Here is a 243,793-nt window from a genome sequence, read left to right as displayed (position 1 = left end):
CTCAAGTTCATAATTATTTGACCTTGAAGGAAAATTTAAATAAATTTCATTAAAAAATCCTTTTAGCCGGGCACGATGGCTCACACCTGTAATCCCAGCACTTTGGGAGGCTGAGGCGGGCGCATTACGAAGTCAAGAGATTGAAACCATCCTGGCCAACATGATGAAACCCATCTCTACTAAAAATACAAAAATTAGCTGGGCGTGGTGGTGCTAGCCTGTAGTCCCAGCTACTAGGGAGGCTGAGGCAGGAGAATTGCTTGAACCCAAGAGGCACAGGTTGCAGTGAGCCGAGATCGCGCCACCGCACTCCAGCCTCGCGCCTGGCTACAGAGCGAAACTCTGTCTCAAAAAAAAAAAAAAAAAAAAAAAATCCTTTCGTCCTCAACTGTGTAAATCGAAAAACATTGCAAATAAAGAAACCCAGAACTTTGAGTTCCCTGTTATCTTTCAATTTCCCTGTAAGAATGCATCTGTCATTGGGTTTCTCAACCTCAGCTCTGCTGATGTTTTGGGCTGGATAATTCTTTGCTTGTATGGGGGAGGGAAGATTGTACTGTGCATTGTAGGATGTTTAGCGGCATCCCTGGCCTCTGCCCACATCACTGCCCCCTCCTCAAGTTGTGACAACCAGAAATGTTTCTGGTTTCTAGTTGTCACACTTTCTGGTTGGCACTGCCAAATGTTCCCAGTAGAGAACCACTGTATTAGATGATGGTACTTTATTTCTGTCATCTAAGTATGTCCAAACGCTGGTGTTTGTGGAAAGGTGATTTATTTAAAACAAATTTACTTAGAAGTTTATTTAAAATAAGTTTAACAGAAGTTTATTTAAAATAAGTTTAAAAGAGGTGTATTTAAAATAAGTCTACTCAGAAGTAAAGCTGGTAGAGTACAGTCCCGCATTAGTCAGCTGTATTAGTTTCCTAGGACTGTCATAACAAAGTGCCATGTACTGAGTGGCTTAAACAACAGGAATTTATTTTCTCATTGTTCTGGAGGCTGAAAGTCTGAAATCAAGCCTCAACAGGGTCGGCCTCTCTCCTGGGCTTATAGATGGCTACCTTCCTGTTCATGTAGTTTGCTCCCTCTGTGCCTGAGACCTATTAAATAGTATCTTTTTATAAGAACACCGGTCAGGTAAGGGTCCACACTAATGAACTCATTTCAATTTAATCACCTCTTTGAAGACCTTATGTTCAAATACAGTTACATTGAGTTACTGGGGATTAGAATGTGAACATACGAATTTTTTTTGGGGGGGGACACAATTCAGCCCATTAACATTGAGCTTAAGTCTTTTCTCCCCTCCCTCCCTTCCTTTCTGTGTGTATTGAACACCTATTATGTGCCAGACATTCAGCTAAGGGGGGGTAATGGTAAGCAACAAACATGGTCTCTGCCCGGTAAGGTTTACAGTGAGGTAGGACAGACAGATATTTAGAGTAATAACAAGTGCCAGCCAGGCATGGTGGCTCATGCCTGTAATCCCAGCACTTTGGGAGGCTGAGGCGGGCAGATCACCTGAGGTCAGGAGTTCGAGACCAGCCTGGTCAAGATAGTGAAACTCCCGTCTCTATTAAAAATACAAAAATTAGTCGGGTGTGGTGATGGGCGCCTGTAATACCAGCTACTCGGGAGGCTGAGGCAAGAGTATCGCTTGAACCTGGGAGGCAGAGGTTGCAGTGAGCCTTGATTGCGCCACTGCACTCCAGACTGAGCCACAGAGCGAGACTCCGTCTCAAAAACAAAAAACCCACCGTTGCCATGCAAATATTATGCTTTGGTAATGGATGACGGGAAAGCCTTGCCCTTCCCATCAGGTTTCCAACCCTGCTGGGCGAATGCAAGGGCTGCGTTATGACCTAACTGGCTGGGCGTGGTGGCTCACGCCTGTAATCCCAGCACTTTGGGAGGCCGAGGAGTTGAAGACCAGCCTGGCCAACATGGAGAAACGAATACAAAAATTAGCCGGGTGTGGTGGCACATGCCTGTCATCCCAGCTACTCAGGAGGCTGAGGCAGGAGAATCGCTTGAGCCCGGGAGGCGGAGGTTGCAGTGAGCCGATATCGTGCCACTGCACTCCAGCCTGGGCGATGGAGCGAGACTCCGTCTTAATAAAAAAAAAATTAAAAAAAAAAACTGAGCTAACCATGAGGTTAATGAGTCAGCCACTTGTCAAACAGGGAGACGCGTGTTTGCTACAAAGCAGCAGAGGTCTGGCCTTAGCCAGCAGCGAGCGCCACCTCAATCCGCCCTTTTCTATGACGCAAAGGTCATCCCCATCCCTCTTCTATGACGCAAAGGTCATCCCCATCCCTTCCTGGCTCCGCCTTTCCCCCGCTTGCAGCCCCGCCCCTCGCATGCTCTCCGGCTTTCTGCGCACCCTCCAAGACCTCGTCTCTCAGCGCTCTAACAATGGGGGGGGGAGGGGGAGGTCAGTCAGCCACGCCTGCGCCATAAAGCCTAGGGGCGTGCCCAGCCGGCGGGGGGAGGTGGGGAAAAGCGACGCTAGGAGCGACGACGCCATTTGCTGCTGCTGAGCGTGGACGCGGGCGGTTAAGACTTAGGTCGCGAGCTTCTCCCGCGCACGCTGCCTGGCCTTCAGCACCTGCTTCATCCTGCGCTCTCTCTCGTGTCGCCCTTCGGAGCAGCGACCGCCGCCACCCGGAAAGAAGTCAGAGACGCTGCGAGGTCGCTGCCACCGCCATGCCCAAGAATAAAGGTAATGCCGCCTGGACCCCCGGACCAAGGCTCTCCTCGGCAGGGTCTCCCAGGTCCTGCCCGTGGATTTCAGGTCACCCAGGCCGCAGTGACCTTTTTTCCCTCCCGCCCTGTCTGCCCGCGCCTGGGCGCCCAGCACGCGGCTCTGAGCTCGGGAGAGGATCTGTGAAGTTTTAACTCCTGTTGCCCAGTTTGGCCACATTGGGGTGGAGCCGACGCCATTTTTGTAGGGCCTCCTGCGGGAAAATGTGGGCTTTTTCTCCTGTTTCGCGCCAGACTGACCGCGACTTGGTGGGGACGGTGGCGGGAACCCTCCCCGGGGCGGCCTGGGCTTAGTAGGTGGGCCCTTTTGGCCTTCCCGGGCACGAAGGGTTAATCCCTGGAAGCCGTACTGAACTTTAAGAGTGATGCCTACATTTGAGAGCACCACGTACTCTTGCATGGGTTTCTTTATGGACGGTTCAGTATTGTTGAGGCTACTCGCTGTTACTTGTGAACAGTGGGTGAAACCTTGATGCGTTTCTGAGGTCCATCTAGAGATTTACTCTCACCATCCCTTTAGAGGATCCCTTATTTTGTTTGCAGAAGACTTGTTCCATATTTAGCCAAGTTTTTTGCTTTTGCTTCAGATCATGCATATGTTGTGAGAATAAAGACCTGTAAGTTACCTCTTTTCTGAGGCTAAGCCTTCACAAATGATCAGACTTGAGGATAACTTTATTTGGGATTTCCAAAACGGAAGGCCTAATCTTAAAAAAAAAAAAAAAGCAGAACACTCTTAAAGAAATTACTTTTAGAAATTTACATTGTTCCTGTCATTTTTAATAGCCTTTTAATTTGTTGAAGAAAATTGTGCAAATAGATACAGGGAAACTACTGTATTTTCCTACAGGAGAGGAGCTTATTTCATAGTCCATAAGTAGTCTCCTTTGACTATTCATTCTTAGGAAACCCTCCCCTGACGCAGGCCTACACTTCTGCTCTCTTTCCTACTTGACAGCTGGCTCTGGGGATTCTACCTCATTTCCTCTTTGTAGCTGTCACTTATTACTATCCCTTAGGGTACTTGGTCGAGATTCTGTGCACAAGTTGGTGTAGTCCTCTCAGGGCACTCCACCTTGCTGCCTTTAGAGATCAAACTTGCAGGTCCTTTGTGTAGCAAGAATTTTCACTGCTATGATTTCGGAAAAGATGGAATTAGAAACAAAAAAAAAAATTTTTTTTTTAAGACGGGGTTTCATCATATTGGTCAGGCTGGTCTCAAACTCCTGACCTCAGGTGATCCACCTGCCTCAGCCTCCCAAAGTGCTGGGATTACAGGCGTGAGCCACCGCACCCGACTTTTTTTTTTTTTTTAATTAATTTTTTTTTTTTTAATTTATTCTCTCTGAGGTGGTAAGTAGATCACTGCCATCTTATTCTCACCTTTATTTCTAGTAATAAGATTTTCAATTCCCCCACTAAGCTGTAAATTCTAAAAGGCAGGAATAGTATCTGTCTTAATCACATTGGATGCTGGCACTTAATACTTAGTAGATGCTCAATAAATATTTGTTAGTTTAAGTCATCTTCCTCCTGTCGACTCCACCCTTAGGTAAATAATAGGTTCTGCATTGGTTCCAAGGGGATAGGACTTCTACATTAAATCACATCTAGTTCACTAAGTTCATGTCTTGCTTAAGAAGGAGCCTATCTGGGAATTTCTCTAAAACAACTCTGGTTTAAAGAATGTCGATGTCACTTTAATTTACACTCAGACCTAGTCTCATTCATTCAAAAGAGAATTTAAAGAACATCCCATTACATGGCAATAAAATATAGAGGAGAATGATCAGGGTATGCTTAATTCTGGTAAGTTAACAAGTACTGAATCTTTTCTTAAATAACATTTGAGGCATACAAAAAATATAGCTAACATAGTGAACCTGGGAATCCACTACTCTGAATTTAAGAATTACAGTGCAGATTGAGGTAAAGCCCTCTGTGTACCCCTCCCTAATCACCTTTTACTCTCTTTTTGGAGGTAATCACCAGGCTAAGTTTGGTGTTTATCATTACTGTACTGGGTAAAATCAATCAGTTCTTAATTATCTTAACTAGAGGAATGGTACTTTTCAAGACCTCTGAATTTCATGAGATGGGATTTACTGATGTAGAAATAAACTCATTTATTGTTCTATTTTTCTTCATTGGAAAATCTAGAAGCTCTGTCAAGATAATCTTGCTGTGGTTACACAAGTAAGGGTAAAATTTGCCACATACTATGTGTTGGATGACTTTTGCTTTGGATTGATTCATATCAGCTTATTCTACAAATTCTTAGAAACCCATCCTCAAATCAGGAAAAGGGGCATCCTTTGGCCCACTCATAAGCATTTAGGGTATATGATTTTTAACTCATCACTCCGTTAGGAATGTATGGACTATTCTTGATGGATTCATTTGAAGAATTGCTGAACTCAGGTATATTAACTCAATAAACAGCAGGTATGATCTTGCCCTAAAGGAGCTTGCACTCTGTTTTGCAGATCTGACTTTATACTTTTTCTAGGAAATTAGTTTCAGTGTTCTCTAAGAATGCCTCAGATACTGAATTCTAAGGACTCTAGGTGGTTCAGGAAATTGTAGAGGCCCACCTAAAATAGCACAGAGCAATGTGAGACTGCCCCAGGAGAGAGTAAGTTGACTTGATTCAAGAAGTTAGATTGTCTTTGCAGTGGTCAGGTGCACATTTGTGATTCTGTTTGGGTTATGAACTTTTTGCTGCTTCCAGGCTCTTCCCATGAGTCTCTTAGTATTATTACCACTTACGGCCTTTTTCCTGCATTTTGAAAATGGCTGCCAATGTGGTTTTGTTTCTTGAATGGGAGCAAAATGCTGTGGAGAGGTAACCTAATGTGGGGGATGGGGCAGAAAAGCATTGTGACTCTCAACACCCCACCTTACTGACTGTGATCATCAGTGAGCTGATTTTCACGGAAGCTGAGTTACTTCTCTGAGCTTCAGGAACTCATGGGTAAACTGGGAATAAGTAACTGTTATGACCTCATGGAGTGATTGTGACAAGTAAATGGGCAGAATTATTGCATAGTGGTTAAAAGCATGGTCAGTGGGGTATAATAGAAACAGGGATGTTGAGTAGGGACCAGCATTATAAAAGAAAGTAAATTGGGTACCAAATGGATATTTTTTTATCTTTTAAGAGACAGTGTCTTGATGTGCTGCCCAGGCTGGCCTGGAACTCCTGGACTTGCTCAAGTGATCCTCCCACTTGGGCCTCCTGAGTAGCTAAGACCCTAGGCATGTACCACTGCACCCAGTGAGATTTCAATATTTATGGTACTCTGCTACCGAAAGTTTGAAAAACCACAGTTCTCTGTCCAAACACTGTCTTCACTTAATTTTGAAAATATCAGGTTCCTTGCATAGGGCCTAACTTTAGAAGGCACCCAAGATTTCCGCTTAGAAGAATATGTATAGAACTGCATTTGTATTTCAAAAGGATGCATGCTAAAGTGAAATTTTTTTTTATATTTTTTAATATAATATCTGCTATTTATGTTTATTTTATGTCAGAAAAATCCTCAAAGGAAATTCCAAGAAGGGTAGGGAGGTAATAAATAATGGATTAATGTTGTGATTGGAGATTATAAACTTAATATGATTGAGTAGCCAAAACAGGTGAATTTTTAAATTTAAGTGATCTCTTAGAAAGTGGTTTTATAAGCCTTAACTTCATTTTATTTCATACTGTTTTACAGATAATTAATGTCATTTCCTCCCTTTTTTTTTAACCATCAGGTAAAGGAGGTAAAAACAGACGTAGAGGTAAGAATGAGAATGAATCTGAAAAAAGAGAACTAGTATTCAAAGAAGATGGTCAGGGTGAGTGTTTTCATAAATTATGCTTTTTAAAGTAACATCCTTTCTTTTTAGCTGGGGACTTAATTTTTTTTGAGACAGGTGTCTTGCTCTATTGCCCAGGGTGAAGTGCAGTGGCACAGTTACAGCTTACTGCAGCCTTGACCCCCTGGGCTGAAGTAGTCCTCTCAATTCAGCCTCTTATCTGGGACTAAAGGCACACATCATCACATCTGACTGATTTTTTAAATTTTTTTCTAGAGATGAGGTCTTCATATGTTGCCCAGGCTGTTCTCGAACTCCTGGGCTCAAGTGATTCTCCCACCATGGCCTCGCAAAGTGCTGGAAACTAAGAATGTTTCACATAGTTCAGAGGGAATTGAGCCTCCAAAGCTATGGTCATCTCTTCTATGATTTAGTTGACAGTTCTATGATTAGCGTTTTTGATAGTGAATGGTGCTGCATAATGTGTTGAATAGGCCATGGACATTTGAAGGACGAGCCTTAGGCCCTTCTAGACCTCACAATTCTCCAGTGCCATTAGCATATACCTTCATAAACTACAATAAAATGAAACTGAACAGTTAACTGACCTTACTAGACTGAAGAATTTTTTAAGTGCCAGACCAAGATATATAGCACTAGTCAAATAAATCCTAACTGGATCGTTTGCCTTTTCCTGTTATTTTTATTTCGAGTCATTTCAAACCTACAGAAAAGTTGCAGTATTAGTTCAAAAAACTCCCTTAAATCCTTCATCTCTACACAGATGTAAAGGAATATAAGGCCGGGCGCAGTGGCTCACGCCTGTAATCCCAGCACTTTGGGAGGCCGAGGTGGGTGGATCACGAGGTCAAGAGATCGAGACCATCCTGGTCAACATGGTGAAACCCCATCTCTACTAAAAATACAAAAATTAGCTGGGCATGGTAGTGCACGCCTGTAGTCCCAGCTACTCGGGAGGCTGAGGCAGGAGAATTGCTTGAACCCAGAAGGTGGAGGTTGCGGTGAGCCGAGATCGAGCCATTGCACTCCAGTCTGGGTAACAACAGCGAAACTTTGTCTCAAAAAAAAAAAAAAAAAAAAGAAATATATATATGTAGGGTTTGTTGAGGACCGTTTGACGACATTAGAGACAGCATGCTACTTTTCCCTTACTTAATCATGTGTCTCCTAAGGCAAGTATATTTTCTTACATAACTGGAAGAGAATTATCACACTCAGGTAATTTGACATTGATATAATATTATCTAGTATGTACTCCAAATTCCTGTTTTCCCAGGTGTTCCAATAATTTCCAGTACTTTAGCTTTTAATAGAACTTAGGGTGGATTTATTATGCCATACATATAAACCACTAAAGATGAGATACGTTTTCTGGCTGAAAGTCTTAGCCTTAGTCATCCTTGCCTCTAAAATAGCAGCTGACTTGACTTGGGCAGACATTGCTTTAATACTACTTTTTTTCCTCACTTCGGAAGAAAGGCTGCCTTTGAGTTGACCAACCTTGTTAATGTGGTAGGTGGGTGCCAGGCTCATTGTAGTCTGGGTAATTCACTTTCAGAAGTCCACCCCACTGTTGAGCCTTTCTAAGTGAAGTCTCGGTATATTTACAGATCAGTGGGCATCCTCTCTGGGGGTTAGTCATATTCTAATTCAGCAAAGACACTGAAGGTTAAGCTGTTTTTGTTTGCCAAATGTACTAAAAATTATATGAGATTAGCAGCTAAAGGCACTGAGGGAAAGAGGGAAAAGTGGGATGGTCAATCTACTTATTCAAAATGAGTCGATAATTAAAATATGTCTAATAGCAGAGACAGCATGTTATAGAAATAGCATTACAGTCTTGGTTCTAACTCTGCCATTAACCCGATGTTTATCACTCCCTCATGTTTGATTATATTTTTCCTATATATTTATTCCCAACTGGTACAACTATATTCTCTTGTCAGTTTCATGTGGACTTTAAGTTGCTTTTATCAAAAGTTGAACATTATTTCATACCCTTTTCTCCCCTTAGAGTATGCTCAGGTGATCAAAATGTTGGGAAATGGACGGCTTGAAGCAATGTGTTTCGATGGTGTAAAGAGGTTATGTCACATCAGAGGAAAACTGAGAAAAAAGGTAGGTGTGATTTGTTTTACTTTAATAATAAAGTTGGTTAAGGGAGAAAATGCCTCTACAGTTTTGTTTTGTTGGTGGTGGTGGTTTTTTTTTTTGTTTTTTTTGTTTTTTTTTTTTTTTGAGAAGGAGTCTCGCTCTTGTCGCCCAGGCTTGAGTACAATGGTGCAATCTGGCTCACTGCAACCTCTGCCTCCTGGGTTCAAGCAATTCTCCTGCCTCTGCCTCTTGAGTAGCTAGGATTACAGGCACGCGCCAACACGTCTAGCTAATTTTTTGTAATTTTAGTAGAGATGGGGTTTCACAATGTTGGCCAGGCTGCTCTCGAAGTCCTGACCCCAGATGATCCACCCACCTCAGCCTCCCAAAGTACGGGGATTATAGGCATGAGCCACCACACCCAGTCACTACAGTTTTTAACTGTCCGTGGACTTCATTTTTGGAAATTCCCAAAAGACTTACCTAGGTAAAGAATGATTTACCTGTAAGTCAAATAACAAGGTCGGTAATAGTAATCTTATACAGGTTCTAATGTTAAGGAATCATTTGTATCACTAATGTTGTCTTCCTGCCCAAAATGGTTAACCTGAATTTGAATCATGAAGAAACAGTCCATAAGTCCAAATTGAGAGACATTCTGCAAAAACTAACAGCCCAGCTTTTTTTCCTTGTCTTTTTTTGAGACATGGTCTTACCCTGTCACCCAGCCTATAGTGTAGTGGCACCATCTTGGTTCACTATAGCCTCAACCTCCCTGGTTCAAGCACTCCTCCCACGTCAGCCTCCCATGTAGCGGGGACTACAGGCCTTTGCCACCATGCCTGGCTAATTTCTGTATTTTTTGTAGAAATGAGGTTTCTCTATGTTTTGCTTAGGCTGGTCTAGAACTCCTGAGCTCAAGCAATCAGTCCTCCTTGGCCTCCCAAAGTGCTGGGATTACAGACATGAGCCACTATACCTGGTTCAGCTCTTAATGAAATGTTACTGTCATGAAAGTTTAAAAAAAAAAAAAGCTCGGGTACTATTCTAGTTTCAAGGAGACCTGACAGTTAAATATAGTAGGTGGCCCTTGTTAGGATTCTGGTTTAGGAATTGGAGATAAAGCTGTAAAGTGTACATTAAGAAAATCTGAATATGAGTTATGTTACATAATCATTGTATTAATGTTGTATTTCTTGAATGTCATGAAAGGACTGCCTTGGAAAGTAATGATTAATTCACCATCACAGTAGTTATTCAGGTAGATTTATTAATCAGGTTGACTAAAAGTCACAACTCTGATTTTGTGTTTTTTTTAATTTGGTAAGTTAATCCTTCTGTTCCCAAACTAAGATCTTTTTTTGAGACAGAGTCTCACTCTGTTGTGCAACCTCCACCTCCTGGGTTCAAGTGATTCTCATGCCTCAGCCTCCCGAGTTGCTGGGACTACAGGCATGTGTCACCATGTCCGGCTAATTTTTGTATTTTTAGTAGAGACAAGGTTTTACCATGCTGGCCAGGCTGGTCTTGAACTCCTGACCTCAAGTGATCCACTCACCTTGGCCTCCCAAAGTGCTGGGATTATAGGCGTGAGCCACCATGCTAGCCCAAACTAAAGTCTCTTAATTTCTAAACTAATTGTTACTCTGGAATGTAACAATATAAACTAATTGTTACTCTGGAATATTTTAAATATGACTGACAATGACTTTTCTTTTGTAGGTTTGGATAAATACCTCCGACATAATATTGGTTGGTCTCCGAGACTACCAGGTAAAAATTACATGTAAATTTTTCATTTTTTACTGGCTTGAATTTGATGAGCCATTTCTTAGAGCCAGTTGTGTTTTAGGCATTGTGCTAGATATCCCAGGGATTATGTTTAAATCAAAATGTGGGAGGCATTATTTTAGGGCATACAGCTGGATGAGGTAAGTGCTCATCCCACAAAAGGCTCATAGCCTGGTAGTGGAGAGAATGAAGACAAGCACACAAGTAATTACACATCACGACATAGGTATGTGCTATAAATCTAGATGAGCACTTGGGAAAGAAAGAAATGATATTGCCTTTCATGCTCTTAACCCTTGACTCTGTAGACTCACTGTGGGTCTGTGAGATCCGTTCGACTTCCATCTGTTAGAACTCATCCCTGTGTGTTAATATCTCTATTTGTACAACCTTGATCATACTTGGATTTTTTTTTTTAAATAATCCAGAATAAAGAATTTAAATCTTTATACCACTGTTTCTTAATCGTGGGCAGTTATGCCCTCCAGGGGACATTGGCAGTGTCTGGAGACTTTTCTGGTTGTCACAACTGGGGATGGGTGCAGTGCTGCTAGCATGTAGTAGATAGAGGCTGGGGTGATGATAAACATCCTGCAGGGCACAGGACAGCATCCCTTAATGGAGAACGGTCCACCTCCCAATAATCCCTGGCGCCGCGGTGAGAACGCCTGCTTTAAATTCATACCATTTTAATGTCCTTTTTTTTCTTTTGATCTCAACAATAACCCCAGAAGCAGGAAGAATAAGTAATTCCCTGTTTGATAGATAAGGACACCAAGGTTTTGAAATGAGTGACATTCTGACTGTAAAGTGACAGCAAGGACCAGTAGTTCTGATTTGAATTTTTTTGTGATCCTGCTCTGCCCCTCCCACTTACAGGGTGGTCTGTGGCTCAATAGCATCACTGTCTTCTGGAAGCTTGTTACCAATGCACGTTCTTTGACTCTTCATTCAGAACATGTATTTTAATAAGATCTCCATGGGCTTCTATACACTTTACATTTTAAGAAGTACTGGTCTGAATCACACTGTCCTTGAAGTTGAAGCAATCAATTTTCTCCCTTAACTGAGTTAAATTCTTTTCAAATGGGGAAGTAGAAACATTCTTAGGCAGTATTTCTCAATGGGACGTTTGCATCAGAAATACCTAAAGAATTACTCACAATACTAATTCTTGGGCTTCACTTCTAATCTATCTTCAGAAGATATAAAAACTCTACAGGAGATTTTGATTGATACATAGCCAGAGAAGCACAGATGGTATGGAAAGGTATAATTTCCTTGGGTCATTATACAGTCTGAGTTCAGTCTCAATTTTGGAATTGCAGTGTTTGATCATCCAAAAATTACCGTCCCAGGGAACTTTTGTATTTCAAAAGACTTCTAATCAAAGGGCAATATTAAATAATCTAAAATATAGGGTCTGCACAGTTCTGCTCTTACTAAAGTGAGGTCTTCAAATATATTTCCTAAGCCTCTTAGTCATCATTCCGTCATGCATGTAAGCTTCCTCCTGGGTTAAACCCAAGTATATTTTTCAGAGGGTAAGAGAAAGCTTTAAAATTTAAAAGGAGAAAGATTTATAATAAAATGGTGAGATTTGATTGTTTATTCAATATGAGAATTTATGAAATAACTGGTGTTTCACTATGATCAGTTTTTAAAGTTATTATCTCTATTCAAGGATAACAAAGCGGATGTAATTTTAAAATACAATGCAGACGAAGCCAGAAGTCTGAAGGCATATGGCGAGCTTCCAGAGCATGGTAATGTCTGGGTTATTATATTCACTTGTTATATGGTATTTAGGTTATCTGTTGGTGTTTAGGTGAAGGAACTGTGGATTTCGCATATTTGCTTTAGTGCTTATGTTTTTAGTTTTAAGTATGCCTGCCTGTGCTTCATGATGGAAGAAAGAAATTACTAGAATTCTGTTTCTAATAAATAATGGTTAGGAGTTATGTTCTATAAGCTTTGGACTTCCACATAATGCCACCCAAAGGAATAATTTTGTTATAGTGTCTATTTTAAAATTCTTCTCAAGAGATTGTTAGTGCTCATATGAGTTAAACATGAAGTGCAAGTCAGCCAGGCGTCGTGGCACATGCCTGTAGAGCCAGCCAGTTGAGAGGCTGAGGCAGAATTGCTTAAGTCCAAGAGTTTGAGGATGCAGTGACCTATGATCATGCCACTATTCTCAAGCCTGAGTGACAAAGTGAGACCTTGTCTCAAAAAAGTTTTTAAAAACACAAAAAACATGAAGCAAGGGCGCATAATTAGGTACTGTTACTGATTTTTGTTTGTTTGTTTATTTGTTCGCTTTGAAATGGAGTCTCACTCTATTGCCCAGGCTGGAGTGCAGTGGCACATTCTTGGCTCACTGCAACTCTACCTCCCAGGTTGAAGCAGTTCTCCTGCCTCAGCTTCCCGAGTAGCTGGGATTACAGGCATGCGCCACCATGCCCAGCTAATTTTTCTGTTTTTAACAGAAACAACATGGGGTTTCACGGTGCTGGCCAGGCTGATCTCCAACTCCTGACCCTCAGGTGATCCAGCCACCTTGGCCTCCCAAAGTACTGGAATTACAGGCATAAGCCACCTTGCCCAGCCTTGTTACTACTTTTTCTTAAAAAGTTGTATTTTCATTTTTTATCTTTGTGTAATAGTATCCCATAGGATTTTTTTAAAGCAACATTATTGGTTTTCACTCCTCCAAATACAAAAGTAATGAATTCTTCATGCAGAAAACCTAAAAATAAGTCCCTTATAACCTCATCAGAGGGGAAATATACTTGACATACTATATTGTAGGCCTGAATTTTTACTTGGCAGTTACTATTTTTAGCTCTGTTGTATCTGATTATGTAAAAACATTATTATGAAATAACCTAATTTTACTTAAGCATGAAAGTCCTGCTGAAATTACTCACTTGGCATTTCTGATCTAAGAAATGTTAATATATCTAGGAATAGGACTACCGCTTCCTGATTCATTTTCATTGCTTGGGGATAATCATGATTGGACCAGATCTTTCTGACTGATGAGTCTGTCCGATGATTAGTGAACCAGCTGTTCTTATCTCAAGGAAGTACGTTGTTACCGTGTGTTCAAACCTATTAAGAAGTGTACCTGGAAGTTATAATAGCTTCAGAATTAATGTAATTAGAGCCTGCCTTACTAAAAATAACTTTGCAAACAAAAGAAAACGGTAACACAAATACTCCCCATATTGACACAGCAGTGACACTACAGGGAATTTTGTTTTGTGAAATACTCTTTATAGTAATTGTGTTATATAAAAGTTAGGAATGCTTTTGTTATGATGAAGCTTTGATTAAACTACAATGCTGACTTAATGTATTTCTTGTTGTGTCCTTAGCTAAAATCAATGAAACGGATACATTTGGTCCGGGAGATGATGATGAAATTCAGTTCGATGACATTGGAGATGATGATGAAGATATTGACGACGTAAGTAAATGTACCTTGCATTTTCCAATTTTTGTTACTATCCATGGAGAAATCAGCTTTCCCCTAACATCCATTAATTTTAAGAACATGGTACATTTAAATAAGGGTATATTTTGAGAATTGTCTGAATTAAATAGTATTATTTAGAAGACAACTAGTCAAACTGTTTATATTTTGAGAATTCTTAAAACCCTCTTCAATTTGTCTTCCTGAAAAGATCAGTGTTTACATTGGCAATATTAACACCAGCCACTCTAATCATAACTTGTTTAATTAAGAGTCTCTAAAGAGATAGCCAATAGGAAATTTAGTGAACAGTTGAAAAATAGAAGATCTTATCAAAGGAACATGCCTTTTTAATTGAAATATTAGTATGTTGAAAGAATCTTGTTTGAACCAGCTTGATATGAAGTATTGGAATTACAATATACACTGAAAGCCGTAATAAAATGGAGGCCTGTTGCCAGTTGTATTTTTAGCTGTTGGGTGTGTACTGTTGGCAAACTTTTGGCTTGCAGTTGGTATGTTTATTTTGAGGAAAATGTCCTGTCTTTCCTAATAATAAAGTAGTAATGCCCATAGGAGTAAATGCTTTACTGCACTTCTGCTGTTACTGTATTTGAATGAAATTCAGACTTAAATCTTTTGGCAGTGTAAGTTTATTGAGCGATTGGGGTGTTACTCTTAAATCTGTTTTGGGCTCTTGTTTTCAAACCTCTTTACCTGAAACGTAGTTCAGAAACCACCTGTGTATTTAAATCCAAAAATAATAAGCCAGATGTGGTGGTATGCTCCTGTAGTCACAGTTACTCAGGAGGCTGACAGGGGAGGATCACTGGAGCCCAGGAGTTCAAGACCAGCCTGGGCAACACAGCCAGACCTTGTCTCTAAATAAATAACATAATAACATTAAATTCGATGCAAAGATGGTATTTCAGAATACCAAGCAAGAGCAGTTGTTCCTGACCAAGAATACTCACATTTTGAGTTAAATTGCTAATGTTATAGACATTTTAACACAGAAGCAAAAATAGGAAGTGAGAAATAAATATATTGTTCTGTTATCTTCTTAATTTTGGAGATCCTGAGCCAAGAGGAGTCTTGTGACTAAACTGTTACTATTAATATTTTGACAATAAAGAAATTAACAATTCCATTCTTTGGTAAGAACTTGCAGCTGACACATGGATTAAGTGCCACCCAAACATTTTGACAACGGGGCAGGAGTAGGCCTCTTTAAAAATAAATAAATAAATAAGGCCGGGCGCGGTGGCTCACGCCTATAATCCCAGCACTTTGGGAGGCCGAGGCGGTTGGATCTCGAGGTCAAGAGATGGAGACCATCCTGGTCAACAAGGTGAAACCCCGTCTCTACTAAAAATACAAAAATTAGCTGGGCATGGTGGCGCACGCCTGTAGTCCCAGCTACTCAGGAGGCTGAGGCAGGAGAATTGCTTGAACCCAGAAGGTGGAGGTTGCAGTGAGCCGAGATTGCGCCATTGCACTCCAGCCTGGGTAACGAGCGAAACTCTGTCTCAAAAATAATAATAATAATAAATAATAAGGAATCTAATCAGAGGACATACATGAATATGAAGCCACATGCACCAAGATAATGGGTTGAGAATCTAGGCAGGGTCAAGATTTTCTCAGTAAAAATTTCTGGATCTGGGCCAACAACAACTCAGAACTGGACCCAGCTGTCCGGCTGGAAAAGAGATGGTAAAGACAGTGGTTATTAAAGGGGTTCTCTTGAACATTTCGTAAAAATTTGCTCTGTCACCTTAGAACCCTACTTAAGTCATTTCTCCAGGTGGTTTATAGGTGTTCTACTATAACCAGATTGACTCAGGATTTAAGTCTATCACCCCTGATGTCTGCTCCCATCGAGATATAAAAATCTCAAATTACTAGCATTAAAGGAAAGGAAGGAGACAATAAACTTTATTAGGAATATTTTGCTTCCTAATAGTACAAAGGAGATCATAATGATTTACTTACAGCAGGCCAGAATTAAAGGAATTTCTTCTTCAAACTGGATTTGTTTCTCAGATAGCGTAGGGAGGTGAAAGTCTCTTATATATGGAGTAGACTGTTGGAATTTAAGAATTCTTTTTCCTTTCATTGATATTCTTTTTTCCCTCCAGATCTAAACTGAACTCAAGATTTCACATTCCATCTTTTCTCAAGATTGCCCTACAATTTGGATTTTGGCCATGACAAAGATTAAAATTTCATTAGCATGAATACAGTTTGTTAAAACAGACTGATTTGTTCCTAAGGTATTTTTATTTCTTTTAAAACTGGTAATGCTGAGTTATCTTAAGTGAGATGTTAAGCCCACTTCGCTCTTTTAATATAGTGGAGCTTATGGGTAGAAGACCACGTCTACTATTTAAAAAAAAAAATAGATTGCTTCTTTTCCTACCACTTCCAATAAGAAAATTGATGTTTTAAAGAAATAATTTGCCTTGTCCTCGTTATGGAATATGATTAAGCCCGGCCTCTTGATTGTATAGAGCATTGTGTATATTCCAATTACCTAGGTATTCCCTTAAGATTTTGATACAATTTGAGGGAGGCAGAAATGTGCATTTGAAGTAAAAAATAAGTCTTGTCATATTTAAGTAGCCTGTGGCTATTTTTATACTGATTTTGATATCGTATTCTTTTCATAATCGCATTTTGCCACCATTTCCAAAATGCAGTTTTCAGAACTTGGGTTTTAATAGCAATTTTGAATTTGTAAGCTTAGTAGTTACAGAAATTGAACACTAGGTGGCACTCAGTTATCTAAACATGCGAAAGTAGATAAAATTGTTTTCTTTTACTATAAGAAATATCCCAAACATGAAAAGATTGCTTTGATCATATGCACATATGTAGAAAATTTTTACAGAGTGGAAAGATTGTTAAAAGTGTGATTTTTATTTTCAGAAGTCATATACATGTAAGCTACAATTTTGAGTGCTTTATAAACACGAGATATATAAGTGAAATTTTAATTTCATAACAACTTGTAAAAATAAAAAAAAACTTGTTGAAAACCCTTTTTCAACATATCCCTAAGCTCTAGGGGAAGAGGAGGGACTAACAACTCAATGAAAAGACAGTCTCCAATTTCTGAATGGAAAAGCTACAGCTAAGAAAATAAAATGTCATGGTTCAGAGTATGTTATACCCTTATTTTTATTATGTGAACAGTTTTTGTTTTTTGCTTGTATTGGGAACTGGGTTTACTGGTAACTTCCTTATTTAGTTTTTATTTATCAACTATAATAAAACGAAACTAGGGCTGAGCTAGTTAGCCCTCACTAACCACACTGAAATCATATGCAACATTAAAAGAAGAGATCCATCAGTAGCTTGTGACACTTTCATTCTATTAGTCCCCAGGGAACTTTTCAGTGATGAAAAGTAATACACAGGGCAATACCTTCACATGGCTTCAAAAGGAGAACAAGCGAATCTTCTCTAATCTACTCTTACTATAATTTCCTAATTACAAACTCTGGATTCAAAAATCTGAGGTACTATAAAACATTAAGTTGAAGAATAGAAATTAAAGAGTGCATATTCATGGTTTATATTTCATATTCTATGGAGTTCCTGAACACATCTAGATGGAATGCATCTGAGACTAAGGGCTGGTTTTTAATCCCCATAAGAAACCAACCTTGAAGAATTAACAGTTGTCTCCATCCATATTCTAAATCTCCTAAGATATTTAGATTTCTGTATATAAAAGTGTTTTTGCTAAACTTACAGTATGTATAGATCCTGTCATATTATTTTACTAAGAATGTTTGAACTTGGCATCATATGTGATATAGTTCCTGGTAGGAATAGTACAGCTCAGACATTAATTTTTCTGTTTACCTCCTTTAACACATGTGGTTTGTCTGAAGAGTTTCTGAAAATTCAGCTATAACCCCAGTTCATGTATTTGCTGGTGACTGTTCTTGCCAAGGTTATCCTAGGAAATCTCGAATCATAATGATTAAAATAGTTGGGGTAAAGTTGTAGCTTATATCCAATACTACTTGGAGGAATCCTTTCACTAATTTGTATTTAATGTGGAAGTTGTATCGTTTCATTGACGTAATAATAAATAATGGAAGTGGTCTTCAAGAAGTTTTCTTTTTCTTTTTTTGCTTATACTTTCTGATTCCTGTAATACAATGTTATAAGCTATGCACAGAAAGAAAATAAAATGTTTAAAATCCAAGAAAATGGTTCTTACTGCTAAGAGGGCATAATAGTAGTAATGATTTTGCTGGGGTTGCATTTTTGATGCAATGTTTATTCCACTTGCAGTTAGAATATGAGTATGTTTTATCACTAATGAGGCTAAACCAAACCAAACATTTGTGTTAAAAAAGAAGCCAAGATTTCATTGTTTGACTGTTGAATATTTCTTAAGCATCTATCCCCTGAAGAGACTGCTTCTTATGGAGCCTGTAAACTATGCATGATGGAAATTGTTGTATTTTATTGAGGAATGGCCATTGGTTTACTCACCACATCTGTGGAATCATGGCTATAAATGTTTGCTTACAAACTCTTTGTGACTTGTAATTTAACTTAATCTCATCTAATGTAAATATTAGATTATGATGCTCAGTAATATCTTTCATAGGTATAAACTGCTGTCATTATTGACTTCAGAGTAACTCTGAATAATCAAATAGGTAAAAAGCATGTTTTGAGTAAAATAGCTAGATTTATATTTTATTTGTATGTGTACAGACTGAACAACCGGTATTGACTGGATTGACAGTTAAAGTATCAGAATGAAAGCGAGGTTTTTTTTTAATGTTACCTGACTGTCATAAAAATGAAAATGATTTGTATTGATTGGTATGAAATGCTTATCTTTATGCTGCTTAGTAAGGGTAAGTTTTATTTATACTATTTGGGCTCCCATGAACTTCTGCATACTGCTTTGTGTTTTTGGTTTACCCTCAACTATCCTCCCTTTTATCTTTGCTTCTTTTCTTCCTATTCAGAAAGAGCAAAATGAAAAGATACTAGACCCTCAGGTAAAGAATTAGAACTGAGCAATTTGGAGAGTGTGTTGGACTTTGTCCTCTTTTATCTCATCCTCCCAGCCCTGCAAGTTGCTAGGTACTTGTGAGGCAATGTACTAGAGAGGGAAGAGCATGGATCCTGGGGTCAAAGGGCCTGTGTCCCACCCTTACTCAGCCCTCTACCTGCAGGTGACCACTGGCACATTCTCCAGCTCGTCTCAGTTTCAGGTTCTTCACCTGTAAGATGGGGATGATGAAAGCAGTACCTGTCATGCAGAATTGTTAGGAGGATTGATAATTTAGATGTTCATACTTGTACTTAGAGCAGTCTGCCTCTTTTCACTTGATAACCCAGTACTATGTAAGATAGAAGATGCATGTCTTCTATATTCTGTATTTCCCATTTCTTTTGTGTATACTCTTTCTTAAAATAGAAGGAACACGTAGAATGTATATTTGTATATTCGTGTCAACACGGTATTTAAAATTGCTACCAACCTCATTTAATTTGGCATAAGACCAACAGATGAAGTCTCTCATTTGCTTGAGGATACTTCACAAAATATCAACTGCTCTATATTTCTTTAGAGAAAGATTATAGTTAATAATATTGATACCTCTGATAATATTTTATTCTTGTCTTCAGTGAGTCCTTTTACTATAGACTTCATGACAACTAATTAGTACTAACTGATTTAGAGGTTTCCTTTCCCATCATACAGAATGATGTAAAGAAATCAGATGCAAACTATTGCAATTAGAAAATAAAATATGAAACAACTTCCAACAATGTATAGAATTGATTCTTTTTGAACTGTTTATAACATTTTTAGCTATTCACGTGATTCTTTTTAAAAAATTTGCTATTTTTAAAACTTAATTGTGATATATAAGGAAAAAGGTATACCTTGTTTTTGTCTGCTTTTGTTTGTTTGATCTGAATGAATCAATTTAGCCATACTCCAAATATGGGGTTGCGTTTTCTCAGCAAGTGAATTTGTCACAAACTGTGCTGAAGATGACATTTTCTAATGGTAAATCAGTTCTGCAGAGTGATTTCAGATTGCCATTCACATTCAACACACCTTGTTTTATATGATGCAAAGACCAATAGGTGAAGTAAATACTTATACTTCTGGCCAACTTGCCCACTTTTAAAAGGCCAGTCTGTACTGCCATTCCAATCCATGTTTTGTTCAGTTCACGACTTGATGTTGGCAGATAAGAAAGTAGGGGATGAGTGTGGTGGCTCACTCCTATAATCCCAGTACTTTGGGAGGCCAAGGTAGGTGGATCACCTGAGATCAGGAGTTCAAGACCAGCCTGACCAATATGGTAAAACCTCATCTCTACTAAAAATACAGAAATTAACTGGGTGTGGTGGCATGCACCTGTTGTCTCCAGCTACTTGGGAGACTGAGGCAGGAGAATCGCTTGACACCAGGAGGGGGAGGTTGCAGTGAACCAAGAGCCGAGATCGCACCACTGCACTCCAGCCTGGGTGACAGAGCAAGACTCCATCTCAAAAAAAGTAGGGACAAAATCTGAGTCAAGTCCCATTTCCAATTTCTATGCTGTCAGATACAAAAGGAGCTGGACTTGGCAAATGTGATAACATTTAATACGTATTTAAGATTTTTTAAACTGTCTTAGGAATCTAACAATAATGGGAATTTTTTTCTTTTTTTGAGATGAACTCTCGCCCAAGCTGGAGTGCAATGGTGCAATCTCGGCTCACTGTAGCCTCCGCCCCCTGGGTTCAAGCAATTCTCCTGCCCCAGCCTCCCAAGTAGCTGGGATTACAGACATGCAGCACCACTCCTGGCTAATTTTTGTATTTTTAGTAGAGATGGGGTTTCACCATATTGGCCTGGCTGGTCTCGAACTCCTGACCTCAGTTGAGCCACCGTGCCTAGTCAGAAATTTTCTTAGTTTAATAAAGGTTGTCTACCAAAGTCAAGCATAGAAATAAACTTGCAATTTAAAAAAGGTTTTTGGGGCCAGATGCGGTGGCTCACACCTGAAATCCCAGCACTTTGGGTTGCCAAGGATCACCTGAGGTCAGGAGTTCATGACCAGCCTGACCAACATGGAAGAACCCTGTCTCTACTAAAAATACAAAATAAGCCTGGCATGGTGGCGCATGCCTGTAATCCCAGCTATTCAGGAGGCTGAGGGAGGAGAATCACTTGAACCCGGGAGGCGGAAGTTGCAGTGAGCCAAGATCACCCATAGCCCTCCAGCCTGGGCAACGAGTGAAACTCAGTCTCAAGAAAAAAGGTTTTTGGCCCAGCATAGTGTCTCACAGCTATATATCCAGGAGTTGGAGACCAGTCTGGACAAATAGTGAGACGCCATCCCTTAAAAATAAAACATTCGGGCATGGTAGTGCACACCTGTAGTCCCCACTACTTGGGAGGCTGAGGTTGGAGGATTGCTTGAGCCAGGAAGGTTAATGCTGTAGTGAGCTATGATATGATGTCACTGCATTCGCCCTGGGCAACAGAGCAAGACCCTGTTCCCCCCCAAAAAAGTGAGGCTGGGTGTGGTGGCTCACACCTGAAATCCCAGCACTTTGGGAGGCAGAGGCAAGCAGATCACTTGAGGTCGGGAGTTCGAGACCAGCCTGTCCAACATGGTGAAACCCTGTCTCCACTAAAAATAAAAAATTAGCCAGGTGTGGTGCACAGGCCTGTAATCCCAGCTACTTTGGAAGCTGAGGCATGAGAATCGCTTAAACTGGGGAGGTGGAGGTTGCAGTGAGCCGAGATTGCACCATTGCACTCCAGCCTGGGCAACAGAGTGAGACTGTCTCAAAAACAAAAAAAAGTCTCTGACAATGCAATTAAAGTTTATTAACCTAATGAAATTAATCTCATACACTGGTACATCCTAACCTTTGAGTACGCATCTTTTTAATATGTGACAAAGTGGAGAGTACTACATAAAGCACTTCTGCATACCAATGTGTAGCAGTTGTCTCAAGGTTAAGCATTTGCGATAATTTGTATTGCAAACAACTGGACACTAGTGGAATATCGTTTTTACTTGAAAGAAACATTGATAAGCTGATATTTCAAAGTTGGATTTGTGTTCAACATTTTTGTAAAAATAAAATTAGCCTATCATTTCAAGGGAAACAAATAACCGTATTTGTTGGTGGTGATAAAATTTGAGCTTTGAAGAGCGAAAAAAAGCTTTAGAAAACTAGTATCTGCTACTATTAGCTTGACAACTTCACTAAAGTAAGAACTTTTCTGAAGAGATCAGTGATATTAATGAATGTGGCATCTTAAAATTGTAGAATGAAAAGGGTCAACATAGGGAAGATCATATGTCTGTCAGTTTTTTCCAAGTTTTCCAGGTGTGAAGTTAAAAAGTGCATTCATAGTTCAAAATAGACCAATGAATTTTAATGTAACAGTATGAAACGTTTGTCGATTTGGTGTTAGATTCCACCGTGCAACTAACTCAGGAAATCACCTCTTGTTAAGATTGTGTGTAGTGTCAAAGAACATACCCAATTATCTGAAAAGTCTATTAAAATCTTCCTTTTCCGACTACATGCCTCTGAGGCCAGATTTTCTTCATACGCTTTAACCAAAACTTACTAGGGCACATTGAATACAAAAGCAGATATGAGACTTTCGTCTATTAAGCCGGTCTGACGATTTGCAAAAATGTGCAACAATGTCAATTTTTTGTTTCTGTGACTCCTCATTAAGTGTTTATGCTAATGCATTGATTTTATTCTTGAATTAACATTTTTAAAAAATCTATGCGTACCGTCAGCTGTATTAACTGACCGACAACTCACAAGCTTGCCATTTCAAGGAAAATTGACAGTGTTTATTGCCAGTGCTACATTTGTACTTTCAAGTAAAAATTAGAGTTTTAGAAATTAGATCTACCAACATTAGCCAGATCAAAGAGCTCTGTGATTCTCCATTTTTAAGTATAAAATAGGGGTTCGCAAACCCCTTTCTATAAAGGGCCAAAGAGTAAATACCTTGGGCTTTTCAGGCCATCTGATCTGTTAGAACTACTCAGTTCTGCCATTGTAGTGCAAAAACAGCCACAGGTGTCACACACAAATGAGTGTGGCTATATTCTAATAAAACGTTATTAACAGAAATAGGTAGTGGGCTGTATTTGGCCTATGCACTGTAGTTTGTTGACCCTTGATATAAAGGGGTTCTGAGACCAGATAATTTGAGATCTGCATTAGACTAACAACTTAAGTGGTATAGTACATTTTAAGATACTATTCAACATACTAAATTTTTTTTTGAGGCGGAGTTTCACTCCTGTTGCCCAGGCTGGAGTGCAATGGTGCAATCTCCACTCACCCTAACCTCCACCTCCCAGGTATGAGCGATTCTTCTGTCTTGGCCTCCCAAGTAGCTCGGATTACAGGCATGCACCACCATGTCCAGCTAATTTTTTTGTATTTTAGTAGGGATGGGGTTCCACCATGTTAGGCTGGTTGCAAACTCCTGATCTCAGGTGATTCATCTGCCTCAGCCTCCCAAAGTGCTGGGAGTACAGGCGTGTGCCACTGCGCCAGGCCTTTTTTTTTTTTTTGAGACAGTCTTGCTCTGTCACCCAGGCTGGAGTTCAGTGGTGCAATCTCAGCTCACTGAAACCTCCATCTCCCGGGTTCAAGTGATTCTCCTGCCTCAGCCTCCCAAAGTGCTGGGAGTACAGGCGTGTGCCACTGCGCCAGGCCTTTTTTTTTTTTTTTTTTTTGAGACAGTCTTGCTCTGTCACCCAGGCTGGAGTTCAGTGGTGCAATCTCAGCTCACTGAAACCTCCATCTCCCGGGTTCAAGTGATTCTCCTGCCTCAGCCTCCCAAGTAGCTGGAATTACAGGCGCTCGCTGCCATGCTCAGCTAATTTTTGTATTTTTAGTAAAGATGGTGTTTCACTATGTTGGCCAGGTTGGTCGCGAACTCCTGACCTCAGGTGATCCACCCACCTCTGCCTCCCAAAGTGCTGGGATTACAGGTGTGAGCCACTGTGCCTGGCCCATACTATAGATTTTTTTTTTCTTTCTTTCTTTTTTTTTTTTTTTTTTTTTTGGAGATGGCGTTTCACTCGTTGCCCAGGCTGGAGTGCAATGGCACAATCTTGGCTCATTGCAACCTCCGCCTTTCAAGTAGCTGGGATTACAGGCATACACCACCATGCCTGGCTAATTTTGTATTTTTAAGTGATGGAGTTTCTCCATGTTGGTCAAACTGGTCTTGAACTCACGACCTCATGTAGTCCGCCCCAGTCTCAGCCTCCCAAGGTGCTGATTACTGGCATTAGCCACTGTGCCTGGCAATGCTATAGATTTTTATAGGAAGTTTTATAGTGGGAAAAGCCCAGGAAACTTGAAAGTCATTTTTTAAAAGCTTAAATACAAATTACGTTAATGGATATTCTGTTATGATGTTATGAAAATGTCAATTTTCCCCAAATTAACCTCTGATTTCAATATAGTTACAATTAGTATTATAGTAGGCCGTGGTGGGAGATAGCAAAAACGTCCCAAAGTATATTCATGTGGAAATACTGGATTTCAAAGAACTCTAAAAACACTGCTAAGCGGGAATTCACTCCAACAGATAAGTTGTACCCTAAGCCATAGTAGTAAATAATAGATGCAGTAACAGAAAGATCAGAATAGATACCTTAGAATCTGGCTCACCTACTATGGGAAATAGACATTTGAATTTTTTTTTCTTTTTGAGACAGAGTTTCACTCTTGTTGCCCAGGCTGGAGTGCAATGCGACAATCTCAGCTCACTGCAACCTCTGCCTCTCAGGTTCAAGTGATTCTCCTGCTTCAGCCTCCTGAGTAGCTGAGATTACAGGCCTGAGCCACCATGCTCGGCTAATTTTGTATTTTTAGGAAATGGGGTTTCTCCATGTTGGTCAGGCTGCTCTTGAACTCCCGACTTCAGGTGGTCCGCCTGTCTTAGCCTCCCAGACTGCTTGGCTTACAGGTGTGTACCACCACTCCCAGCGATATTTGATTTTTTAAAGAGTGGCTTCAAAAATTACTGGGAAGGCCAGGCGTGGTGGCTCACACCTATAATCCCAGCACTTTGGGAGGCCAAGGCAGGCAGATCACCAGAGGTCAGGAGTTCGAGATCAGCCTGACTAACATGGTGAAATCCCATCTCTACTGAAGTATACAAACGTAGCTGGGCGTGGTGGCATGCACCTGTAATCTCAGCTACTCTCGAGGCTGAGGCAGGAGAATCTCTTGAACCTGGGAGGTGGAGGTGGTAGTGAGCTGGGAGGATTGTGCTACTGCACTCCAGCCTGGGCGACAGAGTGAGACCTGGCCTCAAAAAAAAAAAAAAAAAAAAAACTGGGGAAAGGATAGGTAAGCAGGTAGTGCTGACCAAACTACACTTTGGAGAGAAAAGTGGATTTGGATCTTTACCTCACCTTATACAGAAAAATTGCTTCAGAGTAAAGCATTTTTTACTTTTTTTTTCTATAAGCATGAGGGGAATGGGGAGTATCTTGGGACTAGGAAAGTACATATTAACAAGACTTCTTAAAATGCAAACCATAAGGTGAAAACTTTATGGATTTTATCACTTTGTAACCATCATGAGATGGGATCAAGCAAGAACCATCAATGGATGCTAAATCTAGAGAGAAGTTTTGACCAAGAGTAAGTACCTGCATAACCTTAAAGTGCCTGCCCACAGATTGCTTATTGCAAGAGAAAAACTACCTGTCTGGTGGAGGAACAGCCAATGAGAGAAAATTATTGTTTCCACGTTAAATTAAGTTGGTAATTAACTCTAGTATGTGTAAGAGAACATTCATAAGCTTAGGAAATACACATGGAAGTATTTGTAATGTAACTTACTCTCAAAGCAGTTGATAAAAAAAAAATAGGGCAATATATTACAAAGTAAATGGAGTAAATATGTTCATAGGATTTTGTCATAAAAATTAAGGAAAATTTTACTAATCTTAAAAAGCTTAGTTGGCTAGGATAAAATAATTTGCTGCATTTAAACCAGCAGTTATCTAGAATACAAGAAACTCCTGGAAATCAACCAGAGTAGCCCAGTGGAAATATGGGCAAGGATTGAACAGGCGATTTACAGAAAGATAAACCAGATAGAATGGCTAATCGTTTTGTATAAATCTTAAGAACAATACCAAGCGAGGAAAAACAAATAGAAGGATAGCTTTTATGCAGTATCATTTATATAAATTTAAAATGCATGCATACATTCATAACAGTGTTTCAAAATTGCAGCTGCAAAGATATCAGAGGAGGTGTTTATGATTAGGGAGATGAATGGAAAGTAAAAGGACCCCCAAAATAGAATAAAAGTAGAGAGGGATGCTACACACAGATGTCAGCAGGCCATGACCTCAAGAGTTGGATGAATTAAACTCACCAAAGGTCCCTAAGATAAAGGAGGAGAAAGTGACAGCTCCCATGCTCTTATTAATTTGGCTTGATCTTAATGTGTTCGAATTTCCATTACAGCTCAGGGTACCAGCCCCAACTTGCCCACTTTCCTACGCATTTAATATTTAAACTTTCCTGGCTTTCTCACCAAACTCGAACCCTACTCCTGGCACACCTTTGGGCATGTCAGGGATACGTTCATCACAAACTGTTTTGTGCCACAAAGGGATTGTTTCCCAGCTTTTGGCCAAGAGTACAGGTGCCCATTCCTGAGAATTTCAGCTTCACATTAAAAAAAATATTAGATATAATTAAGAGACCATAAAATTTACCCGCTTAAAATGCTCAATTCAATAGTTTTTAGTATACTTAGTTATGCACTCACCATATTCCTAGAACATTTTCATCCAAAAAAGAAAACCTGTACCCATTATTCAGCTTCATTTTTAATCGTGTATTTCTCCCCCCAGGGGTGGTAATAAAACTTTCAGGCTCGTCACCATCCAACAAGAAAAACGTGCAGCCTGGGGCTCCATGGGAACTGGTTATCACTTGGCAGGCTTGGGTAAACACCTGGAGGCTTGAGGCGGCCCTGCCAAGATGTCTTTTTCAATATTTTTGAAAAGATAATAAATGTGCATGGCAGTGGTGAAAGGATGCCCAGGGGAAAGACTCTCCCCCTACCCCCAACCTCACACCCTTCCCTGACCCCTACTCTGGAGGCAATGAGTTTAGCAGTTTCTTGTGTGTCTTCTTGGAGAGATCCTCCCCGCAGAGGTGTTTTGTTTTTTGAGGCAGGGTCTCTGTCGCCCAGGCTGGAGTGCAGTGGTATGATCATGGCTCACTGCAACCTCGACCTCCCAGGCTCAAGAGATCCTCCCACCTCAGCCTCCCCAAGCAACTGAGACCACAGGCGTGCCACCATGCCCAGCTAATTTTTAACGTTTTTTTGTAGAGACAGGGGTCTCCAACTCCTGGGCTCAAAGCAATCCACCCGCATCAACCACCCAAAGTGTTGGGATTACAGGCGTGAACCACCACACCCGGCCTCCCACAGGTTTCAGTCAGCATTATTTACCCCTCAGGAGAAGAAGGACCAAATTGGCTGCGGAGTGGGGTGTGTGGTTGAAAGGCCAAGGTGGGCCTACGGCATGTGCTCCTGCCTTTCGTTGAAGATCGACCCCTATAGCCTGCTGCTGTCCCTCCCTAGGTGACCACACGCTGAGGGTGTACCCATGCGCCTCGAGAACTGGAACCTAACTGCTTTGAGGGCGGGTCCTCCGGGGTCTGCACATGTGGCACTGGCCCAACTGGCACCCACCTGTGGGCGTAGCCAGAAACTTTCTAAGGCTGCATTGCTGAGTTTGCATGCAAACGCCCAGGGTGTGTAAACATGTGCGTTCTGAGTGAGCACGTGTGTGCACGTTGTGTGCTCTGTGTTCACGCATTGTGTGAGGATTGTGTGTACGGTGTGTGAGAAACTGCACCCTGCATCTATACACGCTTTGAGTGTGTATCTACACTGTGTGAGAAGGTGCATTTACGCTGGTGTGCACGTTGAGTGTGCATGTTGCATGTAAGTATGTGAACTGTGTGCGTGTGCACGCCTTCTGTGTGTGCACTGTGCACAGCAGTTTGTAAAGACGAGTGTACGCCCATACGCACTGTGTGAGGACTGCTGTGCACATGAAGTGCATACGCTATGTGCGCACGCAACGTGAGAACCAGTGCGCATATCGCACGTGCACGTCCTGCGTGCGCTGCGCATGGAACCCGTGCGCCTATTGCACGTCCACGCCCTGCGAGCGAGAACCGGTGCGCCTATCTCACGTGCACGCCCTGCGCGCGCTGTGCGTGAGAACCGGTGAGCCTATCGCATGTGCACGCCCTGCGCGCGCGCTGCGTGAGGACCGGTGCGCCTATCTCACGTGCACGCCCTGCGCGCGCTGTGCGTGAGAACCGGTGAGCCTATCGCATGTGCACGCCCTGCGCGCGCGCTGCGTGAGGACCGGTGCGCCTGTCGCCCGTGCACCCCTGCGTGCGCAGTGAGTGGAACCTGTGCGCCTATCGCACGTGCACGCCCTATGCGCGCGCTGCGTGAGGACGCGTGCGCATGCTGACGCGCACGGGTTCGATGCGGCGCGGCGGGCTTGGCAGTGCGCCTGTGCGGTCGGTGTGTCCTGATGGAGCGCGGCGGCGGCTTCGGGACGGGATCCCGGCCTGAGGGTACTGCGCGGGGTAGCCCTCTTTCAGGGAAGGTCGCAGAACCGGGCGCGGTGCGGACCTCTCACCCCAACTACAGGCCTCAAGGTAGGATCCCCAGAGTGTGGCGGGCGCCCGAGGGCTTCGGGTTCCCCCGCGGGGGCGGAGCGGGACGGGCAGGGTGGCTCAGGGCAGCGGTCTTCGAGCGTTGGGGGAAGGGGCACGGCTCAGAGCTGGGATAAATGCTCTTTCCTCGGTCCGGGATCGACCGGAGGTTTATCCAAGGGCCGCACCCCTCTCTGTGCGACCGGCGGTCTTTTTCTGGGGAGACCTGGGTGAGTGTGTACACCCGGGGGATGGCTTAGGGTGGGCGGTAGGTGTGTTTGAGTTGGAGGTGCCCGAGGAGGTGCTGGGTGTCCAGTACCTGTCGTCGAGGAGCAGCCGGCGTGGGGGTCTTAGGTTAAACAGCGGGCTTCTGGGCTTGCCCGGGCCTCAGCGTGCGCCCTCTCTGCTTTTTGAGAAACGCGCGCTAGCACCGCTGCAGCCCAGCTTCGCACCTCTTGGCGTTCCCAGGTGGCAAAACCAGTGTGTCACCCATTGGCAGAGGTGGAGGGATTGTTGCCTGGGCGGCCAGGTGTCTGTCGCGGACCGGGTGCTCCTCTGGCTCGGACGCACTCCCTGTGGTCTCCGCTACGCTGCTCAGGTGGCCGGGCCGCGGCCCCCTCCGGAGGCAGCGGGGCAAACCAGGCTCTCAGCCCTCGAGGCTGCAGATGCCTGGAGCCATGGAGGGCTGATCTCTGGCTGCCCAGAAGCCAGCGAGGCAGTGGGGGAGACTGTCAGGACATTTTGGCAGGATTTTAGATAAGCAGGTCTCGAATGGAGTCGTCTGATGCTAACGTTCTGTAAAGTGGATGCAGGTAGTGCGGGGGTGTAAACAGCATGGAAACTGATTTCATGCTGTTTTTCCTGACAACACCTTTCTTCTTTTTTCTTTTTTTACTTAATAATGCAGGCTATTTTTAAAACATTTTTTACTGCAGTCTAACATGCATTTTAAACGCACAAAACTGTGATTCGATGAATTATCACATAGTGAAAATATGAGTATTTTATATAAGCTGGGCCAAGAAAAGGAAAGAAATCAAGAGAAATTTTCATAAAACATGCTTTTTCACTGGGGTTGTGGGGGTGAGGGGTATTTTCTGATTGGGTCTTCAGTTGCATCATTCATAAAAGGAGGAGATAGCTTAAATAATTTCCAGTTGTGTTTTTCATTGTGCCTTTTCAAAGGCAGAATTCATTAAATGTCACAGGATAACATCATAACTACCTTTGAAATGTGCGCTTTTTGTTTTTATCCTTTCTGCTTGAAACACCCAAGCTGTATCTGCTAAGGAAGAACCTGGAAACCACCCTCCAGAATGACCCTCCCTGGCAGAGGCGACCTTATATAATAAAACATTGAAAAGGAGAAGTTGTTTCAGTTTGCATTTTTATTTGGTTGAGAGCTTAAATAATGGTTTATTTCGATGTTTTGTTGTACTCATGAGAAGTGGGGAGGGGTGGTACGGCTGGGCCTTCAGTGTATCTTGGATTTTATTTGAAGGAACTTAAGGGGAGATTTTTTTTTTTTTTAATGGAAACAAAATTAGGGGAAGGGGAGGAGGTACTTTGGCAGGGGAAATTCTTAATAACTGTTTAGAAACTATTGTAGAATCATTTAATGCACTTTTCTGATATTAAGATTAGCTTAAAACTATTTTCATTTGAAATTGGAAATATAGAAAGACATGTTGTATAAAGGTTTAAAATGTTAAATAAACACCTATGAGCATTATGGTTGGTATGGTCAAATTGGAACGTTCAATTTAGGTGCCAGGTGATACCACAATTTGTTCTTTGGGGGAGTTAGCAAGGTTAGGTGCTTAAAAAAACAGTCTCCTTAGAAAAATTATGATTATTGAGGTTTCATAATAATCTGTCCTGTATACTGATTATTCTTGGTTACCCAGGCCCTTAGCATTTGGGACCCATTCCTAATGAGAATTAACCTGCTTTTCTAGAGAGTCAACCACTGTTCCTAAGCTTCAGCTGGGTGCTGTGAAGTCTGCAAAACACAGAAAGACCTGAGATGTTTAGGCTATCCAACAGTTTTGTGTTATACAGTTGGGGTATATGAGTTGGCTGGTGGTTTTCCTGGGAGCTGTTGTAGAAGAAGACAACAAGGAAACACCGCTGGTGGTTTCCTCTAGCAACAGGTTCTTCTGATACTGAAATCCTGTGCATGTTCCTATTACCCCCCAGTGATGCCTTCTTTCTTTCCTTTTAATTACCTCTGAATAGAAATTACCAAATCTACTGTTTATTTTAATACTTATCTGATATGCATAGTATAACAAATGACCAAGAGCTTGTTTCAATCTGCTTGAATACCTTATTTTATTTTATTTTTTGGGGGGGATGGAGTCTTGCTCTTGTCCCCCAGGCTAAAGTGCAGTGGCACAATCTCAGCTCACCGCAATCTCCACCTCCCGGGTTCAATCGATTGTCCTGCCTCAGCCTCCTGAGTAGCTGGAATTACAGGCACCTACCACCACACCTGGCTAATTTTTTATATTATTTTAGTAGAGACGGGGTTTTGCCATGTTTGTTGGCCAGGCTAGTCTTGAACTCCTGACCTTGTGATCCACCTGCCTTGGCCTCCCAAAGTGCTGGAATTGCAGGCATGAGCCACTGCAGCCGGCCTCAATCTGCTTAAATACCTTTAACCAGCTGATAGAAACAGCAGATCTCAACCATGACATTGGACAGCATCACTGTCACACAGACCTTGTGTCCCCCTCAGACTGAAATACTCTCTTCTCCCGTTTTCTCTTCAGGAATTCACTTCCTCTAGGTTCTCAGAATTAATGAACTTCCTCCTGTCTGTCCCTGCAGTACCTCCAGGCAAGCACTCTTACTCTGCCTGTGTGATATTAACCTTCATGCTCCTCTAGGCAGATGCTCATTGGGTGTTTACTGTGCCAGACTCTGCTGGCCATCGCTGTTACTAAAGCTGAGTAGATAGATTGAGGTCCAGACAGCCTGGGTATGAATGTCAGCACTGTCCTTCCTACTGTGTCATTTTAGGGAAGTTATTTGACTTCTGTGAGCTTCAGTTTTCTCATGTTTAAAATGGGCTTTAAAAGCAGTTGTCAAGTGTATCGCACTTGCTGGACGCAGTGGCTCACACCTGTAATCCCAGCATTTTGGGATGCTGAGGCAGAATGATCAATCGAGCCCAGGAGTTCAACACCAGCCTAGGGGACAAAGTGAGACCCTATCTCTTGAAAAAAAAAAAACAGCTGGGTGTAGTGGTGCATATCTGTAGTCCCAGTTACTCAGGAGACTGAGGTGGGAGGATCGCTTGAGCCCTGGAGGTTGAGGCTGCTGTGAGCCATGATGGTGCCACTGCACACCAGCCTGGGAGAAAGAGTGAGATTCTGTTACACACACACACACACACACACACACACACAAAGTGGAGGTTGCTGAAGAACAACACTGGGAGATAGAGTACTGTCTGGAGGATGAAGGAATTAATATCTGTAAAGCAGGCCTGACGTACAAGTGCTCAAGCTGGTGCATTTGCTCTGTTAGATTGTTAGCTTGAGAGCAAGGCCTGGGTCCAGCTTATAGGCACTTCTCTCAGTGCTGCCTGGTGCAGAAGGTGACTGGATCATCATCCTACCCCTCCTTAGGGTTTTTGTGCATAGTAGGTCTGTGACCATTGTTTAATCGTGTCATGCTGGGAGCAGCTACACTGGGTTGAGTGCTCATAAATCACTGGTGAGTTGGATTAAAGAAATGTGGCAGTGCAGAACTTTGAGATAATGGAACTGCAAAGCGTGTTTCCTGAGGCCCGTTTAGTTTTCCAGTGTATTCTACAGGTATATATTGTTTTTAATTTTTTTTTCATTTTTTTATTATAATAGCTTTTGGGGTACAAGTGGTTTTGGGTTACATGGATGAATTGTATAGTGGTGAAATCTCAGATTTTTGTGTCCCACTCACCTGAGTAGTATACATTGTTTACTGAATTGAAATCCTTTCCCCCTTGTTCCCTAGGAAGGAGGGAATTGCTTTGAGGTAAGATGGCATTTCCTCATGTCCTTCCATCTGTGTATCTTCATCCCCTGCCCCGGAGCATTAGAGTGTACAGGTGAAAACTGGAAGTTCAGGATAACCTCCCTCGGGGGTTCACAATAGGGTGGGCCCGAGCAGCAAAGACTGAGAGTTGGGTCCCAAGAAATCGGAGTTCTTCATCCTTTTTCAAAGTTCTGTTTAAAATTATTCTTGAACACTTTAATCCTAAAACTGTTCAGATCAAGAAGAACAAGTTAAGTTTATGCCTCTAGAGTCTCTTTGTCAGTGGAAAGGACCACAAACTTCCTACAACGCTGTATTTGGTTTGCGGCTCCTGGCTTTATTTACTGATGGCAGCATAGGACTTGGACTTAGCAGGACCTTCAGGCAAACTGCTGAAAGTCTTTCTGATTTCTCTTCTGATGTCCTGGCCATGGTGACGGAGCTGTGCAAAGTCTGTCATCTCTAACCCTGCTTCCTCTCCAACATGAAAGGATGTTTTCCTTTTCCCTCTCTTTCAGTTGCCCCATCTTCTTTAGTGGCTAGTGTTTTAAAAGAACATGTTGTCTTCTATAGTAATTACACTGATTGACTCACAAAACAGAAGGATTCACAAGGTAGATTTGGGCAGGCGACAGATGGAGATTTCTGGGGGATATTGGTAAATATCCTGGTGGGTCTTGTTGAGAGGATTTAGTGAGATATGTTGCCTGGTGATACAATGATACTGCCTGGTTTTGGGGGGCTGTCTGTGTGCTAAGTTGGCTCTGGCAGCAGTTACAGGATTTGAAAACTTCCCACAGCCCTGCCCTCCAGCCTCTTTTGAAAGGAATTCCACCAGAAGAAGGAAGGAGGCAGGTAGAAGGCAGCTGCCCTTAGGGAGGGAGTGTCCACTGTCCACCTCACATCTGTGTTGGCCACGCTGAAATGCGGAGTTCTCTGTCTCAGCATCTGAGGCTCTGGGACTGGCTAGGCCTCTGGATCCCGCCTCATTTGCCCGTGAGGTCAGTCTGAATGCAAGCCCTGATCTGCTTTTCTGTCGGAAAGCATTTGTTTTCCTCTTGCCTAGGAACTTTTTCTGTTTTTAAAAGACTTGTGGTTAGCAGAGTTTGGGTTGTCATTTAAGTGAAAGGAAAACAGGTATGATTGAGCCACATGCATGGAAAGCATTTAAGGGAATAGCAGTCATGCCAAATGCCTGAGATCCTTGGAATGACAGGGTCTGCCCCCAGGGCTCCTAGCTTCTGACCAGTGCTGGGTTCATTCACCACCTAAAAATACTTGCTTTTCCTCTCACTGCCAAATAGGTTGGTGCCTTGCAGCCGCCAGCAACCCCTTGGAATGTTCCTTGCTCCTTTGTCATCTCACCCTCTTCATCCCTCCCACCGCCTGTGTTTCTGTAATAGCAGCTTTACAGCCAGTTGTGGTGGTTCACACCTGTAATCCTAGCACTTCAGGAGGCTGAGGCCGGCAGATCGCTTGCACTCCGGAGTTCAAGACTAGCCTGGGCAACATGGCAAAACCCTGTCTCCACAAAAAATTAGCTGGGTGTGGTGGCACATGCCTATAGCCCCAACTACTTTAGGAGCTGAAGCAGGAGGATTGCTTGAGCCTATGAGGTTGAGGCTGCAGTGAACTGAGATTGTGCCACTGCACTCCAGCCTGGGTGACAAAGTGAGAGACTGGGTCAAAAATAAAAATAAACAGCTTTATCATCTCTGTAAAATTCATATGCCATACATTCTACCCATTTAAAATGCACAATTCAGTGGCTTTTAGTATATTCACAGAGTTGTGCAGTCATCACCACAGTCAATTTTAGAACATGTTCATCATCCCAGAAAGATTCCCCATACTCATTAGCATTTATCATTCCCCCTGACTTCACAGCCACTGTTCTGTCTATATAGAGACCTCGAGACTTCTGCCGGGGCAGTCTTCAGCCTTTGGTGCAGACACGCATTGCAATTGCCTAGAAGTCTGTGGGTGGGTCTTCATGCATTAGATGTTTAGAAACCAGTATTCTGTATACTCTGTCCTTCAGGTCCAAGATATGCTCTTACCCTGAAGCCTTGCCTTTTCACCTCCTTCCAGTACATTCCCACTCCTCAGGACCTGCAAAGTGCTCAGAACCTGAATGTAACTTTACATAGCAGTCCGCAGTATACACTGTGCATGTTCATTTCACCTTCCCAGACAGTCATGGCTGCTAATTGTTGAGCACTTGTGTGCCAAGTATCAGTATTGATACGTTACTTTACTTTTGTCTTCACAGTCACCCTTTGTACTCTTTTTGTTATTTCAGAGACATTTCAGTTATCTATTATTGTGTAACAGACCACTCCAAAACTTATTTCCCATAGTTCCGGTAGTTGCCTGGGCTCACTAGAGCAGTTCTGCTGCTCCATTTGGGGTCCCCTGGAATCACTCATGCTGATAGTCTGCTGGGAGCTTAGTTGGACTTGAAATGTCCAAGATGGTCTCTTGTTGTCCAGGTATCTAATCACAGGGAGTCTGTCCTCGACTTTCTAACAATGTGGCTGCCGTGCTTTGAATGAGGAAGCAGATGTTGCCAATTCTCTTACAACCTGCACGTACAAGTCCCAGAATGTCATTTTGCTGCATTCAGTGGTCAAAGCAAGTCCCAAGGCCAGCCTAGATTCAAGGGGAGAGGAAATAGACTCTTCTTCTTGATGTGAGGACAGCATGCAGCTGCTGGGAAAGGAGAAACTTTTAGTGGCCCTTTTGGAGAGTATCTACTGTAATAGGTGAGTATAGTCATTCCTTGGTATCCGTGGGGGATTGCTTCCAGCACCTCTCAAGGACACCAAAAATCAAGGATGCCCAAGTCCCTGATATAAAATAATATAGTATTTACATATAACCTATGCACTTCCTCCCTTATTTTTTTTTTTTTGAGACAGGGTCCCACTTTGTCACCCAGGCTGGAGTGCAGTGGCACGATCTCAGCTCACTGCAGCCTCAACCTCCCAGGTTCAAGTGATTGTCCCACCTCAGCCCCTCCAAGGAGATGGGACTACCGGCATGCACCACTGTGCCTGCTTAATTTTTGTTTTTTGCTTTTATTTTTGAGACAGAGTCTTGCTCTGTCACCCAGGCTGGAGTGCAGTGGCATAATCTCTGCTCACAGCAACCTCTGCCTCCTGGGTTCAAGCGATTCTCCTGCCTTAGCCTCCTGAGTAGCTGGGATTACAGGTATGTGCCACTACCATGCCTGGCTAATTTTATATTTTTAGTAGACACGAGGTTTCACCACCATGTTGGTCAGGCTGGTCTCAAACTCCTGACCTCATGATCCGCCCACCTCAGCCTCCCAAGCTGCAGGGATTACAGGCATGAGCCACCACGCCTGGCCATTTTTTGTATTTTTAGTTGAGATCGGGTTTCACCACATTGGCCAGGCTGGTCTTGAACTCCTGACCTCAAGTGATCTGCCCACGTTGGCCTCCCAAAGTGGTGAGATTACAGGCATGAACCACTGTGCCCCTCCCCCTCTTTTACTTTAAATCATCTCTGGATTACTGATAATACCTAATAAATGTAAATGCTATGTAAATAGTTGCTATACTGTGTTGTTTTGGGAATAATGACTGAAAAAAAGTCTGTACATGTTCAGTACAGGTGCGACCATCCATTTTATTTTATCTGAATATTTTCTTTTTTTGAGATAGAATCTCACTCTGTTGCCTAGGCTGGAGTGCAGTGGCACAATCTTGGCTCACTGCAACCTCCGCCTCCTGAGTTCAAGCAATTCTCCTGCCTCAGCCTCCCAAGTAGCTGGGATTACAGGCAGCCGCCACCACAACTGGCTAATTTTTGTATTTTTAGTAGAGGCAGGGTTTCACCATGTTGGCCAGCCTGGTCTCAAACTCCTGACCTCAGGTGATCTACCTCCCAAAGTGCTGGGATTATGGGCAGGAGCCACCATGCCCAGTCTTTATCTGAATATTTTCAGTCTGTGGTTGGTTGAATCCTTAGATATAGAACCCTTGGATACAGAGGGCTGATTATATGTTTTAATTAAGAAAGGTTATGTATTCAGCCAGAGGTGAAAGATTTAAAAAAGAAGAAAGGCTAATTTATTTGCCCAAGGGCATACAGTAAGTGACAAACCAGGCCTCACGCCCAAGTGCGTTTGATTTCAGAGCTGAGAATTTTTAACCTTCCATGCCACTGTGCCTCCAAAGATGGATGATAAACTTCTTTCACACATGAGCTGTGTCTCCCACATCTGCTGTACCCTTCTGAGGATCTAACTCAGTACTATCTAGTGACATCTTACAAAGATCTTGTTTGCCTTTTCCTTAGTACATGGTCGTTTTTCTCCCCAAAGGCGATGGGGATCTCATTTCTTAGAATTACAGCAAAAATATTGTTAAAATGCTTAGAGGAAGAGAAGTTCCATTTAATGGAATTTCCTAGTTTACCAGAAATTAACCCCCCATCTTCTCTGTACCCACCATTGTTGAGGATCTGAAGATGTCCTTAATCTGCTTCCTGCCTTAGGACACTCTACTGGGTGTGATTGAGGCTCTTGCTGTAACTCGTCATTGCTCTAGAAGGACCCTCGAAGATTCTCTGATACTGTAGCCTAGTGTGTCTCAAACTAACTCTGGTAAAGGAGGAGTTTTTGGTTTTTTCATAAATTTTTCCATAAATTTCCAGTCTGCTGTTGACCAATATCTTGGTAAAACACAATAAAGAAAATATATGAAAGACATGGAAAATAAAAATTTAAATTTAAAAGTCCCAATTTTTAAATGTCAGATTAGATTAAATATTAGATTTAAAGAGCTCATAACAGATTATTCTGTCAAATTGATGTAAATGTTTCTAAATGCATGCTCTCATCAGGGAGCAGTGGCTCACACCTGTAATCCCAGCACTTAGGGAGGGCAGGCAGATGACTTGAGATCAGGAGTTTAAGACCAGCCTGGGCAATATGGCGAAACCCCGTCTCTACTTAAAATAGAAAAATTAGCCGCGTATGGTGGTGTGCTCCCATAGTCCCAGCTACTCAGGAAGCTGAGGCATGAGAATTGTTTGAACCGGGAGGGTGGAGGTTGCAGTGAGCCGAGATGGCTACTGCTCTCCAGCCTAGGCGACAGAGTAAGACTGTCTCCAAAATAAAATTTAAAAAAAAAAGCATACTCTCAATTTATGACTTTATTGCAGACTGATAATGAATAATAAAAAGATTGGGCTCCCTCCCCACAGCCCATCAGGGTTAGGCTGCTCAGGGTTTCCTGAAGAAAAAAAAGTAAAAATAAGAGACTGGCACCTGTCCACAGGTCACATTTTGAGTAGCTCTGCTCTGGACCAGCATTTCCCAAAGGGTATGGTACATAAGAAGGTTTTAGGCTGCATGTGGACAAACTTATCTTTTTAACTTTAGGTTAATAGTTCTGTTGATTCTTCAATTGTATTTTAAAAATACAGCTAGTACATGAAACTGCAGTTTCTGAATATTTTCAGAATGAGTAAAAAGTAAAAAAATAAGTGAAAATAAGACAATTTAAAGAAAAAGACCGTCCACTGGGCCTGGTGTCTGGGAAAAAAAATTTTTTAAAAGAAAAGACTAAATAAAAGAAGTCAGTGCTGGCTAATACAAATAGAATGCTAGCCACATATGTAATCTTACTTTTTCTCATAGACACATTAAAAAAAGGAAAAAAGAAACCGGCAAGATGAATATAATACAATTTATTTAACCAAATATATTCCAAAATATTATCATTTCATCATGTAAGTAATTAATTAATTTTGGGGATGGGGGGAAACAGTCTCTCTCTATCCCCCAGGCTGGAGTACAGTGGCACAGTCTCGGCTTACTGCAACCTCCGCCTCCCTGGTTCAAAGGATTCTCATGGCTTAGCCTCCAGGCACGTGCCAGCCACCACGCCCAGCTAATTTTTGTATTTTCAATAGAGACAGGATTTCACCATGTTGGCCAGGCTGGTCTCGAACTCCTGACCTCAGGCTATCTGCCCGCCTGAGCCGCCCAAAGTGCTGAAAGTACAGGCCTGAGCCACCTCGCCTGGCCTCATCATCTAATTAATATTAAACATTATTGATGAGATATCTGACGTTCTTTTCTTTGCACCAAGTCTTTGAAATTCAGTGTGTATTTTACACTTCTAGTGTGTCTCCATTTGGACTGTTCATGTTTCAGGTACTCAATAGCCAACTGTGGCTAGTTGCTACTGTATTGGACTACACTGACCTAGAACATTTCCATCACGGCAGGGAGTTTTGTGGTCTATATTGAGTCTTATGGTGAATAAATGTGATGAGTATGCTTTCAAGTACGGCGTGAGGCCCAGTATGTATGCTGTGGTAGCAAGTCCAGCTTGGATCTCTTCTGCATGAATGTAGAGGAAATAGAAACACACTTTGATGAGACGGACTCCCCCAGATGAGGCAAAGCAGGCCCGAATCCCCAGGCTTTCAAAGGGATGGCTGCTTTAGCTTTCCCCAGCATGGGTGAAGGGAATACACCGAGGCTGTGACTTTTGTCTTGGGGACCTAATAGACTGTGGAAGAGGGATGGGCTTTGCTTTATGGGAATTATTAAGCTATTACCGAGGAAAAGTGCTAAGGTTTGAATGTGCCTTCCAAGACTTATGTTGAAATTGCCATTATGATGGCATTAAGAGATGGGACCATTGAGAGGTGAGTAGGCCATGGAGCTCTGCCCTCATTAATGGCCATTGTGAGAGTGATTCAGTTTGGCCCCCATTTGCTCTCTCTATTATGGGCTTGCTTGCACTTTTGCCACGTTTTCACGCAGGAAGAAGGCCCTCATCAGATGTTAAGCAGATGCTGACACCACCAGCATCCAGAATTGTGAACCAAGCAAATTTCTGTTTGTTATAAGTTACCCAGTCTGTGGTGTTATGTTACAGCCACTGAAAACAGGCTAAGACAGAAAGCATGATATTGAAAAAACATGGAACCATAACTGTGGGAAGAGAGAGCTGTATTAGCCAGCTTAGGATCTCTTGGGTTTGGTGTTAGAGTCGGGGTGAGGAATCCCTGCTGCTGGGTAGGGTCTGGTAAGTCGGGATTCACTGGGCTCTGTGAGGTTGGATCTAGTCATCCATACCAGTCATACCATCCAGCTGGTATCATATCTTCCTAGTGCCTTGTTCACGGAATCCACTTGCTACTTCTGACCAACAGGTACTGATTGACTGATAGGACAGATGCCCTAACTCTGGGAACCACACTGTGAAACAGGGAAGTTCCATTGTATTTGGGCAGATTCTGCCTCCATCTTTCTAGGTTTGATATCACAGAGCTGCCATTAGTTACAGATGGCCTTACTGTGCTGATTACCCAGCACCTGCTTCAGGGCCTACAGGGCGAGCCCCTTCCCATACCAACTTGTCTCCTTCCTGAGCAGTTGGTCTGTCTTCACATTTGGACACTGAGTCGTTCAGAGTTGACTCTTGGTTTAGCAGCTCAGCCAGTGTGGTACTCTGGTTGCTATGGTAGATGTATGGGATTAACTTCCTTTTCAGCTCCATTTTGTATCCCTACCCTTGTTTTTCTCTTTCTCTCCCACTTTCTGTACTTATCTCTGCTGTATTTTATATAAGTAGAGTTAATCCTTTCTGGAAGGAAGGAGAGAGGGAGGGCATAAATGAATGCTTGAAATTAATAAATACAGAGCAGGAAATGCCCTTGCAGCTGGAGTCTCACCAGGTGCCTGAAGCCCTTTATTAAGCAGTGCTCTATGTCCCTGTTTCAGAATAACACTTTAATATGTGCTATTAACTTGAAGTAATCATCTGAATCGTAAACTGGGCAAAACCGAATTCTCCTGCTGTGCTTATTCTTAAAAACAGTCCCCCATGGGGTTCCTGTATGTTCTCTTCCTTCAATACCTAATGCATTTTCAGCACTATGCTTACCAAAGGGCAAGTGCATTGTTTGTGGGGATAGTATCACCTCTTAGCAGGTTTTGCTCCTTTCTACCCTATTATTTGTATTTGTTTACTTTTCTTGATCACCAGTCAGGGGTGACAGTCGGTGGTGAAATATTGTGACAGCCTTCAGTGGAAGCTTTCCTTGCCCCTGGGTAAATTTTTCCCCGGTGGAGATATGTGTTATGAATAAAATTTAACATTGATCATTTTCATTAGCTTGATAACCAATATTTTTAAAGAGTTGTAGTTATGTCTACAGACCAAAAGCTCTGTTTAAAAAATTACTAAATGTAGGCCAGGCATGGTGGCTCACGCCTGTAATCCCAGCGCTTTGAGAGGCCAAGGCAGGTGGATGACCTGAGGTCAGGAGTTCGAGACCAGCCTGCCAAACATGGTGAAACCCCATCTCTACTAAAAATACAAAAATTAGCTGGACATGGTAGCGCACACCTGTAATCCCAGCTACTCGGAAAGCTGTGGCAGGAGAATCGCTTGAACCTGGGAGGCAGAGGTTGCAGTGAGCCGAGATCGTACCATTGCATTCCAGCCTGGGTGAAAGAGTGAGACTCTGTCTCAAAAAAATAATAAAAAATAAAAAAATACAAATTTTAATTGCAGTTTGCTTAGTGCAAACCATGTTCCTATTCTCCCTTTTTCCTCTCCTCACCCACCTAAATTTCTACTTCACTTGATTTTACTTTTGTCAGTCACAAATTTTTTTATGAAGAATAGTTGCTTCTTATTAATAGTCCCTTGATCTCCACATATCCCTAATCTTCTGGGATGGGATTAACCTTTTATAGAAGAACAATTAAGTGACAAGAACAGACTGTTTCACTATACCCTATTCAATTTTAATTTCTCTTAGTTGTATTTTAGTTTCTCTGTTTCAACTGAGGGGCCCAAGGGTACTCAGTGCCTTTCTACTGGGGAGTGTTGAATGTCCTTTGTGGTACATAGTTGTATCTTTACTGCCTAAAAATCAAAGGGATTATTTACACTTTGGCACGTAAAAATGATTTCAGAGCAAGTGGCTCTTAATTCAAGCAGAGATAGGACATGCAAGTTACAACACTGTCCAATAGAACTTTCTGTGATGTTGGAAATGTTCTAGGTCTGAACTGTTCCATATGATGGCCACTAGCCACATGTGACTGTTGAAGACTGAGGAACTAAGTTTTTAATTGTTTCTAAATTTAAAAAAGTTAAATTTATATCACCACATGTAGTAGTGGCTCCTATATTGGACTGTACAATTAATTAGATAATGACTAACTTTGACAGATTAGGATCAGGAATGAGGAATGAGTTTCGGATCTCAAACAAGTTACTTCAAACCCATCTACTCTTGGATTCTCCTGTACAGGCTTTGGTATTTGGCACTCGTCATTCAGCCACTCTCAGATGCTGGTAGGCCACCAAGAACAGAACCATCTGTTAGCTGGTTAGCACTGTATCAGGTCTATAGGACAATGATCAAACTAGTAGACAAGACTTATTTCTGGCTCCTTGGTGGCCATGGAGTGCCCACAGCCAACCCTCTCTGTCCCTGTCTCACCTTTTCAACTTGGCAAAACTGAAGAGTAAAGACTGGAGCCAGGGTCTTTGGTTTCACGACTTGGTTGGAGAAACCAGATGGACTTACAGGCCATTACCAAACAATTAGATAAAATCAGTAGCTAGCTATACAGGATTTGGGTGAGCTGTGGGCAGAACTTTTCCAGCAAAAGGTTGGCAGTGACCTCAACCACAGCCTAGGTCAGAGAACCCCGTGGCAGGAAGTGAGGTTGGCGGGGGCATCGGATGCCTCTGCTGAGTTAGTCATGTTCCCTGTTCTCTAGCAAGTACTCTCTAAAATGGGTAAGTCTCAGCTCGTTCATTCTTGCTTGCTCCTTACAAAAACTATGGCCTCAGACATTGGCCCCCAGAACTCAGTTGCTTGTCTGTACAGTGAGCTTGTGTACAAGGTGATCTTACTGGTGCTTTCCAACTCTGAGATGCTATGATCCTCCATAGCCAGCCCAGGAAGCAGAGGGAAGTGTATGGCTAGTCTCCACCCTTCTTGTTAGTGGGATCACGAGCCACATAGCTTGGAATGACCCTCCCATTACAGCCAAACCTGAGGATTCTGCCTCCTTTATCCCTCATGACCACACCCCATGGTCAGTGCCTTGGTTCATACTCTGTCATCTAGAGCCTCACCAGTATCAGAAGAACCTTAGGGATCTCTGTCCCTCCGTCCAGGTCACCCTCTTTGTCATGGGTCCATCATGTCATTCTCTTGCTTTAATCACCTCTGACACTTGCCTCATTTTTTTTTTTTTTTGAGACGGAGTCTTGCTCTGTCACCAGGCTGGAGTGCAGTGGCGTGATCTTGGCTCACTGCAGTCTCCACCTCCCAGGTTCAAGTGATTCCCCTGCCTCAGCCTCCCAAGTAACTGGGACTACAGGCACGCACCACCATGCCCAGGTAATTTTTTGTATTTTAGAGACAGGGTTTCACCATGTTGGCCAGGATGTTCTTGATCTCCTGACCTCGTGATACGCCCACCTTGGCCTCCCAAAGTGCTGGGATTACAGGTGTGAGCCACCACACTCGGCCTTGCCTAACACTTCTTAAAGAGTGTATTCTAAACTGCTTTTGGAGTTTTCAGACATGTTGGAATGGGGCTCCCATTTACCCCTCCACTCCCCTCCTCTGTCCTGTGACCACTCCCGCTCAGAATGTTCAGCACACTTTGCACCTGACTGCTACTGTACGTGCTGTTCTCTTTGCCCAGAATTCTTTTCCTCTCTGTGTCTACCATCTTCATTCCTGTCTACCCTGTTCATCCTCCAGTATTTGGCTCACACCTCACCTCCTCCCTAAAGCCTTCCCCAACCACACACACTTTTGGTGGTTTTTTCCCTTCTCATTCATTTTCCATTACACCATTCATTATGATAATGCAGATAAATCATGTGCAAATAAAACTGGGATTGGCACTTGGAAACTAAAGTACACAACTCTTAAGTGCACAGTCGGATGAATTTTTATGTATACAACCATGTAACCCACGCCCAGATCAAGACATTAAATATTTCCAGTATCCAGAAGGCTCCTTCATGCCTCCTCCCAGTCAGTACTTCTCTCCAAGGTAATCACTGTTCTCACCTCTTTTCACTACAGATTTGTTTTGCTTATTTTTGTATTGAATTAAAATAGATTAAAGTAGATATTTTTTATTTGAGTAAAATATATGTAACAAAAAATATATCATTTTAGCAATTTTTAAGTATACATCTCAGTGGCATTGAGACATCATATTGCTGCACAGCCATCACCACCATCCATCTCCAGAACTTTTGCATCAAGTATATCCTTTTTTGTGTCTGTTTTTTTTTTTTCATTTAACTTTATGTCTGTAAGATTCACCTGTGTTGTTGCAGGTACCAGTGGTTCATTTCTTTTTATTTCTGAGTCGTAGTACATTGTGTGACTATACCACAATTTGTTTTATCAGTTCTCTTGCTGATGGATGTTGTTTTTTTTTTTCCAGTTTTTTATTCTTTTGACTAAAACTGTTAAGCGTGATGCTTGTGCACATATCTTGGTGCCCATAAATTTCTGTTGGGTGCATACCTGGGAGTGAAATGAGGTCTGAAATGTCACTTCGTCGATTCTATATAAAGAGCGTTTGTAACCTTGTGAATCAAAACAAATTCCTTTCTGTTAAATAAAACAACACATCACAAAGCATTTTCACAGGTAAATTGTTTTTAGTTTTTATCACTTGATAAAAAAAAAACTTCGATTTTTTTTCTTATAGGCCTCAGTGGGCTCAGAAATGTCACCTCGTAGATTCTACAAAAAGAGTGTTTCCAACCTGGTGAATCAAAACGCAGGTTCCATTCTGTGATGGGATAGGCATGTGTTCAGCATTAGTGGATATTGCCAAACCATTTTCCATAGTGGCTTATATTCATTTCTTATTGCTGCTATAACAGATTATTACAAACATTAGTGGCTTAAAGCAAAATATATTTATTATCTGATAATTCTGGAGATCAGGAGTCTTAAAATTAAGATGTCAGCAGAGCCTTTCTGGAGGCTATAAGGGAGAATCTGTTTCTTTGTGCTTTCCAGCTTCTAGAGGCTGCCTGCATTCCTTGGTTCATGGCCCCTTCCTCCATCTTCAAGGCCAGCATTATGACATCTTCCAATCTCTTTCTCTCTTTTCCCTCCCCCTCCTTCCCCCCATCTCTGTTTCCATTGTTGTGTCTCTTCTCTCTAACTCACGTATCTCTGTTGTGATTACCTTGGGCCTACTTGGAAAACCCCAGATAATCTGCGTACCTCAAGACCCTTAACTTGATCACAACTACAAAGGCCTTTTTGTTATATGGGATAACATATTCACAGGTTTTAGGAACCAGAACATCAACAGCTTGGGGCCATTATTTTTCCAGCCACGTGGCTGTACCACTTTGTATTCCCAACACAGTGCATGAGAGTTCTAGTTCCTCCCCATCTTTGTCAGTACTTTGTATGGTCAGTCTTTTGAATTATAGCTGTACTGGTGGAAATGTAGGAGCATGTCCAAGGCTGCCACCCCAGGCAACAACCCCCTTTGCTCCACCGCTAGCTTTATTGCAACTTATAAATATTATATTATGAATATTTGTTTACATGCCTCTGTCTTGGCCAAACTGAACACCACTTCAGTTATTATCTCAGGGTATAGAGTAGCTGATTTATTAAATGGTCCCTGGCTGCAAAGAACCGACTGAGGGCAGTTTTCAGCACAGCAGGGAAGCCAAGCTGAAGATGTAAATGAAAGTCCATGCTTCCAGTCTCAACTCTGCCTCAGCCCGCTGGATCTGAGGGAGGTGGGATTTCCCCTAAATAAAAATAGGAGTAGAGCAAAGAACCTGGCTTCTACCTTCTACACACTGTTGTCTTGCCCAAGATAGTTAATCTGTAAGTGAGTAATGCTCTAGAAGGAAGTTTGGGCCTCGCCTCCTAAGGGTGTTGGTTGGAAATGACTTCACTATATATGTAAATGAGAGGAAAATACAGTTCCAGCTAGCTACTGGGGAGTCTGATCGTGGACCCTTTGCAGGAAGGCAAGTTTTCCTTTTCCTTAGACTCTACTCATGTAGCAACATACTGCAGCTTCTTACTTGCCAAAGGGAAAAGTCCAAGGTAAGTAGTGCTTTCTTGATCTCAGGGAATGTCATGTGTGTAAACTGAAACCCGTCTTGGAAACTTGAGGTTGGAATGTCTGCAGAAGGTGAAGCCAGAGTAGAGATGAATTTCCAATGCCCCTGGACACAAGATGGTGGGCACAGATTTCTTGGTACTAGAGAAAGAATCTTGGAAGGTGGGATTAGTATTAGACAAAAGGCAGACAGGATTATTCTTTCTTTTGGAAGCATCCTGATGCAAGTAAGTTAAGCACTTTCTGTATTCTGTTTCATTCCCTAATTTACTTTGTGGGATCACACCTGGTTTCGTGAGGGCTGTAAGGTTTCCGGGCCTTATTCTTCTTTCTAGGCTGCCAAGGTGTTGGCAGCATTCCTGCAGCCTGGCATTGCTGTGACCAGAGAGAGAGAGAGAGAATGTGTGTGTGTTAATTTGCAGTGTGACAACAGACCTCCTCAGCCCTCGCAGGTCAACCAAAACCTAGCTGGTTGGTATTTGGATCAAAAGGGAGTCAGTCTTTGAAGAAAAATATTATCTCAGGATAGGAAGTACTGTGACAGGCCTATGCCAGAGTTATTGGTCCCTGTTTAAAAACATATTGACAGTATCACAGCTTTAGCAATTTAATAATTACATGTGTGGCTCACAGGCTGATCTGAAATAAGCTGGCCATGCTAGAGTGGGGCACACCTGGGCCTTGAGAGTGTGCATTGCACACACACCATGAGGGTTGGAACATCCTGAACCAAACTGTGGACATGCATTTGTCCTGTTGGCTTGTTGGACATCCACTTTTCTCTGCCTGCTGTGTTTGAGTTGTGGAAAATGTCAGGTGGCAGCATTCATGCTGAGAACTGTCCCTCTGGGATTTGGACTCCCCCTTTACTCCCTGCCATCCCGGTCTGGAGGTGATCTCGAGAAAGAATATGGGGTGAGCTGTCCTCTGTAAGCAGGTACGTGTTCACTTCTTCCAGGACAGGCACTGGATCGTGGCTCAGCATTCTCTGGGGCTGGAGGGGCACCCTTCACCTGGGTCAGGAAGCTCTTTATATTGATACAAACATGTCTCCTCTTGTTACCCACCCTGTGGACAGCCCAGACAACCCCTTGGCGTCCTTTTCACAAAACCTCTAAGTCTCCATAGATGTGGGGACCAAGAGCCTTTCTGAGGCCTACACCACTTCCAGTTGTTTAAACCCTCCTAGTGTAACGTTTTATTTGGGGTTTACTTCTGTGACATTGGTGTCTCCCTTCTGTAACTGTTTGCACAAATTGTCCATAATGTAGCCCTTTCACCTTGGTTAAGAATTTACCACTTATCACCTTAATCTGATCACATACTGGCTTGGCCACTAACTAGCTAAAGGGCCCGGCCACAGATTAGTTTCTTGGCCTCTTCTTTACCTTTGAAATGGGAATATATCTAAAACACTTCATGTAGTTGACAGGAGGATTAGGAAGTGATGCATGGGAAGTGTTTGTAGTGCAGTGTCTTGCACATAGGGAGTATTCTGTGAAGTAGGAGGTGTGCTTATCATCCATGCAGCCAGTACAAGGACCCAGGCTGGATGTCTGTCTGTGGACATAAAAAGGATTTTTTGTTATAGTATAACCCTATATCAATATAGTTATATTGATATATTTATATTTGGTCTTGGCCTTCAGAGAGCTAGTAACTAGTAAGATAGGCTGTCTCTAACTTACTATAATTCAAGTTGAACATTGATAAGTACCATAAATGAAAATGGAAAAATGGACCATAAGGCTATAGATGAATCCTGGCTGAGAGCTGGGGTCAGTTTTTGTGCATTTATGAGTCCCCAAGGCAAGTGATTTCTTTGGGAGGGACAGTCACTTACACTTTGGTGGCCCATGGTTAGCAGGACAGCACTTCCAGGTATTCAGCACATAGTTACTGGAGGCCTGTATCTTTGGCCACATTCTTCGGTTTCTGCATAGAAATTACATTTCTTTTTCACTCACCTGGAGCTTAATTTATGATGGAAAATCTTCAAGTATACAGTTGTGCCCTATTCAGGAGGCTGTCCAGCCAGTAAGCATTCCTTTTTATTCCCCACCTAAGGCAGTGTTGACAATAGCATTCATTTTCCTCTTCCCATAAGTATGTCAGAGTCTCTTGTCCTAGGTCCTAGTTCTCACTGTCCTAGGTGAGCTTTCTCTTCCCACTTTGTGCAGTTAGTATTTTTCCACAGACATGGAAAAAGAAAATAACACTCTTACTTTTTGGCCCCACCCATCTCTGACCCACACTGCTTAGGTGCCTCACCCCATGCATTGGCCTAGAGCTTAAGAGAAGATCATCTGACTACTTGGAGCTGTGAAAACTGCACATGGCTTTTGGCAAGAGAATTGTGTGGTATATATTTTTAAGTTTAATAGTTTACACTCTGAACTGGACAGTATGGTAACCAATTCCACATGTGGCTACTTAATTAAAATTAAATAAATTAACAGTTCAGTTTCTTGATTGCACTAAGCCATGTTGCAAGTACTCAGTAGCCCAACTGGATGGCACAGATGGAGAACATTCCTGTCACTGCAAAAAATTCCACAGGACAGTGCTGGTCTAGGGGGTTGCCTTATAGTTAGTTGTAGGCTACTAACAGGAAAACATAGATGTTCATTCAGGCTGCAGTGGTTTAGATTTTCCTTTTGAATGACCCAAGTTGACTCGCTAAGCTTTAAGTTTCATCCACTAATGCAATTAAAATATTTTGACCTCCTTAAATTGGAATACAAAAAGGGTATTCACTTTCTGAAATCTTTTTTGTGCTGCCTAATTAACCCGAAGCGGATATCAAGTGTGGCTTCTTAGAAGTGAGGACCTTAATTTGTTTTTTATTGTGGTAGAATTTACATCACATAAACCTCAGCACTTTAACCATTTTAAGTGTACAATTTTGTGGCATTAAATACATTCACAATGTTGTGTAACCATTACCACTATCTGTTTTCAGAACTTTCTCCATCATCCGAAATACAACATAGACCCACTAAATTATAACTTCCCCTTCCATGTCCCTCCAGTCTACTTTCTGTCTCCCTGCATTTGTCTATTCTAGGTACCTCATATGAGTAGAATCATATAAAATTTATCCAGTATACAGACTCATTTCACTTAGTATAATGTCCTCAAGGTTCAATCATGTTGTATGTATAAGTAGTATGTCTCAGAACTTCCTCTTTTCCTTTTTAAAAAAGAAAAAAAGGAACAGGGTCTTGCTCTGTTGTAGAGACTGGAGTGCAGTGATGTGATCATAGTTCGCTGTAACCTCAAACTCCTGAGCTCAAGTGATCCTCCCACCTCAGCCTCCCCAGTAGCTAGGACTGTTGGCATGTGCCACCGTGCCCAGCTAATTAAAAATAATTATAGAGACAGAGTCTCCCTATGTTGCCCAGGCTGATCTTAACTCCTGACCTCAAGCAGTCCTCCTGCCTTAGCCTCCCAGATCGTTGGGATTACATGTGTGAGCCACTAGAATTTCTTTTCTTTTTTCTTTTTTTGAGACAGAGCCTTACTCTTGTCACCCAGGCTGGAGTGCAACGGCACAATCTCGGCTTACTGCAACCTCTGCCTCCCAGGTTCAAGCGATTCCGCTGCCTCAGCCTCCCAAGTAGCTGAGATTACAGGCACCCACTACCATGCCTGGCTAATTTTTTGTATTTTTAGTAGAGATGGGGTTTTACCATGTTGGCCAAGCTGGTCTCGAACTCCTGACCTCAGGTGATCCACCTGCCTCAACCTCCCAAAGTGCTGGGATTACAGGCCTGAGCCACTGCACCTGGCCTTCTTTTCTTTTCAAGGCCAAATAATATTTCATTGCCTAGATATACCACATTTTGTTTATCCATTCATTTGTTAGTAGACGTTGGGGTTGCTTCACCCTTTTGGCTATTGTGAATAATGCTGCTATGAACATAGGTGTGCACGTATCTATTTGAGTCCCTGCTTTCAATTCTTTTGGATATATACCCAAAAGTGGAATTACTGGATCAAATGGAAATTCTATGTTTGACCCTGTTTTGTGCTGGGGGAGAAGGGGGGTACAGGGTGGGTCTTGCTCCATTGCCCAGGTTGAACTGCACTGGTGCAGTCATAGTCACTGCAGTCTCAAATTTCTGGGCTTAAGTGGTCCTTCCACCTCAGCCTCCTAAGTAGCTGGAAAAATGGTCATGTGTCACCACGTTCAGCTAATTTTAAAATTTTTTGTAGAGATGTGGTCTCACTATGTTACCAAGGCTGGTCTCCAATTCCTGGACTCAAATTTCTCTTCCTTTTTTTAAATTTTAAAAAAATTAAAAAATTTTTTTAAATTATTGTTGAGATATAATTCACAATAACATAAACTTCATCGTTGTAAAGTGTACAGTTCAGTGGTTTTTAGTATATTCACAAGGTCATGTGATCATCTCCACTAGTCACTGATTTTTTTTTTTTTTTTGAGACTGGAGTGCACTGGCAAGATCTTGGCTCACTGCTCTGCCTGGGATTACAGGTGTGAGCTACCATGCCTGGCCTAGTCACTGATTTTTATAGCCTCTTAGGAACTAAAGGGAGAGAGAGAATCTAGAAAGTGGCTTGGGTGCAAGGAAGGGAGCTTTCAGGATTATGTATGATACTCTAAAAACAGGATATTTGTTAGTCCAAGCACTTGGGGAGGCCGAGGCGAGCAGATCATTTGAGGTCAGGAGTTTGAGACCATCCTGGCCAACATGGTGAAATCCTGTCTCTACTAAAAATACAAAAATTAGCTGGGTGTGGTGGCACCTGTAATCTCAGCTACTTGGGAGGCTAAGGCAAGAGAATCGCTTGAACCCTGGAGACGGAGATTGCAGTGAGCTGAGATTGCACCACTGCACTCCAGCCTGGGCGACAGATCGAGACTGTCTCCAAAAAAGAAAACGAAGGATGTTTGTACCAATTGCTTGAAATGCTGCCCACTGTGAGGCTTTCCAACCTGAAGTTTAGAAAGGCTCCCCTGCTACCTGACATACTTTCAGCTACTCATGAGACCTTGTTTTATGGAACGGGATGTTGAAGAACCTCACAAATGGGTCAGACTTCCCAGCAATGCTCTGGAAGCCTGGTTCTATAGCAGCAAACAGGCAATTATGTGGTATAAGCTTTGTCACGTGGCCTTCCCTAGCTGGGAACTGTTTCTGTTCCTTCTCTGGTTCTGGTCCCAAATTCTGCAGCTAGTTGCATTTCCAAACGTAAAGCAAGTTGTTTACAATAAATGCCTTAAATATTTGATTTTGAGATTTAGATTGCTCTGCTTTGGAGCAAGAAATACAACTCCTCTGCTTTTGTTATTACAAGCCATTTATACATATACCAGGGTGCTCTGGTTTTTGCTCGTTCTCATCCTTTAGTTGTGGTTTTAATATTTTATACTTTGGACATGGTTTTATTGTGGTTTTCGGATACATGGCCAGCTTTCTTTTCTTTCTTTTTTAATACATCATACAATTTCCTCCTTTAAAATGTTCAGTTCAGTGGTTTTTAGCATATTAAGTCAAGCAAGCATCACCACAGTCAATTCCAGAATATATACATCACCCCAAAAAGAAATTCCTCACTTGTTTCCCCCAACCGCCTGCCCTACCTAGGCACTAATCTCAGTCTCTATAGATTTTTGGCCTGTGTTCTTACATTCTTGTTTAATGCTGATTTTTTTTTGGGGGGGGTGACTTGAGTCTCGCTTTGTCGCCCAGGCTGGAATGCAGTGCTACAATCTCAGCTCACTGCAACCTCTGCCTCCTGGGTTCAAGCGATTCTCCTGCCTCAGCCTCCTAAGTAGCTGGGACTACAAGTGCATGCCATTATGCCAAACTAATTTTTGTATTTTTTGTAGAAACAGTTTCACCATGTTGACTAGGCTAGTCTCGAACTCCTGACCTCAGGTGATCCTCTTGCCTCAGCCTCCCAAAGTGCAAGGATTACAGGTGTGAGCCACCATGCCTGGCCTAATGGTAATTTTTTCCTATCTAAATTATAATATAAGCCACACACTCTTCTTTCCCGCTCTGTTCCATTCTTGTCTTTTGCCCTTTCCTCCCTCCCCTCTTCTGATATTAGCAAGTTAGCTCTAAATACTCCTTAATTATCTCCCAAACTAGATGAATTGGTAGATGTGGCACAACTGCAAGAATTCATCCAACAAACCAGGGATGGACAAATAGTGTGTTTGAGCCCTCAGATACCCTTCTAAGTCATCTTTCATTCTGTCTCTGTGAGGCTGGCCTTTTCACTGGCTGGCAGGCTGCAGTGACTGAGAGCTAGGCTAGCAAAAGAGAGCTGAGTGGAAGCTGCTCTTAGATTTATCAGTCACACAGTCTGGGGAGCAACGAACTGAGATTTCAGTGTGTGGCCCATGTGAGTGAGTGCCGGGACAGAAGTCAAATGCTTGCCTTACAAATGTAGTATCCAGATGTATAAATTCAGCCACTGTATCCTCCTCATAACGGAAACATTTAGTAGTGAAATTACTACTAAAAAGTAGTATACAAAATCAGTTTACAAATTATAGTCTGCAAATATCAGTATTTAACTTAAGAAGCACTGTTACTGTTACCTGGCACAGAGTAAGAATTCAATGATGTTAGCCATTTTAAGGGCCAGGGGAAACTTCCCCTTTGCCCTCTGAAGGTTTGCTGAAAAGTGAACTCACAAAAGGCAGATTAATTAGAGAAAAGGCATACACATTTTATTAATATTTACACAGAGAGAACCATAGAGTGACTACCTACCCCCAACAGGGTTCAAAGGCTTTATACCATCCTGGCAAAATAAGTTATAAGACGGGAAAAGAAGAGGAATTCTGCTGAGGGGATCGCTAGGGGGAATAAATGGATCAGGGAGCAAGATAACTTGTACCCTATCTTGCGAAAGGGTCTTTTCAGGTGTGGTTACATTCTTGGTCCTACAAGGAGGGGAAGAAAAAAATAATTGTTCTTCTTTGGTGGGTCTGGACCTTAGGTGGATAAAGGAACTTCAGCTTGATCCTGCTTTGAGAGAGACATTGGTAGTGGGTGGTGGGGGGAAGGTCAGAGAGCCCTTGAGGCTTCTTCAGTTCAGTATGTCAAAGTGCCATATTTTGAGATACCTGCTTCTGAGCCCCAACACTGTTATTAAGAGGCCATATTTTATTGTATGCCTACTGTGTACAAGACACGGGTTAAGTTTTGTGAAGAATAAGCCAAAGCTTCTTGAATGGAATTCAAGCTCTATTTATGTTATAACGTGCAGGACTTCAGCAGGTTAATGCTGGGGAAGCAGAGATTGGTAGCATCCACATTTTGCTTGTTTCTTTAGAACCATGTATTTTATTAAATACATTTTTATACAACACTGTGTTTACTAGAGATACCATTAACACAGGAAAGGTTTGATTAAGCGTAGATTGTTGCTGTGAATTGTAGATATTATAATTTCTTGTGCATAATTTAAAACATTTTATAATTTACTATTGGCCACTGGTAGCTTTAATCAAGGCAAACCATCTTGCTCAAAACAAATAACCTTGACAAAAAGGGATAGCCAGGGTCCTATTTAGTCTGTCTACAGAATGTTTTTGGTTAAAAAGACATCGGTGTTTGTTCCATACTATATATGTATCTCCTGTTCCATTACATCTCCATATTGCTGGGAATGAAACGAGTACCAGCAGGCCCTTGCTGTGGAATTTTCTGAGCCAGGTCAGAGAGAAGCACAGTGTACTCTTAGAGCAAGATCTGTCCTGCCTTTCTTTGGGTTCTGGAATACACTTGGGGAGAAATAGAGTAAGCTGCTGTTTGGGGAGGAAATTTGGGCTTCTGACTTATTTTGAAGGAGTTTAAGAAATGCTGCCCCAGAATATGCTGCTTTGGTTTGCTGATGACTTCAAACCGGGGGCACTTGGGGAATAACAAATACAGACAGGGCTTTCTGTTAGCTCCCCTTGTCTGCCTAAAGATGGATCTCAATTAAACGGATCCCTCCCGGAGTGTTATCCACCAGGGAAGATTAACTTCTAGACACCAACCTAAACAACTACCTATTCTGAGGACTGCTTTAAGACAACTTTTACTGCTTTTTATCTGTATAACAAGACAACCTTCATTCACCATATAATCCCTCTCCTCACCTTCCTATAACTTGTATCACCACCACCCCCCAAACCCCCAACCCTCTATTCTTTTCAGTAGATCAGGATGCTATATAAGATACAATTATCTGACCCCTCTTGAAGTCTCATATTTTGTAGAACTCCCATATATTTATGACTTGTTAATCTGTTTATATGTCAATTTGATTCATAGCCAGGCCAGAGATCCGGGAAGGGTTGAGGGAAGCCATTTTTCATTCCAACCATTTTTTAATTTGAATTTTTACATTTTTAGAGATAGGGTCTGTCACCCAGGAGTACAGTGGCACAATCATAGCTCACTGCAGCCTCAAACTTCCGGGCTCTGCTCGGCACGGTGGCTCACACCTGTAATCCCAGCACTTTGGGAGACTGAGGCAGGTGGATCACCTGAGGTCAGGAGTTTGAGACCAGCCTGGCTGACATAGTGAAATCCCGTCTCTACTAAAAATACAAAATTAGCCAGGTGTGATGGCGCACACCTGTAATCCCAGCTACTCCGGAGGCTGAGGCAAGAGAATTGCTTGAACCTGGGAGCCAGAGGTTGTAGTGAGCCAAGATCACATCGTTGCCCTCCAGCCTGGGCTACAAGAATGAAACTCCATCTCAAAATTAAAAAACTTCTGGGCCCAGGGGATCCTTCTGTCTCAACCACCTGAGTAGCTGGGACTACTGGCTCATGCCCCCACGTCTGGCTGATTTTTTAAAAGTTTTTTGTAGAGATGGGGTCTCACTATGTTGCTGAGGCTGGTCAGACTCCTGGCTTCACACAGTCCTCATACCTCAGCTTGCTGATAAGTAAGCAACAATCAGGAAGGGGCCCCAGGTCGGGGAGGACCCAAGGTGGGGGAGAACAATGAACAGTTATTCTGAGAGATGGCTAATCACAAACAACCAAAGGTACAATGACCTCTTCTGCCTATCGCCTCCTCCAGCATGACCCTATAAAACTTGCCTCCAGCCCCTGCCTCTTTGCAGATAGCACCTTCTCTGCTGTGCTGCCCATTGCAAGCTTGCAGTATATCTTCATACCTTCTCTAATAAATCTTTCACTCGTGCTGTCATCTTAAACCTTCTCTAATAAATATGCCTTTTCTTTTACCTACAACTGTCTTGGCAAATACCTTTACTGCCTGTGACACCAGCCCTAGCTCCTCACTACCTGCGACACTCATTACAATTTCTTAAAACAGAAAATGATGAGCATTTTGTTGATAGAAGTCCTGAATCTGTTTTAGCCCAGGAGGACCTCTAGATGGTCACAGAGCCAGCTGGAGTTGGGTATAGGCTCTACCTCCAGACCCCCAGGAGCCAGGCATTAGATGCCTCCCACAGGCATTTTCAGATATTGCCTCAGCCCCTCACTCAGTGTTGTCTTGGGGAAAAGATTTTTCAGGATCTCAGTTTTCCATCATTTTTTTTAAAAAAAGGGTTAAAAACATTTCTTGGCAGGGCATGGTGGCCCATTCCTGTAGTCCCAGCTACTTGGGAGGCTGAGAAAAGGAGGGTCGCTTGAGCCCAGGAGTTTCAGGCTGCAGTGAGCTATGATCATGCCTAGGAATAACCACTGTACTTCAGCCTGGGTGACTGAGTGAGACCCTATCTCAAAACAACAAAAACTACATTTAAAAAAAGCCACAAAAACACCAATTCAAATCTCTTCTGGCTACTTTGAAATATGAAATATATTGTTTTTAGAAAACTATAAAGAGAAAAACAAAAAAATAGTCACCCTATTGTTACACGTGTCAAAATATCATGTATATCACATAAATATATATAATATGCAGCAATAAAACATTTAAATATTTATTCAAGCCAGGCGCGGTGGCTCACACCTATAATCCCAGCACTTTGGGAGGCCAGGATCACCGGAGGTCAGGAGTTTGAAACCAGGATGGTCAACATGGTGAAACCCCGTCTCTACTAAAAATGCAAAAATTAGCCTGGTGTGATAGCACATGCCTGTAATCACAGTCTCACTCTGTCACCAGGCTGGAGTGCAATGGCATGATCTCTGCTCACTGTAACCTCTGCCTCCTGGGTTCAAGTGATTCTCCTGCCTCAGCCTCCTGAGTAGCTGGGAATATAGGTGCATGCCACCAAGCCCAGCTAATTCTTGTATTTTTAGTAGAGACGGGGTCTCACCATGTTGGCCAGGATGGTTTCGATCTTTTGACCTCATGATCCGTCCGCCTCACCCTCCCAAAGTGCTGTGATTACAGGTGTGAGCCACCGCGCCCAGCCTGGATTCATTTACTACTGTATCCTTTCCCATCCAACCTGAATGCAGCCTCAATAGCCTTCCACCACAGTGCTCCAGGCAGCCATTGCCAGTTGGTCAGACTGGGCTGGAGAAACAGAGCCTGGTTGCCATCTCGGCAGCATGTTGCATGGCTGAGGGTGGAGTAGGTACAGATGTGCTGACCCACAGCCCTAAGCCTCCATGGCATTGTCTTTTGAATGCCCTGTCTAAATTTGAGCCTGGCTGAGTTGTAACCCAGTAACACTCTTTGCTTTGCTTTTACAGCAGTCTTTTCTACTTGTTTTTCTGTCTTACTCCTCATTCCCTTCTAGTTTCTATTTCAGCAACATATCTTCTAGTGTGAAAGTCTCCAGAAGGTATTTCTGTAAACTACCTTGACAAAGTCTAAGGACAGATTCTTAAAAGAAGCTCTTGGTCCACTCTGCATACATTCATTAAATGCCTAACATGTGCCAAGCCTGTGACGTGGGATAGATCCAACACAGCCCTAGCTTTCCAAGAGCTCAGTCTGGCAGAGGTTAAAAGTGGACAAACCCATTTTATTTAATTCTCCCCTCTATCATATGGCAAAGGCACAACTGACCTTGTTTTACAGAAGAGGAAAGCAGGCCAAGAGAGTTGTTTATCTTACATAGCTAGTGCACGGAACCAGGTTTGTTTTTAGCAGAATGATGGTACAGGCTTTTTTAGAGGCCACTCCCTTACTGGCTAGCAGTAGGGCATCCACACAGAAGGATGAATGGTAGGGCAGGCTGTTGACTGCTTATCCAACAACCTGTAAACTAAAAATAAATTCTTAAGCTCCCCACCAACTGAATGGACCCCCTTTGACCAAGGGAACTCCAGACTGCAAAAACTGCCATGACTAGAAGGAAGGTCACACATGCCTCCTTATACCCTGTCCCTTTTAGAGTTTAGGCACAACAACTGACCAGCTTTTATGTGAAAATAGAGATCATAAGACTGACAGAAGAGAATCTTTGTGGCAATAAGATAGTAAATTATAAAGAAGACCAAAAGCCATACAAGGCAAGGGTTAGGTCATGCCTTCAGGCACTCAGTCTTGCTAAACAGGTCGTATTGTGGCTGACTCCGAAGTAGCATTCTTAGCTTAACTTAAACATTCCTTTCCACTAACTCTGAGTTTTTAGATAGGTGTTCATCCTTTAGCCATTTGCAGATTAAAGAACTTCTGAATCTACCAATGATTTGTTTTTTGGTTTTATAAAGTTTTTAAATGTTATGAGTACATATTAGGTATAGATATTTATGAGATATGTGAGATAGCTTAGATCATTTCTTTCTGTTACAACCATTCCAGTTATGCTTTTCTAGTTTTTTTTGTTTGTTTGTTTGTTTTTGTTTTAGACAGAATCTTGCTCTGTTGCCTAGGCTAGAGTGCAGTACCATAATCGCAGCTCACTGCAACCTCTGCCTTCTGGGTTCAAGCGATTCTTGAGCCTCAGCCTTCCAAGTAGCTGGGATTACAAGTGCGTGCTACCATGCCCGGCTAATTGTTGTATTTTTAGGAGAGACAGGGTTTTACCACATTGATGAGGCTGGTCTTGATCTCCTGACCTCAAGTAATCCACCCACCTCGGTCTCCCAAAGGGCTAGGATTACAGGCATGAACCACTGCACCCAGCCATTTTTCAAATTTTTTTGAGCAGGGTCTTGCTCTGTCACCCATGCTGTAGTGGCATGATCATGGCTCACTCCTGCTTTGAACTCCTGGGCTCAAGCAATCCTCCCACCTCAGCCTGCCGAAAGAGCTGGGACTACAGGCATGTGTCACCACACCCAACATATATATATATATATATATATATATATATATATATATATATATATATATATAATTCCCTATAGAGACCTTCATGCAATCAATTTAGAAATGCTTAAATCAGTGGTTCTCCTCTACAAATATATATATATATGTGTGTGTTACATATTATATAATATCAAATTAAATGATGTTTAAAGTCTTCTAACAAGGCATCCTGAGATTCTCCTCTCTGGGAAAACAGTGCTAAATAAGATAGAAAGACCTGGTGGAGCTGGAATATCAAAACTACAGGCCAGGTGTGGTGGATCACTCCTGTAATCCCAGCACTTTGGGCAGCCAAGGCAGGTGGATCAGTGACCTGAAGTCAGGAGTTCGAGACCAGCCTGGCCAACTCAGTGAAACCCCTGTCTCTACTAAAAATACAAAAATTAGCCAGGCATGTTGGCGGGCACCTGTAATCCCAGCTACTCAGGAGGCTGAGGTAAAAGAACCACTTGAACCCAGGAGGTAGAAGTTGCAGTGAGCCAAGATCGTGCCATTGCACCCCAGTCTGGGCAACAAGAACAAAACTCCATCTCAGAAAAAAAAAAAAAAAAAAAACTGCAGTGATGAGGAGGAATAGGGCCTGTGGGAATACGTAGAATTCCCTCTTCTGGGATAGAGCAGGGGATGCTTCCTGGAGGTAGTAGCCAATAGTCCTTCAATACTCAAAATATGTGTGTGCAGGGGTGGGGGTAGTCCAGGCATGTGTTAGAGCTTATGCAAAGGCCTGCGAGAGAAAGAGACCTGGGCTCCTTCTGGCTAGACACTGGAGCTGGATATAACAGGAGGGCAGAATATCTTGGGATATGGTTCAAGCTATCAGACCCAGGGCCACATCTGAGAAGCAGTGCGATGTAGACAGAAGGATATTTAAATGATTTATTAATGTGAACTGGACTCTGATTGTCTTAAATGCAAATAACTTACTGCTTTTTAAATTCTGGGTCACTAAATGCCGCTTGAAGGAAAAGGGCCATGACTCAGACCACTTTCATTGCCCTGCCCTGTCCAGCCCCGTTCCTTCTATATTTTCCTGTTAGCTAAAATGTTGATATATATACACTCAGTCCCATGAGCAGGGACACTTGTTAATTGTTTTTTGAGATCAAGCTACTTCACCTTGCTAGGCTTCCCTTTTCTGCCCCTGTGAAGTATTTGTCCCACTTGTCTGGTCCTAAGAAACATCTGGGCTACTTGTTGAAAATTGAGATTCTCTGCCTCCTCCTGGGGGAATGCCAGTTCACCGAGTCTGAAGAGAGTCTGGGAATCTGTATGTTTCTAATGAACTTTATTGAGTAGATCTATAACTTATGTACATAGATGAATTTGTAGATATAATTTACATATGATGAAATTCACCCATTTTAAGTGTACCTGATGTATATACTTTGGCAAATACCTCCATCTTGGGAATCCCCACCACAGTCAAGATACAGAATGTTCCCATTATTGGACCTTGCAGGCATGCTTGCCCTCTAGCCCCAGGCAACCACTGATCAGTTTTCTGTTACTAGAGAAGAGTTTTGCCGTACAGCATTTTGTATGAGTGGAATCATACAGAGTGTACTCATTTCTGTCTGGCTTTTTTCACTTAATATGTGTTCGAGATTCAGCCATGTTGTGTGTATTTAAGTACTAGTTGTGTTTTTTGTTTTTGACAGAGTCTTGCTCTGTTGCCCAGGCTGGAATACAGTGGTGTGGTCCCGGCTTATTGCAACCTCTGCCTCCTGGGTTCAAGCAATTCTCCTACCTCAACCTCCAGAGTAGGGATTATAGGCATGTACCTCCACGCCTGGCTAATTTTTGTATTTTTAGTAGAGAAGGGGTTTCACTGTGTTGGCCAGGCTGTTCTTGAACTCCTGACCTCAAGTGATCCATTTGTCTTGGCCTCCCAAAGTGCGGGGATTACAGGCCTGAGCCACCGAGCCAGTACTAGATTTTTTATTGCTAGAGTGTTCTGGGCTGGGCACGGTGGCTCACTCCTGTGATCCCAGGATTTTGAGAGGCGGAGATGAGTGGATCACCTGAGGTCAGGAGTTCAAGATCAGCCTGGCCAACATGGTGAAACCCTGTCTCTACTAAAAACACAAAAATTAGCTGGGCGTGGTGGCAGGTACCTGTAATCCCAGCTACTCTGGAGGCTGAGACAGGAGAATCGCATGAACCCGGGAGGTGGAGGTTGCAGTGAGCCATGACTGCACCACTGCACTCCAGTCTGGGCAACAAGAGCAAGACTCTTTCTTAAAAAAAAAAGTGTTCCACTCACAGTGAATATACTACAGTGTTTTTGCTGTATTGCTGTTTTATCTTCTCTCTCTTTCTCTCTCTCTCTCTCTCTCTCTCTCTCTCTCTCTCTCTCTCTCTCTCTCTCTCTCTCTCTCTCTCTTTCTCTCTCTCTCTCTCTCTGTTTCTGAGATGAGGCTTACTCTGGCACCCAGGCTGGAGTGCTGTGACACCATCTGGGCTCATTGTAATCCTCCCCTCCCAGGCTCCAGCAATCCCACCTCAGCCTTCCGAGTAGCTGGGACCACAGTCACGTGCCACCACTCCTGGCTAAGTTTTATCCATTCTCTTCCTGATGGAGATAGTTGGACTGTTTCCAGCTTTGGGCAATAATGGACAAGGATGCTGTGAACATGCATGTGCAAACCACCTTGTGGTCCCATGCTTGCTTTATTTCTCTTGGGTAAATCCGTCAGGATGGGATTGATGGGTCATATGTATGCTTTAACTGTGGAAAGAACTGCCAAATCTTTTCCCAAGTGGTTGTATTCTTTTACACCCTCACCTGAAGTGTATGAAAGTTCTAATTGCTTTGCACCTTTGCCAGTGCTTGCTTTAGTCAATTTTTTGTGGGATTTAAATTTTTTTTGCCATTTCAATATATGTATAATGGTACAGGTTTTTCACTGGTTTTGCCTTGCATTTCCCTGATGATCAAAGATGTTGAGTATTTTAAATGTGTTGATTACCATGTGAAGTGTTTGTTCACATCTTTTTTTTTTTTTTTTTTTGAGACAAAGTCTCACTCTGTTACCCAGGCTGGAGTGCAGTGGAGCGATATCAGCTACTGCAACCTCCATCTCCTGGGTTCCAGCGAGACTCCTGTCTCAGCCTCCCGAGTAGCTGGAATTACAGGCATGTACCACTATGCTGGGCTAATTTTTGTATTTTTATTAGAGATGGATTTCACCATGTTAGCCATGCTAGTCTTAAACTCCTGACCTCAAGTGATCTGTCTGCCTTGCCCTCCCAAAGTGCTGGCATTACAGGTGTGAGCCACCATGCCCAGCCTCTCTTCACATCTTGTGCACATTTTTTCAAGTTACTTATTGAGCCGCAAGATGTTTTTATTTATATTTTATTCACAAGAAGGTTGGTCAATAGTTTTCTTTTTTTTTTGAGATGAAGTCTCTGTGTCCTAGGCTGGAGTGTGCCATGACATTGTCATAGTTCATTGTTAGATCAAATTCCTGAGCTCAAGGGATCCTACTGGCTCAGCCTCCCTAGTAGCTGGGACTACAGGTGTACCCCACCACACCCAAATAATTTTCTTTTTTTTTTTTCAGACACAGAGTCTCACTGTCTTGCTGTATCTGGTGTCGAACTCCTGGGCTCAAGCAGTACTCCCACCTCAACCTCCCAAAGTGTTGAGATTACAAATGTGAGCCACCACACCCAGCCTGAACACAGTTCTTTGTCTGACATTTTTATTGTGAATATTTTCTCCTCATTTTATTTGCCTTTTAATTTTAATGGTGTCTTTTGAAGAACAGAAGATTTAAATTTTGATAAAGTTTGATTTATCAATTTTTTTCTTTTATTATTTGAGCTTTTTGTGTTCTAAGAAGTCCTTGCCTACTCTACGGTCATGAAGGTTTTCTCCTGTGTTTTCTTTTTTGTTTCTTTCTCTTTTTTTTTTTGAGACAGTCTCACTCTTTTGCCCAGGCTGGAGTGCAGTGGCATGATCTCGGCTCACTGCAACCTCCACCTCCCAGATTCAAGAGATTTCTGGCTGATTTTTGTATTTTTAGTAGAAACAGAGTTTCACCATGTTGACCAGGTTGGTCTTGAACTCCTGACTTCAAGTGGTCTGCCCACCTCAGCCTCCCAAAGTGCTAGGATACAGGTGTGAGCCACCACACCCAGCCTCTCCTGTATTTTCTTCTAGAAGTTTTATGGCTTCATGTTTAGGTCTATTTGGAAGTTAATTTTTATATATAATGTGAGGTTTCAGTCATGGGTCATTTGTTTGCATATGGATGTTCAGTTCCAGCATCATTTGCTGAAGAGACTGTTTTTTCCATTAAATTTTCTTGACAGCTTTGTCAAATATTCTATTGCTCATATATGGACTCTGCATTCTCTTCTGTTGATATGTTTGTCTGTCCTTATGCCAGTATCATACTGTCTTGATTACAAGAATCTGCTTTTGATTTTTTTGTTTGTTTGAGATGGAGTCTCACACTGTCACTGGGCTGGAGTGCAGTGGTGTGATCTCGGCTCACTGCAACCTCTACCTCCCAGGTTCAAGTGATTCTCCTGCCTCAGCCTCCCGAGGGATTACAGGCGCCTGCTACCATGCCCAGCTAATTTTTTGTATTTTTAGTAGAGATGGGGTTTCACTATATTGGCCAGGCTGGTCTCAAACTCCTGACCTCATGATTCACCTGCCTTGGTCTCCCAAAGTGAATCTGTGTTTTTAATAAGTACCCTAGAAGGTTCTCATGATCATGTCCATTTAGGAAATACTGTACTAGATTTTTCTAAAGACTCTTCCAACAATGACAGTCTTAAGTTTGTGTATTCTCAGTAGCTTAGCCTCAATTTATACCCTAGTCCTTGCTACTCGGAAGTGAGGTCCACAGACTCAGCAATGTCAGCAGGAGCTGAGACTTGTTCAAAATGTAGACTGTGGGACCCTGCCCCAGACCTATTGAATATGATCTGCATTATAAGAAGATCTCCAGAGGATTCCCATCAAGTTTGCAAAGCACTGTCCTACATGTCACTCCCTTAAAGCAAGAGGTTTCCAACTTTTTGGATCATTAGAAATACATACAATTAGAAATACATACTACAATGTACATATCTCTGTAGCTGAAATGGATTTTTATAAAAGTGCCCTCCTATATTTGTGCTTGCTTTTCTATTCCTTTTCCTTTCCTCTCCTCTCCTCCGCCATTTCCCCCTTTCTCCCTTTCTTCCTAGTATAGTTTTCTTGAGGTGTAACTTACATACTGTAAAGTTCACCCATTTTAAGTGACCACTGTGAGTTTATATAGTCTTACAGCTACACTTCTTTTTTTATTTTATTTTATTTTTCTAGAGATGAGGTTTCACCACGTTGGCCAGGATGGTCTCAATCTCTTGACTTCGTGATCCACCTGCCTCAGCCTCCCAAGTGCTGGGATTACAGGCATGAGCCACTGCGCCCGGCCACAGCTACCCTTCTAGAACACTTCCATCATCCCAAAACATTCCCTTTTGCCCCTTTACTGAATTCTGTGCTATTTAAAATGCTAGCTTTTAGCTCCAGCTAAAAGTGGCTCCCTGCTGGGCCAAGAGCCCTGTGACATGACTTTCAGAACTATTTTTGAACAAAGTTGTTTTTAGTCTATTTCTGTCATGTAATAATGTGTCATAAACTTGTAAGAGCTTTAAGATGTAGAAATTAGTTGCCAAATCCTGCTGACACAGTGGTTCACACCTGTACTCCCAGCATCTGGGAGGCTGAGGAGGGCGGATCACAAGGTCAGGAGTTCGAGACCAGCCTTGCCAACATAGTGAAATCCTGTCTCTACTAAAAATACAACAACAAAAAAATTAGCTGGGCATGGTGGTGTGCACCTCTAATCCCAGCTACTCGGGAGGCTGAGGCAGGAGAATTACATGAACACAGGAGGCACAGGTTGCAGTGAGCCGAGATCGTGCTATTGCACTGCAGCCCAGACCACAGTGTGAGACTTCATCTCAAAAAAATGAAAAAAAAGAGAAATTATTGTCTGAGACACATTTGGAATGTTTTTTCCTCAAATGAATTTGCAGCTCAGAGTCGAATGTATTGTCTTAGTCTGTTTGTGTTCATATAAAAGAATGCCTGCAGCTGGGTAATTTAAAAAGAGAGGAGGTTTATTTGGCTCATGATTCTGCAGACTATGCAAGAAGCATCTGCTTCTAGTGAGGGCTTCAGACTGCTTCTACTCATGGCGGAAGGGGAGCCAGCATATGTAGAGAACACATGCTGAGATAGAGGAAGAGAGGGAGGAAGGGAATGTGCTGGGCTCTTTTTTACAACCAGCTATGGAGTGACTCTCATGGGAACTAACAGAGCAGGAACTCTCATTGCCATAAGGATAGCACCAAACCCTTATGACTCAAAGTCCTCCCACCTGGCTTTACCACCAATGTTGGGGATGACATGTCAATATTAGTCATCCAGACCATAGCATATGTGTTACAAGTCTCTGTTGTGAAGTGAAATATAATTTCCTTTGCAAACCATGCCTTTAAGTCAAGGCCTTGACTTTCACCTCTAGGCAGCTGTCACCCTCCCCACCAATGTGTTATTCTGGAGTCAGACTGCCTGAGTTCGTAATGCACCTCTGCCACTTACCAGTTCTGTGTCCTCAGGAAAGTGTCTTAATGTCTCAGTTTCCCCAACTGGAAAATGGGGACAACAGTAGTACTTACTGCATAGATTTGTTAGGAAAATCAAGTAAGTTGAGACATGTAAAACATTTAGCAAGGTGGAGGCAGGGCAATCACTTGAGCCCAGGAGGTCGAGGTGGCAGTGAGCTGAGATCACACCACTGCACTCCAGCCTGGGTGACAGAGCAAGGCTCCATATCACAAAAAAAAAAAAAAAAAAAAAAGCATTTAGGACTGTGCCCAGCATGATCAGTGTTGATCATCATTATTAGTGTTATGCTCATTATCATTATTTCTCTAAACTGGCTATTGTTGAAATCTCTCATTAAGCTATTGTCCATGCCTCCCAAATTCTTTTTTTTTTTTTTTCTTTTGAGACTGAGTTTCGCTTTCGTTACCCAGGCTGGAGTGCAGTGGCACGATCTCAGCTCACTGCAACCTCCGCCTCCTGGGTTCAGGCAATTCTCCTGCCTCAGCCTCCTGAGTAGCCGGGATTACAGGCACGCGCTACCACGCCCAGCTAATTTTTTGTATTTTTAGTAGAGACGGGGTTTCACCATGTTGACCGGGATGGTCTCGATCTCTGGACCTCGTGATCCACCCGCCTTGGCCTCCCAAAGTGCTGGGATTACAGGCTTGAGCCACCGCACCCGGCCCGCCTCCCAAATTCTTTAACAACTAAACTTATCACCATTTCCCCCAAGTCTCCAGAGGCTACTTCCTATTTTTGCACATTTCTGCATGCGATGCCAACCACTGTTCTGGCTTTCCGGGCCCAAAACTTCAGATCTCCTTTGACTCTTTCTTCCCCGCCTCCATTCAGTTGCCTATATGTGTAGCGTCTACCTCTTCCTACTAGAATTATCCTTTCCTTTCCTTTCAGATTCTAATCACCTCTCATCTCGATTATTCATTTACTGTGTAGCTGAAATAGGAGGACAAGGTTCCCATGGGCCCAGCCCTGGACTTAACCTGTGTGGGCTAGGGGACAGGAGCAGCTGGGAGGACAGGATTGGGTGTGGGGCATGGACATCAGCAGTGTGAGGGACAGGATAAGGAAAGGACAGTGGGAAGATGGCGTTGAGAAGGACAGGCCACACCTTAGGGCATGCCTGTTTTTGAAATGCCTTTATTAGCTTTTATATATTCCTCACGGACATCTCTTTGCACAGAATGAAGATCTTAGGGTGAATTGGACAAAACGACTTGTTACCAGCTTGAATGATCACTTAGAAAAAAAACTTGAGAAAGCATTTTACCCTGTTCCTGCTCTTTATCTTTGTTTCTTACATTTGGTGACCTTGTTGGCTATGCATTATGTGCATACAGCCATCATGCCCTGTCCTTAGCAGAGAACTCCAATTTTGAAACCTCAGAAGACTGATACTGTGCTTGGTTTAAGTACTCAGTGCCATATTGATGAGCAGAATGTTGGGTTACCTTGGGAACACAGATGTCCTTCCTTGTTACTATTAAAAGGGACACAGTGGCTGTGGTTGTAAGGCAACCTACATTTTACTGATTCTTTATGGTAAAAATGTGCCTGTAGGGAAATGCTGTATTTTTTAAGAACTTTGATCACATACATCAGACTTCCCTTTTAGTGCTGATCCAATCAGGTAAACCCAGTTTTCAGTGCTTATGGGTTTTTACAGGTATGAAAGCTGTTTCCATTCCCTCTTCTCTTTCCTGTGCCCACAGTAAGTAGGCAGGATATTTGTTGTAAGGCTCAATATGAATTGTTTCCATCAGGAAGTATTAAGACGAACAGTATAATTTATACTAATGTCCTTAGGAGGGGACTTATTTGCCTGGTGGGGCCTGTGTAGGTCATGTGAAGGCAGGTAGCATGTGTTTGACCTCCTCAGGGTGGCCTGTTGAGCAGCCTGGCCTGGCCAAGTAACCCTTCCCACTCCAGATTGTGAGGCAGCTCAGTGTCTTTGCCTCACTTGCAGGTCCTACCATGGTTTCACTGCACTGTCTTCTGGGAAAGGAAGATTGGTGCAGTTTATTCCATAATAATTAAAAGCCTTACCACTACTAATAAGGCATTTAGATACAGTCCTACTGGCCAGGTGTGGTGGCTCACACCTGTAATCCCAGCACTTTGAGAGGTCAGGGTAGGTGGATCACTTGAGGTCAGGAGTTCAAGACCAGCCTGGCCAACATGACAAAACCCCATCTCTCCTAAAAATACAAAAATAGCTGGGCGTGGTGGTACACACCTGTAATCCCAGCTACTCAAGAGGCTGAGGCAGGAGAATTGCTTGAACCAGGAAGGCAGAGGTTGCAGTGAGCTGAGATTGCACCACTGCACTCCAGCCTGAGCAGCAGAGTGAGACTCTGTCTCAAAAATAAACAAATAAATGGATAGATAGATATAGTCCTACCTAGGGGAACAAATTATATCCATTGATGCTGCCAAACACCTATCAGAAGTTGACTGATTCTCTATGTTTGAAGAATTATTTTATTATTGCTGTAGATTGCTATCATTTTTAACAAAGCTGCCCAAATGGGAATCATGTTTATTTTCTTTATCATTGTCTGACGTTTTATATTACTACCGTGTATTGATGTGGCATGAACTAAGGTGTATATGCCGTAAAGAAGGTTCTTCTATTTGTCACATGCAGTGTAGCTTACCAGGAAGGCAGAGGTTGCAGTGAGCTGAGATTGCACCACTGCACTCCAGCCTGGCTTCCTTACCCTTGGCACTACTGACTTTTGGGGCTGGATGATTCTTTTTTTTTTTTTTTTCCCTAAGCCTTGCTCTTTCGCCCAGGCTGGAATGCAGTGCTGTGGTCTCAGCTCACTGCAACCTTCGCCTCTGGGGTTCTAGTGATTCTCCGGCCTCACCCAAGTAGCTGGGATTACAGGCACGTGCCATCACACCCGGCTAATTTTTGTATTTTTAGTAGAGATGGGGTTTCACCATGTTGGCCAGGCTGGTCTCGAACTCCTGACCTCAAGTGATCTGCCTGTCTCAGCCTCCCCAAGTGTTGGGATTGCAGGTGTGAGCCAAGGGCCGGATGATTCTTGTTTGGGGCTGGGGATTGTCCTGTTCACTGTAGAATGTTTAGCAGTATCCCTGACCTGTACCCACTAGATGCCAGTAGCACCTCCCCTGGAGATATTTTGGAGTCTCAAAATATCTGCAGACATTGCCAAGCACTGGGGTACACAATCTCCCCTGGTTAAGAACCACAGTATTAGAATATAAGGATTGTGTAGTATGCTATTTTTAAAGGCAGTGGTCATCTAAAGCACTAGTTTTTGGTCAGCTATAATAGAAATGTATGTACTGAACTTTAACTATGACAGTTTGGCTAACTTAAAATAATGTGGTAAATCCAAAACCCGATGGCTGTGTTGTGCTAGCAGTCTCAAATAGCAACAGCATATCGCTGTGCTTTGATGATCGTTTTTGTGGGTGAATGGCAACACACAGGATTTGAAAATGCATATATCATATATTTTTATCTTTTTGAAATGAAAAACAAGGAAAGAAATAGCAACAGCCACAGTAGCCAAGGTGCCATCCATGCTCAGGCATACCTGTAGTGCACATGGGAAAAGCTTTTCCTATGTGTTATTTTGGAATGGCAGTGGCCTTTTCTGTGGAACAGCCAAAAGAGAAGCTTATACATGTCCATAAACCTTGGAACTTCTTCCCTGAAGGCCTCATTGTTTTACTTTTTAAAAATCTTTCCCAAAATCAAATATTTAGTTCCACATTTTGCCTTTTCTTTTATATCATAATCTGTAGTTATACTATTTTCAAAATAAACTTTTTTTTTTTTTTTGAGATGGAGTCTAGCTCTTGTCACTCAGGCTGGAGTGCAATGGTGCCATCTCGGCTTACTGCAACCTCTGCCTCCCAGGTTTTAAGCCATTCTTCTGCCTCAGCCTCCCAAGTAGCTGGGACTACAGGCGCCCACCACCATGCCCATCTAATTCTTGTGTTTTTGTTTTTTTTTGTTTTTTTTTTTAGTAGAGACGGGGGTTTCACTGTATTGGCCAGGTTGGCCTTGAACTCCTGATCTTGTGATCCCCCTGCCTCAGCCTCCCAAAGTGCTGGGATTGCAAGCATGAGCCATCTCACCCGGCCCAAAATAAACTTTTAACTACCGGCAGCAATAAATTGAACTTTACAATTCCTGGTTTATACGTTTTCCAAAGAGAATTTTATCAGGAATGTGGTTGGAGGCTAGAGGTAGGTGAGATGGAGGTAAATTTCATTGACAAGCTAGAGATAACTACAAGGCTGTTTAAAAGGCTAACCAGACTGCCCTGAACAATGTCGAATGGGGTTACACATAGTACTCTGCTTTTGTGGTTTAAAAAAATCTATTTGTGGGCCAGGCGCGGTGGCTCAAGCCTGTAATCCCAGCACTTTGGGAGGCCGAGGCGGGTGGATCACGAGGTCAAGAGATCGAAACCATCCTGGTCAACATGGTGAAACCCCGTCTCTACTAAAAATACAAAAATTAGCTGGGCACAGTGGTGCGTGCCTGTAATCCCAGCTACTCAGGAGGCTGAGGCAGGAGAATTGCCTGAACCCAGGAGGCGGAGGTTGCAGTGAGCCGAGATCACGCCATTGCACTCCAGCCTGGGTAACAAGAGCGAAACTCCGTCTCAAAAAAAAAAAAAAAAAATCTATTTGTGCCAGGAAGCTGTTTCCTCAAGGCCTCAAGTACCCTTGAAGATTGTCCTTGTTTAAGAATTGTGTTGTGGCCGGGCTGAGGATGCCAGATGCATAGATTGGTAGGCCTGGGATGGGGGTAACTCTGGTAGGCATGTTTTTCAGAGACAAATGGAAATGGGATAAGGGTTCTGACTTTCAAAATAATTCTTAACATATCTCCTAATTGTTGTAATACAAAGAGTTTTTCTCTCTAATTTTTATTTTTATTTTTCTTAGGGAGGAGGGGGAGAATGGGGGCAGAAGGAAGGAAGGAAGGAAGGGAGGGAGGGAGGGAGGGAGGGAGGGAGGGAGGGAGGGAGGAGGGAAGGAAAGCTTTTCTCTCCAATTTTTAAAATTTCGTTGTAGAGACAGGGTTTTTGGTATGTTGCCCAGGCTGGTGTTGAACTCCTAGCCTCAAGCGATCCTCCCACTTTCTCCCTAAGCACTGGGAATACAGGCATGAGCCGCAGCTCCCAGCCCAAAAGAGTGATTTTTTTTCCCTAGCCTCTTTATTTCCCCTTTGTATTTCATTTTAAAACTAAGGAATCCTCGTGGAACCGACGCCAACTAGTGGGAGGAGCAGGCCTAAGCATTGCCCTAATGACTTGCATTGCTCTTCAGTAGCCTTGTCAATGGCCCCTGGACTCAGTGGCATAACTGGGACCATCTCTGCTGTGGGCTGAATTGCCATGAGCTGAGTTGGAACAGCAGGGCTAGGAGAACAAGCAGTTCACATTGGATGGTTTGTGCTTAGCAGTGATTAAAGTTCAGATCTGGGCCGGGCATGGTGGCTCATGCCTGTCATCCCAGTACTCTGGGAGTTTGAGGCAGGCGGATCACCTAAGGGTCAGGAGTTCGAGACCAGCCTGGCCAACATGGTGAAACCTCATCTCTATTAAAAAACAAAAAAACTGAGCGTGGTGGCACACACCTGTAATTCCAGCTACTTGGGAGGCTGAGGAACAAGAATTGCTTGAACCCAGGAGGTGGAGGTTACAGTTAGCTAGGATCGTGCCACTGCATTTTAGCCTGTATGACCAAGTGAGACTGTCTCAAAAAAAAAAAGTTCAGATCTGATGCCTGGTGAGATGGCCGAGGAAGAGTTGTCAGCCTAGGAAGAAGGGGCTGTCTTCAGGGAAGGGGTCTGAAGGATCCTGCAAACCCTGTAACAGTGAAGATGGAGGGACCCCAAACAACCACATACATGTCATTGTACAGAAACAGAAACAAGGAATGAAGACCAAATAATCAGCTTGAGACAAAGAGCTTGCACTTGGCTTGCTCATACTCAAGAGCGCAGCTTGTCCTGTGGTAGGGACTTGGGACCTTATGGGCAACTGGGCCAGTAGTGCAATGGAGATTGGCTGGAAGGACCTCTGGTGACCCTTTGGGATCCTTTTTTGTCTTTCCTTTTTTTCTTTTTAGCTATCTCCTACAGGAAGGATAAGATTCTTTTCCATCTTTTACTTTTGTGGTATTAAACATACATATGTATTATCACCGTGAATAGAAATCAAATGACATTACTTATTCTGGAAAGTCCACAGGTAATTTCTCTTTACTAGTCATTACCTGCTGGGTTCTGTCCACAGTTTAAAAGAGATATTTTTAGGTTTCTTGTGTTTCGTTGCTGAGAAAAAGCAAATAAGAGTAGTTTTCCTCCATGTCTTGGCCCTCTTTCCAGAAACTGAAGGCCTTTCTGACTCTTGTCTTGGGATGGTGAGTTGGGAGCTTATATTTTCACATGACACAACCCTCACTGAGCAACCACTTCTCCTGATATGTAACCTGACAGCCAGCCTCTGCCCCACCATTGCAGGAAAATACTGGCTGGGTTACACTGAGGAATAATGATAACTGACATTTATTGAGCAGTGCTTGTGTAGCACGTGATGTACTGAGCTGTTTCCTCTTTCCCTCCCCCTGCTCGCATCCTTTCCCTCTCAACTAATGCTCCTAGCAATCCAGTGAGTGGGCATGATCTCCATGGGGTTAGAACCCAGGCCACCTGGCTCTGGAGCCCCTGCTCCCAAGCACTGTACTCAGCTGCCCTCTCTACTTGCTGGGGGATGGAACAGCTTTTCAAGGGCCATTTTTTCTATATGATTGGAGCCCTGTATCAGGTGAGACTCCAGAAGCTCACACAAAAGCCCTGTGTGTCAGAGCTTCTTCATCTCTAAAGGACCTGAGGCCAAGTTCAGATGCCCAGACCTACATGCCCTGTCCATGGTAGAAATCTTTACCCTTGCTCCCCTTTCCATGTTTACTCCCTTATCTCATTCTAGCCCCACTTGCTTGTGGGTTTTTTGGGATCACCTTGTATGGGATGGGTGAATCCACCTTCCTGTTGTTGAAGAACAGGCATGCACAAAAAACTGTGAGACCAGAATTACACAGAAAGGAGAGTATGGAGGTGGAGGAGAGATGATCCTGCAACCACCACACAGGGAAGAAGGCTGGGAGGACAGACGTCAGCATAGAGTCACCTGTGTTACCTTAGGGGCCCTGAGTTTAGCTGTATAGGTTTCCTTTAACTAGCAAATCATGCTGTGAATAGAGTATGCTGTGCATATTGCCTTATTTTGCAATTACACATAATTGTAGAAGCATAGGAAGCTAGGTAATTCCTACCTCCAGATGAGGAGCCAGGGTGGGAGCTAAGCTTTCATATTATGGTGCTCAGTAGATAATTAGTTGAGTTTAATTTTTCTAGCCCGTGTCTTCCTTTGCTACCTTTGAGTTTGCTCATCTTAGCTTTAAGCAAACTATCAGCTTGGCAGAGAAAGTCTTAGAATGGAGACTGTGACCTCTTGGAAAGTTGTGGGGGGGTTCCTGGAGGAGTTTTATGGGGTTCTTGGGAAGACTGAAATGATTCCAGGATTTGGGCCTAATGATCATCTGTCCCAACTTGTTTTCTCTGTGTTCTCTTCTATTATCAGGGGAAATGAGCCAACTGTGAGTACTCCTGCATGCCAAGCATTTTCACAAGGTCTTCCCTCTACCCCCATAACCTTGGGATGTAGGCAGTAATGTTCCTATTTTAAGGAGAAGAACTTAAGCCTCTGAGATGTTAAGGAATTTACCCAGAGACTCTTGACTAGGATATAGTTGGGCAGGCCACATGGATGGAACCAAAAAGAAGCTCTCAGGGCTGAGGGGGTTGAGTTTTATCTATGAATAGGGAGACAATCCAATGGAGGCAGTTTTACTGGTAGCTATAGAAAGAACCAGGCCTTTGGGACATTTGTAACTGGGATCTGATGTAGACTGGAGACAGTTAAAGGCATGAGAAAGTCAAGTTACCAGTGACCGTGGAAGATAACAGCTGTCAAGGAAGAGTTCAGGACCAAGGAACCAGCTTCTTAGATTTGCTTATCTTCTGATAACCAGCAAGGTTAGGGCTTTTTGCCATGTTTTTTCAGAGCCCTGACTCTTCAGCCAATCCCTGGGCCTTAGGTGATCTCAGTTCATGCAGCCTCCACCTCCTCGGTTCAAGCGATTCTCCTGCCTCAGCCTCCCGAGTAGCTGGGATTACAGGCGCACACCACCAGGCCTGGCTAATTATTGTATTTTTGGTAGAGATGGGGTTTCACCATGTTGGTCAGGCTGGTCGCAAACACCTGACCTCGGGTGATCTGCCCGTCTTGGCCTCCCAAAGTGCTAGGATTACAGGCGTGAGCCACTCTGCCTGACCTGTACGCATTTTTAAAAATGTATCTTTATACCTGGATGTCTATACCTTTCCTGGTAGTCAGTGGTTATTGAACTTAAATCCTAGTTCTAGGCTTGCCTCATTCAAAAGTATAAATCATGACATCTTTGAAAGGGGCACACTGGAAGGAATGAATTAGGTGATAATAGTGGCTTTTTACCACCATTTAAGAGAAAATTTAAGCCAGTTCAGGAAATTATAGCAGGTAGGAAATGGATTAGATCACTCATTGTCAGAGTGTGGTCCCTAGACTAGCAGCATCAGCATCACCTGGGAATTTATTAGAAATACACATTCTCAGGCCCTGTCCCAGACCTACTAACTCAGAAATTCTGGGGGTAGAGCCCAGCATTCAGGTTTTAATAAGCCCTCTAATGGATTCTGATGCACACTAAAGCTTGAGAATCACTGGATTAGAAGAACCCCCCCCTTACTAAGCTGTTGCAAGAAATCGCATCTTCCTGAGAGACGAATTTAAGTTGAAACTACCTGATTCTGCTCTTGTCAGAGATAGAATATGGAATAAGTGGCCACTGATAGGTCTTTGTAACCATATGATTCCTCTAAGGTTAGTTTCTGCGTAGGCATTTGTTTCCAGAATAAATATACCAAATACATACCAGAACTTCGGGTAATAGCCAAAGAAATAGAATTCAGTAGTCAAAAGGTATTAAAAGCAATTTATAAATTTACTGGAGACTAGAAAAGTGTGAAAAGATGAATTCCTAATATGCAGCTTTTTGCCTAGTCCTCTGGCCCCCAGTGTTATTTGTGTGCACACACACTGACACTTCCATACACTGTATCTTCCAAGAGTCACAAAACCCTTCCCTCACTCAGTTCCTAGCCAGAACTCTCCCCAGAAGCAGCCGAACATGGCTCATGACTCCCTAGTCCCTCATCTCTTTTTCACTTCCTTCTCTTTTTTATTGCTGCCATCCCCCACCCCCATGCAGCATTTTCCCCGCTCTCCAGTGTCGATTAATGAAAAGTGATTCACTTCTCACAGTTCTGGAACTCTATCCACATTCATTGTCCATCTGTATAATGAAAGCCCAAGAACTGATCCATATTGGATGGGTAGAATGGAGAAAGCCACGACATAAAAACAGAGTTATCTTCCTTGTGGAGGGAGAGGTGGAGCAATCTCATCTCTGGTTGAATAAGGCCTCAGAGCTCTTTCACCTGAAATTTCATGATTTGGGATTTTGAAAGTGCCAATTTTACATTAAATTGGCTTTTGAAGGTTTTGTTTTTTGCACATTGTATGCTGGTATGATTAAGCCTTCATTTTAACACTGTTTTGTTTGTTTTTTTTTTTGAGATGGAGTCTCACTCTGTCACCCAGACTAAAGTGCAGTGGTGAGATCTTGGCTCACTGCACCCTCCACTTTCCAGGTTCAAGTGATTCTCCTGCCTCAGCCTCCCAAGTAGCAGGGACTACAGGCACATGCCACCATGCCTGGCTAATTTTTTGTATTTTTTGAAGAGATACGGTTTCACCGTGTTAGCCAGACTGGTCTGGAACTCTTGACTTCAGGTGATCCTCCTACCTCATCTTCCCAAAGTACTGGGATTATAGGAGTGAGCCACTGCACTCGGCTTCTTTTTTTTTTTTTTTTTTTTTTTTTTTGAGATGGAGTTTTGCTCTTGTTACCCAGGCTGGAGTGCAATGGCGTGATCTCTGCTCACCGCAACCTCCGCCTCCTGGGTTCAAGCAATTCTCCTGCCTCAGCCTCCCGAGTAGCTGGGATTACAGGCACACGCCACCATGCCCAGCCAATTTTTTGTATTTGTAGTAGAGACGGGGTTTCACCATGTTGACCAGGATGGTCTCAATCTCTTGACCTCGTGATTCACCCGCCTCGGCCTCCCAAAGTGCTGGGATTACAGGCGTGAGCCACCGTGCCCAGCCCACTCGGCCTCATTTTAACACTATTAAGGGTTGATTTGTTGATGTTCTTAGAGTGCCTTTAATGGTTCTGAATTTCATTTTGAAGAAAAATTAGGTTGCTAGGCAATTTTGCTGTTGGTTTTCATCAAAAGTCCATTTCATTAAAGCATTCATCCTGAGGTATGGAGGAAATTAAGATTTAACCCTACACTGAAAGAAATGTAAATGGAAGGTTTAGTGACCTTATAGGATTGCAATTGGTTTTGAGGTTTTAAATGAAAAATATGAGGCAGGGCTATATGATGCTTCCTGAACAAAAACACTATATCCTCATGCAATGATGAAAAAGGTTCTAGATTCTGTCAGTTAATTTTCAGTTACCACTTGCATGATTGAAAAGTTAATTGGATTTCAGACTTTATTATTTTCTAGCATATTTTTGCATACATCATTACCTTTGCCTAGAATTTCCAACGCTTGCCTTTCACTGATCTGAATCTGACCCCACCTCCCCTCTCCCAGAGAGCAGCAGAGTCCAGAAGAAATCACACTGGATTAAAAGTCAGAGAGATAGTTAGACTCTTACCACTTAATAGGACATTGGGTAAGTACTTGACGTTTTTAAGTCTCCAGTTCTTTAATCTAGAAAATAAACCCCCTAAACATAATGGCCAGTAACATTTAATGAGCATTTATTATATGGGAAGTTCTTCCCACACATTTCTTGTTTTTTTGTTTTTTGTTTTTTTTTCATAGAGATGGGGTTTCACCATGTTGGCCATGCTGGTCTCTAACTCCTGACCTCAGGTGATCCGCCCGCTTCAGCCTCCCAAAGTGCTGGGGTTACAGGCGTGAGCCACCACGCCCGGCCTGTTCCCATACATTTCATGTAACCATCACAGCAGCAGTTTATCACAACACATTTATCATTTATTGGCAGTTTTTTTCATCTCCTTTAAAAAATAAACACTCACTTTTTTCCAACTTGCCAACATTTATTTTTGCTCCTCAGTTTTACAAACTATAATTAATAACAAAGCTGTTTGGATTGTGTGGCAAATACACTTTATAGAAATATATATTGTTTTTACATACTGAAATGTATCACACATTTGCATTTGGAACCAGCTGTATCATCTGGATTTTGGGGAGGAAAAGAAAAAACAGGTACCCGAGGAGATTTCAGAGAAGGCCACAGATAAGATTGTGCTCTGGGTTTTTAAGCCTTGTTGTGGAACACTCCTTGATGTGGTTTTTTATATTCTGCTTTTTTTTTGTGGGGGGAGCGGGGAGCACTACACATTTTTTTACTGCAATATAATTTACTAACAATAACATTAATCATTTTGAAGTGTAATCCGGTGGCATTTAGTACATTCACAATGTTGTGAAACTGTCACCACTGCCTAGAATACCGTCACATTTTCATCACTCCCAAAAGAAATCTTGAACCCATTAGTAGTCCTTCACAATGTCTCCCATCCCCTTCATTCCTTTTTTATGGTTGAAGAGTATTTTATTGTATGGATGTATAATACCATATTATATTTATCCATCGTGATGGTTAGTTTTTAGTACCAACTTGACTCGATTGGGACATACCTAGAGAACTGGTAAAGCATTATTTTTGAGTGTGTCTGTGAGGGTGTTTCCAGAGGAAATTGATTGGTGAAAGAGGGCACCGGGAGGGTAGAGTTTCCTGAGCCTGAGGATGGTGAAAGAGAGAGGGAAGGACCCCCATGTGAAGTAAAGAGGGAAAAGGTCTGTGAGAATCAGAGCACTGATGGAATTCAAAAGAAAGGTTAATCTGTGGGGGTGGGGTCTATGGGGAGCTCAGGGAGCGCCTTTCTTTCTTTCCACAACTCTAGCAGGATAATGGGTACAAAGATGCTTTAAAATATTGGTTGTTTTTATAGACACTTCTGATATGAGGTTAAAATAGTCTACAAATGGGGAGGTTTCCATCAATGGGACATAATATTCATTGCCCTTTCATTCAGCAACTTTTGAGTCCCTCTCAATCTTCAGTCCCTCCCAGAAATTCAGAGATATAACAAAAGCATAGAGGACAAGGGTCAAACAAAAGACTCAAAGCCTGGCAGGGTGGTGCACACCTGTAATCCCAGCAACTGGAGAAGCTGGGGCAGGAGGATTGGCTTGAGGCCAGGATTTAAAGATAACTAGGGGCAACACAGCAAGACCTAGTCCCCTGTCCCTGCCCCTGCCCTCTGCCTACACACACACACACACACACACACACACACACACAGACACACACAGACCTAGCGATAGCATGTGGGGCAGTAACAACCTTAGCAAAGGTAAACACTGTGGGGGAATGTGGCAGGTGATCAGTCATTTCTTCTGCAGTATTTTGGGGCCCACTCTGCTGAGCTCTGTCATACAGAGAGTAGCCACAGGGAGGGCCTTGCCCTGTAGAATCACCATAGTCTAGAACACTGGTTCTTAAGGTGTGGGCCTTAGACCAGTAAGTAGTGTCAGCCTCACCTGGAAGCTTGTTAGAAAAGCAGATTCTTTTGCTCACCCCAGACTTACTCTATCAGAACCTCTGGAGGTTATGTCCAGCAGTCCATTTTCACAAGCCTTCCAGGTGGTTCTGATGTATACTCAAGCATGGGGAGCAGTGGGCTAGGACAGTTGTTAGGTCTGGATGCACATTAGAGTTACATGCAGAGCTTTTAAAGCAACAGTGCCTACATCACACCTAAGACTGACTAGATCAGAATATGAAGGGAGACCTAGGCATCTGTATTTTTTAAAGCTCTCCAGGTGATTCCATTGTATAGCCAAAGTGGAAAAGCAGCGGTCGCCACGTGCTTAAACAGATCATCACAGTGCAACCAAGAGTGACCACTTAGGAAAACAGTGCCTGTGAGTCCACAGAGCAGAGGATGCCTGACAACCCCTTGAAGGGATCAGGGATGGCTCCCTAGAGGAGGTGAGGACCCTTCATTGTATTTCCTATTGGATGAGCTCTTTGTTCCTCCTTGCCTTTTTTCTTGACGTTGCAGTTGCACAAATGTGAGTGTAATTGGAAAGGTTATTTTAAAATTCACTTAATGTGATTAATTTTTCAAAGTCGATCACAACTGGCTTCCCTTTGAAACTTTGTATTTTGATAGTGGTTCTCACCAGTACCATGAATAATTGACGAATATCAGGTCATTAATATTCTAGTAGGAGAGTACTTCAAGCTAATAAAATTTATTTTAAAATTCGTTTTTAAAAATACGCTCCTGCAGCCCAAGGATAATAGGATCTCAGTCAAGTATGAGATTTTATGCTTTTCTGTTAATTTAAAGTAGTTGTTTGGCTGCTCAGTATCCCTGTTTTATTCCAATTTTTCTGTAGGAATTAATTGCCCAGGAAAAGGCCTCTGTTTCATAGTTGCAAGTTTACCTGAATGCTCTTGCCTTGGGAAGCATTATTGCATCAACAGTGGGGAAGGGGTGGCTCTGACATGGGTGCTCCTTGTCCTTCTCCTTGGTAGGGTACCTCTGAGAGTATCCCCTTTAGGTTCTTCCCAGGGCTTCACATTTGGGCCAGGTTTTTTAAAAAACTAGGCCGGGCGCGGTGGCTCAAGCCTGTAATCCCAGCACTTTGGGAGGCCGAGGCAGGTGGATCACGAGGCCAAGAGATCAAGACCATCCTGGTCAAAATGGTGAAACCCCGTCTCTACTAAAAATACAAACAATTAGCTTGGCATGGTGGCGACTGCCTGTAATCCCAGCTACTCAGGAGGCTGAGGCAGGAGAATTGCCTGAACCCAGGAGGCGGAGGTTGCGGTGAGCCGAGATCGCGCCATTGCACTCCAGCCTGGGTAACAAGAGCGAAACTCCATCTCAAAAAAAAAAAAAAAAAATTGAACTTTTGTGTTTTGAGGTCATTGTCAATCCACATGCAGTTATAAGAAATATTACAGGCTGGGTGCAGAGGTTCATGCCTATAATCCCAGCGTTTTGGGAGACTGAGGCAGGAGGATCGCTTGAGGCCAGGAGTTTAAGATTAGCCTGGATAACATAGTGAGACTACATCTCAATCAATCAATCAGTCAATAAGAAAAACATAGCTGAGGGTAGGTAACATAGTGAAATTGCATCTCTATAAATAAATAAATAAGAAAAAAATAGCCAAGGCCAGGCATGGTAGCTCATGCCTGTAATCCCAGCACTTTGGGAGGCTGAGGTGGGCGGATCACAAGGTTAGGAGTTTGAGAGTGGCCTGATCAACAGTGAAACCCCGTCTCTACTAAAAATACAAAAGTTAGCCAGGCGTGGTGGCGCACGCCTGTAGTCCCAGCTACTCAGGAGGCTGAGGCAGGAGAATTGCTTGAACCCGAGAAGCGGAGGTTGCAGTGAGCCAAGATTGCTCCAGTGTACTCCAGCCTGAGTGATGGAGTGAGACGCCATCTCAAAAAGAAAAAGAAAAAAAAATAGCCAAGCGTGGTGGCACACACCTGTAGTCCTAGCTACTTGGGAGGCTGAGGTGAGAGGATCACTTGGACTCAGGAGTTCGAGGCTGCAGTGAACTCCAGCCTGGGTGACCGAGTAAAACCCCATCTCAAAAAAAAAAATTACAGAGAGAGCCCATGTACCCTTTACCGGGTTTCCCCCAATGGTAATATCTTATAAAATTGTAGAACAGTATCACAACCACAATGTTACCACTGATACAATCAAGATAGAGCATATTTCATGATGCCTTTTACAGACATCCACTTCCCTCACACCCCTACCCTCTCAACCACTGGCAAGCATGCAGGCATGAATCTGTTCTGTCAGTTCTCATGGAGTTTAAAGGTAAAATTGGGTCCCTGGTTTTAAAAAAAGCAAGAGATGGCCATAGACTGTGGCTCATGCCTGTAATCTCAGCACTGTAGGAGGCTGAGGCAGGAGGATTGCTTTAGCCTGGGAGTTCCAACATCAGCCTGGACAACATAGGGAAACCTTGTCTCTACTGAAAAATTTAAAAATTAGCCAGGCATTGTGGCACATACCTGTGGTCCCAGCTACATGTGAGGCTGAGGTGGGAGGATTAGTTGAGCCCAGGAGTTGGAGGATGCAGTGAGCCATGATTATGCTATTGGACTTCAGTTTGGGCAGCAGAGTGAGATCCTGTCTCAAAAAAATAAAAAAGAGATGATGATAAATGTACACAAATAGGGTACATGGACAAGGGATTGATTGGGTAGGAGAGCTGGACATTTTAGGATTTTAGGCCATACATAAAGACTTCCTTTTGGAGCTGAATTCAGCACTGTATTAGTGAGTTTGCATGCTGCTGATAAAGACGTATTCGAGACTGGGAGGAAAAGGACGTTTCGTTGGACTTACAGTTTGATATGGCTGAGGAGGCCTCAGAATCATGGCAGAAGGCGAAAGGCATTTCTTACATGGTGGTAGCATGAGAAAATGAGGAAGATGCAAAAGTGAAAACCCCTAATAAAACCATCAGATCTCATGAGACTTATTCACTACCATGAGAACAGTGTGGGGGAAGCCGCCCCCATGATTCAAATTATCTCCCACCGGGTCCCTCCCACAACACCTGGGAATTATGGGGGTACAAGCTAAGATGAGATTTGGGTGGGACACAGAGCCAAACCATATCAAGCATTACTTCTTGGATACACTGTGTCTTAAGAGGGCATCTCCTGGTGTTAGTGTTCACAATAATCTACCTCAGTTCCTCTGGTTTAAATCTGGCTGTATTTAGGTAGTAACTGATTTGTTAGAGGCCATGGTTTGTGTTCCAGCCCTCCTTACCTCGGAATGAGCAAATGGGCTTTTCGACAGCCTTTGGGAGAGACATCTAGAGTCAGAAGGTGGAAGCTAGAGATGAGTTATTTGGCTCCTCTTGGAATGGATATTCTCAAAATGTTTGCTCAACAATTAAGCAGACAAAGCAGATGCTGTGTGGAAGAAGCCTTACTCATCCAGTAAAGCTCAATCCTGACTGAACTCAGACCTCCTTTTCCACATGTTTCCCAGAGCAGCTAGATATGCAGAGAGAGAATCACAGGAGGGAGCTGCCAGGCTTCTCACTGCAGGGTGGTAACCACCAGCCACATGTGGCTACTAAGTGGCTGAAGTGTGTCCAGTGAGACTGAAGAACTGAATGAACTGTAACTGTACTAAATTTTGATATGAAATTTAAATAGCCATGTATAGCTTATGGCTGCCAAATAGACAACACAGAGATTCCACATCACCCATGTTGGGCTGTTTGAGTCACTCCACCCCTTTCAGTGGGGCAAAGCTGAATTTAAAAAAGAAGGAGACAGCTCTGCATTGTGACACGAGCAAGGAGAGGCCTTCAGCTGCCCCCAGGGTCCTCTGTAACCCCTTCCCCACCCAGCATCAGCACTAAAACATTACTGAGCAAACATTTTCAAACCACTAGTGTGTGGAGGAAGCTGCTAATTAGCCAGCCTGTACAGTGGCCACATCCGTGCCCAGCTGGGCCAGCGCTTGGCTCACAGTACTGCTTACTTTATACTGCTCTAATGAGTCACACTCAACTTCTCTTTAGATTTGCAGGCTCATTCTTGGGGCCAGGTTAGGATTTGTTCCCTGTATGCTTCACTGGGTCACAGCACTAAGATTAAGGTGTTACATTCTTCCTGTGCTGGGGAGGCAGCACAGAAAAATGGTAACTAAGAATGCGGGCCCTTTCAGCCAGATGTGAGAGATTAGAGAAAATATATATTTTTAATGTTTTTTAAAGTGAGTCCTGAAGTCAGGTTCTTGCATTGGGATCTAGCTTCAAGTGCTTCTGATTATATACCTGTAAGATGGATTGTTACAGCACCTGTGTCAGCATAGAGGGGTTGGGCTGAGAAAATCTGAGCAGTGTACTTTGTCCTTGGTAACTGCTCAATTATTACTGCTTATGATGATGATGCTGGTGATGATGACTGTGAGCATGTAATAAAGAATTTCTGGAAGATGATTCGAAGGTGTGACTCTCATATGTGCCCATGAGAGGGCAGCCTAAAATCATGCATGTCTGTGGAACTAGCAGCCTCTGTAAAGCCTCGAGGTAATGTGGGCAGTTTCAAGTGTGTTTGGCCCTTTTTCTTCTGTTTTTCTTTTTTCCCTCTGTTTGAAGAGCACTTTCAGCCATTTTCTGGCTTAACTTAGATACAGAACAGGCCCATGAACACCTAAAGGGCAGCATGGGTAGTACAGAGCTAGGTTTAGGCCCTGCCTGGGTCGGTGAGCTTGTGTAGGTGCCAATGGGAGCATCTGTCCAGGCATCCTAGGCTTTTCTTTGTAGCTTTTCACACAGAACTAATTCTTATTAATCAGACTCTTGAGGTAGAGACTAGAACCTGACTGTGTTTAGAGAAAAGAGAAACCTGATTTTCTATGCCTGTTCCCCTTTCACTAACTTCACACTTGCCTCTATACCGGGTGTGCACACCTTGGGGCCACTATGTAAGGAACAGTGGCCGGAGCTGTACACACCTAGAGTTCCATCAGCCAAACATGGCTCTGGAACACACCAGGGGAGACTGAGTTACAGAGAGAGAGAGAGAGCTCTACGGGAAAGCAGAATCAGAGTCCTCAAACCATATGGGAGCACAGAGCATCACAGGGCTGGAGGACCAAGGGGGTCTTGAAGATGGACAAGGTTTAAACAGTTGGAGCAGGGTAGAATAAGGGGGCATGAGCCAGGAGGTGCATGGGAGAAAGGGAAGTGCTGAGGTCAACTTGGGAAAAGAGTTTGGAGTCAGATTGGGGAGTGGCTGGAATGAGCTGAGGAGTTGGCCTTTAAATCCTTGATGACGTTTATATTGTTTAATGATTAAGAGATGACTAAAAACAAAATGGAGAATGGCACTTGGGTTTTTCTAGTACTTATCTCATTTTAATATCACTGATGTATAATCTAGACTGAAAAACCAAATGTATGGGAGGAATCCTGACAATCCAGTGTTTGTCACACCATCCCCCTTCCTCATTCCCACTCCCTACACTGTGGGCCAGGCCTTCAGGCCTCTCTCCTGGACAGCAGCAGGAACTTCCTTGGAAGAAGCACAGGTTGCTGTGGCAGCAAGGCACACTATGATGCCAGCTTGTGATGCTCTCAGAGAGGAAGGCACAGATGCTGGGGAAGTGAACCTGGTTATATTAACATTAAAGCTGATTTCTCCAGAATGGTGTGCTTAAATATTATGTAGATAATACTCAGAAACAGAGTGCAGTAAATTATTTCTAATCCTAACATGACCATGAAGATCCATTTAACCTTTGATTTAGAAAGCCCCTTAGGGTCCTGCAGGAGTTGGTTGGAGATGAAAAGCTCTGGGGATATTTCCCAGACAGTTTTGGGGATGTTGTCATTTGTTCCATCTTATTTGTTGTAAATATTTGGATGATTCTAAGATACTAAGATTGACATTGACACAAACTTGGCAGAACCAAAATTGAACTTGAATGTTGTCTTTCATATGTTGGCTCCTTTCAGAAAGTAGGCTGAGTGTGGTGGCTCACGCCTGTAATCCCAGCACTTTGGGAGGCCAAGGTGGGCAGATCACCTGAGTTCAAGAGTTTGAGACCAACCTGGCCAACATGGCAAAACCCCATCTCTACTAAAAAACAATACAAAAATTAGCCAGGTGTGGTAGCCCACACCTGTAGTCCCAGCTATACAGGAGGCTGAGGCAGGAGAATCACTTGAACCTTGGAGCAGAGGTTGCAGTGAGCCGAGGTCACACCACTGCATTCCAGCTTGGGCAACAGAACGAGACCCCATCTCAAAAAAAAAAAAAAAAAAGTAAAATGTTCAGTGTCTGTGTAATGAACAATATTCAAAATTTTGTCCATTTCTATGCTTCTCCTCTCCCCCATGTGGTCCTGCTTCAGGCCTGGGAGCCTGACTAAACTAAGCCTAGTGGGCTTCTCTGCACACTGCCAGGCCCCTCTGTCACTTACTGTACTTTCTGATCCCTTTTCTGTCTAGGGGCAAAGGATTAGCGAAGGGGCTTTGTCCTCTGGGGCTGATGTTGGCACAGCTACAGGACAGCTTGGCAGGTGAATGTGAAAGTGGTAGCTGCTGCCCCTCGGCTGTGTGTGTTATGGAAAGTGACAGATTGGACCTCCTTTGGTTGAAGCGTTGGGGATGGATGATATATGCATGCACTTAGACTCAGGTGTATGCCCAGTTGTCCCAGGTACTCAGCAGATAGGGAAAGAGTGAAGAACTGAAACATCATCTAGTTTTCTCCTTTATAGGCATGGAGGGATTTTTGAAATCTGATGAGAGGCAGAGATTGGCTAAAGAAAGACGGGAAGAAAGAGAAAAATGTCTGGGTAAGTTACGCACTTTGGCTGTTTTGGTCCAAGGGAGTGGAGATGTGGTGTCTTTTCTGAAGATTCTTACAAATATGTGAATGAATGGGAAGAGAACCAGGACAATTGCTGGATGAACATGAAGAATCAGGGGTTAACCTACACTGTAAATGGCATGTTCATAAATAGGTAATTCTCAGAACACTTCACTCAGCAAACATTGAACCTCTGCTGTGTTCTAGGCACTGTGCTAGGGGCTGCAGATGTGACATTGAAGGAAGACAAACAGTCGCTGCTTCTGACCTAAGGAAGTCCTGACACCTTCCAGTGTCCACTCTGTACAGTCCCTCAGGTTCTCTCTTGAGAATCTAAAAGGGCCATCCTCAGGAAAACTGAGAAAATCAGCACCTGAGCCATTTTATATTTTAGGACAGGGAACCCTGGTTGAGAAGGGCTGTTTCGCCTGTTGCAGGCTGTAGACAGATTAGTACAGAGTGTTCTGCACAGGATGCTGAGGGAGGGAGATAGTGTTTCCCCATTGCATTGAGACAAATGAGGAGCTTTCAGGTTCTTCTCTCCTTGACTGCCTCCTGCTGGTCAGTACAAGCATTGCCTCCCCTAGGGAACTCTCCTGCGTTGGCTGGGTGGAATTAAGGGCCCCTTTAAGGAAATGTCTTGAGGGTAAGGCAAAGACATTTTATTCATGTATTTTACATTCTGACCTAGCTCAGTATCTGATGCATGGTGCACACACAGTTAACCTGCTTTCGAATGAATATACCCTTATAAGCATCATTGCTTAACCTAGCATACAGTTTAGCCATTGTGCCCAAGTTTGACTTAATGACGACAGTCATAGTCATGGCTCCCATGTATGGAGGCACTTACTGTGTACTTCATGGACATCATCTTGTTTGATCTTCGCAACACTGTGATGTGGCAAACATGACTATCCCCACATTGTAAAGGTGGAAACCAAGGCAGAAATGATCTAGTTAACATGCTCAGCATTATCCAGCTAGTGGCGGAGGTACCAGAACCCTTTTTCTCAATCATTGCATCTTAGGATCCCACCAGGCTCTTTTTAGGTCTCCGCTCTAGCTTCTGTGTTTTTTATCTTAATCCATATTGCATGGGGTGCTCTGGTAATGACACCCCTCTTCTACTTTCCTTCCCCAGCTGCTCGAGAACAACAAATCCTGGAGAAACAGAAAAGAGCCAAGCTCCAGTACGAAAAGCAAATTGAGGAGCGATGGCGAAAACTGGAAGAGCAGCGGCAGCGAGAGGATCAGAAGAGGGCTGCTGTGGAAGAGAAAAGGAAACAGAAGCTCCGGGAGGAGGAGGTAAGGCCCAGGAGCACCACCTACCACCTTCTAGCCCCCTCAGCAGGGCGCTCAGAGTGCCTGGGCATCCTGCCCAGCTCTGAGGTAAGAGAGAGACCTGCCATGCACCTTTTCCTTGGTGTGGCTCCCATGCCTTCTTTCTGCAGCATGACATGAAACAGTGGAAGCACCACCAACATAGAATCACAGAGACTTGTCCATTCTACTCAGGTGTGTGATCTTGGACAAACTGGTTGGCCTCTCACTTCTCTGTGAAGTGAGGGGGTTGGATTTGGCAGTCTCCAATGCCTTTTCTACTCACAACCTTTTCTGACTCTAAAGTAAGACTCAAAGGGTCCCTGGATGGTCTAGTAGATAGGGGGAAAAAGACTCAGGCATTTGTGGGTAGGGACTGGGTGATGTGAATCTGAGGGTTAATGCCTCCAGGGCAGACACAAGGCCACAACAAGAGCTGTGAAGTTGAGAACAGTGTGATCCTGTCAGTTGCTACTGGCAAATTAGTCTACCCTCAAATACCAAGATGCTAGTGTATTTAAACTTTAATGTAGTTCTTTCCTTTAATTGCCCTTTCTTTCCAGTTACCTTTTTAAAAAGAAATGGCATGTGATTACCCCTACAGAGTCCTTTATTACAAAATTTTGAAAATATATTTAGAAAGCATATTCAGATTATAGATTTTCTTAACAATTATATTTTAAGGATATAATAAAAACCTTATGTCAGTTGATAATTTTTTGTTCTGAAGGTATAATGATTCATCTTTTAGTGTGAACAATATAGAGGTTTGTTCATCTCCAACACTATAGAGTATAAAGATGTTTGTACTAATTCAGTATTTTTTAAAAGCTCTGAACAGTTGTTGAATCACTATATATATTTACCCCTTCCTTTTTTTTTAAAGACCGCACACACAGTTAGACCCATCTTTGCCCAAGAAGCACCCTTTTATGATTTATTTTCTCCTCTTAGGAAATGAGGTCTAAGCCAGTGTTTCAGCCATGGTCTACCGTTGCTGGCTGCAGTCTGATTGCTGTGCCTTCATCTGCTCCCAGTTCAAATGCCAGCTCTACCTCTGAGCAGCTAGTAGCCAGGGGCAAGTCACATACCCCTCTAACTCTGTCTCCTTAGCCCAAATAGAGGTAGTTACGGGAATTAAAAGAGGCGACTTCTGTAAAAGTGCCCAGCAAAGCACCTAGCACAGAGTAATCACTCGGGAATGTTACATTCTGTTCAGTTACTTCAGCCAAGCTTGGCTAAAGCAAGGTCAAGAGGGTGCTTCCCACAAAAGCTTATGAAACAGAGTCAGTAGATGGGAAAAAGCCACAGTATAATAGGCTGTTTTGGTAACTTCGGACAGATTTCTCCTTTGCTAACTCGTGTATTTGTCAAGTCACTGGGCTCGCCCATTTTCTTCCCATCCTCCATTCCTTAATGACTTAGAGCTTGTCGTCTTCCACCATGATCTCCGCATTTTGAAAGCTTGTCACTGCTGCTTCCAGGAAGGGGCACTGTGAAGTCACATAAGACATTTCCCATGCTCTGACATATGCAGTGTCACTAGGGGCTGCTTTTGAGGCAATTTCTGTTTATAATTTTTCTCTACAGAACGTTAGTGCTGGAGGCGTGTTAAATTAAGTAGTCCAACTCCTCCTTCTTGTAGGTGAGGGAGTGTTATGCTATATGTTGGTCCTGATGCAGCTGAATCTTTTGTGGTTTCCCTTCTGGGTAATTTTCTATTTGTGTGCTTCCTTGCACCCCTGATGTGGTAGGGGTGAGGCAGGAGGCTGCCCGACTGACCCTTGTCAGCCCAAGCTGAGCTTGGTTCCCTCTTCTCCCTGGCACAGCAGAGCAGGGCAGGGCTGAGGGCTGGGCCTCCTGTGGTTGTGTAGCAACCCAAGAAAACAGAAGCCTCCCTCTGCCACCTGCTCCTGCCCTCCGGGCCCCAGGGGACCCAGGTGTAGCTTAGGGACTTGCCACACACAGGCTGGCTTGTTAGCTACCTCGTTGTTAGTGCTCTGCTGGTACAGAGGCCTGTTTGGCATTCTTGGGGGTGACATTTAGGGAGAAGGGATAGGCCTGCATTGCAGAAGACCCTCTTCAAAGGAAACCCTCTGCACTGTCCCCCATGGTTTAAGGGGAGCTTTGGGAGGATTGCAGCCTGCTTGGTGCCTGGCTGTGGATGTTCTCCATTCTCTTCTCAGTGTCAGATTGAAGTCTTTTTTCTCATATTCTGTCTCTGTCAGCCAGAGAAAAGCCTCTGTAGGAAGATCATTCATCCTATGCAGGCCATTTTACTTCTCCAGCCTGTTGGAAAGTGTTTGTGTTGCCTACCAGATCTACCTCTCTGGGTCTGATACTTAGGAGCTCACGAGAGGCCTGTTGACCACCCCCCCAGCCCTGCCCTGGCTCTTTATCCCTATGGTTGCCATGATGTCACTCTTGATAACCCCTCCTGTCTCTGCCAGGGCACAAGTGGGTGCCACGAATGGCCTAACTCTGAGAGGTGTCAAGAGTTGGCAGGGGTAGAAGCTAGTCAGGCCTGTCCCAGGGAGGGGATGGGGGTGGTTCTTCTATCCACTTGACACCCTGACCCTAAACTCATTCTCTTGTGGGAGGCCACCTACACCTTAAGGTGGGTTCTTACAACCTTCGCATGCCACACAGCTCCCAGGAACTGAGCTACCAGAACAAGTTCCTGTCACCTGAGTTAGGGCTGACAACACAGTATGCCCACCCATTCTCTACGCAGGAGAGTATAGCTTCCTGACCAGTGACCCTGGAAAATGGGATTTGGAAAAGCCAACTCCATGTTCTTCCTTATGTTAAACAGATAAGGGAAAGCCTCCCCCCCCCATTTTTTTTTTTTTTTAATTTGAGACAGGGTCTTGCTCTGTCACCCAGGCTGGAGTGCAGTGGTGCAATCTCAGCTCAGTATAACCTGTTCCACCCGGGCTCAAGTGATCTTCCTACCTCAACCTTCAGAGTAGTTGAGACCACAGGCGCATGCCATAACACCCTGCTATTTCTTTGTACTTTTAGTAGAAACGGGATTTCACTATGTTGCCCAGGCTGGTCTCAAATTCCCGAACTCAAGCAATCTACCTGACTCAACCTCCCAGAGTGCTGGGATTACAGGCATGACCCACACCTCTTTCAAAGAATAGCTTCATCTCTTTAAGTTATTTGGATATATCAAACTTTCTACTCTCACTGCTTGATATCTAACAAAATCCACAGGACTGGATATAAAACAAAAAAATTCTGAACTCACCTGAATAAAAACTTCACTCAACTGAGAACTGGCTGCTCACAGAAGGCATTGTCTGGCAAGGTGCCACGCTGCCATGTGGCCTCCTGGCCAGATGTGGACATCTGTCTGTAGAGAGAAAAGACCTCCTTCCCCCTTCCCCCGCGCATATCCCTGCTGAGAACCATTGGGGGTGTGTCCCTATAGTGTCATCCCCAGAACACATGTAATGGGCTGGGCGTGGTGGCTCATGCCTGTAATCCCAGCACTTTGGGAGGCCGAGGCAGGTGGATCACCTGAGGTCAGGAGTTTGAGACCAGCCTTGCCAATATGGCGAAAACCTGTCTCTACTAGCAATACAAAAATTAGCCAGGTGTGGTGGCATGCACCTGTAATCCCAGTGACTTGGGAGGCTGAGGCGAGACAATTGCTTGAACCCAGGAGGTAGAGATTGCAGTAAGCTGAGATCACACCACTGCACTCCAGCCTGGATGACAAAGCGAGACTCCATCTCAAAAAAAAAGAAAAGAAAAAAGAACACATAAAATGGTAGTTGAAGAGTCACAGCCACCCCCTACCACCCATTCCTTCCGGAGACTGCTGTCTGAGTAACAGTGTCTGGAATGTGCCCTGCTGGCAACCTTTAATACTGCTCAGCCAGTTCAGCAGAGTCACCTTGGTCGTGATTCTCCAAATTCATCCAGACAGATCTAGAGCCAGAGATCAAGGTGTCAAGTGTGAGGACTCCTCTTTCTTCCTTCCTTCCACTAGGCCCTACCTAATAGAAGAGATTCTAGTGACAAGGATTTGCCTTGCCCTTTCCCCATCCTCTGATGATCATCGGATGATACTCAGGAAAACCAGAACTTGGCAGGAATTGCAGTATGCAGTTCTGATACTTATTAATACTGTTTTTCTAATGTGATGGAACTTTCTCATGCTCACTTTCTCAAGCTCAGCCTCTCCTCTAAGCAGTGGCTCTCACTTCGGGGGTCCCATGACCAGCAGCACCTGAGAACTTGTTAGAAATGCAGATTCTCAGCAGGCTCCACCCCAGATCTGTTGACTCAGAAACTCTGGGGATAAACCCCAGGGCTTTAACAAGCCTTCCAAGGGATTTTCCTGCTGAGCTCTCAGATTTGAGAACTGTTGCTCTAAATGGTCCTGATAAGAATCTTCCTCTTTAAAATCAGATTCACTTAGCTTTGGTTAAGGACTTATGCATACTTGTCATTATTCCAAGACTTAGGGTGATCTGGGGATGTAGGTAGGCTTATCCCCATTTTATAGGCAAGGAAACTGAAGCCCAAACTGAAATGATTAGCTCAAGGTCACAGGGATAAAAAGTGCCAGGCAGAGGTGGGATTTGAATTCTTTCGATTTCGTCATTTGAAGGAACAGAAAGGTACACACAAACACGAGGCAATACTGACCTGTACAGGACTAACGTTAATAAGTCCTGTGCACTGGACAAGTTTGGTTTTCCACATGTGTGAATTACCCCATTCAGACTTTTTGGGGGTTCCATAAATCCTCTTCTCTTAGAGTTGGTTGTCATCTGTTTCTCATCATCTCTCCAAAAGTGGGTGATATAAAGTGAGTGTGTCTTTCTCTCAGGGACAGCTGTGTTTTCATCAGCCTCCTCAAGGTCTGAAGGAATTAATCTCTGGTGGTGGGACTTGGAGCAGCTCAGTGGACTGGGGATGGATGACAGAGGTAGTTTTCTAGAAGCCACTAAAAAGTCCAAGGGTAGGTTTGGCTTTCAGTGAGCATTCATTCCCTTACAGTGGTGCCCCCCAGATAGCTGATCAGTGGTCAGGCTGGCTCAGTGAATCTCACTGTTTTTTATTCTCATTGGTCCCCTAGTAGAGAAGGGACCACCTTATGAGGTCCTTCTGACATGCAGGAAGTCTACTGTAACCCATCCAATACTAAATTCACTTTGGGATGAAAGGCTTCAACACTTTACTTATGTCATTGGTTAAATACCTTATGTTAAAACCATATAATGAAATACCATTCAACCTCAATCTCAAGTGGCTGTACTTCGGGCATCACATGGCAGAGAAGTTCTCATCCCTCCAAGCCCCATCTTTTATCAGGCAGACTGCCAGAGTTGGCCATCATTTAATGGGCCAGGGTCATGAGGACTGGACTCTGCCAGGGCATGCACACTCATGATTGTACAGTCTCAGGCCAAAAACAAGAACACAGTTAATACCTAATGTAAATATAAGACTTACAGGAGGTAAAAATCCCCCTTTCTGCTCACAGGTCCCTGGAGAGGCAGTCTCTTAGCAAAGTGCTATTCAGAGAAAAATTATGCAGAGGAGCCTGAGATGTGGAGAAGCCAGATCCTCATCTCATTCCTCTGGTGTAGACAGAAGAGATGAATCTAGATACCTATTAAGTGACCTTTATATGTGTCTAGTAAGTGTGACAAAAAGGAACCTTTAACTGGTCTTTTAAGTCATGATTACTCAGTTGGTGCTGTCCTAAATTAATTTTGCTTGTGTGTGTTTTTTAAGCCATGAGACAATTGTATCTTTTTGTTTTGGAGTCAGGCTACAATTAGCCCAGTTCCTAGAGCACCTCAGAGTTGGGTTTTATGAGGGCTAAAGGGTTTCATTATAAGTGCTAGCTCAGGCCTTCTCCAGGAGAGGTAGGGAGAGGAATTGGTATTTGCAGTGTCATGGAGGTGGTGGGAAGTGCAGAATCAGAGCACCTTCAATGCAGCACCAAGGACAACTTTATGAAAGTAACAATTTGGGTAATACAGGAGAGTGTTTTACAGGAGACAAATACTGTTAGGAGAGAAGCCGAAGTTTAATGGTTGTTTTTCTCTGATTAAAAATTATTGGGTTTGCCTCCCTGACCCCTCCGCCTACCTAACTCTGGGAATGCATGGATGCTTTATTTTGTGGCCAGAAGGTTCTATACTCTTGCATCTTTAAAAATTTGAAATATGCAATGTTATCCCCAGATTACTGTATAGCAGAAAAGTGTCACACTATATAAAACAATTGGTTCCCTGTTAAGAAGTTCTAAGATGAAAATACAGCTTTGCAAAATAGCTCTCAGTGTCATGTATCACCCCCAAACTCAAATTATATTTGCATTAAAATTTTCTCAAAGCAAAATGTTTTATGCTTTTAACTAGAAAGGGTGCTGTTGGTTCTAGAGAATTCCAGCTCTCCTTCTGGATAGGGCAAAATGGCTTGAGATAGGCCTCAAGGAGTTAATGCTTATTGGGCATTATTCCTAGGACAGCTTCTCCCCAGGGAGGGGAGGGGACAGGACGAGCAGTGTTGGGGTTGAGAGCCAGTGCTAGCCTAGCCGCATTGTTTACTCTCCACCTACTCAGAACACGCTGGTGTGGCAGAGACAGCACATATGCCTGGGTTTTAGATGCGGAGCACAGAAAGGCACATTTGGTGACTCACACCGTGCTCTAAGGCAGCAGGCAGTGTGGTGGGGCTTGGTAGTTAATCTTGTTAACACTTGCCTTACATGAACTGTGTAGGAACGGCTGGAGGCAATGATGCGCAGGTCCCTGGAGCGCTCACAGCAGCTAGAGCTAAAGAAGAAGTATTCGTGGGGAGCATCACTGCCCATGGGACCCGGAGGACGTGATGGTGAGTATAGGGCTGCACCTGTATTTCAGGTCCCAGGTGGGAAATCATGGAGCGGGCAGGGGATCATGGGCACCGCTGGGTGCCTCCAGGATCTGGGGGATGCTTTGCACAGCTTTTCCGAGACACCACTTTCAGATGTGATGTTTAAAACTGCCAAGATTCCTATGCATGCATTTGTTATGAAGCGGATCTATGCATTCTTCTTGAAAGCAAACAGCAGTTGACACAAAAACTAGGCTTTGAGGGAGAGCAAAAGGAAAGACTTTCAACACATAGCCCAGTGAGCCGGGCCCAGTTGGCAAGCCCAGGGGTGGTCTGACTTCAGGGGAGGGAAACGGCAGGAGGCTCCAGTCACTGCTCAGGAAAAGCAGAGTGGCAGTTACCCTCCAAAATGAGGACCTTTTCCCTGCCTCATTTAAAATTTTTGTTGCTTTTTCTAATTTATTTCAAGGTGACTTATTTATTTTGTTACCAGTTCATATTCATCTTTAAATTTTCAAATGTGTAATTTTATGTATGGATTGTTACTAGTCTCTGGATGGCTTTTTCTTCTTTTTCGGTGTTTCACTACATTTCAGCAATCTTAACATTCTATTATGCAGGAGGTGTGTACTAGCTCTATCTGAGAGCAAATAGATTTGAGTTTATAGGCTACTTCTTGACTTTGCTCTATTGTGCTTTTAACCTTTGGGCAGTAAATAAACTTTTTTTTTCTTTTTTGAAAAGTCGACAACCTGATTCAATTACTTTTTCTAATTTCCTAATTAGAAACTAAGAAGCAACAAGAAATTGGGACTTTTTTCTTTTACCTCTCTTTGCTCTGATTTTTTGCTGTGTAGGTGAATCAGAAAATACCCCACCCCCTCCTCTAGGTTTAGCAGCCAGCACCCTCCCTCCGGATGCAGGGACCACTGCCACAGCTGCCGAGTCCACCAACGGTATATCTGAGCATCACTGTGCCATAGCATTTTGTAATAACTGTTCTCCTCCATCACCATTTCTGTGTCAGACACTTTTACAATTGATTTCTTAGTCTGGCCTGTTACAACTTTTCTTTCTAGCAACGTGAATGACATGTCCATATTTCTTTATTCCTCTGTCATTGTAGAGCAGTGCATGCCTTACATCTTAGTGCCCTGGAGACATTTCATCCTCGACTCACTAATGTCTGCCTTGAAAATCTTGTCAGTGTTTGATTTTTGCACATTCAGATTTTTAACGATCTCATTCATCATCTGTTGTAGACATTAAGTAGCAGGGCATTCTGATTACTTCTGGTTACCAAACCTGTAATCACCCAGAGTTCTGAATGGAAAACTTGGTCTTGGTGTTAAAGTGGTACATTCCTGGAGAGGTGTTTGAGAGGGAGTGGTAGGGAGTTTATCAGTGCTAATACTGGGAATCCAAATAATTAGATACTTAGGCTTTGTGCTTGATTTTATCTCTTTGTCTAATCGGCTCTCTGTTTTGTATACAGGCCTGGGAAACTCCTATGGTCTAGATCAAGAATAGAACTAGCAAAACTTTGTTCCCACTTAATAATGGCTTTAGAAATTCATTCCATCTTCAACTGGCAAAAAAAAATATATATATATATATATATATAAGGGAAGCAGTATTTACCAGCAATGCAGAAGGTCATATTAGCAGTAGGAATCAATACCCTTGGTTTCTGACATTCCTTTGACAATGAATAATCCTTCCCGGTGGTGCTTTGTAACAGTAATTTTGCTGCACAGGCAGAGTTACCTCTAGTGTGGGCACTGGCCTTCCCTCTAAGAAAGGTATAGGGAAGCCGGGCATGGTGGCTCACGCCTGTGATCCAAGCACTTTGGGAGGCCGAGGCAAGTGAATGACTTGATGTCACTAGTTTGAGACCAGCCTGGCCAGCGTAGTGAAACCCTGCCTCTACTAAAAATACAGAAATTAGCCGGATGTGGTGGCGAGTGCCTGTAGCCCCAGCTACTCAGGAGCCTGAGGCAGGAGAATTGCTTGAACCTGGAAGGCAGTGGTTGCAGTGAGCTGAGATTATGCCACTGCACTCTAGCCTGGGCAACAGAGTGAGACTCCATCTCAAAAAAAAAAAAAAAAGGTAGGGGGGGAAAGAAAGGTGCAGGGAGAGTGGAGTAATCACCCACTGGGAATCAGCACCCAGGGCCAGGGCCAGGGTGAAATGGGTACAGTAATTGACTAGAGCATACATTTTAAGGGAATGCCAAAAATCTCAGTAATCAAGATCAAATAATATCTTAATGTGGTATTTTTTTAAAAATCAAAATGAATGCAAAATAATCCATAGTAAACAAAACAGCACATTTCTAAAGACCAGGGCTGAGCCATATCAGAGCCTGAAACAAAAAGGAAAATGTGCATTCCTATATACAGGGTTTTATGTAATTTCTAATGTTTAATTTTGTCAAAACATTAAAGTAGCTTAAAATATGGAAAAAATAAAAAGTAGGAGTATTAAAACTCACAACATTATTTCAATTTTAAATATTTTATTTCTACCCAAACCAAATTTATTATACTTTACTTCAGCTTAAGTTAATTAAAAATTATTTAAGATTGTCATTTGGTCAGCAGCAATTATAGAACATGGCAGTTCTCTCATGTGAAAACAAGATGAGCAGAGGAATAGATTTTGGAAATATTATTGATGAGTTTGCTTTTTCTACAACCAAGAGCACACTTTTTTCCTTTGGCCTCAGGCTCCAACATAGCTTGGCAGGGCACTGTCAGCATCTCTCTGTTTGCTCTGATGGTTAAGTTTAGAGACCAGTCTGAAATAATGACTGGAACATAAGAACAGTAAACTCAGGGTCTCCTGTTAAAATCCTAACCTCAAAAAGTTAAAGTATTTGTGAAAGGACCATTTTGATCTGTCTCTTACTAAGTAAGAGAGAAACCAACTACTAAAGAGGCCATTCTGCATTGAAATACAACTCCGAGAGGGCAGATTTCATTTCTCTCCAACCTGAGCTTCAGATAGTCTTCAGAAAAGTATCGGTTTCAGCAAGCAGTGACAGTCAGACCATAGGACGTTTTCCAGTGGTGATTTGTCTCTGGGTCCAGGTTGGTTTTGTTTTCCTGTGATGTAAGCATACACAGAAAGCCCTAGACAAAAGAAAATGATTTGTTGGTGGGATTAACATGGCTTTAGTTGAACAGTTGAGTGAGGTTGAACGTTTGAAATTGAAGATGACAACAGAGTGAAGAAATTGCAGAGATATTGCTGCAGACCAAGGGCTGCTGTAGCCTGGGCATTTCCAGATTAGGATAATGAGATGCCAGGATGATGAAAGCAGAGCATACTGTGCCACAGCATTTAGGAGGTGTGTGGATGAGGACAGGAAGGACACTTTGGGATATGTGTTTCTCGGTTCTACAGTAGTGTGATGAATACCAATGTCTTTAATGCATTTCTCTGCAGCATGTGACAAACTTTCAACATCAACTATGAATTTGCCAAAGCCGACGGAGCCTCCCATGAGTAAACGCCTGTCTTCATCCACTGTGGCAATATCGCATTCCCCAGACCGAGGCAAGTGAACATGTAGACTTGGTCTCTCCAGTTTGTTTATTTTCTGATGTGAGCATCTTAACATTGGTCTTTGTGAGAACCTCCTCTTGAGCCTTCTGCAGATACCATCTTTGTGTCCTAGTCTTGTGGTCTGAATGTGGGAGCCCTAGGGCCTTGTCAGAGAGACTTTGGAACATGGCATGGCTCTTTAGAGCCAGGTTATTGTTAAATAGAGGCAGGAATTAATACAGTCTCCCAGTCTGAAAGAGACTGTTCTGTTTTCTACGTTGCATGTAGGAGTTATCCTCCTCAGGAATTAATTAACCAGTGGGCAGATGCGACCATTAAAGTAACTGTCTGGTCAATGATGAAATACAGTTGATTAGCCAGAAAGAGCAGAATTGATAAGCTATAGTTACATGGGAGGCTTAGATATGTGAAACAGTGGGGCTCCGCGGTCATTTGTGGTTTATAGGCCTGCCCATTTTGTAGATGAAAAGAGAAGCACAGAACTAATAAGGCCTCCAAAAGAGGAAAAGGATGGGCACTCTGTTTTGAGTTGGGAGAGGATATGCATAGGATGTGTGCCAGTTCCAGAACCTGAGTAGATTTAACATGGTCTGCATCCTCACAGAGGCTCAGATAAGTCACTGAAAGTCTGAGTTTATACCTTTCAGAGCATACAGGTTAAGGAAGCAAGGAAAGCTCTCCGTGCACTAAATGTCTATTTTAAAGCAACACTGAAGAAGTGTCAGGTGTCAGTGGAGTGTTTAGTACAAGTTACCATCAAGGGCAGAGCAGAAGGCTGGTTGCAACTTGGCAGAGGCTGGTGTGCCTTCCTGGTTGTTTCCACTGACATTGACCTTGTACCTCTATCCCAGAGGCGTGTTATGTGTGTCAGAGACCCTATAAGGTTCATAACGCTACTGATCTGTGATGCAGTTCGTGGTAAGCACCAAGAACCTGCGAGTGATGAAGAGCTGAATACAGAGTGAGAGAAAAATTAATTCATTGCCATATATAATACATTCAAAAATGATCTAAATATTTTGGTCATTGACTTCTAGATTATGAATACTACTGTCTTCCATTAAAGCTGATAGTTGGCTGTTTGTATTTTTGTGCCTGTCACCTAATTTTTGCCCTTATTGACATGGAAAAGGTATGAAAATATGTATTTTTATACTATTACAGGATGACATTTCATTTAAAAATCAGTATGTTATGAAATCTTTCTTAGCAGAGGATCTAATACAAGTGTTTTGTAGGCATAATTTTTTTTCAATGTTAGATCTACTTGGAGTAAAGGATTTTTTTTTTTGAGACAGGCTTTCTGTTGCCCAGGCTAGAGTGCAGTGGTACAGTCTTGGCTCACTTGGAATCTCTGCCTCCCAGGCTCAAGCCCTCCTCTCACCTCAGCCTGAGGAGCTAGAACTACAGGCACACGCCACCATGCCCAGCTAATTTTTTTCTATTTTTTTGTAGAGATGAGGTTTTGCCATGTTGCCCGGGCTGGTCTCAAAGTCTTGAGTTCAAATGACCCAACTGCCTTGGCCTCCCAAGGTGCTGGGATTCCAAGCATGAGCCACCATGCATGGCCGTAAATGATTTCTTGAGTCCATATTACATCTGGGAGGTGGGTTAATTCTCTGATTGATATAGGTCACTGTACCGCAGTAGCATATCAAATGGATTCTGGTACCTCGTGACAATTAATACACTCTCCCAAATTCTAAAGGTCACATTATTTGTTGTATTTTACTACGATGAACTCCAAATCCATCCTTTGTTCAAATATTTTTATTTTCCACGTTTGTTCTACCACCCAAAAGTTAATTTGCACCATGCATTGTGTTGTTTAAATGTTTTATTTTGTTTTGTTTTAGTTTTGCTTTTTAAAATTTTCATTTGATTCCATCCCTCAGCTCATCACATGTACCTTAGTGAAATGGAAGCCATTCTTTCACGACTGTTGATACCTACACAGTCTTCTTTAGCAAGAAGCAGAACTTCATTCAGGCTCTCTGGGCAGGCCAGTGACTCAGGTAAAAGAGGCTAAGCTGGTAACACCAAGGAAAATGGCCGAAGAGGTGTTGGTCAGCCTAGGATTTACTCCTGAATTTTTGGATTTTGCTTCCTATTTGCTGGCTTTGTGAAACGTCTTCATTGGTTAATAACATCTTCTACAATTGTTTTTGCTGTTTCATGTTTCTTTTAAGTGTCACAGAGGTGAGTAAATTATTTTATGAGTGAGACCATGTATTTTAGGGGAAGAAAACTCCACTTCATGAATGCTGAAGGTTAGTAGACTTTTCTTAAGAGATGGTGTGGCAAAATAGCCTGTAGACCAGTCTGGGGAGTCCCATAGCTAGCTCTGCCATTCACTAGCCCTCACCATTTGGGGTAAGTTAATTAACTTCTCTAAACCTCAGTTTTCTCATCTATAAGGTGGAGCTATTTTAAATTGTTGTGATGATTAAATGAGATTTGTGCACACAAATGAGATAACACAATGATTAGCACAGAATAAAAGCTCAATGGCAGTCTAGAGTCTCACTACTCAGAAGGTGATCCATGGACCAGCAATGGCAGCGGCATCTAGGACCTTGGTCAGAAGGCCCCACCCAACCTGCACGTTGAAGTCTGAGTAACACTGGGCCAGACCATCAAAGCCCTGCCTCTGTCAAAGCAGATCAAGTCATCATGTCACAATTCATGGGGGCTGGCATTCTCTTTGTTTGCAAATGAGCAGTACTGTGTCCACCTAAGGTCAGATCTGCTCTTTATTCCCAAGATAGTATACTCAGTGTGATGATACATAAATGACATAAAACTTCTGCCTAGTTGTAGTTGTTTCCAAAGAGTTATACTGTTTAGGCAAATAAGTTATACAGACAGCTAATAAGTACATAAGATGCTTAACATCATTAATCATTAGGGAAATGAAAATCAAAAACAGAGTGGGATGCCACTTCACACCCACTGGGATGACTAGAATTTTTTTTAAAGGGGAGGAGGTGGAGACACACTTCCCTCACACACTGCTGGTGGGAATGTAAAATGATGCAGCTGCTGTGGAACACGGCCTGACAGTTCCTCAAAAACTTAAGCATAGAGTTCCCATATGACCCAGCAATTCCACTGCTAGGTATACAGCCAAGGAAAATAAAAACATATGTTAGCACAAAAACTTATTGACAATAGCCACAAAGTAGAAACAACTCAAATGTCCTTCAGTGGATGAATAAACAAAATGTGATATACCCATAAAGAATACTAATCAGCTGTAAAAAGCAATACAGGCCAGTGACGGTGCCTCACGCCTATAATGCCGCACTTTGGGAGGCCGAGGTGGGTGGTTCACCCAAGGTAAGGAGTTTGAGACCGGCGTGGTCAACATGGTCAAACCCTGTCTCTACTAAAAATACAAAAATTAGCTGGATGTGATGGCACACAGCTGTAATCGCAGCTACTGAGGAGGCTGAAATAGGAGAATCACTTGAGCCCAGGAGGTGGAGGCTGTAGTGAGCTAAGATCACACCACTGCACTCCAGCCTAGGCGGCAGAGTGAGACTCCTTCTCAAAAAAGAAATACAGATACATGCCACAAGATGGATGAACCTTGAAAATATTATGCTAAGTGAAATAAGCCAGTCACAGAAGGCCACAAATCGTATATTTCTATTTATGTGAAATGTCTGAAATAGGAAAATCCATCTCTGTGGACAGTAGATGGTGGTTATCAGACTGGAGGAAGGAGGGAAGGGGAGTGACTGCTTAATGGACAAATAGTTTCTTTGAGGAATCTTGAAAATGTTGTAGAAGTAGACTGTGGTTATAGTTCCACAACCTTGTGAATGTACTAAAAACCTCAAATTGTGTGTGCGTATGTATGTGTATATATTTATTAGTTATGTATGTATTATATATATAATAAATATATATAATATATATACACAAATATAAATTATAAATATAAATACAAATATATTTATATTTATATAAATATAAAAACAAATATATTTATATTTATATTTATATAAATATAAAATAAAGACAAGGTCTTGCTCTTTTGCCCTGAGTGGAATGCAGTGATGTGATAGCTCATCGAAGCCTCGAACTCCAAGCCTTCCTTTTACCTCAACTTCCCAAGTAGCTGGGACTACAGGCACATGTCACCATGCCTGGCTAATTTTTTGGATTCTTTGTAGGGACAGGGTCTCACTTTGTCTGTTGCTCAGGCTGGTCTCCAACTCTTGGGCTCAAGCACGACCCATCTGCCTCAGCTTCCCAAAGTGCTAGGATTACATGTGTGAGCCTCCATCCATGCCTGTCCTGTATACTTTTTAAAGGGTGAATTTTATGGTATGTGAGTTATATCTCAAAAAACCCTAGCAAGTGGGAAATACCCCATCTTGAGGATAATGAATATGTTGGGGGGTCCCTAAGAGCAACTCCAGGATCACTTATTTGCTAGAAAGACTCACAGGATCCCCAATGAAAGGATGTAAGCAAAGGCAGCAAAGGGGAAAGGCACATGGGACAAAGTCCAGGGAAGACCAGGTACAAGCTTCCAGAGTCCTCTCCAGTGGAGTCACTCAGAACACCGTTCACCCCAGCAATGAGTTGTGACAACATGTATGAAATATGAAATGTTGCCAACCAGGGAAGCTTTTTAGAGACTCGGTGCCCATGGTTTTTACAGGGGGCTGGTCACGTGCACCCCTTGCCCAGCACATACCCAAATTCCAGGTTCCCAGAAGGAAAGCAGGTGTTCAATATACGCCATGTTGTTTGTTTATGCCCAGTGAGCCACTCATCAGTTAAAGGGAGGACCTTCCCAAAATCTAAGTTTCCAGGTGCCAGCCAAGGGCTAACCTTGTAAGTAGGCCTTTCTAGGGACAGCAGTCAGGCCTGCTGTGTTAACTGTTTTTGCACAGCTCATCCACTTGACTCTCGGCCAAGGTGTCTTTACAGAAAATTTTTCAGTAGGACCATACACAGCAAGGGGTGAGACCATCCTGCAGTTATGTCCTTTAGGAGTTCTGGACTTAGCAGTTAAAGCAAATCTAATTAACCAGAAAGTCTGTCTTTTTCTTTTTTCTCTATCTTTTCTTTTCTTTTTCTTTTTGTGAAGACAAGGTCTTGCTCTGTTGCTCTTACCCATGCTGGAGTGCAGTGGCATGGTCATGGCCCACTGCATCCTTAACCTCCTGGGCTTATGTGATCATCCCATCTAAGCCTCCCGAGTAGCTGCAACTACAGGTGTGTGCCACAAACCTAGCTATATATTTTTTTTAGAGATGGGGTCTCCCTGTGTTGCCCAGGTTGGTCTCAAACTCTGGGACTCAAGCGATCCTCCCACCTCAGCCTCCCAAAGTGCTGGGATTTCAGGCATAAGCCACTGCACCTGGCCTCAGAAAGGTCTGTTTGAGGCAGCCAGATGGCCCCCTCCATTAGTTGCTGTATGAATCTTTTTACCTGGCCCGTGGCATCAACTCCAGCCTAGAGCAGCTCTGGCCAGTAAGTTGAAACTGACCTGAATGCCTTCCCGGGCTGAGGCAATGTTGTGATAATCACACACACAGGAAGTATGATCCCCATGGGCTCATGTGGTTCCCTGGAAACGGAGTTGAACATGTTAGGGTACACCAGCAGGGTATCATTGGTCAGGCAGTCTCCAGCGTGGCTACCGCTGTGGTGCCTCATGCCTCAGGGTGCTCAGTTCAGTGCAGGTAATTCAGCTCAGTCCCAGGTTTTATGGGGGCTGTCTGAGGCCATCAGTCCCAAACAGTTCTGTCAGTGACCCTACTTCATCTTCCTAGCAAGTGCAGATGGAATCTGGAGGTGTTCTGTGGAGACATGCAGGAACTGGCCCCACCCCTGCCAGCTCATAGTCATGCTGTCATGTGCCATCTAGGCTCAGCCATGGGTCTGAGTCCAAGGTGCTTTCAGCACAGAAGAAAGAGCTTCCAGGAGCAGTTATGGAAAACAGAACACAACTGTCCTTCCCTATCCGTATATCACCCCACCTGTTAGATTTTGTTGTTTTTCTCCATGTCCTATTCAATAATCAAAACTACATTCTCTTAATCATCCCCTACTCTCACCCAGACCTTTCAAAGAAAGGACAAAAGCGTTTTTTAAAACCCATTTTTATCCAACTTAACCAGAAAGATATATTGTGTAAGTATTAGGTTAAAATCCTAAATTTTCAAAACATTTGAAAGTAGGTTTGTATCACCTCCGAGCCCTTTCATCTTTATCATTTATCCAGTGAGCAGCCTAGAAAAGATCAATCCCTTTCCAGTGACAGCTGCATTTAACAAATTGCTTTACTGACATGTATAGTGAGAGAAAGGCAGAAAAAATACAGTCAGGATCTCAGTCTGTTACATACTGCAGGTACTCCAGAAAATTAAGCACAAAACATTAACAGTAGTGACACATTCCCCAGGGGGGATGGAGTTCAATCTGTCAGGGATGGCTGAAAGAGTGGCATCGCCTATGATGTGACTTGAAGCCTTTGTAGGAATCATTTTTGGGAATATAATCAGACTCTGCATCAGAAATATAGAGCCAGTGAGCAGCTTGATTGTTGATGGTCCCATCAGAGAACAAGCCCTGTCTTGTGGGCACTTTATGTGACCCACACAGTCTAGCAGCATCCAGGATCTTTTTATAGTTTTGGGTCCCATGGAGGACATTATATGTTTATAGTGGTCCCTAGTCGATTTTTAGAACTCCAAAAGCATGTATTTTTCTGGAAATTGCCTATCTTTTCACATCTCCCTTTTTCCAGAGGCTCCATTAGACAAAAGCCATAGCAGAAAAACCTATTATAGAGACTTGTTCTGGTTGTAGTATTTGGAGTTTAAATTCCAACCCACTCACTGCTGGCAAACAGTAAGGAAATTATATCCCATTGTCACTTGGAAAAGAAAACAAAAACCAAAGGCATCACCTGGGCTGTGCTTTTTCCCTCACTTTAGCTAACACAGCCAAAAGCAGCCAGGGGGATCCATTGAGCCAACTGTCTTGGAACTGCATCGGTCATCTTTAAATTCTATAGGTCACTTTTACCTCTCACAACAGCTCAGCTGCTGTTTTATACTATGGATAACTTCATAGCCACCCAGGGACCACAGATTTGTTCTCCACCCTTTTGTCCTTTTCCCAAAATGTGATTTTACCATATTTCAGCAAATCAGGGTCATTCCAGCGATTCCCATTTCTGACATTCATTGTGCCAGGGTTCCCCAAGACCGCCCCAGGTGTGATAATTGACTAGGAGAACTTGGAAGAATCTGCATAGTTGCACTTGTGGCTGTGACTTATTTTTTCTTTCTTAGCTTTTTTTTTTCTTTTTTTTTTTTTTTTTTTTGAGATGGGGTCTTGCTCTGTCACCTAGGTTGGAGTGTAGTGGCATGATCTTGACTCACTGCAGCCTTGACCTTCCAGGCTCAAGCGATCCTCCCACCTCAGCCTGCAGAGTAGCTGGGACTGCAGGAGTATGTGTGCCCCTATACCCAGCTAATTTTTGTATTTTTTGTAGAGCTGATGTTTCTCTGTGTTGCCCAGGCTGGTCTCAACCTAAGCTCAGGTGAGCCACCATGCCTGGCCCATGGCTGTGATTTATTATAGCAGGAGGAAACATGAAAAAAACTAGGAAATAGAAGAGTAAATGGGATTAAGTCCAGAGGTAACCAGGTGCGGATTTGCAAGACTCTTCTCCCAGTGGAGTCACACAGGACAAGCTTAATTCCTCCACCAATAGATTGTGACAACATGTATGAAATGTTGCCAGGCTGGGAAGCTAGCTAGAAACTCAGTGCCCAGGGTTTTTACTGGGAGCTGGTTATGTAGGCATCCCCTCCCAGGCACATACCCAGATTCCAGACTCCCACAAGAAAAGAAGTGCTTAGTATAAACCATACTATTTGTATACAGTTTAGACACCCATCAATTAATGGTGGGAACCCTCCTGAAATCTAAGTTCCTAGATGCCAGCCAAGGGCCACCCATGTAATCAGGTCTTTCCAAGAAGAGCAGTCAGATCTGCTATGTTAACCCTTTTCTGCACAAGGAAATTGATGTTTGGAGAGGTTAAGTAACCTGCCCAAGGAGATCCAGCTATTAGGTGGCAGTGCTAGGTCTCTGTGGCTCCAAAGTACAGACTTTTCACCCCTGAAATTAACTTGAATAAACTTGACACTTGAGTATGGGAGCCTTTTTAGGATCCATCCTGTGTACAACAGAAAAGTGTGGTGTTGATTGCCCAGGTCATATTTTAATAGAAATGTGTTCTTCCCATCTCTCTGCTCTACTTTTCCCATCTGTACTCTCTGTCTTTCTGGCTGTTATACTGTAACTTTCTAGTATTCCCTGTCTGTCCTCGTTTAGCTCTTCTTGGCTCTCTTAACCCTTCTTACAAGTCTTCACCAACTCGAAACATTGAGAAGAAGAAAGCTGCATCTACATCTACATCTACATCTGACACAGGAGATGTTGGGAAAGAAGCCCTTGTGGGAGGAGAGGCCTCTCTGGTAAGTTTATAATTTTTTATTTTTATTTAAAATAAAGATGGGTTTCACCATGTTGGTCAGGCTGGTCTTGAACTCCCGACCTCAGGTAATCCGCCCGCCTTGGCCTCCAAAGTGCTTGGATTACCTGGCCGCCTCTCTGGTAAGTTTAAACCACCTACTCACTCACTCCTCCAGATTGTGTTCTGTCCGATGGTGTGATTACTTCTGTGCTTGACCTGGGCTCTCTGTTTCCATCAGTCTCCCAGGACTGCTCAAAGCAGGAAAGGGTAGATTTAGTTCAAAATTTTACCCAACCTGTGAAAATCCTTTAACTTTTTGGATGCTCTTAAGTCTTAGTACCTTGGAGCAAATTCTTAATGCTGTCCTTGTCACAGCCTGCCCTCCAGAGGACAGGAGTCAGAAGGAATGTTCTAAATACTCTGGTCTTCCTCTTTACGGATATCAGATTCTGGGTCAGTTCTACCTGTGCACCTATCTAGAACTGAGGATCTATGTCAACTTTTACCTGCAAAAGTAATCATTAAACATTCTTTTGAGATGAGGTCTTTCTTTGTTGCCCAGGCTGACCTTGAATTTCTGGGCTCAAGTAATCCTGCCTCAGCCTCTTGAGTAGTTGGGACTACAGGCATGTGCTACTATGCCCAGCTTAAACATTTTTGGTGGCACACTGGCACTTTCAGTAAATTAAATGTTGAACAGTTGTGTCTATTTATTTATACACAGTTGTGTCTATTTATTCAGAAATTACACATGCCATACTACTTTTGTTAGTTATCCATTGCTACTTAGCAAATCACCTTATACCTTGGCAGCTTAAAACAACAAATATGTATTAACTCATGGGTTCTTTGGATCAGAAATTCAGAGTGACTTAGTGGTTCTGGTGCAAGGTCTTTCATGAGGTGGTGTGGTCAGGATGTTGGCCAGGGCTGCATCATCTGAAAGCATGGCTGGGCCTCTTCTGAGATGGCTCATTCACGGCTGTTGGCAGGAGGCCTTAGTTCCGCACTGGATGGGCCTGTTCATAAAGCTGCTTGAGTGTTCAAATGATGCCACAGCTGGCTTCCCTCCAAGCAAGCTATCAGAGAGATTGCAAGGGGGACGCTGCAGTGTCCTTTAAGTAAGTCACTAAGATCAACCCACACACAAGGGAAGAGGAATTAAGTCTCACCTGTTGAAGGGAGTAATACCAAATAATGTCTGGACTTATTTTAAAACTACTGCATTTTATAATACCATATTTTATTTTCAAATCTGTTGTGAGTCTTAGAAGTACCTGTTTTAGACTCTTGGATTTTACTATACAGTGGATTAGTGTTGAAAGGGACTGATGGATGTGAGTGTGGGGGCCAGATGAGGGCTTGCTGCAGAAGAGTGTGATAGGGAGGAAAGAGAGCTAACCCTTGTGGAGCACTTTCTGCAGTCTAGGCACTGATGTCTGTTCCTTTCTGCAAAGGGAGGTAATGGAAAGACCTACAGGACTGGGTGGGGTTGCAAACCCCATTATACCATGTATACCATCAGGGGCCACAGTTCACACTGTCTTGGAAGTTATAACCACATTTTTACTCACCTATAATTTTTTGTAGTGATTTTACATCTTTGCACTCTTTTCAGTTCCTACATGTCCCTATAATATGGTTCTGTTCTTAACTTTTTGAAAGATAACTAGGAGAAGGAAATCTTTGTACTTTGAGGCTGTTTTTTTTTAACTGGGTAATATAAATGTGATGACCTCATCATGCCTCCCTGCAAAGATGCCTGTTTGTGATGCATTATAGCTTCATATCGATCCCTCTGAAAGCTGTGCATTGTTCCATCTGGGGAGTTATTCTTATAAATTGTGGAAGTATTGCCAGTCATGGACTGTGGCTATCCTATGTCCCCTACAGGTGGAGAAGGTGAAGCGGGGGCAACGAACAGCAACTCCTCTTTCCACTGTGAATTTTGGGTCCCCTCTGAAAAGATGCGAGCTTTCTGGAAGCATTCCTAAGAGACCATCTTCTCCTGTGATATCCAAGTAAGCATCTCTCTCCTTTGCCAGACAGTCTGACTGTTGTGAGTCAGTTTGCTAGGGCTTTGTGCCATCCCATGTTGCAGCTCCTGCTCCCCATAAGGCATGGCCAGCCAGAAGAGCTCAGTGAGAGAAATGCTGGCCGTGGAGTTAACTGGCTTGACTCTCTGTGTATCTTCTGGGTGAAAGATTCTTTGCTAAGGGACCCCAGTGCATCTGGGACTTTTATTTACCACGATGATGCATTCAGCATTTTCTCTTTAGGTCCATGAATGCCATTTTGCTTTTCTGGTATTCTTCTTTTTCCTCCAGTTGCATTTGGATTTAAGTGATTGCATTGGGCTTGGGTTCCTCCTCACATATTCACCCTTCTCCCCCACCTTGTTGTCTCTTTAATGGAGATACAGTAATAACTTGTCAGCCATGATCAGCAGTGTTTTCATGAAGCAAGTGTGTGTGTGTGTGTGTGTGTGTGTGTGTGTGTGTTTAAGAGATGGGGTATTGTTTTGTTGCCCAGGCCTGGAGTGCAGTGACTGTTCACAGGCATAATCACAGCACACTATAGCCTCCAACTCCTAGGCTCAGGTGATCCCCTTGCCTCAGTCTCCCAAGTAACTGGGACCATCATGGCCATGCACCGTGCACCACCATGCGCAGCTAATTTTTGTTAGGAGCTGGGTAAACTCACTGTTGAAACCATGTAACTGAAAAATGTACAATAACTGTGTGACCACCAAGGTCTTAAGTCATTAAAATATTTTACTGACAGTAACTGACAAGAGTGACTCAGTAAGTAACTCAGTCCGGTAGGACACTGGAAACCATCTTTAGTAGGACAGAGAAAGAAAGAGAAATAGGATTTAATTTGGGAAAATAGGAAAGTTTTTATATGGAGAGAATCATATAAACCTTATTCAGTGTATCAGTTTAGTTCAGAGAATGTCAGATAAAACACAAATTTAATGAACACTTGCAAATTTGTCAAAAATACTTCAAGATGACATCAGCTCTTAAATTCCCAATATGTTGCTTTCTAACAAACTTTTTCACTACTATTAATATTTTTTTGGAGATCCCTATGGTTTTGATACCCTACTAATACCTGCTATTGATGTGTTTGTCCTCCATAAGGAAAATCCATTGCACATTGCTGAATTAAAAGCCTGCTTTTCTTTCTTTGTTTTTAGTTCATTGCAACCTTTCTGTGCTAGTATTGCCCATCTTTGGCGATGATATTGTTATCTTATCTCCTCTTTAAATTTATTATTTGGCCCCCATGATCCCTTTCCCTCTGTCTTATTTCTGAACCTTCTTCAGCTTCCACCCATGCATCATTACTCTAGTGTTAATTTGGGACATTTACATTAATAGAAAGAAAAGCCTAGTTTATGCTGAGACTTTTACAGGTTCCACCCTCTCTCGCTGGAATTTGGACTTCTGGTCCCTGCAGGGATACTAGCTTGCAGGTTTCATCACTGTTATTGTAAATGGTAGTATCTTCTATAGAAATGAGAATTATAGGTATACCTAGTTTTGTTGTACTTTGCACTTTACACATACCGATTTTTTGTGTGTTTGTTTTTTAACAAATTGAAGGTTTGTGGCAACCCTGCATTGAGCATGTCTATCGATGCCATTTTTCCAATAGTGTGCGCTCACTTCTTGTCTCTGTGTCACCTTTTGGTAATTCTCAAAATATCCAAACATTATTATTATATCCATTATGGTGATCTGTGATCAATGATCTTTGATGTTACTGTTATAATTGTTTTGGGGTGCCATGAATTGCACCCATATAAGATGGCAAACTTAAGCTGTGTGTCCTGGCAGCTCCGCTGACAGGTCATTCCCTCGTCTCCCTCTCCTCAGATCTCTCTGCTCCCTGAGACAGTAATATTGAAATGAGGCCAATTAACCCAACAAAGGCCTCTTAGTGTCCAGGTTAAAGGAAGAGCCACACATCTCTCACTTTAAAAAGCTAGAAATGATTGAGCTTAGTGAGGAAGTCAACATCAAAAGCTGACATGGGCTGAAGGCTAGGCCTCTGGGACCAGTTAGCCAGGTCATGAATGCAAAGGAAAATTTATTGAAGGAAATTAAAAGTTCTACTCCAGTGAACACACAAATGATGAGAAAGGGAAACAGCCTGTATTAGTCAGGATTCTCCAGAGGGACAGAACTAATAGGATAGATGTATATATGAAGGGGAGTTTATTAAGGAGTGTTAACTACATGATCACAAGGTGAAGTCCCACAATAGGCCATCTGCAAGCTGAGGAGCAAGGAAGCCAGTCTGAGTTCCTAAACCTCAAAAGTAGGGAAGCCAGTAGTGCTGGGCTTACAGGTGCGAGCCACTGTGCCTGGCTAGTTATATCATTCTTTTTTTTTTTTTTGGAGACAGGGTCTCACTCTGTTGCCCAGACTGGAGTGCAGTGGCACAGTCTTGGCTCACTGCAACCTTTGCCCCACAGGTTCAAGCAATTTTCCTGCCTCAGTCTCAGTAGCTGGGATTACAGGCACATACCACCACATCTGGCTAATTGTTATATATATATTTTTTTATGGTTTTTTTTTGAAAGAGGAAAAAAGAAAGGAAGAAAAAGAAAAGAAGAAAGAAAGAGAGAAAGAAAGAAAAAAAGAATAAAAGAGAGAAATAAAGAGGAAGAGAAAGAGGGAGAGAGAACGGGAATCTTGCTCTATTGCCCAGGCTAGAATGCCATCTAAAAATGGGTATTAAAAACCTCTTTTATCCCAATAAATGTGCTTAACAATGGAGACAGGAAGGAATAAGGGAGGAAAATAACAAATAAGCAGCCAACCAATATTTCATTTAAACCTGTGAAATGCTATGCAATTGCTGAGGAGTGATTTACTTCCAATCATGTGGTCACTTTTAGAATAGGTGTGTTGCGATACTGAGAAAAATGTGTTTTGTGGATTTGGGGTGGAGAGTTCTGTAAATATTTATTAAGTTTACTTGTTCCCGGTCTGAGTTCAAGTCCTGGATATCCTTGTTAATTTTCTGTCTCATTGATCTGTCTAATATTGACAATGTAGTCTTAAAGTCTCCCACTATTATTGTGCGGGAATCTAAGTCTCTTTGTAAGTCATTAAGAACTTGCCTTATGTATCTGGGTGCTCCTGTATTGGGTACATATATATTTAGGATCGTTAGCTCTTCTTGTTGCATTGATCCTTTTACCGTTATGTAATGTCCTTCTTTGTCTCTTTTTGTCTTTGTTGCCTTAAAGTCTGTTTTATCAGAGACGAGAATTGCACCACCTACTTTTTTTCTCTCTCTCTTCATTTGGTTGGTAAATCTTCCTCCATCCCTTTGTTTTGAGTCTTTGTGTATCCTTGCATGTGGGATGGGTCTGGATACAACGTACCGATGGGTTTTGGCTTTTTATCCAATTTGCCTGTCTGTGTCTTTTGATTGGGGGATTTAGTCCATTTAAATTTAGGATTGATATTGATATATGTGAGTTTGATACTGCCATTTAATGCTAGCTGTCTGTTTTGCCCATTAGTTGATGTAGATTCTTCATTATGGTGATGCTCTTAACCTTTTGGTAGGTTTTTGGAATGGCTGATACTGGTTGCTCCTTTCTATATGTAATGCTTCTTTCAGAAGCTCTTGTAAAGCAGGCCTGGTGGTGATGAAATCTCTAAGTACTTGCTTGTTCACAAAAAAATTTATTTTTCCTTCACTTACGAAGCTTAGTTTGGCTGGATATGAAATTCTGGGTTGAAAGTTCTTTTCTTTAAGGATGTTGAATATTGGCCCCTACTCTCTCCTGGCTTATAGGGTTTCTGCTGAGAGATCTGCTGTGAGTCTGATAGGCTTCCCTTTGTGGGTAACCCGACCTTTTTCTCTGGCTGCCCTTAGCATCTTCTCCTTCATTTCAACCCTGGTGAATCTAACGATTATGTGCCTTGGGGTTGCTCTTCTTGAGGAATGTCTTTGTGGTGTTCTCTGTATTACCTGGAGTTGAGTATTATCCTGCCTTGCTGGGTTGGGAAAGTTTTCCTGAATAATAACCTGAAGAATATTTTCCAGCTTGGATTCATTCTCTTCGTCACATTCAGGTACACCTGTCAAACGTAGATTAGGTCTTTTCACATAGTCCCATATTTCTTGGAGACTTTGCTCATTCCTTTTTACCCTTTTTTCTCTAACTTGTCTTCTCATTTTATTTCATTAAGTTGGTCTTCAACATCTGATATCCTTTCTTCTAATTGATCAATTCGACTGTTAAAACGTGCATACTTCACGAAGTTCTCGTATTGTGTTTTTCAGCTTCATTAATTCACTTATATTCCTCTCTAAATTGTCTATTCTCATTAGCATTTCGTCAAACCTTTTTTCAAGGTTCTTAGTTTCTTTGCATTGGGTTAGAACATGTTCTTTTAGCTCACAGAAGTTTCTTATTATCCACCTTCTGAAGCCTGATTCTGTCAATTCATCACACTCATTCTCCATCAGGCCTTGTTCCATTGCTGATGAGGCGCTGTGATCCCCTGTAGGAGGAGAGACATTCTGATTTCGGGTGTTTTCATCCTTTTTGCGCTGGTTTCTTCCCATCTTTGTGGATTTATCCACCTGTCATCTTTGTAATTGTTGACTTTCAGATTGGGTCTCTGAGTGTACGTCCAGCTTGTTGGTGATGATGTTTTTTCTGTTTCTTAGTTTTCCTTCAGTGGACGCCCCTCCCCACAGAGCTGGACCTTCCCAGGTTCAGCTGTGCTTGCTGTGAAACTCTCAATCCTCAGAGCTTCCAATTGCTGTTTTTTTGTGGGGGAATTTCTCCTGCGGTGACCCACTGCGCCAGCTGAAACAGCAGCATTGAGATTTGTGGCGCTTTTCTGCCCAGGAATCTCTCAGTCTGGCTCCCCGCTTCAGTCCCATTTTCAATCAGCTGAATGGGCGACTCTGCCTTCCCGGAGCTCCAAACGCCACCTAAAAGGGCCCCCAGTCCCGTATACTCTGCACTGAGAACCGCCACGCCAGGGTGCCAGCAAAACAGCCATGCCGGCCAAAAGAGTCACGCTGGCGACCCGTGGGGCTCCTCCGCTGGGAATCTCCTGGTCCGTGGGCAACAAAAATTCATCTGGAAGTGTGGCGTCCACTCACTCTCTGCGCTTTCACTGGGAGCTACAATCCTGAGCTACTGCTAGTCGGCCATCTTGGATCTCTCTCCTAATTATTATATATTAGTAGAGATGGGGCTTGGCCATATTGGCCAGGCTGGTTTTGAACTCCTGACTTCAAGTGATCTACCTGCCTTGGCCTCTCAAAGTGCTATGATTACAGCTGTGAGCCACTGCACCTGACCATTTATATCATTCTTTATATCTTACATATTGCATAAATATTCTCTTGCACACTCAATGTTGAAAAAAGATAGTAAAAGAGAAAGACTTACTTGATTTTTAGAATGGTGCCACACACAAAACAAACCCCCACCAAAACTGATATTTTTGACATTCCTTCTGTGCAGACCAAGTGTGTGATTTTAAAAACACACTGGAAATGATGTGGCTTTGAAAGGGGGCTTAATTAGACCCTTTGAACTCCCCCATCCAGAATCCCAGGCAGGTCATGTTATTAATGGTCCCTTTTCCTGTGACCTCCTAAGCTCTAATAGTGCATTGTTCTCCTGCCTGATCTCAGATAAATTAAGCCACTGTTGGGTGACTGTGCATGTTAATAGCATTGCTCTTTTAAGCGGTCAAGTTTATTTTTATTGTTTTCATCGTTGAGTACTTGCATGGGCTTTAGAAAAGTAGATTCTGCAACACCCTGAAAGATATAGATGGAGCATAACTTTGTTCCTATAACCTAGAGAAAAGAAATCCAATGTGGCCAAGTGGATTTGTCCAGCCTGTCTCTGACTCTGAGTGTTGATGCTACCTGTACTTCTAGGTTTTCAGTATGAAATATTCTCTAATAAGTTTATATTCTTAGAAATATATTATAAATCAGTTTGGTCATTATGATAGGTAATATTTCAGTTATCTATTGCTGCTGTAACAAAACCCCCAAAATTGAGTTGCTTAAACAATAATTTATTATTCATTTTCACAGTTCTGTGACTTGGGCTTACTGGGAGGTTCTCTCTTGGGATCTTTTATGCAATTGCTCTATGGGTTGACTTGGGTTACGCAAGGTCTTCCATGCAATTGCAGTCCAGTGTTGACTGGAGCTGCAGTTACCTAGAGCTCAGCTGAGCTGGAGGTTCAAAATGGGCCATCTTCCCGCCTGGCAGTTGATGATAGCTGTTGGCTGGGAGCTCAGCTGAGGCTGTCAAACCAGAGTGCCTACTGTGGCTTCTCTGTATGGCTTAGGCTTCTGACAGTGGCTGGGTTCCAACAAGAAATGGCCCCATGATAGAGCATCTTTTGGGGCAGGAAGCAAAAGCTGTCAGGCCAGTGAAGGTCTATGCCCTGAGTTGGCACAGCCTTACTTGTCTGCCATGTTTTAAAGATCAAAGCAGTCAGGCCAACCTAGATTCAGTGGGATGGAGAGATAAACTCAAAAGATAAGATCCATATGGGATGGGAGATATTACTTTGGCCATCTTTGGAAAATTCAGTGTGCCGAAGATAATTACTTCCAGAGGTAGATCATAGCTGAGATCAGTTTTGTATCAGGGACCTAGTTTGATTTCACTTTATCGTGTATTGAAAACAAAACATATTCCATATGAGGGAAAAAATTAGGATAAAGGTATCTGGATGGCCCAAAATAGGTACCTCCCACTTTACTCCAAATCACAGGCCCATGGAAAGTTCCCTCTCAGGGAGCTTTGGTGTTCCTTTGGTGGCTGAGGACATTTAATGGATCCTGGTTGCCCTTCCCATAAGCTTCTCTGGGAGATATGTGGCTTGGTTATCCTCTCCCACAGATAAGCATCTACAGCAGAGCAGGCTCCCCCAAGGGCAGTTTAACTGCTGTTTTTGTCACCACATCATTCTCCAGTAGGCTTTTACATTCTTATCTGAAATTTTTCTTGAAGAGAGTAATTGAAAATGTCAAGTGATACCCCCTCCTTGCAACCATACCTGTATACTCACTCAGTCCTGTATTTTTTAGTCTTATCAGAGGATCATTTGAGTTTAGACCAAAGCTTTTTAATTTTGAAATGATTTTAACCTTGCAAAAGAATCACAAGACTAGAACAAAGAACTCTTTCATGCATACTTTGTATCCTGTATTAATGTGTAGCCACATTTATGTCATCCGTCCCATCCCCTATCACCCTCACTCAGCCTTGCACAGTCTCACATTCATCCTCCATAGATGCACACACAGACACACAGACACAGATTTCTCCCAGAACCATTTGACAGGAACTTGCAGACATCATACCCCTTTGACCCTAAGAATGAAGACGTTGTTTTCCATTGTTACGGAAATCAGAAAGTTTAACTTGGTATTGTTACTTGATTTATAATGTATGTGCAACTTTTGCCAGGTGTCCCAATAAGATTCTGGTTTTTTTTTGTGACAGACTCTCACTCTGTGGCCCATGCTGGAGTGCCGTGACGCGATCTCGGCACACTGCAACCTCTACCTCCCAGGTTTGGGTGATTCTCCTGCCTCAGCCTCCCGAGTAGTTGGGATTACAGGGGCACACCACTATACCCAGCTAATTTTTGTATTTTTAGTAGAGGAGTTGTTTCACTCACCATGTTGGCCAGCCTGGTCTCGAACTCCTGACCTTAAGTGTCTGCCTGCCTCAGCCTCTCAAAGTGCTGGGATTATAGGTGTGAGCCACCATGCCTGGCCCAATACAATTTTTTTGTATCATTTTTTTCCTGGTCCAGGGTCTAATCCAGAGTCCCACATTGCATTTAGTTGTCTCCTCTCCTTAGTCTTTTTTCAACTGAAACAGATTCTCAGCCTTTCTTTTTCCTGACCTTGAAATTTTTAAAGAATACAGACTGTCCTTCAGTTTGGATAGGGCTGATGTTTCCTCCGATCACATTCAGGTTGTGTTCTTTGGGCAGGAATCTCGTGGCAGAGGTGTTGAGTCCTTCTCAGTACCTCATATCAGAGGCTATAATGTTAGTTTGTTTAATTACTGGTGATGTTAACTTTAATTACTGGATTAAGGTGGTGTTCCTAGGTTTCTCCAGTATGAAACTGCTCTTTCTCATCTGGGAAACAACAAACTTTTCAGAATATTGGCTGAGCTGTGCTGATGAAGAAGCCAAGACTCCTCCCATGCAGTGAGTGGGCTGTGTTCACTCACCGTGCATAGAGTCAAGTGGTTTTGGAGAAGTGCATAGAGTCAAGCGGTTTTGGAGAACATGGAACTAGATTCCAAGATTGGAGGAAATAAGTCCTTTGGGGGTTCCACTTTGCAGTAAGCTCACATTCAGAGGCGTGACAACCCTCTCCAGAGAGTTATTCTTGCCACTCTGTTTACAGAGGTGTTTGTTCGTATTTTCTGCCAGTCGTGGAACCGAAAGTTTTATCATCCTGCCTTATATTCCTGGAAGGCCTAGTTTACCATCCTAAACACACCTTGTGAATCTCCTTTGTTATGTTTTTATTGAACCTTAAAAAATTAAAGTGGAAGAGCTAAAAAAAAAAAAAAAAGTGAGACAATGAACAAATGCCTTGAGGGCCAGCCCTGGCACTCCTGTCTGTTTGCATTTCTTTGGGAAAGATCGTTTAAACTCTTAGGACTTTGGTTTTTCTTCTCTAAAATATGGTTAATAGCAGTTTCCTACTTACCTCACTGGGTTACAGTGGCAATCAAATAGACCCTTATTAAATAGATGAAAAGGTACTTCAAAAGAAAACTCCATACAAGCACAGTGAGTTCCCCTAATTAATCATGTTTCTTTCATCAGCCAAGATACCTATTTCCAGGAGACTGAAAAATAAATAGCTTGCCAGACTTTATTTGGCTTGCAGCAGTGTGACTGGCCAGAGAGCCGTGGAGTCTGACAAACCAGCCTTGTCGTTTAGTTTCTTCCAGATACCTGTGCTTAGCACTTTTGCAGGGCCACTGGCAGGGCACAAAGTCCATATAAGCAAGTGGCAAGGCTGGATGAGCAGGTGTGTGCTTTCTAACTTACTCTGTTTATCAGGCAGGGGCTGGGGTAGGGGACTGTTAATGAGTTTTATCCCAAAGAATCCACCCTTACTTCTCAGGTAGAAGTTATTTTTAAATATGTGCTCATGGGTAATTGGTCCAGTTTTATTTAGAATGAAATCTTGCAGTCTATGGGGTGAACTGAACCTACATGTGACCATTCTCTTAAAACAAGCTGATGCCAAGGCTGTTCAGGGCTGTGCCAACTTGAGGCTGTCAGAACCTCTTCCAACTCGGCCGACCTGGCCTTTTTTCCCTAGGATTAGGATCTTGTCCCGCATTTCCATTTACTTAGATGGGTCTGACATAGCCAGCAGGCTCCTGCCACACTGACTGAATGTGCAAGCCATTTAAGCAGAAACAGGGGTCGTGTTGGAACTCAGATGCTGGCTGTGGCTGCTGAGGCTGCAGCCAGTTCAGGCCTCCCACCCACTCCCTACAGTCCAGCCCTGAGACCTCATGGTTGGAATCATGTCTACAGGAAGGCTCCTTGTCCGCCTACCCATTTATGGGCTGAAGTGCTGGCACACTTCAGGGACCCCTGGAGCAGAAGCTACCTCTTTCTATACTGCTCACAGGCAAGTTCCAGGGAGGGAAGAAGAACAGGCAGGGCTGTGCACACAGCACCTTTGCCCAGTCTCACCAGTCAGAGAAATTGTACCTCATTCCATGGGGAAGAGGGTGAGGGCAGGGAAGATCAAGTGAGAATTGCCAGACCTTCCAATGCCAGAAAGTCCTCCTCAACAGGTCAAGATAGGAATGCTGTGGGATGAGAAAGTGTTTCCATCTGCATCATCTACCACGAGATAGTAGTTGTTCCTACAGCTTCTCTCGCCAAGTTTCAAATCCATTCCCTGCCCCTGTACTGTTGTTGGATCAGAGGACACATAGCATTCACATGACAATCCAGTGGGGCAGTAATGTGCTTCGATCTTGTTAAGGCATTAGACCAAATCTCTTGAGACACCCTTGTGGTGGTTATGACAAAACAGGTGGTGGGTATACAGCTGTACTGTGGGCACCACTCACCTTAGATAACAGCATGGAAGGAAGACGTGGCTGAGCAACAGACCACCTGCCGTATCTTTATACAGATGAGTTGAGCCTAAATGCAGCCTCAACTAATACGTATAGTTAGTGCACATTGTGCAGCTAATTGGAGCACTGTCAGTGTGAGCAAGCAGGACACGTGCTCCCGTTACTACAGTTCATCCTTCTGGTTTTAGTTCATTTTTGTCTGTGAGGATTATTTGGATTTTTAGTTTATCATCTAATTGATCAACACCAATTTCGAACAGGTATTGAGTACTTTATGCCATTTCTAAAAAGAACATCTTGGGGTCTTGGTGACCCCAAACTCAGACTTAGCACCATGGCAACACAGGAAGTGAAGAAGAGCTGTAAGAAGGTTCTGTGGCTTAGTTCGCTGTGGGAAGCCGTTTCACCTCTCTAAACCTAGGTTTCTCATCTGTAAAGTGGTCATGATAGTAGTACCTGTGTCATACCATTTATATACCTGTGTACACAAATATGTGTCTCTATACATTTAGCAGCATAGTGGCTGGTGTGTAGACAGCACTCAGTAAACATGGACACAACTGCAGAGAATATGAATGGAGGTCTGAGCTCCAGATGGTCAGGGGAAGGACCTGGTCTGACTCTGTCAGAACACATGAGGACTCACGTGCTGAATCACAGAGGCACTCACACATTACCTCTGGAGCCAGGGCTCTCAGGAGCCTTAAGGTCACCGTGGGGATTGGACACTACCCCCTCCAAGCAGAACAGCTCCACTCTTACCTACTGGGTACAGATAGTGTGTGTGCACATCTGTGTGTGTGTGTGTGTGTGTCTTTCTGTCTCTGTCTCTGTCTCTCTCTGTCTCTCTCCCTCTCTCACTCCCCACCCCACCCCATGTCTTAGGGATTCTCAGTTGAGTGAGATCTTGTCCCTAAGGGGACATTTATCAATATCTGAAAGCATTTTTGGTTGTCACAACCTGGGTAGGAAGCAGATTGCTGCTGGCATCTAGTGAGTGGAGGCCAGGGATGCTGCTAAACATCCCACAGTGCCCAGGACAACCCATAACAAAGGACTATCCAGCCCCAAATGTCGGTGATGCCAGGTTGAGGAAGCCTGCTATGCATGCCTATGTGTATGGCGAGGCAGCGGGATTCTCTGCATGGCTTTTACTTGGTAAGAATCCAGGAAAAAATAGAAGACCAGCATTATATAGTGTACCTGGAAAAAAATACCTGATTGCTAAGCACTTTGAAAAAACCACATCCCTTAGGAGAACCTGAGTGTGGGGCCTGAGCCCAAGGCCAGAGGGAAGAACAGTCTACAGAGAGTCCTAGCACCATCCACAAAGACAAGGTGTCTTGAGAGTTCAGAGTTGCTCCAGGCCTAATGGGATGAGGACACAGGGAAGCCACTTTGGCCAAATGAAAGGATTCTGCTTGGGATTAGAGTTGTCTAGTTGAGAAGCCAGACAGCCGTGGGAGGGGTGGACAGCCTGTATGGTGGATATGTGATGTAGACTGCTTTTACATCAGTAAAACGGTTGATACTGAAACAACTGGATTTTAGAAATTCACACCATCATTTTTGATGGCTGCATAATATTCCATGGTGTATATATACCACATTTTCCCTGTCCAGTCTGTCATCGATGGGCTCGTGTCCTTTGTAGGGACATGGATGAACCTGGAGACCATCATTCTCAGCAAACTGACACAAGAACAGAAAATGAAATACTGCATGTTCTCACTCATAGGAGGGTATTGAACAATGAGAACACATGGCCACAGGGAGGGGAGTACTACACACTGGGGTCTGTTCGGGGGAATGGGGGGGACAGTGGGGGGTGGGGAGTTGGAGATAGCATGGGGAGAAATGCCAGATATAGGTGAAGGGGAGGAAGGCAGCAAATCACACTGCCACCTGTGTACCTATGCAACTATCTTGCATGTTCTTCACATGTACCCCAAAACCTAAAATGCAATAAAAAAAATTAAAAAAAAAAAGAAATTCACACCATGTTTATGATGTATGCATTGTATCAAGTGATCACCTGTTTGTTTCCTGCCTTTATTTGACCCTCTGCCTGACATTGATGAAAAGGGGGAAGGTGATCTCCTGGACACCGGGAGCTGACCCTTTAACATGAGAACATACTAGAAAACCGTCCTGCAGCTCAGCCAGTCTATATGCCACTTGAGGATTATTTTTCCCTTCAAGACCAAGTTTAATATCGATCTGATCATATTTTCCCTTACTACCAGGATCTGATTAGGTAACTCTAAGCCTCTGGTGAAAAATCATCTTTGAATATTAGGATGATTTGCCATTTTGATTGCTGTTTTTATAGATCAAAAAACATCAGATATTGGCAATTTATGATTCATCCTGCTACAGCATTGTAAGTGACGACTTGTAATTTCTGTATGCAATACTTTATATCTTTCCTAGAGAAACTCTGTACAAATGCCCACATCCCTGTTCAGACCTCTGGGGAAAATGAGCATCTCCAGCTAAGCTGTTAGCTGTGTCTGAACAAGCAGCACTCACCAGGAGCCAAGCCTTGGCTGGCTTACCTGTAATGAACCCTTTCCCAGCAGACACAAAATGAGCTCCTGTGTTTTAACCAAGTGGCTTGTCCTCACCTTTTGTATCTGCCCAGTTGGGAGAAGAGAGCTTCTTTTAAACCTGAGACCCTCCAAAAAACACCCCCCATCCCCATCTGTTGGCTTTGTTCCTCAGCATTTAAAAAGGAATGGGGAACCTTGAAAAGACTTCCTAAGTGAAATAAGCCAGACATAAAAGGACAAATAGTATATCATTCCATTTCTATGAGTTACCTGGAATAGGTGTATTTGCAGAGACAGGAAGTAGAGGAGTGATTGCCAGGGGTTAGGGGGCGGGGAATGGAGAGTTGGTGTTAAATGGACACAGATGGTGGTGATGGCTGCACAGCAGTGTCAGTGTACTTAATGCCACTGGAACTGTACACTTAAAAATGGTTAAAATGGTAAATTTGATGTTATATATATTGTCACATTTTTAAAAAGAGGCCAGCTTGCTTATTGCCATATGCTAAAACCAGATTCAACCTTGATGAATTCAACCTCCCTAAAGAGAGGGAGTGGGAAAGTGCCTAATACTCCATCTTTACACTGTCATGACACCTAAGTGAGATTAGGACATGGCATCACCAGCTGGGCTCCTTAAAATGTTTCCCTTTCCACCAGGGCCATCTTAGAGAGACCATATATTCCTGTTGGACTGAGAGCACTTTAGTGACTTTTGAGTGTGTGCTAAGCCCTACTTCCCTTTCTCTGGAAGGATGAAATTGTTCAGCTTTTTGGATCTTGGTGTCTTAGAAACAGAGAGCTCTGTGTTCAGGCCTAGTAATCATCCTCTGGCATATTTTTGGTTTTCCAGGACAACTACTAAAGCTTATCCACAGTCTCCAAAGACAGCAAAACCTCCCTACTCAGGGTCTCCCGTGAGGTACCGCTTACCTCCCCTTTCCAGCCAAGAGATGCCCAAGAAGAAAGCAGATAAAGAGAAGAGCAACAAGGAAAGGGAAGGTGCCTTGACTCAGCAGACTGCTGGCCCGCAAGGGGAGGAAGCCCCAGAGAAGCACATAGTGGACAAGCATGCCAGCGAGAAGCACACTGCTGTCGCCGGAGGGAAGGCCGAAAACAGTGCAGGTAGATGCTGCCCCCGTGCCTTAGCTGTCCTAAGACGGTTCTCCTAGACCCAATCCACATGCCATTCTCTTTTGTTTTGGGGAGGGAGAGAGATTTTTCCCTGGGGACAACTTCATTCCCTGGTGCAGCTTTCTCAGGTTTGCACATGGCTCCTGAGTTCTTGCCTTCAGTCTTCTGAGGTCCCCTGGAGGAGACCTAGGGGCTGACTCCACTCATGGCTGTGGAAGCTCACAGGGATGCTCAGTTAAGACAGGCTGTGTTCAGCCTGCGTCTGCACCTCACATAAGAGATCATCTTCCTTTAGTCTTTCAGGCTTCTATGATGCAGCGAGTTCACCCAGATGGTGGCTGCTGTGGCACTTGCTAGTGGCCCTGTATTTCCTCCTCACCTTTCCATTGTCTTCCACTGTAAAATGCGTTTAAGGTCACATCCAGCCTATGACAGCTTCTCTTGCTTGGTGGTTGATTGGCTGGTCTGGACAGCATTTCCCATCACCACACTGGGTTGGATTTTTTTCACTTTCAACTGGCAGCTGCTGTGTGAGTGCAATCATTATGTTCATTTCCCTTGACCTTTTTTCTTCTTGATGACTCTCCTCTGGTGCAGCCTTGGGGAAGCCCACAGCAGGCACCACTGATGCAGGAGAGGCTGCAAAGATCTTGGCGGAAAAGAGAAGACAGGCCCGGCTACAGAAGGAACAGGAGGAGCAAGAACGACTGGAGAAGGAAGAACAAGATAGGTATGCGAGTGCTCAGTTTCAGTGTGATCCCGTGTAAACATTGTGTTGGCAAGAGCAACCTGCCTTTCTTTTTACAGCGTTGGTATTGGTAAAACTTGAACAGAAGTATGGGAACCTAGAATGTCTGAACTACATGGAAGGTGTTCAGGAGACTGTGTCTAATATTAGATGTAATTATTAACAACAACAATGGAACTTTGCTCTTTTCGGAGGACCTGGAAACTCAAAGCTCTTGGATCTAAATGGCACAGGCATCTTCCCGTTCTCCTCTTGGACTTTGGGGCCAGGCAGGCCTCCTAGAGCTATCAGGGGAGTTTGAGCTTTGTTTACAGAATGAGATTCTCCCTGGGAACGAAGGCGTGGTAGGGACGGAAAAAACATTAAATAAAAGAGATTCTCCCTGGGAAGACAAGAGGTTCTAGATTCTGGTTTCAGTCTTGATTCTGATTCCCAAATTTTTTCCTCCCATCAAACTATCGTAACTCACACTCCAAAGTAAGAGAGAGAGGGGAGGGTTGAGGAGTATCCCCTAGGCATAGGGTTGTATGGAGGGGAAGCCTCATAATCCAAGAACAGTAAGGTATGGGGAGTCCCATCCTGGAGCAAGGCAAAAGACATCATTGCAGTGGTCCCTAAACCTTGGAGAGCATCAGAATCATCCTAGGAATGCAGTAAAAATACATGAACTCAGCCCTATTCTGTTTTAGTAGCTTGCTAGGGTTTGAGAAACACTTCGATGTTAGTATCAGGGTACTTTGTCACAATACAGACAGTCCTTCCTTTTCTGGTCTTTTTATTTAGAGAGGAAAGCATGTTGGAGGACAAGGTCGATTTTATCATTAAATTGATAAAGGAAGCTGTTAGGCTAATCACAGAGTACAATCCAATACTGTTTAGAGAATTAACATGACAGGAAGCAGGCAATGTTGTAGCACTTCAAGGCCAGCACCAAATTTAGAATAATAAATAATAGAACATTCTTGATCTTTTAATGACCTTGGTAAGTCTTTGTGGTGTCTGATTACAGGTTTGCTGATCTTTTTTTTTGGGGATGGAGTCTTGCTCTGTCGCCCAGGCTGGAGTGCAGTGGCCTGATCTCCACTCACCACAATCTCCGCCTCCTGGGTTCAAGCGATTCTCTGCCTCAGCCTCCAGAGTAGCTGGGATTACAGGTGCGTGCCACCATGCCCAGCTAACTTTTTATATTTTTAATAGAGAAGGGGTTTCATTTGGCCAGGCTGGACTTGAACTCCTCACCTTGCGATCCACCCGCCTCGGCCTCCCAAAGTGCTGGGATTGCAGGCATGAGCCATGGTACCCAGCCTGATCTATTTTTTGAAAGCGGCAGTGGGGTTGGTCTGGATGGTCCCTTCTTGAAATTCAGGACTTCTTTGATTGTTTTCCTGTTTCCAATCTTTTGGTTAGTGCAGACATGGTTTGTTTGTTTTGTCAAGTGGTATGTTTGGGCTGGTTGGGTGGACCTTAGGGTGTGTGAAGGGAGGTCAAAGGAGATAGAAGGAATCACAGGAGCTCAGATGATAAGTATTGATAATTGCAGGCCATGCAGATACCATGTAGTCTGACCTGGTGACTAACATGATTATAGCCATGTGCTAAAAAAGGTGATGTTCTTTACCTTCCAGCTGCTACCCTCTGTCTCACCCATTGTCTTCACAGCCCAGTCCTGAAAGACTTGATTGAACTTTCTGTCTTTATTTTCTCAACTCACATTCAGTCTTCAAACCTTACACCTACCACTCCTCCTCGTTGCCTAACTCCTAATCAGTTTCTTGGTTGGCTTTGACCTTGTCAAGCTTGCCCTTCTTCTCTGGCCTCTCCTTCAGAGCCTCCTCTGTCCACTTCTCATCCCCTTAAATGTTGCCTGAGCTCTCAGCCCTCAGTCCTCAACCAGCTTCTCTTCTAACAAGCCCTCCCGAGCAGCACTGCTCCCTCCTGTTCTACCAGTGTGCCCGCCATGCTGCCAGTTTCCTCTGGCTTCAAAAGATTTAGGGCCCACATTTGACACCACAGTTTTCTATTGAGCCTTTGTTGTGCTAAACCAACTCTACTGTCATCTCATTTCCCACCTTCGTTTTCCTTTTGTCTTGTTTTATCATCTGTTTCTGAAGCTAACTGCAGATTGCTTTCTAAACCTTCCATACTTTCTGGAAGAAGGGAGGCACTAATAACACACGTGCACTGATAACTCCTAAAACTATGCCTCTGGCCCGAGCTCTGTCTAGGGCTGCATTGTCCACTATCAGAGTCTCTAGGCACACGTGGCTACCAAAATATGCATTCAATAAAATTCAGTTCCCCAGCCACACCCACCACATTTCCATGCCCAAGAGCTGCATCTAACTAGATGTGGCTCCACAGCACACTGGGCAGCACAAATCTATAGATTGTTTTCCTACTCAACAGAAGGTTCTTTTGGATAGCACTGGTCTAGAACCTAGAGACCACATTTCCAGCTGCAATAAGTTTTCATTTGAGTGTGTCTCATATACATCTCAAATCCAGCATTTCCAAAGCAGAACTTAGTATTTTTCACCAAACCCCCTTTCTCTTCCGTGAACTCTGCACTCTCGTCTCCCCAGGCACCCAAGTGAGAAGTCTCAGTGCCACTCTCATCTCTTTGCTTCCTCCTCCCTGTCCCAGTGGTTGTTGGGTCCAATCTTCATCAGCTGTCATATTTGCATCTCTCTTCTCTCCCATCCCGTCCAGTCTCTCCTGTCCTTCCTCAGCTCTAGCCCCCATTGCTTCTGACCTGGACTGTATCTGTCACATCCCAACTGAGCTCCCTGCTCTAGGTCTCCTAGAGTTTGTCCCCTGTTCACGCTGGGTCCACAGTGACCTTTCTCAAATAAACGTGATTGTTTTCCTGTCCTTTAAGAAGTCAGTGACTCCCCTGCCCACTGGATTCACCCAAAACTGTCAGTAGGCCTTCAAGGCCTGCCATGAACTGGCCACTACCTGCCTCTTTACTCCTTGCTTTCCTCTGGACACCAGCGTGCAAAGCTCCCTGATATTCACTCATCACACAACTCCACACCTCCAAAGCTGTGCTTTTACTGTGCCCCCATGTGGACTTGTGCTCCTTCCTGCCAGATACTTCTTCCTTTCTCAAAATGCATGTCAAGTTTTGCTCTCTCCCTGTACCTTTTCTAGCCCTGTGCCTGGGACAGAACTGACCACCCCCCACTCTTCACCCATACTGAGCCCAGCTATTCAGCTTTATTTGTTTATAGGCCTCTTTCCCCCTAGTTAGCACCTTAAAAGGCTGGGTCACAGTCTTTGGATCACTGGTACCTGGCACTCAGTAAATATACAAGAAAGGAAGAGAAGGAGGAAGAATCCTGACTAAGAAACCATCGCTCTGGGCGCGATGGCTCACACCTGTAATCCCAGTACTTTGGGAGGCTGAGGAGGGTGGATCACCTGAGGTCAGGAGTTTGAGACCAGCCTGACCAATATGGTGAAACCCCCTCTCTATAAAAAAAGAAAGAAAGAAACCATCGCAGTAGTAGGTTAAGAGAACAGAAGGGCCAAAGTCGTATGGTGAAGGCAGACCTGGAAAAGTGAGTCTCTGTGAACTTACACAACGCAAAAGAAATGGGCAGATTTGAAGTTGATGCTGAGGTTCGATTCTAAGGCCCTAGGAGAATGGTACACCCAATAACAGGTAAAAGGAGGACATAAGGAATTGGTTTTAAATGATAAAAATTATCCATTTGATTTTAGATAAGCTTATGGTGTCTCTAGTACGTTCAGGTGATAGGAGATGGAATTGAAACCTGGGGGCATAGGTAAAAATGAGAGTGATACGCTTGATGCAAAATGAGTTTTCCTCTCTCTTGCCAGAATATGAAGCTTTGCATAGTGCCACGTGGGAGGTGAGGAGTAAGGAAGGAAAGGACCAGACAACCTGGGGCTGGAGCACAGCGGCCACCTCTTGGAATAAGATCATCCTCAAATCTGTTTTATGTTTAGAGTTAAACATAAAATAGTTAAAGCCACAGATATGTTGCCAAATAAAAGAATTTAGAGAAAAATAAAGTTACTTGAGTCAAACTGTGGAAAGCCCAATTATTGTCACAAACTGGTAAGGGAAACACCATCCAAGTCAAGGATGGAGGAACCAGAACAGAAGGGCCAGCCAGGAGTCCAGACAAGCAGGCCCTAAGCAGAAGAACAAAAGTTGCTTCATTCCCAAACACAACAGGGCCCAGTCCCTGGGCTGTGGATGGCCCAAGATATAAAGTGGGATTCTTAAGAGTTGGGGCAAGAAGGGAGCCACGATGGCTCAGGCCAGTTGTCCTGGCGCTTGAGGAGGGGAGGCTACGTGTTTGAGTCTAGCCTGGGCAACATAAGAACTCTCATTTATTTAAAAAAAATTACTAATGAAAGTGGTTTAGTTGACAGTGAAAAAAAAAGAGTTGGGGCAAGAAACCTTAGACCCCAGGTCCACCCTGGGGAAGGCACTGGCAGGAACTAATAAGCAGGAGATCTTAATGGGATTCCTAAATGGATCACTTTAGGTCATGTTAAGAAGCTAAAATAGCTGCTAGGGGTTCACATAAAAGAATATTCCAGCCAGGCGCAGTGTTTTCAAGTAGTCCCAGCTACTTGAAAAGCTGAGGTGGAAGGATCACTAGAGGCCAGGAATTTGAGACGAGCCTGGGTAACATTGTGAGACCTAATCTCTTTAAAAAAATTGAAGAAAAGGGAATATTCCAATTAGCCCCCCACAAACAAGGTCATGTAGCCAGGCTAAAGCTTCTTGCCCAAGCAAGAGTTAGTCCAGGCCAGGAACCACAGGCAGAAGTCCTCGTGGCTGCTCAGACCTGGCTTTTTGCTGCCAAGCCTACAGGTGGCAGGTGGTTTTGGTGAGAGCTAGGGCAGGCAGGGGCACATGCGATGTGGGGCAGCAGCTGAAGCCGTAAGGGAAAGCCAAGAGAGGCAGGAGAAAGCCAGGGTCATGCAGCCTCATGCTGCACAGGGCTGTAGGGAGAGCCACATGGTTGGGACTTTAGATAATACATGTCAGGACTAAGGCTGTTTGTCTTGGGATTTAGAAGATGAACAGAGATTTTGGAGGGAAATTGTTGAGAAGTGGGATAGAGACCAAGCAGCCTGAAGAGGTGAGCAGATACAGGCCCAGAATATAAGCTGCTGTTAAGCAGTCATGAGTGAGAAACAGGTGAGAGAGGACTGAGGACGGTTGCTTGTGGTGCCCGAGACCTGAGCATTTTTCCAGGGCATGGAAAAGTGAATGCAGAAGGATGAAACTGATGAATGAAGGAAGAGAGGCCAGTGGGAGGGACACATAGCTATGGAGAATGTGGAATTCACAGCACAAGTGGTGGCATTTACAATCCTTTCCATCTAAGCAGAGGAACAGCTGGGGACATTTCTGAGCAGTAATGTCATAGAGGAGAGAGGTTAAGAAGCTCAGATCAGGTGGCCTCAGTCTTCTCTGTATAGCATTTGGTGATAACCATCAACTAAGGAAGATGACGAAGATTGAAAAAAGGTGGCAATTTGGACTGTGTCCATAACGGATCCAGGGAAAGGATTAAAAGGCCAGAATGCAGTCACCGGCAGGCAGCACCCCAGTATGTCAGTGGCACATGCTTCCAAATGAAGGTAATTTCTAAAAGACATGCAGAGTTATAGTTGCACTTTAAAGGACATTGGGGCTTAGAGAGAGGATTCATTTTAAATTGTAAAATGAACTAACATTTGAGAAAGGCATTTTCATTCTCACAGTAATGCCATAGAACAGTAGTATAGCTATTCCCATTTTTTAAATGGGCATCAAGAACATTGAGTGACTTTCCAAGTGTCACATAGTGGCATAATCAGAGTACAATTAGGGCCATGCCCATACATCACATTGCCAGTGATTACCCAAGGAAAGTGACATACATGTGAGGAGGAAGAACATTAAAAAGGTTAAAACAAGCTCTTGGACTTTACAGAATTTTCCCTTACTGCTTAGAGCTCTTATCACTACATCATGAACCGTTCATCTGTCTGTGGATGAAATGTCTAAATGCCACTTAATTTTCATATAGCAAAGAAAGCTAAAATGTGTTTTTAAAGATTGCCAAAATATATGGAAATTTATGTTTTAATTTATTAAATGTCAAGTTTCTGTTGAGCATTTTCTTCCATTTGCTGCTGCATGAGTCACATACCAATTAGAAACCAAACTTTTGGAGTTCGTAGTCACTCCTCTTGAATTGCTGACTGGCACATTTGTGGCCATTGAGACACTTCTGTTTTTCCTAGCTTTCTTTGGTTTTAAATATTTATTCTGCTTGGGTTTTTTTAAAGAATTGCCATTCAATAATGATGGCTTGGCTTTGTCTCTCCTTGTAATCATTTGTTTGTTCACGGAGAAGCATCTGTTTCCAATACAGCATGCGTCACACGTCGACACATCATTCATTGTTGCATTACAGAATTTAAAGTCAGGCCTGTCGTTATTTTTTGGTGAATGTATGGACTGGAGTGGATTTCCAGGAAGGATGAATCATGTTATTAAATGAATGCTCGTTGGGAGGTGTGTGGAGCATTATTCTCAGCTGCAGCATGCAGTTCTCTGGCAGTTTGCTTTGCGAGCATGTCTTCTTCGTCTAACAACAGTTGTATTCTCAAAAGGCTAGAGAGAGAGGAATTGAAAAGAAAGGCAGAGAAGGAAAGGCTTCGCCTAGAAGAGGAAGCCCGAAAGCAGGAAGAAGAAAGGAAGCAGCAGGAAGAGGAAAAGAAGAAACAGGAAGAGGAAGAGAAAAGAAAGGCAGGCGAGGAGGCCAAGCAGAAGGCTGAGGAGGAGCTGTTGTTGAAAGAAAAGCAAGAAAAGGAAAAGCAAGAACAAGAAAAGCAAGAGAAAGCCATGATTGAAAAGCAGGTACTGTACAAGTCCTCAGATGGACTTTCCTTATTTTTTAAGGGCCTTGATAGTAGGTATACTTAGTTAAATTTCAGTGACTCATAATCGTTACTTGAAGTTTTTTCTTAAACTGTCTGGACTGGTTATTAACTGTAAGTTAGGGCAGTCGCAGTGAAGTTGGTCATGTTTGCCATCTGTCAGTTTGGGTTTCCCCAAAGGCAAACCCTAGGATAAGAATTTTAGTGCCAGCAGTTTTTTTTTTTTTTTGTTTTTGTTTTTTTGCAAGGGAATCCCAGGAAGCTGGTAGAGGAATAGGAGAAAAGCCAATTTAAGTCCATTGATGCATTTGTCTTTTTTGTTTTTTTTGTTTTTTAAGATGGAGTTTCGCTCTTGTTACCCAGGCTGGAGGGCAATGGCGCAATCTCGGCTCCCCTAAACCTCCACCTCCTGGGTTCAAGCAGTTCTCCTGCCTCAGTCTCCTGAGTAGCTGGGACTACAGGCGCGTGCCACCATGCCCAGCTAATTTTTGTATTTTTAGTAGAGACGGGGTTTCACCATGTTGACCAGGATGGTCTTAATCTCTTGACCTTGTGATCCACCCGCCTCGGCCTCCCAAAGTGCTGGGATTATAGGCGTGAGCCACTGCGCCCAGCCGATGCATTTGTTAACTGTGAGTGATTGGAACACAGTCCCATTGGGAACCTCTGAGAGACAGTGGATCATGCTTTAGAATTGTCCAGCTGCGAGATGAGGAAACTGAACTACTGATTGACCACATCCTCTCCCTTATTGGAGAAGGTCACTCCTTGGGGAATTAACTCTCTGATCTGGCCATGTGCACACTTCATGGCCCAAGCCTGCCCGCAGACACAGAAAGGCCTTCTCCATGTACGAGAAATGTCTGCAGGTGAATTGCATGATGAGCTAGGGGTATATGAATGAGGTCCAACCATGTTTGCTGTGTGACATACAGTGGTTTGTATAAATCCACATTGAATACTGGAGCAACATCCACTTTAGGGCAGATGATGAGATGAAGGAACATGTCCAAAGCCAGAGAATTGCCACACTGTTTTCTTAGCTTAATAAAGCTTTGCCTTGATTTACCCGTTTCTATTAGAAAGAAACAGCAGAAGCAAAGGCCCGGGAAGTAGCTAAACAGATGCGTCTAGAAAGAGAACAGATTATGCTGCAGATTGAGCAGGAGCGACTGGAGAGAAAGAAGGTAAGGGCTGAGGGATCAGAAAGACTTAGGGTAAGTGACCAGGAAGTGAATCCAGTTCTGTTCTGTGGTGATTGGATAGAATTCTCAGTTAGGTCAAGTTCATTGATACTACTGTTCAAATCTTCTATGTCTTTATTAGTTTTCTGCCATCTCATTCTATCAGTTATTGAGAAAGATTGTTAAAAACTCCATCTGTGCCCAGGCACGGTGGCTCATACCTGTAATCCCAGCACTTAGAGAGGCAGAGGTGGGAGGATCACTTGAGCCCAGAAGTTCAAGACCAGCCTGAGTAATACAGTGAAATCTTGTCTCTACTAAAAATACAAAAAATAGGCAGGTGTGATGGCATGTGCCTATAGTCCCAGCTACTTAGGAGGCTGAGGTGGGAGGATCACCTGAACTTGGGAAGTCAAGCCTGCGGTGAGCCAAGATCATGCCACTACACTCCAGCCTGGGCAACAGGAGTGAGACCCTGTCTCAAATAAAAGAAAAAAAAACACAACTCCATCTGTGATTATGGATTTGCCCATTTTTTCCTTTCAGTTATGTCAGGTTTTATGATATATATATTTATCGTGATATGCCTTTCTTTGTCTCTAGTGATGTTTCTTGTCTCTACTTTGACAGCCCTTTATTTTTTTGAGACAGAGTCTCACTTTGTTGCCAAGGCTGGAGTTTGGTGGCATAATCTCGGCTCACCCCAACCTCCACCTTCCTGGTTCAAGCAATTCTCCTGCCTCAGACTCCCAAGTAGCTGAGATTACAGGAGTGTACCACCACACTCAGCTAATTTTTGTATTTTTAGTAGAGATGGGGTTTCACCATGTTGGCCAGGCTGTTCTCGAACTCCTGAACTCAATGGATCCTCCTGCCTTGACCTTCCAAAGTGCTGGGATTATAGAAATGAGCCACTGCGCTTGGTCTGACAGCCTTTTTATGATTAGTGTCTGTATGTCAAATCTTTTTCACCCTTCTACTTAAAACTTCTGTGTGTTTTTATAAGTAAAGAGCATATAGTCAGGATTTGTTATTTTAATTCTGTTTGACAGTCTTTGTCTTTTAATTGGAGTGTGTAGTCCATTTACACTTAGTATGCTTATGGATAAAGTTGGGTTTAAGGAGGCTGATTATAAAGGTGTATTCTCATGATGTCCTAGGCCCAACCTGGGCTTTGTATTGCTGTAGGCCTGGGACCCGGGAGACCAGGCTGGGACCTGGAAGACCAGCCTGTGGCCTTCTCTCCTGAGATGCACCTTAGCCTCACTTTCTGTAGGATAGTCCTCTTTAATGGCAAGTGGTAATTTGTTGATTTTTAGGGAACCTAAGGAGAAGAAGGAGAAATGTGGGATGTAAATTGAATATTGATTCTAGATACGTATGAGTTAACTTTTCAAGCATTTAACCTTGTCCATGGGGCCAGAGGTGTACATCTCCAAAACCAGTGGAAAACCTTTCTATACTTGTTATCCTCTTCTGACATTTGTCTTTTACAGGTTTTCTGAGAAATGTGAAATTGCATGTAGACCAAGCTACTTTTATGTTTTTAGTCTTATAGTCCTCTTACTTGGTTTTTTTGTTTTTTGTTTTTAGAGAATAGATGAAATCATGAAGAGAACAAGGAAAAGTGATGTGTCTCCAGAAGTGAAGGTAGGAATTCAAATGACCATTTTAATAGTTTATGTACTAAGGAGAAAAGACAGAATACACTCAGTGAAATCGTAGGTCTTGGAGAGGATTAGCCAGAAAAAAATGGACTCTTCCTGCTTTGTTCCTGGCTAGGTTAAGTGAGGGTAGGTACTTGAAAAGAAAGAGGTGTGTCAGAGCCAGGCGCAGTGGCTCACACCTGTAATCTCAGCACTTTGGGAGGCCAAGCCGGGCAGATCATGAGGTCAAGAGATTGAGACCATCCTGGCCAACATGGTAAAACTCCATCGCTATTAAAAATACAAAAATGAGCTGGGTGTGGTGGTGTGTGCCTGTAGTCCCAGCTACTTGAGAGGCTGAGGCAGGAGAATTGCTTGAACCCAGGAGTTGGAGGTTGCAGTGAGTCAAGATGTTGCCCCTGCACTCCAGCCTGGCGACAGAGCCAGATTACATCTCAAAAAAAAAAAAAAAAAAAAGGTGGGGTTTTGGAGATGGGATGGGTAAAAGGTTTCCTTAGAGTAATGGCTGGTGGGGGGGGTGGGATGAAGGGAGAGGCATAGTAGTCCATGAATAAAAAAAGAGAATGCTGATGTAAAAATACATAAGAATAAGGGAAACACAGCTGAAGATTTAAAGAATTACCACAGAACAGATAGATGGTCTAGCCAGGCTCAAAATATCATCGGATGCTTTTATTTTATTTATTTATTTTTTTGAGACAGAGTTTCGCTCTTGTTACCCAGGCTGGAGTGCGATGACACGATCTCGGCTCACCACAACCTCTGCCTCCTGGGTTCAGGCAATTCTCCTGCCTCAGCCTCCTGAGTAGCTGGGACTACAGGCGCGTGCCACCATGCCCAGCTAATTTTTGTATTTTTAGTAGAGCCGATGTTTCACCTTGTTGACCAGGATGGTCTCGATCTCTTGACCTCGTGATCCACCTGCCTTGGCCTCCCAAGGGATTATAGGCGTGAGCCACCGCACCCAGCCCGGAAGCTTCTAAAAAGCACTTGTGTTTCTGTGTGATGTCAGCCTTCCCTCATTTCATTCACCTTCCATTTATTTTCAGAAAGAAGACCCCAAAGTGGGGGTTCAGCCTGCTGTGTGTGTGGAAAATAAGAAAAAACCAGTTGTCCCCAGCAAAATGGGTGAGTGTGAGGTCTGTTTCTTGGGTTCTTCCTTTTAGTAGCAAGGGCTCGTAAGACTTCCTGCAGGAGAAACAGACCCATGGAACCCAAGAGGGTGACTGCTGGCAGGGGCCTGTGCAGGTTCCCTTTCCTGGGAATGTCTCTCCAGCACAGGAACTGTCAGCTCACTTGGGAACCAACTGCATTCCTTGGTTATTCCAATAATCTCAGCATAGGAGACACTCTGGCTGCTGGCTCACGGTGCTTTCCAGGGAGCTTAACTGCTGGTCAGGTTTTATTACTATTAGGACCTGATTCTGCTGTCTCTGCTCTTCTCCAGAGGTTCTGCACAGACACTAATAATGTGATTTGTCTTCTCTTCCCCTGTGTAAAGGTGATTACATGGGGTTATTTGTGGCTCTTTCCAAAAAAGATGCACTATTAGTGAACCAGAGCATTAAATTAGCTGCTTTGATCTATATTTCCCTGTTACTTTATTTAGACATTTTATGATTAACACAAGGACTTTGTGTTCTCGATCAGAAATCAATGGATTGAACACCTGCCAGAAAGTTAATGGTGTGGGTCACGCTGCCCCAGAAACTTATCCCCAAGACATTTTCTCTAATGGGCTTAAGCCAGCTGTGGCACTTGTTCATCTAGATGCCCTTGATGGGAAATCAAACAGTCTGGATGATTCAACTGAAGAAGTTCAGTCTATGGATGTGAGGTATACTCATTTCTTTTGCCTTTAAGCCTCGTCGCGTCTCCAAACACTACCCTTTCTTTTAGTTGGTTTCTTAATCTTTTACAACCAAATCACCTAAAGCAGATTTGATTGACATTACAGGAAAGCTGTCACTGCTATAACATACTAGTGTCTTGCGTCAGGTTCCCTAGAAGCAGAGCCTGGAAGAGAGTTTCTAGGGCATATGATGTGTAGAGGAAAACTCTTGGGAGTTTTTCGGGAGAAAGGGGAAGGAAGGAAGTCACTAAGCAAGGATGCCATCTCAGCTGATCCCATGGGAGCTCTGGAGGATGAATTTCCACCAGAGACAGTTGCTCTGAGCTTCTACAGTTCTGGTTTTTCTAGATTCTTCTCTAAGATCTCACAAGAAAAAGAACCTGACAGCAGCCTTACTCTAGCTGTTAAGAAATTCCTGGTGGCAGACCCTCAGCCTACCACTCTTCAAAGCCTGGATTTACTTCTTTGCTGAACTTAGAGCTGGCACAATTATGAAACTCCTCCTTCCATCTCTAGGGAGAGGAAGAAAGAGAGAAAAAGGAAACCAGGCTTGGCTGGATGGAGCTGGATAAGTCAGAGTGGATTGGAAGCTTTGCTTTAGAGAGGAAGCAGAGGGTGAGATTGGCGCTGCCAGTGATGAGGTGGGCTGTGGCGGGATCCTTTCATGATGCCCCCCCCAACCTTCACTGAGCACTTCAGACAATTCTACATGAACTCTTCTCAGCACAATCTGATTCACGCTCACAGGGGCCCTGGCAGGGAGAATCGATTGTTCCCATTTTACAGGCGAAGAAACTGAGACTGCAGGGAGGAAAAGTAATTTGTCCAAGGTGGTACTATTAGAATGGCAGCACTGGGACCCCCAGTGTTAATTAGAGCTTTTCTTCAGCTTGCCTTGAACTTTTGGCATTGGCTTTCTGTCTGAATGTCCCATTTCGAAAGTTCGGTAAGTGCCTTGCTTCCTTGTAATAGAATGCTGGTGTCTGTGGGTTTTTATCCTTTCACCCTTTGGGCAATGTGAGCTTGGCCATCACAGCCCTGCTCAGTCTGCTTCCCTGTTCTCATACATGGGGCCTTATGTCCACCATCTGTCCTTCTCAGATTTGAACCCAATTCGTGTATTACACAAAAACTCTTAACTCTAAATCCTTTTCTGAAAGAGTAGTATAAAAAAATATTACAAATAGAATTAATATGTTGTTCTCTCTCTCTCTCTCTCTCTCTCTCTCTCTCTCTCTCTCTCTCTCTCTCTCACATTCATCTCTTCTAGTCCTGTTTCAAAAGAAGAGCTTATCTCTATCCCAGAATTTTCACCAGTGAGTGAAATGATTCCTGGGGTGTCTCTCGACCAAAATGGAACTGGTAATGCCCGAGCACTTCAAGATCTCTTAGATTTCACTGGTCCCCCCACATTCCCCAAGAGATCCAGTGAAAATCTCAGCCTGGACGACTGTAATAAAAACCTTATAGAAGGATTTAACAGTCCTGGCCAAGAAACTCCTCTCAACACCTTCTGTTGACAAATACAGCATCCATTTAATGAAAGGTACAGTCTTTTGATCATATTCTAACTTTATAACCCTTTAACTGTAGTTTGTGAAGATAGAATGTACATCACTCAGCCTCTTGGATGGTCAACTTTTATTTGAAAAATGCAAACATGAATATATTATGGTATACTACAGCAAGAACTGAGACAAATTTCAGGTAATTCATTTGCGAGCCTTCAGCACTGAGCTGCCCTGTCCTAACCCTGCTGTTTGGGGTGTGTGGATGGGAAGGTTGAAAAGCACCAGCTAAAGGTTTTACTACCAATCCACCCTGAGAAGCCTTTTTAGGGGCAAGGAAAGAAAACTCTAGTAGTGTCGCAAGGTGATATTAGTCAGAGGAATTTCCCCACTTCTGGTTTTGCTCAGTGACGTCCCACATTCTATCTAGAATCAGTCATATACATTGAGCCGCATGATTTGCTATTCTCTTGACCCATTCTGGATTCTTCCAAAGCAGACATCTGTTCCTGGATCATACCTGAGGGAAAGAGAACTACAATTTGTGTCTTGAAGGTTTTTCCCCTCCCTTTGACCTTTTTCCTTGCCAAATTGCTTCCAGAAGCTATTCTCATTTGAGTAAGAATATCTATGAGGTATATACACTCTGTAGTAAGGTATACTTAATAATATATACCTCATATTTGATTTACTTCAGTTTGGGGCTTGTTTTTGAGTGAGGAAAAGATAATTAGTCTGTCACCAAATCCTTTAATAATTTAATAATCCCAGTTGCTCCTCCCTCTTTAGATTCTGTTTTTGTTTTCAGGAGAAGGGGTCTCACTCTGTTGCCCAGGCTGGTGTGCAGTAGTGTAATCCCAGCTCACCGAAACTTCAAACTCCTGGGCTCAGGAGATCCCCTTGCCTCAGCTTCCTGAGTAGTTGGATTACAGGCACATGCCACCAGGCCCGGCTAATTATTTTTTAGGTTTTGTAGAGGTTGGGTCTTGCTGTGTTGCCCAGCTGGTCTTAAACCCCTGGCCTCAAGCGATCCTCTCTCCTTGGCCTCCCAAGCACTGAGATTACAGCCATGAGCCACCATGCCTGGCATCCATTTTAGATTCTTAAAAACGTTTTTATATTCTCAGCATTCTCTCAGTCACTTTATTTTTTATACTCCACTCCCATAACAAATTCAGTGGCCAAAAGAACTTACTTCAACGTTTTTATTTTTCAAATGAGGAAGCAAGTTGGCAAGGCTGCAGAGCTGAGGTCACTGTACTTTTTGTGTGCTTGTTTCTACCATAAGTTCGACAGCCCATTTCTCTTGGTTCTTGGTGTGTGGTGGGTCACTTTTAGAGTAAGCTGTGTCACTGGTTTGGAAAAGCAGCTGCCTTCTTGGACACTTAAAACACTAGTTCACCTGAGTATTCTATTTCTCTGACAGTTACGTGGCTTAATATTTATTAAGAGGTTTCTTGTGTTTTTAACATACTTTGACTTTAAAATTCGCTTCCCTTCAGTTCACTTTCCTCACTATCCAGTAATGAACAGAGAATCCACAAACTTTATGAGAGTATTCACAGGTCCTCAAATTTATTTCTTACATCGCTAAAAGAAATGCAAAACCCCTATCCAAAAAGAAAAATCTTTACCAAATCATTTTATTCACACTGCTTATATATTTTTAATTATATTTGGTCTAATTCTCAAATTCTTCTCTACCAAAAGTGCTACCACCCCCACCAGGGGACGTTTGGGCATGTGTTGGGTTTTGTTGCCAGAGTGGCTGGGGGCATTTGGAAGACGAAGCTTGCGACATTAAACATCTGCAGGTTTTGTTGTTTTTTTTTTTCTTTAAGATGGGGTTTCACCATATTGGTCAGGCTGGTCTCGAACTCCTGACCTCAGGTGGTCTGCCCACCTCAGCCTCCGAAAGTGCTGGGATTACAGGTGTGAGCCACCATGCCCGGCACATCTGCAGGTTTTAGGAAAGTTCCGCACAAGGAAAATTTGACCCACCTAAGAGAATAATACTATGCAAAATACTGTATCACTTCTGTTGAGAAATACTATATAAGCCAAGGAGGAAAATATAATTACCAAGAAGGTAGAAAGTCCCACAGTGTGTTGTGATCATTTTGGTGAGAGGATAGGTGCTGCAGACTGCAGAATGCTTGGTTTCCCTTTGATCTCATCTGGTTTTGTTTCTGAATTGACACAGGTGTTTGGAGAACCAGTAAAGCCGCTGCCAGCCATCTGAAGAAGCTTCTGACACCCTTACCGCTGGATCCCAAATTATTAGCTCGGAATGTGATTGTATTCCTAAGTAGTATGTCTAACACTGGCCATTCTTGTTAGAAACCTTGAGACTTTCACCTTGTTGGGCTTTAGCAAAGTTTCCTTTTACAGTTCTGTTTTTGAGCTTCAGCTGCTGATAAAGCACTTCCTGTACCTCTCTATTATCATAGTGACCCTCTGAATAACCTGAGTGACTGGCTCAGCAGTTCGCTTTATAACCATTCTTCTTCCCAAAGTCGGAGCACATAAACATTTAGATGTCTTTTCCTGTAAAATATTCTAGACATTTACCCAAGCTCTAGTTAAACATATACTCGGCTTGCGCCGTATATATCTCCCTGTCGTTTTTGAGACAGAGAAGAAATTCAGGAGGTCCTCCATCTCCAGAGTTTCTATATTGGAAGGCAGTATCAAGAAGCCTTTAAAAAATTATTGTTCAGCTTTGCCACCTACAAAAATGCATTGCCCCACATTATTCTTTTGGGGTTAAAGTAGTAAGTTTGGCTGAGGAAGAAAGTCAAAACAGTCAGTAATGATTTCTGTTCTCTTATGCATATTTGTGTATACGTGGCAACTGAATCTAGCAAGGACTCTTTCATGTCACACCTTAAAATCTTCACACGGTAGTCACTCCAGACCACAGCGTGGCTTTCCTAATGACTTCTGTCTTGTGTGCAGGTGGTTGGTTTTCATGTTGTTGCTATTTTTTTTTCTATTGGATCTTGGAAGTTTTCTTTGTTTATTTGCTCCTGTATTTGCCCAGCTTTAATAAAACTAGGCACAAATGAAAATCATAGCGTTCTGAAACAATAGGGGGCCCATACTGAACCCAGTATGTCACTTTCAACCTTAAGAAAACACCCGAATGCGAAAAATGACACTAAAATGTATACTCATCACATTTTATGCCATATAATGGCATGTTTTCTTAATTTTGTTTCTTGTGGTGAAATGTGGCTTTCAGATTAAAATGACCTCTTCTTCTCTGAAACTTTTTGTTTTGACTGGTATAATTAAGGGTTTAGAAAGATTCATAATTCTGAGAGAGGTTTGCAACCAGGAGATAAAAAGAAGTCTCAGTAGTAATCTTGTTCATGTGCTTGTATAGCCAGCTACATTTAAGAATGTATTAGTTAAGGAAACTGTGCGTCTGCGTGTATGTCTATACTCAATAAAATACATGCCTCCACATAATGCGGTGTTGTCCATCTTGGCGAATACTGGTGAAGTCCCTTCCTGACAAGCACACAGAAACCATAGCATGGTCTGGCTTTCAAAAAATGCCTCTCATTTTTCCTAAAACCTTATTTTGCTAAACGTCTGTTGTCTTGTGATTTGTTGTACCTCACAACACCATTGTGACCGTAGTGATGCCTCATTTGCATGATATATACATTGTGTTTAATGTGAAATACATTTTCATTGAAGAGTCTGATGACTTGCTAGCGTTTTATTTTTTCTGTAAGCTCATTGTGCTGAAACCAAACCAGGTTTTTAAAAACCCATGTGGAAGAAAACCAAAATCTCCTGTATGGATATCCTTTCCCTGTCATACTCATTCAAAATTCCTTTGTTGCCAGTGCCAAGTGGAGTCAACTGCATAAAGCTTATTAAGTGATGGATTATCCCTAGAATACAATGGACTTCTAGGTATAGCAAAAAGTTGCTGTTCTTTTTTTTTTTTTTTTTGGTAGAGACAAGGTCTCACCATGTTGCTGAAGCTGGCCTCCTAGTCTCAAGTGATTGATCCTCCTGCCTCAGCCTCCCAAAGTTCTGGAATTATAGGCATGAGCCACTACACTCAGCCAAGTTCCTGTACTTTCATACCACTGGTGCAAGGGCTTTCTAGCTAAGAAACAGTTAGCCTTACCATAATCTATGAGAACATTGCACATAGCAATTTGGCATTTAAATAATATTATAATGGGAGTATTGATGCTTATGTTGAGGTAAGCTGAAACCCAGACCAGTTTTTTTGTATCTAACTCACAGGCTTGTCCACTGCCTGGGAGATGGTACCAGGCCAGACCAGAAATCAGGTGGGCAGGACTGGAATTAGAGACCCTTGTGGTAACTTCTGGGCTGCCATCTCTGAAGCTGAGGGCCCAGTCATTACTGCCTTCTCTAGTTCTGCTGACAAAGCCTCTGGTCAGGGCACAGGAGCAGACACTATTTCCATATGCAGGCCTCTGGAAGGGGTATTAGAAGCAGCTTATAGCATCATGAGCTCTGGCCATAGGGCCTACATTGGTGGCCAGTCATTCCTAAGAACAATTTCTTGTTTGTGAACATTGCAAATTTTTTTTAGTAGGTACAGGATTCCTGTTAGATGCTTTTGTTAATTTAGAAAGCACATGTAAAGGACTCATTCATTTCAAGAGGTATATCCATTACATTGGGGCACAACACAGGGTGACCTCCATACCCATTCCTCAGCATTGTTAAGAAAGCACAGTTATGGGCTGGGTACAGTGGCTTACACCTGTAATGCAAGCACTTTGGGAAGCCAAAGCAGGAGGATCGCTTGAGGCCAGCGGTTCGAGCCAGCCCGGGCAACAAAGCAAGACCTCCGTTCTCTATAAAAAATTTCAAAACCGTAGCTGACCATGGTGGCACACACCTGTAATCCTAGCTACTTGAAAGTGTAAGGCAGGAGGATCACTTGAGCCCAGGAGCGCAAGACTGTAGTGAGCTATGATCACAGCACTGCACTCCAGCCTGGACAAAAGACATCGTCTCTTTTTAAAAAGCACAATTATGTAAGAAAATTAAGAGCTCTTAGAAATGGGAAGCCTCACAAATGCTCTTTTTTCTGGAAACCCATGAAAAACTTAGAATGATTTCACAAGCAAGCCAACTATCAAAGAAGAATTAATAGTTTTCTTTGCGGGAGCACAGGGCCAGGCTGGAGTGTAGTGGCATGATTATAGTTCACTGCAGCCTCGAACTCCCGGGCTCAAGTGATTCTCCTGTACCGGCCTCCTGAGTAGCTAGGAATACAGGTGTGCCTCACCATGCCCAGCTACCTTCTTTTAAATTTTTATGCAGAGACGAGGTCTCACTGTATTGCCCAGGATGGTCTTGAACTGGGCTCAAGCGATCCTCCCACCTTGGCCTCCCGACATGCTGAGATTACAGATGTGCACCACTATGCCTGGCCAGACAAGTCTTTTTCTTGCATATCAGCAATAAACAGGAAATAGATTCCAACAAAAACCGTAAAATTTATAGAAATAAAAACTAGCTAAAATTAGAAGAATGTTAGAATTAGTGAATAGAAAGACATGCCATGCCCCTGAATGGGACATCCTGTGCATGTGAAGAAGGCTCATTCTAGGTAGCACTCACATTGGTTCCAGTCAATGAGATTTCATTTTGGCAACTTGAAAATATAATTGCACAGTTCATTTAAGAAACTAAACACAGCGGGTGCGGTGGCTCACACCTGTAATCCCAGCACTTTCCAAGGCTGAGGCGGGCAGATCACCTGAGGTCAGGAGTTTGACACCAGCCTGGCCAACATGGTGAAACCCCATCTCTACTAAAAATATTTAAAAATTAGCTGGGCCTGGTGGCACATGCCTGTAATCCCAGCTACTCAGGAGGCTGAGGCTGGAGAATCTCCTGAATCTGAGAGGCGGAGGTTGCAGTAAGCTGAGAATGCACCATTGCACTCCAACCTGGGCAACTGAGTAGACTCCATCTCAAAAAAAAAAAAAGTGAACACAAAGCCAAGAAACCTAGGAATTTTTAAAAAAGCATTTCCCCCAACAAATAGTAAAATATATGATAAAACTTCCATAACTGAGATGGTATTCTGACAGAGAAATAGAATTTGGAATAGCTATAGAGATCAGACATACCCAAGATCCATAAGAATCGAAGGCATGATGGGGTTGGGTGTGGGTCATTGTACCTGTGGAGAGGTAGCAGGTATCCTGTCAACTGAGTTTTTTTAATTGTTGGGGGTTTTTTTTTTGAGACAGTATCTTACTCTATACCCCAGGCTGGGGTGCAGTGGCTTGCTTTTGGCTCAGTGCAAACTCCTCTCAGTTTCAAGTGATTCTCCCGCCTCAGCCTCCCGAGTAGCTCGGATTACAGGCGCCCACCACCACACCCAGCTAATTTTTGTATTTAGTAGAGACGGGGTTTCACCATATTGGCCAGGCTGGTCTCAAACACCTGACCTCAAATCATCTGCCTGCCTGAGCCTCCCAAAGTGCTGGGATTATAGGTGCGAGCCACTGCATCTGGCCGTCAACTAAGTTTAGAATCTCTGATAGGGTAGGGACAGGGGCCCAGAAGTCACAGTGAGGAAATGATAAAGACAGCAAAGGGATCCAAGGTAAGGGTACCACTCATCGATCGATGTTAAGTCAGGGGCAAAATAATATGCAAGGCTTGGGAGCATCCTCTAAAGATCCTGAGCTGCCAGGCACCCCTGGGATGTGCCAGGCTCTCAGGAAGTGGGGAGCAGCAGGCTTCTGCTTGCCATGCTCTAGGCTTCTGCGGCAGTGGACCATGATAGACAGTGTATACTGAATTGTTAAAGATTTCATGCTTTGAGGTAGGTATGAGATGGTAACTTCCCCAAGGACCCACACAGCTGGAACTTGGCAGAGCTGGCTGTGACTCCAGGGACCCAGCTATCTCTCTCTCTCTCTCTCTCTCTCTCTCTCTCTATCTATCTATATATATATATATATAGATAGATAGATAGATAGATATAGATATATATAGATATAGATATATGTGTGTGTGTGTGTGTGTGTGTGTGTGCATATATATATATATATACTTTTTTTTTTTAGAGACACATTCTCCCTGTGTTGCCCAGACTAGTCTCGAACTCCTGGGCTCGGGCGATCCTCCCACCTTGGCCTCCCAAAGTGCTGGGATTACAGGCACAAACCACTGCGCCCGACTTCCAGGACCCCAGCTTTAGTACCCAGGAGAAGTTGCCAGGCTTTTCTGCCCCTAGAGCAGCAAAACTCTTGCTAGGGGGTAGGCAGGGCAAAAAAAAAAGTCTTGCTAGAGCAGGCACTTATAAAAGGAGTAACAAAGGGCCAGGACCCTCATGGAAACTCCTAGTTCTGAAAGTGCTTGAAAATAAATATTGAGGCCAGGCGCGGTGGCTCACGCCTGTAATCCCAGCACTTTGGGAGACTGAGGTGGGTGAATCACCTGAGGCCAGGAGTTCAAGACCAGCCTGACCAATATGGTGAAAGCCCATCTCTACTAAAAATACAAAAATTAGCTGGGCATGGCGGCATGCACCTGTAATCCCAGCTACTCGGGAGGCTGAGGCAGGAGAATTGCCTGAACCCGGCAGGTGGAGGTTACAGTGAACCAAGGTTGCACCACTGCACTCCAGCAATCCAGGCTGGATGAGAATCCATCTCAAAATAGATAGGTAGATAGACAGAGGATATAGAGAGATATATATTCTTAAATATATTGACATATTAAAATTTATCTTAAGTATACAATACAGTGGTCTTTAGTCACAAAGTTGTGCAACCATCACTACTAATTCTAGAACGTTTTTACCCGAGTGCTTTTTCAAGGTTTGTCATCATTCTAGTCAAAGCAGCAGAGCTCGGCTTTATCAGTCATTAGTTCAAGTTCCCGTTGTACCTGAAAGCAGGAGCAGGAGGTTCAAAGATGGCATTCTTCTTTGAAGCAGTCATTCCCCATCTTCTCCCTTTCGATAGGCCGGATTAGGACAATGTTGATGTCACAGTCAGTGTGGGCTGTTTTGGGTTGTTCCACACTCACTTCATAAACACAGACTCACCCCCCAGATGCTCAGCATGGGTTCCTAGGTTGACGAGAAACATGGATTGGGTGAAGCTGTTATTTAAGACACTGAAAATTCTGAACTTTTGGAGACATGGCTTTAACAATGACCATGGATTCTGGCATGGGGTGACTTAAACTGTGACTCTATTTGCCCTTGTGTTTCTGGGACACATCCCTCAAGCTAACTACTAGGGAGGGAGTGTTTCAGTGCCCTCTTTTTTCCCTGTAGGGTCAAAGCCAAGGTCAATGGCAAAGGGGACTCATGGCACTGTGGAAGGAAATCAACTACTGCCCAGAGCCTGAGGGTCCCCTTGCAAAAGGCAGAGGGAATTGAAAAGTTGCAGGTGTTGCACCAGGAGGATTCACCCCCTTCCCCTCCATCCATGCTCTGCAGTAAATCAACAAGAACCTCCAGCCGAGGCTTCTACTGCTGCAGTTAACCGTTCAACTGGCATCAAGTGATTGGGGCCGGGGGAGTGTCTTAAGCTGCCGGTCTTCTGGACCTCCACGGAACAATGAAGGCAGGCTTTCCCGAGCTCACCTATCTCAGGAAATGCAAGGAATAGAGTTCCAAGCAATTGAACCTTGCAGAAAGTAACTATAGAATTAGAGCTAGCAGCAATTTGTTGACTGTACTTCTCTTTTAATCAGATTTTCCTAATAGTGTGTGTAGGGTCATCTTGAAACAATAGGACTAGAACTAACAAGTAGGACAGGGCTGTGTCACACACAGTAGACGTGAGTAAAGCCTATTGGATTGAATTCAGTCATCACGGTGGGACCCGTAGGTTGTTCTAGGACAAACCGAATCTTCCTAGGGCTGCTGGGAAGACAGAATAAATTCCATTTGTTCAGTGAACCTGGCCTTCTGAAGGATTCTCAGGGGCCCGTTCTGTGGGTGGCAGCCCTGGTGGCTGGTACAAGGTGTTCAATGTTCACAATGGTAAGACATTATTCAGAATGTGAAAGGCAAAAAGATAACTGTGCTCCCTTTCAAAGCCCTGATAGAGAACTGTCTTTACAGGGCAGCCTCTGGGTCAGCTGGGTCTCGGAAGAAGTTACTTTGTGTGGCTCACCATGTACTATGGGTTAGGACTCAGCCTCTGGTGTTAGAGGTTGAGTCTCTTTTTTTTTTTAGACAGAGTCTCATTCTGTCACCCAGGCTGGAGTGCAGTGGCATGATCTCAGCTCACTGCAACCTCCACCCACCAGGTTCAAGCGATTTTCCTGCCTCAGCCTCCCGAGTAGCTGGGATTACAGGTGCACACCACCACGCCCAGCTAATTTTTATATTTTTATAAAAATTTACAGGGTTTCACCGTGTTGTCAGGATGGTCTCGATATCCTGACCTTGTGATCCACCCGCCTCGGCCTCCCAATGTGCTGGGATTTCAGGCGTGAGCCACCACGCCCAGTGGTTGTGTTTATTTGTTCCTGTAGGACACTAAAAACCGTCGCCTCTAACTGTGCAGTCTTATTCCAGCATTCTTTTTTTCCTACTAAATACACGTGTATACGTATGTTATGTAGATACATGTGTGCATAAGTCAGTCCTCATCTCCACCTTTGACTTGCTTTTTCATCCTGCTCCTTAATGAGTTCAGTATATTTAGACACACACTCGCTGTATATTCACATCAGAATCATGTTTTTAAACTTTGGGAAGTTATTATACTTTAGCAAGTGAGGGTCCTTATGTCCTCAGCAGAATTTGGGAAATCCAAAATAGCTATACTAATGGCTTCAAAGGTTCATATTAAGTGCTAGTGGAGTAGATGTTATGGTGCGCCACGCAGATGGACCTCCCTTTTAGGACTGAGGTATTCGTCCTTCCAGATGTCTCCTTCCAGATGCTGGAGGTACAGACCCTGAAGCTTGTCAGTGGACTTTCTGAGAATTGTCCTTGCTTGAAGGAGGCTGCCTCACCAAGGTTAAACCTCTTCCTAGGGGAGCCTGTATCTGATGACCTTGTCAGTTGAGTGTACAAAGCCCGTTGCCTCAATGTAGAACAACTCCTGGTTAGCCATCCCAGCTTCAGAGCTCCCTGTGGGGTCACCTGAGGGCTCTGCAGAGACTGCATTGCAGTCTAAGTTCTCTCTCCTACTTCCTTCATGCCTCCCCACCCCAGGCACTCTGCATACATGCCCCGCATGCCAATTGGTCTGAGTTTCCCAAAGAACCTGTCCTGAGCCAGCTGGGCATTGTGCTAAGGCTTTTCATATGCTATCTCTCCTAACCTTCCAGACAACATTTAGAGATAAGCCTGGTTGTTCCCATGCTCATTTCACCATGAGGAACCCGAGACTCAGGCTAAGCCGCTGGTCCAAGGTCACATGCAACCAGGAAGTACAGAGCTGGGATTTGGAGCCTGCACTTGGCCTGGCTCACCACAGCCCAAAGTGCCTGCCTGGACAAATCAGACAGACCCAGCCCCTAGAGGTTCTTGCTAGTCTACACACCTTCTAGCTGTATTTGCAAGTTTCCCAATCAATCTCCTCAATCAGCTCCCCTCACCAGAAATTGTTGCTGACATTGAAAATCCTTGAGAATCTTCTGCTGAGGGCATTTCGTCCATCTTTGTATCGCTCACACAAGCAGATTATGTGCACCTTCCACCTGGGAGCACAGTTGCTATAAGATTTTTTGCCTCATCCAGAAGGCAATCCACTTCGTAACTGCTCGTTTATGAAGCAACTACAAATGAATATCTACTCCATGCTGAGCATTTTGCTAAGGATGGGGATGAAGCAGAGAACAAGACTAGATAGTGCCCCCACCCTCTTGGAGCTTATAGTCAAGCGGGGAAGAGAGACAATAGATGATTTTAAAATTCACTATTTGCAATTATGATGGGTGTGAAGGTCAAGTCTGCTGTTACACATTTTCTTTTTCTTTTTTCTTTCTTTTTTTTTTTTTTTTGAGATGGAGTCTTGCTCTGTTGCCCAGGCTGGAGTGCAGTGGCACGATCTCAGCTCACTGCAACCTCCACCCCACAGGTTTAAGCGATTCTCCCACCTCAGCCTCCTGAGTAGCTGGGATTATAGGTGCCCCCCCACCACGCCCAGCTAATTTTTGTATTTTTAGCAGAGACAGGTTTCACCATGGTAGCCAGACTGGTCTCAAACTCATGACCTCAGGTGATCCACCTGCCTCGGCCTTTCAAAGTGCTAGGATTACAGGCATGTGTCACCATGCCTGGCCCACATTTTCATATCATTACAGTTTGTGATGAGACATTGATTTGTGAGATTCTTTGATTAAGGTCTAGCACCCTCACTTTAAGCCTCAAGACGGCGAGACTACCATATTCCTATCACCCAACACAGATATTCAGTAAATATTTGTGAGTGAATAAACACAGTTGTCACTGAGAAACCCTATGAATTAAAATCATGGCCTCTGCCTGGCACAGTGGCTCACACCTATAATCCCAGGACTTTGGGAAGACAAGGCAGGATCACCTGAGGTTCGAAGTTCAAGACCAGCCTGGGCAGCATAGTGGGATCTTTTCTCTAAAAAAATTTTTTAAAAACCAGCCAGACATGATGATGCATGCCTGTAGTCCCATACTTAGGAGGCTAAGGCAGGAAGTTAGTTGGAGGCTGCAGTGAGCTGTGATGGTGCCAATGTACTCCAGCCTGGGCAACAGAGGCCTTATCTCTAATAAATTCATTAAAATATAATATAATACAATTGTGGCCTTGGATCTGTATGTCTTTCTGTCAGAGCCACACTCTGTCACAAGATAAAGGACCCAGGGACCCTAGTTTGCAGATTTGCTATTGAATCTCCAGTGCCTAGAACAGCACCCGCCACAGAGTGGACACACAGTAAATCTTCGTTGAATGAATGATTTCTCTGTTGAGAAGAAATATACCTGTTTGAATAGTTCCAGTACATACAGCAGAAAGCGGCTTCAATATTGAGAGCATTTATTACACTTAATATATAACAAGCTCCAAAGGCAGCTCAATGGTGTCAGGATTCTAAGGCAGCATCTCATTGAGTGTCTCAGCTCTGAAGAAGATCGCTTTAGCAGCAGCATCTGAACTGCACACCATCATGGTCAAAGACAAGAAGTCAGTGGCTGGCTGCTCCTTGTCACTGCTCCTTCCTTTAACCAGGGAGGAAACCCTCTCCCAGAAGCGCCCTGCAGCAGCTTTCTACTTCTCGTTGGCCAGTACTGGGTCTTCCACCTACCCCTCAGCTCATCACCTGCCAAAGGGAGTGAGATTATCCCGTGTTACTAGTTGAGGTAATGCTAACTTCTGTAACAACAGCACACCCAAAATGCAGAATGGCTCAAATACAAGTTATTTTTCTTCCTTATGTGAAGTCCCACACAGAGGTGCCTGATTACGATGCTCCTCTGAGTCCTAAGTCAAAGACCAGGCTCTCTCCATCTTGTAGCTCCCTCATCTTCCAATTGTGTCATGTTTTTCTGCATCAATCTGACAGAATAGGGAGAGAGGATGGAAAAGACACATGTCTTCCTAACCACCTGGGACTCGTACTACTTACTTCCTCTCACATTCTATCAGTACAACTAGTCATGTGGCCCTACTTGGATGCAAGGGATTCTGGGAAGTATATTCCCTGGCTAGTTTGCTTCTTACTGGAGATATTGCTATTCTGTAGAGGAGAGAATACACATATTTTGGTGGCTGGTTAGTTGTCTCTGCCACACCATGATTCACTTAGACCACAGCTGTTCAGTAGGGGTATCATGTGAGTCACTTGTGTCATTTTTCTGTTCTAATAAGGGGCCTGGGGAGGGAAGGGTGGTAAAGGCTTTGATTCTGTGATTGTAAAATCTACCACAGGGTCCATTATGTTCTATTTCCCTACCAGTCCAAGGGAGAGTGGGAATTGGAGTGAAAAGTTAAGACGAGACCGGGGGGTACCTAATAAATATGGGACTGAACTAAGTAAATTTGTCAGGCAAATGAAGTTTTTGAGAGACGAATGACTTTTGAATCGGTTTGGGGGTTGTGTGTGGGCACAAAGGAGACCATTTATGGTGGAAAGGGATTTGGGGCTAGAGTTTCTAGCAGTGGAAGGTACTGGACATTATTTGTTTCTTTTCCTTTTTCTTTTCTTTCTTTTTTTTTTTTTTTGAGATGCAGTCTCTCTCTCTCTCTCTCTCTCTCTCTCTCTCTCTCTCTCTCTCGACACCCAGGCTGGAGTGCAATGGCGAAATCTCAGGTCACAGCAACCTCCACCTCCTGGGTTCAAGTGATTCTCCTCAGCCTCCCGAGTAGCTGTGGTTACAGGCATCTGCCACCATGCCCAGCTAATTTTTTTGTATTTTTAGTAGAGACAGGGTTTCTCCATGTTGGTCAGGCTGCTCTTGAACTCTTGACCTCAGGTGATCTGCCCGCCTCAGCTTCCCAAAGTGCTGGGATTACAGGTGTGAGCCACTGCACCTGGGCTTTGAGATGTAGTCTTGCTCTGTCACCCAGACTGGAGTGCAGTGGCACAATCTTGGCTCACTGTAACCTCCACCTCCTGGGTTCAAGTGACTCTCCTGCCTCAGCCTCTGGAGTAGCTGGGATTACAGACAACCTGCCACCATGCCAGGCCAATTTTTTTAGTACAGGGGGGTTTTCACCATGTTGGCCAGGTTGCTTTTATTTGTTTATTTCTTTGAGATAGGGTCTCACTCTGTCCCCCAGGCTGGAGTGCACTGGCACAATCTCAGATAACTACAAGTTCTGCCTCCCGGGCTCAGGTGATTCTCCCATCTCAGCCTCCCAAGTAGCTGGGACAATGGGTTCCTCCACCACATCTGGCTAAATTTTGTATTTTTTGTAGAGATGGCATTCAGCCATGTTTTGCAGGCTGGTCTCAAACTCCTCCTTTTTGCAGGTAGCCTGTCTCAAAATGTTTTTCAAATAATTGCTGAGTTGTCAGACATTGTTTTAAAACCACAAATATTATATGTCTTTCAGAACCAGGGCCAATACTCTACACATATTACATTACAAAAGAGTTCATCAGAAATAATTTACGGGACCAGAGGACTGACTGGTAGCAACTACCAAATTTTGTTTAGGAATTTGTCCTCCATCTCAGCAGGAAAACACATGCAGGCAGTGACTAGAATGAGCAAAAAGAAACCTGCAGCATAAGCCTGTCTAAAAACATTTCCATCCAAACAATATAAATCATTTCTGTCTGCACTCTGCTGTTGACAAAGCCATTTAAAAAGCAAAGGTAAAGAAAGGACAGCGTTCACAAAAAAAATGTCTATATCATGGGATGGAAGACAAGGGGGACGGAACAGGGCCAGCTACGCATTAGATATTAAATTTCATTAACAGCGTTAAGCCACACAACCAAAGTCACATCGTTAAGGCAAGGGAAAATGCACCTGCTTCTGCCAGTCCTGGGTTCTAAGCACTAATGGAGATGCTGAAGTCCCACTATACAAACTAGAGTCCATCTGGACAACAGTGTTTTCAAGGGTTGAGAAAGCTATTTGTCCTTTTACTTCACAATTTTCTTTTTCTCACATCAGCATTTAAAAATGAAAGCGGCAGGAGAACGTGCCAAGGGCGGTTGATAGGTCTCCCCAGAAGCTGAGGCTCTCCAAAAAATGATGATGGCAGTAGTCACTTTGTCTAAGTCTGCATTGCAGCCCGAATTGCTCCTTTAAAAAATGTTTACAGTGTTCTCAGGTTTAAGGATTTTAAAACTACCCTGAATTACAGCAAGCCTCTGTGTCCACGCTCTGGTTTGCAGGGAGTACAAGAGATACAGCAAATGGCTCTCAGATTTGAAGGTGCATCAGAGTCACCTGAAAACTTGCTGAAATGAAGTTTGCTGGGTCCCACTCCTAGGGAGGGTTTCTTTCTTTCTTTTCTATTCTTTTCTTTTCTTTTTTTTTTTTTTTGAGATGGAGTCTTGCTCTATTGCTCAGGCTGGAGTGCAGTGGTGTGATCTCAGCTCACTGCAACCCCTGCCTTCTGGGTTCAAGCAATTCTCCTGCCTCAGCCTCCCGAGTAGCTGGAATTACAGGTGCCTGTCACCACACCCAGCTAATTTTTTCATTTTTAGTAGATACAGGGTTTCCCCATGTTGGCTAGGCTGGTCTTGAACTCTTGACCTCAGAAGATCCGCCCACCTTGGCCTCCTGAAGTGCTTGGATTACAGACATGAGCCACCGCACCTGTCCCTACAGTTTCTGATTTGGTAGCTTGAAGCAGGAGTGTCACTATGTAGTGTGTGGTCCCACCCTTGCTGGTTTTCTCCTGACAGGATGGTGGTAAGGTCTCTGGTAGGGTCTGTTCCTTCAGTCTGGACCCCACACAGAAGAGCCGAAGTTGCCTCACAGTGGATGTGAAATGTAAGTGAGAAAGAAACATTTGCTGTTCTAAGCCCCGGAGGCTTGGGGATTGTTACTGTAGCTTATTCTCACCAATGTTCTTATTCTTACCAACACAGACTCCTTGTTTGAAGCAGAGTTGGCATTCTGCAGCAGATTTGGCTTCACATGAAACCCAAAGGCAAGGCAAGGCAAGGCAGGTGATATTCCATTTCTCTTAGGCTCGCTCTGCATACATGTGCATGTATGCTATTCATATAGACACCAAGGACCATGTGCAAACTGTTTAACCTCTCTTTCCACACGAGTAGACAGCAAATAGGGTCAAGAACCATCTAATCATGCTGCCTGTTGACAATGGTGAGTCTGGAAAAAGACCACCTTTTTCAAAGAGGAGTCAAAAGGTATATATACACACACACACACACACACACACACACACATATATACACACACACAGATATATACATACACACACATATATATGCATACTCAGATACAGACACACACATATATACATATATACATACACAGATATACACACACATATATACACATATAGGTATATACACACAAATATATACATACAGATATATACACACATATATAAACATACACAGATATATATACAGACACAGATATATAGACACATATATACATACACAGATATATACACACAGATATACACACACATATATACACACACATATATATGCATACTCAGATATAGACACACACATATATATGTATACTCAGATATAGACACACACATATATACATATATACATACACAGATATACATATATACATAGATATACACACATATATACACATACACAGATATATACACACAAATATATACATACAGATATATACACACATATATACATACACAGATATATACACAGATATATACATACACAGATACACACACATATATACACACACAGATATATACATACACACACATATATGCATACTCAGATATAGACACACACATATATACATATATACATACACAGATATACATATATACATACACAGATAGATATACACACATATATACACATACACAGATATATACACACAAATATATACATACACAGATATATACACACATATATATACATACACAGATATATATACACACACATATATACATACATACACAGATATATACACACACATATACATACACAGATATATACACACACATATACATACACAGATATATACACACACAGATATATACATACACACACATATATGCATACTCAGATATAGACACACACATATATACATATATACATACACAGATATACATATATACATACACAGATATACACACATATATACACATACACAGATATATACACACAAATATATACATACACAGATATATACACACACAGATATATACACACATATATATACATACACAGATACATATACACACACATATATACATACATACACAGATATATACACACATATATACATACACAGATATATACACACACATATACATACACAGATATATACACACACAGATATATACACACACATACATACACAGATATATACACACATATATATTCATACACAGATATATACACACACATATATACACATACACATATATACATACCATATATATACATACACAGATATATACACACACATATATACACATACACAGATATATACACATACATATATACATACACAGATATACACATACATCTGTGTGCATATATATGTCTATGTATATATACACACACATATATATACATACACAGATATACATACGTACATATATGTGTGCATATATGAATATGTATGTCTATGTGTGTGTATATATGTATGTGTGTGTGTACATATATATATACACATATATATGTAATGAGAGAGCCTATTTCTTTCTTTCTTTCTTTTTTTTGAGACGGAGCATTGCTCTGTTACCCAGACTGGAGTGCAGTGGTGCAAGCTTGGCTGACTGCAACCTCCACCTCCCGGTTTCAAGTGATTCTCCTGCCTCAGCCTCCTGAGTAACTGGGACTACAGGTGTGCACCATCATGCCCGGCTAATTTTTGTGTTTTTAGTAGAGATGAGTTTTCCCCATGTTGGCCAGGCTGGTCTTGAACTCCTGACTTCAAGTGATCCGCCAGCCTTGACTTCCCAAAGTGCTGGGATTACAGCGTGAGCTTCCGCACCTGGCCCAAAGAAGCATACTTCTGAAAAGGATTGACTGCAGAATCTAAAAGAAATTCCACAACCAGTTCAGCATCCTTTTGAAATGTGATAGGCTTTCTATACAAAACAGAAATTCATAAGGAAATGAAAGGGTGAGATGGAGATTACTAGAGTAATGAGAGAAAACATAAAGAAACAAAACTCTCAATAATACAGTTTGAGGCAAAATAGAAATAATGCTTTAGGAAGCCATATCAGTATCAGTAAAGCAAACTTGAGTCTACTGGAAATGCTGGAAATGGATGAAAGACAAAAATGATAAAATAGGCCGGGTGTGGTGGCTCACACCTGTAATCCCAGCACTTTGGGAGGCTGAGGCAGGTGGATCACTTGAGGTCACCAGTTCAAGACCAGCCTGGCCAACACGGTGAAACCCCCGTCTCCACTAAAAACACAAAACTTAGCTGGGCGTGGTGGCAGGCACCTGTAATCTCAGCTACTCAGGCAGCTGAGGCAGGAGAATTGCTTCAGCCCAGGAGGCAGAGGTTGCAGTGAGCTGAGATCGTGCCACTGCACTCCAGCCTGGGTAACAAGAGAGAGACTCTGTCTCAAAAAAAAAAAAAAAGAGAGATAACGAAACAGAGAATACAGCTAACTGTTCTTCCAAAAAGGGAGAGTCTAGCAAATGGAGCAGAAACAGTTCTTGAAGACAGACTAGAAGAAAACGTTTCTGAATTGAAGCCATATATAGGCAGGTTAAAAAGGACTCACATCTCTTAACCAGAAAGAAAAAGCATTATTTATTCTTTTTTTTTTTGAGACAGAGTCTTGCTCTGTGGCCAGGCTGGAGTACAGTGGTGCCATCTCAGCTCACTGCTACCTCTACCTCCTGGTTCAAGCCTAAGCCTCCCGAGTAGCTGGGACTACAGATGTGGTCCACCATGCCCGGCTAATTTTTTGTATTTTAGTAGAGATGGGTTTCACCATGTTGGCCAGGACGGTCTCAATCTTCTGACCTCGTGATCCGCCCGACTCAGCCTCCCAAAGTGCTAGGATTACAGGCGTGAGCCACTATGCCCGGCCTATTTATTCTTAAATTGCATAAACTTCAGTATGGCCAGAGAATTGTGTACAAGGGGAAGAGAGGCTAGATAATAGATAATGAAAAAGTCTCTACGCTGTTCGAAAGAATTTTCTCTGCCAAATGGGAAGCAAAGTCATGTATGAAGAAAGGAAAATCATCCTTGATATAAGGCTTAAAAAGAGTGGTAAGGGTTTGTGACAGCAATTATTGGCAAAAAGAGAGATCACACAAAAGGGTCACACAAAGTGATTATTAAGAGGTGCCAGGCTCTTCACTGTGGGGAGCATCCATAAATTTGTAGTGACATCATTCGTTTATAGTTGTGTGGCTTTCTCCTCACCCAAGCAGTGTTTGGAAATGTAGGAATGGAAAATGTAGACTGGAGTTTTTAAGTGGTAGTTTAATGTTAGGCCAAGTCAAAGGGCAAGGCAGGAGGCTCTGCTTACAACAAGAGTAGTTGAAGGCTCAGCATCCTAGCACTTTGGGAGGTCGAGACAGGCAGATCACTTGAGGTCAGGAGTTCGAGATCAGCCTGGCCAACGTGGTGAAACCCCATCTCTACTAAAAATACAAAAACTCGTCTGGTGTGGTGTCACACACCTGTAATCCCAGCTACTTGGGAGGCAGATGCAGGAGAATCGCTTGAACCCTGGAGGCAGAGGTTGCACTGAGCTGAGATGGTGCCACTGCACTCCAGCCTGGACTACAAGGGCCAGACTCCGTCTCTAAATAAATAAAGACCATGTGTGGTGGCTCATGCCTGTAATCTCAGCACTCTGGGAGGCCGAGGCAGGAGGATCACCTGATGTCAGGAGTTCGAGACCAGCCTGGCCAACATGGGGAAAACTTGTCTCTACTAAAAATACACACAAAAAATTAACTGGGCATGGTGGTGCTGCCTGTAATCCCAGCTACTTAAGAGGCTTTGGCAGGAGAATCACTTGAACCCGGGAGGTAGAGCTTACAGTGAGCTGAGATTGAACCACTGCACTCCAACCTGGATGACAGAGATACTGTCTCTAAATAAATAAATTAATTAATAAGGCTGGGTGGGGTGACTCATGCCTGTAATCCCAGCACTTTGGGAGGCCAAGGCAGGCAGATCATGAGGTCAGAAGATTGAGACCACCCTGGCCAACATGGTGAAACCCTGTCTCTACTAAAAATACAGAAATTGGCCAGGTGTGGTGGTGCAGCTCCTGTAATCCCAGCTACTCAGGAGGCTGAGGCAGGAGAATCGCTTGAACCTGGGAGGCGGAGGTTGCAGTGAGCCGAGATAGTGCCATTGCACTCCAGCCTGGGTAACAAGAGCGAAACTCCGTCTCGGGGGGCGGATAAAAATAAGGACTTTAGAGATGGAGCAGTATCAAATGATGAATGTCTAGATTTTCTATACTACAGGTGAACAAAGTAGAAATAAAGGTTATCCGGATTAAGGAACTGAAGGAAACGAGGCTGAGTTGTGGATTTTTGATTCATTGGGAGGATGGCAGTAAATCAGATGGAGAGGAAAACTAATGCCAGGCAGTCAGTAGGTGACAGTGATACAGGAGGCCAAAAGGTGTTACTACCAGATGGCATACAGCCTGAAAGAGCTATTTCACAAGGGGAAGAGAGAATATCAGTGTCAAGCGGAAAGCTTCAAGAGTGAAGAAGACACACTACCTTTGGGGCTGGTGCATGGAATGCGGGAGGACAGAAACCAAGCGAGTAGACAGAGATGAGTTTGAATTGGATGATGGATAGATGTTGGTACCATGCAACCATTTGCGAAATCCAGAGGGGAGGCTTTGTCTTCTCGGAATATGCTTAATTTGAGGCCGTGGGAAATGGTTAGACGGTAGGCGAATGGTTAGAGATTTGCACAAAGCTGGAAGGCCCACGGGACCAAGTTCTGCCCGTGACTGAGCGGTGAACTCCAATCCCTGGGCCTTAACCCCCATGATCCCTGCACCTGGAACGCTCATTAGGTCTCCTTCTTCCCGGCAGGAGGGCGGCAGAGGACGCAGGCGCCTTAGCCGGACACGGCAGGCGGGTGGCAGAGGGCGCAGGCGCCCTGGTCAGAGCGGCCGTGGTGGGAACAGCCGGCAGGGGGCGCAGCGCTCTGGCCCTAGCAGCCCGGGCGGGGCACCCTAGCCGAGAGAGTGGAGGATCGGGGTTCGCGGCAGAACCGGCTCAGCGCGAGGCCGCGAATAGTGGGAAGGGCCAGGGCGGGGGCGGGGCGAGGCGGTTCCGGAAGGAAGTGGTTCCGGGTCCCACGGCCCGGCAGAGGCGGCTGGGTTGCCGCTGCTGTGGGAGGCGGCGGCAGAGTGAGGGGCGAGGCCCGAGGGGCTGGCGGCGGCGGCGGCGGCGGTGACGGCGGAGGGGACTTCCCGGCCGGGTGAGCGGCTGGGTGGGGGGCGGGGCGAAGAGGCCTGGGCCCGCAGGGAGGGCGTGTCCGCCACCCGGGAGGGGCGGTTCTCGGGGTGGAGGTTGGGGCAGCGGGGAGGATGCGGCGGTCCAACTCGGGTTCCCTGGGGACAGCTCCTCTGCGCCCCGTAGGTCCCTTGGTCAGCGCTATCCCTCGGGCGCGGCGACCCTGCTCGGGTTCCCAGGGGACAGCTGCCCGGCGCCCTGAGGTCCCTCGACAGGGGCGGCGACCTGGGCACCTGCTGCCGCGACCCTGATCCTCCGCCGTCTTTGGGCAGGTTGCGGTCCCCGCGGTTCCCTGCGTCTGTCAAGAGGGCGGGGGCCGGGGAGGCGGTGTCCGGGGACAGTGCCCTTGTTCTCGAGGCGGCCCTGGAGGCGTTGCCTGCGGGGTCTGAGCCGAGGACCCCCCGCACCCCGCTTTGTCCTGGTGAGGAGCTCCTACCGCTCAGCGGCATCTTCCTCTGCTAACATCTAGAATGAGCAGTGAAGGCTGCTCTTTATCCTGCATTGTAAAGTAAAACTTGCGTTTTTAGAAACGTCTACTAAAAATTGGCACATCCCCTGTGCTTCTCTAGGTTGTATTGGGAAACTGGGCCAGTCGCTGTCAGGACCGTCCTGTTGGTAGGTCTCGAGGGAGAGAAATGGGAGAGAAACTTACCCCGTAAATATTTTCCTACCCAGGTGCTTTTCGAACTGCTGCTTAGGTGATTGCTTTTTTTCTCCGGGAACAAATTACAAACTGCAGGTAGAAATCAGGAAGGCCTCTTTAGGCTCCTGGCCAGGCAGCCTTTTTAGCATTTTTTCTGAATGTGAACAGGTCCAATCGACAGACCAGAATTTGAAAAGAAAAGGTTTTGCTGTGGAGTCATAACGAGGGCTTTATTTTTCAATGGTATTTTAATGGTAATGGTATAGTAATGTTTTATTTTTAATGGTTTTTTAAATGGCTACTAAAATTTTCTTTTGAAATCACAGCTGTTTCAGTCACTCCCAAGAAATCTTTAAAACGTCTTATTAGAAACATTTTTATATATAGAAACATTTAGTAAGCCATTTATACACATTTCTAAGATAGAAATCACAATGAAGGTACATTGTTTCACCATTCCAAGTAACCATTGTCTTTTTCTATGCAGAGCTTAATATGTGAGTTTTTCTAAAGTAAATTCTCTTTTTTAATCATTTTTTTTACTAGATAGCATGGCTATAATATTATAATTTATTTCATTGGTTATTCTCAGTTCTTCCCTATTTAAATACATTGTTGGGCAAATGTAAAGTCTGCATATCCGTGATTACTTTTGAGTCTCACTCTGTCGCACAGGCTGTAGTGCAGTAGTGCTGTCTCAGCTCACTGCAACCTCCATCTCCTGGATTCAAGCAATTCTCCTGTCTCAGCCTCCCGACTAGCTGGGACTACAGCCTTGCACCACCATGCCCGGCTAATTTTTGTATTTTTAGTAGAGATGGGGCTTCACCATGTTGGCCAGGCTGGTCTCGGACTCCTGACGTCTGGCCGTCCGCCCGCCCTGGCCTCCCAAAGTACTGGGATTACTGGTGTGAGCCACCGTGCCTGGCCCATGATTACTTTCTTTTTTTTTTTTTTTTTTGAGACATAGTTTCGCTGTTGTTACCCAGACTGGAGTGCAATGGCACGATCTCGGCTCACCACAACCTCCACCTTCTGGGTTCAAGCAATTCTCCTGCCTCAGCCTCCCGAGTAGCTGGGACTACAGGCGCGCACCACCATGCCCAGCTAATTTTTGTATTTTTAGTAGAGACGGGGTTTCACCTTGTTGACCAGGATGGTCTCGATCTCTTGACCTCGTGATCCACCCGCCTCGGCCTCCCAAAGTGCTGGGATTACAGGCGTGAGCCACCGCGCTTTCTTAGTGTACATTCCTAGATGATAGAATTGTTGGGCAGAGTATGCACATAAGGGTTTTTTTTTTAAACGTAAATTGCTCAATTTCCCTTTGGAAAGGATGTGCTGTTTTGCACTCCTACCAACAATCTGTGAGTGTCCTTACCCACACTCTCGCAATAGGCAACATTTAAAGGGATTTCTGTAGGAACACTTTTGAGCTATACTTGTACTCCCCAACCAAGAACAAGTACCCCTCTGTAGTCATCACTTTTTTCCTATTTGTTGATAGCACTTCAGCTTCTCATGTTTTATTGCACCTTTACTGTTTTGGTAAAGAAAGGTTATCCAGGTGAGGCAAAGGCGTAATGGAGCAAACAAGAGATTTAAAGTTAGGATGCCCTTGAAATCCAGTATAACTGATTATCCTGAACAAGTCACTTAACTTTTCTAAGGTACTCTTTCCTCAGCAGTGCACTAGGGGTTATAATACATTTGCCTTACCTTTCTTAAGGATAGTTTTAAGGATCCAATGAGACATTTCTGGAAAGTACATTTAGACACGCTTTGTCTTGTTGGTATTTTTTAAAATTATTTTTAATTTTTTATTCTAAAATAGAGACTGTCTCACTATGTCGCCCAAGCTGGTCTCAAACTCCTGAGCTAAAGTGATTCTTCTGCCTTGCCGTGCAAAGTGCTGGGATTACAGGCATGAGCCACTACACCCAGCCATGTTATTACCATCTGGTAAAAATTTCACAGCACAGAAGTATCTTGAGGTTCATACATTTTTTTTAAAGTAAATACCTTAATTCAAAAAGCTATTCTGTGAAACCCTTTGCCCCCATACTCTTTCACTGTTTAAATTTGAAGTTTTTTTTACTGCTGCCCTAGATTACATTCAAAACTTATCAGGGTTATGAAATTAGGTGAGTGAATGAATCTGCACAAATGCTGAAGGAGCAAGTATTTAAAAGCACTATATAAAGCGGAGGGGGACAAGTATAACACTAAATAAAACATAGTACTTGGGCTCATGATAAATAAAACATGGTCTTTGTGCCCTGCAGGCTACATTATCCAGGCAGCAGAGGGCATAAAAGCTGGTTTTTAAATTTAGACGGCAATTTTAGATGTGATGCCTGATGTCAACTATTCTCAAGTATGCTAAAGCCCAGTTCTGCTGACCAAGCATCTGAGCAAGTGACCAGGTAGTCTCCACAGGGTCATCTTTCTGAAGGTAGGAGTTGCAAGATGAGAAAGTATTAGTATTATAGCCTAAGAACCTGGGTTCTAATTTCAGGTCCCTTACCTGGGGCAGATCAGTTAACTTTTTTGAGGCTGGTTTTGTTCACTTATGAAATGGGGATAATTCCAGCTTCCTCGAGTGTTTGTTGTGAGGATTACATGACACAGTACATGTACAACACTGAGTGAACCCGGAAGTACTGGCACTCATGTCAGTTACCCACTAGAGATTTAGCTTCTCCAGGAAGGAAACTAGGTCTCTTTTAACTTTGTATTCCTAGCCCCTAGCAGTCACTGGTACTTAGTAATGTTTGATAAATTAACGTAGAATGTGACCATTGATAAAAATTCAGTTTGGGGGCCGGGGAGACCAGGGCGAGTGGATCATCTGAGGTCAGGAGTTTGAGACCAACTGGCCAACGTGGTGAAACCCCATTCCTGCTAAAAATACAAAAAGTAGCCAGGCGTGGTGGTGCATACCTGTAGTTCCAGCTACTCAGGAGGCTGAGGCATGAGAATTGCTTGAACCCTAGAGGCAGAGGTTGCAGTGAGTCAAGATCATGCCACTGCATTCCATCCTGGGTGACAGAGCGAGCCTCTGTCTCAAAAAAAAAAAAATTCAATTTGGACCAATGAAGAAGGTAATATGTAAATATGGAATATTGGGAAAAATTGACTACATTATTTGGAGTTAATATTAAGGAATCAAAGGAAACATTGAACTAATCTCTGCTATGACTGTCATTCTAGTTTAGATCCCTAATGCCAGGCAAATAGTCTCTCCTTATTTATTATTATTATTATTATTGAGATGGAGTCTTGCTCTGTTGCCAGGTTGGAGTGCAGTGGCTCAATCTCGGCTCATTGCAACCTCCACCTCCCGGGTTCAAGCAATTTCCCTGCCTCAGCCTCCTGAGTTGCTGGGACTACAGGCGTGCACCACTATGCCTGGCTAGTTTTTTGTATTTTAGTAGAGATGGGGTTTTACCACGTTAGCCAGGATGGTCTCGATCTGTTAACATCGTGATCCACCCACCTCGGCCTCCCAAAGTGCTAGGATTACAGGTGTGACCCACTGTGCCCGACCTATTTATTATTTTTTTTGAGACAGAGTCTCTCTGACACCCATGCTGGAGTGCAGTGGCGCAGTCTCGGCTCACTGCAACCTCTGCCTCCCGGGTTCAAGCGATTTTCCTGCCTCAGCTTCCCAAGTAGCTGGGACTACAGGTGCACGCCACCACACCCAGCTAATTTTTGTATTTTTAGTAGAGATGGGGTTTCACCATGTTGGCCAGGATGGTCTCAATTTCTTGACCTTGTGATCCACCCACCTCGGCCTCCCAAAGTGCTGGGATTACAGGGGTGAGCCACCATGCCCTTATTAAGAATAAATATCAGATTTTGTGAGAACCTGGCTCATTAGAACAACAAGAACAACAACAAAAAGAATAAATATACTGGCTGAGCATGGTGGTTCATACTTAAAATCCCAGCACTTTGGGAAGCTGAACTGGGAGGATCACTTGAGGCCAGGAGTTTGAGACCAGCCCTGGCAACATAGCAAGATCCTGTCTCTACAAAAATAAAAATAAATTAGCTGGGTTTGGGGCATGCACCTGTAGTCACAGCTACTGAAAGGGTGAGGTGCAAGGATCACTTGAGCCCAGGAGTTTAAGGCTGCAGTAAGCTATGATTGTACTATTGCACCCCAGCCTGGGTGATGGAGTGGGACCTGGACTCAAAAAAAAAAAAAGAAAGAAAAAACTGACTCAAGTTTCTCCCATTTTGAAACCTCATTCCTAGTCCTCTAATCACCCTGCTAGTTTCCTCTCCTTCCCTTCCTAGGTGGGCTGTTTGAAAGAGTTGTTAGTAATTGGCTCTCTCAGTTTCCTGACCTTCTACTTAGTCTTCAAAGCATGTGTTAACACTTTTCATTCCTTTTATTTGATCTCTCTGCAGTATTTACCATGAAAGTCTCCCTTCTTGAAATATCCTTTTTTCGTTTCTGAGATTCTATGTTCCAAGGTTCCCTTCTTCCTCCCAGGAAGTTCCTTCTCACTTTCTCCTTTACTTGTTCATCTTCCTCCAAAGACTGATTTTCCTGCAGGCTTGATCCTTCTTGTGCTATAGTGTCTCTGGAATAATTTATAGAGCATTGAGGCTATCTCATGTTTGAAGATTTGGTAGAATTCCCTATGAAACCATCTGGGCCTGACGCTTTTTCATGTGATATTTCCTTTATAACTTTCTAAATATTTTTTTCTGTGGAAATTGGTCTATTTAAGCTTTCTAACTCTAATGGAGAAAATTTTGGTGATCTGTGCTTTTCTAGCAAATTATCCCTTTCATCTGGGTTTTCAAATTTATTTGGTAGAGTTCTACAAAAATACCCTTCATTATTTTAAAAATTGTTCATCTTATTTCCTCCATGCCATTTCTCATTTTGTGTTTTTGTGCTTTTTCTCCCCTTATCTAGTAGTTTATTTTTTTTCAAAAACTGCAGAATTTTGAATTATTGATTAGATCTGTTTTTCTGGTTTTTTTTTTCATTCTTTTCTTCTACTTTCATCTTTTTTGTTTTGTTTTTTTCCTGAGACAGGGTCTCACTCTGTTACTCAGGCTTGAGTGTAGTAGCACTGTCTCAGCTTACTGCAGCCTCCCTGGGCTCAAGCAATCCTCCCACCTCAGCCTCCCAAGTAGCTGGGACTACAGTGGTGCGCCACCACACTTGGCTAATTTTGTTCATTATTTTTTGTAGAGACAAGGTCTTCCTGTGTTGCCCAGGCTGGTCTTGAACTCCTGGCCTCAAACAATCCTCCTGCCTCTGTCTCCCAGAGTGCTGGGATTACAGGCATGAGCCACTGTGCCTGGCCTACTTTCATCTTTATTATTTCCTTCCATGTCCTTTCTTTTGGTTTATTTTGTTATTTTTAAAGTTTTTTCTTTTTTCTTTTTTTTCTGAGGCAGGGTCCCACCCTGTCACTCAGGCTGGGGTGCAGTGCTCAATCATAGCTCACTGTAGCCTTGAATTCCTGGGCTTTAGCAGTCCCCCTGCCTTAGCCTCCCAAGAGGCTAGGACTACAGGTGTGTGCCACTACACCTAGCTAATTATTTTTTAATTATTTTTTTGTAGAGACAGGGTCTTGTTGTGTTTCCCAGGCTAGTCTCAAACTCCTGGCCTCAAGTGATCTTCCCACCTTAGCCTTCCAAAGCATTGGGATTACAGGTGTGAGCCTACTGTGTCCATACTATTTTTAAGTCTTTGTGACCTTGTCATCAAATTTATTTGTTTTTATTCTTTCATTTTTACTGATAATTGTGTTTAGGGTAATGAATTTTCCTCTGATTACTGCTTTAAATACATGCTATAGAATTAGATGTGTAGGCTGGTTCGAGTGCAGTGGTATTTACAACTAATTGATGACAACCAGTTCCAGATGTCTTTGTTCCTTCTTCACTCCCGCTGGTTCACTTAACTAGCCTTAAAAAATAAAAATAAAAAAGAATCTGATAATGTAGTGTTTTAGTGTCACTATTTCTTTAAAAATGCGTAATTTTAGTTCTAGAATACCCAGGAGTTGCTTAATAGGAGGCTATTAAAGTTCTTTCTGTTTTTAAAATTTTTGTTAGTAAATTCTAGTTTTATTTCATTATAATCACACCTATTGTGTGTAATATTTATACTTTATTGAAGTAGAAATATTTTTTCTTTATGACCTCATATATGATTATTTTGGTGAATGTGGTGTGAGCAGTTGAGAAGAAACTGTATTCACTAGTATCAGAGTGTAGAGTTTTATAAACATCCCTAAGAATTACTCTATTGAGTATGCTGTTTAGATTGTAAATCTCCTTATATTTGGTTTACCTAATATGTCTTGTACAAAGAATGGTGTACTGAAGTCTCCTATTACTAGTGTGGTTACAGTGTCTCCTTACATCTCTTGTAGTTTTTGTCTAATGAAGGTGATTGCTGTGTTATGTTTATATATTATATATATAATATATATATATATTATATATATATATAGAAACGGAGTTTCCTTCTTGTTGCCCAGGCTGGAGTGCAGTGGCACTATCTCAGGTCACTGCAACCTCTGCCTCCTGGGTTCAAGCGATTCTCCTGCCTCAGCCTCCTGAGTAGCAGGGATTACAAGTGTTTGCCACCCTGCCCATCTAATTTTTGTATTTTTAGTAGAGATGGAGTTTCACTATGTTGGCCAGGCTGGTCTCAAACTCCTCACCTCAGGTAATCCACCTGCCTCAGCCTCCTAAAGTGCTGGGATTATAGGTGTGAGCCACCGAAATAAATATATTTATATGTTCTATCTTCATTGTGAAGTGTGGCTTTTAGCATTTAAAAAATATCTTTTTGTGTCACAGTTAATGCTTTAGGGCTTGGATTCTGCTTTGCCCTGAGACCAGGATCGCCATCCCTACTCTTCTCCCCACCAAGGAGTCGCCCAGGCTGGAGTGCAGTGGCACAATCTCGGCTAACTGCAACCTCCACCTTCAAGGCTTCAAGCATTTCTCCTGCCTGAGCCTCCTGAGTAGGTGGGATTGCAGGCACCCACCATTACACTGGGCTAAGTTTTGTATTTTTAGTAGATATGGGGTTTAATTATGTTGGTCAGGCTGGTCTCAAACTCCTCTTGACTTCAGGTGATCCATCTGCCTCAGCCTCCAAAAGTGCTGGGATTACAAGCAAGAGCCACTCCCCACTGGCCACCTACTCGCTTTTGGTTTCCATTTACCTGGTATACTTTTTCCAGCCATTTATTTATTTATTTAGAGACTGGGTCCCACTCTGTTGCCCAGGCTGGAGTACAGCGGTACGATCTTGGCTCACTGCAACCTCTGCCTCTTGAGTTCAAACAGTTCTTCTGTCTCAGCCTCCTGAGTCGCTGGGACTACAGGCGCACACTACCATGCCCAGCTAATTTTTTGTATTTTTACTGGAGACAGGGTTTCACCATGTTGGCCAAGCTGGTCTCGAACTCCTGACCTCTGGTGATTCACCCGGCTGCCTTGGCCTCTCAAAGTGCTGGAGTTACAGACGTGAGCCACCATGCTTGGTCTAGCCTTTTATTTTTAACTATTCAGGATCACTTTGCAGCTGGGTATTGTGACTCACGCCTGTAATCTCAGCACTTTTGGAGGCCAAGGTGGGCGGATCACCTGAGGTCAGGAGTTCGAGATCACCCTGGCCAACATGGTGAACCCTCATCTCCACTAAAAATACAAAAAACTTAGCTGGGCATGGTGGCACACGCCTGTAGTTCCTGCTACTTGGGAGGGTGAGGCATGAGAATCGCTTGAACCCTGGTGGTGGAGGTTGCAGTGAGCCAAGATTGTGCCACTGCACTCCAGCCTGGGCAACAGAGAGAGCCTCCGTCTCAAAATTTAAAAAGGAAAAAAAAAGAAAAGAATCACTTTGGTTTAGATATGTTTTTTGTACTGTAAAACTCATTGAGGTTTCTTTTGTTAGTCAAATTGAAAATTTTTATTGCAATAGGTGTATTAAGCCCACTTACATTTATTGTCAGGACTGATATATTTGACCTCAAATCCATCATAGTATTTTATAATTATGTGTGTTTGTTATATTTGCCATTTCTCTATGAAGGGTAGATATTTTGCTCTTTTATTACAAAAAGTAGGGTATGTGGGGAGGGGTATTTAGGAAGGTTTGGCATTTTTGTTCTAATCATTTACCTTTGTGATTACACCTTTTAAAATGGCCTCACTCCTTTGTTTGCTTATTTCTCTCTCTCCCCCGCTCTCCGTGTGTGTGAGTGAGTGAAATTGCATCCATGTGATCAAAGTAGGATAATAATAGGCAACTGTGGAATTCTGTATCTACTTCGTGCTCCTCCTTCCTGGACAACTGGCAGTAACAGATAACACCTACCCACTGTGGCCAAGATCATAATCCATGATGGTCTCTTCAGGTCTTCCTTCCCCTTCTCTCTTTTCTGCTGATTGTAGAAAAGAGAAAGAGCTCTCTTTTTCTGTGGGCTCTGAATTGGTGCGTTTTTGTGATGGGAGTGTGGCTTTTTTTTGGAGATGGGGGTTGCCCAGGCTGGTCTGGAACTTCTGGGCCCAAGCTATCTGCCTGCCTCGGCCTTCAAGAGTGTTGAGATTACCGGCATGAGCCACCACACCCAGCCTGTGGTTTCTTTGTTGTAAAGGGTTTCCTGGGGAATTTTTATTCTTTGCATTTGTAAATGCTGAATTCACATTTAGTGTGGAATCTCTGTCAGTTGATTTTTTTTTTCTGTAACAGCTTTGTTGAGATCAAATTAACATACCACAATTTACCCATTTAAAGTGTACAATTCACTGTTTTTTAGTATATTCATAGAGTTGTGTAACCATCACCACAGTGTAATTTTAGAACATTTTCTTCACCCCAAAAAGAAACTCTGTGCCCATTAGCCATCATTTCCCATCCCACCACCCCTCCTTCCACCCAAGCAACCAGTAGCCTACTTTTTGTTTCTATAGAGTCGCTTATTCTGGACGTTGCACATTAAGGGAATCGTGTAATAGTGGTCTTTTGTGACTGGCTTCTTTCGCTTAGCATAATGTTTCCACGGTTTGTGTTATAGCATGTATTAGTACTTCATTCCCTTTTATGGTCAAATGATACATGTTTTATTCCATGACTATATTAATCCTACATTATGTTCATTCATCTCCATGCACATTTGGTTTGTTTCCACCTTTTGGCTATTATGAAAAATGTTCCTATGAATATTTGTATACAAGTTTTCATTTCTCCTGGTTATCTGTCTAGGAGTGGAATAGTTGGGTCATATAGTAACTCTGTGTTTTAACTTGTGTGAGAACTGCTAAACTTTTCCAAGTGGTACTCTGTTTTACATTTCTACCAGGAATGTACCAGGGTTCCGATATCTCTACGTCCTTGATTATTATCTTTTTGATTATGGCTGTCCTTATTGGTGTGAAGTGGTATCCATTATGGTTTTGATTTGCATTTCCCTAATGATTAGTGATGTTATGTGCTTATAGCTCATTTGTATATCTTTTTTGGAGAAATGTCTATTCATCTCCTTTGTTCTTTTGAAACTGTGGGTAATTGTTTATTATTGAGTTGTAAAAGTTCTTTATAGATTATGGATACAATCCCTTATCAGATTTGCAAAAAATTTTCTCCCATTCTTCGGATTCTCTTTTCACTTTCTTGATGGAATCCTTTACATTGTAAATGTTTTTTATTTTGATGATGCCCAATTTATCTATTTTTTCTTTTGTTACTTTGTTTTTTGTTTTGTTTTGATGTTTTTTGTAGCAGCAATTGGAAATAATGCTGCTTTGTTTTTGATTTCCTAACTTAGAAATCATTTCCTGATCCAAGATCATGCGGATTATTTCTATGTTTTCTTGTACGTTTTATAGATTTAGCTCTTGCGTTTAGGTTTTTGATCCATTTTGAGTTAATTTTTATATATGTCGTGAGGTAGGGTCAAACTTTAGCCTTTTGCTTGTGGATATCCAGTTGTCTCAGCACCCTGTGTTGATTCATTTAACCTCTTAATATCTGGTATATCTTTTTTTCCTCCCAGTATTCCTTAAACCCACCTATTGTGTACGTAGCAGTGGAACTGCTTCTACTATTTTCTCTTGCTTTCTCTTCTTCTCCCATTTTCTAGTTTCCTTTTTTAACTCTGTCAGAATGTGTAACAATTTTTTTTTTTTTTGAGGTGAAGTCTTACTCTGTCGCCCAGGCTGGAGTGCAGTGGTGCAATCTTCGCTCACTGCAACCTCCGCCTCCCGGGTTCAAATGATTCTCATGCCTCAGCCTCCTGAATAGCTGGGACTACAGGCGTGCATCACCCCACCTGGCTAATTTGTTGTATTTTCAGAGATATTGTGGATTTGTTTCCAGACCACCACAATAAAACGAATATTGTAATAAAGCAAGTCACACAATTTTTTTTTTTGTTTCCTGGTGCATATAAAAGTTATGTTTCTGCTTTGCTGTAGTTTGTTAAGTGTGCAATAGCATTATGTCTAAAACAATGTACATGCCTTAACTTAAAAATACATTATTGCTAAAAAAATGCTGATGGTCCTCTAAGCCTTCAGAGAGGCATCATTTTTCTGCTGATGAAGGGTCTTGCCTTAGTGTTAAGGGCTGATCACTGATCAGGGGTTGGTTGGTGAAGGCTGGGGTAGCTAGGGCAATTTTTTTTTTTTTGAGATGGAGTCTTGCTCTGTCACCCAGGCTGGAATACAGTGGTGCCATCTTGGCTTACTGCAACCTCCGCCTCCTGGAGGTTCAAGTGATTCTCCTACCTCAGCCTTCCAAGTAGCTGGGATTACAAGTGTACACTACCACGCCTAGCTAATTTTTCTATTTTTAGTAGAAATGGAGTTTCACCATGTTGGCCAGGCTGGTCTTGAACTCCTGGCCTCAAGTGATCCACCTGCCTCGGCCTCTCAGAGTGCTGGAATCACAGGCATAAGCCACCATGCCCAACCTGGGGCAGTTTCTTAAAATAAGACAGCAATAAAGTTTGTTGCATCAATTGACTCTTCCTTTTACAAAATATTTCTCTGGCTGGATGCTGTGGGTCACACCTGTAATCCCAGCACTTTGGGAGTTCAAGGCAGGAGTATCTCTTGAGGCTAGGAGATCTAGACCATCCTGGGCAACAGAGTGAAACCCCATCTCTGAAAAAAATGAAATACAAAAAAAATTAATAAGAGATTTCTCTGTAGCATAGATGCTGTTGGATAGCATTTTACTCACAGTAGGACTCTCAAAATTAAAGTAAACCTGTCAAACCCTGCCACTGCTTTATCAACTAAGCATACGTGATGTTCGAAATCCTTTTTTATCATTTCGACAATGTTCACAGCATCTTCACCAGGAGGAGGTTCCAATCAAGAAACTACTTTCTTTGCTCGTCCATATGAAGCAACTCTGCATACATCCAAGTTTGATCATGAGATTGCCACAATTCAGTCACATCTTCAGGCTCCACTTCCAATTCTAGCTCTCATGGTGTTTCTACCGCATCTGCATTGACTTCCTCCACTGAAGTCTTGAACTCCTCAAAATCATCCTTGAGAGTTGGAAACAACTTCTTCCAAACTCCTGTTAATATTGATATTTTGACCTCCTCCCATAAATCATAAATGTTCTTAATGGCATCTAGATTGGTGAATCCTTTCAAGAAGGCTTTCAATTGACTTTCCCCAGATCCATCAGAGGAGTCACTATCTATGGCAGCTATAGTCTTACAAAACATATTTCTTAAATAACAAGACTTGAAAGTCAAAATTACTCCTTGATCCATGGGCTACAGAATGAATGCTGTGTTAGCAGGCACAAAAACAGCATTAATCTCCTTGTATATCTCCGTCAGAGCTCTTGGGTGACCAGGCGCAATTGTCAGTGAACAGTAATAGTTTGAAAGGAATCCTTTATTTTTTCTTTCTGAGCAATAGGTCTCAGCAGAGGGCTTAAAGTCTTCAGTAAACCATGCTGTAAACAGATGTGCTGTCACTCAGGCTTTGTTGTCCCATTTATGGAGCACAGGCAGAGTAGATTTAGTATAATTCTTAAGGGCCCCAGGATTTGTAGAATGGTCAATGAGCATTGGCTTCATTTTAAAGTCACAGCTGCATTGGCCCTTAACAAGAGAGTCAGCCTGTCCTTTAAAGCTTTGAGGCCAGGCATTTACCTCTCTAATTGTGAACATCCTGTCTTCTTCCAGAAGGCTGTTTCATCTACACTGAAAACCTGGTGTTTAATGTAACCACCTTCATCAGTGATCTTCTGGGTAACTTGCTACAGCTTCTCTGTCAGCACTTGCTGCTTCACTTTGCCCTTTGAGGTTATGGCAGTGGCTTCTTTGCTTAAACCTCACAAACCAACCTCTACTAACTTCCAACTTTGCTTCTGCATCTTCCTTACCTCTCTCAGCCTTCACAGAATTGAATGGAGTTGAGTCTTGCTCTGGATTGGGCTTTGGCATAAGGGAACATTGTGGCTGGTTTGAGCCTCTATCCAGACCACTCAAACTTTCTCCGTATCAGCAATAAGGCTGTTTCACTTTCTTATTCATGAGTTCATTGAAGTAGCACTTTTAATATCTTTCAAGAACATTTTCTTTGCCTCCACATCTTGGCTGTTTGACCCAAGAGGCCTAGCTTTTGGCCTGTCCCAGCTTTGGATAAGCCTTCCTCACTAAGTTTAATCATTTCTAGCTTTTGATTTAACATGAGATATGTGACTCTTCCTTTCATTCAAACACTTAAGAGGCCATTGTATGATTATTAATAGACCTAATTTCAATATTATTGTGTCTCAGGGAGTAGGGAGGCCTGAGGAAAGGGAGAGAGGAGAAAGAATGACCCATCAGAACACACACTACTTTTATTGATTATATTCACTGTCTTATGTGGGCATGGTTCACAGTGCCCCCAATTACAATAGTAACATCAAAGATCACAGATCACCATAACAGATATAAATGGAAGAAGTTGGAAATATTTTTAGAATTATCAAAATGTAACATGACATAGAGATAAGACGTGAACACATGAGGTTGGACAAATGGCACTGATAGACTTGCTCAATGCAGGGTTGCCACAAACCTTCAATCTGTAAAACATGTAGTATCTGTGAAGTACAGTAAGGGAGAGCACAAGAAAAGGAGCTGTGCCTCTACAGATTTACTGTTTCCTTTTGCTTCATGGTTTTTTGGGGAGAAAATTTTCTCAGATAAGAAATTCTGTTTCCTTGGCTGGGTGCGGTGGCTCTTACCTGTAATCCCAGCACTTTGGGAGGCTGAGGCAGGTGAATCACCCGGGGCCAGGAGTTTGAGACCAGCCTGGCCAACATGGTGAAACCCTGTCTCTACTAAAAATATAAAAATCAGCCAGGCGTGGTGGCACATGCCTGTAATCCCAGCTACTTGGGAGACTGAGTCAGGAGAATCACTGGAACCCGGGAGGCAGAGGTTGCAGTGAGCCGAGATTGCTCCACTGCACTATAGCCTGGGTGATAGAGTGAGACTCTGTCTCAAAAAAAAAAGAAAATAAATTGTTTTCCCATTCTCTCATCAACACATGGGTGCTGTCAGACTTTTAGATTTTTGCAAATCTCATGAGTATGAAATAATATCTCATTATTTTAATTTCATTTCCTGGATTCTTAGTGGGGTCAAGTATCTTTTCATGTGTTTATTGGACATTTGTATTTCCTCTTTGTTGAAAACTGGAAGGATGGAGCTGCCATTTACTGAGATGGGACAGACTGTAAGAGGAGAAAATTTTGGAGGGAGATAAGGAGTTTGTTAATGGACATGTTTACAGAATCCAGTGGGCTGTTGGATATGCAAGACTGGGGTGCATGGGATGGGTGTGAGCTGGAGATATAAATTTGGGGTTATTAGTTTATAGAGCATATTTAAATGCATGAGAGTGAATGAGAATATAGACACAATCCAAAGACCAAAGTCACTATTTAGAGGAAGACTGGCTTCACTCTTAAGGGTCAGGGTGATGAAGGGGAAGACATTGGCAAAAGAGACAGAAGGAATTGTTATAGAGGTAGGAGGAAAACCAAGAAAGTATAGTATTCTGGAATCTAAGTGAAGAAAATGTTTCCAGGAGAGTGTGTTCAATGCTCCTGGCAGCCAGATGTGGTGGTTCATGCCTGTAATCCCTACACTTTGAAAGGCTGAGGCAGGAGGATCACTTGAGCCTAAGAGTTTGAGACCAGCCTAGCAATATATTGAGACCCATCTCTACAAAAAGTTTTTTTAAATTAGCTGGGCATGCACCTGTAGTCCTAGCTATTTAGGAGACTGAGGCAGGAGGATTGATTGCGCCCAGGAGGTCAAGGCTATAGTGAGCTGTGATTGGGGCGCTGCAGGATCACGCCTGGATGACAGAGCAAGACCCTGTTTCAAAAAAATAAATTAAAAATAATAGTTAAAAAGAAGGCTCCCACTAGGAGGACAAAGGAGGAGGAGAATTGACCATTGGATTTAGTAACATAGATTTCATTAGTGACCTTGGCTAGAGCAGTTCAGTGCAGCAGTGGGTGGAAAGCCAGGCTTCTGTGAGGTCAAGCAAGGATGAGATAAGAATTGGAGATTATGACCGAGGTATACAGGTAGCCCTCTGGGAGACTTTGGTTGTGAAAGGAGAGATAGGGTGGTAGCCCCAGGGGATGTGATTCCAGAGAGATGGGAGAAATATGTAAGTTTGTATGGTGATGGGAATGATCTCATGGAGAGGGGAAAGCACTGTTGTAGAAGAAAGAGAATTGCTGGAACTGAGTGCAACTGGGTAAGGGGGTGTGTCCAGTGCTGTCCTGGGGGTTGGCCTCTTTTAGCCCCAGTGTCCTTTTCAGCATCCTCCTGGGATTCAGTGACCCTGCTGTCCAGTTGTCTCCTTTCTATGTTTAGGGTCAGACAGGTTTGTTCACTGCTCCTGGCCCTTCACGGTTTACTCTGAGGTAGCAATATAAACTTACTTGTTTTCTGTTACTGACATCTTCTCCATAGCCACAAGCTCTACTGATGTTTCCATCTTTTCTCTCCATCTCTCCTAAAGCCCTGATCCCTTTAACTTTGCTAGTCACATGTAACTTAGTTTAATTCAGGGATCAGCAAACTTTTTCTGTAAAGAACCATATAGTAGTCTGGGTGTGGTGGCTCACACCTGTAATCCCAGCACTTTGGGAAGCTGAGATGGGCAGATCATTTGAGGCCAGAAGGTCAAGACCAGCCTGGCCAACATGGCGAAACCCTGTCTCTACTAAAAATACAAAAATTAGCCAGGCGTGTTGGCACATGCCTGTAGTCCCAGCTACTTGGGAGGCTGAGGCATGAGAATCACTTGAACCCAGAAGGCGGAGGTGCAATGAGCCAAGATCGCAGTACTGCAGCCTGGGTGACAGAGTGAGACTCCATCTCAAAAAAAAAAAAATAAATATATGGTAAATATTTTAGGCTTTGTGGACCACATACAGTCTCTGTCACATCTTCTTCTTCTTCTTCTTTTTAACAACCTTTAAAATGTAAAAACCGGCCGGGCGCTGTGGGTCAAGCCTGTAATCCTAGCACTTTGGGAGGCCGAGGCAGGTGGATCATGAGGTCAAGAGATCAACACCATCCTGGTCAGCATGGTGAAACCCCGTCTCTACTAAAAATACAAAAAATTAGCTGGTCATGGTGGTGCGTGCCCGTAGTCCCAGCTGCTCGGGAGGCTGAGGCAGGAGAATTGCCTGAACCCAGGAGGAAGAGGTTGCGGTGAGCCGAGATCGCACCATTGCACTCCAGCCTGGGTAACAAAAGCGAAACTCCGTCTCAAAAAAAAAAAAGTAAAAACCATTCTTAACTCAGACTCTATGTTTAAATTAAATCCCCCTCTCTTATCTATTAGGTACCTGAACTAAGACTTCTCATTACCAGCTGATGTCCACTAAACAATTGCAAACAAAGTTACCTTTAAAAAACAACTTTACAATTTACTGATTTAAAGTGTGCATTTCACTGGTTTTTAGTATGCTTGCAGAATTATGCAACCATCTCCATAATATCTGATCTAATTTTAGAATATTTTCATCACCCCAAAGCTAATGCTTTTACAGCTTTGAGGTATAATTTATATGCAATAAAATTCACCATCTTTGAATAAATCATTTGATTTTTTTTTTTTTTTTTTTTTTGAGACAGAGTCTCGCTCTGTCACCCAGGCTGGAGTGAGTGCATGGCGCAATCTTGGCTCACTGCAACCTCCGCCTCCCAAGTTCAAGTGATTCTCCTGCCTCAGCCTCCCGAGTAGCTGGACTACAGGCGCGTGCCACCATGCCTGGCTAATTTTTCGTATTTTTAGTAGAGACAGGGTTTCACCGTGTTAGCCAGGATGGTCTCCCTCTCTTGCCCTCATGATCCGCCCACCTCGGCCTCCCAAAGTGCTGTGATTACAGGCGTGAGCCACCACACCTGGCCAGTTTGAATTTTAATAAAGCTAATTTTGACATTGGGCAAAGGAAAATACTCCTAGCATACTTCTTTTATCACATGCAATAAATCTCACTTGTAAATATTTTCTCCCAAGTGATCTCCACTTTTCCCTTAAAACAAGTGCTTCTATAGCCCTTGGACCAGCAGCATCCACATCACCTGGGAACCTGCTAGAGTGAGGCCTACCCCAGAGATAGGGCCCAGCAATCTGTATTTTAACCAGCCCTCCAGGCAATTCTAATGTACACTGAAGTTTGCGAACTACTCCAATATATATTCCTGCATGGAATTGCTGGGCTGGGGGATATGGGCATGTACAACTTTATTGGGTATTTCCAAACTACAGGTGACACTTGAGCAACACAGATTTGAACTGTGTGTTGGCCAGTTGCAATGGCTCATGCAGGTAATCCCAGCACCTTGGGAGGCCAAGGTGGGTGGATCACGAGGCCAAGAGATCGAGACCATCCTGACTAACATGGTGAAACCCCGTCTCTACTAAAAATATAAAAAATTAGCTGGGCCTGGTGGTGTGCACCTGTAGTCCCAGATGCTTGGGAGGCTGAGGCAGGAGAATCACTTGAACCCGGGAGGCAGAGGTTGCAGTGAACCGAGATAGTACCACTGCACTCCAGCCTGGCGACAGAACGAGACTCCATCTTGAAAAAAAAAAATTTGAGTGAGATTGAACTGTGTTGGTCCACTTATACGTGGAGTTTTTTCCAGTGAAACATGTATAGAAAATACAGCATTTGAGATATGCGAAAGCTGCCTATACAGAGAGCCTTGGATATGCATGGATTTTGGCATATGTGGGGGTTCTGAAACCAATCCCCTGAGTATACCAAGGGACAACGGTATTTTCAAACTGGTTATACCATACCATGTGTAGTTCACCTAGCAATAACTGAGAGTTCCTATTGTCACACCTCTTTGCCAACACTTTGAAATACCCAACTTAAAAAACATTGGCCTATCTGATGGGTGATCATAGCCCTTTGACATATCAAATGACTATGATCTTAATTTGTATTTTCTCAATTGCTAATTGAGTTGAACATCTCATACGTTCATAGGTCATTTGAGTTTTGTGTTCTGTGATAATGGAGTCTTTTGCCTATTGAAATAAATACAATTATGTAAATTATAATGTGTTGAAATAATCGCAAAATAAACCCAGAATTCCCAAGGAGAAAGAAACCCCGAGGGGTGGGGGGAAGAAAGTCCAGGAAAGAGTCCCAGGGGATGTGATTGTTACACAGTCGGGAAAGAACAGGGGTTTGTCAAGCCAACTGAGGGAAGGCCATCCATGTGCTGGACCAGCACGGCCTGATCAGGGAAAGCGAGTAGTGTGGTGTGGGGGACTAGTAGGGTGTGTGGAGGAAAAGACATACGTAAGGCTGGGAGAAAGGTAGGAAGCAACTAGATGTGTGTATCTCACATTTGTTTAATCTTTTTTGTTGAGCATTTGGGTTATTTTGTTCGGCTTTTTTTCTTTCCTATTATAAATAAAACTGATATGAACATCTTAGTATACACAGCTGATTTATTTTCTTTTGAATTATTTTTTAAAACACCTTTAAACGGAAATGACTAAAGGAAAGGAGGCATGATTAGTTTCATAGTTTCTTACATGTTTCAAGATTACTGTCCATTAGTCATTAGGGAAATGCAAATCAAATCCACAGTGAGATACCACTTCATACCCACTAGAATGGCCATAGTCAAAAATATAATTGCAAGTGTTGGTGAGGATGTAGAAAAATTGGAACTCTCATACACTGCTGGTGGGAATGTAAAATGGTACAGCTACTTTGGAAAGTTTGGCATATCCTCAAAAAGTTAACCATAGAGTTACCAAGTGACCCGGTAATTCCACTCCTAGGTATCTACCCAAGGAAATGAAAACATGTCCACACAAAAACTTGTACACAAATGTTCACAAGAGCATTATTTATAATAGCTGAAAGGTAGAAACAACCCAAACGTGCTTGGAGAGATGAATGGATGAACAAAATGTGATGTACCCATACAATGAATATGAATTATTTGTTTTAGCAAAAAACCAGAAGCAAACTAAATGTTCAATTACAGTTTTTGTATATTTGTCTGGTGGAAAGTTAGGCAGGAGTTGAGTATTAGAAATTGTAACTCTGACCGAGTATGGTAGCTCATGCCTGTAATCCCAGCACTTTGGGAGGCCAAGGTGGGAGGGGTGCTTGAGCTCAGGAGATCCAGACCAACATGGGCAACATGGCAAAACCCTGTGTCTACCAAAAATACAAAACTTAGTCATGCGTGCTTTTGTATGCTGTGGTCCAGCTACTTGGGGGCCACAGCATACACAAGCACACCTAAGTTTTGTATTGCTGGAGCCTGGAAAGTCGAGGCTGCAGTGAACTGTGATCGCACCACTGCACTCCAGCCTGGGGCAAAGAGCAAAACCCTGTCTCAAAAAAAAAAAAACAAAAAAACAATTAAATTTTAAAAAAGAAATGGTAATTCTTAGGATACACATATCTAAAAAGCAGAGTATACCATCACGTATTCTTAAACATTTTAACTGTGATTATATGAAGTGTTTCGGTACATGTCGAAAGACAAGAAAGTAGTGGTGCTTGTATTCAGGTAGAGGAATTCTGGGTAATTTTTCCTCTTTTTGGAATACAGCAGTTGCTATGTGCCAGACACCAATAAGCTCTTTTTATGATTTAATTTAGATGTCATTAAACTACAGTGAATTTGGATTGCCGGGCCTATTTTCATAGGACCCTTAATCTAAATCGTGTTTGTATTTTTAGTTTTAATTACTTTTGATAATACAGTGCCTTTAACTAGTATATTCAAGATATCATTTCAACATGTGATTAATATTAGAAATACATTAATGAAATATTTTATGGTTTTTATATGAAATCTTTGAAATCTGATGTGGATTTTATACTTATGACAGATCTCAATGTTGTCGCATTTTAACATTTTTAAATAGTTGCTTTAAAAAAAAGAAGAAACAGGTGTGACAGAGACTTTTTATGGCCTGCAAAGCCTAAAATAGTTACTGTTTGGCACTTTGCAGGCAGAGTTTACTGATCCCTGATTTAATTCCTTTTATCCTGACAATATTCCAATAATAAGGGGTGCTATTATTATTATTTCCATGTTATAGATGAGGAAACTGAGGCACAAAGGGTTTAAATAAATTGTCAGCATTTGCTGTGATTTAGAGCAAATAGCAGGCTCTTTCTACAAACTTGCTAATCCTGTATTTCTTTGCAGTGTAAAAAGTGGATAGTGGCTCACGTGTCAAAGGATGGTGCGGTCACGATCTAGATCCCCCAGGTGGAAACACAGGTGAGCAGTTCTTAGAGTAAGCTTGCATTTGGGATGTGCTGTGACTTTCAATTTCACCAGTACTAGTAAACTCTTAATAAGCTTATGGGACCTGATTATTCACATTAGGTACTTTATCATGGTAGAGGTTGTATTTCTAGATTCTAGTAGTTGGCAGCTTTGTTTAATCATAGCAGGTAGCTAGAGTTAATCCATAATGAAAAGCAATGCAGTGGGCACAGCAAGAGAGAGTGAGAAACATCTTTGAGAGTGTTACATTTTTTTAATTAGTGAGTAGTTTAGAACTCCTCAGTAGGTATTTCATTTTATTTTTTCACAATTAATATGTTTGAAGAAATTTCAAGTTAGAAAATAGGGAGTTTCCTCTTTCTTCTTCATGGCAGACTAATAAAGTTTGAATAGTTCGATTATATATATTTCTCCTCTTTCTTGCTTGGTAGTATCAAAAGTATGTATCATTAGGTTGGAACAATTTAACCAATCTTTATTGTACAACTGCTACAGGCAGGTTCTTGGTCTATAAAGGCAAATACGCCATCTTCTGTGGCCTCAGCAAGCATGTTGTTGGGCTGGGAGATTGATACCATGGCCAGCTATGATACAGTGGGGAAAGCGCTGTGTTACTTATTGGGACAAAAGATTCTGGATTTCTAGAGAGGAAATAATTCTGTTTTTGTGGAGGGAAAAGGGGGTACTAAGAAAGTCTTCAAAGAAGAGATGAAAACAATTTTAACTGGGCATTTCAGGATGGGTAGAGCTTCTAAAGGCAGAAAGAGTGAAGAGAAGTATTCTAGTTAAAGGGGAGAGCAAGAGCAAAGGCGCCAAGCTGTCAATGTGACTAGCATGTTCTAGGACTTAAAAAAGACCACCATTTCACACAAAAAAGGCAGACAAATATTTTTCATGTTAGATAACTTGCCCATTGTGCTTACGTGTTTTGGTTATGCAGGGACTAGTCGATCATTTTGTCAACAGTTTTCATTTTGTAATTCATTCAGGAGCAACTTGGAATAGTAAGGAACTTGAGAAGGAAAAGGGAATGTAAAGAAGTGAATGATTTTAACAGGTTGTCAAGAGGCCATTTCTTAATAACACAGAAGACCCTGGTGAGGAGCACAAGAGACCCTGCCAAGCTCTGTGCCTGGTTTCCAGGTTCCTTCTCAAGTTTCTTTGTTAAGAACTTTAAAGGATCTGATGTTTTACCCTAATTGCAAGCTAACACATTATTAGTCTGCCACAGGACACTCTTGGGTCAGAGACAATGGCCTTTATTACTCAGAGTACAGCAAACAGCTTGAGCTTCATGTTCCTGTCATTCTCCTCACCCTCTGGGTCCCCTGAGGGCTGGCACTGCAGAGCCACTGGCTGGGTGGACACTGAGGAAGCGAGGTTTCCATACAGGCAGTGGAGTTACAGGACAACTGAGGAGCATGAGTCCCTTATCAGGGGCTGCAGATAAACCGATGCAGCCTTTGCTTTGGAGGAAACATTTATCTTACTATCCTGGACAGCAAACACATCAGCCCTTTGTCCCCAAGGGAGACCTTATCTCTACCTTCCAACCTTGTTTTGCCTTAGAACAAAGGCCGTCAATGCCTCTGCTCACAAGGCATGCAGAACTCAAGAGACTGTGGAGAATTATCTCCCAACAGACTCCTTGAGTCTTTTTTGTTCCTTTAGGAGAACCAAAAACAATAGCAACTATTCTAGCAACCATCTTCAGAAGGGAGGGACTCTATACAATAAAACATTAATGATGCAAAATATGGTATCAAACCAATATTGAATGTGAAGTAAGAATTAAAAGTCAGATATTGGGAATTTTGTCCAGATGGAAGACCTCTGCCTCTGGCTGCCAGCTTTTCTCCTTAGCTGTGAAAGAGATGAAATCTTCCAGAAAGTCCTCAGAGGCTCCAGTTGCTTCCTCCTGTGATGAGCTGTAGCTAGCTGGTTGGCAGAGTTTCTGCTTCAGCTAAATAAACACTTGCTAGTGTGTCTAGCTTGGTGACTCCATAGGGCAGTATTGCCAAGTTCAGTATCTAAGTCCAGTAGGTACATGAGGAAGGTAGATCTGCCTCCTTTCTTGTAGGGAGGTCACAAATTTTCCATCGAAAAGAAAGGCACTCACTCATGGTTGTACCAACTCCATGGCAGCTTCTGAGAGAGCCAAAATAGAAGCTGCAAGGATTGCTTCCTCATTGATTAGAAGACATCAAACCCTCAGGGAGGAGATGGAGAAATTGGGCAGGTCAGATGCGGGGAAAGGTCCCCAGGTGCAAAATGGAACTTTATTGTGTCCCAGATACTGGCACACCTCTCTTTAAGCCTAGGCAACCCAGACTGTTTTCCCTGGATACAAAAGCGTTTCTTCTTATTGGAAACACAAGCCTCAATGTTGGCAATGCTGAGAGGTATGGAGAAGGTAGTTCCAGAAAGGATGCGCTGTCCCTGGAGAGCATTATAGCTGCTTTAAAGTATAACTTCACCAAAGTTACAAGCTCTGTTCGAACAGCACGTCTTTCCATTGATATGCAAGAGAACAGATCTGGGAAAGAAAAGCAACTTACCTACGTTAGAGGTATTTATGGAGGAACTGAGCATCAGATTCAAGTCTTAAGACCCTCTCGTTCCCCTTTCTCCCCCGGTTAAGTACATATGTTTTCCTCCTTCATACAGCTTTAGTAGAGAAAGTAGACAATCAATTGGAGAAACTCTGGGCCTGGCTTGGATCTGAGTTTGAGTTGTAGCATCATTAAATCTTCGACTCCAATTTATTTTCAGAGGTAATGTTCGGTTTGCTGGAGACCCTCCTATACATTGATTGTGTGAATCTTGCCTTCCTGCTTGTTTCTTACCTGGCCTTTGAACCAGATGTAAGCTTTTGCTGACTGGCCCTTTGAAGTCACTGCATCTTCTTTTGCCAGAACTTTGCTGTCAGCAGTCTTCCAAAATTGATTCTGCTGTGTACCTAAGCTGGCCCTCCTCCAATGGGACAGGTGTGCTCAGCTCATTTGGATAAGCACATGAAATACCTTAGTTCAGATGGAAAGAGTATGCTTGCTGATTGGCAAGTACCATAATCAGACCCCCAGATGTACAATTTAGAATGAAGATGTAGCAAACTGATGAATTTAGTTTGAGTGGAAGAAGCTGAGGGATTCTAGGAAAAGCAAATGTTTTCTGTAGGTCATATTGAGACATGATTATCTTTAAGTGGATTACACTTTTCTGTGTTTGTTTACATAGGTCTTTATCACCAGTACCTAGAAATGCTGAACACTACAAGCAAAGATATTCTCACGGGCATTATGGCTGTGAATATAGGAAGGATCCAAAAAGACCCATCGCTTGGAGAATGGACAGTGAGAAACATGGACAGAGTAAACCAAGGATTCCCTCTCGTGGAAATATATATTACCAGTCTTATGAACATAGATCACCTTCCCCTAACATAAGAAACTCTTTAGAAAATGTTTATATGTATAAGCCTCACCGAGGATATTCACCTGGAAGAGGAGACAGTAACAGGAGATCTCAGTATATGCCCAAATACTCAGAGGGTATACCCTACAAAGAGCATGAGAGGAATTCTTATCCCCAGAAAGTGCAAGGAGGGTATAGTCCTGATGACCACAGAATTAGAGGAAGTGGAAAAGGAGGGAAACCACCTCAGAGGTCAATAGCAGATTCTTTTAGATTTGAAGGAAAGTGGCATGAAGATGAGTTGAGGCACCAGAGGATACAAGAAGAAAAGTACTCCCAGTCAACTAGAAGAGGCTCTGAAGACTTTGAGACGAGGAGCTCGTTTCAGAAGAGGTACAGGAAAATGTTAAACCTGGGTAATTTGGTATAAAGCCTGAAGTGAAAAAGTCTGTTTACTTTATGGTTGAAGATAACCACCTTGAAAAGCTGTTGTCTAAAAAGACAAAAAGCATTGTAATTTAGTTACGGTGTACTGGTGAAGTATTTCTTTTTAGAGTAAATCATGTTGATGGCTAGAATACTTTTAAAAGATGGTATTTTTCTCTTTAACTGCCTTGTACCTCTAAAATTGGCTTAAGGTAGTATAGATTAACTTGCCACTGCGTTCTGCATTTAAAGCCATGCTACCCAACATTCTACACATATAAATTCTCCCTTTCTTCTCTGTATTGCAAGTGTAAACTGCTTTATGTCAACACAGGTATCCTGAGGATCGTGATTTCAGAAAATATGGACACACATCAAAAAGACCTAAAGACGTGGAGAGGTATGAAAGCAGAGAGCCTGCCAGGACCCCAAAGTGGAAGCCCGAGCATTCCCTCCCACCTTACCAAGAGGAGACAGACCAGTGGAACCTTGCACCCCAAATTTACCGACATGCTGAGAGGGAACACCCAGAGACCAGTTCAGCAACCAAAGTATCCTATGACTATCGTCACAAACGTCCTAAGCTCTCAGATGGGGACCAGGACTTTTCTGATGGGAGAACTCAGAAGTACTGTAAGGAAGAAGATAGAAAATACAGTTTTCAAAAAGGCCCTATAAATAGAGAGTTAGATTGTTTTAATACGGGAAGAGGGAGAGAGACTCAAGACGGACAAGGCAAAGAACCTTTTAAACCATGTAAGAAAGACAGCATTGCCTGTACTTATTCAAGTAAAAATGATGTTGATTTGAGGTCTAATAATGACAAACGGAAGGAAAAAATAAAGAAAGAAGGGGATTGCAGAAAAGAGAGTAATTGTTCCAGTAACCAACTTGATAAAAGTCAAAAACTTTCTGATGTGAAACCCTCGCCTATCAATCCTAGGAAGAAATCACTTACAGTTAAAGTAGGTGTGAAGAAAACAGTAGATACATCCAGGTATTATCTTTATTTTTTCTTTATAATATTTAAGAATGTTTCTACAGTCTTTATTTGCAGCTTCAAAAATGGAATTAGTAGTGTATTTAGAATCCATCAAATGTGAGGGATTGCCTAGAATTTTCCCCAAAAAAGCCCTGTAGTTAGGCTGTTTCCTGTGATTAGTTACATGGGAGCGATTTCATGTCTCCTTCTTTCCACATCTTATTTCCAGATGCTTCTTTGATGCGGGGCATTCTATGGAGTTGTTCTTCATGAATTCACGTGTTTTTATGCTGCCAGGTTTTCCTTATCCAAGGATTGGCTGGGTAGAGTTCAAGAAAACCTAGTTCCTGCTCAGTTTCTCAGAGCTTGTGTTCCCTGTTGCCTGAAATTCAGAGAATTTTTGAGCTGAAAGGGACCTAATTTTATACAGGAGGAAAGCAAGGCCCTGAGAGATGAAGTGACTTGTCTGAGTCAGAGTGGCTTAGGCTCAAATCCACGTGTTCCCTTATGACTCAAGGAGGCAGGTGACTTAATGTGGTTTTTGCTGCCATCTCGAAATGACTGGGGCTCAACCAACCAGATTCTTTCAGGTAGAGGAAATAAGACCATAATCTGGGAAGATGCCTATTTTTAAGACATTTACTTTAGCCCTTAATGATTCTTTAAAAAATAAACTATTGTTGTTGTAGCTTATATTCTCTAAAAGCAGGCTCACGTGCCTTGTTCTGTGATGAAGATTACTTCCATTTATGGATTCTGAGAATAACAAGACACTGCAATTGGCCTAAAACTAAAAAAACTGTTATGACATTAATACATTACCAGTGTGTGAATCAAAAAGGGTTTGGCCATGTTGATTTGGTGCATTTATATTCACGCATGACTCATTAGTATTTGAACCAAAAATGAGAGAAAACAAAATCCAAATGGTAAAATGGAGAGGGAGGTAAACCCACAAGTCCTTTTTTTGTAAAACAACATATTTTTTCTTCCTTTTTCTTTTATTTTCTTTTGAGATAGGGTCTTGCTCTGTTGCTCAGGCTGGAGTGCAGTGGCATGATTACAGTTCACTGTAACTCAAACTCCTGGGCTCAGGTGATCCTCCTGCCTTTCCTGTATTAGCTTCCTGAGTAGCTAGGACTATAGGCACATGCCACCATGCCCAGCTAATTTTTTCTTTTTTTGTAAAGATGGAATCTTGCGAAGTTGCCCAGGCTGGTCTCAAACTTCTGGCCTCAAACAATCCTCTCGCCTCGGCCTCCCACTGGCATTACCAGCCTGAGCCACTGTGCCTGGCCCCTGTTCCTTTTCTTAAATTTAGACATGGCAATACCCCAAATCCTATTTCTTTTACATTCATTGCACTTGCAGAACATATTTTTAAATATATGTATGTGTATAATGTGTATATGTGCTCAGAAAGCATTTATAAGTGTGATTATATTACAGAAAGTTCAAGAAATAAAGGGGGAATCACCCATGATTTCTACTAGTATACAACAATCTTATTTGCATTTTAGTCTAGTTATTTTTCTGTGTATATTTATATATGACTGCTGTGGTATCATGTTAATAATTTTGTATTTTTTTCATATGTCTTAAATAATTTTGTGCTATTATGTTTCCTGCTAGTTCTTCACCTTAAAAGCACAAAAGCTTCTGTGAGTACCAAGTTTAAGAATGTTACCTTAAGGGCTGGGCACAATAGCTCATGCCTGTAATCCCAGCACTGTGGGAGGCTGAGGTGGGAGGATCACTTGAGCTCAGGAATTCGAGGGTGCAGTGAGCCATCACTGAGACACTGTACCCTAGCCTGGGCAACAGAGTGAGACTCTGTCTCAAAAAAAAAAAGTCAGGGGGAGCTTGGATTCTATCCTGATGGCTATGAGATATACATATATAACGAATAACATACACACTTTTCTTTCTTTCTTTTTTTCTTTTCGAGACAGGGTCACGCTCTGTCACCCAGGCTAAAGTGCAATGGCGTGATCATGGCTTATTGCAGCCTTGAACTCCTGGGCTTAAGTGATCCTCTTGCATCAGCCTCCTGAGTAGTTGGGACTATAGGACTATAGGACTGTAGACTATAGGACACCACACCAGCTAATAAAAATTATTTTGTAGAGCTAGAAATCTTGCTGTATTGCCCAGGCTGGTCTCAAACTCATGGCCTCATGCAATCCTCCCTCCTTGGACTCCCAAAGCACTGGGATTACAGGCATGAGCCACCGCACCCAGCCTTAAGTTTTTTTCTATCCAACATTATATTTTGAAAATGTTCAACCATACAGAAAAGCTGAAAGAATTCTACAGTGAACACCTGCATACTCACCACCTGAAGTCTACAATTAAGTTTGCTTTCATAATTCCATATCTATCTATTCATCTATCATTCCACCTTATTTTTTAGATATATTTCAAAGTAAGTTGCAAATGTCAGTACACACCCCTTTAGATACCTTAGTATTTAATTTTTGTTTACAGTTTCTTTTTCTTTTGAAGTAAAATTATATACAATCAAATGCATAAAAAATTTTAGCTTTTTTTTTTGAGACAGAGTTTTGCTCTTGTAGTCCAGGCTGGAGTGCAGTGGCACCATCTCAGCTCACCGCAACCTCTGCTTCCCAGGTTCAAGCAATTCTCTTGCCTCAGCCTCCTGAGTAGCTGGGACTACAGGCATGTGCCACCACACCCGACTAATTTTGTATTTTTAGTGGAGACGGGGTTTCTCCATGTTGATCAGGCTGGTCTGAAACTCCCAACCTCAGGTGATCCACCCTCCTTGGCCTCCCAAAGTGCTGGGATTACAGGCATGAGCTACCATGCCCAGCCAAAATTTTTAACTTTTTAATAAAAGTAATGATGTGGCCAGTGCAATGGCTCATGCCTGTAATCCCAGCACTTTGAGAGGCCAGGGCAGGCTGATTACTTGAGCTCAGGAGTTTAAGACAGCTTGGGAAACATGGTGAAACCCCATCTCTACAAAAAATACAAAAATTAGATGGGCGTGGTGACACGTGCCTGCAGTCCCAGCTACTTGGGAGGCTGGGGTGGGAGGATTGTGTGAGCCCAGGAGGTCGAGACTGCAGTGAGCCATGTTTGTGCCACTGCACTCCAGCCTGGGTGACAAAGTGAGACCCTGTCTCAAAAATTAAAACTAAAAAAAAAAAGTAATGATACCCTCATATTTAATAATGAAGTGTTTATAGTTAAAAGAGAATTTAAAATTGTAACACTTTTAAACAATGCTAGAAATATCAATTTTGAAGAGTTTTATTTTAATAGACCTCATTAGAGATACTGAACAGTTAATTTTATAATTTGATATAAGAAATGGAAGCTTGATCTTTATCATGTGTCACAAAAGTGACCTTAAAATGGAGGCTGCTGCATCTTTTATTTTGAATTTATAAACTATGATTTTGTGAAATTGCATAATCTGTCCCTGGCATCTGGCAACATACCAGGGCCATTTGAATACCTGCCCAGGGCCTGCAGGATGGCTTGTATAATAGCCGCCACTGCAAATCCTCTCCGTTCAAAGACCTGAAAAATAAATAACTGAGCAAATACATGTATCTTTTCAGTGTGATAAAGCGTCACAGTCAACAACAAAATCTTCATTGGTGAATGGGTTATGGATGAATTTTGTGGTTTGGATTTAATTATATGTGGACTGATCCATAAAACAAAGATCATGCCTTCGGTAGAATTATGTTTAAATTAGATTGTTTTTCTAGACAAAATTAAAATAATCATAGAGTGCAGAGAGAAGTTTATTTATTGGTTAACGTCTAGAGAGTTTATCTGCTTTTTTTGGAAAGGCTAAGATGGCTAATTTTGTGCATTTGGTTACTCTCTTGGCTTTGGTTGAGAATTGATATTTGTTCTTCCAGTTATCAGTATGGTTGAAAACACAAGGTTATCACTCAGTGATTTTTTTTTTTTAGATTCTAGTTTGTATCTAAAACAGCAGTAGGTAAACACTTGCTTGAATGTTCGTTGCATAGTTAATACTTCTGCCAAGAAAGACTGAATTCTAATGACCCACTCTGTCAGAAACTTCATTACCAGAAATTACATGTGAGTCATAATTATATATTTCAGAATGTAAGTTAGGAATTCACAGTATGAAAATTTCTACCAAGGTTGTTACATATGCAGAACATGAACTGTTGTATATATGCATCTGTAAGTTTTGGGACAGACGAATGTGGGTGTTAATGTTGGGCTGAGTGGTTGAGGGATTGACCCTTGGCCAAGGCAGGAAGAAAGAGGAGGAGGGAGGAGTTGGTACTATTATCTGGAGCAGAATAAGCTGCTGCTGATGGATCAGATGCTTATTTGATCTCCTGGGAAGCTGATACGAGACACCTGGGATGTGAGGAAAGTTGTCCCTCAGCGTTCATGGCTATCAGAGTTGATGGTGGACTGAGTACATTGGCCACATTTGCATCTAATCCCACTGAAGACATACAGAGGGGTCTCTCTACCCCTATCAACTCTTTCCCCACTTTGAAAGGGGGTGAGGGTGATGGGCCCCAGAGAACATTGTAACTCTGACACTCTAAGGAAACGGGAGTCACACAGGCAGGGAACAATGTGAAAAGCCGTAACTGAGGTTGAAGGAAGAGAACCTCATCACGTAAGTTTACTTATGATGGACACTGTTCCACTGGAGGCAAAATAAGCTGCAGGTGGGGATATTTTTATACCCAAACCTGCCACCTTGCTGTAATATAGCATAAAAAACTAATATCCTCCCCTACTTTAATTTCTTACATGCATTTCAAGATCAAAAATTAATTGAAAGAAGGTTCCCTTTCATTCCTATTTTTGACTCTAGCTTCTCTTGGTGTTTCTTAGGGGGGCCTTGTACAGGGATTCTGTTGGCAGTTGGAGTGAATAGGTTTTTGTCCTTCTATGGACCACTGATCAGCTTTGTGACATTGGGAAGGTCACTTGGCTATACCCTTTTGGGCCCAAATTAACCTGCAGGTCTTCCTGGCTCTATGAATCTGCTTGGATTAGTCATATGTTGGTAACCATTGAAGCTGAGTTGACAGACACATGGAGGTTCATCATGTTCATCTCTGAACTTTAGTATATATTTGAGATTTTATATTAAAAATATGAAATTTAAATTGGTCTAAGTTCAGCAAAAAACAAAAAATAAGCCAAGGAAGTTAAAAAAAAAAAAAACAAAATTAAATTGGCCTCAATTAAAGTCTGACTAGGTGTGATGGTTCACACCTGTAATCCTAGCACTTTGATAGGCCGAGGCAGGCAGATCCCTCAAGCTCAGGAGTTTTAGACTAGCCTGGGCAACATAGTGAAACTCCATTTCTACAAAAAATATGAACATTAGCCAGGTATAATGACACACACTTATAGACCCAACTAATCAGGAAGCCAAAGTGGGAGGTTGGCTTGAGGAGGCAGAGGTTGCAGTGAGCCAAGATGGTGCCACTGTACTGCAGCCTAGGTGACAGAGCCAGACCCTGTCTCAAAAATAAAATAAAAATTAAAGTTTATTTTCTCTCTCTCTCTCTGTAGCTCTCTCTCTCTCTCTCTCTCTCTCTCTCTCTCTAGCTCTATCTCGCTGTCTCTCTCTAGCTCACTCACTCTCGTGCTTGCGCGCTCTCTCACTCTCGCTCTCTCTCCCCGCCCCCCAAGAGTCTCTGTCACCCAGGCTGGAGTGCAGTGGTGTGATCACAGCTCACTGCAGCCTCTATCTCCTGGGCTCTAGCAATTCTCCTACCTCAGCCTCTCGAGTAGCTTGTACTACAGGCATGCACCATCATGTCTGGCTGATTTTTTTATTTTTATTTTTAGTCGAGATGAGGTCTTGCTATGTTACCCAGGCTGATCTCAAACTCCTGAGCTCAAGCAGTCCTCCTGCCTCAGCCTCTCAAGTAGCTGTGATTACAGGTGTGAGCCACCGCACCTGATCTTATCATCTCTTTAGCTGAAATACTCATTTCAAATTGACCAAGTCATTTTTGATTCATTATTTATGCATTCAGTGGGTATTTTTTGAGGACCTGCCCTGGGTGAGACAGTCTGTTAGGGTGCCCTGGGACTATAGAGCTGCATAGGATTAGGTTTCTTCTCCTATTAGGTTATGGTTATGGGAGTGCATGTGTGACTCAGCAGAAGATGGGTGGTACCAAGCTGGGAGATTGAAAAGAGGTATCATGTAGGAGTTGACATGTGAGATAGGCTCCAAAGGCTGGTATTTCAGACACATGAAGATGTGGCAAAAGGAATTTATATTTACAGGTTAACAATGGCAGAAAAACATACACAGGAACTTTGACCTGTGTGGTTCCGAGCAGCCAGTGAAAGGAAGAGAGGGAAAGGAGACTGAAAGGTAAGAATGCTGTGACTGCCAGCCTGATTTGACATTATCAGCTGATAGGAGAGGCCCAGCCAGAGTTCTGGCTGCCAGAGGATTGCTGTCTATGAGGTAGACTGAATGTGTGTTGGGGCTGGTAAGGCCCACTAGAGGACTTTTGTGCAAAAAGCAATGAGATGCAGAATTAGGGGAGGTGTTAATCTCCCTGAACCTTTTCCTTCAACTCCACAGTTTCTAAATTTGTTCTTAGAAAGACAGGAACAAATTATACACAGTCATGCATTTCTCAGTGATGGGGATATATTCTGAGAAATGTCTTGTTAGGCAGTTTTGCCGCTGTCTAAATATCACAGAGTGTATTTACACAAACCTAGATGATATAACCTACTACATACTTAGGCTATATGGTAGAGCCTGTTGCTCCTAGGCTACAAAACTGCACAGCATGTGACTGTACTGAATACTGTAGGCAATTGTAACATATCAGTAACTGTTTGGGTATCTAAACATAGCTAAACATAGAAAAGGTACACTAAAAATATAGTACCACCATCGTTTTAAGTGGTCATTAATGGAAATGTCATTATGCTGCGTGTGACAGTAATTGGGAAGGTGCTTTGTATGAACTGTAGGATGCTGTGTGAAATGTTACTTATTACTTGGAAGAAGACAGGAAGGAAAACTTTATATGTGTCACATGGATTTTTATAAGCTTCCGGAGGGCAGGAGAATCTGTTGTTTTTGGTTGCTGTTGGGTATTTTGTTGCTGTTTTGCCATGCAGTTCGTTTCTTTGATGAGTCCTAAGTGTGTACAATAGGAAATTAAGGTCTAATGTAGCTTTTTATGTTTTCTTGGTTATTACCCACAACACTCTGGGAGAACATCAGTGGAAATATCCTTAAACAGAAAAATAAATGGGGAAATTGTGGTTGAGGGAACAAAGGATCTTGGAAGAAATAGTATTAGAATAGAGGTTTTTGGCTGTATTTTAATTTTTGAAATTGTCTAAAATGCATCTCAAATGAGAACATTTGATCTTTTTAGCTTAGCTACTTGTTTTGGAGTATTTCCTGAAATTATTAACCTGTTAATCAATCCATGCCATAGGAAATAGTAAAAAGTAAAATGTGAGCCAAAAGATTGCATTTATAAATATAAATATTTAGAACATTTTGCATTCTCAAGTCTAAAGAGGGTTTTTCTTGTACCAAAAGTATCATAATTGTTTTTAAAAGACTAAAATTTGGAGCTAATACTATGTTAATGTATATTTTCTAGAAAATGATAATTTTAATTTTTTATTAAAAATCTTGTAGAGGAACTCTAGGATAAATTTTAATGGATAACAAGTTTAAACACTAAGATTTAAGGAATTAAATATATAATAGCTTCAAAGTATGTAACTGCTATGGATTGAGCATGGAGTTGGGGACAAGAGTTATAGCAGTAATTTATAAGAAATTATAAGTAAATGTTAATAATTACCCACTGAAAAACTGAACTTCTGGCTATTTCCTCTTGGGAGAAACTGAGGCTGCCAGAAAAAACCTTATCAACCGATTTCCTCTTGTGGATGGAACATCTGTATAGTTCTATTTAAATATACTATTTTCCTCCTGTAAAATGTTTTTAAAGGCTATTTTTTTTTTTGTGGTATGGCACGGGATTTTTGAAACATTAAACCCCCTTAAGCAGAGAGCATTTGTAATTCTTTGTTAGTGGAGGTTGTTACAGGGTGTTCTAACATTTACCAGCAAATGTCTCTTAGCTAGTTATCACATGCACAGTGGGAAGCTTAGAGCAAATTAGGAGGAAAGAAGGGAAATGGGCCTTCTTCCTAATGAAAGTCCTTCTAATGGATCCAGGAAACCACAGCAGTGCTGTCAGCCTGCTGCATGATCACTTTTCTGTGTTTCTGCCTTGGCAGGGAGTTGTCCCTGGCAATGCTGGTCTGAGAGCAGGGAGCACAGAAAGTCAGATGGAAGCCTTTCCTCTGATAAGTTATAAATAGACACTCGAAGCCATTTTATTAGAGGAGCTCAAATTTTTAGTTAAAAAATATCTGTCAGCCCCTCATAACCCTGCAGCAGTTTGGATATATGGCTGTTACATGACTTAATTAAGTACATATGTGCATGCATGTACCCACACCCCCAGACATATCTGTCTGTTTGCTTTTTGCTATATGATGAGCCATTTATTCCAGTGATGCTCTGTTATTTAAAACATACTTCAGGGCTCTCTGTTGGATTTCTCTTCTGAGCCTGTAATGTAGTCATTAGGAACCCCAGCAGTTGCAAATGTCAATTCTTTGGACAATGAACTTGATTTTTGAGAAGAGCCAAAAGCAATTTAGTGTTAAGTACAGAGGAACAAGATAGGTAGAAACTGATTAGTGCCATTCTTTGTCCAAATTGAGATATAAATATAAAATAACGAGAAAATTTCTCCATTGATGCATAAAGTGCCTCCAGACAAAGAATTTCAGAGTAGTTTTAAGCAAGTGCAGCATTCTTGGAATAAAGTATTGTTTTCCATTATGACACTTGAAGGAGGTGTTCGTTTGAACGTTCAATCTCTGGGATGTGAAACCAAGACCATTGTCTCAGTGTCGTGGCACCTTCCCCATAGGGCTGTTGTAAAGATGAAATGAGATAATGTTGGTAAGCTCTAAGCCTACATGTTTGGCATGTGGTAAGCCCTCAATAGTTATTAGCTCTATGTTATAATCATTAGTTTGTAAAAGTACTTAGAGGTCAAGAGAGCTCTTAACAAAAGTTATAAGATTCAGAAAGCATGAAAGTGGTAAGATAGACGGGGTTATATAATAAAGGGTAGTATTTCTTTAAGGGTGCCTTGAGGGTGAACACTGTAACTGGTGCTAATGATCATAACTTTGCCTAACCACTATGACTATTTTCTGAGAATTTAGTCAGACTTTATAATTAAGGTAATTTCTTTACAGAATTTTATTTCAAAATATGATTCTAAGCTTCTTATTACTGATACAAAGATATAAGGATTTTTATAAAGTTAGAGAGGTTCTTATGTTTGCTATCAGCTTTTAAAGTGTCGTAGTATTTCAAGATAAAATGATTTTGCAGGACTAAATGTTTTGTCCATTTGGACGTTGAAAATAATCTAATCATAGTGTCTTTAATACCTTGTATTCTTGAAGTAAAAATTGTTTCACTTAGAATTTGAAGGATTTTATTATTAAAGTGGCAAATATCTAATGACCTCTGATTTGAAAAAACTCAGAGCCATGTATCTGTAGTTATTTTCTCCTATTTGTTACTGTACCTGTTTTATGGCATAGAATTTAGTGCCTTAATTATAAGAAAAAAATAAACCTCTTTTTAGTTTTGTAGCTATCTTAATTTTTGATAAATTCTTTTCTCCACAAATAGTTTCAAATTTAGTTAAACATTTGCAAATTATTCTAGGGTTGCTTCTAGCTATTCCACAGAGAGACAGATGTCACATGATTTGGTTGCTGTTGGCAGGAAAAGTGAGAACTTTCATCCAGTGTTTGAACATCTTGACTCAACTCAGAATACTGAAAACAAACCTACAGGAGAATTTGCTCAGGAAATCATAACAATAATCCATCAAGTTAAAGGTTGGTATATTTTGCACATACATTAGGGATAACACAAAAGTAATATACTAACTTTTCACGAGATACAGGTAAACACCTGCAGTGTAGCTTAATAGTAATTAAGATTTCATTGTAAGTTCTACTGTGAATTAGGAAATCTTTTGGAGAAAATATCAGGCATTCATTTGAGCCTAGTTGTTCTTTATATGTAATTCCAATAACCTTGCGCTTCAAGTGTTAGTAGATTGGAAATGGCAAGTTAGAAAGGGAGAGGTCCCGCTGCAAAAGATAAGGCATACTGAGAGCAGTTAAGAGCAATAACTGGTAACCTAACAGGGAGGAAAAAGCAACAAAAAACTAGGAAACTCAAGATATCAGGAAGCCTAGGTCATGTTATGATTCCAAAAGCCCCCTGAGGGCGCTACTGGGACTTTGTCTCTTAAAGATGATGCTGAGTGATCAATGAAAGATTCTAGTTTGCTTTGGCATTCTTTATGACAGGGAGTTGCCTAATAAATACTTTTAATGATTTGCATTAAATTGTTTTGTTTTTGCTTCTGGCGAGTTTCCACTAATTGGAAAATTCAGTGATAGAGAACAACTTTCCCCAGTGATGCTGCACAAATAAGGCAATTGTGGGTATTATAAGCTGGAGGCCTTCAAGAATTTTAAAAATTTTATTTTGTACTTCCTGCTAGACAACTGCATTAATCTTTATTACCTTTATGAAATATATTTTGAAAACTAAATATATTTTATATATTTTCACAGACGCAGATGATTTTTTTTTCTCAAACTGAGGCATGTATTTACTTTAAACCACATAGTTTGTCTGAAAACAGTTCATCCTCTCTGCTCCAGTCCCTCTCACCCAAAAGAATTGTGATTCTTGGCAGAAATAGAGCTGATATTGCAGAAAAATCCAGGAGATTGTCCCAGAACAAACAGTAAATTAAGGAAGAGGATTGGTTAAGTAGCATTTTGATGGGCCAAGTGTATTCTTTTTCTCTGTATCCTTTAAAAGTATGTAGCATAGCTGATTTCTAAATGTTTTCATGAACTTTAATGTGAATTAAAGTGGCATTAGAAGGCCTTCTGTGATATGCAAACATAACATTTAGTATTTGTTTAAAATTGTTTTGATGTTTCAGGCTTGTTTTTGAGTTACTTTTTATTTTTGTTCAACTGTGAAGCTCTATGCCATCTTTACTTTCCAGATATAGTAAGGTCTTACCTTGGAGAAGAAAGGTCCTTGCTTTGAGAGACCCATTGTCTTTTTCCCCTGGACAAATAAGCAGGCATGTTAGATAGAAAGAAAATTGTTTGATTTATAAATCATGTGTTTTTACTCTTGTTTAGGCTTGGGAAAGCACGTGAGTGCTACAAATTAGTCTGTGAAATAAGTTTGGGTCCCACGTATTTTTAAGAGAAAACAGGTTGAATTTAAAAAAAAAAAATCCCTTCCTTCTATGCTTATATATAATCTTTTAAGTGAAATCAGCTTTACATTGAGATAAAACTGTTTGTTTCCTTTTTCAGCAAATTATTTTCCATCACCTGGCATTACTTTACATGAGCGTTTCTCAACAATGCAAGATATACGCAAGGCAGATATAAATGAAATTACATTGAATTCAGATCCAGAAATTCACAGGTAATGATTGATTACCATATTATACCCGTTTAACTCATAGGATAAACCTCAGAAAAGATTTGGGAAGGTGCTGCTTTCTGAATCTGCTCAGCTGGGCTTGCTGTAGACTCTAGGATTGCGTTTCCTGCACAAAAACAGGACTAACCGAAGCAGGTACTGGCCACTGCACTTTGGTGGAATGAGTAGGTTTCATTGAAAACATTGACTTGCGTTGTTTAAATGTGTAGGACTTTGAAAATGCTTACTTACCCAAACTTCGATTCTGCTGTCTATAGTAATTGCTTCTTGAGGTCCTCAGTAGAAGAATGAAAGACGGTTGTCAAGCCATTGTATTGCAGTTGCTTTTTGGCTGTTCTGAGGGCAGCCAGATGGAACCATGTGTCTTCTGCTAGCACTTGTTGGAGCAGGTGGTGCACCCTGTCTTGTGAGCTGAGTTGAATACATGTGAGAATGCAGTATATCACCAGAGCAAAGTTTGAGGTTGCACAGACTAGTGATTTGAGAACCACCAAAGCTTCCCTGTAATGTGGTTCACAGGATATGTATGTTCTGGGAGACTGCCATATAGGTGAAAAACTATCTGGTAGCAAGTTTCTTTTGCTTTCTCCAAAACATACTAACTTCATTTAAAATTCCATTCTTTAATAGTAGAATCAAGGTATCAGTGTATAACATAATCATTTAATTGTAAAATGCCTTTATTATTTTAGGAGGATAGATATGTCTTTGGCTGAGCTTCAGAGTAAACAAGCTGTGATATATGAATCGGAACAGGTTAGTGAATACAATTTTTGATGAGAAATTATCTTATTGTTGGTATACTAATGGCAAAGGGAATGGTGGTTGGGAGAGAAAAGGGAGTTAAACTACATGAAGAAAAAGGATTAAAATTAATTAATCTGAAATTAAAAAGCTCTTCAGGTGATTCTATCAATCAGGTTAGAGTGAGAATACTGACAAAAGACAAAAATATTCCCTAAGAGGGACAATCCCTAAGGATAACAGCTTGGTAAAATTGATACAAAATTACAGCATTTGATATTCATCCCCAAACCCCACACTGTAAAGCCTGTGGAAAGTATGTTAGATACCTATTTTTTTCAAAGCAATCATATGAAATATATTTTAAAATTGTATATGGAATGAATGCACAGGAACGAAATTTCTTTTGATATTGCCCTTCTGTTTACTGCAGAATGTATGAAACATTCTGTGGACTATGCACTAGCAAATTAAGGGAAATAAGGGACTCAATTTCTTTATTCATGTGTTGTGTGTGGTTCCCACCCAACACCTCCCCTCCTACCTCCCATTTCTTTGCTAATTAGACTGTCTTGACTAGCCAGGAGGGAAGAAAACTGGCTCTTGTTTTAGAAGAATTATATCAAGTTCTAAAAGAACTGCCAATTTATTCATTGAGAATAAAGAGTTTTTGTGGAGGAGATATTTTAATACATTTCTGATAGAATATATAAATATTTTTTTTACTTCTGAAATGATAATTTTATTGAATTTAGGGAGATAGATTAGTTTGTTGAAAAAATGACATTTTCAGATAATTTCTAATCATCAAAGTCCTATAATCAACTTATTAAAAAATCTGAGGATTTTTTTTAATCACCTGTAAGTCAGTCATTTAACATAAAATATTATTTGATCATCTTTTCTGGCTTATATCTTGCATTGTAACATAGTCACTATCATAGTATATGTAGTTTTGTATGCTTTTTTCTTTTTACTTGATCCATAATAACATTGCTTTATATAAAATCTTTGAATTTGCCTTGACCTTTTGTTATTAAGGCTTTTTAAGTTTTTTTTGAGACAGAGTCCTGGTCTCACCTAGGCTGGAGTGCAGTGGCACAATCGTGGCTCACTTCAGCCTCGACCTCCTGGGCTCAAGTGATCCTCCCACCTCAGCCTCCTGAGTAGCTAGGACTGCAGACATGCACCACCATGCCTGGCTAATTTGTATATTTTTTGTAGAGACGGGGTTTTTCCATGTTGCCCAGGCTGGTCTTGAACTCCTGACCTCAGGGATCCACCTGCCTTGGCCTTCCAAAGTGCCAGGATTACAGGCATGAGCCACTGCACCTGGTACTTTTTAAGTTTTTATTAACTTTTTTCTTTTCTTTTCTTTTTTTGAGACAGAGTCTCACTCTGTCACCCAGGCTGGAGTGAAGTGGTGCAATCTCAGCTCACTGCAACCTCCAACTGCCAAATTCAAGCTATTCTCCTGCCTCAGCTTCCCAAGTAGCTGAGATTACAGGCACCTGTCAACATGCCCAGCTAATTTTGTTTTTTTAGTAGAAATGGGGTTTCACCATGTTGGCCAGGCTGGTCTTGAACTCCTATTCAGATCTGCTAACCTCAGCCTCCCAAAGTGCTGGGATTAAGGCATGAGCTGCACCTGGCCTAATTAACGTTTTTCAATAAGCACTTTTCTATGTTGACTTCTACATAGTCTTTTTTTACCATAAGTTAAATGATTGTACATTATTCTTTTGATTTAAGTTTACCATGATTTATTTACTCATTCTTCCCTTCCTCTTAATTTTTTTTTACATTTAAGTTGCTTCTATTTTTGTTATTTTAAATACAATATTTTGAGTCTGTTTAGATAGATAACCTTTTCTTTTGGTTAGACTCTCAAAAGTGGGATTCTTGGTTCAATATTAGGAACTTTTCTGACTGTTTATTATCAATTGTGTCTCAAAATATTTGTATCAGTTTACAATACCATTAGCAGGATGAATACAAGACAACTTATCTAGGACTTAAGGTTCTTGTTAGATACGGTCTTTATGCAACTAACAGTAATGTCAATGGTTTGTCTTCTGTCAAAATTCCTCAGACTCTGGTCAAAATAATAGATCCAAATGACCTACGACATGACATTGAAAGAAGGCGAAAAGAACGGTTACAGAATGAAGATGAGCACATTTTTCACATAGCTAGTGCTGCAGAGAGGTAATCAGTAAATGAAAAACATCCTGTTATCAGGGAGCTTTGGGTTTTGCCATATTTTTAATTTTTTGTGTGATGATAATTTTCATTTTAATATAGGGATTTGCTCCTTCAGATCCATCTTATATGTTTAAGTGAAATCTATTAAAATGTTTCCGAGTTATTCAGTGATTATAATATGCGGTTTGATTTAAAGAACAAAAACTATGGGGTAGGTGAGTATTTGAGGTCTTCATAATTCTGAAGAGAAGTGTAACTACTTTTAGAATATTAGCAGGAGGCAGGACCAGCAAGTTTATGGACTATTTAGCTTGAGATGATTGAAACTCTGATACATTCTGCCCTGTAGATTTTGGGTTAGTCTTTGAATCGTAGAACATTTCCTGAAGTCAGTACAGTTATCTTTTAGGACTCTTTGTGGATGTCTATACTGGATAATTGTGGATAACTACTGACAGCAAGTGAAAAAAGTCCACATTTTATAGATGTCGTCCATGAAATTGAGGCAGGTATAATAGGAAATGCAGAGGAGACCTAGGTTTGAATCTCATCTCTCTGTTTGCAAGCTGACCAATCTTGGACAAATTTGCTTAGTCTCTGGAGCCTCTTCATCTGTAAAATGATGTTAAAATCAATTTATGCTGTGGGGCAGTTATTAATATTAAACGAGATGGCACATGGGAAGTACTTACGTCATATACGGCAAATAGATCCTCAGTAGATTTTTCTTTCTCAACCTCATACCTCTGTTTAGGGGCTCTTAGTAGTCTAGATCAACCCCAGTTTATCTCTAGTTCTGAACACCATGTGGATGGAACTCATGGCAACTCGGGGGCCCCATATGATCATGAGGTATAATTGAACAGGACAACATTTCCAGTTCACTTGAGTTCTTATACTATTTGGATCTCCCAAAAGGTGAGACTATATGACTATGAAGAGACAGTGCTAATTGTTTTTCTATAATCTTTGGTATCAAATTGCTAAGACTTTTAAGTTAATTCTGTGGCTAACTAGGTCAAAATACATGGACTTGATTCTGATCAAGTTCAGGTCTAACTAAAACATAGTGAAACAATGTGTTGAGGCATATAACACAATTGAAAATGCAAGAATAAAAATCTTCTCCCTTGCTGGGTGAAAGTCTCCAGTCTTCTAATATGATATGGTTAATGCATGGCATGACTCAGCTCCTTAATGACACAAGCTCTCTGTCATGCTTTCCTTGACTCAACAAGTGTAAGAAACCCAGAGTATCAAGAAACAGGATTTTAAAAACAGATTTAAGACAATCATCATATTTTAAAGATCATAACAGGCCTTAGGATGTATCTTTACCCCTTGATGTGATTATGAATTTGAGCATTGGAGTTGACCTGAGTTCAGTGTCTGGCTCCTAGATTCCTAGCTATGTGACTGACTTTGGGCAAGTTATTTTGTCTCTGTTTCTTCATCTGTAAAGTAGGGATAAGAGTTGTACTTACCTCACAGTGGTGCTTAAGATTAAGTAAAGTGATGACTGTAAGGGAGAGTAGCTGGTCAGTATTAAGTATTATTAATGCTAGCTTTGAGGACAGTGTGGTAATGTGCAAGGATGTGTTCCTATAAAGTGTCTTTTCCTGGGTCTGTCGGATTATTTTATTTGTATTGGATAGTTGGTGTGGCATAGTGGAGCTATGAGGAGGTTTTAAAAGTGAGACATTACTTAACATTCATCCTGCGAAAGTAAGCAATTCAGTAGATTTTAACATATTCATGAACTTATGCAACCATCACTACTGTCTAATTCCAAAACATTTCATCACCCCAAAAGTAAGCCCTCTACCCATTAGCTGCCACTCCCTGCCCCATTTCTCCTTCCCCTTTAGCCCCTGGCAACCACTGTTCTGTTTTCTGTACCTACAGATTTGTCTAATCTTGACATTTCATATATTCCTTTTTTATTTTTATTTTTTGAGACAGGGTCTCTCTCTGTCACCCAGGATGGAATACAGGGGTACAATTGCAGCTCACTGCAACCTCAACCTCCCATGAGGCTCAGGTGATTCTCCTACCTCGGCCTCCTGAGTATCTGGGACCACAGGTTCATGCCACCATGCCTGGCTAATTTTTCCTATTTTGTTGTAGAGACGGGGTTTCACCATGCTGCCCAGGCTGGTCTCAAACTCCTGTGCTCAAGCAACCCACCCACCTTGGCCTGCCAAAGTGCTGGGAGTACTGGTGTGAGCCACCACACCTGGCCTGACATTGACATTTCATATGAACACAATAATATAATATGTGGCCTCTCATAATTGACTTCTTTCCTATAGCATAATGTTTTTAATGCTCATCTATGTTGTAGCAGGAGAATTTTATTTATTTTTTAATATAAATATATATATTTTTAATTGCACCTTAGGTTCTGGGGTACATGTGCAGAACATGCAGGATTGTTGCATAGGTACATACATGGCAATGTGATTTGCTGCATCCATCCCCCCGTCACTTATATCTGGCATTTCTCCCCATGTTGTCCCTCCCCAGCTTCGCTATCCCCTACTGTCCCTCCCCTGTTTCCCCCAACAGACCTCAGTGTGTGATGCTCCCCTCCCTGTGTCCATGTGTTTTCATTGTTCAACACCCGTTTATGAATGAGAACATGCAATGTTTGATTTTCTGTTCTTGTGTCAATTTGCTGAGAATAATGGTTTCCAGGTTCATCCATGTCCCTACAAAGGACACAAACTCATTGTTTTTTATGGCTGCAAAGTATTCCACGGTGTATATGTGCCACATTTTCCTTGTCTAGTCTATTGTCGATGGGCATTTGGGTTGGTTCCGGGTCTTTGCTATTGTAAACAGTGCTGCAATGAACATACATGTGCATGTATCCTTATAATAGAACAATTTATAATCCTTTGGATATATACTCAGTAATGGGATTGCTGGGTCAAATGGAATTTCTATTTCTAGGTCCTTGAGGAATCGCCACACTGTCTTCCACAATGGTTGAACTAATTTACACTCCCACCAACAGTGTAAAAGTGTTCCTATCTTTCCACATCCTCTCCAGCATCTGTTGTCCCCAGATTTTTTAATGATCACCATTCTAACTGGCATGAGATGGTATCTCATTGTTTTGATTTGCATTTCTCTAATGACCAGTGATGATGAGCATTTTTTCATGTTTGTTGGCATCATATATGTCTTCTTTTGAAAAGTGTCTGTTCATGTCCTTCACCCACTTTTGAATGGGTTTTTTTTTTCTTGTAAATCTGTTTTAGTTCTTTGTAGATTCTAGATAGTAACCCTTTGTCAGATGGGTTGATTGCAAAAATTTTTTCCCATTCTGTTGGTTGCTGGTTCACTCTAATGACTGTTTCTTTTGCTGTACAGAAGCTCTGTAATTTGATTAGATCCCATTTGTCGATTTTGGCTTTTGTTGCTAACACTTTTGGTGTTTTAGTCATGAAGTCCTTGCCTATGCCTGTGTCCTGAATCATTTTGTCTAGGCTTTCTTCTAGGGTTTTTATGGTGTTAGGTCTTATGTTTAAGTCTTTAATCCATCTGGAGTTAATTTTAGTGTAAGGTGTCAGGAAGGTGTCCATTTCTGCTTTCTGCACATGGCAAGCCAGTTTTCCCAACACTATTTATTAAACAGGGAATCCTTTCCCCATTGCTTCTTTTTGTCAAGGTTTGTCAAAAATCAGATGGTTGTAGATGTGTGGCGTTGCCTCTGAGGCCTCTGTTCTGTTCCATTGGTCTATATCTCTGTTTTGGTACCAGTACCATGCTGTTTGATTACTGTAGCGTAGCCTTGTGGTATAGTTTGAAGTCAGGTAGCATGATGCCTCCACCTTTTTTTTTTCCCTTAGGATTTTTTTTAGCTTTGTGGGGTTTCTTTTGGTTCCATATGAGGTTTAAGGTGGGTTTTTTTCCAGTTCTGTGAAGAGGGTAATAAATAGGTAGCTTGATGGGGATACCGTTGAATCTATAAATTATTTTGGGCAGTATGGCCATTTTCACGGTACTGATTCTTCCTAACTTTGAGCATGGAATGTTTTTCCATCTGTTTGTGTCCTCTCTTATTTCCTTGAGCAGTGGTTTGTAGTTCTCCTTGAAGAGGTCCTTTACATCCTTTGTTAATTGTATTCCTAGGTATTTTATTCTCTTTGTAGCAATTGTGAATGGCAGTTCATTCTTGATTTGGCTCTCTTTAAGTCTGTTATTGGTACATAGGAATGCCTGTGATTTCTGCACATTGATTTTGTATCCTGAGACTTTGCTGAAGTTGCTTATCTTAAGGAGATTTTGGGCTGAGATGATAGGGTCTTCTAAATATACAATCATGTTGTCTGCAAATAGAGACAATTTGACTTCCTTTTTTCCTGATTGAGTACCCTTATTTATTTATTTATTTATTTATTTTTTGCACAGTTGCTCTGGCTAGGACTTCCAATACTATATTGAATAGGAGAGGTGAGAGAGGGCATCCTTGTCTAGTGCCAGATTTCAAAGGGAATGGTTCCAGTTTTTGCCCGTTCAGTATAATATTGGCTGTTGGTTTGTCGTAAATAGCTTTTGTTATTTTGAGATATGTTCCTTCAATACCTAGTTGATCGAGAGTTTTTAGCATAAAGGGCTGTTGAATTTTGTCAAAGGCCTTCTCTGCATCTATTGAGGTGATCATGTGGTTTTTGTCTTTGGTTCTGTTTATGTGGTGGATTACGTTTATAGACTTGTGTATGTTGAACCAGCCTTGCATCCCTGGGATGAAGTCTACTTGATCGTGATAGATAAGCTTTTTGATGTTCTGTTGGAATTGGTTTGCCAGTATTTTATTGAAGATTTTTGCATGGATGTTCATCATGGATATTGGCCTGAAGTTTTGTTTTTTTGTTGAGTCTCTGCCGGGTTTTGGTATCAGGATGATGTTGGTCTCATAAAATGATTTAGGAAGGATTCCCCCTTTTTGGATTGTTTGGAATAGTTTCAGAAGGAGTGGTTCTAGCTCCTCTTTGTATATCTGGTAGAATTCAGCTGTGAACTCATCTGGACCTGGGCTTTTTTTGGTTAGTAGGCTATTAATTGCTGCCTCAACTTCAGCCCTTGTTATTGGTCTATTCAGGGTTTCAAATTCTTCCTGATTTAGGCTTGGGAGGGTGCAAGTGTCCAGGAATTTATCCATTTCTTCCATGTTTACTGGTTTATGTGCATAGAGTTGTTTGTAGTAATCTCTGATGGTAGTTTGTATTTCTGTGGGATCGGGGGTGATATCTCCTTTATCATTTTTTTATTGCATCTATTTGATTCTTCTCTCTTCTTTTTTATTAATCTGGTTAGCAGTCTGTCTATTTTGTCTATCTTTTCAAAAAACTAGCTCCTGGATGTATTGATTTTTTGAAGGGTTTTTTGTGTCTCTATCTCCTTCAGTTCAGCTCTGATCTTAGTTATTTCTTGTCTTCTGCTAGTTTTTTAATTTTTTTGATCTTGCTCCTCTAGCTCTTTCAGTTTTGATGATAGGGTGTCGATTTTACATCTTTCCTTGCCTCTCATGTGGGCGTTTATTGCTATAACTTTTCCTCTAGGCACTGCTTTAAATGTGACCCAGAGATTCTGGTACGTTATGTCTTCTTTCTTGTTGGTTTCGAAGAACATCTTTTTTTCTGCCTTCAACATTTTTTATCCAGTAAACATTCAAGAGCCAGTTGTTCAGTTTCCATGAAGTTGTGCAGTTCTGAGTTAGTTTCTTAATGCTGAGTTCTAATTTGATTGCACTGTGGTCTGAGAGACTGTTTGTTATGATTTCTGTTCTTTTGTATTTGCTAAGGAGTGATTTACTTCCAATTATGTGGTCAATTTTAGAGTAGGTGCAATGTGGTGCTGAGAAAAATGTGTATTCTCTGGATTTGGGGTGGAGAGTTCCGTAGATGTCTATTAGGTTTGCTTGGTCCAGATCTGAGTTCAAGTCCTGGATATCCTTGTTAATTTTCTGTCTTGTTGATCTGTCTAATATTGACAGTGAAGTGTTAAAGACTCCCACTGTTATGGTGTGGGAGTCTAAGTCTCTCTGTAGGTTGTTAAGAACTTGCTTTATGTATCTGGGTGCTTCTATATTGGGTGCATATATATTTAGGATCATTAGCTCTTCTTGTTGCATTGATCCTTTTACCATTATGTAATGCCCTTCTTTGTCTCTTTTGATCTTTGTTTAAAGTCTTTTTTATCAGAGACTAGGATTGCAACTCCTGCTTTTTTTTTGCTTTCTATTTGCTTGGTAAATCTTCCTCCATCCCTTTATTTTGAGCCTATGTGTGTCCTTACATGTGAGGTGGGTTTCCTGGATACAGCACACTGATGGGTTTTGACTTTTTATCCAATTTGCCAGTCTGTGTCTTTTGATTGGTGCATTTCGCCCATTTACATTTAGGGTTAATATTGTTAGGTGTGAATTTGCTACTGCCATTTTGATGCTAGCTGGTTGTTTAGCCCTTTAGTTGATGCAGTTTCTTCATTGTGTCAATGCTCTTTACCATTTGGTACGTTTTTGGAGTGGCTGGTACTGGTTGCTCCTTTCTATGTTTAGTGCTTCTTTCAGGAGCTCTTGTAAGGCAGGTCTGGTGGTGACAAAATCTCTCAACAGTTGCTTGTCTGTAAAGGATTTAATTTCTCCTTTGCTTATGACTCTTAGTTTAGCTGGATATGAAATTCTAGGTTGAAAGTTCTTTTCTTTAAGGATGTTGAATATTGGCCCTCACTCTCTTCTGGCTTGTAGGGTTTCTGCCGAGAGACCCACTGTGAGTCTGATGGGTTTTCCTTTGTGGGTGACCTGACCTTGCTCTCTGGCTGCCCTTGGCATTTTTTCCTTCATTTTAACCCTGGTGAATCTCATGATTATGTGCCTTGGGATTGCTCTTCTTGAGGAATATCTTTGTGGTGTTCTCTGTATTTCCTGGACTTGAATATTGGCCTTCCTTGCTAGGTTGGGGAAGTTCTCCTGGATTATATCCTGAAGAGTGTTTTCCAGCTTGGATTCATTCTCTCCGTCACATTCAGGTACACCTATCAAACATAGATTAGGTGTCTTCACATAATCCCGTATTTCTCGGAGGCTTTGTTCATTTCTTTTCACTCTTTTTTCTCTAATCTTGCCTTCTCGTAATTTCATTGAGTTGATCTTCAATCTCTGATATCCTTTCTTCTGCTTGGTCAATTTGGCTATTGAAACTTGTTTATGCTTTGCCAAGTTCTCATGTTGTGTTTTTCAGCTCTATGAAGTCATTTATATTCTTCTCTAAGCTGTTTATTTTCGTTAGCATTTTGTCAAACCTTTTTTCAAGGTTCTTAGTTTCTTTGTATTGGGTTAGAACATGTTCTTTTAGCTCAGAGAAGTTTATTACCCACCTTCTGAAGCCTGATTCTGTGAATTCATCAGACTCATTCTCTATCCAGCTTTGTTCCCTTACTGGTGAGGAGTTGTGATCCCTTGGATGAGGAGAGGATTCTGGTTTTCAGTGTTTTCATCCTTTTGTGCTGGTTTCTTCCCATCTTTGTGGTTTTATCTACCTGTGGTCTTTGTAGTTGGTGGCTTTCAGATGGGGTCTCTTGACGTCCTTTTTGTTGATGATGAAGTTATTTCTTTCTGTTTCTTAGTTTTCCTTCTAACAGTCAGGCCCCTCTGCTGTAGGACTGCTGGAGGTCCACTCCAGACCCTGCTTGCCTGGGGATCACCTGCAGCTGCTGCAGAACAGTAAGGGTTGCTGCCAGTTTCTTCTTCTGTTATCTTCATCCCAGAAGGTTACCCGCCAGATGTCAGTCTCAACTCTCCTTTATGAGGTGTCTCTTTGGATATATGGGAGTCAGGGAGCTGTTTGAGGAGACAGTCTGTCCCTTATAGGAGCTCAAGTGCTGAGCTGTGAGCTCCATTGTTCTGTTCAGAGCTGCTGGGCAGGTATGTTTAAGTCTGCTACAGTGGAACTCATAACTGCCTTTTTTCTCAGGTGCTCTGTCCTGGGAAGGTGGGGCTTTATTTATAAGTTCCTGATGTGCTGCTGCCTTTTTTCAGAGATGTCCTGCCCAGCTAGGAGGTAGCCTAGTCACAGTCTGCCAGAGATGTTGCTGAGCTGCTGTGGGCTCTGCCCAGCTGCTGTGTGAACTTCCTTGTGGTTTTGTTTATAGAGGTATAGTTAGAACTGCCTCAGTTATGGTAGTCTGCCTCAGTAATGGCGGACTGCCTCTGTAATAGCAGACTGCCTCAGTAATGGCAGACTGCCTTGGTAATGGCGGATTGCCTTGGTAATGGTGGACTGCCTCGGTAATGGCGGACGCCCTTCCCCCGACAGAGCTGGACCATCCTGGGTCCAGCTGCACTTGCTGCAAAGCTCAATCCAGAGCATTTCAGATTGCTGGTCTTTGTGGGGGGTGGGACCCACTCAGCCAGATCACCTGGCTCCCTGTTTCAGCCCCAGTTTTTTCAGTTGAATGGGTGGCTTTGTCTCCCAGGTATTCCAGATGCCAGTTAAAACGGTAGCCCAGATTTGTGTTAGTTTTTGTGCAGAGTACCGCTGCACTGGCTGAAACAGCCATGCTGGAAACTCATGGCGCTTTTCAGCCTGGGAATCTCCTCGTCTGTGGGCAGTAATAACTCATTTGGAAATGTGGTGATCACTCACCCTCTGCATTGTTCTCCCTGGGAACCGGACTCCAGAGCTGTTCCTATTCAGCCATCTTGGATCCTCCCCCGAGAATTCTTATTAATGGCTGAATAATATTCCATTGTATGGCTATATCATATTTTGTTTATCCATTCACCAGTTGATGGACATTTGGGTTGTTTCTACTTTTTGTCTATTGTGAATAACTGTGCTGTGAACATTTGTGTGCAAGTTTTTGTGCAGATACCTGTTTTCGTTTCTTTTCAGTATATAGCTAGGAGTGGAATTGATGAGTTTGATGGTAACTCTGTGTTTAGCTTTTTGAGGAACTGCCAGACTGTTTTCCAAAGTGGCTGCACTATTTTACATTTCCACCAGCAGCATGTGAAGGGTCTAGTTGCTCCACATCCTCACCAACTCTTGTTATTAATCTCTCACTTTATCCTAATTCAATTTCCTTATTTAAATAAGAAAAATATCTTATCCTTTTATCCTGAAATTCAGCTTATAAAAAGACCTCATTATATATTATGCTTTTATATAAACTTTTAAAATCAAGTCAGGATAGTTTCCACAGAAATTCAAAAGAAATTAAACATGATGAAATCATAAGTCATAGGATGTGATTTTGCACCTCTGTGGTTTTCCCTCAAAAGACTGTATGCAGCCTCTTTGTGTTTGCTCACTGTCGTATCCCCACTGCCCTGAGCTCAGTTCATATCTGTTGAATGAATTAATGAAGAATTTCCAAAGGAGTAGACAGGACAGAGGATACCTAAATTGTAATGCATTTAGATTTGGGTTACTATTCCCTGTTGCCTTAGGATCTTTCACAAGCAAGCCTAACACTTGGGGATTCTGTCCAGTCTCTAAGACCCGTCTGTTCTCTACAGGTGCTCCTCAACTTACGATAGGGCAACATCCCGATAACCCATTGTAAAGTAAAAATATTCTAAGTCAAATCATCATAAGTTGGGGACGGTGTGTATTTGCTTCCACTTCTTATCAGTTTCTTACTCTGATTTCTCCATGTTTTCTCCTGACACACTATTTCTGCCTTTTCTAACTGGAGCTATTAAGTTTTCAACAATGTAATTGAGATGTTTTGTTATATAGGTAGTAGCTTAAACATATAGGTAGTAGCTTAAACATAGTATCAGTGGACTTGAAGAGGACATCAGATTGCCAATAATTTGTTTTATTTTTTAACAAGGATTTGGAAGGGCAGACCGTCGTTATAGCTAGGCAGGTTCTGGGAAAACATCAGTTTTTTTCTTGCTATTGCAACAATCATAATCTATACTGAAGTAGAGTGAACTTTATAAAGATATTATATTTATGTAGTTAACAGATATTTATATATTGATTTCTTTGTTCTAGTTACTCTTCTAAGGACTGGGGATATAGTGAAAAACTATATACAAACCTTTGTCCTCATGTTACTTATAATTTAATGATAGAAGAAAGAAAATAAATACATGTCAGTGGAATGCTAGGTGAAAATAAGGCAGAAGAGGAAATTTAATAGCAAAGAATGACATGTGTGATATGATTTTATTTATGGTGGTCGTGGAGTACACTTAAGACTTTTTAAAAAATGTAGCTGGGTTGTGAATTAAGTGAGGAAGTTAGCCATAGGGTTATTTGAGGGGATAGTTTTTCAAGACAGGGAACAGCAAAAGCAAAGACCTTCAGACAGGTATATGCCTGCTTTTGTTTAAGGAATAGAAGGGGGGCAGTGGGGTTGCGACAAGGTAGAAAAGGAAGAGAGTTAGTAGATGAGGCCAATCACAAAGGGCTTTGAAGGACTGAGGGACATGAAGACTTTGTATTTTATTCTGGATGAAGTTAGAAAACATTTGGGGTTCTAACCAGAGAGAGACATAATCTCACTTAAATCATTCTGGTTACTGGGTGGAAAATGGACTGTAAGAGCTAGAGGAAAAAAGCATTTCTTCTCAAGTAATAAAAAGATTAGAGGTAGGAAATCTACATGATAGGATCAACACAGTAGAGTGGATGCATCAGGGAACCAGGCTGCTTAGATCTTGTTTCTCCCATATCCTCTGTATGTAGCGTCTGCTTCATGGTCCAAGATGGGTATTTGTGCTCTACCCATCATGTCCTCATTCTAGCCTTTCTTTAAAGACTTTCTGAAATTTATACATGATAACTTGGCCAAAATTTAGTACCATGGCCATGCCTAGCTGCAGGGCGGCTGGGAAATAGGTTCATTAATCTGAGCATTCATTTGCCTGGTCAAAAATCAAATATCAAAGGATTTAATTTTTGTATTGTGACAAAATATACATATTTTAAATTTACCTTTTTTTTTGAGATGGAGTTTCACTGTGTCACCCAGGCTGGAGTGCAATGGTGTGATCTCAGCTCACTGCAACCTCTGCTTCCCAGGTTCAAGCAATTCTCCTGCCTCAGCCTCCCGAGTAGCTGGGATTATAGGCACCCGCCACCATGCCCAGCTACTTTTTTGTATTTTTAGAAGAGATGGGGTTTCACCTGACCTCAGGTGATCTGCCTGCCTTGGCCTCCCGCAGTGCTGAGATTACAGGTGTGAGCCACTGCGCCCAGCCATTTTAACCATTTTTAAGTGTAAAATTCATTGGCATTGAGTATATTCAAAATGTTTTACAATCACTATCCATTTCCAGAACTTTTTCATCTTCACAAACAAACTCTGTTCCCATTAAACAGTAACTCCTCATTCTCTCCTCTCTGCAGCCTCTGGTAACCTCTATTCTTTCTGTCTATATGAATTTGCCTATTCTAGGTATCTTAGTAGAATCAGACAATATTTGTCCTTTTGTGTCTGGCTTCTTTCACTTAGCATAGTGTCTTCAGGGTCAATCCACGTTGTATCATGTATCAGAATTTCATTCCTTTAAAAAAAAGCATTCTCTTTTAAGGCTGAATAATATTCCAGTGTATGGCTATACTAATTTTGTTTATCTGTTTTTCTGTTTGTGGACATTTGTATTGCTTATACCCTTTGGCTATTGTAAATAGTGCTGTTATGAACATTGGTATTGTCATCTTTTTGCTTATAGTCATCCTAGTTAGTGTAAAGTATTGCAGTTTTGATTTGCATTTCTCTAATGACTAATGATGTTGAGCATCTTTCCATGTGCTTATTGGCCATTAGTATGTCTTTGGAGAAATTTCTATTCAAATCATTTGCCCATTTTAAAGTCAAATAAAGTCTTTTTATTGTTGAAATGTTGGAGTTCTTTATATATTCTGGATGCAGCTCCCTTATCAGATATAGGCTTTGCGAAGAGAATTTTTAAAAATCCATTGCTTTGTTTGTAGAAGTAGTCATACATACTAATGGTAATCATCTGGAAAAATATCATAAAGTATAAAATCAAAAAATAAGTAATTCCTAATTACAGTGGTGCCCACTGTTAATGTTTAGTACATTTCTTGTCATTTATTTTTTCTGGTCACATATGTGTATATTTTAAATAATTGAAATTATCCTCAATAAAAGCTTTGCATCTTACTCTTTTGACCTACTGTTGTGAGAATTTTGACAAAACATAAGCCTCTATAACATTTAAAAAAATCCTGAGTGTCTATTCCATGTCCGATTCTGGGATCAGAGCTGATGCCACAAAATGAACCATCTGCAGTGCTTCCTCTGAAGGAATAGCAGCTTGTTCCATTAAATATACAGGTATACCAGTAGTTACAAATATGAAGTGATGGGTGTTAAGACCCCAAAATGCTATATGTGCACATAGCAGGGAGTACCTAGTCCACTTCAGAGGGGTTTAGGAAACTCTTCCTTGAAGAGATACAAATGGATCTAAATCTTTAAGTGAACCTAAGTAGATGGAAATGATCACAGAAGGAACTGCGCATGCAAAGGTGTAGAAGCAGGAGAGATTGCTGTGTGCTGGGGACGACGTGTACTTCAGTGTTCCTGGCTGGGCGTGGTAGCCCATGCCTGTAATCCCAGCACTTTGAGAGGCTGAGGTGGATGGATCACTTGAGGTCAGGAGTTCAAGACCAGCCTGGACAATATGGAGAAACCCCGTCTCTACTAAAAATGCAAAAGATTAGCTGGGCGTGATGACATGTGCCTATAATCTCAGCTACTTGGGAGGCTGAGGCAGGAGAATCGCTTGAACTCAGGAAACGGAGGTTGCAGTGAGCCAAGAATTGCATCATTGCACTCCAGCCTGGGCAACAGAGCGAGACTCTGTCTCAAAATAATAATAGTAATAAAAATAAATAAAATAAAAATTCCTGAAGCTCAGTGTGCCTGTTGGGGAGATGGGGATTATGATGAGGAGCATGGATGTTATTTTGTCGCCAATGGGGAATCCATGGGAAAGACTGAAGGTAGGCCTGGGGAAGACACAGAAAGGGGCTGAGAAGCTTTGTGGAGAGATGCAGGATGAGACAAGGAGAGAAATCCCCAAGGGCTGTGGAAATTAGGCTTTAGGGATTGGAGGAAGAGCCCAAGGAAGGACCTCCCTCCGGGATAGGGCTACCTGAGAAGAGCCCTTTGTGTCCTCAGAACCTGGTGATGACGGGAGAGAGGAGGCTGTCCTTCACTGCTGTGGCCCTGCAGTGTCAGAGGCCTCAGCTCTGCCAGTGAGGGGACCTTGAGCCAGTCATACACCTTGCCTCTGATAAATGGGCTGGGTCTTGAGCCCTGGTGCTTCTACCAGTGAAAGCCTGTCAGCAAGAGGGGGAGGAGGGGCAGTGCTACACCAAAGGTTCTACAGCAGTAATTATCTTTCCTCAGAACACATATGGTTTCAGGGGTTACAGCTCCCAGGAAGCCTGTCCTTAGACTCCAGATTGAGAACCCTGGTCCAAGGAGTGTTTTTCCCCATTGGTAACTTCCAACTTAGCTAAATGTTTGTTGGAAAATGAGGGGCTTAGCCCTAATGACTATAATTTGTAATTTTAGTAGTAATAGATTGTTGAGATTTTACTCTTGTGCTATTTTAATTGTCCCTGAAGGGGCTTTTAAAAATTATTCTTGTTTATTTGTTGGAAAAAAGGTATGCTAATAAAATATTCTTATTTTTTTCTCTTTCTTTATCAGGGATGATCAGAATTCCAGTTTTTCAAAGGTAAAAAATATTCATACTGATGGATTCCAAACACCCACACATTTTATAAAATCAAATTTTAGAAAATTTATTGAAAAACCTTACATGGTAAGATCGCAGTTCCAAAATTTTCATTTTTATAATTTCTTCTCCAATATATCAAAATGTACAGGAATCACCAACATTTTTCATTTTTGTAACTGTTCATTAAGTACATAAGATTCTGTTGATGCTTAAAGTTATTATGACAGAAGAAATGGTCATCTCTTACTTGATTTATTAGGACTTTATTGGATTAATTTAATAAATATAGCTTTCTTAAGATTTTTTGGGGGGCCAGGTGCAGTGGCTCATGCTTGTAATCCTAGCACTTTGGGAGGCCAAGGCAGGAGGATTGCTTGAGCCCAGGAGTTCAAGACCAGCCTGGGCAACATGGCTAGATGTCATCTCTACAAAAAATAATAATAAAAGAAAAAAATTCAAAAAAGATGATTTGAGAACAACTCTTAAGATCTTTTTGAACATATTTATTAAGGCATAATTTACATACCATAAAATTCACCCATTTTAGGTGTACAATTTAATGATTTTTAGTAAATTAACCAACATGTGCAACCATCACCATAGTCCAGTTTTAGCATATTTTCATTACCCAATATGAGCCCTCATGCCTGTTTCGTTACTGCCTGTTGCCAACCCCAGCCAACCACTAATCTACTTTCTGTCTTAAAGATTTGCCTTTTTATAGGGCAGCTCACAAAATGGCAGCTAGCTTCCATAAGAACAGGCAAGTAATGGTAAGAAAGATGGAAGCCAGAGTCGGTAACCTAATTTCACAAGTAAAATCTCAACCTTTACCATATTCTTTTTGCAAGAAGTAAGTTCCTAGGTCCTGCCCACACTTAAAAGGAGGGATAATTGGTAGGATCACTGGGAGCCATGTCAGCAGTTACCTAGTACAGTCTGGCCAGACTCCACAGAAAGTAGAAATAATAGAAGGTGATAAGACTGTTGATTTTAGAAAAAGAAAATCATCTTGAGAATGGACCCCACCTTTTCTCTTTTCACCAGAGGATTTAGGTTCTTTATAGTTACAGACTTACTAATCTAGTTCTTTCTCTTATTTCTGATACTTTTCTAGCCATGGCAAGAGCATCACCTCAAATCAGTTACCTGAGTCAGCAAAACCTGTGTCCTGCAATGTTGAGGATTTGTGTTCTACTTAGGCAGTAGGAAACCCTTTAGCAACTCCTGATAGTAGTATGTTTATTTCTCTCCTAGGTGCCTGAATCAATGCTAGATGTATCATTCATCTTCTCACATCCGCCCATTATGTTTGTTATACACGAGTATTTCTTATGCTTGTTACAGGCATAAATGATCCTGGCCCCTCACAAACTAGCATGGATCATGTTAGTCAAGGGTCAAGGGTCATGTTAGCATGGGTTATGTAGATGTGTATATTCTCCTACAGCTAAGCTCCCTGCTCTCTGCTTTCTGTTCTTAATCCTGTACATTTAAAATATGTTTTCTAATGGTAAAACAAGCTTTTAAAATAAGTTTTAAGGCTATTAACCCATACTACCACTTTTTTCATGCAGAATTATCCTACGCAGAGAAAAGACATAATTACTCACAAACCATTTGAGGTTGAGGGAAACCACCGAAACACAAGAGTAAGACCTTTTAAGGTATTGAGTGTTGTTTTCCATTTAATTCCGGCTTTGGTTTTATGCTGTGGACATCATGTTTTAAGTGTTAGTAAATTAAGAGCTGTTTTGTAATATGTTTTCAGATGGTAGGTATAAACTAGTATTTCTGGACATTTATAGTCAACCGTTATCAATTTATTGATAACCCCTTTCCTTAGGACTTGATTTTCAATTTTTTTTTAACCAGGGAATCCTTTTCCAAATACAACATGGAAACAAAAATACGTGAAACAGATGCAGGTGGAGTGGCTTTAGGTGGGAAGGCAGGCAAGGTTGTAGACCCTCCCTCTAATCTAGCACCATTACCTCTAAGGTATATATGCAGAGCTGTAAAGCTTTCTCCAAGATTCACAGATTGAAAAACCTGCCATGGGCACACAACCCTCCAAGGCCTTCTGTATCATCACAGGAAGATGCTGGTCCTGGTACCTTTGTTAAAGCATATTTTATCACACTCTAATTATTTGTACATCTATGCCTGATATGAATGATAATTTTTAATCAACTAATATGTTTGATTATCCAGAACACCTCATCTCCCAAATATATGGAGTAAGAATTATTATATTTCTTTTTTTTTTTTTTGAAACAGAGTCTTCCTCTATGGCCCAGGCTTGAGTGCAGTGACATGATCTCAGCTCACTGCAACCTCTGCCTCCCTGGTTCAAGCTATTCTCCTGCCTCAGCCACCCAAGTAGCTGGGATTACAGGCAAGCGTCACCATGCCCACCCAAGTAGCTGGGATTACAGGCAAGCGTCACAAACCACCAAAATTTGTAGTTTTGGTAGAGACAGGGTTTCACCATGTAGGCCAGGCTTGTCTCGAACTCCTGACCTCAAGTGATCACCCACCTTGGCCTCCCACAGTGCTAGGATTACAGGCATGAGCCACCACACCTGGCCCAAGGTATATTTCTGGCACCTTGCTCACAAAAGTTGAAGTACTTTTAAAATCAATTTTGACAATTTATTGCCTATAATAGGTACTTTATTAATATTTTTCCACTCATATTGTCTCCCTCCTCTAAATAAAGGAAAGAATTTGAGCCTTTTGTGTAAAAGTGGCAGGAAAGCTTGATAGAGTAGTTAGCTCATTAGGAGGAAGTTAGTATGAACAGGAAAGTAGTATAAACTATCCCATATCCCAAAATTATGGATTAGAAGGATAGTTGGCCATAGAATATATATGGATAGTTGGCCATAGAATATATACATGTTTTATAACATCTTTTGGTCTCTTGAGTAATGGAACATCAAATCAACTGAAAATGTGATATCTGCATAACTTATAGACAATATAGTTGGGCTTTCAGATCTAAGTGCTTCCTACATGTGGTTCTCATTGGTCAGATATAGTTGATTATAGTATTTTTCTAAGATCATCATAAGATTTATTTCATGTTACCTTTTTCCCTTAAGGGAAGATACTTTAACATTAATTCATAGAAAAGTGTTTTCGAGATGCATGTAATAACATTACCTCTGGAACAATCACTTAAAGTTATATAATGTTACATGAATGCTTAGAAGTGTACAATTCTTTGTACACTTAGGAAGGAAATAATCCTTCCTAAGAAAAGGAAATATTTTGGCTGGCTACTGTAGCTCACACCTGTAATCCTAACACTTTGGGAGGCTGAGGCGGGTGGATCACTTGACCTCAGGAGAGTTTGAGAACAACCTGGGCAACATGACAAAAACCCATCTCTACAAAAAATACAAAAATTAGCTGGGCATAGTGGCATATACCTGTAGTCCCAGCTACTCAGGAGGGTGAGGTAGGAGGATTGCTTCAGCCTGGGAGGAAGAGGTTGCCATGAGCCGAGATTGCACTGCTTCCCTTAAGCCTCAGCGACACAGTGAGAAAACCTGTCCGAAAAGAAAAAAAAAAGGAAATGTTTTGCTAAAATTTACTTTTTACACGAATTGAACACGAGTTCAAAGCCAGATAGTAAAAACCTTAGAAGACATGTAGAAATGGACCTTGTCAGTCTCAAGATTAGCTCTGATGTGTCAAGTTTGTGCAGATAGTCTTAACATTAGTGTCCCATTATAATTCTGTTTTACCTGAAATTTTCTGTAGCCTTAAGAAAATAATTGAAAAATAGGACTGGCATAAATTTTTTTTTGTAAAATTATGCACTTCATTATGTGTGACATACCCATTTCTGAAATAATTGTGAAAGAGGAATCTGCTTAGTTTTGTTAACCACTCCATTGTAATACATCATTGTGCATTTGTTTTCCCAATATGGCTCCTGATCTGTTTCCTATTATTAAGTACTCTGAGGATGGAACTTAAATGAACCAAACACTAAATTTCAAAAAGAATAATATCAATTTCTATGGCCAAGTCTTTGAAAATTATTACAAAACCTAAACATTGTACTTGTTCTATTTAGATGTCTATATATTAGGCTCTAATTTTAAAGCCGTAATTCAGTCTGGCATACATTTTGGCTTTCACTAAATTAGTAGATTAATATTTTTGATGTTATGGGTCTTGCACAGCCAGTTCTGCCCTTTCACAACTTCATAACTGTTTTCTTTTTAAAAAGCAGCAGCAGCTCCACCAACAACTCACCTGGCTGAGACCCAATCTCTTTTCCTTCTTGTATTGCTTTAGTTGCTGGTTAATCTGAACTTTATTATCAAAGAGGAAACAAGGAGGGTTTGAAGAGGGTTGTTATTGAATGCAGCTACTGTAGTGTTTGTAAACAATTTTATTGACTTCTTTAGAGGTTAATAGTGTATTCAACCTGATAATCGTTTATTTAGGAGTTATTATTGTTTAGCTCTTCATGTTGAGGAAATCTTGACTCATATGTGGCTGGGCACGGTGGCTCACACCTGTAATCCCAGCACTTTGGGAGGCGGAGGTGGACAGATCACTTGAAGTCAGGAGTTTGAGACCAGCCTGGCCAACATAGTTAAACCCTGTCTCTACTAAAAATACAAAAATTAGCTGGGTGTGGTGGCATGTACCTGTGGTCCCAGCTACTCTGGAGGCTGAGGCAGGAAAATCGCTTGAACCCAGGAGGCAGAGGTTGCAGTGAGTGCAAATTGCACTACTGTACTTCAGCCTGGGTGACAGAGTGAAACTCTTATCTCAAAAAAAAAAATCTCGACTCATATCTGTAAAAGCGTGTAAATATTTATTCAGATCCTAACTTTCTATAAAAGAAATGTGTTTTTGTTTGTTTTTGTAATTTTAGCTTCTGTTTTCAGCCTTAATTGTTTACAAATAGTAAACTCTTTCCCTGAGACATTCTAAAAGGGGCCACTATTAGCTTCATCCCATTTGATTGGACCCTGATCGTGTAGTAGTTAGAATGTGACTCAGGGATGTTTTTTATTGAAAGCAAACAAATAATTTGATTTAAAGACAAAACTCTTCCCACACAACTTTGTGATGAAACGTTTATATATAACTAGGTTATGTTTTCCTTTTTACTTCAGAAAATTGAGAAGATTAAAACAAATCAGCAGATAATAAAGTTTATATATCAATCTTGTAAGTAAAATTCTCATTTTATTAAGAAAACACATTTGGGAAGAAATTTAGTATGCAATGGCTGCTATTTATAGATAGAGAATTCACAGCTTTTATTCTGACCTTTGTACCTACCTAATAAATGAACACTGGTTGAGTTCTTAACTCCTGAGTGGTGAGGCGAGATGGAAGAATAAGACTTCCTGCTTGTGCCATTCAAGCTAAATGCTCTTTTGTGCTCTTCAAGCATGAAGAGCCCTTTTCCTGGATCTTGGTAGACTCCTGTTGGCAAAATCGGAAGGAGTAGCTGCCCCTCCCGTGCTCAGACCCAGCATCTCTGCTAAATTGTCAGCCCCTGAAGGAAAAGAGGTGGATCTGTTTATTCTTTGTACCTTGCATATAATATTAGGTATGAATTTTGTTAAACAAGCTCAGAACAATTACTATGCCTGAGAGAGTACGCTGGGTCACCAAAGTCTTTCCTTCTCTACCATATCTCTCTACTTCTTAGAATTAGATTTCCCAATATTTAAGTTACATTGAACTGGTCTTGTTAAAAGTTTCATTTGGCCCAGGGTTTTTCTTCATATGGCTTCACATTTATTTTCCGTAGGAGAATTTACTTGAATGATTTGGGGGAGAAATCCCTTTCATAGCCAAGAGCTTAATGCAGCTTCTTCCATTAAGTTGGCAAGTAGCTGAGGTTTTAAGATTTAGCGGGGTAGAGATAGACTCCATCTATGAACCTTTGCGGCACTGCTCCCATCTGTTTTAGATTATCCTAGAAGGATGCTTGGAAATGCAGGCAGACATGAGCGGTATGTGATATGGGGGAATGAGGGAGGGTGATTTGGAGAATTGTTTGGGAAGGTTTGGAGGGGATCAGTTCACAACTGACAAAACTGAGGACTGTTTTCCTCTCCCACCTGGAGCAGTGAATTAACAAGGGACTGTTTCTCTTATCAACCACCTGGGAAACACACAAATATTCATTGTCCTCTTATCTAATTAATGCTGGACAGTATGCAGGCTAGGAAATATTCTTTTTAAGTAATGGGTCTTTTGTGGCAAAGAAAGATTTGTTTGAAGGTTATTGACAGAAATAAAGTTAAAATGAGTTTTTGATCCTTAAATATATATTGATACTTTATATCTTTTCCCCTCATTGGAATTTGATAGATTTCACTATGGATCAGAAGAATAATTTTAGTTCATTAGAGGTTCTGATAATTTTATTTTGTTAGCATGGTGAATTTCAAGAATTAGTTTCAAATTCTTTTCTTTTTTTATTTTTTTGTAGAGATGGGGTGTCGCTCTGTTGCCCAGGCTGATCTTGAACTCCTGGCCTCAAGTGATCCTCCCACCTCAGTCTCCCAAAGTGCTGGAATTATAGGTGTGAGCCACTGTACCCGCCCTCAAATTCTTTTAACTTAGTTTTTAAATTTGGTATGATGTAGATTTTTTTTTTTTTTGAGTCAGGGTCTCGCCCTGTCACCCAGGCTGGAGTGTGATGGCACAATCACAGCTTACTGCAGCCTCTACATCCCAGACTCAAGCTATCCTCCCACCTCTGCCTCCTGAGTAGCTGGGGTTACAGGCATGAGCCACCATGCCCAGCTAAGAATAAAAAACTTAAACATATATATATATTGATATGTAAAATGAGCTAGGAAGCCAGTTTGAGAGAAACATACTTTCTCACCATCATTAACTCTTTCTCTTTTAGTATCTATAAGGCCTAGAATCCAGGACAGCTCTAAGTACCAGACAGTTTTTCATCTGTTGTTTGTTTTTGAGGCAGGGCCTCACTCTGCCACCCAGGCTGGAGCATAGTGGCGATCTTTTGTGCTTTTCAAGCATAGAGAGCAGTTGCTTGCTGCAACCTCCACCTTCCAGGTTCAAGCAATTCTCCTGCCTCAGCCTTCCAAGTAGCTAGGATTACAGACACCCACCACCACGCCTGGCTAATTTTTGTATTTTCTGTAAAGACAGGGTTTCACCATGTTGGCCAGGCTGGTCTCAAACTCCTGACCTCAAGCCATCCACTTGAGGAGTTTGCCTCGGTCTCCCAAAGTGCTGGGATTACAGGCATGAGCTACCGCACCCAGCCACTCACTCATCTGTTTACTAATAAAGTAGACTTGGAAGGTGTAGTTTTAACATTTAATTCCATTTTTTTCCCTTCACAGAGCAACTTTAGAGGTGGCAGATGCCAGCCCAATTATAAATCAGGCCTGGTACAGAAGAGCTTGTACATTCAGGCTAAGTATCAGCGTTTACGGTTCACTGGCCCAAGGGGATTTATCACTCATAAATTCAGAGAAAGATTAATGAGGAAAAAAAAGGTTAGTTGAATTATGATGATTTAAAAATGTTGAGTGACTTTTAAACTCCTAAATTATCTATGTTCATTAGATAAATTGGTTTTTCATTTAATTTTAAGAAACAACCTGGGTTTTTAAATGTTCTTATTGCATGATAGTTGCATAAGAACTTCAGAGAGTAATGATAATACAGTTGTGAGATTGCGCAACCTTAAAATGCTTTTAGGTATTATCCCTCAAATACTTTGCTAGCTGTTTGAACTTTTGACTTTAGATTTTCTATTGTATGGTTAATCTTTGAAATGGAAACTCAGATAAAGGCTTTTAATTGATATGTTTTAGTCTTACACAATGGGAATTTTCTGAGCATCAAAACATTATTGAACTGAATATATACAAAGGGTGCATAATGGCAGAATGCACTAACTCTTTTCCCCATTCATATATTTTTTTGTTGTGGTAAAATACGTATAATATAAAATTTGCCATTTTAACCATTTTTAAGTGGCATTAAATACATGCAGTTTGGTGACACTAATTTCATTAACACTGCTTTGCAATCATCACCATTATACGCTCTTTTTCAATTTATTTTTTTAATTGACAAGTAAAAATTATACATATTTATGGTGTTCAACATGATGTTTTGATATATGTATACTTTATGGAATGGCTAAATCAAGCTATTTAAAATAGATAATACCTCATGTACTTATTTTTTTGTGTTGAGAACACTCAAAATCTATTCTCTCAGCAATTTTCAAGTGTACAATATATTGTGATTACCTATAGTCACCATGATATATAGAATACATCTTTTGAATGTATTCCTCCTGTGGAACAGAAATTTTGTGTTGATATTTTGACCAACTTCTTCCCAATCCCCCCAGCCTCTGGTAACCACCATTTTACTCTGTTCCTATGAGTTTGACTTTTTTTAGATTCCATATATAGGTGAGACTATGTGGTATTTGTCTTTGTGTATCTGGCTTATTTCACTTAACATAATATCCTTCAGGTTCATCCATGTTGTCATAAATGACAAGATTTCCTTCTTTTTAAGGTTGAATGATATTCCGTTGTATATATACACATTTTCTTTATCCATTCATCCACTGATAGATACTGAGGTGGATTCCATTATGCTAACACTTAATGTGTTTTTTTAATAACTCCCCAAACTTGTTAATAACTCTTTTTTAAATTTTTTGAGATGGAGTTTTGCTCCATTGCTCAGGCTGAAGTGCAGTGGCACAATCTTAGCTCACTAAAACCTCCACCTCCTGGGTTCAAGTGATTCTCCTGCCTCAGCCTCCCAAGTAGCTGAGTTTACAGGTACCTGCCACCACGACCGGCTAATTTTTGTATTTTTAGGAGAGACGGGCTTTGACCATTTTGGCCAGGCTGGTCTTGAGCTCCTGATCTCATGTGTTCCACCCACCTCAGCCTCTCAATGTGCTGGGATTACAGGCATGAGCCACCACACCTGGCTGATAAACCTTAATGTTAATAAAAAGTTTCTTTACTTGGTAATTGGAATTGCATATTCTTTTAGTTGTGGATTAATTTTGCTTGAATTAACCATGTTAGTATTTGAAAATTCAGCATAAAGCCAGGAGTGATGGCTCATGCCTGTAGTCCCAGCACTTTGGGATGCCAAGGAGAGAGGATTTCTTGAACCCAGGAGTTCGAGACCAGCCTGGGCAACATAGTAAGACCCTACCTCTACAAAAAAAATTTTTTTTAAACTGGGCATGGTAGTATGTGCCTGTAATTCCAGCTACTTGGGAGGCCGAGGTGGGAGGATCACAGGGCTGTGTGAGCCATGATTGTGCCACTGCACTCCAGCTTGGGTGACAGAGTGAGACCTGAAAAAGAAAAGAAAAGAAAGAAGGAAAATGTAGCGTAAATGTGGCATAAAATTTACTTCTACAAAATAATTATATTTTAAATGAGAATTGCGGGGTATAGTGGTACATGCCTATAGTCCCAGCTACTTGAGAGGCTGAGATGGGAGGATTGCTTGAGCCCAGGAGTTCAATGCCAGCCTGGGCAACATAGCAAGACCCTGAACTATAAAAAAAAAGAAGGAAAAGAAAGAAATGAGAACAGTAGCTTTATATTAGTTAAGTGAGGCATGTTTGTCACTTCGTAGACTCATTTTTGTTCATGATTTTAGGCTAATATTTTCTTCTGAGAAATGTACATACATTTCTTTTGTCATGCTATTGAATAGCCCAACTGTGGTTTTATAACTTTTATAATCATAAATGTTTACTTAAATATTTATGCTTATGAAGCCTTTACACTGTGCTTGCTTAGTGATTTTAGTAAATCTCAACACTTTCCAAAAGATGGATGAGTAGAATGAAGTTGGCAACTTATTTTTTTATGTTTTAGAGTTAAATAGAATATCTTATGTCACACACATACACCCCCGGTTTTAACTGAGTACCTTAGAAGAGGTTTCTAATTTCACGATGTATGTCACACTTAACATGATATCCTTCAGGTTCATCCATGTTGTCATAAATGACAAGATTTCCTTATTTTTAAGGCTGAATGATATTCCATTGTATATATACACATTTTCTTTATCCATTCATCCATTGATAGATACTGAGGTCGATTCCATTATGCTAAAGCTCAATGTGTTTTTTTGTAACTCCCCAAACTTGTTAATGACTCTTTTTTTAATTTCCTAATGGTTTTAGGAAAGCTGCCATTTATTTATTTATTAAGTTTTGAGACGGAATTTTGTCCTTGTTGCCCCAGCTGGAGTGCAGTGGTACGATCTTGGCTCACTGCAACCTCCACCTCCAGGTTCCAGTGATTCTCCTGCCTCAGTCTCCTGAGTAGGTGGGATTACAGGCACCTGCCACCACGCCCAGCTAATTTTTGTATTTTTAGTAGAGATGGGGTTTCACCGTGTTGGCCAGTCTCAAACTCCTGACCTCGTGATCCACCCGCCTCGGCCTCCCAAAGTGCTGGGATTATAGGCGTGAGCCACCATGCTCGGCCCCATCTCTTTTTTAAAAAGTGTTAATGGAATCATTTTCCCATCTCATATATCTCCCCACCGTCAGGCTGTGCCAGGGCTTAGAAAGAGATGCTGCTTCTCTTCCTGCCTTGTGTGGCAAGTTTCTTTGCAGCAGACCTTTCAGATATTTGTTCCCATTCACAGATGGCAGCCTGACTGTTCTCAGGGAAGCTAGTCATTGATTTTCACTCAACGAAAAAAGCTGAGGCAGGCCTTCTCTTCAGTTGCAAGGTTGGGTTTCTGGTACATGGTGTCTATTTGTCTTCTGTTCGCTATGTACTAAACTTAGAGTTTTAGCTTAACTCTATTTTTGCTCCATCTTTTTCAGTAATTTGGGGCTGCTGAGTGCTTACCTGACTGACTGCTTCAGCTTATAGTTTCTATATATTCTTTAATCTTGCTCCATTTTGTCATTCTTTTCTTTGCCTCAGTTTGCCCAGTTCCTGCTGACCACCCCATTCTTCCAGACTACATTGCTCACCAGACTGCTTCACAGCAAATAGAAATCAGAAATCAGGTCTTCATCATAGGACATAAGAAGTATATCCTAGAAGAAGCTACAGCCCGCTACAGTTCTCCAATCTTTAGGCCAAGGCTTTTTGTATCATCTAAAATGCTGCAGTTGTAGTTAGATTCAGCACTGGTCACAGCCTCACCTTCCTGTTTCCTTTCACTGCCATCTGGCTACATTAGCAGTGTCTCCACACAATGGATTTTTGAAAAAATTAGTGTCTACTCTTCTGTCAGCATCTACTACCTGTTTTTCTTAGGCCCACCCTTCTGGATGCTGCTTCATATATCTCTCTGTTACAGCCACTTTGACATGGCGTTTTCCAATCTGGCTACTGTCAGTGCCTGCAAGCAAGCCAGAGCCAGAATTTTTATAGATTTGTGTTTTAACAAAGCCCAGTTCTACAAGTACAATGTCAACTCAGGTACCTTACTATTGGCGCCCTACTCAATAGCTAGGCTCCTCTCTCCTAACCTTTAGAGAAAGGAATGAGGCATTGAAGCTGTTCTGTTTGTGCCAAGGTCTGAACTAAGATATCTGAGAATAACTCGGCCTTTCAGCTGTCCCAGTAGTATTGTGTACTCCGAAATCCCATTCCTTGTGTACAAACTGATGGCTTAGATCTATTAGTCCATTTTATCTCAGGCCTTTGTGCCCTCAGAAAAAGAATGAAGGCCTGGAGACTCTGGCTTCTTCCAATGTTGCTTTCCCTTTCCCTTAACTTAGGGACATTTTTCCTTGAGTAGGGTTACTGGGTGTGAGATACCATTTATATGACTTTTCACCCCAAGCTTTAGCATCAGAGGGAACTTTGAAGGTTCTTCCCTAGAGAGACATCTTAGTCTGAGCAGCATCTCTGCACCACTTTGGCTTTTTGCCCTGCTAGAGAGTTCGTTCTTTTGGCAGTTTTTAGACCACCACCTAGACTCAACTAGGATGCATCATTAATTAATCTAAGTGCCCTGGAACCTTCTTAAGCCTGAACTTGGGTATGAACCTACTTATTCCCATATTCCTTAAAGTGCACCAGGAAGATTTAGACAGATCTTGTCTGGACTCCTTACTCCCCTGCCATATTGAAATGCTGGGGTGATCAGTCATGACTGGGAGATCTTGCATTTCTTCATCTCTGTTACAGTCTGGTGACTATGCCATTCTATGGCATGCACTTTCTGTCTCCAACACAAAACAGCCTCGGGGAGTGGTGGTGGTGGTAATCCTAGATGTGTTCCTAATGCATCCTCTGCTTCCACTTAGCAGAATGATAGTGGCTTCCCTAAAACTCCATTGGCTCCCCAGCTGCCTACAAAGTAGTCAGATTCCAAAGCAGTAGTAGAGACGTATGGAATGGAAATTCTTTCTCATTCATCATGTACTTGTCATATTCCATTCTGGCACCCTGAGTCCCTTTTACTGTGTTTACTTTCTCTTGGATTCTGTGCTTGGGCTGGAAGATGAAGGGGAGGGAAAAATGTCTGTTACTACCTGGAATAAGGCTCATCTTTAATCCTCTAGCATTCAGAAATACCCCCAGGAAGCATCCTCTGCTCATCATAGAAAGTTTTAAGAAACTCTCGAGAGTCTGATTATATACTGGATTAGAACAAAGAACCTAGTAAGAGTTCATGAAGTCACCTCTGGGAATATTGCCTCTGAAAAGCTGTCAGTAATTGTGCATTTGGTCAGGAAGGCAAGGAATTCCAAGGCAGTAGAGATCCAGGGAGCATTGTCCAGCCATCCTCAGGTGCTGTGGTGCCTACCAGAGCTCTGCCTGTGGATAGGAAAGGAAGAGAGAAGAGGGCATAATAACAGTGCAGGAAGGAAGTTAGAGACTGGGATTCGTGGTTTTTGGGGTTGAAAGAAACCTTGAAAGTCATGGAATACAAAGATAGAACAGGAATCACGATCAGCTGAATCAACAGAAATCTAGTAGTATACACTGGCCAGGTCCCTTGAGCTGAAATGTGCCAGGGTGCAAAGGAAGTGTTGGATAAGGGCATCATCACCTTCAAGCACTGAGCATCCGGAGCCTCCGGTTTCACTACCTACCTCTCTGCCTTCTCCATCTTATTTGGTGGTTTCTCTTCCTCCGTGCATTCTTTTAAAATGTAAGCATTTCCTAGTGTGATGTGATATCATTCTCTTTTCTTAATCCTCCTACTTGTCTTAATTGCCCTTACCTCCTCCCAAGATTTCAGCCAACACCTCTGTTGATATCTTCAACCCTGACTACTCTCCATACCTCCAGCTTTTCACCTGCCTCCCAGACACCCTCACATGGATGTCCTAAAAGCACCTCAAATTTAGCATGTTTAAAATCAAACTTGCAGCCGAGCATAGTGGCTCATGCCTGTAATCCCAGCACTTTGGGAGGCCAGGGCAGGTGGATCACTTGAAGCTGGGAGTTCGAGACCAGCCTGGCCAACATGGTGAAACCGCATCTCTACTAAAAAAATACAAAAACAGCTGGGCATGCTGGTGCACACCTGTAATCCCAGGTACTCAGGAGGCTGAGGCACGAGAATTGCTTGAACCCGGGAGGTGGAGGTAGCAGTGAGACAAGATCACATCACAGCACTCCAGCCCAAGTGACAGAGCAAGACTCCATCTCAAAAAAAAAAAAAATCAAACTTGCCCTGAAACATGCTACAGCATGAAAGACCCTTAAAAATATGATGCTGGCCGGGTGCAGTGGCTCATGTCTGTAATCCCAGCACTTTGGGAGGCCGAAGCGGGCGGATCACGAGGTCAAGAGATCGAGACCATCCTGGCCAGCATGGTGAAACCCTGTCTCTACTAAAAAAATACAAAAATTAACTGGGCATGGTGGCACTCGCCTGTAGTCCCAGCTACTTGGGAGGGTGAGGCAGGAGAATTGCTTGAACCCGGGAGGCAGAGGTTGCAGTGAGCCGAGGTTGCAGTGAGCCAAGATTGCGCCACTGCACTCCAGCCTGGTGCCAGGCAACAAAGCAAGACTCTGCCTCAAAAAAAAAAAAAAAAAATGATGCTAAGTGACAGAAGCCAGACACAAAAGACCGCATATTGTATGATTCTATACATATGAAATGTCCAAAACGGGCAAATCTGTAGAGATGGAAAGTAAATTAGTGGTTGCCAGTGACTCGGGGGTGAGGGGAAAATTGAGAGCACGTATGGGTTATTACTAATGGGTATGGGGTTTCTTTTTAGGGTAAGAAAAATATTCCAAAACTGATTGGCATGATTGATGGTTACACAACTCTGTGAATATACTAAAACGCTACTGAATTTAGATGGGTGAACTGTATAGTTTATGGATTACATCTCAGTAAAGCTGTTAAAAATTGTATCAGACTTGTTCTCCCCTGCCCCACCCCACCACTCGTTTTCACTCAGGACCCCTGGCTCTCGAAGCTAACCAAGCCAAGCTAGAAACGTTTCCTACTAATCCTTCCACTTCTCCTTCCAACTTTAACAGTTTCAAGTCTTCTCATTTCTATCACTGATTGATTACTGTATTCCATTCATCCTTTTTAATGACTGCATACTATTCTGCTCTATGGATGTATTATTTATTTCAGTACTTTTCAACCTTTTTGCTCCATACTGTAAAGTTTTGAAAAGTTATCTACATTCTTGCTGGGCACGGTGGCTCAAGCCTGTAATCCCAGCACTTTGGGAGGCCGAGGCGGGTGGATCACGAGGTCAACAGATCGAGACCATCCTGGTCAACATGGTGAAACCCCGTCTCTACTAAAAATACAAAAAATTAGCTGGGCACGGTGGCACGTGCCTGTAATCCCAGCTACTCAGGAGGCTGAGGCAGGAGAATTGCCTGAACCCAGGAGGCGGAGGTTGCGGTGAGCCAAGATCGCGCCATTGCACTCCAGCCTGGGTAACAAGAGCGAAACTCCGTCTCAAAAAAAAAAGAAAAGTTATCTACATTCTTGCACATTTATAGGTTATTTAATACTTTTATCACAAATTATTGTATAGGATACAATTTCTGGCATATTATGAACACTGACAGTCTTAAAACTATTACATTATACTTTTAAATCTCTTCACTGGAACCTGCGTACCACAGGAATTCAATAACTAATACCATCCATTTTTTTAAAAATACACCAATTCTTGTAACAGTGAGAAATTTTACATTGTTCCTTTTTTGCCTTGAATTTGGACTTCATTCCATTTCCTCCTTATAATTTTTTTTTTTTTTTTGAGATAGGGTCTTACTCCGTCACCCAGGGTGGAGTGCGATGGCGCGATCCCAGCTCACTGCAACCTCCACCTCCTGGGTTCAAGTGATTCTCCTGCTTCAGCCTCCCAAGTAGCTGGGAATACAGTAGTGTGCCACAATGCCCAGCTAAGTTTTTGTATTTTTGGATAGAGATGAGGTTTCACCATGTTGGCCAGGTGGGTCTCGAACCCTTGACCTCAAGTGATCTGCCCATCTCGGCCTCCCAAAGTGCCCCTCCTCTTTAAAAGCATTTTGTTGATCACCAAATCTATTTGGTACATGTTATTAGATTTCTGTGACTATTAAGTGTTAAATATTTCCTCTGGATTGAGTTAATATTACAGTTGATCAAAATACCATAAATATAAATTTTGTTAAGTATTGGTGAAACAAAAGAAGTTTTATTGCAAATGCATTTTTCCAATTAGTTTATGTATTCATAGATATTGTTGCTAGTAGGATAATATAGTATTCAAGTATTCTATTTTTTTCTTTTATAGATATAAGTGCCGAGAAACCCTATTTATATGATTATATAAATGAGAATGAAAGGACTTCTATTTATAGGGATGCCACTCGGTTCTTTGGACTCACTTTTTAGGCCAAACAAATCACGTAGTGATCTATCATCAAAAAGTGTTTTGAACATTCTATCACTGATAATTTTGTCCTCCTTCAGCTGTATTAAACAAAGGCAAAGAATTGGAAACCATCTGATTTGCAGAAGTATGCTATTTATTGCTAGTTGTTAATGTTGGTTCCCTTTCTTGACACCAAATTAATGTTTCAAATTACCCCTTTTCTGGAGGCCCCCAGGTGATACACAGTAGTAGGATTCAAAGTGAGTAGAAGGTGTATCTTTCTTGTGTAAGGTGGGAGGTGAGGAACCAGCCTTAACCAGTTGTGCAGGCAGGATAATTTTAGAACATGAACATTGGGAACTTAATGATCTAGAAATTAATTCCCTAAAACTATCTCTACTCACATACTCCTTGAAAAGTCTTCATATACTCCTATGGTACACATACCCCAGTTCAACGATTGCCGACTGACTTAACCAAACCTCTGTTCATAACTTTGGGATAGCTTTCAGGTTTCTGTTATTTTCAGTAATATCACCTGGCCACATGGACATTTTGGTACCTTTACATAGTGCCCCTTTTACTCATTTATAGTTTCACCAGCAGTACATGAAAGGCCTGTTTTCCTACACCCTAGTCGGCACTGTACATGATCAGTCTTTATTTTCAGTTGTTAGCCTAGTAACAGAAAGTAGCTCTCCTTTGCCTTTCTTTGATTATTAATGGTGCAAACATCTTTTTTATGTGTCCATTGGCCCTTGTATTTCTTTTCCCAGTTTCTTTATTTCTGTACTTTGCCAGTATTTCTGTTGGGGGGTGGTACTTTTTTTATTGATTTGTAAGAACTCTTGATCTACTGAGGGTATTAACCTGTTATACATTTTGCTGGTGTTTGTCAGCTGTTTATACTGGGTTTTACAGTACAGAACTTTTAGATGTCCATGAATCTGTCTCGTTTGTCCCACATGGCTCCTAAATTTCATCTCATGCTTATGCTTATAAAAATTGTTTGCTGTGTTTCCTTTAAGTGGTTTTATGGTTAACTTTTAAACATATAAGTATTTAATCCATTTAGAATTTATTTTACTTTATTATTTATGTATTTATTTATTTTGAGACAGAGTTTCACTCTGTTGCCCAGGCTGGAGTGCAATGGCATGATCTCAGCCACTTCCCGGGTTCAAGTGATTCTCCTGTCTCAGCCTCCCGAGTTGGGATTATAGGCATCTGCCACCATGCCCAGCTGATTTTTGTATTTTTAGTAGAGATGGGGTTTCACCATGTAGCTGGGACTACAGGTATGTGCCACCCTCCTGGCTAATTTTTGTATTTTTAGTGGAGACAGGGTTTCCACCTTGTTGGCCAGGCTGGTCTTGAACTCCTGACTTCAAGTGATCTGCTCGCTTCAGCTTCTAGAATTTATTTTACTTTTATGATATAATGTAAAGTCATGATCTAACTTTTCCCCCAATAGAGTTTTTTAACACTGTTTATTGAATGATTTGTCCTTTCCCTGCTAATTGAAAATGCTGCCTTTACTATATTCTGTGTTCTTATGTATCCCTGATCTGTTTTTGGAAGCTTTGGAGCCTTCTAGCTTGTTCCCTTGCTTCTTGTGGTATTCTTTTTTTTTTTTTTTTTTTAAAGACGGGGTTTCACCATATTGGTCAGGCTGGTCTTGAACTCCAGACCTCAGGTGATCCACCCGCCTTGGCCTCCAAAGTGCTTGGATTACAGGCGTGAGCCACCACGCCCGGCCGCTTCTTGTGGTATTCTTATTTAGTCTCTTTGATCACAGTCATTGTCCTGAAACACAGATTGTATCATACCCCTCTTGCACAAACACCTTGCAAGTATTTTATTGCCTACAAGAAAAGAGACCAAACTTCTTAGCCAAGTCTAACCCTAAGCTGTCTTACTAGCTGCATTTCCCTATGGACTCTCTGCTTTTTGGAGCATACTGTATTTTCATATATTTGTACCTTTGTTCCTACTGTTCTCTTAGCTAGAAATAGCCTCCTGAGCCCCATTCTTTTCTTATTAAACCCTACTTTACTTTTAAGACCAACTGTAAAGCATATCAAAGCCCCTACTTTAACTTGTGTTTCATTTGGTCTCTAATTATTGTCATTTACCTTCCTATTTCCCCAAATAGATTATAAAATTTTTGAGGGTGCCTTGTTAAGCTTGTTTTTTTTTTTGTTTGTTTTTTTTGGGATAGAGCCTCACTCTGTCGCCTAGGCTGGAATGCAGTGTGTAATCGCAGCTCACTGTAGCCTCCACCTCCTGGGCTTAAGTGATTCTCCTACCTCAGCCTCCCAAGTAGCTAGGACTACCATGCGTGCCACCATGCCTGGCTAATTTTTGTATTTTCTTGTAGAGATGGGGTCTCACCGTGTTGGCCAGGCTGGTCTCAAACTCCTGGGCTCAAGTGATCCACCTGCCTTGGCCTCCAAAAGTGCTGGGATTACAGGCGTGAGCCACTGCACCTGGCCTCATTGGTCTTTTTTTTTAAAAAAAACTTTAAGTTCTGGGATACATGTGCAGAATGTGCAGGTTTGTTACATAGGTATACATGTGCCATGGTGGTTTGCTGCACCATCAACCCATCATCTACATTAGGTATTTCTCCTAATGCTATCCCTCCTCTTGTCCCCTACCCGCCAACAGACCCCATTGTGTGATGTTCCCCTCCCTGAGCCAATATGTTCTCATTGTTCAACTCCCACTTATGAGTGAGAACATGTGGTGTTTGGTTTTCTGTTCTTGTGTTAGTTTGCTGAGAATGATCGTTTCCAGATTTATCCATGTCCCTGCAAATGACATGAACTCATCCTTTTAATGGCTGCATAGTATTCCATGGTATATATGTACCACATTTTCTTTATCCGGTCTATCATTGATGGGCATTTGGGTTGGTTCCAAGTCTTTGATATTGTGAACAGTGTCACAGTAAACATGCGTGTCTTTACAGTAGAATGATTTATAATCCTTTGGGTATATGCCCAGTAATGGGATTGCCGGGTCAAATGGTATTTCTGGTTCTAGATTCTTGAGGAATCGTCACACTGTCTTCCACAATGGTCGAATTAATTTACACTTGCACCAACAGTGTAAAAGCCTTCCTAATTCTCTGTATCCTCTCCAGCATCTGTTGTTTCCTGACTTTTTTTTTTTTTTTTTTGAGACAGACTCTTGCTCTGTCGCCAGGCTGGAGTGCAGTGGCATGATCTCGGCTCACTGCAACCTCCGTCTCCCAGGTTCAATTGATTCTCCTGCCTCAGCCTCACAAGTAGCTGGGATTACAGGTGCCCACCACTGTGCCTAGCTAATTTTTGAATTTTTAGTAGAGATAGTGTTTCATCATCTTGGCCTGGTAGTTTATTTAGATCCCATTTGTCAATTCTGGCTTTTGTTGCCATGGCTTTTGGTATTTTAGTCATGAAGTCTTTGCCCATGCCTATGTCGTGAATGGTATTGCCTAGATTTTCTTCTAGAGTTTTTATGGTTTTAGGTCTTACATTTAAGTCTTTAATCCATCTTGAGTTAATATTTCTATAAGGTATAGGGAAGGGGGCCAGTTTGAGTTTTCTGCATCTGGCTAGCCAGTTTTCCCAACACCATTTATTAAACAGGGAATCCTTTCCCCATTGCTTCTTTTTGTCAGGTTTGTCAAAGATCAGATGGTTGTAGATGTGTGACGTTATTTCTGAGGCCTCTGTTCTGTCCCATTGGTCTAAAAGTCTGTTTTGGTACAAGTACCATGCTTTTTTGACTACTGTAACCTTGTATAGTTTGAAGTCAGATAGCATGATGCCTCCAGCTTTGTTCTTTTTGCCTAGGTTTGTCTTGGCTATACAGGCTCTTTTTTGGTTCCACATGAAATTTAAAGTCATTTTTAAAAATTCTGTGAAGAAAGTCAATGGTAGCTTGATGGAGATAGCATTGAATCTATAAATTACTTTGGGCAGTATGACCATCTTCATGATACTAATTCTTCCTATCCGTGAGCATGGAATGTTTTTCTATTTGTGTCCTCTCTTACTTCCTTGAGTAGTGGTTTGTAGTTCTCCTTGAAGAGGCCCCTCACCTCCCTTGTGATTTATATTCCTAGGTACTTCATTCTCTTTGTATTGTTAGTCTTTTATCTTACCTTATTACCTTTCATATAGTCAGTCTTCAGAAAATGCTTAATGCTTAGTGAATGGAGTTGAATTTATTCACACACACACACACACACACACACACTCACTCTTCCATCCATATGCTCTAAAAAGTTAGTGAACGAAAACCATTGTGTCAGAGGTCCCCAAGAGCACCCCCAGGTTTTGCTAGGACTCAGGTGACTTAGCATATAATTGTTCTCGTGAAAGAATACAGAGCAAAATCAGCAAAAGGAAAAGGCATGTAGGGCAAAGTCTGAAGGAAACCAGGTGCAAGTTTCCAAAGGTTCTCTCCCAGTGGGGTCATACAGAATATACTTAATTTCCTTATCAACGAGTTGTGACAATACGCGTGACACGTTGCCACCCTGGGAAGTTTGCTAGAGACTCAGTGCCAAGAGTTTTTACTGGGGGCTGATCATGTAGGCATCCCCTGCCAAGCACATACACAAATTCCAGACTGCCAGGAGGAAAGTGCATGTTCGGCATAAACCATATTGTTTATATAGTTTCAGCACCTATCAGTGGGAACCTTCCTGAAATCTAAGTTCCCAGATGCTGGCCGAGGGCCATCCTGTAAGCAGGCCTTTCCAGTCCAGGGACAGCAGTCAGATGTGCTTTATTAACCCTTTTCTGCACAACTTTTTTTTTTTTTTTTTGAGATGGAGTCTCACTCTGTCACCCAGGCTGGAGTACAGTGGTACAGTCTCAGCTCACTGCAACCTCCATCTCCCAGGCTCAAACAATTCTCCTGTCTCAGCCCCCTGAGTAGCTGGGGTTATAGATGTGCACCACCACACCCAGCTAATTTTTGCATTTTTAGTAGAGACAGGGTTTCACCGTGTTGGCCAGGCTGGTCTCAAACTCCTGGCCTCAAGTGATCTACTCACCTCACCCTCCCAAAGTGCTGAGATTACAGGTGTGAGTCACTGCACCTGAACCAACACAACCATATTTTATTTGGTTTTTGAGATGGAGTTTCACTCTTGTTGCCCAGGCTGGAGTGCAATGGCACGATCTCAGTTCACTGCAACCTCTACCTCCCTGCAACCTCCACCTCCCAGGTTTAAGCAATTCTCCTACCTTAGCCTCCCAAGTAGCTGGGATTACAGGCACCCGCCACCACACCCAGCTAATTTTTAGTATTTTTAGTAGAAAAGGAGTTTCTCCATGTTGGTCAGGCTGGTCATGAACAACCATATATTTGAAGAGTTTAACTTCACAGATGGCTAATGCTTAAAGAGAAAAGAAAATCAATATGGTAGGAATGGTCAGGAGATGTATGGTAAGTACTTTCCTTAATACACTCTTCTCAGAGGAGGTAGGTTATAAGCTGAGACCTGGAGAAGAGCAAGACATAGAAAGGGCTAAAGCCAAAGACTCATGTTTGGCAGTAGGATGTGAAGTTGGGGAGAAATGGAGCTGTGCAAATTATAGAGGTCCCTGAAAGCTGGGCAGGATATTTAGGGTTTGATGTGGTGGCAGTAGGATGTCTTCCTAGACTGAGGAGAAAGTGGTACTTTAGGATGGCTACGCAGTTAGCAGTGGGTGGGCAGGTTCTGGGGAGGAGAGATGAGGTTCACGAAGACCAACAAGAGAACATGGGCAGTGACCCAAATGATACATTATGAAAACCTAGATGAAGTACTCCTATATATAGTTCAGAATTCTGCTTAAAATGGGCTTTTATGGCCGGGTGCAGTGGCTCACACCTATAATCCCAACATTTTGAGAGGCCGAGGTGGGTGGATCACTTGAAACCAGGATCCAAGACCAGTCTGGGCAACATGGTAAAAGCTCGTCTCTACTGAAAATACAAAAATTAGCTGGGCGTGGTGGCACACGCCTGTAATCCCAGCTGCTCAGGAGGCTGAGGCCAGAGAATCGCTTGAACCCAGAAGGTGAAGGTTATTATGAGCCAAGATCACACCACTGCACTCCAGCCTGGGCAACAGAGCAAAACTCCATCTAAAAAAAAGCGGTGTGTGGGTGGAGGGTGCTTTTAGATTACTGGAAGGGTGGAGGGGCCAAGTGGAGAGAGGTTATGAAAGAAGCTATGTCAAGGGTGAATGTAACTCAAAATAATCACAATTTAACAAGACATTTCAACTGAATTTTATTTTAGAATTATTGTAGTTAGAATTACCTTTTAAAGTTGTAATAGGTAACAGATATTTTATTTGAAAATAAATTTATATGATTTTTACATGGTATAATGAGTAAAGAACTAGGATACAATGAAATCTACCTCTATTTAAATGAATGATGTTGAGAAATACATATGTGCATGTATTTTGAACATTTCATTAACCTAAATAGAAGAATAAGAATTTTCTGTCAGCACTGTTTTTGTTTGGAATTAAACATTTCCATACTAATATAAATGCCAAAAAATAAATCGACTTTTACATTTCCTTTCAGTTTTGATAATGTAAGATCCTAGTGAAAGGTAAGGATATGTATATTAATAAATTTTTATTTTTTAATGTCCTTGAAAAATGTGCCATTCTACCATGTTTGCTCCTTTATTACTTTCATGGTCCTATGTCCAGTTCATGGTTGGTAATTAAATATTGTCCATAGTATCACACTATATAATCCACATTCATTATCTTCTAATCATAGTCTTACTGTTCTTGTAAATTCTTCTTCCTCTATTTATTGAAGGCTTACACCTTTTTATATTGTAGTTAACCATCCAAAAGCAAGAAGGTGTTTCCCCCTCTAATAACTTTCTCTGCAGTTACCAGTCAGCTAGAAGAGTCCACGTAGTTTTAGAATTAGATATACGATGGAAAAGATGAAATACTAATTTGAGGTGTGCGTGTGTAGTGTGAGGCTCCACACTTGAGAGCCAAAGGTTTAAGAGTCTTGATTTTATACCAGGGATCCCTTCACTGAAACTCACCCAAATAGCAGAGACTGTTGTCATCAATCTACTAATACAAATGTTATCTAGCGCCATATGTTTTCTTTGTCCTGTTGACTTATCATTTGATATTGCTTTGATGTGTTCTGTTGTTACACTTTGCATCTTTGGGGTTCCACATACCTTCCTGGGAATCTCGGGGTGCCAGTAACACTGTATAAATGAAAACACTTTGAAAATTGCAGTGTGAATGAAACTAGCTCAGATGTTATAACTGACACTTTGTTTAAAGTCTTTATTTCTCTTGTTTTCTCTCAATAGGTATATACAGATGTTGCCACAGAAATCTAATCTGAAATCGTACAAATGGAAATGACACTACAGGAGGATGTTTGGGAGCATCTCTCTCTTTTTGTCAGGAGTTAGAAGTGACGCTAAGGCACTAATACTGTAACTTCTTGATAAAGTAACTTTATTTTTTAGTAGTGGAATGCTGCAACTTTTTTACACCTAACTATTGCTTTTAAATTACAGTATTCAATTTAAAAGTTGTATTAACTACAGTTTGTTTTGCAAAAAGTCTCAAAAGAATCACTTGAAGGGCATTATTTGTTGACGCATTTTTCTCTGAGCATGGTTTCATAGAGAGAACTTCACCAAGTTATATTCAGACGTTTATATGTTGAAAGTTTTGCTTACGTAATAAAAACAAGTATCTGAATTGTACAGTGTCTGAACATGAAAGAACTTTAAACAGTGGCCTTATGGTAGAAAATTTTATACTGGATTTTTCTTTTTCTGATGACATTTTGGCTTATAACTTGAAGTTTTCTTAAGTTTCTGAAGATCAAGGCCTATATAATTCATACATTTCATATTATGAGAAGGCGAGAGAAAAGGTGCTTCAAATATTCCATCAGGTAGTTGTGAGTGCACTGAATTTTTAGTAATATGTTCATTCAGTTTTTTCCACAACTATTTGCTCTTTTCCAATTTCAAAATGCTATTGTGGAAAATATGTAAAGATTTTATAATCTATAGTCCATCTTATTTTTCCCTCAGGGCAAGCTTGTGCATATCATATTTTTAAAGGCTTTTTAAAATCTGACAGATAAAATCTCATATTTGAAAATTGTACTTTACTACTACAGCATTACACATTTTGCAAGCACATCTTATAGAGTGTTTACTTTTAGTTTAGTTGATATGTATTACGTACCTACTACATGTAAGAGCAGTTTGATGGGATTTTAAATGAAATTTTTAGGTCCCAATACCTTATTTCTTTGTTTTCTGTATTCTGCTTAACAGTACATATACATTCCCAATTAAATTTTTGTGAAATGTTTATTTGTAATAAAATAAAATGTTGTTGCTCTTTCTGCTTAAAGAAGTTACTTGCCAGTTTGTGAGAGCATTATTTTAATTTTGCCTTGGATAGCACCTGCTGATGTTTAAAACACTATTCTGTGCTTACAAAGATAGAGCTTTCAAAATTAAAATATGAAGGTTGATAAGAACTTGGTTTTTCATGACTGGATGATGAAAAATCTTAATACATTCAGTTTTCTTTTCCATATCTTTAAAAGAGGGGCAGCCTTTTCCTTAAGCGAGTTCATGATAAAGGGGGCAAGTGCACTTGATTCATTGCTAAGCAGGCAATAAATTTAGGGAAATGGTTTGTCTTGTACTGTGTACACTCTCTATAGGTCAGGTTTTCCAAACATATTGAGCATTCCACTTATGGTAAGAAAGAAATGCATGCACACAGGTAGTATGGCAACTTTATATTGTGTTAGGTACTTATAAAATCTGTCTTAAATTTTAAAATAACTGACTTCATTTACTCCCATGTTCTAGGGGACAGTTATGAGCCTTGAATATTTAATCATTTGATTGACAACTATGTACTGTACAGATACTGTACTAAAATTACAGCAATGAACCACAAGATAAGACACATGGACCCTGCCTTTATGGTATGAAGAGCCTAATAGGGAAAATGGACATTAAATAGAAATGTAACTGGGTAAATGGCCTTTATTGTTGGATTTTTATTTATTGTAACACATAAAGGTAAGATGGCTGACTTACTATTATTCATTCCACAACTGATTCCCTATTTGGATATTCTTTTGGCACTGTCTCAAAATGCAAAGCATGTTATCTGCAAAATACCTATGCAGAAAACATTGTGTGTGTAAGATCTAACATCTAAAAAGAAAAACTTACTTGATAATTTAGAGTATAAAATAAGGACAGAGACCATGTCTGTCTTGTCCACCATGGTATCCCCAGCGCCCAGCTTCCTATTTGACATGTGGTAAGAGTTCATTAAATATTAGTTGAATAATGAATGAATGAGTAGGGAAGAATAGAATATGTTTATTAGGAACTACATATGTAATTTTCATATGGAGATTGAGCAAAAGGTTATCCATAGCATTTTTTTATTAACTGGAAAGAATTTGAGTTCTTGAATGCATAAGACTTGAGAAGTGTTGTTTTTTTTTTATGAGTCCCATACCATTGCCCCCTTCCTCCCCTGCATGCTAGGCCCTTCGCTGATACTGGGAAGACAAAGATAATAAGACAGTCCCTGCTGTAAGGAAGCTCATGCACTATTGAAGAAGAGATTCACAAAAAAAAGAATCACAATGTAGAGTAAGTACTTTAGTGGACATATATACAGAAGGTTGAGAGAAAAGTTGCCATCTCTGGTTAAGCATCCCCTCATCTTGTTTCTTTCCTATTGGTTTCACCAACCTCAGAAGGCACTGTTCTTTTGGTGGTTTTAAAATTGATGCATTGGGGGAAACTGGGTAAATTGTACACAGATCTCTGTATTATTTCTCTCATAGCTGCATATGAATCTAGAGTTATTTCAATATAAATTTCAATTTGAAGAATTGCCCATAGTCTTATCACAGAGAAAACTATTATAAATATTTTGGATGATATATTTTCATTTTTTTTCTATGGGAAAAAACCTCACTACATTTACATATAACAATTTATGTAGATGTATACTATTTACCACATTTTACCTAATAAATACTACATTTTTGAATAGTTTTTTTTTAAAGAAAAGATGGTAATACTTCTAGGCAGAAGCAGGAAAAGTAAAGCTGGATGAGAAACTCTTATCATCTCCACTACCCAGCAAATTCAGTAACCACCAGGCACAAATTCACCAGGAGCAACCAAGCAAGGAAGGAGAAGAAGCTGATGCAGCGAGGTGTGGTATGACTTCATCCCTTGCCAAGTCCCATAAGTAGCACTGAGTAAAACAATGGAAATGACAAAAATCTTGGTAACAATGGGCCCCAGTATGGACAAAGGCTCTGACAAGGTGACCAGGCCACGTGGAGGAGCGTCAAGGAAAACTCTTGGGACAACAAAGTCTTTGCTGCCATTTACGGACCTCAGCTGAAGGGGTAAGATTCACCAGGACTAGGCATTTCCCAGGTCTCGGAGCAGCCTGGGGAGGCCAAATCCTGCAGAAGTCAGAGACACCTTTGACTGGGTCTAGTGAGTTCTGGTTCTGAACATTTAATAGGAGCTAGAAGAGAGGGGATACTAGGTTCCCCAAGGAATTTCCATCAAATAGGATGATTATGAGCTCTGAGTCCATTAAAATGCAGAATGAACATTTAAGAATTGAGGAATCATAGATGTAGAATAGGATGTAAATGTTATAAATCTTGACAAAGAAAAATTAATGTACATTGACAAATTCAGACGTGGAGGAGATAAAGTGGGATAAAGACTAAGAACCAACCGTCTCATCATTCATGGCCAGGTGTCATGTCAAGTCATGTCTTAAGATTATAATAAAGGGAAAAACCCCAGTGACCAACCTTAAGTTTTTCCACAATCTTTTTTTTTCTTTCTTGACCTTAATTCAGTGGTTCTCAAAGTGTAGTCCCAGACCAGCAACATTAGCATCACCTGAGAACTTGTTAAAAATGCAGATTCTTGGCCCCACCTCAGACCTCCTGAATCAGAAACCCTGGGGGTGGGGCCAAGCCATCTGTGATTTAACAAATTCTCCAGGGGATTCTGGCACCTACTTGAGTTTGAGTATCACTGGCTTACTTATCCCTTTTAGGAACCAATGAAGAAACATTTATCTGAAGTTCAGCAGCCCCTTCAATTTCATTTCTAATTTTTTTCTATTACATTCAAATGAAGTTAAATCTAAAACTTGTTAGATGGCCAGGCACAGTGGCTCATGCCTGTAATCCCAGCACTTTGGGAGGCCGAGGCAGGTGGATCACTGGACTTGAGGTCAGGAGTTTGAGACCAGCCTGGCCAACATGGTGAAACCCTGTCTCTACTAAAAATACAAAGATTAGCTGGGTGCAGTGGCATGTGCCTGTAATCCCAGCTACTTGGGAGGCGGAGGCAAGAGAATCGCTTGAACCCAGGAGGCAAAGGTTGCAGTGAGCCGAGACCATCCCATTGCACTCCAGCCTGGTCAGCAGAGCGAGACTCCATCCCAAAAAATAAAATAAATAAAACGTGTTAGAATAAAAAGTTTGGCGTTTCCCACCATCAGTCCTGTCTGTACATAGCAGTGAATTGAGAGGTTTGGTAGCATACCCACCCCTGTTAACACTTGATTATTTTTAAGTGGTGGGATTATGAGTGACTGTACTCTTCTGTATCTATCAAACATAATGAATGTTGTATCATTTTTATATAATAAAGTCTTTTTTTTAAAAAACAGTGGTAAGAACATTTCATCCTATTCATTATGTATCTGTTACCAAAATCCATATAAACAAGCTTTACCTCTATAGGCTGGCTACTTCACTATAGTCCGTTGGGATTTTACTCCTGGCCATTCCTCCTACATCATAAAAAGTATGTAGACTTATTTTAAATATGTATTGTGTTGAGGTTTAAATAAAAATTATCGATTTATAATATTTAACAATATATTAAAAATTAAATTTGGTGGAGTGTGGTGGCTCACGCCTGTAATCCCAACACTTAGGAAGGCTGAGGTGGGTGGATTGTTTGAGCTCAGGAGTTCAAGACAAGCCTGGGAAACATGGTGAAACTCCATCTCTACAAAATATACAAAAGCTAGCTGAGTGTAGGGGCCTGCACCTGTAGTCCCACCTACTTTGGAGGCTGAGGTGGGAGGATCAGTTAAGCCTGGGAGATTGAGGCTACAGTGAGCTGTGATCACCAAACTGCGCTCAAGCCTGGGTGAGAGTGAGACCCTATCTCAAAAAAAAAAAAAATTTGGCCGGGCGCGGTGGCTCACGCCTATAATCCCAGCACTTTGGGAGGCCGAGGCGGGTGGATCACGAGGTCAAGAGATCGAGACCATCCTGGTCAACATGGTGAAACCCCGTCTCTACTAAAAATACAAAAATTAGCTGGGCATGGTGGTGTGCACCTGTAGTCCCAGCTACTCGGGAGGCTGAGGCAGGAGAACTGCTTGAACCCAGAAGGTGGAGGTTGTGGTGAGCCGAGATTGTGCCATTGCACTCCAGTCTGGGTAACAACAGCAAAACTCCGTCTCAAAAAAAGAAAAAATTCATCTTACCGCTTTTCTTTAAAAAGAAATCAACGTTTTCCCCTGATCAACGGTTGTTAAAGAAAAGACAACAGGCCCAAAAAGGTGTCAGTCATGCTAAGGTTCCCAAACAGAAACCTAAGTTGTTTACTTAGAAGATCTGACCTTCCAACAAATCAGAAGAGACAATAGCCAAATTCCATGAAGCCAGCAAGATTTCACTTATATCCCTTTGAGGAAAGTAACCTTGAAATGGCCAGTTTGCTTTTTGTTCCTTGTTCCTGCCTTGCTGCACTTTTTTCTGCCTATAAAACTTGTCCACTTTGTTTAGCTTATTGGACTTCCTTCTAGTTTGTAGATTGGATTCTAGTTTGTAGATTGGTTCGCCAATCAGATCTTTGAAACTCTGTTGAAATTTTGTCCTTGACAAAGTACATAGAATAGTATGTAAAAGGGAGAAAAATTTGTCTATAATCCCACTGCTCATAAATATTTAGTGCAGACTAACATTTTGGTATTTTCTCATTAGTCTTTTTTCTCAGCTTTATTGTTTTGGTAGTTGAGATTATACTTTATTATATAAATTCAGTCTTCGCAGGTGGTCACATGTTTAAATCATGTTTAAAGTCTATATGATATTCAAACATACCTATTGGACAGGACAAGGAATAGAATCTCATTCCCAGAAGACTAAAAATGTTTTATAAAATCCTGAGTTATATTAAAATTTAGGGGTTTTCGCTGGGTACAGTGGCTCACACCTGTAATCCCAGCATTCTGGGTGGCAGAGATGGGTGGATTACCTGAGGTCAGGAATTTGAGACCAGGCTGGCCAACATGGTGAAAACCCAGCTCTACTAAAAATACAAAAGTTAACTGGGCACGGTGGTGTGTGCCTATAATCCCAGCTACTCAGGAGGCTGAGGCAGGAGAATTGCCTCAACCTGAGAGGCAGAGATTGCAGTGAGCCGAGATCCCACCACTGCACTCCAGTCTAGATGACAGAGTAAGACTGTCTCAAACAAATAAATAAAATGTAGGGGTTTTATTTGTTTTGATGTACACATCATTTAAGATGTTAAAAACTAGATTAAATTTTACAAATAATTTTCTAATGTAAATTATCATCCCAAATTCTAATCCCTTCTAATGATATTCATTATAATATTTAGTAAAGAGTAAATTGACTTTAATGTTGAGTTCTCCCTGATGGCAATTTCTGCAAGTGATTGCAGGGAACCCAGTGCTACTAACTTAATGGTCTCTTAACAACTATGGTGAAAAAAAGTTCCCAAAATAATGTTCAAAAAGCTAAACATAGAATTACCATATGGCCCAGCAATTCCTCTCATGGGTGTATTACCCCAAAGAATGGAAAACCGGGACTCAAGACACTTGTATGGCAATGTTAATTGCAGCATTATTCACAGTAGCCAAAAGGCATCAGCAACCCAGGTGACCATCTGGATAAACAAGACTCAGATTGGTGGCCTTCCCAACCGAGCCTGAGTTAGCTGCCCCTTCTCTGGGTTCCCGGAATACCCAAACACACCCCTGCTTAAAACCAAGCACGTCAAATAAGGACCTGTTTATCTCTCCCCTCTATCTAGATCAGTGCCTGACTCAGAACTAACAAAGGCAAATACTTGCCGAATGACTAAAAGGGCTACCTTCTTAGGCAAAAATCTTATAGTGGCTTCCTGGTACCTACAGAAAAAAAAAAAGTTCGAATTCTAGCACCTGGCTTATGAACTACTTGAAGAGTAAGGTGGGGAGGTATGCTGCCCTTCAGGTTTTCTACTACCCAACCTTGTCTCCCAGCAGCTCTCCCAGGAGACCTCTGTTCTATGGTTTCCTGAAGATGCAGGCATGAACCATCAGGCTCTGTGCATCTGCTCTGAGCCAGGTGCTATGTGAGAACAGGTGTTATTGGTCACCCTCGGTGGGCTTCCTTCTGACCCCAAACCTTGGCATATTCATTCACCTCCCCAACCTCTTCCCTCCTTGCCACTGATCCAAATTCTATCTATTTTTCCATATGGGCATTTCTACCAATATTTTAGTTCACCTTTTTCCACTTCAAATTCTTAACATTTCGAGAACAAAGGTCTTGTAATGTTCCTTTTCACTGATAGGCTTGGAGGTTAATTATAGTCACCCTATTATGCTATGGAAAACTAGGTCTTACTCCATGTATCAAACTAGTTTTGTACCCAACCATCTCCTCCTTACCGGCCCCACCACCACCCTTCCCAGCCTCTGGTAACCATCATGCTTGTCTGTATGAATTCAAGTTTGTTTCTTTTAAGCGAGACCATGTGCTATTTGTCTTTCTGTGCCTGGCTTATTTGACTTAACATAAAGTCCTCCAGTTCTATCCATATTGTTGCAAATGACAGAATTTCATTATCTTTATGGCTAAATAATAATCCATTGTGTATATGCACCATATTTGCTTTATCCATTCAAAAGAAAAGAGTGATAAAAAGAATGGAACTGGAATGTTTGTTTGTTTTTGAGACAGTCTCACACTGTCACCCAGGCTGGAGTGCAGTGGCAATATTGGCTCACTGCAGCCTCCCCTCTAGGTCCCAGTGATTCTTCTGCCTCAGCCTCCCAAGTAGCTGGGATTACAGGTGTGTGCCACCACACACAGATAATTTTTGTATTTTTAGTAGAGACAGGGTTTCACCATATTGGCCAGGCTGGTCTCGAACTCCTGACCTCAAGAGATCCACCCACCTCAGCCTCCCAAAGTGCTGGGATTACAGGTGTGAGCCACTGTGCTCAGCCGGAACTGGAATGTTTCTAACACAAAGAAATAATAAATGTTTAAGGTGATGCATATCCCAATTACCCTGATGTGATCATTACACATTGTATGCTTATATCAAAATATCACATATTCCCCATATATATGTACAACTATTAGGTATTCATGAAAATTAAAACTATATTTTTTTTGGCCAGGCTCAGTTGTTCATACCTGTAATCCCAGTACTTAAGGAAGCTGAGACGGGAGGATCACTTGAGGCAAAAAAAAAAAAAAAAAAAAGTCATCAATAGATATTAAATGTATGAGGCAGTTTTGATGAAGAGCAGGATATTTCGATGTATAAAAGTATCGTCTCACAGATTGCTTATTTATTGCAAGGCAGGAAGGAAAAACGGCAATTACACAGTAGAAAGAAAGGACAACTCCTTGGCTAGGGGATCAAAATTCACATCACTAAGGAGGGGCAGATGGCAATCAATGTGATACTGTTACAGTGGGTAGCTAGTCTGGTATGAGCAGGGCAGAAGAGGGCTCCCCCCGCCCACATACCAGGAGTCTCAGGCAACCATCAGGTGATAGTCTGGCGGTGGTTTACTGTCTCTCTAAAATCATGGTGATCAGCAGCTTCCTGATAAGATCTCGGGAGTTGGGAGAAGTAACCCAAGACCCCAGAAGTCTGCCAGCCTATAAAACAAAAATTCAAATCGTGCACTTGCCTTTCAGGTTGCCTGCTTGACCCTCTTCCAAGTATACTTTCTTTTATTCCTGCTCTAAAGCTTTGTAATAAACTTTCATTCCTGCTCTAAAACTTGCTTCTATCTCTTCTTCTGCCTTGTGCCCCTCAGTCCAGTTCTTTCTTCTAGCAGGCAATAACTGAGGTTGCTGCAGACCCGTACAGGTTTGCTACTGGAAGATATTTTGGTGCCGTGTGACACGGATTTGGATTCTCCACGACTAACAATAGAGAACACAACATCACTAATATGGTATGTCGGGTGGGAATGCAGCTCTTGAATGTAATCACAAAGAATCATCAGACAAACCCAAAATGAAGACCATTCTGGTTTTTAAAGAGGGCCTCCTTCCTATATATGTGTGTGTGTGTCTGTGTGTGTATATGCACACACACACCACACACACACATACACATATACCACATTTTCTTCATTTATTGACTGATGAGCATTTGAGCTGGTTTCATATTTTTGCAATTGCAAATTGTGATATGCACCTATCATTTCTTTTTAGCCATTCTTTACTCTGAGGCATAACAAGATATTTTTGTGTTTATCTTGGACATTCCCTGCCCCAGGCTTGAAATCAGTCATTTCTCTAAGGAGTCCTGGTTCCTTTTAGTGGCGAATGGTATTAAGAGTCCAAGGCTTGGGCCCTAGTGCCCATTGCCACTGGAGTGTCTTTCTTATAAGCCTTTTCTGCAGCCATATCTAGGAAACATACACACACATGCATATATATACATATTTTAGAAATGATGAGGTCACACTGGCACCTAACATCCATCTCTCTAGGATTCTTCCTTGCCTTCTCCTATTTGTATTTGTATTTGTATGTTTCTTCTTCCACACTGAGAACCCTGGCTCCCAACGTCAAACCATTTAATCATTTGCTCAATCCCATAATACATCTCAAATAGTTTCTGAATTGCTTCACTTATACCGCAGCAGGAAACAAACCCAGTAAAAATAGTTCAGGATTTGTTTGTGGTTCTCTACTGCCGCACCCCAAAGACAGAAGGTATATGGACAAATACTGTGTACGTGAATTACTTGCGTTAGTCTCCTCCATTCCTACCCCCGTGATATGGTCATGTTCTTCATTGGAAATACAGTTGTTGTTTTCAACTTGTTTTCAGTGTCAGCTCTCTCCACCATCCATGTTTATTTGATTTGATTTTTTGAATATGTAGAACATTAGCATACTTCCACAAATGAAACTATTCCAAAAGGTATACTCAGGGAAGTGTCGCTTCCTCCTGTATTCCTTCAATACTATTCCCTTCCACTCCTTGTAGGTGACAAAGTTCTGGTTTCTCGTTCTTGTACATTATTTGGTATAAACAAGGAGATATATGTGTTTTCTTTCCCCCTTTTTTTTATATACAGAAGGTAGTATCCTCTATATTCTCTTTTGTACTTTGCTTTTTTCACTTAAGAAATCTTGGAAATTGTTCCATACATACCAGTTTATAAAGTTGTCTTTTTTTGTTTTTAAGATGGAGTCTTCCTCTATCTCCCAGGCTAGAGTGTGGTGCAGTGGTGCGGTCTTGGCTCACTGCAACCTCTGCCTCCTGGGTTCAAGAGATTCTCTTGCCTCAGCCTCCCCAGTAGCTAGGATTACATGCATGCGCCACCATGCCCAGCTAATGTTGTAATTTTAATAGAGACAGGGTTTCACCATGTTAACCAGGCTGATCTCAAACTCCCGACCTCAGGTGATCTGCCAGCCTCAGCCTCCCAAAGTGCTGGAATTACAGGTGTGAGCCACCGTGCCCGGCCTCATTCTTCCTTATAGCAGCATAGTACTCCACTGTGTAGCTGTACCATAACTTATTCAACCATACTGTTATTTTTGAACATTTAGGTAGTTTGATATTTTGCAATTACAAATTATGCTGTAATCAATAAACTTGTGCATGTTTATTTTCATATTGTTGGAGGTGAATCTTCAGAGTAAATTCCAGAGAAAATGAGATTGCTGGGCTGAAGGGTAAAATGTATATGGAATGTTGTTAGATATTGTCAGCTCTTCTCTATGGGAGTTGGGCCAGGGTGCATGTCCCCCAGTAGTGGATGAGAGTGCCATTTGCCCCACAGTCTGGCCAGCAGAGTGTATTGACAAGCTTTTGAATTTTTGCCAATCTGACCCACGAAAAATGATATCTCAGCTTTTCAACCTGAGATATTTTAATTGCAAATGCTAGCAAAAAGTCCTGGTTACAGGTGTGATTTTTAGGTATAGAAACACATTTTATAGACTCTCAAATTGGTATTCTCTAGAAAACTCTGTGGAAACAGTTTTCACCCTAGGAAAAAATTTTAGCATACATACCACTCAACTGGATGAGGATGACTTCTGAACAGTTCTGCTTTTTCTGCAATTTGGTCTCTTCCTGTTCATGTTTTAGCAGGTAGGAACTCTTCTAAAGCTTTCTTGCCCCACCTAATGGTCAAGCAGGGGAATCGAGCTGCCTTTTTAAAATGATGCCTAGAAATCAGGTGACATGCAGCTTCCTCCAAGATGTTCTGGCCTCATAGACCTTAGTTCAAAACAAGAATCTAAAGAGAACAAGATATGTAGATTTATAGCTGGCTCCAACATACTTCTAGAAGATGTATAGCTAAACCACATTTTGGAGAGCATTAATTAACATAGTTGACATATTTTTTCTTGGCCTAATTCCTACAAGTGTAATTTTTGGTGACAGCTGCTTGCTGCAGT

The 243,793-nt window shown here is 42.1% G+C and overlaps 3 protein-coding genes across 40 annotated transcripts; all 3 read left to right on the top strand.

Annotated features, from left to right (window-relative positions):
• Positions 1-2,487: 2,487 nt before the first annotated feature.
• On the top strand, positions 2,488-19,765 carry EIF1AX (eukaryotic translation initiation factor 1A X-linked). The gene is made up of 7 exons (XM_008989059.4): positions 2,488-2,725; positions 6,526-6,609; positions 8,606-8,709; positions 10,408-10,458; positions 12,161-12,242; positions 13,857-13,948; positions 16,096-19,765. The coding sequence occupies exons 1-7, from the start codon at positions 2,710-2,712 to the stop codon at positions 16,099-16,101; spliced, it is 435 nt and encodes a 144-aa protein (XP_008987307.1). The 5' UTR covers positions 2,488-2,709; the 3' UTR covers positions 16,102-19,765.
• An 8,695-nt stretch (positions 19,766-28,460) lies between these two features.
• Positions 28,461-137,872, top strand: MAP7D2 (MAP7 domain containing 2). 13 transcript variants are annotated; one of them, XM_078364248.1, is made up of 18 exons: positions 28,461-28,723; positions 84,323-84,400; positions 85,559-85,722; positions 92,493-92,604; positions 93,477-93,542; positions 96,038-96,148; positions 98,053-98,172; positions 104,531-104,673; positions 106,566-106,693; positions 120,241-120,512; positions 121,119-121,251; positions 127,921-128,167; positions 129,270-129,374; positions 130,965-131,021; positions 132,088-132,166; positions 132,689-132,875; positions 134,161-134,436; positions 136,602-137,872. In XM_078364248.1, exons 1-17 carry the CDS (start codon positions 28,597-28,599, stop codon positions 134,408-134,410), a joined length of 2,379 nt encoding a protein of 792 aa, XP_078220374.1. In that variant the 5' UTR covers positions 28,461-28,596; the 3' UTR covers positions 134,411-134,436; positions 136,602-137,872. The 13 variants fall into 13 exon arrangements, with proteins under 13 accessions (XP_078220374.1, XP_008987297.1, XP_035145570.1 ...); XM_008989049.5 differs by having other exon boundaries at positions 104,507-104,673; XM_035289679.3 differs by having other exon boundaries at positions 93,444-93,542.
• Positions 137,873-155,329: 17,457 nt separating this feature from the next.
• On the top strand, positions 155,330-233,415 carry BCLAF3 (BCLAF1 and THRAP3 family member 3). Of its 26 annotated transcripts, none has more exons than XM_078364241.1 (13): positions 155,330-155,465; positions 175,898-175,972; positions 179,219-179,788; positions 180,156-180,818; positions 190,672-190,787; positions 192,306-192,420; positions 193,131-193,194; positions 195,275-195,390; positions 209,104-209,131; positions 210,712-210,801; positions 216,505-216,660; positions 231,578-231,605; positions 232,347-233,415. In XM_078364241.1, exons 2-12 carry the CDS (start codon positions 175,932-175,934, stop codon positions 231,581-231,583), a joined length of 1,965 nt encoding a protein of 654 aa, XP_078220367.1. In that variant the 5' UTR covers positions 155,330-155,465; positions 175,898-175,931; the 3' UTR covers positions 231,584-231,605; positions 232,347-233,415. The 26 variants fall into 26 exon arrangements, with proteins under 26 accessions (XP_078220367.1, XP_078220364.1, XP_078220362.1 ...); XM_078364238.1 differs by having other exon boundaries at positions 190,612-190,787; positions 210,712-210,786; XM_078364236.1 differs by having other exon boundaries at positions 190,612-190,787.
• Positions 233,416-243,793: the final 10,378 nt, after the last annotated feature.

The sequence above is a fragment of the Callithrix jacchus genome, chromosome X, assembly GCF_049354715.1.
Source record: "Callithrix jacchus isolate 240 chromosome X, calJac240_pri, whole genome shotgun sequence".
NCBI classification, from domain to species: Eukaryota; Metazoa; Chordata; class Mammalia; order Primates; family Cebidae; genus Callithrix; species Callithrix jacchus.
Note: the sequence above shows the minus strand (reverse complement) of the source record. Positions and strands in the feature narration are given on the sequence as shown.

Excerpts from the sequence above, each read along its gene's own strand:
- EIF1AX (XM_008989059.4), top strand. Across the intron at positions 8,710-10,407 it reads GAGGAAAACTGAGAAAAAAG|GTTTGGATAAATACCTCCGA; the intron begins GTAGGTGTGATT and ends TTTCTTTTGTAG. Across the intron at positions 12,243-13,856 it reads TGGCGAGCTTCCAGAGCATG|CTAAAATCAATGAAACGGAT; the intron begins GTAATGTCTGGG and ends TTGTGTCCTTAG.
- MAP7D2 (XM_008989047.5), top strand. The coding sequence starts at position 28,597 with ATGGAGCGCGGCGGCGGCTTCGGGACGGGATCCCGGCCTGAGGGTACT. Across the intron at positions 28,724-84,322 it reads CCCCAACTACAGGCCTCAAG|GCATGGAGGGATTTTTGAAA; the intron begins GTAGGATCCCCA and ends TCTCCTTTATAG. Across the intron at positions 85,723-92,492 it reads AGAAGCTCCGGGAGGAGGAG|GAACGGCTGGAGGCAATGAT; the intron begins GTAAGGCCCAGG and ends TGAACTGTGTAG.
- BCLAF3 (XM_035287842.3), top strand. The coding sequence starts at position 175,932 with ATGGTGCGGTCACGATCTAGATCCCCCAGGTGGAAACACAG. Across the intron at positions 179,789-180,155 it reads AGGAGCTCGTTTCAGAAGAG|GTATCCTGAGGATCGTGATT; the intron begins GTACAGGAAAAT and ends ATGTCAACACAG. Across the intron at positions 210,802-216,504 it reads CAAGAGTAAGACCTTTTAAG|AGCAACTTTAGAGGTGGCAG; the intron begins GTATTGAGTGTT and ends TTCCCTTCACAG.